General features: G+C 41.7%; 10 protein-coding genes across 14 annotated transcripts in view; 5 read left to right on the forward strand and 5 right to left on the reverse strand.

Moving 5' to 3' along the window:
- The first annotated feature begins 1,607 nt into the window (after nucleotides 1-1,607).
- LOC128733160 (tubulin beta chain-like) lies at nucleotides 1,608-30,408 on the forward strand. The gene is made up of 6 exons (XM_053826806.1): nucleotides 1,608-1,931; nucleotides 18,977-19,211; nucleotides 19,279-19,508; nucleotides 19,760-19,927; nucleotides 28,505-28,769; nucleotides 29,837-30,408. Exons 1-6 carry the CDS (start codon nucleotides 1,875-1,877, stop codon nucleotides 30,229-30,231), a joined length of 1,350 nt encoding a protein of 449 aa, XP_053682781.1. The 5' UTR covers nucleotides 1,608-1,874; the 3' UTR covers nucleotides 30,232-30,408.
- A 5,743-nt stretch (nucleotides 30,409-36,151) lies between these two features.
- Nucleotides 36,152-40,980, forward strand: LOC128733143 (GTP-binding protein 2). 3 transcript variants are annotated; one of them, XM_053826784.1, is made up of 3 exons: nucleotides 36,152-36,347; nucleotides 38,571-40,198; nucleotides 40,265-40,980. In XM_053826784.1, the coding sequence occupies exons 2-3, from the start codon at nucleotides 38,588-38,590 to the stop codon at nucleotides 40,538-40,540; spliced, it is 1,887 nt and encodes a 628-aa protein (XP_053682759.1). In that variant the 5' UTR covers nucleotides 36,152-36,347; nucleotides 38,571-38,587; the 3' UTR covers nucleotides 40,541-40,980. The 3 variants fall into 3 exon arrangements, with proteins under 3 accessions (XP_053682759.1, XP_053682750.1, XP_053682768.1); XM_053826775.1 differs by lacking the exon at nucleotides 36,152-36,347 and adding an exon at nucleotides 37,356-37,583; XM_053826793.1 differs by lacking the exon at nucleotides 36,152-36,347 and adding an exon at nucleotides 37,593-38,255.
- A 9,806-nt stretch (nucleotides 40,981-50,786) lies between these two features.
- On the reverse strand, nucleotides 50,787-52,216 carry LOC128745119 (evolutionarily conserved signaling intermediate in Toll pathway, mitochondrial). Its single transcript, XM_053842110.1, has 2 exons — nucleotides 51,226-52,216; nucleotides 50,787-51,160 (listed from the first exon to the last, which is right to left on the reverse strand). Exons 1-2 carry the CDS (start codon nucleotides 52,109-52,111, stop codon nucleotides 50,841-50,843), a joined length of 1,206 nt encoding a protein of 401 aa, XP_053698085.1. The 5' UTR covers nucleotides 52,112-52,216; the 3' UTR covers nucleotides 50,787-50,840.
- A 223-nt stretch (nucleotides 52,217-52,439) lies between these two features.
- LOC128738120 (uncharacterized) lies at nucleotides 52,440-53,796 on the forward strand. Its single transcript, XM_053832993.1, has one exon. It carries the CDS (start codon nucleotides 52,440-52,442, stop codon nucleotides 53,742-53,744), a length of 1,305 nt encoding a protein of 434 aa, XP_053688968.1. The 3' UTR covers nucleotides 53,745-53,796.
- An 11,880-nt stretch (nucleotides 53,797-65,676) lies between these two features.
- Nucleotides 65,677-67,369, forward strand: LOC128738141 (S-phase kinase-associated protein 2; the record flags this gene model as incomplete). Its single annotated transcript, XM_053833031.1, has 3 exons — nucleotides 65,677-66,766; nucleotides 66,823-66,982; nucleotides 67,040-67,369. Coding segments are annotated over 3 exons (1,437 nt in total), but the record flags the coding sequence as incomplete, so codon positions are not given.
- Nucleotides 67,331-69,188, reverse strand: LOC128740082 (protein cereblon-like). Its single transcript, XM_053835595.1, has 4 exons — nucleotides 69,021-69,188; nucleotides 68,047-68,930; nucleotides 67,754-67,972; nucleotides 67,331-67,695 (listed from the first exon to the last, which is right to left on the reverse strand). The coding sequence occupies exons 1-4, from the start codon at nucleotides 69,073-69,075 to the stop codon at nucleotides 67,504-67,506; spliced, it is 1,350 nt and encodes a 449-aa protein (XP_053691570.1). The 5' UTR covers nucleotides 69,076-69,188; the 3' UTR covers nucleotides 67,331-67,503.
- Nucleotides 69,189-81,126: 11,938 nt separating this feature from the next.
- LOC128744115 (dnaJ homolog subfamily C member 8) lies at nucleotides 81,127-82,538 on the reverse strand. Its single transcript, XM_053840904.1, has 2 exons — nucleotides 82,371-82,538; nucleotides 81,127-82,309 (listed from the first exon to the last, which is right to left on the reverse strand). The coding sequence occupies exons 1-2, from the start codon at nucleotides 82,422-82,424 to the stop codon at nucleotides 81,542-81,544; spliced, it is 822 nt and encodes a 273-aa protein (XP_053696879.1). The 5' UTR covers nucleotides 82,425-82,538; the 3' UTR covers nucleotides 81,127-81,541.
- Nucleotides 82,539-91,831: 9,293 nt separating this feature from the next.
- On the forward strand, nucleotides 91,832-94,081 carry LOC128743055 (protein cereblon-like). Its single transcript, XM_053839572.1, has 4 exons — nucleotides 91,832-92,313; nucleotides 92,371-93,060; nucleotides 93,128-93,346; nucleotides 93,407-94,081. The coding sequence occupies exons 1-4, from the start codon at nucleotides 91,885-91,887 to the stop codon at nucleotides 93,983-93,985; spliced, it is 1,917 nt and encodes a 638-aa protein (XP_053695547.1). The 5' UTR covers nucleotides 91,832-91,884; the 3' UTR covers nucleotides 93,986-94,081.
- Nucleotides 94,082-104,210: 10,129 nt separating this feature from the next.
- LOC128732813 (segmentation protein cap'n'collar) lies at nucleotides 104,211-243,336 on the reverse strand. 3 transcript variants are annotated; one of them, XM_053826212.1, is made up of 11 exons: nucleotides 242,780-243,336; nucleotides 241,768-241,996; nucleotides 200,140-200,301; nucleotides 199,967-200,039; nucleotides 154,157-154,275; nucleotides 153,271-153,705; nucleotides 127,594-127,752; nucleotides 126,345-126,563; nucleotides 118,032-118,122; nucleotides 106,482-107,722; nucleotides 104,211-106,416 (listed from the first exon to the last, which is right to left on the reverse strand). In XM_053826212.1, the coding sequence occupies exons 2-11, from the start codon at nucleotides 241,963-241,965 to the stop codon at nucleotides 106,069-106,071; spliced, it is 3,045 nt and encodes a 1,014-aa protein (XP_053682187.1). In that variant the 5' UTR covers nucleotides 241,966-241,996; nucleotides 242,780-243,336; the 3' UTR covers nucleotides 104,211-106,068. The 3 variants fall into 3 exon arrangements, with proteins under 3 accessions (XP_053682187.1, XP_053682189.1, XP_053682186.1); XM_053826214.1 differs by having other exon boundaries at nucleotides 243,234-243,332; XM_053826211.1 differs by lacking the exons at nucleotides 241,768-241,996; nucleotides 242,780-243,336 and adding an exon at nucleotides 219,092-221,437.
- A 10,012-nt stretch (nucleotides 243,337-253,348) lies between these two features.
- The window catches only part of LOC128732662 (endoplasmic reticulum aminopeptidase 2), a 20,660-nt gene continuing 18,430 nt past the window's right edge, over nucleotides 253,349-255,578 (reverse strand). Inside the window, 2 exon segments of the mRNA XM_053825952.1 lie at nucleotides 253,349-253,495; nucleotides 253,560-254,312. Of these exon segments, the coding sequence (XP_053681927.1) occupies nucleotides 253,349-253,495; nucleotides 253,560-254,312 (900 nt within the window).

Here is a 255,578-nt window from a genome sequence, read left to right on the forward strand (position 1 = left end):
CATCGTCCAGTGAACATTCTACCAATTATTCATTCACTTGTCGGCGTCTAACCTCACTGATGGTTGACTGGAGTAAAACGAACCTTGTTTTGTTGCGTTCCGAGTGGGTGATGGGCAACTTGCGCAGTGCGTTTCGAACTCCTCTCCCCTAAACGATGCCGGACTTCGTACTCTAGCAGCAGCTCTGCTGCCGAGCTCAACAATCATGATATCAATAATGTCTGGAAGCTTGCCATCGTAGCCACAAGCCAAGCCAAGCCATAGCCAGTCGATCAATTTATTGATAACGAACGAAGGGACAGCAATGGGTATAGGCAGTGTTCCGGCGCATCAATGCGGTAAATCGTGTCATCACAACTCATCGTTATCAACGGAAAAGGCCTGTCGAAAGTTCACTAGTGTTGTGGTTCTATGATTTGACAACTCGTCTTTGGAATCTCTGCTAGAACACTTGTTATAAAACAGTTGTGTTGACTGTTATATGACCAATTTAGGTCATTAATAAGTTCATAAAGCTAAAAGCATTGTACGAGTGTTTGGAAAATTAATTTTCCCCAAGCTACACTGTATCATCCAAGCAAGTAAAACGATCAACGATCAACTTCGTTGATTCACCGACCGTGGGGTGGTAATGGTGAGTGAATCACTTCAAATGTTCACCTTTCTCTAATAAACTTTGCAATTGATCAATACTCTTAAAGCTTTCGTTGAGTTGCACTGGTGTGCAGCAAACTGTAAACCTTGAAGCAAACCATACCAGCAAATGTTGAGGTATGCGTACGGGAAAAGTACAGCGGTCGAACAATAAGCCCGGCCGGAGAGACAATCCGCATCAGTCAGTAGTGCTAAGTAGACTCTCACTGAAAAATTCTCTGCAATTTCTCGTCCGTCACACACAGTTGACAGTGCGCAATGTCAAACCAACTAAACATGTCGAATCTAAGAAAAAAGCATGACGAGTTTCTAATAAAATTAAATTCAATTTATTGAGAGTATGGCATTCACTACAATTTTTACTGTACAATAGTTTAGTATCAGTTTAGTGACAATTGCTAATAAAATTTGAGAAAAACTAATGTTCAAATAATGTTCAAATATTCGTTCCAAGTAAATTGTGAATTCTTCATTTAATCGTGGACAGCTGTGGTATGAAAATCCAAAACAAACATGAATTTAAGCGTTTCCAACGCAACGCCTGCTACTACAAAAGTGTTCACCTGGTTGAATCAAACTTCTCCATCTTCTTATAGATGTAGTAGTTAATAGAGACTAGCAGAGCAGAAGGTAATCATGAATGCCCAATTAAAAACAACAAATCTATGCCTAATTACGATGACGAATTCATTCTCACCGACAAGCGACGACTACTTGCTTGCGATAAGTGAAGCTTATAGCCACCACGGACCGACCGACATACAAACATCAGCGCACCGGTCGGTTCGGTGGGCCGGTGAATGTTTGCGTGCGTGTGTTCGGCCACCCAAAACACCTCCCCCCCCCCCACTCCGGCCACCCAAAGGCCACGTATTTACTGTTACGATTGCGAGCGAGCGGCGAACGACGAGTGTCTTGTCGATCGCCTCTGCCCGCACGGAACAGTGAGTATTATTTCGTGGAACAGCTCGTACCGGTTGCGCGGCGCGAGAGCACTTTTTTTCTAACCCAATAATAGAATTAGAACAGGCCGAGTGCAACGTACGGGATACCACCAGCACAGGCTGTCTTTCGTTTAGTTTAGGTTGGTAGCTCCCTGCAAAAGCAGTTGTCACCCGCTGACGTTAGTGAAAGTAGAAACGCGGCGCGTTCGAGTGCACAATTCGTTAATCTAATTATTTATTATCCACGGTGTTTTTCGGGCTACTAAAGTCGCAATCATGAGAGAAATTGTGCATCTGCAGGCCGGCCAGTGTGGAAATCAGATCGGATCGAAGGTTTGTGTCAGTGTATATGTGAAAACGATGGGAGAAAGGAAAACGTGGCCTGCTTGGGAAATTGTATCACTTTTCCAGAGATTACCTCATTAAAATCCGAGGCTTTACTTAGGTTGGGTGCGAAAAATCAAAACGATTTCTATTTTTGAGGCACACCCGAAATAAGCTGTGCCAGCAGATTGCTTTTTGATTCGAACGGACACAAGTCAGGGCCTCGAATGTTTGTTACATGATTGCATAAGCGCGCGACCAAGTTGATATCTTATCTGGTGTTCACCTTTTTTGGCTCGAAATCGACAACACAGAAGGCTGAGTAATCAAAGCGGCCTAACGCAAAGAGAAAACGTTTTTTTTCGCATTATAAATTCAAACCTGAATCAAAGCCTAACTTCAGAAAGCAACAAATGGATAGAGCCTCTTAAACCATGGCCTTCTCAGATTCCCCTTTATGGAAATACCTACTTTTTAGTGTCCCACTGTAGTTGGCTTCGATATTTCCTCTTACGCTTACCTACTGCGATGAAACACGATGATATCAACGGGCAGCAAAAAATAAATCAACAATAATCTTAGCTAGTGTGCAGCATAATCTGTCATCGTTTGTGGCCATGATTATGCTGTATATATGCGACTTTCCCACACACTCGCAGCAGCTCGGCAGTCTCTGTGAATACAATGGTATTTTTCTAACATTCCTGCAGTGCCGCCAATGTTTACGGTAAACTTCTAGCTCTGTGGCTAGCTGAGTGTAACGGCATTTATCGCCATCGGTAGCAGTAGCAATTGCTCCCAATTAGCATCACTGGCAGCCAGCAGCATTCGGTGAACATGGCCGGACCGGGCCGGGCCGGCCTACAAGCGTAGATTTAATCCACCCACCGGACCGCGCAAATCACGTGGAAATGCGGACAGTGAGATGCGCCTCTTTCCCGCATCCGTTGCTCTGCGACACCGTTTAAGCTGGCTGCGTAGCGACCATGCGCACGTTGCGACACAAAAATAACGCTATTTTTGTGTCACTGTTTTTATTTTTGGCGGAAGAGAAAAATGTTTTTTCCCCCATTTTTTTTGCACTACTGTTCCTGTTTACGTCAACGCAATTACAGTCAGTAGGCTCGGAAATGATGGACAGAAAGATGAACAAAAGTGCCCGTTTCAATGCACATGTAAACCGCGCTTCAACGGGCTGCCTCGATTGGTCGTTTGGTTGAAAAATTAACACTTTGACCTCGTGGTTTTGGCACCGCGAGAGAACAAAAAAAAGGCTATGCAATCACAAAAATGCTTTTGGAACCAGTTTGGTTGAATTATTTGCGAATTAACATCGGCTATTTGACGAGTCAACTGAATGTCGAATGTCGTGTGACATCGGATTGTGTAAATTGTACGGATTAAAAAATACTCTTGATGCTTTCAACGCATTCAGGAAATGGCTGCCGTTTTGACTGAGCATAACACTGCATATAATTTAGTGTTTTTCATTTTCCACTTAGGGTTGCCAGGTCTGAAAATTTCAAAACCCGGCCGGCAAAGGTTTGCAGATGTCAGAGTACATATATGGCAGTCAGTATGGCACCGAATATCACCCTTCCCTTCCCTTCTTCAGTGTACCAACATGCTCCATAGACTTGGCAAACCATCACAAAAAATAAAATTAGTTCAACTAATCTGCTAGCCGTAATAAGATCTTGCCACTCGAAGTACTAAACATTGCATTCTATAGGTTCTATTGTTTTTTGGGTCATAAATTACACTAAATATTGAGATTTCTGCCCAATTAAAATTCATCACTATATTTTCAATGTTTCGCCGTCGATTTTTCATTAATTTTTTTTCGGCCGTTCCATTCGTCACCTCACTCGCGAAACTTAACTTGAGGCACGGAAAACTTTAATTTACCACCCGAACAGTTATTTACTAAGATATTATAATGATTTTGCCCAAACTGTTCACTAGAATTGATAGGAACAACTTCACTTCGTTTCGATTGCAATTCCGAATCCGCGACCGTCGTTGTTGTACGTTGCTAAGGTAACGGACGTTTATGTGGAATGATGCCAACGTAAACATTTGAGCATTAAATTGACCAATTATTTTCGCTATTAAATTAACGGTCGTAGAGTGTCGATAATATACGGGTCATTCCACGTCAAGTGTCCGAGTGCCACGTAATAGACCTTCTCGGATTTGAACCAAATTTTTGTCAGATTGTTCGTTTCAGGTCAGCAAGAAAAAATCCTAAGTTTGGTGTCGATTGGACGTTCCCTCGATTAATGGGAGTACCTCCATTTTGAATGAGTCAAATCCTCTTATTTTGCTTATATCTCTGGAAATACTAGGTTTAGAAAGACTAGTGTATCATGCTTTCAAATGAAATTGTCCAAGAAATCCGAAAAAAATATTAGTTTTTAACGACAGTACTGCCAAATATTTTTAAATTCGATTTAAAAACTAAATTTGCATTTTTCTCTCAATGAGTACAATATGATGCCAGAAATTCCAATTCCATCGTATTCCTCAGATTTTTTACATAAGAATCGCTCAAAACCACGAGGTGTTCTTTGCCGATCCAGAGTTATAGCGATTCGAAGAAAGAAACCAGCGATTTTGACGTTGAACTACGTCTTTCAGGAAGGTAGCTGGTATAGGGGGTCATTCCAAAAAATCGAAAAAGGCGAGCGTCACGAAAAATGAAAGATTTTGATTTTAAATATTTTTGCATTAATCGATCGGAAAATCTTTTACGCATCTACACGAATAAAGAAAGCTATTGATTTTTAGTGCGCACTATTGAAAAATTGGAAATAATGAAACCAATTCTAGATGGACAAATTCGTGATTGGTTGTTGGAAATGACGTCATCAAAATGGTAATGTGTTTTCACGCTTCGGCTTATAATTCAGTCAATCCCTAATAGTTTTCCAAGCTATTTACACCACTAGATCGGAAACCCGAGTTAGAAATTATAGAAAACTATTGATTTTCAATGCGAGCCGTTGAAAAATTGAAAATAACTCTAACTCGGTAGTTAGACAGCAGTTTGTTCATCTCTTCGTCGAGGTATAAATTCTCGCTTCATGATTGGCTGGAATAATTTCCAATTATTTTCGAATAAGTTTTGATACAATTCAGGAACCAACGAGAAAGTTGACGGAAAATTCCATTTAATTCTACTATAACAAAGTTACAAGAGAATTAAATGGAATCTTACCCTTTCTCGTTGATTGCTAATTGACTTGAAAATTCTTTATTGTGTTGTACCACTAACGGCAACACAACCGGTGGCGCAGTCGTGCACGTCTACAGTTCCCGGTCGGTCATAATTCATCGGCTGCTGAGGAAAGGAAAGTATGCTGAGCGTGTGTTGGAGCTGGAGCACTCGTTTAGCTGCCGTGATGGAATATCTGGCTGCTGAAGTTCTGGTATTGGCAGGAAACATGCTGCTCGCGACAACGAAACGACCAGAATTATCGTCACTTGCAGCTGGCCATCCGCAACGACGAAGGGTTGAACAAATTACTGTCCGGTATCACAACTGCTCAGAGAAGTGTCTTTCCGAACATGCAAACCGTTTTGTTGCTGCCCTAGAAGACGGAAAAGAAGGCTTAAATTTCTAAAATATCACGTCGAAAAGCCGTTCTTTTAACCCATTATGACCCGGGTATACCTAAATTTGGACCAAATGAAGTGAAACTCTGTAATCTATTATATTATGGCTCGAATGTGTCGGGAAACGCAAAATCGTCATTTGGAATGCTTTCAAGGCCAAAATATCGCAGGTTAAATATTTTATAGGCTCAGTTTCAAACAAACAAATCACAAAGATTTTTACAGATTTCTTATCGAATTTTGTGATAGACTTTACATATAAATACTAATTTACATGTCAGGTAATGTTTTATCACTAAATGTAGACTTTTTCATGCGTTTTGGAGACAAACATTTTTTCGCCATTTTTTCAACTTTTTTTCCGCCATTTGTCACAACTTTGCACTGGTAAAAATACAGATGAAATGACAAAAACTGACAAATTATCTTACACACACATCAGATTGATGTCTTATCTCTCTTGTAGTGATATATTAACAATGCTAACTATTGAAATTCAGCAGTAAACAGGTTTTGAAGACGAGGTATGATATATCATACGCTGGGTCATAATGGGTTAAGAACGAAACATATGTTCATGAAGATTTAAAGAATTTTCGCACACTGATATTCAATTTTATTCGATTGATTCTAATTGTTCGCTTCATATTAAATAATTTTTAACCCATTATTTCTCGCGCTTCTGTTCGCTTGTTTCTGCCGGTTGGGTTTGCCGTCTCGGAAGGTACCAAAGCAGTCAACAAATATACCAGCTCCAAGAAAATGTGTTCGGTCAAGTCTCAAAATGCATTGAAAACTATGGATTGAATTTGTTTTAGTAACATCTTTTGCATCTTCATATAAGAATTTGTTCATTCTTAAAAGAATGGTTTTCGGTAATTGATGAAACTTAGGAAACTTGGAATCTAGGGCTTTTCACTAGGTTTTCTTTTGCAACACAAATCTATCCATCACCAATGCTACAGAAAGGTGAACGGCTCACTGGTAACTTTGCTCTTTTGTTCAGACTAAAATTGAAATGCGTTATTTCCTTCAACGTAGATGATGGAATGACGGACCATGAAAAATAGGCGGAACCGATTCTTGTCGCTTGCTCTGGTACATAACACGAGGTAAGCCTCGCTAGAGTCGTGCACGTCTGCAGTTCTCAATCAGTCGTATTTATCGGCTGCTGAGGAAAGGAAACTATTTTGAAGCTAGAACTGGCTGCCTTGATGGAATAATTAACTCCTGAAGTGCTGCTCACGACAACAAAAAGACCAAAATTATCGTTGCAACAAGCCGTGCCTGGTTTGCGGTTATTAACAATCGGTCCTTTTAAGGGCCACACAACGATTGAAGAGTTTTTTATATTTTCTTGTCCGGTGAATACGATAATAACACAGGCAACGAAGGAAAAACCAGAGGAAAGCACTATTCAACGTAGAAACAGATCATGAAAATTGATTTACTGTTTGGTTTAGTGTGACTGATTCGTTTTAAAAATTTGATTCAATCAATTCATAGAAATAACTCCTAAATCTGTTGAGGTTTGAACGTATACAATGTTTCTGCTTTGATAAACGTTAGGCACAACGCATGTATACATGAAGAATCGTATTACAGTAGAATTTCGAATTTGGCAACAAATGCGGGTCGCCTATGAATGAATAGTATATAGAATATATGAATAGTGCCAAAATGGAGATCCTTTTTATATGAAAATGAAAAAATTGTATGTAAGTGCGTTAGAAATTGACTAAATGTTATTAATCAACGATTGCAACCTTTTTATGTTTACAAGAGCTATCCGAGCGGTGCAAGTAAGTTTTTGACGACCTGCGGTAAGACGTAGTTCTACGGCAATAAAAATATTATTGTTCGAAACATTCTCTAACCGCAAACTTTTTTCATGAACACACTTAGGGCAATATTTTTTCGTCATTTAAAGTATGTATGCGGCAACTGACTGATATTTAAGCATACTTCTGGAAGTAAAATATTTTGTGTTGCCAACAGCGGATACTTTTGTTGCCAAAATCAAGACATGCCAATGTCGTACCATGCCAAATTCGTAATCCTACTGTATTACATACATGGATACATCCTACTATCGCTACAAAGAGACTTACGTAGTATTACGTCACCTATGCGGTCGTGTCTTGTGCACAACCCCTCTGGTTTTTCATAAATAATCAATAGTAAAATTACATTTTCTTGAAGCACTGACTCTGTTAGCAATGCAAAAACTTTTTGTGTTATTCTGAAAGCATATAATCGAGGGAATGTCCGGCACCGAACTTAGGATTTTTACTTCCTGACCGAAAACAAACAATCTGACAAAATGTGGTTCAAATCCGTTAAGGTCGATTATCACGTTTGAACTTTTTCTCGGTCACTTGACGTGGAATGACCCATACTTATAAAATTCGCTGATAATAAAATTCACCGTAACCAACATTTTATGTGATAGAATTACTGTCGGATCTAGTTCAACAGCAAAAATAGATATGCGATTCTACGTTTCATAATTGTTAATAACAGATTATTACCTACTACTAGCAACTCTATTCTCAGCAAAACGATAGTGGCAACAAGTACTGAAATCAGTAAAAAAGAAACTGGACTCTGACGACCTGCACCTTAGATTTCGCTTTTTGTGCGTTTTTGCATTCTTGTGGAATTTTCCGCTATTGAATTTGAGATTCAATTTCTACCATGTCATCTACCAGTTAATTTCAATCATCAGTCCATTTATGATGGTAAAAATGTGTAAGAAACAAGCGCTTATTATTGCACGAAACGGAAGAAACACTGACCTATATTTTTTGACGTAGGATTACGTCTTTGTTTACTATACTGGGTAGCAGTTTATGAAAACCAAAACGGAACTGAACGAATGATTTTAAACATCAACGACTTCTCTTGCCCTGGACGACGATTTCATTTTATATTTTACTTTTAATTTACACTTTTCGAAGAAATTGATTATTTAAATATTAATAGTTGGCCGAACCAGCCAAAAACCAACCACTTGGCTACCCTATTTTCCACGCTAGATAACTGGCCCAAATGGTTGAGGCGTCGTTGAAGGGTCATAAAGTTCAAAGAAACTCTCATTAACATTAGCTTATACGCGGTGCGTGTTTTGCTTTCCTTTAACGACGAAACACATACCTACTATAACTCAGCTTCAGCAGTTAAGCTGGCAACTGAATATAAAGTCAATTGGCTCATATTGGCAATATGAAATATTTTCTGGTTCGTTCAGCATATTAAGGCACTTTATGGAATAATCAAAACACTCGGCGTAATGTCCAACACATTCTCTCTCTCTGCCTGCCTTTAACTAACTGCACATTCACACCCGTTTCCCGTCAGACATATGTGCTCCGTGAGCCAACCTCAAAGACCAGTAAATGTACGCAGAATTTCCTGAATTTGGTTCCGTTTGCTGCTGAACGTGTCACAGTTTACGTCCCATTATGTCAACGCACGTTCGACCGGGCAATCAATAATCCAATCCGAGAACAATCTACTAACCACCGATGGCAATTTCACGCCACCACACGTCCTAATCTGGTTGGGCTCTTCATAATCCGATCAATTTGCCTTCCCGCTGCGCGGCGAAGCCGTCCAGGCCGGCCAGAGACGGGCAACATGTGTAAACACTTTATGCTAATCAACAATTACGCTAAACACTGCGAATAGCTCAAGCACAGAAATACCCATAATCTAGTATCGGGTATCCCTCGGAGCCGGGGCCCGGCTGCGCCTGCGGTGAGAGGATTACTGAATCCTTGAACAGGATGTGGCACTTCAAGGCAGTCGTCAAACAACATAACTATATTCATTTCCAATTTCGTTCAACGAAAGCTGATGGCACAAGCTGGCGCGCTCACACTCGACGCGGGTGGGTTTCTTGGCATTTGCCATTTGCTATGCCTTAACACAACGGGAGACGAAAATCATGATATTGACAGTGTTGTTATCACGTATATTTTATGCCAGCCTAGAGAATGCAATAAGTAGAAGGGACCGACATTCCGTGCGAAGGAAGAGCTTAAATTGGATTCAGAATTCAGTAAGAGTAACACATCGTTGAGCGTTAGGGAAAGTGCCAGTATGACGAACATAATCGAAATAATTGAAAGGTTTTCGAAGACTCACAAGTAAGTTAAACTTGTAAAAAGGTGGCTTCGCTTTATGGAAAGAAACGATGACTCAAAACTGTCCGACAACGTTTACCTTATCTTATCAGGGCGAGCGGCGCTTTACAAATCACGTCCACCCGGTAAATAGCGCGGTAATATTATGCAATGAAATATTACTGTCCTCAGTTTGGTTACTGAAACATGTGTGTAATTGTGACATGTTGTCGAATCAATGACATTTCACCCAAAAAGTCGAAATCGAACCGCCTTCGTTGTGTTTAACCATACCAATCTAATTTATCTAAGCTTTCCTCACTTTCATCGTAGTAACGGTCCGATGGTTCCGGCTTCCGACGTCGCCAGCCGACCTCGAACAACTGTTCATTTGCCACATTCGCAAAAGTTTTTCTTCCGGCTGGTGAATGTATTGCAAACCAAGATGGTAATTAACCTAGTTCGTTTGACTGACACCCGCAGCAGCGGTGTCATTTAATAGAATGTGTTCGACATATGAGATGCTACTTATTTACAATATGCGTAAGGGGTAAAATGAATGTGGTAAATTTCTTATTCTTATTTATACCACTGCAGTCACAATTACAATTATTTCTAGTAGTGGAATGCTTCAAATTACTTTCTTGCCATTTTTAACATTTGGAAAACATCACAGATATTACGCAAACGTTCTATAAAGTATTGCCGCCAAGGTGATTATACGAAATGAATCTTGTATGAATAGGTTATTCATGCATAAATAAATGCATTTCTAAATCACCAAGGGAAGAAAAAACGGGGACGTGTGTCGTACCAACCATTTTTGATTGACTGTAACTTTGTTCCTAATCGTCAAAGTTTAATACCCCAAATTTGACCAACCAGAACCGGGTTGAGGTCCGCCCGACTAGCAATTTCTTGATGAAAAGTGCTCCGACCTCGTTTAAACTTTGTCACCTATTCCTCCTTTTTGAAAAGTTCAGATCCGTATTCTTTATTTTGTGGCGTTTAGAGTACCCTCCAGTGAGACAGGGTTGTCCGAAAACAATCTGAATTTTCGATTCATTTTGTAAAAGGTCTCAGACTTTCCGAAAATCTCAGAAAACGAATAAGTACACAAAGCCCAATTGTTCTGTTGAAAGTTACAAACGAAAATTCTGAAGAACATTTAACGAAATATAAGGAAATTATTTACTTCCTGGTTTCTATTGAAACTTTAGCCAACAGATAGATAATATCCGAATGATATTGATCTAACTTACCGTTGAATATGATTTGTGATTTGTTGAATTTCTCCGCTTTGATTCAAAATTAAGCGGTTTTTGAGTGTCTCGGCGCCTCTGCAATCTATAGTCTCTGTACGGCTTATGCAGGATCTCCATTTCTGGCCATTTGATAAGACGAAACTTCCAAGGAACTATGAGGAGTGTATCTAAGGATCTATCAGTTCGCAATTTGGTTGTTTCGCACCATCAACTAGAAGGATGAACAATTTCTCAAACATAACCCGCGGCAATTTTAAACACTCGTTTCACTATTACTGCTGTATTCTGTTCAAACGACGCAAGTAGTGGCTGCTTTCTTGTCTGGCTAATCTTCACATCAATTTTAAGAACTTGTAAATACAGGTTTTTTTCACTAGGATAATCGAGTCCGACCTGTATCAATTCCTGCTCCGAGACAACACGTTATTGTATGAACTGAAGGAGGTTGTTAGGTACTGCTGTCAATTAGCACTTCGTTATAGTCACTTTATCTGACCGTCAACGTTGGTTTACCGTTACATATATGATACTGAAAATCTAATTCATTCGCGAAGTTTGAAATAAGTTATTAATAAATGGCTTTGCGTTTTGGAAGGAAACTCACGATAATCAACATTTCGCGAAAAAAATTGACAGCTGGTCACGTTTGCAGTCACAGCCTACTCCTTTTAATAAGCGGAACACAATCGTAAAATCAACGAGGCAGATTTTAAGATTAAACTTTATGTACCTAGGTAATTCTAAAGTAATGTTCTGAGACTTATGTTAAAGTATATTTTAAACAACAAATTTTTGTTGCAAAATTTTGGTACACAGCCATTTATTTTGTACGTTGATTAAATTTTTATATTTGTTTAGGTATGTCGTGTAGAGCATTGGATTAAAATCCGAACTGAAGGTTGACAAGTCGCCACCATAATAGTTAAATTTTCCTGCTGTCGAACCTAGATTTTGTAGCCGAACTGGTGCGAATATTAGCATTGTCTTACTGGAACGTGATTTTTTGCGTCAGTATTTCGTTTTAAAAGGAACTAAGCAGCTGTTCAGAGCTTCAATATAATCTAACGAGTTAGTTCATTTAGTAAAACAAACCATTTAGCATGTCAGACGCATCAAATCCAACCCAAACATTTAAAGATCTTCGCCCGAAATTACGGGTAGGGAAGAGTCGGCGTTACAGCACGCGAGGCACTGTGCAGATTAAGCAGCGAGGCCCTTTTTTGACATTGGGTTGAAAGGTCACTATGACAGTTTTAATTATCGCCTTTTGGCGCAGGCTTCGATTGCTGTACACAGTTTCCAGACTGCTTATACCCATCGATGAAGTTGAGCTAGATAGTTGTAATCTTGTGCCTTGAATGACTTTTGGGACCGCAATTGTAGAGCGCCTGCGCTGAACTTTCAAGTGCAGAGTTATAAAAGTGGAAGGTTCGGTATCATTCGATACTGTTTTAAATGATAAAGAGCGGGACTGTGTCCAGTAAGGGGTCCCCTGATTGTGCATAGGTCACTGTTTGATTGTTTAGTCTGCAACCCTGTATTTGATTCCAACGAGATGCTATCTTAACAGGTAATCTAGCTCAGGAGCTAAGTTTAGTTTTTTATCCCAAACTTTCTTCTGACGATAAATACTATGTCCTCGACGTAAGCAACAGTCTCGTGACCAAGTTGTGCTGCTTGTGGAGGAATGTGTCAGCCAGCAGTGACCTAAGCAAGGATGAGAGAGCTCCTTGTGGACTTCCTTTTGTTTGTCCGATATAAATCTTATCACAGTGACTACATGAAATTAGGGAGACTCCTTATTTTAGTCGATTCCATTTTAAAAGAGAACCGTAAAAGATGAAGTGAAAGACACATTATCGAAAGCGCCTTCAATATCAAGGAAACCCCAAAGTGCCGTATGCATGTGAATTTCCATGCAACGGAGAGTTCTTTAAAAACTCATTGCGGATAAAGTTATTCGCGATTTCCTCTATCAACTCGAGTAGCATTGTTGTCAAATTTATTGATCTAAAAGCCATTTGCATGGTTTTCTCCTTTTTATTTGTCTTAGCCTACCTTTAGGTATCTGCCTACTTTCTGCCAATTCTCCGGGATATATCCCAAAGTGAAACTGACTCCAAAAATGTTAAAATAAATAATAAGTTTATTTAAGTTAAGTTAATAATAATAATAAAGTTAATAAACTCGGACATTATAATGCTGTCCATTTTCTGTAAGAAACGGGCAGAATACCATCCGGAGCTTTCATTGGTTCAAAAGAGCTAAGTACTCACTTGATCGTATCCTCCGTAAACAATCGGCGACACAGTCCAAAACAGTGAGGCCTAATTTCATCGATTTTTTCTTAACACTTTACACTTTTAAATGAAAAAGAAAAGGAAACAATACAGAGTATACAAATATTTCTGAACAGTCAATTGTGTTGTATACGTCCAGGTATAGTCCACTAGTATTTTTAACATTTTTCTCTAGTCATCACTAAGCGCGTGGCTTCCCTAAAGTGCGAGGCTCCGCTCCACCGCACGGGTTTGCTGGCCTAAATGCCGGCTCTGCGCTGGATCGTTTGGTAGGTCTCACCAATAGCCCATAAATCCAGTGAGACCATTCAAACTGAACGTTTTTTCATCAGAATCGGATTGATCAGTTTATGGTCAGTCCGAGAGGCTCTGCTCATTGTTTGAAATATTCTAATCATTTTGTGATTTTCCAACTGGGAACTCTTCGAGGAGGAACTTGCGACAACATTTCAAGGATTCGAATTGACGATTGAGTAGATTTCTCAGCATTTTGAATTGCGGACGCTTTTCAGGTAGTTTGCCCACTAAAAACTATTCAGACGACTAGAGGAACATCGTGGTGGAACTCTCATATTCAAGGAACTAAAGATATGATACAAGCGAATTTGGAATAGACGTCGTAGGGATGGCGTGGAGGCTATCATGCAGGCCCAGAAAGCCTATGCAAAAGCTTTATGACCATCTGCTTGCGCGAGCTGGCAACTCTTTCATGCTTGAATCACTTGAACAAACTTAGTAGAAATTCCTCTTCATTCAGCATAACATACTTATCAAAGCTTGCATGATGTACTGAATAAAATTGAGGTTGCTTTTTCATGAAAGCGAGGGATCTTGCTTAGGTACTTTTTCGGATATTGAAGGCGTGTTTGGCAACGTACCTTTCGCCTCCATTTTAAAGGCTACTCGTCATCCATATGTGCATTCAAAAATCAAGGTGGATAGAACAAATGCTTAGTAACTCTTTCATGGAACCTTGTGGTGGATGGTTTTCTGAGGAAACTCAACGATCTAGGCTATCCGTCATATGGTTTTGCGGTTGACTATCTCATCCTAATAGTTGTACTGAGAATCTGGACTTTTGGTAAATTCAAGCAAAATATCTATCGTTTTCTTCTCTAAACGTAGAAACCCCAATGGAGCTCGCGTTCTGCGCTTTTATGATTCGGTAGTTGTTATTGTGAACGAGGTAAAGCTCGTGGGTTTGATTATGATTTCCAAGCTTGACTATGATTCACGAATATTGATTTTCGAATTGTGAAAGCGTAACTTTCGAGCAATGCAGACGATCATTTGGTAGCTCTTGGTGGCTTAAACCCAGAAACACAAAGCTAAAAAAAGTCCTTCAGAACTTGACCCTTCTTTATCGACAGACTTCGCAGCCGGTTATTACAGGAAACAGAAGTACAAGAAAATTACGGAGCGAAAAGCGGAACTTTTTTCTTAGTGTTTTTTGCTTTCATTTGATCATTTATGGTCTTCAACACTTTTGTTCGTATGAATATCCCCCTTAATCTAAAACTGTTAAAAGTTCGTCATAGCTTACTGTAATGAAAATAAAAAAAATAACTTTTTTGTGTTAGGAAATATAGACATAGCTTCTTCGGCAGAAATGTAAATATTATAAAAACAAGAAACTTTGCTAAAGAAATAAAGTTTCTATCTTTATCGAGTGCTGGATTATAGGGGATATTCTTTAAAACTTCTTTAAAATTGGTTTTTCATACTTGCCTTTTCTTAGTTACATTTTTCAAGCATACAATGTTCTAGGAAATTATCGAAGCTCAAGTCCAGAATTTAGCGTATGTTGGTTGCATTTACAAGAGTATATGGTTCTAGGCGATTATTGAAACACTCAAAACACATGTTTTTGCAGAAGATTGCAAATCTCTAGAACCTTTCATTAAAAGTTTTCGCTTATTTAAGCTTTATTTTTCCCTAACTTCACGAGCCAAAAACCGATAACTTTGTGAGGAAAGGGCCTAGAGATTTGCAATCTTCTGCAAAAACGTGTATTTTAAGTCCTTCAATGATCATCTAGAACCATATATTCCTGTAAAATGCAACCAACATAAGCTAAGTATGAAAAACTATTTTTTATAGAATTTACATGGAAAATGCTCTATAGCTCTGCACTCGATAGAGATAGAAATGTCATTTCTTTAGCAAAGTTGTTTGCCTTAATATTTTCCATAACTTTGCCACAAAAACCATGTGTCTATCTACTAACACAAAAAATGGACGTATATCGAGCCTTTCGCGAACGCAAAACACATAAAACGTATGCTTGCCGTACTCTCATTTGGGCGGTTGGGCACAAGCGAAACTCATACAAGTTTATATTACTCGACTTTAAGATGAAGTACTAATTTCATAAATCCACATACCCCATAGGCTCGTGAACCTACGGAAATTTAAAGCTTGAATATATGATAACTTAAAAAATAAAAGTCCCAAAGATTTACGGTCTCCTGCAAAAACGTGTGTTTTGAGAGTTTCGATAATTGCCTAGAACATTATATTCTTGTAAAATGTAACTAACAAAAGCTAAGAAAGAAAACCTAATTTTTAAAGAAATTTCAAAGAATATGCCCCATAGTTCAGCACTCGATAAAGATATAAATTTTATTGCTTCAGCAAAGTTGCTTGTTTTTACAATATTAACAACTTTGCCGAAGAAACTATGTCTATACTTCCTAACACAAAAAAGTTATTTTTTTATTTTCATTATAGTAAGCGATGACTAACTTTTGACAGTTTTAGATTAAGGGGGATATTCATTCGAACAAAAGTGCTGAAGACCATAAATGATAAAATGAAAACAAAAGACGCTAAACTGTCATGTAGAACGAGGTGGGTAAAGTAGAGAAAAGCATTGAGGGAATAGTACCCAATTACACACCAGCACGCAGAAAATTCAATAAGCATATCGCTCACTAAATAGCGATTATAATAAAAATAAATAAACATCTGGGCGACATCACAATAGATCAACGGTACTGGTCGCAGTGATGAGTTCGTGCAGGAAAAAAAGGAAGCATCCATGGTTTTCGAACATCATAGACGTAACTCTTGGGGACTTAAGGCCCAAACACAATGCATATGGATTTTACTACGTTGCGGATATTTGACAGAAAACCCATGGAAAAACTGTCAAATTGCCGCAACGTAGTAAAATCCGTATGCATTGTGTCTGGGCCTTTAAACCCACATATATACATTGGCTGTACACGGTCGCTATCAGACCAATACTAGCGTATGGTTGTCTTGTATGGTGGCAGAGGGGGGAAGTTGTAACTGTCCAGACAACGGTAAATCATTTTCAAATTGCCTCTTCTGGAGCGTCGCCAAGAAGCTATATTCTATATTAAACCTCAATACTTCCATCTGAAGCAAGAGATACAGATATGTGCTTATCGACTACATGCAATTGGCCGTTGGCAATCTGTGGAGAGATAATTGGTCTTACTCGATTGTGGTCGCAAATTATTACAGAGGACAAGCTTGCCCTTGCTCCTAGCGATGTAACGCTCATTCCTACTTTTCCGTATAAGACTTTCTCAAGTAACTTTCCTTCTAGAGAGGAGTAGTTGTCAGGTTACATGGAAAGGTCAAGCGTGTGCTGGTGTTTACTGTCGTGAGCTGGAGTTGGAGGAATCCTACTCGTTCGGTAGTTACTGCACTACAGAAATCTTTTAAATTATGTGCGGAGCTCAGTTTGCACTTTAGAAAGAACTGTTAGGTAAGATTGTCTACTTAGCCAGGGCGTCATAAAAGCACTTTGCACTGGAAATGCTAATTCAAAATCAGTCATTCAGTCAGAAACAGTTACATCGCCTGTCACACTCAACTAGAAGAACTAAACATTCTGAATGCCGTCCATCTGGTTTGGGTTCCCGGCCATACTGGTATAACCGGAAATGAATGGGCTGATGAACGTGCGGGATCTGGAGCAGAAACCAGCATTGCCAGTTGTAGCATGTTAGATAAAACAAAAGATTCTATCTTGGTTTTCATCTGAACATGACAGTTTCTGAAAAAACCTTGAAACATGTCATCAATCGAAAAGTCTCATTTGTAAAGCTTGTGACAAGATGCCCAAATTTCTTTTGCATCATGCTCTTCTATATGATTGTGAGGAACGTGTTGCTCGAGCCACAGATGTTGAAACTTTATACCTGATAAAGCTATACGTTCCGTTTATCTCCGTTATAGTGAATCTAGATTATCACATCAAAAAAGTATTTTTTTACTAGTTCATCCTCAATTAGACGCACGCGGGCTACAGCTAGTCATTTAATAAGTATTTATTATCAGGAAATCCAGCGCAGTTTCTTCCAAGTACTATAATAATGGCGATGATTAATGCGATTTCCTACTACATATTCAAAAGCGAAACTGAAACAAACTCATTTCCTTGTCATCCTTGTTTGTACAACCAAATCGATCCAGTCAGAGGGGGGGCAGCATGTTTAACAGATCCATCCAACCAAAGCCCATCGTCATGATTTCAAATCTGCCCGAAAAGCGGCTGTCAACCGTCATAAACAGAAATGTTGAGGCAAAAAAAACGTCCCCTCCGGCGGGTTCGAGAAACAAGACGGAAATGCTAAACTGATTTCGATTCCCTTCGGCTTGGGGGCATGCGGGAGTCTGCCCACCCACCACCAGCCCACAAGAGTAGGATGTTGTGGCGAACCAAATCCGCTCTGTGCCGTTTCTGAATGCATACATGTGGCACGAAGGGTGTGCCCTATCTCGGCCCGCAGGCGACAGACGTCAGATGGTTCCGTTCTCGGCTTGCTGCGGTAGCAGAATTTACACCGAGCTGCGTCGATCGTCCGTCCCGTCGCGTCGGTCGTGGCTGCGTTCGGCGGCGGTACGGGTTTCAACCGTTCAACCTGAATAGAGGCGGGAAAATTAAAAATCGTTGTCGCACGACCTATCGCAGCCACCCCGGGTTGGGTTGGGCAGCCGCCCGCTTGCTCTAGGGTTAGGATTATACGCTTGTGGAGCCAACCGTACCGGCCAGTTCTTCGCTCGCTGATGTCCGTCGTCGTGGTTTTGGTGTTTGCTTAGGTGAAAATTGAAAATTCAAAACTGCTGCGAAAATTTACCGATGAATTATTTACGCTCTTTTCTGCTTTCTTTTTTTTCGTACCGACCGACGGACGACGAGATCGTCGCAAAAATTGCCAGTGGAATTTGGCTCGATATAGTGCTGAAAATGTTTATTAAAACGTGCTGCGTTTCGTCAGTCTTGCTTTCCAAGTTAATAATCTGATTATCATTTTCTATTGTCGTTATTGTTCAATTACAAATATTTAGCTATTGTTAATTGAGCTTAAAATCAATCTGTAATGTTAAAAAATCATATAAATCTTTAGAATGCAAGAATAGCAATTCGGCGAAAGCCGTTATTCATCACTACATTGTTAGAACAATGCTAAATTCGCATAATTTGTCAAAACGTAATCTACTTTCGACCACACGTCGATATATAGCCGACGGCTCACACCAGTATCGTCGCCTTCATCTTCGTTCCGACCTATTGGCAACGTATTGGAGGGAGCAACACTTGTTCTTCCGATAAATTATTCCTATTTGTCTTCCCACTTCTCGTACCGTCGAGGGCCACCTTGCCATTTGTAAATATACATGTGTCTCACATCTCACTCTCCACGTTTTACCGAGAGGCATTACATACATTGATACATTTTACGTTTCTTCTTCCGGCTCTCGTACAGTTCTGGGAAATCATCTCGGACGAACATGGGATTGATCCGACCGGGCATTATCACGGTGACAATGACCTCCAGCTGGAACGAATCGACGTGTACTACACGGAGGTCAATGGAAACAAGTACGTACCGCGTGCCGTCCTCGTTGACCTGGAACCCGGCACAATGGACTCGGTTCGACAGTCTCCCTATGGGGCTCTCTTTCGGCCAGACAATTTCGTCTATGGACAGTCAGGGGCAGGTGAGACCCGATTTCCGTAGCGGTGAAGCATCATGATTGCACCAATACAACCCATGAATATTTCAAGGTAACAACTGGGCCAAGGGTCACTACACAGAGGGTGCCGAACTGGTCGACAACGTATTGGAAGTGATACGAAAAGAATCGGAGGCCTGCGATTGTTTACAGGGATTCCAGCTGGCACACTCGCTCGGTGGAGGAACCGGTTCCGGAATGGGAACGCTGCTAATATCGAAGATTCGGGAAGAATACCCGGACAGAATCATGAACACATTCTCCGTCGTGCCGTCACCCAAGGTAAGTTTGCACCGGTTTTCTCAATCGAATAGTTACAGAACATTTCATTACTTTGGCTTATCATTCGTTGTTCCGTTTATCATGAGCAGCTTTATCAGAAATCAAACTTGTTTTTCCGCTGTAAAATTTGATTGCTTCTCGTCTTATCTAAACTGTTCTCTATTTCCGTTCTATTTTTCTTTTCGTTTTCATTTGTATGCGTTTTTTACCGTGACGTACCGTGCAATGTGTCATGCGCCGCCATTCTGCAGGTTTCGGACACAGTCGTAGAGCCGTACAATGCCACACTGTCCATCCATCAGTTGGTTGAAAACACCGACGAGACGTTCTGTATCGACAATGAGGCACTCTACGATATTTGCTTCCGCACACTGAAGCTCACCTCACCGACCTACGGTGACCTGAATCATCTAGTCTCTGTAAGTATACCGAACTAATACCCTTTTTTCCTATCGTCCTGCCCTATTCTACGGATTAGGTTTCCGACGTCGTGCTCGAGCCGTACAATGCTACACTGTCGATCCATCAGCTGGTAGAGAACAGCGATGCGTCGAACTGTATCGACAACGAAGCGCTGTACGACATCTGCTACCGGACACTGCGACTAGCGGATCCAAACTATGCCGATCTGAATCACTTGATTTCTGTGAGTTAAGGCAGCTCCTTTCCAAGGGAAAGCCAGTTGTGTGTGAATGGGCCAAGACATGAGCTTTCTTTTAAAAAAAAGTTAAAGCGTAAATAACAAAACCCACCGACTAACGTTTTGATTTTGCTGGAAATTTTATTTAGTAGCTTTGATTTTCTGCATTTTTTCATTATTAATTAGTTATAGTTTTCTCGAAAATCTCTTATTTAGAAAAATCATCACTTTTGCAGAAACTTTGTCCGAAAAATATTTTTCGAGGATTAGCGATAAAATTTGCTTACGTTTCTTTTGTGATGCTTAGTTCCATCAACGGTTGTGCATGATAAAACAATCCACAAAATGGGTTGCTCAATGTTGACCAGAAACTAAAACACAAAATTGAGTCAAAAAAAAAATTTAAAAATTTTCCAAGATATAGAACAGAATTTTTCGACATTTCTTAAGAGTTTTCTATCGCCATTGAAAATTCTCTGGAAAATTTTTCACAAATCATATTTACTCTTAACTGCTGAGAAAATGTACATGAGTAATTCTCGCTGAAACGGGGCCGCTACTGACACGAGGTGTTCAAATATTGGAACTTTTGCACTTAAATGGTTGAAAATGGTTACAAAATAAGAATTACACTTTTGATACCTCGAAATAGTGGACCCCTCGTTCGCCAAGGGGCCTAACAGTTTCAAAAAAAGTAGAATTTTGAGCAAACCTTGAGATCTATATCATGTGATATTTCATAAATTTTCCATGAAACAACTAACAAATGGCACGGTTCTGCAAAGAAGATGAACAGGGCTTTCAAACGAAGTAACAATTTTTTGGCGGCCATCTTGGATTTGGTCGCCATATTGGATTTTATCGAAAAATCACAATTTTCACCATGAGCCGATTTTAATTCTAAACCCACCATAGGAAAGCTGAGAAAAAATGCTACCAGAAACATTCCAGAAAGACCCAAGACGGCCGCCAAAAAAATTTTTACTCCATTTGAAAACCCTGTTGTTCTTTTTTACAGAACCGTGCTAACAAGTAACAATGTTTCATGGCAAATTTATGAAATATCACATGATATAGATCTCAAGGTTTGCACAAAATTCTACTTTTTTTGCAACTGTTAGGCCCCTTGGCGAACGAGGGGTCCATTATTTCGTCAATCCTCCTGAACTGGCATCGAGGAATATAGACGTTCCGGAGTTATGGCAGTAAAAACATTCACGTTCTCCTTCTTATTATACAACATATTTTGTATACTTTCCGAGAGATAGAACTGAGATTTCCCAATACAATTCGTCATTTTACTATGCGACTTAAAAGGCCCAAAGGCCTTTTCCACTGCTCTACGGCTGATTCCGATGATATTGAAGTCATCCGAAAAACCAAGAAGCATGTGAGATTTCGTGGTGATATGAAGTGATGATGCACCTTCCAAGGCAATGTTGTATAGCAGGTTAGAGAGTGCACCCCCTTGCTTTAGTCCATCCAACGTCACAGAAAGCAGCTGAGGTCTCACCCGCTATTCTAACGCAGCGTCGCACGAATCAGTGTAACTAGTTTCGTCGGAAAACCATGGTCTAGCATTATCTGCCATATCACATTTCGTTTGACTGAATCGTACGCCGCTTTAAAGTCCACAAACAGATGGTGTATCTGCAAGTTGCACTCCCGGAACTTGTCTAGCAACTGACGCAGAGTAAACATCTGATCCGTCGTGGAGCGACCCTCACGAAAACCAGCTTGGTACTCGCCGACGAAGGACTCCGCTGACGGTCTCAGTCTGCAGAACAGGATACCGGAAAGCACCTTGTAGGCAGAATTGAGCAATGTAATTCCTCGATAGTTTTTACACTCCAGTCGATGTCCTTTTTTGAAAATTGGACAAATGAGACCATCCAACCACTACTCCGGCATTTGTTCTTCCTCCCAGATCCTGACAATGATTCGGTGGATTGCAGCGTTCAGCCGCTCGCTTCCCGCTTTTAGAAGTTCAGCCGGGATACCGTTCTTCCCAGCAGCCTTACCGTTCTCAGCTCACTGATTGCCTTTTTAACATCTCCCTGTGTTGATGACCCACAGCTTGACCATCGCTTACAATTCCTATCCTGTCCCTGCTGATCTCCGTATTTACCATCTCTATTCAACAGTGTCTGGAAGTGCTCCTTCCACCTGGCTGCTACCAGGGTTGCCACATGCACAGATTATTCTGTGTTTAACAGATATTTGAAAGAAATCGCCTGTACAGAATCTGTATGCACAGAATACAGATTTTCGCCAAATTACGCAGATTAAACAGATTTTTGAGCTTTTACATGAGAGTGAAAGAGACGGAAATAGTCAGCAAAATGACTCTCTATCTCTTTCACTCTCATTGTTTTGCATTGGACAGATTTTTGCACAGATATTTTTCCTCGCCGTACAGATTGTCAGATTTTTTCAACAAAAAACACAGAATTATATGTGGCATCCCTGGCTGCTACTGCCATTTTGTCGCTAAGCAGGTTGCCAGCACTATCATTGGCAAAATTCCTGCATCTCACCGTTTTAGAGAAACTCCGTGTGTCGTTGCTGGCGAATCGCTCCTCTGCGCCGGCGAGCACGTGCTTCTCGTACTCGCGTTTCTTTAGACGATGGATTCTTTTTTCCGCAGCTCTAGTCTCTCTGTACCTCTCTCTGTTTTGACGCGTTGCCGCCGTGAGCATGCGACTCCTGGGCTGGTTCTTTTCATCTGTCACTCTCTGGCATTCGGCATCAAACCAGCTGTTACGCTGTCTTACACGCGTCGTGCCTACCACCTTTCTCGCAGCTGTTTCGATGGCACAATGGATGTTCCTCCACAGCCCATTTATATCTTCTTCTTCTACCTGCTGTTCTGCGATTCGCTGGTCAAGCTTCCTGGCGTACTCCACTGCTACGCCGTCTGCCGTTAACCGCTGGATATTGAAACGCAGCGTCCTCTCAGTGCGAGCTTTCGTCGTGTTCGACAGCCTTGCGCGAACCTTACTCACTACGAGATAGTGATCAGAGTCGATATTTGGTCCCCGAAAAGACCGTACATCGATAACATCCGAAAAGTGTCGACCGTCATTCAAAACATGATCGATCTGAGAGCTAGAGTCTCCATTTGGAGGTGTGTTTTCGAATATTCAAACGTGGAAAGTAAGTGCTACAGATAGCCGTTCCTCTGGCCGCGGCAAAATTTATGAGCCTCAGACCGTTATCATTGGTCGACAGATGAAGGCTATGTCTTCCCATGACTGGACGGAAGAATTCTTCCCTCCCGGTCTGCGCATTTGCATCTCCGATGATGATTTTCACGTCATGTTTTGGGCACTCTCCATAGATGCTTTCAAGCTTGTCGTAAAACTCGTCCTTAGCATCATCGGATTTATCATTTGTCGGTGCGTATAAGTTGATTAGACTGTAGTTGAAAAATTTGCCCTTAATCTTCAACACACATATACGGTCATCTACGGGCCTCCACCGGATTGCTCGTTGCTTTTGTTTTCCCAACACTACGAAACCGACTCCATGATCTGCTTTTTTGCCGGCACTGTAGTAGATGTGGTACTTGAAAGAAGTGCCTACAGCACGGAACTCCCTTTCTCCGGAATTTGACCATCGAACTTCCTAAATAGCAGCGATCTCCACTCCGAGTTGATGCAGCTCTCGAGCAAGCAAGCCAGCCCGTGCCGGTTTATGGAGAGTTCGGACACTCCAGGTACCAATTTTCCAATCGTTATCCCTTAATCGTTTCCTTGTCCCTTGCCGTGTCCTATACCGATTGTTCCGTCCTGAATTTCTTTCTTCGTTGTTCGTGGTCATTGAGTTTTCGGTATACCGGGGACCTCACCGGGGTCGCGATACCTACATCCCGCTGATGGGTCTGCCATCTTAGGTATAGTTTGCGGGATACAGCATTTCATATTCAGCCGCCCGTTTCGAGACAGATGCTGTGTGCGCCGCCCCTCACCTGGAGAATAGGCGCTCTAGTTCGCACCTCCTAGCTTAGCTGCTTCAGTAAGTACATGAAGCATTTCCGGGTAAGGCCATCAACCGTCATCATTTGACTTATCATTTGACTCTGCGTGGAGGCGCCAGGTGGGAACTTAAGAGAGCCAGAGCTATGTTTGACGCTCCTTCCAGGTAACTCTCTCCATTTCATACCCAGACTAATTTTTTTTAAATATTGTTTACGTTTATGAGAACAAAATTTCATGGAATTCAGATACCTTCCTTGTAATATGAAAAAATAATTCATTCAAATTTGGACTAGATTCTAAACCAAATTTTGAACCACATTTTTGATCAGATGTTTGACCAGGTTTGGATTAGATTTGGGACCCAGATTCTAGACCTGGTCTGGACCATATTCTGGACCTGCGTCAGATTCTGGACCAAATTTTGGAGATATTTTGAACTATATTCTTTATAAAATTTTGGATTAGATTCTAGACCAAAACTAATTGCGGACCTGACTCCGATTTTGGACCAGATTTTGCATCAAATTCGGAAATTAAATAATGTAATTTCCAGGTTTCGTATTCTACTAAAACGCTCCAAAAACTTCAGTCAAATTCGGATCCAGACTCTGAAACTGGACGGAATTATTAACCAGATTTTGAACTATGTTGATCATTAGGTTTTAATCCACCACCCAAATTTTGGTGCAAGTTCTGAACCTGGGCCGTATTTTGTACCTGGACTAGATTGCAGACCACTTTTTTCTGTTAAATTTTCTTCCAGATTTTGTAATATATTTTGGAACTGGTTTTAACTAGAATCTGAACCAGATTTTAGACTACATTTATAATTAGATTTTGGCGATATTTTGTATCAGACTCTGGACTTGAACCGATGGACCTCAGTCAGATTCTGGGCCAGATTTTGGACCACATTTTTATCAAATTTGGACCAGGCTTTGGATAATATTTTGGACCGCATTTTTGATTTCGGATCAGATGTGAGACCAGATTTTGAACCACATACTAGACCAAGACCTGATTCTACAGCACATTTTTATCAGATTTTGGTTCAGATTTTTAATCAAATTATGGACCAGATTCTCATACTGAACCAGATTCAAAACTAGATTTTGGACTATATTTTTGATTAGATTTTGAACCACATTTTTGACTAGATTTTGGAACAGATTGCGAACCGCATTTTTATCAATTTTTGTTATAGATTTTAGAACAGATTAGGACTAGATTCTAGACTAAATTTTGGACAAAATTTTTGTTAGATGTGGATCAGAATTTCCCTACGATAAAACTGAACCTTGTCGTGGTGTAGGGCTTTTTAACTAATCAGTAAATGAACAGCGGTCACGTTTACTTCTGAATGTGGGTATATATCAAAATACTTTTGTGATTTCAAGTGGGACTCGGGGTAAAAATTTACCAAATGTGATTGTTGCGTTGTTCAGAAAGTGCTTTTATTCCGTTTAAGAATAAGGCCAGTATGGGGATCTCTGACAATAGATGAAGTTTTCTGGGATTCATCCCTATTTATAACAACTGTCACAAATACAGTGAACCCCCGTTCGTTTGAACGATTCCTCATGCAAACTAACGGGGTTAGTTTTTAATTTGAACAACTGGTAACCCTAAATATGCTGGAACTTGTGTGAACTGGCTGCCCTGCTCTTTGTTATTGTTTTGGTAGTTTGATTCAGTTGGCAGTTGCAAGCAGCGAATATTCATTCTCCGATCGGATTTCTACCATAATCGTTGGGAAAACGCAATGTGAAACAGAATAAACACGCTAGATCAGCACAAACAAATCATTGTCTGCATAAGCAAATGATGTCATAATGAATATGACGTTTGAACCATTTTTAATTTGCACGTCGTGCAAACCAACGGGGTTCAAATTAAAAAGTGTTCAGATTAAAAACGGTCAAACGAACGGGGGTCCACGGTATCTCCGAAAAATGTCGGATTGATTCAGTTGGTCGGGGGCTTAGCGTTAGTAAGGGGATGTAAGCGGGATACCAGATCCGATTGGATGCCGAAGGACCACTCTGTAATGATTACGGGTAATAGCACTTCTTAGGTAGCAGATGGGAAAATTAGGTCAATTCGTGTCGCGTGTTCAAGTTTCGGCTAGGCGGTGCTGCTAGATAGAGTAGGATTTTTGCACTGGCCCCGTGGCTGTCCTGAGCTCTGATGGCTGCCCGCGGGCTCTGTCTATGGGAAGGGGTCGAGTCTTAAAGAGACGTTTAAGCCCAGAGCTTTACAGCACTTTGGTCTCGAGGGTTGGAAGGCGGGCGAGTCTCTATATTTTGAAGCTTCTGTCGACTACCGCGAACGTCCAGCTTGTGCTGCGCACAATTTACTTTGTATCGTGGGAATGCATTGTGAATGCTAAGGGGATGAAAGATTAAATTTGCCCTGATAAGTTGATCCGAGTTGCTCCGAAATTTGTCTTATCTATTGGTTCATTTGTGGCTGTTTGTGTTGGAAAACTAAAAGCGGGCGCGCGGTTGAAGACCAGTGTCAGGCGGGGCTGACGAATTCTCCACTTCTTCACTATACCACATATTGCAACTCGAGTGGTACAAAAAGTCCAAAGCACATTTACAAATTCGATCTATTATTTTTCTTCTCATCATCATCATTATCATCATCATCGTCATCATCATCGTCATCATTATCATTATCATCATCATCGTCATCATCATCATTATATTTAAAATATGATATTCCGGCCTTTGGCAGAGAGATCTTAGAGTCAGTTCGTGGAGTCCGCGCAGGGCCGAAACGCCTCCGCCTGCGGGTATAGGCGTGACGGCTATGCTTGGGGCTCTACCTGTGTTTTAGTGGGCGCCAGTGCCTGTCTCGTCAGGTAGAACTGATGTTTGAGGTCTCCCTGACACTTTGTTGACAACACAAAAGGGCCCAGCGCAGAGTTTTATACGCTATTAAGCGACCAGTTGGATAACCCGAAAAAAAGGAAAAAAAGGAAAGATTTTAGAACAGATTAGGACTAGATTCTAGACTAAATTTTGGACAAAATTTTTGTTAGATGTGGATCAGAATTTGAATAAGATTTTAGACACCATTTTGACCACATTTTGGACCTCATTTTTATCAGATTTTGGATTAGAGACTGGACCTGAACAAGATCTTGGAGCTACACCAGATTCGAGATCAAATTTTGGACCACAGTTTTATCAGATTCGGGTCAGATTTTGAATGATATTTTGGACCACATTTTATATCAAATTTCGGACTAAATTCTAGACCAGCACCAGTTTGTGGACCTTGCCCCGATTGTAGACTACATTTTTTATCGGATTTTGAACTAATTTTTACATCAAATTTGGGTCCAGACTCTGAAACTGGAAAGGATTACTAACCAGATTTTGGGCCACATTTTTTATCAGATTTTAATCCACCAACCAGATTTTGGTTCAGGATTCTGGACCTGGACTAGATTGCGGACCACATGTTGCATCAGATTTTGTAACAATTTTGGAACAGATTTGCACTAGCTTCTGGACAAGATTTTGGACAATATTTTTAATTAGATTATGTACCAAATTCAAGACTGAAACCAGATGTAGGACCTCCAACATATTCTGGGCCAGATTTTTGTCAAATTTGGACCAGGTCTTGGATAATATTTAGGACCACATTGTTAATCAGATTTTGGATCAGCTGTGGGACCAGATTTTGAACTACATACTAGACCAAGACCAGATTCTGCAGCACATTTCAAATCAGATTTTGGTCCAGATTTTGAAGTAGATTCTGGACCCGGACCATATTTTGGACCTGGACTGTATCGTGGACCACATTTTTTATCCAATTTTGTTTCAGAAACATTGGAATAGTTTTGGGCTAGAATGTGGACCATGTTTTCGTTCACATTTTTTATCAGGTTTTGGATTAGATTCTAGACTAGGTTTCAGTGCATCGTAGCGTGACATTATGGCGGCCTTGGCGAAGGTCCGATTTGGCACCGATCAGTGTTCCTTTGAAGTTTATTATTTTTTAGAATTAGACTTTTATACATAATTCGTACACCTCTCAGTATCCGGTACTTCGCTGCACTCGAGAATGCCTTACTGAGGTTCAGGCCGCTTTTTAGCGCCCCTAGAACTAGCACCCTTGGCGGGGGTTAGTCTGGCCAACTGCACGCTACTGCGCTGTCCTTACTTCACACCTAGTTAAATTAATACGTGTTTCGATGGGTTTTAGCATTTACAAGGACACCTTTAGCGTGAGTTTAAAAAAAAGTTCAAAATTTTTAACCTTTCGCAGCGCTGTTTAAAGGTAGAAATCTCAGCAATTGATAAAATCTGACGACTGGCAATAAATACAAAATACCTAACTAAAATCTCTACCCCTAGGTCACAATGTCGGGCGTGACCACGTGTCTGCGCTTCCCCGGTCAGCTGAATGCGGATCTACGTAAGCTGGCCGTCAACATGGTTCCATTCCCGCGACTGCACTTCTTCATGCCCGGTTTTGCTCCGCTAACGGCGAAGGGTTCGCAGCAGTATCGCGCCCTCACAGTTCCCGAACTTACCGCACAGATGTTTGATTCTAAGAACATGATGACAGCCTGCGATCCCCGGCATGGACGCTATCTAACCTGTGCTGCCATTTTCCGAGGTAAGTTACCTTTACATTTCCACCCTAACCTAATCCTCCCCCGCGGCGCCTTAAAATCGAACGGGCTAATACTAGAAATTGCATCAAAACTTTGTCTTTGCCAAAAATCCCCCAAAAAAACAACGATATCAGATTTGAACCACCCCACAAAGCCCCCCTTTAAATTAGGCAAAGCTTGAACACAGATAACACGGCTAATTACAGCCATGCGATTCACCCTCGCCTGGCAACGGAATTTAAATTATCTCACTTCAGGTGTAAAAATACTTAATGACGCCTAATGAAGAAAAATATTTCTTATTCTTGTTCCCTGCTCGCTTGGTAGCATAACGGTAGTCGTTGCTTATTTGGGCTGCGTTGTGCGCCACCCCAAATCCAACCACCCCGCCGAACCTCTGCGCCCCAGCAACGCGATGCACATTCTTTCGACCTTTAACGCCAGCATCCCCTTCGCGTTTCACAGAGAGTATAAAATTTAGTGCCATCGACACCCTACCCGCCGCCGCGCCGCGCGTAGGGTCGGGTACTCGGGATGAAGGAAAAACTGGTATTTGCCTACAACAATCGAGTGAGATGATCGCAGTTGGCCTTGCCTCGTTCGTTCATGCTATCCGCCGCAGACGTTCGAAGGCCGCGGTGTAGGGTGTCATGACGCGAGCTCTGTTTCAACGAATTACACACAGCCAGCAAGGCGTTTCGGCTGGAACAAAGCCATCAACTTTTTCCCCGACGTCCGTACCACGGCAGGCAGACCGTATAGTGTGCATCCTCGCATCTTTCCGGAAGCTGCCAAAGCGAAATTATGGAAATGGGAAGATAATGATTCTTGTTATTCGATTCTAATTAACAGATTAAGCCGTACGCGGCTACGATTTTTGCCATTCCCAACCCGAACAATGAAAGCGATGTAATAAATAATGTTATCGCAATTCTTTCCACCTCATTTGGCAGCCGGTTTTTCGGTGACACCCCGAATCGCCAGTGAATCGAAATTGATTAATAATTGTTAGTTTTGTTAGTGAGGCAGAAAAATGTTCATTTATCTCCGTTTTCAACCGTTTTCGCAGGTGTCATGTCGATGAAGGAAGTCGACCAGCAAATGTTCAACATCCAAAGCAAGAACAGCAGCTATTTCGTCGAATGGATTCCGAACAACGTGAAGGTGGCCGTGTGCGATATTGCCCCACGCGGTCTGAAGATGTCGGCGACTTTCATCGGCAACACCACTGCCATCCAGGAGATCTTCAAGCGCATCTCCGAACAGTTCACGGCCATGTTCAGACGGAAGGCCTTCCTGCACTGGTACACCGGCGAGGGTATGGACGAGATGGAGTTTACAGAAGCCGAATCGAACATGAACGATTTGATTTCGGAATACCAACAGTATCAGGATGCTTCCGTCGAGGATTACGAGGATGGCGAGGAGGTGGTTGACGAAGAGGAGCAGCAGCAGGTGGAATAGAGGAAGAGGAACGTTACGGGGCCGCTGCCAGTGCGCTGCCCTCCCTAGAGCCAAACGTAGGAAGAATGTGTTCCATATTTTCATTTTTTTTATTGACAGAGAAAAGCAGTCCCTTTAATATAGCAGACGAAAATGTATTTAAACTTGTTATGACATAAATATTGGCTATTTTTAAACAACAAACGATTGTTTTCCTTCGCTTGATAACAATCTCTAGCGCCAATTGATTTCTAATAGAAGCAAAATGGGAGCAAATTAAAGTAGTGGCGAATACGCTTCTTAACGAGGCCGAATCGATGATTCAAAATATTGCCCATCACTAACTACAACTTTTTCCCTTTTTTCTGGTAGAGCTTGAATAACGTTACGGTAAATGTCTTCGTCTTTTGAGGGTATCCTTCGAATCAAGTCATTTTTTGATATTTTCAATAGCAGTTGGAGGGTACAATATCTGGGGAATATGACCGGTGAGGTTGGACTTCCCATTTGACTGTTTCCAAGTCGGTTTCAACAGGTTCAGCAACATGGGACCGAGCGTGGTCATGCTGTTAAATCACCTATTGGTGCTCTTCACTGTTCCTCAGTGACGTTTTCGTTTTGTTTCAACACCCGAAACTTCGCAGCGTGAAAATTTTGTCTAGTTGACAACGTGCTCTTTGGATTCATTACATCCATCTACCACGAAGAAACGCTCCCTTTACTTCATACCATAGTTCCTTACAGCGTTTTTGTTGTTTTTCATTTTTTAATTGTTGCTTTTGGTTATACACGCAGGGCCTTTTTGCTTGAAACAACGCGAATGAATGAGCGAAGTCGCAGAAAATCCGTTTTAACCATTTTTGCCGTAACAAAACCTTCCGGTTGGCCTCGAGGTACGATGCTGGCCTAATAAGCCAATCTTCCGAAGCCCTTTGTGTGATTCGAATGAACTCAACAAGCCACCTGCAATCCGAACACAACAATGTGATCATCAATCGTAGTTTGAATCAGTTTCTGGGGAAACTGTTCTCGTTCAAGATTTTCCGCAGCTCTTTTCGGTCGATGGTATCATATGCGGCTTTGAAGTCAACAAACAAATGGTGCGTGGGAACTCTGATATTCACGGCCCTTTTGGAGGATCTGCCGCAGTGTGAATATTTGACCCGTAGTTGACCGTCCTTCAACAAAACCGGCCTGCTAACTTCCCATAAATCTGTCCGCAGTTGGTGATAGACGGCGGAAAATGACTTGGGACAGCACTTTGTAGGCGGCATTAGGGATGGTGATCGCTCGATAGTTTTCACAGTCCAATTTGTCGCCCTTCTTGTAGAGCGGGCAGATAACCCCATCTTTCCACTCCTCCGATAGTTGTTCCGTATCCCAAATTCTAACAATTAGCCGGTGCATACAGACGGTTGGTTCCATTTTAATGAGCTCCGCTTCGATGCCATATTTCCCAGCTGACTTGCTCTTTGCCTGCACGATGATCACCTTAACTTCGCCTATCGTTGGGGCTGGCGCCTCTTCTCTTCTGCGTTTGTCGCACCGTTGAAATTTCTTTCGCCGCAGCCATGGTTCTCAGCTTGGACGCCATTCGGGTATTCATCGAAGTGCTGCTTCCACCTTTCCGGTCACCTCACGATTGTCCGTCAAAATACAGCCATTCATATCCCAACACATTTCGGCTCGCGGTACAAAACCTTTGCGGGATCCGTTCAGTTTCTAGTAGATCCTTTGCGTTTCTTGAGAATGATGGGGCTGCTCCAATTCCGCATACTCCTGCTCTTCCGCTTTTTCGCTGCATCTTCTTCTGTTCAGAGCCGATCAAATGGGCACTTAATTCTTTGAAATCAATTTAATCTTCACGTCTGGATGGTATTCAACCCATTTACTAGACATCGAAAAATGGGTAAAATGGACCTCGTTATAATGTCCGAGCTCATCAACCTTTTCATCATCTACCGAGCCAGTTTCACTATGGGATATAAATATACTGGAGAATTTCGAAGAGTAGTGGGGGCGTTCAAATGGAAATTAACATGGGGATGCCAACACGGTAAATCGTTAATGGAGAAATCGCTGCACTGAGAAAATTTTTCGTATAGTTCTATTAGAGTGACTATATACAGAGTGGCGACAAGTCATCCCAAATGTATGCAATGCGGTTTATCCTAGGTTTTTCTTTCTCTTTCCTGCATACGCGTTGGATAGGTTGTCTGCTCGATTGGAATGACACTGACAGATAATTATCATTCCAATTTTGACATTGTCGCCACTCTGTATATAGTCACTTTAGTTTCTATGTGTCCCACACATAGATTTTTGCAATGTGCCTATTCAATGAACTTTATATGCCACACAGTTATAATTTATGGGTACGCGAAACTTTTGCACATACTATTCATATGCGTATATTTTTTATGTGTATAATTGCACATACTATTCATATCGGTATAATTTCTATGTGTATTTCTAGGCGGATTGTGTTTATATGCGGCACATGATAATCATCTAGAATTTCATATGGAAATTTACTATTAGTTATGTGCAGAATATTTTGAGTGTGCAATATCAAGAGACGGCACTAGATACTGTTCCGTTCTCTTTCTTTTAAATTTCGGCATAATTTCTTCGGAAATCTCAAAAGGTGCTTCAACCACCCGAGATTTAACCGAGGATGGTGTCGGCACCGAGTTTTGTTCACAACGGAGAGTTTTGGGTGCATCTTGACCATCACTAGGTAGTAGTCCGTGTTAGTGCTTTGATAGAATCTGACGTAAATGATGTCTGAAACTTGGTCGATATTTGATTCTGTCTGATTTGATGACCTCCAGGCACAGACAAACAGACATAACACCAAGGGGTCGGTCACTCGGCACAGCCGTTTTTATGTTAGGCGACTTGAAACGAACCGAACTGTGCCGGTGCTGTACCGAAAGTGCCGAACTGGAAGATTTGTTAAATTCGTTAAAATCTGATAGATCTGGCAACCGTGCGAGATGATTTTGACAACTGGCAGTGCTCCCATTTCATATGTAAAATTGAACCGGAGGTGTGTAAAGCCCTATAAATGTTATTTTTATAAGGCTTTAGAGGTGTGCCGTTTGCTATCTCTGCAGTGCCGGGGCACTATGTGCTGAGTGTCCGACCCCTTGCATAACACTCGTTTTCCATTCATCGTACCGATAAAACCGTCATTTCAAATTTGGGTTTAGTTGGGAATGTGTCCGTTTTGGTCAAAATGGCGCTTTTTGACGAAAGAAGGGGAATTCCCCATAAAAAATACTTGCTACTTCGAAGGACACCCATATTGCTATTTGGTATTTGGGAATGTCGATCATAGATGGTGCTAGTGTTCAGGCTAAATGTGAGGTACGATAATTTTTGTTGATTTTTCTTCCAAGAGTTATGTCTGTTTGTCTGTGCTCCAGGTGTACTCGTGTAGGAGTCTATGCTAGAAGGTACGGCCATGTTCTTGGAGGCGGCAAAGTCGATAAGTCTTAGGCCTATTGGTTGGTCAGCGAGTGTGCGATAAACCCTTCAATCAGCGGTTTGTGTTCCTCCTCCTGGCCGACCTGAGCATTGAAATCCCCGATGATGATCTTGATATCATGTTTTGGGTCATCGGTACTACTGATACTGAGGTGAGGGCTCTGCACGTTGATGATGCTTATGTTAAAGAACTGGCCCTTGATTCTCAATCTGCACATTCACATTCACCTTCTGCAGCGCTACGACGTCTAACAGCTCTTCAATACTTCGGAGAGCACTCAACTCATTGGAAGTTGAGAGTTTGGCAGTTTCATCCTTGTTCCTAGTTCCTTGTTCCTGCGGCACCAACCTCTTGTCTTGAAAGAGGACCAACGAAGCTTAAAAGAGCCGTCGTTCCTTGTCAGCATATGTCAGCATTGACGACGGTTGTTCGTATCCCGGATGGTACCACGAGGAGTAAGATTTGCTTGGTAAGAGGCTGTGAACCATAGTATGATCTATTTTATGCCTATATTCAACCGTTTACCAGCCAATGTGAAAATGAATAGAGTTATCAAATATTCAGATTGAAAACGATTGCTTAATATGCACGAAGTGTTTTTCATATTTGCAGGGGGTATTATGGTCTTATGTTTGCTTTCACATGCCGAATGCTATTCGAATGGACAATAATAAGTTAAGGAGACCTGAAGTCGACGTACCACGTGTGATGCAGTTATCAAATTCCTAACCTCGTGAAGTGTTCCGTATAGAAATCGTCCCGCAGGACGGATTGAATCTGAGGGAGTAGGCACTGAGTGCTGTAAAATTATAACAGGCACTGTTTAACGACAAGGTCAGTATGGCACCGAATACCACCCTTCCCTTTCCTTCTTCAGTGTACCAACATGCTCCTATAGACTCGGCAAACCGTCACACAATAATGAAATTAGTTTAACCACTGACGAACTGACATGACACACAGAAGAAAATCCTTTAAAAACCATCGTCCTACACATGTTGTTTGCACACTAGCACCCTCTGTTATGCATGTCGCGGAGTAGCTTGCATTTGCAGGGTTTTATGCTGTAGGGTTTTTACATTTGAATGGTTTTATACTGAAAACTCGAAGCAACACTCACGCGCCGCGGTGTAGCCATGTTGCGAAACATGCTTTTTTGAAAAATGAGTGGTTTTTTATTGTGCTTTGCAAGAAATCTTTTCATTCTCGGAAAGTTCATAGCAAGCTGTCAAAATAATTCTGTATTGAGCGAAGCTGACGAATTTTCGTTAATTGAATATCGATATTTTTCACATATCGATACGTATACTCAGCTGAAAGCATAATCAGCAAAAATGCTCGCATCACGTGACGATCTGCATTTTACATTTGTTTTATAACACTCCGTTTGACTTGTTTTATAACGTGTTAACATTTCCAAAGCTGTTATATGCATGCCGCAATTAACTATTTCGAAAAAAACTATCGAGATTTCGTCCACGAATATCGGTACCAGTTATATCGATACATTATCGCCCAATGCTGACCTCGCCAAATATTGAAGGTAGAGTGACTATATACAGAGTGGCGACAATGTCAAAATTGGAATGATAATTATCTGTCAGTGTCATTCCAATCGAGCAGACAACCTATCCAACGCGTATGCAGGAAAGAGAAAGAAAAACCTAGGATAAACCGCATTGCATACATTTGGGATGACTTGTCGCCACTCTGTATATAGTCACTCTAATTGAAGGATGTGCTTTTGTCCAGAGCTGCCATACAAATAGATTAATTTCTATTGTTTAGATATTTGCAACCCCATTCCGTACTTCTTAAATTTTGTTACTATATTTACACATATTTTTATACTTATGATATTCAATGAATTTATATAATACATATTTTTGAATGTAAGATGCTAAAAGACATTTTTTTATGTAGTTTTAGTTGCTAAAGCATCAGTAACAATTGCACATATAAACCAAAAAATATTTGGCCACCTTTCCTTGTTCTCGTTGCGGTGATTGACGATGCGGGTTACCGCCGCAACAGGATGAAAATTTATGTAAATAACCGCAATATTCTGTTTGAGTTTTAATCTTGGTTTTAATGACCCCCTCGGTCCGCTTCGTTGACGGTGAATGACGATTAATCCTGACTCGGCTTCGATGTGATTTTGACAGTCGTTGAAAAAGATAGAACAACAAAGAGCGCAAATATATCCGTCTCTTTTTCGTCGAACCAAAGTAAATGCGAATGCATGAAGAACCGAACCTAAAATATGCAAAGCGGTTATTTGGGGGTGCGACTGAAGTAGCAAATATGTGAGATGTTTCCTCAATTTGTAATTATCCGGGCCAGGCAAAGCTTCACAAGAGGAAGTAGTCTAGCCCCATTCTCCGAAAGAAACAAATATATACTGAACCTGACAACAAGGCACAGAGAGAAAAACCGGAGAAACCAGAACCCGCAGAGAAAATTCGTAACATCCGTGAGTTTTGCTTGAAGTACGAAATCTGTGCGATTGCACAAAGAAATGAAATAATTTCGCGATTTCGGTCGTGGCAATGGTTTGCAGCTCAACAACCATTAGTGATTAGTGAACAAAACTCGGCAGAACTATTTTCCGGCGTTCGTACCCCGATAAACCATCAGCAATCAGGTAAGCTGGCACTGGGAACTGGCTTGGCAAGCCAATCGTATCACTGACCCTGGCAAAAAAACGGAACCAAACAGTGACGTCAGGATCGTGTCCTGCTTGTCATCGATCCGTTCAGTTCCCAAATCCCGTTCTGTGGGCAATACTTGCATATTGCATCAACCATTCAATGTACCGCGAAATTACCGAAAATAGGTAATTCGCGGATTAGTCAAGGCAATGGATTGTTTACCAACAGAAAAAATAGTAAATAATAGGGGACGACAACAAAATTTTCTTATTATTTTTAACTTTCCCCGGGGTGGTGTAGATAGCCGCACCGCACGCGGAGAGCACAACGCCGATGAGGTCGGGCCGGGGGCGACGTGAGAAAAAGAAAAAGATTACTGTATACACACAAACGCTATACGATTAGGATGTAATGTTTTTATTTTTAAATAGGTTCGATGCTTCGTCTTGCAAAGTGTGCATTCATCCTCCTTGAGCTTTAGCTCAAGAGAATCAAAAGAAAAATGAGGAAACCGCTGTTTCAATAACAGCCGCGCAGAGGCGTAACTGTTCATATATTGTTGGCATATGCTAAATTTTTTAGTAATTAATTACCCTAGTACACTAGTAGTGGGTACTTGGTTTCATGAGTTACGAAAGACAAAAAAGGAATATAAATTGTATTAAATTTAAAAGAAATCCTGGCAGAAACAATTCCAGTTCCAATGTTAACTTCTTGTTGGCACGTTAACTAGCCGAGCCGAGGGTCGTGATCGTGTTACTGCTCAAGCACACACACTCTAAGTTTAGTCAGAGTACAAAACTAGGCACAACAAACAAACAATTCTGTCTACACGAATTTCACTTTCTGTGAACGACTTTAGTAGACATCCAAATCCAAACACACTTTCAGCGGGTGTAAAGACGGTAGAGACTTCTTGTGTGTTGTGTTCAGCCAGTACACAAGGTACACAATGATTGGCGGGCGCGCGAACTGCATTAGCAGTTCACTTCCAATAGCGCTATGAGTCGGACTACTACAACGGAGCGATGCTGATTTTCTCTGTGAAAAAGTAGGACTCATAGTGTGATTGGTTTTCGGTTGCAGTTTCATCAGCCAAGCCGGTTTCATTAGTTAAGCGCTCGAAAACTAATGCCACTATTAGCAGTGGTAATTTGTTGACAAAACAAAGCTAAAAGCTTGAAAAGTGCGAATAAACGAAAGTTACTGAGACGCAGTGGAACGCGAAAGTAAGAAAAATAAAGGTTAAGCGAACCAGCAGAGCAAGGTCACTTGAAAGGTTTGCCTTCTCCCACCTACCCGCGCCGTTTTCGTTTTCGTTCTCTTCGTATCGCCAAAGTGAGACTAAAAATAACCATTGAAAAGTGAAAAAAATAAATAAATAAAATTGTTTTGAAAAACCGCAAAGAAAAACGATAATCTATTTGAGGTTTTATCCGCTCAAATGCTGCTGACGCAAGCAGCTGACATTTAGCAAAATGTTAATCGATAGAATTTTCGTTGGTGTTTGTAGTGGTACCTTGTGCATGGAAGAGAAGACGACGGGGGCAAAGCCAAAGCCTGTTTGGATCGCGAGAGTCAATGGACTGATTTTTACACTTTACCGGTTTATGATATTCCATTATTGTTGTTTGTGGAACAAAATATAAACACAGAGTGCCATGCCACCCTCGAGACAGCTGAGCAAAGCAACAACAACTGCTTGCACTGCACTGGCGTGATGGAGATGGTTGAGAGCAAATTGTACCAAGCAAAGCTAAAAAATCACAAAGAGCTATCCCTACAGGGGCTATAGTGCCGTGCCATGCGATCTAGCCGATCGAATGTGAAGCGAGAGAAGGTCAATCGCGATCAGTTTACTCGGCGGCTGTGTTATAGCGACCCAATTTTAACCAGTTCAGGTACCCTTAGAAAGGGGGAACCATTTTTGCCTCCAAAAATAATGTTAGTCTGATTACAGAAACCCCCATTTAGGAGAGATTTTTGTTAAGATAACATTAGGTATATTTAAACTCGAAGATAAGAAAAAACAAAACCGTTTTGAAGTCGCTCAAGCGATACTGAACCAAATAACGTATGTGCACCTGGCGAATTTACGTTAAAAAAGCAATAATAATTTGGATAAATTGCACGTTTTCAAACTTGCCACGAAAAAGTGGATTATTTATCTTTACATAAGTACTTAAGATTGTTTTCCATCCGTTCTCTCAATTCAGCCTTCTAGCCCTATTCGATGGATTCCTTTTTCGATCTATTCGATCCGACCGCGTCGTCGTCCTCATCTTCCGGCAGCGGAATGGGCGACAACAACAACACTAACAATGAAGACGACGATTACGGGTCGCTGCTTCCGCTGGAGGCTTTTCTGCTGAAGAATCAATCGGGTCAGCAGCCGCAGCCAATCCCCGAGAGAGCCCTCAACCTGCACCGACAACAGCCAATGATGGTTGACCAGCGATATTCGCCCTCGTCGCCCACGATCATTGATTTCGATCTGGATATTCTGCCACCCGAGCCGCAACTGGGCAACATCGAGTACAAACTGAAACTAATCAATCCCTCGAAGCAGCGCTTCGAACATCTGGTGACCCAGATGAAGTGGCGCCTGCGAGAAGGCAACGGGGAAGCGATATACGAAATCGGCGTCTCCGATTCGGGTCAGTTGCATGGGCTGAGCGAAACGGACATGTCTTGCTCGCTGCACACGCTCAACCAGATGGCGCGAAAGTTGGGCGCTTCGACGTCGGTTCTGCGAAGAAAAATGCTCTCAGCCGGACGGTCCGTCGTTGAGGTACTCGTTCGGAAGATCCCGGACGACCAGCACAACATTGAAGTGCGCGTCGCCGTACTGGGAGGTGCCGGTGCCGGTAAATCGACCCTCCTGGGAGTGCTGACACAGGGCGAGTACGACAACGGAAGAGGCCGGGCGCGACTTAACATGTTCCGTCACATGCACGAGATACAAACCGGCCGAACTTCCTGCATCTCTCACGAGACACTAGGATTCGATCATCAGGGTAACGTAATCAACTACAAGTACAATGAGATGATGACAGCTGAGGAGATAAGCGACCGCTCGACAAAGCTGGTCACCTTTATGGATTTGGCCGGACACCGTCGCTACCTGAAAACAACTGTCCAAGCACTGTCGGGCTATTCGCCGCATCACGCCCTGATAGTGGTGGCAGCTGGAAGCAATATTAGCAATATGACCCATGAGCATCTGGCCATTGTTCACGCACTGGATATGCCGTTTTCGATAGTGGTCACCAAGCTAGACCTGGTTCCACCGGATGACATCTTGTTCGAGCTGAAAACTCTGCTAACTGCCGTGGGATATCGTAAAGTGCCATACCTGATTAGCAACGAAGATGACGTGTTGAACGCGAATGCACACCAAAGCATGGAACAAATTGTTCCGATTTTCTGTGTATCGAATGTCACCGGCGACGGGTTGGACTTGTTGACCAAGTACCTGTACGTTCTGTCGCCCGGTATAAGCAATTCCGAAAAGGAACGACTCGAGCAAGAGCCAATCGAGTTTCAGATTGACGAAATTTTTAAAGTAGCCGGCGTTGGACCCGTCGTCGGTGGTTTACTCTGTATGGGCGTTCTGACGGAAAACATACAGGTTCGTATCGGACCCTTGCAAGATGGAACATTCTATCCAATCACGGTACAAACCATTCACCGCAATAAGGCACCATGTCGAGTGGTACGCGCAGGCCAAAGTGCTTCGCTTTCGTTTTATTCTACTGATGATTTACCACCGCTGCGCAGTGGCATGGTTATCCTGCCGGATTACGACGAAAATGAAAACGCTTTCGGGTCGTTCTTCTTCCAGGTGAGTTCGCTAACTGAATGACATACAAAAGCATGATGAAATAAAACACTGATTTTCTCCTGACAGGCTCGGGTGTCGGTTCTCTTCCATGCGACGCGCATCTACAAAGGCTTCCAGACGACGGTGCACATCGGTAGCATCCGGCAGACGGCCATCATCGAGGGCATCATGGGTGTCGGTACCGATGGGATCTCAACCAACCAGACGGCTTCGGTGCTGTTCCGCTTCGTACGCCATCCGGAGTACGTTCGGCCAGGCATGCGGATACTGTTTCGCGAGGGCACCTCCAAGGGTGTCGGCAAGGTGACGCAAGTGTTCCCGCTTAACGTGAAGCTGAACTAAGACTTCGACCTACACGAAGCTGCTGACAAAGTACGCTAGAAAACAGCGTACTCACGAAAGTGTTAATATTGTATGTCACGATTGGAAATGAAATTTTCCTTATTGACTTATGCTCTATACAGAGAGACAGCGGAAAAAACTGTGATTTTGTAACTTTTAAAAAGTCTTGAATTATTCAAACGTAAATTTGCATTAGTGATGCTTAAAATAGTTCGATGTTTGTTTGATAGAATGACGAATACATATATTAATAGCAAACTTGTTTTAGTCGGAAATTCACACAGGCTCATTTATCTAACAACAATATTGCTCCAAATCGATAAAATTCATACTTTCAAATAACTGTTCAAGGAACACTATCCGAGTTCGAATATACAACTGCAATGAAGTCGTACTTCCTGTGTTGTGAATGTAACTTAAAGTAAATAAATTACCTAACTTCTGGTACACACAGTATTGTTTTATTTCCATATCTTTTGAACCGGATACTGCCGTCAACCAGAGCAGAGGGTCTGAAGCCCCTAAAAAGGAGGATGGTTGCAATAGCTGTTATCCATGGCTAAATATTACGTAAAGGCTTGAATGGATAAAACCCTAATCCAAGGTGTGACGCGACCCATGCCTAGGGATAAATGGTAGGGGCGTTGAATAAATACCCAACCACGAACGGAGCCCATGGAGTACCAGGGCGCCCTTCATCGTACTTGTGCCCTTACTGCATTAAGCGGGTCACGGTTTTCTATAGAAAACCAAAACGTAAATTTTTCGAAGGTACCTATAGGCAATAGTGGCTCCCACCCACTCTAAGCTGGCAGCCCCGTCAGCGGGATAGGGACTTTAGATTAACAACCTTAGAACAACACAGCCATTTAGCGTGAAAACACGGACACGCATCGAATCATGGAATATACTGACCCTTGCCGAGCAGGGTGCGCTGGCACAACTTGCAAGAAAAACTAGCTGCTTGAAGCCTAAAGTCCTGGGACTGAGCGAAGTCCGTTGGTCGAATATTGGTGAAAACTAGACATTATCCGGTCAAGTCTTGCTCTACGCTGACATGCGAGATGAAAATGCTACTTCAGAAAGGACACGTGCGGCCATGATGAAGTAAGAACCGGTAAACGAAAGAATAATCGTCGCCAGATTCAGAACAACACGGGTTACAAACCTTACAAAACACCAGTGCTATGCGCCAACAGGTGCTTCCGACCTGCAGGAGATAGAGCTTTAACAACCAGCAGAATCGCGTGGTTAAGGAAATCGTGAAGGTGGACTTTCAGATCCACAGGGGGACTTCAATACAAAGGTTGGCTCAAACAACGCGAACCTTGAACGCGTCATGGGACGCTATGACCTAGAAGAAATGAGCAAAAGCGGAGAGCTAATTACAAAATTTTGTGGTAATAACAACTTGGTTATTAGTGAATCGCTCTTCCCCCATAGACCAGCACATAAGGTCATGTGGATTTCCCGTGACGGCCGAATAGAAAACCAAACGAACTCATCTGCATCAGCCAACAGTGCAGAAGAAGCTTACCTGAATGCGGTTACTGCCGTGGCAGCACGCTGGCATCAAGCTGGATTGCGTGCTGGCCGATCATGTGTAGTCCACGTCACAACGCTCCGCATTATATTGGAGCAGATCAACGAATCCCAAGACTCTCTTTTGCTGCTGTTTTTCTTTTTGTTTATTCGCGATGACGGCATTGAAAAAGATTTCGTAGGCTGCTCGCACTTACAGAAAATCTCATGCCTGAGCTGTCAACGTGTGCGTGATGACAAAAGCACAAATACTTCCCTTAGGGTTATTGATCGTGGTTCGGCCTATGCAAAAACTGATCCTGGTTCGGCCCATTAGCATAATCATCGATAATTCATTGAATATTTACAGATTTAAAGGTAAAATAATTTTATAAGCAGCTTATAATATTTTCCTATGCATTGCCTTCATTTATTTGCCATAAAAATTAATGTAACTAGCTCAAATAATTAAATTTATAACATATGTAAAAGCGGCTTCCAATGTCGTCATCAAAGCTGTCTTTTTAAACGCCTAGAAAGTGTTTTAGTCTGTGAAGTATTGGTTGAAAACAATTCTAAAATATAAATTCATCTATACTATATTCTTCCATTATTGGAACGTTTTATTCCAAACAAAAAGCGAGATTACGACTTATTGAGAAAATACGATTTTAATTTTTTGATCTTAGTTCGGCCTACAAATGATCGTGGTTCGGCCTATCAGCTTCACTGAATCGCCTTAGTGGCGCCGTGCTTCGCCCACGTTTTAACCAATTTCTGGCTGCACGTACAACTTGTGTTAAATCTAAATGTTGTGTTTTATGCCATATTTTATTATTTCATGCATTTCAGAAACAAAATTATTATCATCCTAAAATTGAGTTCTTCTTAACAATAAATATGAGGGTATTTTTCCAAATAAGCGTACAAACTGGATTGTAATGTTTCAGAATTTTATGCAACCTTGTACACGACTTCAGGGTTTGTGCATGAAACAATATTTAAAAAATTCATGGTATCGTGTTTTCCTAGAAAACTCAAATGGAAATTTCTCGATTTTCATGTACACCCCCTATTTTAAAAATTCATAGCTGTTGAGCCAAGTATTGAAAAATGAATATTTTTTCATGCTAATGTAAGCAAATTTACTCACCAATCCAGCAAAATACTATCTGGAAAAAAATTCATGATTGTGGGAACTCTACCGAAAATCAATAAAAGTATAGTATTACGAACTAGTTGGAAATTAATTCCTTTTAGTTCTACTATAATTTGATTTTCGTCACGTCACTTATACGCGTTTTTCGGTTACGACTAGCAACCTTCATCAGCATGGCAAATTTCTGCAGAAATTATATTAGAACTAAAAGGAATTCATTTCCAATTAGTTCGCGATATTTCGTGAGTTCTACTAAGACGCTCGTAAATAATTTTTAATAAAAGTATGCTTTACCTTTTGAATTTTTCAAAAGTAATTCGGTTCGCCAATTTCTATTCTTTTAACGATAGGAATTTAGGATTATTTGTTGTCCCTGAATTAGGGCAAAAACCAACGACTAACGTCGGTGTATGACCGGTTATTTGTTAACACAGTTGTGATTTCAAAAGCAGCTATTTTCACTGATCTATTTGAAAACATGCTGAAATTAAATGTAAATTCTGTCTTTCTTCGAAGGCACCTGTTAGAATACAGGAAAATTACGAGATTAGTGCTTCGATCCTATTGAGTCTTACAGCCTCTTCCAGTCGAAATTATAATATGCCTGGCTTGTTAGATCAGTGTTGTACCTTGAGGTCTACTGGGAGGAGAAAGTTAAAAACTATATCTAAATTAATCTTATATGAAATAACCACATTATTGTCTATGTACAAACTTATTTAACACTGCTAGGTAGATAAAGTGAAAAAAGATATTATATTTACCCAAAAATACATCTATACTATTTGTAATGCTTCCGAAGAAAGTAAAAAATTGTCTGAATTTATATAACCCGAAATAGTTAGAATATTGACCATGTACAAGCTCATTTAACACTGCTAGGTAGATAAATTGAAGTGAGATACTATATTAGGCACCAAAAGTAAGCTTATACCATTTCTAATTGGTTAATATATAAAACCACTCGTTTCAGAAACCTTTTATTGGAATAGGCCGAACCAAGATCATCGATGGGCCGAACCACGATCAACATAGGCCGAACCAGGATCATAATTTGACTGTCATTAAAAATCAAATTATAAATCAACTGGTCCTCTAAAGTTTCTTCTAAATTAAGAAATAGAATCGTCTTTAGTTATTCTTCCTAAACATTCTAAATTTTTTTTGAAAAACATTGTGATTTTGTAGATATACGTGCATTAGTCCATGGGTGCTATGTGAAACAGTGAGAATAGGCCGAACCACGATCAATCACCCTACTTGTTTTCTCACGCAAAACCCTGAACAATATCAGCAACGCCGTCATAGTGAATAGGAGACTAGACCACTGCGACTGCGACCAGCACTAGCTGGTGTTAGTTGACTTCGAAAAGGCCTTTCGATTCAACCAACTCAACCACGAAAACTTCTGAGGCGCACTTAGGCGTGAAACGTGCTGCTCGAGCCAAAGATGCTGATAGGCGTAGAGGAGCTCCAAATAAGCGCTGCTGTTTCTCATCGTTATGGATGAGATATTACTTGGAGCAGTTGACAGTAGACCAAATCAAGGACTGCCTTGGAATTCTCTGATGATGGAGCAGCTAAATAACCTCCATTTAACAGACGACATTATCTTGCTCGCACAACGCTGAAACATGTATATATATTGTTTCGGTATGCAGAGCAAGTTAGACAACCTCACCGAGAGCTCCCAGGCAGGGATACCACATAAAATTCTGTGTTTTTTGTTGGAAAAATCTGACAATCTGTACGGCGAGAAAAAATATCTGTGCAAAAATCTGTCCAATGCAAAACAATGAGAGTGAAAGAGATAGAGAGTCATTTTGATGACTATATCCGTCTCTTTCACTCTCATGTAAAAGCTCAAAAATCTGTGTAATTTGGCGAAAATCTGTATTCTATGCATACAGATTCTGTACAGGCGATTTCTTTCAAATATCTGTTAAACACAGAATAATCTGTGCATGTGGCAACCCTGCTCCCAGGTAGCAGGTCTCACAGTCAATGTAGCAAAGACTAAGTCTATCGTCGTGGAACAGCAGGTTGAGCAGGTGGACGTCTTTCAATATCTTGGAAGCCATAAAACGCCCGATAGTGATTCTAATATAGCCACACGGATCGGGAAGGCCATCAGTTCCTTTGAAAATCTGCGAAACAACGGCCGACAACAACAGAAATTCGTGAACGTAGCTGGAACTGGATCGGACACAGCTTGAGGAAAGGAGTGAACGAAATCTACAGAGAGGCACGCGACCGGAATCCGCAAGGACAGCGTAGAAAAGCAGACTCATAGGCTCACGGCGACGCAGCTTAGCTAACGACATTCGGGCTGTAGACGAGAACGTGTTTTGGCAACAGGTGAAACCCATGGCGGATAACTGTCGGCAGTGGAGTTCTGTGATTTCATCTCAAAGAACCGAAAACCCTGATAAACTGACAACTCCTGAAATCGATGGAAACAAATATGTGGTTTCACAAGACCTGCCAGAGGGATTCAAAGATTCAAAAGGGATTCAACATTGAACAAGAATTTCAGAATCTAAAATATTGTCAATTGCAAGGAAAATTGTACCATCCAAAGTGCGATATCGCTCATAAAAGTGCTGTTTTGCATTAAATGGTTTCGGTCTCTTCAGCGCACTTATTGCTTGGAATATTATCAATTTCCCACCCTTTCGTACGCGATGAATTATAACCGTCGCCAGAATCGTCGTGGGGGAAAATATCGTTTATTTTGTCAAGTAAATCAATAGCTTAGGTGCTAGACAAGCATATTATATACTTATAACTTACATACAGCCAAGCAGATTCTTTGTGCGACGATTTCAAGCTATCAAAAAAGTGAGCGCGCTGTTCTGTTACAAAAGAAACGGGAATATAACAAAAAAGTGCGCCGAAGATACCGAAACGATTTAATGCAAAATAGCAATAACTTTTACAAACATCGGGATCGGCCTTTGATTCAAGCGCCCTGGGTTAGCAAAGGCACAAACTAACTTCAAACTACAACAAGCACAATTCTCCGAGAACTGCTGTTCTATCTTAAAGCAAATGTTAAAAGTTTTCCCATTACAGACTTTATCATGCAAGACGCCATTAGAGTTGAGATGTCAACTGTCAGAGGCAAGTCCGACATCATTATTGCATCGGTATACTTCCCTGGTAATGCCTCTGAGGCTGCCACTCAAAACGTTGCGACTTTTGACAAATATTGCAGGGAAAACAACGAACTAAATCGTCCATATTCTCATCGAGGGCCGGTCTTTCTCGAACATCACCAACGTATGCTCCCTACGGGGTGCGGATATCGGCTCGGACCATTACCTAGTAGCAGCACATGTGTGCTCAAAACTTTCGATGGTTTATACCTCACGACAAAGCCGCCCTCCTCGGTCAAACGTCAAACGGCAATTAGACCTGCCTTCCTCTGTGGACCTAGATACTTCGACCCTCGAAAACGGATGGAGTAGGATACGCTCGGCCGTCAACGAGGCCGCAACCGCGGTGCTAGGAGTGGAAACCTCGAGTGCACGAAATGATTGGTTTGACGGGGAATGCCAACAAGCGATAGAGAGGACAAAAAGAGCTTGGAAAAATTATCTAAGCATACCCACGAGAGAGAATTTGGCCAAGCATGAATGAGTTGACCATGATCCTGAGGAAGAAAAAACGCCAGAAAGAGGAAAGTGATCTTGAGGAGCTGGAACAACTATTCCGGGTTAATGACACGCACAAGATTTACAAGAAGAGAGCGAGAGTGCCAGAAGCTATGCAGTTTTTAAAAATCCTATAAAACCTTCTCAACAGCAAACTAATTAGCAGAAATCATATTAATATTTTTTTGAAACGATGATTCTACAATTGATGAAGGGACGGTAAGGGAAAGTAATGAAGAAGGATTTTTTCGGGAATGAAGGGGAAGGGTGGAAAGGAAGGGGGGGGGTTATAGGTAGCTATGCTTAACAAGTTGTCGTTGTGACTCCTATCTTTTGTCCAATGCTGGAAGGTGCATGGGTCGAACCAAGCTGTAATCAGAAATTATAACCGGATTTGAACCCACAACACCTGCCAGGGCCAGGCCACCAAACCTCTCCATTGTACTCGGTCCTGGGCTACTCATCGCCAATTCGTTTCGCGTCTCGACACACGCAAGTCAGTCGGCTTCAACCTGGTCGAGCCATCTAACACGTTGGGCCACTCTATTCCTGGAAGAGAACGGATTTTACTGCACAGTCGTCCGGCATCCTTGCGACGTGGTCGGTCCACCGTAGTCTCCCAACTTTCGCTAGGTGTACGATGGGAATCTCTCCAAGCAGTGCCTGTAGCTCGTGATTTATAGGCCTCCGCCACTCTCCGTCTTCCGTTTGTACTCCGATAAAAATAGTCCGCAACACCTTTCGTTCAAATACGGCTAGTGCACGTATGACCTCTGTAAGCAAAGTTACTGTCTCAAGTCCGTAGAGGACTACCGGTCTGATTAGCATTTTGTACATTGTCAACTTTGTGCGGGGCGTGTGCTCCTTGATCGAAGCGTCTTGCAGAGGGAAAAGTAGGCTTGATTTTCAGTTTGAATGAGTCGTTGGATCTCCTTACTCGTTTTATTGTTGGCGGTGAGTCACCGCCGGTAACCATCAGAGCCGTAGCGTGACATGATGGCGCCCTTGGCGGAAACCCAATTCGGTGCGCCCTCATTTCTTAAATCACTGATGCTCGTTCCAGGTTTATCATTTTTTCGTATTCGCCCCTTATCCAATACTTAGATGCACTTATAGCGTATGTATTGAAAAAATGTTTCAAATTTGTAAATTTGTTTCAAATCCTACGTTTATTAAGCATTCTTTAAAAATGCTTCGACGCCCTGCCAGGTTGGCTTTACAGCTGTTCACCGGAAAATTCGATAAATATGGTCGTTCAAAAAATAGACGTCAGCATATTATTCAACTCTTTCGTGGCCTTGGCGGGTCGTTCTCCGTTTTGGCCACAAAATTATTGAAGTAAATGCTCCGTTTGAGCTTCGCCCTGAAATTTGCTATTGATCGCAGTTGGGGGACGTTGGGAGAGTTGGTGATCGTCGGTAACACCTTTATCTTCAGCCGGTTCATGGGCCAAGGACAGGTCCGGCCAAAAGACCACATTCTTTGCGCGATACTTTTTATTGAAGGCGGCATTTCCCGGTAGGTACTTCATACTGTATTTTCGTATCTCTTCGTTCACCGTAAACCCTGAACAAAATAACAGCGGCTTGAACATTCTCTTCTTTCTGATCATCAGCCACAGAAGGATCCTCTTCGGGAACCTGTGGAAGAAGATATATTCGACGTCATCACTTATCTTGTTCGTGAGGACGTAAAGTACTCGGTCCTTTGCCAGTCGTTGCGTCCAGCGTCAAATAGTTTTCGTCGCCCATTATGACCACGCCTTCATGCTTCGCTGGAAAGATATTTTTCACGAGCACCTTCAGCCGTTATCTGGGCGATTTCCTGCTACACAGACACGGCCAGCCTCGACTGACGCTTCCGCATAGAAATGTCCATTTTCGTCAAGTATTTCTTCACCGTTTAGACGGTTTCTCTGATTTCCCGACCCAAGGCGCGGAACAATGAGGCCACCTTGCTCTCGGTTTTCATCTTCAGTTTTTGCTGCACGGCCGCGCAGCGCTGTCGGGCGACCGAAAGTAGGCTTCCGTTCAGCACTTCAGCTTTTCCCGCGGGAGAAGATGTTGCGAATGTTAGATTGCTCTATTCGGCGGATACGAAGTTCGTCATCATGTTCATCTTCTTCCCTACGGGGCGGGGCTTGCGCCCTTAGCGGGAGCCAGTCTGGCCAACGGCCAGACCATAGATCTCCATAGATCTCAAATATACGAACTCATCAACCACTTCTAGTTCAACGCCGTCAATAGTCACTGTCCGTGGGAGGCAAACGTTGCTTTCTCTGGAGCGCCTTCCTACCATTTATTTGGTTTTCGACGCATTGATTTGTAACGCTATCCTCCGTTTTTAGCTTGACGTAGATTGCCTCCGCCGTCCCAAGGTTTCTAGTAATGATGTCGAGGTCGTCTTAGAAGTTAGGAGTTGGCTACTCTTGATGGAGATCGTTCCTCTCGTTTCGATGCCCACTCACCGCATCACACCTTCAATAGCGATATTAAATAACATACAGGACAGTTTATCGCCTTGCCGTAACTCTTTGGGCGATTCGAAAGGACTCGAGAGTGTCCCCGAAACGCGCACGTAGTCAACTCGCTACAGAGTAGTTTTGATTAGATCCTAGAAATTATCCAAAGACGTGCCGTTGCTAGCGGTTCTTGACCATTTTTGTAGAGCTCTGCCGGGAGTCGGTCCTTTCCGGCGGTTCTATTACTCTTCAGCTTCGTGATCGGGAGCCGGAACGCTATTGTCATTTGTAGGCACTCCGAGGGTAACTTCCATTGCGTCTCCTGCTGCTATATATATCGGCGTTGAGGTGTTCATCGAAATACTGCTTCCACCTGTCGACCATTTCGCGCTCGTTTGTGCTTAGATCCCCTTCGTAGTCTCTACACATGTCAGGTTTAGGTGTGTAGCCCTCACAAGTTTGGTTCACTTTCTCGTGAAACTTGCGCGTGTCATTAGCCCGGAATAGTTGTTCCAGCTCCTCATGATATCTGTCCTCCTTCTGGCGCTTTTTCCTGCTCAGGATCGTGGTCAACTTATTCCGCGCTCGTCGATACCCAAATTCTCCCTCGTGGATATGCTTAGATAGTTCCAAGCTCTTTTTTCCGCTCTATCGCTTGTTGGCACTCCCCGTCACCCTCGTTGACGGCCGAGCGTATCATACTCCATCCGTTTTCGAGGGTCGAAGCATCTAGCACCACAGAGGGAGGCAGAGCTTCATAGTTCGATAGTCGATAGTTTTGAGTCGATAATACATACTGCTACTAGGTCACTAGGTGCATGGTCACTGGGACAATAAAAATCACAACTTCGAAGGCACTAGAAGGCACATCCTCCACTTGCTACCTTCGAATCAATACGTTCAGCTAGAGGCTAAAAGAGCACTCTAACACTTAAACGTCGTAAAAATACTTAACCCTCCTTTACTCGCGCTGTTGTATTTTGTACAACGCCTGTGAACCGTTAACTTTATCTCGGTATATTGTCTGTTTCTTTGGTAACAAAACGCGCTGCTCACTTTTTTGATAGCTTGAAATCGTCGCAGAGAGAATTGCTTGGCTGTCTGTAAGTTATAAGTATATATTATGCTTGTCTAGCACGTAAGCTATTGATTTACTTGACAAAATAAACGATATTTGTCCCCGCGACGATTCTGGCGACGATTATAATTCATCGCGTACGAAAGGGTGGGAAATTGATAATATCTCGGCTCGGGATTCCAGCAATAAAGAAAATTACTGTTTTCAACAAAGTTGAGCCGCAGACCAAGATCTTTAAAACGGTGGAAAAAGTTTCACTATGACATCTTATATAATATGACGGTTAACCTCACGATTAGTATGGGATGAGGCGCACCTGGCATTCGCAGTGACTGAATTAAGTTCTATACCGACGGGTCAAAAATGGGGTTTTCTGTACTACAAATTATGTACATATTTCATTACTCTATTGAACAATTCGAACACTACGATTCCAGCTTAGTATTACTTTGCTGCGATGAGGGGTCACTACTTTCGCCCCCGCTCACGCTCAAAAGCTGATCGGGAACAGGAGAGGAAAACTTGAACAACACGGGTAGGTGTTCCAGGCAGGGATTGCCGTGCTTTTCCAGCAATCGAACCCAGGAAAGCAATGAATCCTTGGTGGACGAACCGGTGCAGCAAATGGCGAAAATCGTCCCGTCCTCCTGCTCATGAACGGAACGTTTCAGAGCAAGTTTGCGTGCAGGAGCCGTTGCGTATGTCATTCCGATTCCGAGAAAAGGGATGGTAATCCTACGAACATCTAAAAAACAAGTAAAAAAAATGTTAAAAATGTTGTGCGCGATGTTTGAAAAGTATCAGACATACCGTCCACATCTTCATCGTTTTCCGGTGGTGGTGCATTCGATTCGCTCTTCAGCAGGAAGTAATTGATTGATCGATTTCGCAGCCAAATCAGAAATGGACCTTCTATGAAAACAGGTTTCTGACTGTGCCGAGCCAGCAGCTCCGACTGTTCTGAGCTTTGTCCGCTTACGATCCACGTTTGGTCCAATGCATCCGAAACTTCTACGGTGTCAAACACCGAAATGTGTGACTTTAAATCTACCGAACACATCCGCTCCACAGCTAGTTTGGCTAGTTCCAAGGAGTCATCGGGTACTGGATTGGGCAAAGGCCATGGCGATAAGTTTTTAAATTTTGGCATCCAATACATCATCCGCCAGTACTTCCGCACCGGATGCCCCTTCTTTCCGAACACGTTCATCAACATGGCCTCCATTTCGTAATCCGGAATAACACCGTTATCCTCCATCTGTTCCAGTAAATCAATGATACACTGTTGCTGTCGCGGATAGTGCATGAACTCTTCCTGAAAGATGTTGGTTGGAATAAACTTACCCTTCGGCATCACGTTGATCAACGCCTTGTACACTTCGAGATCCTTTTGCACGCCAAACTCTTGCATGTGCTTCAACGCAGCATATATAAATTCCACGTGATTCCGCCGGTGGACACTCTTGTTTTCAAATATTCGAACCATGTCGATATAGTTCTGCTTATCCTTTTTCGAAATGTGTTCGAAGAATTGCGCCCGCGGCACCAATTTTGTTTCCGATGATTTTTTCACCCGTTCGGGGTCTTCATCATCACTTTCAGGTCGAGACCCTTTGGAACCGGTGCTACATGAACGCACTACTGATGCTCTCGCTAACCGATAGACGGTTTCGATTTTTTGTCTAATCATCATCATAGTTAAAAGCCGAGGATGTCCAGGGTACCGCGAAAACAAACCTGTCTCATTGACTAATTCCCTAACTGTTTATAATAAATAAATCTTTGTAAAAGCACAAGCACACAAGCAACAACAGCAATGAATGGTGTGAATGGTTAATAATTTTTGACGTGGTTGACATTTCATTGAACCGATTGTACCGTCGAGCCCCATACGCCTCTAGGGGTAACGCACACAGTAACGCTCTTTGGATCCCACGTGAGATAAATTCACCACTCCAAACAGCTGATCCGCGCTTACGGCGCTTGCCGGCTTTGATATATTTTTTTGTGGGCCAAAAGCAAAAATGGAATCGAATCTTCAGCTTTGTATTCGCAATTTTCCGGATTCGTTTAAAGAAAGTGATATTAGTGAATTTTTGACTTACTTCGGAATAAGCGGTGTAAAGTTTCTCAAACGTCGAAACAAAATCATTACGATTGTTAGCCTACACGATGAACTGTTGGTTCAAAACGTATTATCTCGGCTGCATCAACTGAAAATCTTGGACAAACGTTTGTGTGTAGAATATTACACTCCTAGCGAAGTGGAAATAGTGGACGTGAATCCGCCGGCTGGCCCGGTCGATGTTCAAAAACAATCAGCTCAAAAAATAAGCGACTTCGTCAAAGCTCTACTTGCCGTTCATCCCGTGGACTTTAGTCAACCACCACCGCCTTATCTACGGTATCGCTATCCACGACCGACACGGGAAATCATTGACAGTATTTGTGTTGCGTTGGAATCCGTACCCAAATTCTACACCCAAGTACTACATCTCATGAACCGTATGAACCTGCCGCCACCATTTACGGCTCAAAACATTCAGCGGATACAAACAGAAACGACCAAAAGAGATGCTTCCCAACAAACAGATTTGACACTTATGTCAGACCCACTCCTGGCCGATGGAGAATCTGAATTGGAGTCGGATGAAGAGAATGCACCAAAAGCACCCTCCAAACATCGATTGGGACTGACAAAGAACCGCTTCAAACCATACACGCTTCCCAAAAATGTACCCGTCATAAAGCATACGGTAGATCGGATGTTCCACCAACCTGAGATTAAACAAACGCACAGCATAAAATTGCGTCTACCGGAAGAATTGACTCGCGTTCGAAAAATAATTTCTCCGGAGCCGATGGACGAACACCCAGCACACCAACCGGAACCGGAACCAGAACCAATCGCTTCAGAAACCCCGTCCTGTATTTCCGAGAGTGAACTACAAGCGAACCGCATCCCATCGGATCAACTGAGCGAGCTGCACGTGTTCAAAAACTATTCACCTGGTGTACCATCCAATAAGCTATACATAAAAAATCTCGCCAAAACGGTAACGGAACAGGACCTGCAACGAATCTTCTACCACTTTCAACTGAAAGACGCGGCCCGAGAAATCGATATCAAACTCATGCAGAGCGGCCGTATGAAGGGTCAAGCATTTGTAACTTTCCAATACGCCTACGAGGAGGACCTGGAACAGCTTAAGGAAAAACCCATCGAACGCGCCTTGCGCCTCACGAATGGCTTCATACTGAAGGACAAACCAATGGTGGTCATGTACGGCAAGACGGGCGGCAACGTTGGCGGGGAGAAGGCTGCGTGATCGTGAGCTTAAAGCGTAGTTTTGTTAAAATGCGCGTCGCGAATGCAAAATCGTGTGCGTACGGCGCGGGACCGGGGATGGATGGAAGCACATGCACATTCCATCTTTTGCCACCGCAGACGCGGCGTGATTGTTGGATGGTGATGACGCAATTGAGTAAATCTCGTCAAATACGAAACGAAGAAAAGATAGAAAGCTGGTTTAGTATTTTGAATACCGACTTGAATGGATTCGAACAGGAAGCTCAAAACGAAGAGTGATAGCGGCGGAGCGTACACTAGGTGAGAGATTTCATTTTTATTATTTTGATAATCCTCGATGGTTCGCAGACTTTAAAAACAAATTATTGTGCATTGCTTTATGTTATTGTTATTTTGTGCATATGAAAATTAGGTCAAAACGATCGTTGTGTACCGTGAAAGCACCAGTCGCCGCGCACCCGGCCATATTTTCATTAATTACATAAAATTAAGATAAAAACATATAATTTTATGAATACAGTTCTGTTGTTACACTTTTTCTGTTTATGTTAAAGCAAAATAGACAACCAGGCGACGCTTGAAGAAGCAAAGAAAAAATAAATTCAAGCGGGAGATACTACAAGCACCTACAAGACGCCATCTTTGCAAATTGGTTAGCTGACAAACTAAAAAAGTGCATTCTTGAATTTAGGAGTTTCTTGGGACGCATAGCAAAAATATTCCACAAAAACGGAAACGAGAAGTGAACTAAACATTTCTTCATATGAAATGCTGCACATTTTGATCGTTGTTGCATTTTTGCTGGTATTTTCGAGTGTGCGGCCATTGGTACAGCTAAAATATTACCTTATCCTATCGCCGCGCATGGTTCTTTTGAAGATAGCATCTACTTATAGAACCAGGAAAAGGTTATGGAGAATGTTCTATTGTACAACAGTTTTTCTAAAGAGAGGGATTGTTTTGCATTTGGATGTATACAAAAGTATTTTTCGTATATTTTATATTATTTTGCTTTATAAGACAAATAATAGAAAAAAACTATTGAAAAACATGTTTATGATAGTAAAATTTCTAACAACATATTAGCAGTTGAATATAATATAAATGTTTATGAAAATAAATGAGTACGAAAAGTCTGTGGCGATTGAACCATTGGTGCACTGCAATGGAAACGCAGCAAAATTTTGTGCGCGGGGATTGGTACATGTACATGATGCACTCGAAGTCGTGTTTTGCTGGTTAGTGGCAACAAAACGACGTTTTTAATATTTTTGTCTGAAAGCGTAATAAAAACACTAACCGAAAATGTATATTGCATAATAATATGTAAAAGAAATATGTTTATACATGCATTTATGTACCAGCCAACGTTCTAAGTGCGCGGCGACTGGTGCTTTCACGGTACTCAGTTTGGTATATAAGTGGAAGCATCTGTTAGGAGTCTACAATAAAAGTGGCATAAATTTCATCATGTACCTATATATTTATATTGCTATCAATGGAAAAGTACACTGCAAGCAATTGTTGCTTAGCTTTCATTAAAACAATGTTGCGTTTTGAGACTGATTTTCTATTATACGGATTATACGTTAAAGTGAGTAATTGCTCAAAGTTTGGAATTGTGTGCTTAAAATAAAGAAGCAATCGTAAAATTTAAAATTCTTATGAATTTCCGAACACTTCAGGTCCTCAAACTGTAAATAAAGTGACAGTGATTGCATGAGATAAAACCATATTTAAGTTAGAGAAACAAACCGTATAATGGATATAATAAATACAGTTAAGAGAATTTTATTCCATTTATGTGCTTCTTCTTCTTCAACATAGAGCCGGGGTGGCTCGTGCTGTTTCAAGCACTTGTCTCCATTCAACTCGGTCTTGGGCCACTCGTCGCCAATTTCTTAGTCGTCTCAGAAGTCGCAAATCGCTTTCGACCTGGTCGAGCCATCGTGCACGTTGGGTCTCCCTGTTCCTGGTACCGGTGGGGTTGTTGAAGAGGACTATTTTCGTCGCACTGTCGACTGGCATCCTCACGACGTGTCCGGCCCACCGTAGCCTGCTAACTTTCGCTAGATGTACGATGGTATGTCCTCCGTGAGCAGCGCCACGGCTTCAAGTCCATAAAGAACTACCGGTCCAAAAAGGGTTTTGTACATTGTTAGCTTCGTGCGGCGCCGTATGCTTCCTGATCGTAGCGTTTTACAAAGGGCAAAGCAGGCCCGCTTTCCCGCTTGGTTGCGCCGCTGGATCTGCTTACTAGTGTTGTTTTCCGCAGTCACCAGCGATCCCAAATACTCGAACTCCTCTACCACTTCTAGTTCGTCGTCATCAACGGTTACCGTCCTTGGGAGACGCACGTTTGTTTCCTCTGAGCCTCTTCCTTTCATGTATTTGGTCTTCGATGCATTTATTTTTGGCCCAATTCTCCTAGGCTCCGCTTTCAGTCTGGCGTAGATTGCCTCCGCCGTCGCCAAGTTCCTGGCTATAATATCGAAGTCATCTGCAAAGCCTAGAAGTTGGCTACTCTTGGTAAAAATCGTGCCTCTCATTTCGATGCCCGCTCGTCGGATCACCCCCTCAAGAGCGATGTTGAACAGCATGCAGGATAAACCGTCGCCTTGCCTCAACCCTCACCGCGCCACGAAGGGATTCGAGTGTCCCAGAGATGCGAACGAAACACATCACTTGATCCAATGTAGCTCTGATCAGTCGCGTCAGTTTATCCAGGGAACCGTGTTCGTGCATTATCTGCTATAGCTTGTCTCGATCGACTGTATCGTATGCTGCTTTGAAATCTATAAAGATGTGATGCGGGGGCACGTTGTACTCCCGATATTTCTGCAAGATCTGTCGGATAGTAAAAATTTGGTCCGTAGTTGTGCGAGCCCCCATGAAACCCGCCTGATAATTCCTTACGAAACCTTGTGCTATCGGTGACAACCGGCGTAACAGGATCTGGGAGAGTACCTTGTAGACGGCGTTTACCAGCGTAATACCACGATAGTTGCAGCAGTCTAGCCGATCACTCTTTTTGTAGATGGGACAAACCACTCCTTCCATCCATTCCATCGGTAGCTTTTCCTCCTCCCAAATCCTCGAAATAACCCAGTGTAGAGCCTTTGCTAGCGTTTCTCCGCATGTTTATAAAGCTCTGCCGGTAGGCGGTCCTTCCCAGCGGTTTTATTGGTCTTCAGCAGCCCGATTTCTCGTTTGACTTCTTGGAGATCAGGTGCTAGGACATTATCATCTTCCATGGGCGGTCCTAAGTTAATTTCCGTTCTGCCTCCTTCTATGACTTCGCCATTGAAGTGTTCATCGATGAACTTCTTCCATCTGTCGACCACCTCGCGCTCGTTTGTGATTAGATTCCCTCCCTCGTCCCTACACATGTCAGATTTCTGTGTGCAGTAGAGATGGTCGGGTAGCGGAAAATTTACCCGAAACCCGCACCCGTACCCGTACCCGCCGGGTACGGGTCGGGTTCGGGTATTGAAAAAAACTAATTTGCGGGTTCGGGTCGGGTACGGGTTTGGTTTTGAAACCGGGTACGGGTCGGGTCGGGTCTATTGACCTCGTTTAACACTAAAGATTGTCGGGTATCCGGACCCGTACCCGTGCCCGACGGGTTGCGGTCGGGTTCGGGTATCAAAAAAAATAAACTTGCGGGTTCGGGTCGGGCACGGGTTTTTATTTTTTTTCCTAATCGGGTACGGGTCGGGTTCGGGTATTCAAATTTTCATACCCGACCATCTCTAGTGTGCAGCCCTTCCGAGTTTGCTCACCTTCTCATAAAACTTGTGCATGTCATTAGCTCGGAATAGTTGTTCACGATTCTTCACAATATCTGTCCTCCTTTTGGCGCTTTTTCCTCCTCAGGATCGTGGTCAACTGGTTCCTAGCTCATCGGTATTTGGTCAGGTTCTCTCTAGTGGCAATACTTAGATAATTTTTCCAAGCAGGTTTTCCCCTCCACCGCTTTGTTGGCATTTCTCATCAAACCACGTGTCCGGTATACGGTGGACAGCTTTGAGCGCACATGTACTGCTACTAGGCAATGGTCAGAAGCAATATCCGCACCCCGTCGGGAGTGTACGTCCGTGATGTTAGAGAAAAACCGGCCTTCTATGAGAACGTGGTCAATTTGGTTCATTGTACGTTGGTCAGGTGATCTCCAGGTGGCTTTGTGGATATCCTGGCGCGGGAAAAAGGTGCTTCGGATCACCAGGCCTCGGAAAGCTGCGAAGTTTATACCGTGGACCCCCGTTCGTTTGACCATTTTTAATCTGAACACTTTTTAATTTGAACCCCGTTGGTTTGCACGACGTGCAAATTAAAAATGGTTCAAACGTCATTCTCAACATGACATCATTTGTTTATGCAGACAATGCACATAAACACGATTTGTTTGTACTGACCTAGCGTGTTTAATCGGTTTCACATGTCGTTTTCCTAACGATTAAGATAGAAATCCGATCAGAAAATGTAATATTCGCACTTGCAACTGCCAACTAAAACAAACCACCAAAACAACAACAAAGAGCAGGGCGGCCAGTTCACACAGGTTCTAGCATATTTCGGGTTACCAGTTGTTCAAATTAAAAAGTAACCTCGTTAGTTTGCATGAGGAATCGTTCAAACGAACGGGTGTCCACTGTACATCGTTGGCCGGTATCGTTCGTGTCGGTGTGCAGGCTACGGGGTCCTACCACCGGTCTATACATTTCTTACCTACCGACTTGGGCGTTCATATCCCAGATGATGATCTTGATGTCTCGTGACGAGCAGCTGTCGTACGTTGCCTCCAGCCTCTCGTTAATCGCCTTCCAATCTATCACGCGATCCTGCATTCCGCCCAATACTACAAAGCCTGTCCCCAGTTCGTTGGTAGTGCCACCGCTCTGGTAAAACTGGGCCTTTCCGCCACGGATCTTCCATACCTTCTCTCCTTTGCGACAGATTTCCTGCAAAGCTAGGATGCCGAGTTTGTGGGGTTCAAGCTGAATCCGACTCCATGTTCTGCGATATTGCCGCCACTGTAGTAGATGTAATACTTGAATGTTGTGCCCATAATAGGATCTATTGCGCGAAATTCGCGTTCCCCCGTCTTCGACCATCGCGCTTCCTATATGGCTGCAACCTCGAACTTCATTTTCTGTAGCTCTCTTGCCAGTATACAGTTGAATCAATATACAGTTGGATTTCGATTTTGGCAACAAAAGTATTTGTTTTTGACAACACAAGATATTTTACTTCCAAAAATATGCATAAATATCAATCAGTTTCTGCACACATGCTTTAAATGACGAAGAAATGATGCCCTCAGTATGTTCGCGAAAAAAAGTTAAGTGGTTTCGAACAACAATATTTTAATTACCGTAGGACTACGGCTTACCGCATGGTGTCAATAACTCTTTTGCACCGGACGGGTAGCTCTTAGCAGACTTTTTAAATATGAAATGGTTGCAATAGTTGATTAATGGTATTTAGTCAATTTCTAAAGCATTTACATTAATTTTTTCATATTGAAAAAGGGTCTCGTTTTTGGCACGGTTTCGATTTTGGCAACATAGGCGACACGCACTTGTTGCCAAATTCGAAATCCTACTGTATATATATAGAATGCCAGTGTCCCTGCAGTGCTCGTGGTAAACATCACACATTAGAAAATTACGTATTTACACTGTATGCGCATATGTGTGAGTGATCGATTCGAAACGGGAATCTGATTGTCAAACTAAAAAGGCAACCCAATAAAAAATCCTTCTGCTTTTCCGTAAATCACGTAGGATAAATCACCCGATTTGGTCGTTTTGGGGTATTTCGTCGGCAGGAAAATTTTCTATTGGGCAATTTGACAATGTAGTTCCCGTATCCAAGACACGAACCAGCAACATGTTTGCCACCAAAATATCCATGAAACACCAGCGACACTGGCATTCTATATATTGAGCTCGCTGACGTTTATCGTACGCACACATCGACGCGCGATTTGTTGTTGCTGTTGTTAGATTTTACATTGATTTTACACGTTTGTTTTTGTTTTCCCCCAGTTATACCCCGGTATGAAAACATACGTTTGAGTGATAAACGATAAGTTTTTGTAGCCTTTTGCACTGGGCTTAGCAAGCTCTATATTGATTATACTCAGTATACCCGCGCGTGCCGGTTTAAGTAGAGTCCTGACATTCCAATTACCATTGCCTGGGTCCATTCCATACCGATTATTCCGTTGTAGTTAACTTACTTAATTGGCCTACCGTCTTACGAAAAGGCCTGCGCAGTATAATTTCTCCTTCTATTTCGATCCATTGCAGCTGGTCTCCAGTTCCGCTGGCACCTAGTGCTCGCCAGATCCTGCTCCACCTGGTCTTTGCCGTTCGAAAACTCCGAGTGCTCGTATGTCCGCTTCTAGCAGAGTGCACGTTTCGTCCCCTATAGAGGACAACCGGTCTAATTAGCGTTTTGTACAGTGTGACCTTTGTACGGGGGCTCAGATTGTTCGACCGTAAGTGTTTGGTGAGGCCCGACTTCCGCTGATAATACGCTTTTTAATCTCACGGCTGGTATTGTTATACTCTGTTGCCAGTAAGCCAAGGTATACAAACTCGTCGACTACCTCCAACTCATCCCCGTCGATTACCACGGTATTGCACAAGCGCTCGGTCCCGCCCGCCAGGATATACTTCGTTTTAGACGTATTTATCTTCAATTCAATCTTCTTTGCTTCGCGTTTTAGTCTGGTGTACTGATCTTTCACCGCATCAAATGTTCTGCCGACAGCATCCATGTCGTCAGCAAAGCAGATAATTTGACTGGATTTATTGAAAATCGTGCCCCGCATACCGATCGCCGCTCGTCTTGTAACACCTTCAAGAGCATGGTTGAATAGCAGGCAGGAAAGACCATCTCCTTGTCGAAGTCCGCTGCGAAATGGGTGCGACAATCCATCCGAGATTCTCACACAGCATTGGATCCCATAGTATAATCAATATATATATATATATATATATATATATATATATATATATATATATATATATATATATATATATATATATATATATATATATATATATATATATATATATATATACTAGCTGACCCGACAAACTTCGTATTGCCACAAATTAACCTGTGTTGTACATAAATCATGAATCTCGGATTATCTTTGTCACTATCTCGAGTTTTGCAAGCCCCCCAGTGGGCGGCGCTTCCGACGGCGGGTCACCGGCAACACTCGCGACCGGCTCGTCCTGAATGATCTAGTGTTACTATAGATAGTTTTTGTGGTCTTGTTATTGATTAATGTTTTATGGAAGAGTCTCGAATTTCTCGAGTTGGATTAGTTTTTGAGTTTCGCAAAAATTTCTGTTTTATTTGTATGAGAGTCCATATCCCCCTACCACAGGGGTGAGAGGTCTCTAACTATCATAAAATAAATTCAAGACTCAAAAATCTCCTACATGTTAAATTTGGTTCCATTTGCTTGATTAGTACTCAAATTATAAGGAAATTTGTATTTCATTTGTATGGGAGCCCACCCTCTTAAAAGGGAAAGGGGTCGTAATACACCACAGAAAAAAAATTCTGCCATCTAAAACTCTCACATGCCAAATTTGGTTCCATTTGCTTGATTAGTTCTAAAGTTATGAGCAAATTTGTATTTCGTTTGAATGGGAGCCCCCAACCCCCCTCCTAAAAAGGTAAGAAGTCCTAATTCATCATGGGAAAAATGGTTGCCTCCAAAAACACCCACATGCCAAATATGGTTCCATTTGCTTGATTAGTTCTCGAATTATGAGGAAATTTGTATTTCATTTGTGTAGAAGCCCCCCCTCTTGAAGTGTGGAAGGATCCTAATTCACCGTAGAAAATATTTTTGCCTCCAAAAACCTCCACATGCCGAATTTGGTTCTATTTGCTTGATTAGTTCTCGAGTTATGGGGAAATTTGTATTTCATTTGTATTGGAGCCCCCCCTCCTAATGTGGGGAGGGGTCCCAATTCATCATTGAAAAAAAATTGTCTCCAAAAACACACACATGCCAAATTTGGTTCAATTCGCTTGATTAGTTCTCGAGTTATGAGGAAATTTGTATTTCATTTGTACAGGAGCCCCTCCTCTTAAAGTAGGGAGGGGTCCTAATTCACCATAGAAAATTTTCTTGCTCTCGAAAACCTTCACATGCCAAATTTGGTTGCATTTGTTTGATTAGTTCTCGAGTTATGAGGAAATTTGTATGGAAGTCCCCCCTCTTAAAGGGGAGAGGAGTTATAATTCCTCTTATAAAGAGGGGAGGGGTCTCAATTCATCATAGAATAAATTCTTGTCACCAAAAAAAACACCCACATGCCAAATGTTGTTCTATTTGCTTGATTAGTTCTCGAGTTAGGAGGAAATTTGTATTTCATTTCTACAGGAGCCCCCCTCTTAGAGTGGGGAGGGGTCCTAATTCACCGTAGAAAATTTTCTTGCCCTCGAAAACCTTCACATGCCAAAGTTGGTTCCATTTGCTTGATTAGTTCTCGAGTTATGAGGAAATTTGTATGGAAGCCCCCCCTCTTAAAGGGGAGAGGAGTTACAATTCCCCTTATCAAGAGGGAGGGGTCTCAATTTACCATAGAATAAATTCTTGTCACTGAAAACACCCACATGCCAAATTTGGTTCTATTTGCTTGATTAGTTCTCGAGTTATGAGGAAATTTGTATTTCATTTGTATAGGAGCCCCCCCTCCTAAAGTGGGGAGAGGTTCTTATTCATCATAGAAAACATTCTTGCCTCCAAAAACACCTACATGCCAAATTTAGTTCCATTTGCTGGATTAGCTCTCGAGTTATAAGGAAATTTGTATTTCGTTTGTATAGCAGCCCCCCCTCCCTCTTAAAGTGGGGAGGGGTCCCAATTCATCATAGAAAAAAATTTTGTCTTCAAAAACACACACATGCCAAATTTGGTTCCATTTGCTTGATTAGTTCTCGAGTTATGAGGAAATTGGTATTTCATTTGTACAGGAGCCCCCCCTCTTAAAGTGAGGAGGGGTCCTAATTCAACATAGAAAATTTTCTTGCCCTCGAAAACCTTCACATGCCAAATTTGGTTTCATTTGCTTGATTAGTTCTCGAGTTATGAGGAAATTTGTATGGAAACCCCCCCCCCCCTCTTAAAGGGGAGAGGAGTTATAATTCCCCTTATAAAGAGGGGAGGGGTCTCAAATTACCCTAGAATAAATTCTTGTCACCGAAAACACCCACATGCCAAATTTGGTTCTATTTGCTTGATTAGTTCTCGAGTTATGCAGAAATTTGTGTTTCATTTGTATGGGAGCCCCCCCTCTTAGTGGGGGGAGGGGTCTCTAACCATCACTAAAACCTTTCCTGGCCCCAAAAACCTCTACATGTAAATTTTCACGCCGATTGGTTCAGTAGTTTTTGATTCTATAAGGAACACAGGACAGACAGACAGACAGACAGACAGACAGACAGACAGACAGACAGACAGACAGAAATCCTTCTTTATAGGTATAGATATATATATATATATATATATATATATATATATATATATATATATATATATATATATATATATATATATATATATATATATATATATATATATATATATATATAGAATGCCAGTGTCGCTGGTGTTTCATGGATATTTTGATGGCAAACATGTTGCTGGTTCGTGTCTTGGATACGGGAACTACATTGTCAAATTGCCCAATAAAAAATTTTCCTGCCGACGAAATACCTTAAAACGACCAAATCGGGTGATTTATCCTATGTGATTTACGAAAAAGCAGAAAGATTTTTTATTGGGTTGCCTTTTTAGTTTGACAATCAGATTCCCGTTTCGAATCGATCACTCACACATATGCGCATACAATGTAAATACATAATTTTCAAATGTGTGATGTTTACCACGAGCACTGCAGCGACACTGGCATTCTATATATATTGATTCTACTGATCCCATTCATCGTGGTAGTCCTGATAAGTTTAGTAAGCTTACCCGGAAAGCCGTTTTCGGGTTCCGTTGTAGATCACTTCCTGAATTTCTTCCAGCATAAGTTTTTTAAGCATTCCGCAAACTAGGGCTGCGATGCCTAGTCTCACGGATAGGGCTGCCGTCTTGGGTATAGCTGGCAAGACAGCGATTTATAAGTCAGCCGCCCGCTCTGCATTAGTCGCTGATGTATACCGCCCCTAACCTGGGATATAGCCACATACCTGATACGGAAACGGCGATTTACCATGCAGTGGGATGTTCCTTTTGCCAACACTCAGCAAAAGCATGAGTACCTCCTTCCCTGTCATTAGTTTGCGCCGGGGTTGGTTGCCCGATATCCAGTAAGGTTGCTCGTATTCTGGTTAGTACCACGAGGAGCTAGGGATAGGGTAACCAACGTATTTTGGACCCCCTCAGCAGCTGTACATAATTTGGACACTTACAGCAAAATCAAATGCAAGTGTCTAGTGGCTGCTGAGGGGGTCCAAAATAGGTTGGTTACCCTAGGAGTTGGTGGATAAGAGGCTAAATGACCGATTTAGGGTTAATTTTATAACTGTAGGTACGCGAGTTACCAATGCTACGCATTACTGAGCCATTTACTAGTAAAAAAAACCATCACTTAACTTTCATTCCAATATTCGAAAAAAATCCATTAGTTTTCGACCTTCCAGGGTACAGGGTCTCCCAAGGTCCCTCCTTAAACTAATTGGCACATTCAACTTTCTGACATGTTGCTCTCTATATGCTCGAGCTCGATGCTCTCTACACATTGTTGTCTTTATACAACGTTACGATGTGGTGAAAATTCCTTGATGGTAAAACTGGTGGTAAAGGTGGTAAACGTCAAAAATTCTCGGCGCCATCCAAAGTAAATTGATATATACCAGATATGTGACCATCGAGGGTTGCATTAGTGTGTGTAGAAAGAAGAAGAAATAGTTCTGAAATATGGTGGAATTTGCATGAAAATTAACACTAAATTAATTGTAATTAATGAATGCAGCTATATTATTCCAGAGAAATATTTGAACCTTTACAATGAAATGTAAGGAATATATTTAAAGTCATTTGCACTTGTAGCCTTCTTTATTATGCGTAAAAAATTTGAGAACATGGGTGACTAACTATTTCGATGTGCAATTGAAAAATGAATTAATGTTTCTAATACTTCACGATCAATACGGTATACGGTTGCTTAAATTAAAACACGTTCCATCCAACATTTTGCTTGCATGATGCCTTTGATGTCTTCTTTTAAAAAATAGTTTTATTCGAATAGATGCTTGTGCTACTGCTTGAAAATGCTTAAGTTGAAGTCACTGTTCCAAGATGATACCTTTTTATCATAAATTTACCCGTCTCAACACTACGTAGAAAACCATAAAAAGTAATCTTAGATTGCTACAAAACGGTCTTAGATAATTAACACTTTAAAAGCTTACCAGAAATCAGACGAAAAATATCGCGGGCGGATAACAATGTTGCTCATGCTGCTTATTGAACAATCATGTCCGAGCATTTTAAAAAAATTCCTTTTTGTTTTACTACTTGTAGGAAAGCGATATAACGACATTTCTTTGAGACATCTTGATACCGTTTTGACGAAGAAATTTCCGCTTGCAAGTTGGAATGTTGCACTTCATTGTATTCATGAAAATACATATACTAGAAATAATGTTCTAAGCATAAACATAACAACTGTGAGAAAAAAATAGACGAATCTTGCGTATCCAACGATTTTTTTAAAAAATTAACTAATTTTCCATACAAAATGCTCGAAATCTCAGAACTAGTGTAGATGTGTTAGTGCAAAGTGTATATGACAGCTCGCATTGTCATATACCTGGTATATATCAATTTACTTTGGGCGCCATCCATTCGTGTTTTCTACTTCGTGAAAGTAATTAAATGTGCAAAATCTCGCGGAAAATAATAATTGGCTGTTCCTGCTCTCGTTCAACTGCAAAGGTATAAAATTAGCTGTTTTTTCATCTCCAGCAAACTTTTTCGGTTTGATTTACGCGATGGACAATACGAACGGCTGCTGAGGAAGAACTTTCGAAACAGCGACTATTTGTCACAGCTGGGTTTAGGAATACTGGAATATCGAACAAAAAGGAAGCCATCCTCGCTGGAGTCTCAGAGTGCAACAGGTAAACAGTGTACCGACATGTCAAGCAGCAGCAGTAACAACTGCCCGAAGAGGCGAAGTCCCCTGGCCAACGTGTCCAACCAATCGCAGAGCAACTGCAGCTACTTGGCCACTAATCAGCCGACGCATAACTTGGCACAGAATGCAAACAGCGATGTCAACCTGCGAAAGTACATTACCTTATTGAACGATGAAAAGTTCTTTCTCTATCGAAAACGAACGATCAAACAGCTTCCAGGGGAGGATTATTTTAACCGCCTCTCGGATGAAATGATTCTACAGGTCTTTCGCTGGTTACCGAAGAAAACCTTGATTCGATGCAGTGAGGTTTCCAAGCGTTTCAATCGTGTTGCCCAAGATGAAACACTCTGGACCCGATTGGATCTTTCCTGTCGATCCCTCCGGGAAGGTGCCATCGGAAGGGTAATTTCCCGAGGAACCGTTATCTTACGATTGGCGCAAGCACACGTTTCATTTCCAGTGTTTTCACCCGGTAGCGTAGAACCCAACTTCATGACCAAGTTGCAGTTCCTGGATCTAAGTATGTGTTCGATTGATTCCGAAACCCTACAGCAACTGCTCTCTCACTGTCGATCATTGCGAAAGCTTAGCTTGGAAAACGTTCCTCTCGGTGCCGGTTGTTGCGGCGAGATAGCCGAAAACGAGAATCTTGAAGCGCTCAATCTTACCATGTGCGAAGGATTGGACTATCAGAATGTTTCGGTATTACTGAAGAAGCTGACAAAGCTGCACAGTTTAAACATTTCGTGGACTTGTTTGAATCGGCCCTCAGTGGAAGCTTTAGTTCTCTATGTTACGCCGACTCTGCTGCGGCTTAATATTGCCGGATGTCGGCAAACAATGACTGATACAGGTAAGTTGACTAGGTATGATAAGTGGTGCAATAATTTCCTATCTTTTTTTTTGTAGCATTAGACAAACTAGTAAACCGTTGTCCGGATCTGCTAGAGCTGGATCTGTCGGACTGTACGCAGCTCACCTCCGAAACCATTACTGTGGTTTGTAGGCTGAAGAAGCTAGAATACCTTTCGCTATCGCGCTGCTATAATATTAATGTCACCTCTTATTTGTGCGTATTACTTTACGATTAAGACAGGATGAGTTAAACAATTTCGAACTCTTTTAGGTCGCTAACCGAACTACACTCTTTGCTGTTTCTCGACGTGTTTGGGCTACTCTCGGAACAAGCCATAGCGATGCTGCAGACATCGTTTGTCGGCGTTGGGATCAATAAGTTCATGCACAGTTCCGTTGCTCGACCAACCGTGGGTACACGTCGGACATCGATTTGGGGATTGCGGACACGAGATTAAAAATACTACAACTTTCGCTTCCATTGAAAATGGTATAACGAGACAGAGAGAGTACAGAGATAATTGCCATTTTGTTTGTACATTGAGTTTATTCAAATGCTTTATTTAATCTCACGTTTCAAACCAATACACATCTACGAGTAGAGGATGAAAAATGTAATAATAATAATGATTAACTGTAGGAATTTGCTCTAATCATTTCTATGATGGAGAAAATCTCATAATTGTTCCTTCTTGACCAGTCTCGCGCTTCTCTCCTGCAAAAGCTATCCGACTTCTAGCGTTCGTCGTCGGCTGCACTAGGCTTAGAATCGTGAACCATTTGGTTCGGTTCATGGTCGATCTGCAACTTCCGATCGGATGCCACTCGAATGCTTTTACCGCATAACCCATAAAATTTGCGAGGCTTTAGGCTGCGCTTTGTCGCAATAAATTTCCACCCGATGTGATTGTTGCACGCATTGCATATCTGCAGAACAACAGTGAAAGTCTTGATTGACCCATGTTTCAGTTTGATAGAAACTCACCGAAATCTGCCAGGAGTAACCTGGGAACCAGCTAAACTCCGTAGACGGCTTGGTTGTGGTCCGAGTCGCCTTCGGCAGCGTTTGGTACACTGTCAAAGTTTCGTGTACAAACCCGGACGGGTTGCAGTAGCTGCTGCTGACGCCCTGATTCGACATGGCGAACATGTCTGCGTAGTTGGCGATCCCACGGTCACATTTCTTACAACAAAATGCACATGTCTGATCGGACACGGTCAGGTCAGATTTGTTAGCTAACAACAAACAAACAAAAAAGAAATGCTAAATATACTCACATAGTCCAGAATGTTGTTCACCAGCAACATTCGGGAGAGTACCGAGTTGGAAAAGAACAGCTCCTTTCGGTCGGTATCACTCAGCGGAATGTTTCTCGCCAGCCAAAAGGATAGCATCACCGGATCGTCCGTCGGGACGGATTCGATTTGAAGAAACTCCAGAAAACGCCTAACCTTCCACAGTACTTCATTAGAGCCGTACTGATCATAGACGAACTTGGGCCACACACTGGACTGGGCAGCCAGCAGCCGGTTACGATTGAGATTGCTAATCTTTACCATGTTGCTAGCGCAGAAACTAGCCAAAGGATCCGGAAGTAGAACTTCGGGGAGAATTTTAACCTGCGCATAATAATGTGCTCGACCTTCCCGTTGAACCGATCTAGTTAGGGCACCATCCGGTTGCGGTACGAGCTCAAATCGTTGCTGAGCGATTGTTTTAAGAACCATTACCGATTCCCGAAGGGTTTTTTCTCGCACCTGGCAAACCACACCGAAAATCCGCTTTCTATACGAGTACTCCCAGAAGACCAAACCAATTCGACTGCTCTCGTTTCGACCATCGAAATCGAGCAACGAGTTGGTCAGTATTAACGGGATGGTTTCGCCTGGATAGACAATCGAATGGTGGCCACTGACCGGGATACGATGAATCGAACCGGGCTCAAAGCGGTCCACACTTTCAACCCTTTCCAGCTTTCCCAGATAGGTATGCTCCGGAGGAAGTTGAATATTGTACGTCATCTTGAAGCGGTTTCGAAGCCCATCCTGTGTTCCATTCAGCTGATGCAGACCTACGGATGGGCCAGCCTGTAGGCTGTGTTCCGCCTGTTGATTGTGATCATTGATCGGCACTCGGTTGACCAGTTCAACATTTTCGTCATCTTAAGAAAAATGGTGAGAAAAAATATTTGCGTATTGCGTATTACTTCTTTTTGCACCGGCAAAGAAAAATCAATTCTAGCTTTTCTTACCCTCCCGATGCCAGCATTTCAATTTTATATTGGAATAAAAACTGCGAAAGCACATTATGTTCACTGTTTTAAACCTCTCTGGGATTCATTGCACTTTTTATTTTGTTTCAAAAAATACAGTTATCAAACGCTAAACGGGATTTGAAAAAACAACAAACTCACAGAAACACTGTTTGTGATTGCGAGCGAGTGCGACTAACCGGTACAGAAGTGGCTTGATTTTACGGGTAAAATGCACGATGTTCATCAACGCAAATAGCAAGTGTACTGGCGGTTGGCCATAAAATCGAGTTGCTGCTGCAAAAACATTTTCCATTTGTCATTTTGAGATTTTCCCATCATCTTTCACTCTGCTTGCAAAATGCAAAGCACAGCTTTCAAGCTTCTACCCAATGAGGAAGTAAATGGTGTGGAAGAAGAAGATCGCATTATTTTGAGCATTATTGAAAATCAATTAAACTACTAAAAATAAGCCGTTTCAAACGGGGCTACGCGATTTATACGATCGATGATGATAAAAATGTAAATCTCGGGTAAATTTTCAAATAGGGTAGATGATCCATTAGTTGCGCTACTAAGCACAATATAACTTCATTTTGCTTGTTTGTTGAGGTATAGGTATGCTTCAATTAATGCTTGTGGGATATAAATTTATCAAATACAAGGTATTTGTCACAAGGCAAGACAATTGCTTTCATTGTACGAGAAGCTTTATAAAGAAAAAATGAATTATTTTTTTGTTTGATGTTCCTTTAATTGTAGTATTCCATATACATTGCTAGGTTGCTAAGTGAAAAAACATCGTAGTAAAACTATAGATGAGCGCCTATAGTTGTGCGCTCCAACTGCGCGTTGGAATTTGGAAAATTGGCATTTAGCAAATAATGCTTTAATTTTAAATAGTGTAGTCTAACTACCAATACTTCTAAACCCCTGTTTTATATAATGAATGTAATTGTTTTATCTAAAATGCTACGGTGACAAAAATATGCATTAATAATGAATGGTAGCGCAACTATTGGTACTATACCTCAACTATTGGATCAAGTACCCTAGACCTAAGTGACAATGAGAGATTCTGTACGCGTCTCGCCTCTTCCGCTTATTGGCCTTGCCAGCGTTGAAAGAGATTTCGTACACTCTTAAATGATTCTACCTGTAAATTGGTCGGATTTAGTTAAAGCTAGGTTGAAACTACTCAAAATGCCCCTAAAGTGTACAAACTCAAACTTTGGGTAAAAATTTCAACCAATTTTGGCTACTTGCTACCGATAATAGAATTATTCTCTATGACAAATAACGCAATTTTAAGTTCCTATTACCAATTTTTTGGTTGAAAAACTACTCAAAATCTGAGTTTGTACACTTTAAGGGCATTTTGAGTAGTTTCAACCTAACTTTAACTAAATCCGACCAATTTACAGGTAGAATCATTTAAGAGTGCAGGCTGCTCGCACTTACAGGAAATCTCGTGCCGAACTGTCAACGCGTGAGTGTTGACAAAAGCAAAAATACTTCCCTTTCTTTTTTTCTCACGCAAAACCCTGAACAATATCAGCAACGCTGGCAAGGCCAATTACGGCGATCCTAATGCATTTTAACACATCAACTTTGCGTAAAACGGTTGCCGGAGTCACTAGTTAGCTAAATGTTTTGAAAATTTCCTTTTCTATGCATTTATGTAGCCGTGAAAGACGGAAGAGAGGAGACGCGAAGAGAATCTCTCATTGTCACTTAGGTCTGTTTGGAAATTTACCCGAGAAATATTAAATTTTTCGTAGCTAAACTTGGTTTGCGTACATAGAGGTTTCTTGATAATTTCCGGTCGCAGTTTACTTCGATCGTCCTTAAAAATATTTATCTACGCACCCACAAACACTAAACCCTCGATCAGGGATGCCACATATAATTCTGTGTTTTTTGTTGGAAAAATCTGACAATCTGTACAGCGAGGAAAAATATCTGTGCAAAAATCTGTCTAATGCAAAACAATGAGAGTGAAAGAGATAGAGAGTCATTTTGCTGACTATTTCCGTCTCTTTCACTCTTATGTAAAAGCTCAAAAATCTGTTTAATCTGTGTAATTTGGCAAAAATCTGTATTCTATGCATACAGATTCTGTACAGGTGATTTCTTTCAAATATCTGTTAAACACAGAATAATCTGTGCATGTGGCAACCCTGCCCTCGATCTTAGTGCTTGTGCCCGTGCCTCCAAATGAGACGGACAGATTATCATCGGATATCATTGGGTAAACTGCGTTACAATGTGTCGCTGGGCCTGCCTCTTCATTGTTGTACTGGACAGGACCGGCGCTTCCCTTAAGCAAAACAAGCAGTTGCTTGGAGCGCCACATCGAGGGGCGCCATTTCGCCTACATTAAAAAAAACCCGGTTGAATCCACCTATTGGTGAAAGAAACCTTTGTTATATCATCTTATTCGTCATTTGAGTTAGAAAACGACAAGTCTTCGGAACATAATTCAATTCTTGTTTACGTTGTGTCAGATATTATCAATACGTAATTAATATACTATTTTACATATAATATACTGAATAGCTCAGTGGGAAATGTGTCTTTCTAACGAAAGCAATAAAAAATCGTCCGCAAAGTTATTGGTCAGGTATTAAGATTTGAGGAGCCAATGCTACTCGGGAAAGTTGAAAAAAATCGATTAAAAAAAGGCTGCCATTTTGATAATTTTTCGAATTTTCAATTATCGGTAGGAAACAATTTAAGTATTCACCTTATGTTTCGAAATCTTCATTCAAATCCGTTCTCCGATACTCTGTTGGTTTCCACAAAATAAGTGATTCCTAGTGAGCATTCACGCGCCCAGTTGCCAACAGTATAATAATCACTATTTTTTGTTTCCAAAAATTACAAAATACATATTCAAATACAAAACGCAACACCTAACCACAGAGAACAGATTAACAGGCTCGAAGGAAGTAATCGATTTTTTGTGTGTAAAATCTGCCGGTGGCGCCCTCCAGAAATAGTTTGCCAAACGCATAAAAAAATATCCATGTACCTTCATCAATATTACTTTGTGCTGGAGTTACATAGCAGCGCTGGCAGCGACATCAAGTTTTAGTTTGCCACTTACTGCTCGAGGGGTGCTCTATTGAAGGATTACTCGTAGATTACATAAAAACCTTTTACACACTTTTTGTCAATTACCTGGTAGTCTGTACTCTGTGACCTAACTTTAATTCCAAAATCTGAAAAAAATTATGAAATTGCATTATTTGACGACTTCACTTCACGCAGAAAAATAAATTGTAAATGCAAAAGAATTCTGTATAAATTCAACAGAAAATATTGTTGACTGAAGGCTAACCCCGATATTTATTTGATTCTAGCTGTTTGACCTTTCAGTTTAACAATAAGTTTTGTTATTTCGAATAATAGCTAGTTTCTATCAAAGAAAAAATTGTAGAATCAAAAATAAGTATTTTTGAATTTGTAAACGATCTAGTAGAAGCAAAAGGAGTATGAATTAGGTTTCAAGAATATTTTTTTGATTCAAAAATATGATTCCAGTTGAACTCAACGACAGTTAATTGTTGTTTCAAACCATCATCATTTTTCTGCGTGTTTTCAAAGTAGAGTCCTTAAGTGTTTTTTTTAACCAATCAATATATTTCGCAACTATTGAGAGATAAACCTATTCTATATTCAGCAAAGTTGCTTATTTTACTATGTTCTACAACTTTTGTTAAGACACTTATGTTTTGGATGAACTAAAGAAATGAACAATTTGTGTCACCCTAATAGGTGGATTCTCGGTCACCCTAATAATGTAAAAAGATGCGCTTAACAAACTTCTCTAAAGACACACCCCTTGTAAAATCATGATTTTTTACGCTCGTGTTTTTGAGGTTTGGCCCGAGTTTGGCCCCGCTGTGCATTCTCGTAGATTCATATCAGTAAAGTTTTCTTAAGCAATTTCATCGAATTTTTATCAAATAACTTTTGACTCGTAAGACCATTTTTCGTCAAATTTCGCAGATATGTTCAGACCTCTCGTTTGATACTAAAATAATTGAAATCTGATCCATCTGGTTAAAATCGTTATACATTATTGTAAATTTTAATAACTTTCAAATTAAAAGTCCGATCTAAAAACAAATCAATAGTGACCTATGAGGCTATATTACCATTCAAACAAGACTAATAGGGCATAAATCGATTCGACCATCTCGGAGAAACGTTCGACTAATTGACACTTGGTAAAAACACATTTTTAAACTAAACTTTTGAACTGAATTTTTGTTTTTGACAAAACTTTCCTAAAAATGCAAGATCTTTCATTTGATACTAAAATTGTTGAAATCGTTTGAGCGGTTCCGGAGAAAAACGCGTCACGTAATAACTTTTAAACGAAACGTCGGACCGCAAAACAATTCAATAGTGATCTACAAGGCAGAAACACCTTTCAAATAAGCTTAACGGTGATCGAATCGGTTCAGCCATCTCCGAGAAACAGACGACTAAAGTCAAGCGTCACACACACACACACACACACACACACACACACACACACACACACACACACACACACACACACACACACACACACACACACACACACACACACACACACACACACACACACATACACACACACACACACACACACACACACACACACACACACACACACACACACACACACACACAGACATTGCTCAGTTGAGCATCTCGACACAAGCAAATCGGCTTTAACCTGGTCCGGTCGAGCCATCTAGTAAGTTGGATCTCTCTATTCTTAAAGGCCCTCATACACGTACGAACATGTTGGCCGAAAACGTTGGTGAATTCATGTTCGGTCAACAGTCTCGCATGTGTATGAGCGTCATGAACCAAGCTAACAAAAGAAGATATTGGGCTTGTCGCTCGACCTGAGTGACCCGCCAACGATATTCTTGCGACGTGACCGAGACCGACCTCTCCCAACTTTCGAAAAGCGCTTTCTTCGCTTTCCGTTTGCGTTCCATCTATTTATTCGCACCAAAACACAACAATCAAAACACTCAGATAAACGTGGTGGGAAAGTGGCATTGATGATAATAAATTATTTCGAAACTTTTTGGAAGAGATTTTCGAATCTCTTCAGAATCCGCAATCAACAGATTCATCTTTGATGAAGTAGCTAGGTATGAGGTATGAGGAGTTTCTGAAGTAACAGGAAGGATGAACCGAACTTTTTCGTTTTTGAAGGTTTATCATTGTAATAATGGATTTCAAGAAACTGACAATTATTCAAAACAAATGGCGGTTGACTGTGACCAGTGTTGCGAAGCCCGCACTTATGTGGGCTAATTTTCTCACACACTCGTACTCGTTCTAATGAACACATCGGCATAAGCATTCCTTTCGGACTCCCGCTCTTATTTATTCATGCACTGCAACGACTTTTGCGAGTGTGTATTTAGCTAACAGCCAAGGTCGTCGTTCTCGCACGTCATTGCAGCCTGAGCAACTGATACCGATCATTCGCGAGGACTTGCGTGTAGAATCGAGGGCGTAAGATGAAACAGAAAACAAAAAGTAATGCAAAATCTGTATCCCAATGAGCCGCTACTGTGTTACCTGACTCACTGCGAAATGCGTTGTATTCGCGGGATCGTGTTGGTTCGAAAGGTTTCGAAAAATATCGCCCTTGTATCGAAAATATCGTTAATTTTGATCACTAAAAATAACGTACTTAAACATTATATTTCATGTGCCAGTAGTACGCAATAATTGTATTGTGAAACTGAATTGTTATTTATGCAACTTTTTACAAATTAAATGCAATAACAAAAGCACAACTTATAAAAAATCGTTTGTTATCGATATTAACTGAATATGCGTTATAAACGAATAAAACGCATGGTTACGTTTTATTTCAATAATACGCATATTCGCAGTGAGTCAGGTAAAACAGTAGCCTTCACGGGCAGCTGGCTGCTCACAAGTTGTTTGCCTCGTGAGTGGTTATGCAGAAAGACGCTACGAGATTGTGCGTTTTCGAGTGTGTTCTGTAGGTAGTAAAATGTCTGCACACAGCAAAGCCGGCTGTTTTTGGTTTATTCTGGGGCGCCATTTTGAGAATTTGCGTGGAGCGACAAATTGGCTAGCGCCGGCCCTGGCTTGTAGATTTCAGTGAAGTGCTTCTTTGCTGATAGAGAAATGCCTGTGTTCCACTCTATTGGCATCTCTATATCGAGCTGCAATGAGTGACAGCGTGAGGATGTCCCGGGTTCAAAATCAGACTGCTGGCAGCTGAGTGAAACGCAGTGTTGAATTGCTATTTCATTTTAGCACACACCCGCTTACGAAAAAGTCGGATGCCTGGCAGAAATCGAACAGAACCAATATGGCGCCGGCAGAGTTTGATGTTCAAACCCGGTTCGACGTGTGACGTCTTCATTTTTCGCTCGATTCTCTTTATGTCAAATGTGACACTTTGAGGCTGAAGAAAAGTGGTTCATCAGTTTTGCAGTTTCGGGCAAAAGGTAAGAGAATAATATGGAACATGATAAAGCAGCTATCCAGCTTTTCACAAGCCATAATGGCGGACGTGTTGGTAATATTTGAACGGCATCTATGACATTGCACTAATACATCGCACGTCTTGTTTCCGCGCGTTCACGGTAAAGCTAAAGGAATGAACGGAAAGAAAACGTGCGATGTATTAGGGAAATGTCAAAAACGCTGTTCAAATATTACGAACACGTCCGCCATTATGGCTCGTAAAAAGCTGGATATAAAACGTAATTTTTGCTTGTGATATTCTATCTGTAAACAAAAAGTAAGGCAAAAAAGGAGGGAAAGCTGAATCAATATTCGGTACACAACCGGTTTTTATTCAAAACCTCTGGCAGAAATCGAACTGAAATCCGACAGAAAAACCGTAAGGCGAAATTTCTGCCAGAATCGGTTGTTGCATTTCAGGTCGCATTTTTCACGGGTGACGGCGGCCAGAAATCCGGCAGAATGTCTGGCAGAAAAAGTTTTTCGCTGCCAGATTTTTGGTCGATTTCTGCCGGACGCGCCTAAGCGGGAAGAACCTAAGGTTAATGAAAATGAAAGAAGAAATCTCTGGGTTATTGACAACAACCTTTAGCATGAAAACACGGACACGAATCGGAACATGCAATATACTGACCCATGCCCAGCAGGGCAAGCTGGTTCAACTTGCAAGGGAAGCTGGTCGCCTGAAGCTTGAAAGGTACTTGAGGTACTGGTACTGGCGGCCACAAGACATCATACGGGCAAGTCTTTCTCTATACTCGAGAAAGAGGAGTTGAATTCCTATCCAGCTTTTTACGAGCCATAATGGCGGACGTGTTCGTAATAATTGAACAGCATTTTTGACATTTCCCCAATACATCGCACGTTTTCTTTCCGCGCGTTCACGGTAAAACTAAAGGAATATACGGAAAGAAAACGTGCGATGTATTAGGGAAATGTCAAAAATGCTGTTCAAATATTACGAACACGTCCGCCATTATGGCTCGTAAAAAGCTGGATACTGAGTCCAGGGGCACATGCGGCCTTGATGAATTGGGAAGCGATTTATGAGCGAATAATCGTTGCCAGATTCAGAACATAGGTTAGGAACTTTACAACAATCCAGTGCTATGTGCCTACAGATGCTGCCGACCTGCAGGAGAAAGAGAGCTTTTAAAGCCAGCTGAACAGCGTGGTTGAGAAAATCCCGAAGGGGGACATCCGAATCCACTTAGGCGACTTCAAACAACGACCTTAAACGCGTCATGGGACGTCATGGCCGACTAGGAGAGATGATCGAAAACGGGGAGCTGTTTACAGAATTCTATGGTAATAACAACATGGTCATTGGTGGATCGCTCTTCCACCATAGACTAGTATATAAAGTCACGTGGGTTTCCCGCGACGGTCGAAGAGGCAACCAAATCGACCACATCTGCAATAGCCGAAAATGGCGAAGGAGCCTTCTTGATGTACGCAACAAGCGCAGCGCTGATATCGCATCCGACCATCATCTTGTAATCGCTGACATATACGTTTGCATGTCGCACGGGTCCAACGACGGGAGGAGAAAGTTGGGAGCCGCTACGACGATTACCGATTGGAGAATCCGGAGATGAAAAGGGCCATTGTCGAACAACTTGAATCCCGAGCCTCGGAGTTGCCACCTGTTGGAACCGTCGAAAAGCAATGGACCGGCATCAAAAACGCCTTCATCACGACCAGTGGCAAAGCGCGTAGCGGGCGAGCGGGATTGGATTTCGGATGAAACTTGGAGGAAAATCGACGAGCGCAGAGAGGCGAAAGCCGGCATTGAGCGAGCGCGAACTAGATCGGTTAAGGGTACCGCCAGAGTGCAAGCGACATGCGACGCGACGCGACATTTCTTTCTGTAGTTATACGCGCAGCCCTTTTTCGCCCGAAGCAGGACTGTGCATTTAATAACATGAGAGCGAAGTCGTGTCGCGTCGCTGTCGCGTTTACTCTGTACGGGGCCTAAGACAGCTGCCCGTCAACGATACGCCGAACTGGAGAGGACTGTTAAACGCGCTTGTAGGCGGGACTCGCCCGTTTTAGTGGTGCCAGGATGAATACAAAGATGCCGCTAGTAACTGACCGTACAGAACAGCTTAAGCGATGGGCTGAACATTTTGAACAACTCTTCTGACTTCCAAATGTCAGAAAGCAACAAAACTAGCAGCGTATGACGCCTTTCAGTTTGTCGAATTAATCGTGTCAACTCGGAGGCGCCATCGCTGGATGAAATTGTAGCAGCCATCAAGACTATATGAAATCCAATTGAGCGCCAGGGATAGATCGTATTTCTGCCGAAATGCTCAAAGCTGACCCATCTTTGTCAGCCCAGATGATGCATCAGCTTTTCAGCAATATATGGGAAACCGCAACTTTTCCGGTGGATTGATGTACGGCAAATCGGTCAAAGTCCCTAAGAAAGCAGACCTAACTGAATGCGGTAACTGGCGTGGCATCAGGTTGCTCTGTATTACTCCCAAAGTACCTTGTAAGGTAGTCCTCAACCGGATCCAGAAGATCGACGCTACTCTCCGGCGGCAGCAAGCTAGATTCCATGCTGGCCGATTATATGTAGACCATATCACAACGCTCCGCATTATATTAGAGCAAATCAACCAATTCCAGGACTTTCTTCTGCTGGTGTTCGACCGACTCAACCACGAAAACATATGAGGCGCACTTAGGCGTAGAGGAGTTCCAGATAAGCTAGTCCATCTCATTGAGGCTCAGTACGAGCCGTTCTCGTTGCACGACGGCGTCTTGTCCGACCCCATAAGGGTTACTGCTGGCGTGAGACAGGGCTGCATTTTATCACCGCTTCTGTTTCTCATCGTTATGGATGAGATATTAGTTGGAGCAATTAACAGTAGCCCAAATCGAGGATTGCCTTGGAATCCTCTAACGATGGAGCAGCTAAGTGACCTCGATCTAGCCGACGTCTAATCGCCTAAACGATATGCAGAGCAAGTTAAATGACCTTTCCGAGAGCTCCCCGGCAGCAGGTCTCACAGTCAATGTAGCAAAAACTAAGTCTATGGTAGTGATCACTGACAATTCCACCAACTTCACTGTAGCGGGACAAGTTGAGCAGGTAGACGCCTTTCAATATCTTGATAGCCAGACAACGCCCGATGGGGGTACCAAGATTGATATAGACATACGGATCAGGAAGGCCAGGGGTGCTTTTTTACTAGCCGTTGATTGGCTCAACGGCGAGTAAATAGCCTAACTACCACAGTCCAGTAGTTATCTAAGAGGGAGCGTTAAGCACAATAGCCCCTCCCTGAAGTAATACCGATAAGGTGGTGCCTGGGGGGATTGAGGCTGGAGACTCGAGTAGGGTTTTAGTGAGTCAGGGTCCTCACGCCCCATTAGGGAGGTCGGGATACCAAACCCCACTCCCTGGGTTGTCTTCTCAGGTGTCTGATAGTACATTATATTCTAAGATGCTAAACAGATTTCTCTACTCGTTAAAAAAAGAGTGCTTTTGTAGGTCTGGGTATTTGGCGCTCAAACCAGATCACTCTGCGTACCAAAAACCCGAATCTTTAATTCAAACGTTAAATCCTTACTACTGTATGCCTGCGATACTGCAGGTATTCATTAACCGGTGCCTGCGATATATCATTCCTGCCTAGTGGCCTGACAACCGGATATCCAATGCAAAACTCCAACGTCGGTGTCATCAACGTGTGGCAACCCGGACTACCAGCCACCAATGCACCTCCGGGTGCTGACACTCACCACTGTTCCACCGACCGATCCGTGGCACTTCGTTACCTTTTTTGACCGTCCGTCAACCCGCGCACGCTACCGGTGACCCCAGTCAATAATGAGTAAACATCACTTTACACACTTCAGGCAGACCTTTCACTAAGGTATAAATATCACGATGCCACACAACGGACGATAGCCACAGAAATTTGTGAACGTAGGTGGAAGTGGATCGGTCACACCTTGAGGAAAGGAGCGAACGAGGTCTACAGAGAAGCACTCGACTGGAATCCACAAGGACAGCGTAGAAGAGGCAGACTCAGAGGCTCATGGCGACGCAGCTTAGCCAACGACATTCGGGCTGTAGACGAGAACCTGTCCTGGCAACAGGTAAAAGCCATGGCGGGTAACCGTCAGCAGTGGAGATCTCTGATTTCATCTCTTTGTTCTGCCGAACCGGCGGACATAGACACACAAGTATGTAAGTAAGATAGCACTACTGGCACTACTGAGGCGTCGAAAATATCGCACAACAGGGAATAATACCGTTGACGGCACCGTAGTTTCTCGATAGCTGATAGCGGAGAATAGGCGTATGAACCATGAGTTGCGGACACTACTTACAAGAGATTCCCATCATACACCTGGCGAAAGCTGGGGCACTACGGTGGGCCGATCCCACCGGCAACATGAATAGAGGGGCCCAACGTGCTAGATGGTTCGACTATGTTGAAACCGACTTGCGTGTGACGCTCAACGAAGTGGCGACTAGTAACCCAGGACCGAGTGCAGTGGAGAGGAATATTAATACTTGATACGGCAAGAGCCACCTCGACTCTCTGCTGATAAGTAAGTAAGTACCGTAATTTCCTTCCTCGGCTAGGGAATCAGTCCAGACTTTCTTGTCGCGCCTACAAACTTGTTTAACTACGCTCTCTACTTCGGCGCACTGTTAGCGGACCGCTGTGGTAGCCACTCTGATTCACGCTAGCTCCATGTCGGCCTTTGCCTCTCTCCGCTCGTCCCCAATCCATTCCTTCCGCCCGTTACGCGCTTTGGCGAAGGTTTCGTCATAATAGAAACGTTCTTCTTGGTACCGTTCCATTGTTCTTGGGCAGTTCGACCAGATGGCAACCCTACCAAAGACCCTTTTCATCACAGGACCACGTCGTAGCGACATCCAACATTCTTCTTTTGTCGTTGGTATATCTCAGCGATACCACGGTGATGGTCGGAAGCAATATCGGCGCACCGTTTGTTGAGTACCTCAGAAAGGCACCTTCTCAACTTTCGATTGATGTGGCATGATAAACCGGGAAGCAAATTTTGTTGAAAGTGAGAGGATAGAGATTGAGATTGACGGGTGCTCGTTCGTTTCTACCCACTTCAGCGAGATAAACCGCCCAGTTAGTTCGAGGTACGATGCTACTCTATCAAGCTAGTCGTCGTATGTTCAAATCTCGATTAAGCGGGGCTGCTAGATAGAGTCAGTACTTTGCTGCACTGGCCCAGTAACTGTCCTGTACTCTAACAGCAAGCTGTGAAGTCTATCGATAAAGAAGGGTCAAGTCTTACAAAGACGTACCGGGAAAATTTAGTTTCCGGAAAAGACAGGTGATTTTCTGTGTAATAGTTTTCCACTGAATAATTCTTTCTACTAAAATGTTTTTCGCCAAATGGTATTTGCCGCGAAATAGTATATTCCGCGTTTTGGTCAACTACAAATTGAGTTTCCCCGAAATTGCACTCGGTGAAAAATTATACAATCATTTCTTACACATTACATTACATTACATACGTTTTACACTGCAAAAGAAAAAGAATTATTTGAAAACATTTAATTTTTTATCACTTATCGGTTTATTACTACTGTAAATTCATCCTCGAACACTTGGTATTGTGATTCGTCGCCATGATCGGTGCAGCTTTTATTCATCCACCTAACTGTTAGCTAAATTGTTACGATCATTTTGAATTGATAGACGAACCAGGTTCACAAGAATCTCACGAAACATTTGTAGCGAAATGTTAGTGCGATTGAAAAAAATGCAATAATATTTTCTTGTGTCATAGGCAAATACCTAGGTACAGATGTAAAATACGATTCTCAAGCGTTTGTATGATGTGGTAAGTAAAAAAAATAATAAAATTGTCGTCCGTCTGCAAGTTTAGTTTCGTTTTTCGACTAACACAAAAGCAAACCTTATTGAATCCGCTAGTACCAAAAATCCCCAGCAGAAAAGCAAGTTCACTTTCGTCACTGTTCGAAATTATCGCGTTTCCGGTTTGATCTTGGGTGGATTGAAAGAGGTGTACTTGGCTTTTTTGGCCTTTTTCGGCTTTGCTGCCGTTGGCATTAGTAATGTCCCCGCCGAAGAGGACCCGGGTGCTGACGAGGACGACGACGACGACGACGACGATGAGGTGGCATTCGCGCGGAAATTCTGCCAGCTGTTGACCCGATTCTGTCGAGATTCCTCAAAGTTTTTCTGCCACTCCTTCTGATAGTTTCGCTGCTCTTCTTCTTCGATTTCCTGTTCTCGTTTCCGTTTACGTTCCTCCTGATCGCGAAGATCCAGCTGTTGGCGACGGCGCTCCATATCGGCGAATAGCTTCATCACCATAACGTAAACGGCATGCTTATACTTACCGGGGTCATCTTCCGGTATGGCGTCCGATTTACCTTCCTTGCGAAGCTTTTTCCGTTTTTCGGAAATCATCATATCGGTGCGATCTTTCGCTTCCTCGTACACATCAAGGCACCGCTTGCGAGTCAGTTCGTTTTCCAACGTCTTGTACGCCTTATTGACAACTTCGAATGCCTGTTGAGCACGGTCTTTATCATCCTGGTTTTTGTCCGGATGAACCAGAATAGATAAGCTACGGTATTTCTTCTTGATTTGTTCGATAGGAGTGTCCGGTTCAAGCTGAAGTACCTCAAAAGGGTTTAAATTAAAATACGTGGCACCAGGACGTAGCAGTCGTTCAATTTGTTGCTCGGATGTTAGAACTGAGTCGCGCTTCTCGATTTGTTTTACCTAAAACACAAATGGGTCAGTTTTTGTTATATACCGATATGCAGGACAATTTTTTACTCACCTCGCTGTAGAAGGCATTAAAACGTTGCTCTTCGCTGCTGGAACTATTTGCCATTGCAACTTTCCGCTAGGGATCGGAATTCCCACAGGGTTAAAGGTTTAAAAACAAAAGAAAATGTACTCAATTCGCACTGAAAAACGAAAAGCAAAACATTCAGAAAATCAGAAATCGTTCGTCGATATAATAATGTTTGACCTGTTTGACGTTTGCGACGCGAACAACGATGCTGTCAGTCAGTGCTGTGATTTGTAAATGCTGTCATAGGTTCAGTTTACATATTACGTAACACCATTATAGATGGTTTGATGGGATGCAAGGGGTTTCCAACAAGGCGTACCTGCTTAGGCACGTCCGGCAGAAACCGAATAAAAATCTGGCAGCGAAAAACTTTTTCTGCCAGACGAAGCCAAATTTACAAGGGGTCGGACACTCAGCACATAGTGCCCCGGCACTGCAGAAACGGCACACCTCTAAAGCCTTATAAAAATAACATTTATAGGGCTTTACACACCTCCAGTTCAATTTTGCATATGAAATGGGAGCACTGCCAGTTGTCAAAACCATCTCGCACGGTTGCCAGATTTATCAGATTTTAACGAATTTAACAAATCTTGCAGTTCGGCACTTTCGGTACAGCACCGGCACAGTTCGTCTCGTTTCAAGTCGCCTAATATAAAAACGGCTGTGCTGAGTGACCGACCCCTTGCAAATTTAGATTTATTTTTGTAACTTTTTATTTACATTAGATAAATGGCACATAAATGGCGCGCAAAAGAACACCGGTACTGGAAACGATTTTCTGAAAAAAGGTCTGGTTATAAATGTATCACACTAAACAAAACAAACATTTTTATGATTAGTTATAGATGCAGATTGTTTGATTTGTACAGTGGACCCCCGTTCGTTTGAACGATTCCTCATGCAAACTAACGGGGTTAGTTTTTAATTTGAACAACTGGTAGCCCTAAATATGCTGGAACTTGTGTAAACTGGCTGCCCTACTCTTTGTTATTGTTTGGTGGTTTGATTCAGTTGGCAATTGCAAGCAGCGAATATTTCATTCTCCGATCGGATTTCTACCATAATCGTTGGGAAAAAGCAATGTGAAACAGATTAAGCACGTACATCAGCACAAAAGAATCATGTTTATGTGCATTGTCTGCATAAGCAAATGATGTCATATTGAGAATGACGTTTGAACCATTTTTAATTTGCACGTCGTGCAAACCAACGGGGTTCAAATTAAAAAGTGTTCAGATTAAAAACGGTCAAACGAACGGGGGTCCACGGTATAGTGTGGCTATACGAACGAAAACTGAAGGTTGCAAGTAAAAATTTGTAATTTTCTTACCTAGAATCGGAAACAGCAACGAGCAGCGCGTGTCATCTCTTGTCACTTGTTATGACAGAAAGAGAATAGAGCGAGAAACGAAGAAGATGAATCGGTTCTGAATGTCAAATTCAGCCGGCGCCATATTGATCTGTTCGATTTCTGCCAGGCATTCGATTTTTTCGTAAGCGGGTATCAGTGCGTACACACTTAAATTTTATCCAGCTTTTTACGCGCTATAATGGCGGACGCTATAAATTGTGTTCGTAATATGCAAACGAGCTTTTTGACAACTCTGCATCCATCAAAACTGGGCACTCTTCTCCTGTACAGCATGACAGTACAAATGTCATGGACCAAACACCATCTGCGGTAACGCACACATGTATGGAATTTGACAGCAATAGATCCCCCCTGGTGTAAACCACCCCATCGGCAGGCAACCATGTTTTCGCTGCCTACATCTCGTGCGTGCGAAAATGAGATAGCATGTCAGCACGGCGTTTCACTCAACTGCCAGCAGTCTGATTTGGGCCCGCTGTCAAATTTTGAGCCCAGGACATGTTGTCGCTGACGTTCACTGCAGCTCGTTAGAGATGTCGATGGGTTGGCGTAAACGAAAGAAAGAGCACGGCAGTGTTGCAAGAGAAGAGTGCCAGATTTGATGTATGCAGAGTATGCAGAGTTGTCAAAAAGATTGTTCGCATATTACGAACACAATTTATAGCGGCCACCATTACAGCGCGTAAAAAGCTGGATTCAAATCAAGAGCAACATTTCAATAGGGCCCAAGTGCAAAATATAAAAAACTGGTTTTTTGGTTATATTTAAAGCTTTTTTAAGTATCTATAATAATACCAAACATCATAGCGATTTGAAAACTTTATGAGTCTTAAAAAGCAAATTTGAAAAAGCCTTATGTGAAAACTGGCAACAAAGTTTTCATTTTGTGCCTTGGGCCTTTTGTATGAAAAAGCCTATACGCAGTTTGTGTTTTGTTTTGCATTCGGCCCTATTTTTGTTGTGGGATTTCTACGCATAGTGGCGAATAATCACTGGCCATCTCCGGTTAAGTACGTTTAGTAAGTAATAAATACACAATTTTTGAATTTCCGTTGGTAATCAATTGTTAACAGTGCAAATTAAATATTTTAGAAACAGCCAGTTCTGCAGTTGCTGCTGCGAAGATGATCCCCGCCGTACAATTGCGCGAGAGACTCGACGGACGACCGAAAAAAACAATACGATGCTACCTGCATAAATAACACGGTCATTCACATACACGACATGTTTAGTACTTAAGCCTGCGCGGCAACAAAAATTTAAGTTACTTTTCGGTTTACACGAAAAAAACTCTTTCGCTGTATTTATATATCACCTGTGGAGGAACCGGACAGAGTTCGTTAGTAGCGCGCCCGAGACATTTACTATCGCTGAACTGCCAAGGCGTGATGCACTTGCACGCTGTGGTGAATTAGAAATGCTAAATGAATGAACTGCTGCTGCTTCACACTACCAATAGCGACTGCCGCACTGCCGCACCTCACGGGTAACACGTCCCGCTTCATAAACCTGTTGAACGGTGGCAGATTTGCCGATGAAATTAAACCCCAACTTTTCTAGTAGAAATAATAAAGCAGATCGGTGTCCCAGTTACGAATTTTTAACCTTTTCTAGCCATTGCGCTTCAAAACAACGTGATAAAAAAAAGGCCAAACGCGAAACGCTGTTTAAAAACTGGCCCAACACCAAAATCATATCACCACTGACAGTAAATAAAAGCCTCATGTCAAAGGCCCCATCAACAATTGATAATCAAATCAGCCTTATGAAAAAGTCGTATTACCGAATGATCTCCGAAAACGGCCAAACGCATATTTTTGCAAATTACAAAGTAAATCAATGTTTTTTTCTGCTAGTTGTTGCATTACACATTAAACTATTATGTTTTTGCATCATAATGTGACATTCAATTCTAAGCAACACTGTTTATATCAAATAAGGAGTTAAAAAATGATGCTCAAGTTTCAACATCGATTTTCTCGAAACTGTCAGTTTTGACTTCGGCCTATTTGAAATGTTGCTCTTGAAATGTTCGGTAATTTATTTTGCGGATTTTATCAGTATTGCTGATTGCAAGGAAAATTGTACCATCCAAAGTGCGATATCACTCATAAAAGTGCTATTTTGCATTAAATCGTTTTGGTATCTTCGGCGCGCTTTTTCGTTATATTCCAAGCAATAAGTGCGCCGAAGAGACCGAATAACGATTTAATGCAAAATAGCACTTTTATGAGCGATATCGCACTTTGGATGGTACAATTTTCCTTGCAATTGACAATATATTTGGAAAAATGCTGACCTATCCGCTATTTTTTCAAGGATTGCAGAGTATCGTCAATACTTGACGTTTATTAATACCGATATCTATCAAACAGTGGCGAGTTCGTTAATATTTTTTGCTGAAGTTTTCCGCACAGCAAGTTGATTTCAAACCGTTCAAAAATCAGCAATTGTTTAACGAACTGTCAGTATTTATTACGGATGAGCCCGCAAAAACTATGCTGAGATCAGGACAATTTTGCAGAAATTATCGTCAAGCATTTGCGGGCTGTCAAAATGAAATGCATGCAAGAAAATACACTCTTAGGCTGTGAACCATTTCGCGAAATTTTTAACTTTTTGGTTAAAATTTGACAGTTCGATGGTTTTCCGAAAATAACCCTGCTCGGGAGCATGGTTAGTTTTAACCGAGGGGCAAGACACTGTTGAAAATATATTACTTTTCTCTATGGAAATATTTTTTCAACCTTAATATATTGACCTTTCCCACCCATAATATAACCTAAAACCCTATAAAGTTACATCTATTTATACATTTATAGAGCTTTAACAGGGCCTAATATATTAATATATATGATAATATTATAAAGTGTCTTGCCCCTCGGTTTTAACCAAGTTCTGAGAGCCAATGAGATATGCACAGGTGAGGAAGAGAGCTCCGACAAGTTTCACTGATTTTTCGTTAGATTTTTTTTACATTGGTATGGATGCTTATCGCATTATAAATTTGTTCAAACAACCCGGGTTGAAATGAGATGAATTTTATCTATCAAACAAAAGCAAATGAACATCAAAAATTCCTCCGATTTTAACTCGGACAGATAAAACAATATTTTCATCCTCACCTTATATGCTCTCATTGAGCAAAAAAACTATCAATCCGTCAAATATGAAATGGTTCACATTCTGAACTGATTTTAACTACCCCGTAACAAAGTGACAGTTATTAACAGTTTCCCATAACACCCGCCAGTGTCAAAAATGTCGCGACGATCGTTTTTACGTGCCGGTCAAAATTGATGCACCTTCGATTTCCAAAGGAAATGTTAATTTTTGTTACGTTAAATGTGAACGTAAAAAGCTGTCTGGACAACGATTTGAAAAGTGCGTATTGATTATTTCAGCATTGTTTTATGTTTTCGGTAAAACTGTTTGAATTCTTGGTGGGTTGTTTGATTGATTTGTTTACAAGATAAAAAGCGGTATTTATTACAAGATTGTCACTCTTGTGTACGAGTTGTCTGCTCTAAAGTATTTAAATATTGCGTGTTTCATTGAAAGTTATCCGCTGCGTAATTCAAAATGAAATGCTCTTTCATGATTGCTGGATCGATTTTGTCGTTAACAGAACAAGTTAAGCAAAATTCAAGAGTAAATCCAAGCAATAGAGATCATTGCAGTTGTACAAAAACACTGTTACATGACAGAACCAAAAAGAGCATGTTATTATGACAGAAGAACCACTTATGCTGCTATTGTCATTACCACGGAAACGTTTTGGTACTTGACATAATGTTGTCAGTTCGTAAAATACTCCATTGAAATAATAAACCAATTCAGATCTTATATGCACAAGGGATTTTTTGCCAAAACAAATGATAATAAACTCTTTCTTCGATATTTACGCCGCTTTCAAACATCTGCCGTGAACCATGAACCAGCAGTTTTAGGTACGTTTGATTAGTATGGCAGCTGTCACATTGTTACCGGGTTGGATTTTAACCACTCAAGGAGAAATAACCATCGAACTGTCAAATTTTAACCAAAAAGTTTAAAATTTCGCGAAATGGTTCACAGCCTTACTTATCAAAAAGCGAGCGGATAAAATTCTTCTCATTACTGAGCGTTCGTTGAACAAACTGGTTTGGTTACCGAATTGACTACCGAAAGTTCAGCAGTTCTAATTTCGTTAAAAAATTACGGTCTCCGGTAAAAAAAATTAGGTGTAAAGTTTGGCATCATAAAAAAATTTATCGAACTGTCGGCTGCTCAGAGTTCGGTAAAATTTACGGTAATTTACCGAACTCGGTACTTTTTTTTAAGTGTGTATAAAACACTTAAAAAAGCCGGTTTTGGCGAAACATTGGGCTGCATTAGTGGTTGGAGATTTACAAATGTCACAAAACGTAACGGTGAATCGTCAAACATTAAGGCTGTGAAGCATTTAGCGAAATTTTTAACTTTTTGGTTAAAATTTGACAGTTCAATGGTTTTCCGAAAATAACCCTGCTCGGGAGCATGGTTAGTTTTAACAGTGTGATGGTTCGCTTCTGGAGAGCCAATGAGATATGCCACAGGAAAGAGCTTCGATGTGTTTCACTGATTTTTCTTTGAATTTTGAAACATATAACAAATTAGTTTATTTAACCCGAAATGAAATGAGATAAATTTTATCTATCAAATAGGAGCAAATGAAAACCAAAAATTCATCCAATTCCGACCTGGACTGAATAAATAAAATCGCTGTTATAGAAACATATCTTCATCCTTCCTCACCTTATATATGCGCTCATTGAGTAAAACAACTATCAATCTGTCAAATATGAAATGGTTCGCATTCTGAACTGATTTGAACACCCCATCGGCAGGCAACCATGTTTTCGCCGCCAACATCTCGTATGTGCGAAAATGAGATAGCATGTCAGCATTGCGTTTCACTCAACTGCCAGCAGTCTGATTTGGGCCCGCTGTCAAATTTTGAGCCCAGGACATGCTGTCGCTGACGTTCACTGCAGCTCGATATAGAGATGTCGATGGGCTGGATTTGAACCACTCTAGGAGAAATAACCATCGAATTGTCAAATTTTAACTGAAAAGTTAAAGATTTCGCGAAATGGTTCACAGCCGAAAAATGGGAAAAATCAAATTCCCAAATTCGCAATATTACACACGTTACGCAATATTTAAATGGGACAAAATTAAATATTTTCATAATGCGAATTTGCGAACAGCCAAGGCAGCCAAGCGAATCCGCTTAGGAAAAATTCGGATGCCTGGCAGAAATCGAACAGAATCAATACGGCGCCGGCAAAATTTGACATTCAGAATCGGTTCGTCTTCTTCGTTTTTCGCTCGCTTTTCTGTATGTCAAAAATGACATTTTAAAACGGGAGATACGTGCTTCACACGATGCTGCCTAATGTTGCAGTTCTACATTACAGGTAAGAAAATAATATTTAACCTGTTTCTGCGGGATTTAGTTTCTGTTTTTAAAGCCTCACGAAATATTTTAAATGGTCGATTCCAATAACGTGCGTGCTCCGTGCATTCTTTTTGTTTGCAGACCGAAGGTCCCGCTCATCTGGTTTCAGCTTTTGAAATGCACCGAAAACTAACAAAAATAAGCTGAACGTAAGAATGAACAATAAAGTAGTGTAAAATGCGCAAATGTATGTATGTATTGTATTTATTTTTGATGACAGCTTTTTTTAATCAAAAAGTTACGCAAAAAACACAAACCGGTTGAATCGGTTTCGGTATCGATTCTGTTCGACATGGCTGACAGAAATCGAACAGAAATCTGGCAGACAAAACCGTTAGGCGAAATTTCTGCCAGAATCGGTTGTTGCATTTCAGCTAGTTTTCACGGGTGACGGCGGCCAGAAATCCGGTAAAATGCCTGGCAGAAAAAGTTTTTCGCTGCCAGATTTTTCCCAGGTAACCAATAAGCATTAGTATAAGCAGTAAATCAATCGTTTATTAGCATCCCTGGCGTATTATACTGCAGGTAGCTGTTTATCAGCCTTTTGACTGCATAACTGTTGTAAATTGGCATGCACAATTCTATTTAAATTCTTCTTGTCGGTAACTAGCTGCAAATAAGCATTGTCAGCACTATAAGAGGGCTAGCAGTAAAGTAGCTGCATATTTTGCCAAAATAGCATTTAAGCAGCATTTAAGGCAACTTAAATGCTTATTGGCTTGCATTTAAATTGCATTGGAAATGCTTATTGGTTACCTGGGTTGTTCGATTTCTGCCGGACGTGCCTAAGCGGGAAATTTCCCTTCTTTTTTTGGAGGGTAGCAGAAGCAGACTGTAGCAGCAGGAAGCGTGCAATAAACAGGCTAACAATCAAATTATACCTGCTTTGTGATGTTCCATATTATTCTCACAGAGAACAGACTACCAGGTAATTGACAAAAAGTGTGTAAAAGGTTTTTATGTAATCTACGAGAAATCCTTCAATAGAGCACCCCTCGAGCAGTAAGTGGCAAACTAAATCTTGATGTCGCTGCCATCGCTGCTATGTAACTCCAGCACAAAGAAATATTGATAAAGGTACATGGATATTTTTTGATGCGTTTGGCAAACTATTTCTGGAGGGCGCTACCGACAGATTTTACACACAAAAAATCGATTACTTCCTTCGAGCCTGTTAATCTGTTCTCTGTGTTATTCTCTTACCTTTTGCCCGAAACTGAAAAACTGATGAGCCGCTTTTTTCTTGCCTGAAAGTGTCACATTTGACATAAAGAGATTCGAGCGAAAAATGAAGACTGGTTCTGTTCGATTTCTGCCAGGCATCCGACTTTTTCGTAAGTGGGAACCTAGGGGTTTCCAGTAAGGCGTATAAGTGCGTAGTAATCAGAGATTACTTTTGTAATCATTTACGAATTAATTAGGTAATCAATAGTAATCAGTAGAGTCAAGAAATATTTATTAGATTATTAGATATTTATTATTTGTATAAATATTTCTTGATCAAAAGTAACTTTTTTCGAAGGTGCGTAGTAATCGTTGCTGTTGGAAACCCCTTGGTGGGAACGTTAACGCCAAGGTTAACGTCGTTAACGTAACGGATGAAACATTCGCGCATCCGCTGAGAGTCTGGCATCACTGTTAGTATTGGGCATCGAAACAAAAATAATCGATGTTGCTGAATCGATGTCAATAGTCTCGAAAACATCGGCACATCGATTAAATCGGTGTGAGACATCGATGTTAATTGAATCGATGTTCGATGTTGGCAAATGAAGGAAATTGAGCTGCCGATGCTCCCGATCTTTCAACATTAACCAGACTCTTTTGCGCGTCTGGTGATATCCTGACAAACCCTTGCGTTAAGCTGATATTGAGAAAAAATCCTGATTTTTCCTGACTAAGAAAATTATAAATCTATAGAAACACATAAACCAGACTCCCTACAAAAGCTTCTGCTGGTCGGCTGTACGGCTGCCTTTCTAAAGTTTAACTTTCAAAAAAGAGTTCCATTTTTTTCCACCGGTTTGTATCAAAGATTAAGAACTTTTTGTATCAAGGAACAAGAATGGAAATAGATTATTTCTCATTTGAATGGAATGGGAATTTTGAATGGAGTCCACTTGACAAATTTATTGCAGAAAATAAAACAAAGTGACGGTATGATGTTATACTTACTCGCCGTTCTTCTTAATGGTGCAGTCATTCGGTTCGCATATATGCGAAGTTCCGCAAGATTTGAATAAAAAATTCATACTCTTATAAAGTAAATTCGAAGAATATTTACACAAAAAAGCTTGAATCAGCAACGCCGTCAACTGAGTAAATCGCGCCGATCTGAATTGTCCAGGCTTCATCCAATTTGTTCTATATCAGGACATCGATTTGAATCGAAAAAATAACATCGATGTGATCGATTTTTCTGTGAGCTCACATCGAATCGAAACATCGAAAAATCGGTGCCGGAACATCGATGTTTCGATTATCGATGTGACATCGCCCATTACTAATCACTGTGCCACAATCGCGCAACAACAACAAAACAAAAATAGTAAAACTTTGTCAACATTGTCATCAACAAAGAAGTGAAAATTAAAGGATTATTTTTGTGAGAAAAAAGGTACCCGGTTCAGTCGAATCCAATGGAGAGCGACGAATCTATCGATGATCCGGTTCCGAACGAACAACCGGCATCGTCAGCAGCAGCCCTTCATCCAGTGTCTCCAGCATCAGCACCGGAGAGAGACCATGGCCACAACGAACGACTGGGCCGAATGCGATTTGTCCAGCAAGCGCTGGAAGAAGACTACGGCCACGATGATCCTGAAGTAGTCAGCCCCATTGTGGAGGAAGTTGATGATGATGATGATGATGAACTACCGGAACAGGATCAGGACACAATTGAATTCGACAATGACGACATCAGCTATGATCGATCGAGTAATGGTTCGGAAAATGGTTTGGATGATTCGGATGCAGACCGACTGTTTGACGATTATATAAACAATCGGGTACAGCATCTATCGACTGCTGCGGAAACATACAATACTGAGCTTCCGACAGAGCACGCTGTAAGTACCTTTTCAGGGCTGATAGTTGTGGGTTCTAATTGTTCATTCAACTTACAGTATCTAGGCAAGCTGGAACGTGTGGAAGGTGTTGATTACCTAGAACCAGGTAAAGTGTACCGTCTTCCGATCTGCAGTCACAATTCTATTGTATTTCCTGGCGAAGTCGTGCCGATGATTCTCAATGTGGCCACCCTAAACTGCAATGATCCCTCGGATGGAGTAAAATTCGGACTGGTATTCCGCACGACGTTCCCGAACAACTGTGTCTACGGCGTAACGTGTCAGGTGTTTGAGCGAGGCGAACACGATGCGAACGGTTCTACTGTGCTCAAAACGATTGCCCAGCAAAGGTTCCACACGGTTCGTCATTTGCCGAATCGACGGGCGGACGTTCTTATTCTGCCGGAAATATTACTGCCCGATCCGTTGCTCAGCAGCTGTTCGAATTTTATGAAGCGACACGCCGTTAGCAATGACAAGCAACACGCACGTCGATTTAAACAGTTTCTCTCGCATGCAATGACCTGGCCAAAATTTGTTTATGACCAGTACGGGACTGAGGAAGTGTTGACGAAGGTCGATCGCTATTTGGCATTTTTAAAGATAACTACTGTTCCCAGTGATCCGGTAAAGTTATCATTCTGGCTGGCGAGGAATATTCCCATCGACGAACGTGACCGAAAGCTGATTTATCAGGCAAATGCTGTCATCAGTAGAATGTTAGTCATCAATAAGTCGCTGGATCATGTAAGAGGACGAAATTGCTTGTCCGCAGTTTGGACTCTACTGACGGTTCGTTTGGTTTTGCTTTCAGATGTGTTACTTTATGTGTAAACGCTGCGATAATGAGGTTGGTAGCTACAATGATATATTCGCCATGAGCAAGCAGGGTATTCAGACTAGTTACTGTAATCCATCCGGTTTTGTTCATGAGACTCTAACCATTTACAAAACGAAAGAGAATTCGACCTTCACTGTGGATCGTCCGTCAACTGAGTTTAGCTGGTTTCCGGGATATTCATGGCAAATTACGGTGGGTGGCAATTGCCTGTTGAAGAATGCGTTCTAATGCAGTTTGTATGTTTTTTTTCAGCTGTGTGCCAACTGCCGGCAACACTTGGGCTGGAAATTTGTGGCCACCAAAAAGAACTATCTTCCGACCAGCTTTTACGGTTTGTCCGGCAGTAGCATAAAGATTAAATCGGCCATGAAACCGCGCGCTGCTAACGCTGAGGACGAGGAAGCTGACATTGCGGAACGAATAAGAGATGCGGCGGAAGATAGTGACGACGATTTTAACATGGTGTACGAGGGTCTTGAGACCGAAGGCGTGTTGCTGCCACTCGGGGAACTGCCACCGTCGCCACCAAACGCTGGTGATGTAGACGAAACGGAATATGAGGCGGAACAGGAGGAGGAGGAGGAACACGAGGCGGTGGAACAGGAGGAGGAAGCACAGGAGGAGGAGGAACAGGAAGCGGTGGAACAGGAGGCGGAGGAACAGGAGGAGGAGGAACAGGAGGCGGAGGAACAACAGAACGAGATTGCTTATGAGGACGAGATGGCATATGAGGACGAGATGGCATATGAGGACGGGATTGCAGATGAGGACGAGATTACAGATGAGCACGATATGGCAGATGAAGACCGATTTCAAGATGCTGTAGAGTAAATTTGCTGACTTCTGAGGAGCTATTCATTACACATCTTACTGTAAAAAGAGTAGGTTTTCTGTTTTGGTTCGAGTTGCGCTTATCCTACATTTAACATTATTACACAATAAACTTTAAGATATTTTGTTTCAATTGCTGGTTTTCTCTTCGTTGGGAAATATGTTACTGGTTAGGTTACTCAACTACCGACTTAGTAATTGGTTCGTACTCACTGCAATTTATCATTTTCAAGTCACCTGGATAAAAGTCAAAGTGGAAATTCCGAGAAATATATTACAGAATCAGCTTAGAGCGATTGCAGTTTCGTTTCGAACGCTGTTTTTTGCGTGAACTTTCACATCATTTGAATCGACCCGACCAACACCGGACAAAACACAACTGATAGTAAATTAAAATCTACCGGATCACATCACTCGCCTCGCAGAACTATTTCCGGAAGAAATAGTGCCTGAATGGAGCCCAGGCGGACGAGAGTGACGGCAGGCAAAAGCGATGCAAAGGACGCTATCAATCAGTGGAGAGCTGAGGAACAAAATCGTCTGGCAAGGATGGCATCGGAGCGGAACTTACTAAGACGAGCCTGGAAAAACTGCGTCCACTTGTCTGCATTGGTTATTTGCAAGAATTTGAGATACAGAACAGCTATCGGAGGAATGGTATCCTTCAGTGGCCGATTTACACGCAAGGTGACAAATTAGACTGTAAAAACCATTGTGCGGTTACCGTTTTCACCGTACCGCCTACAATTTGCTCTGACAATTCATCTTCTGCCAGCTCTCATCAATGACGAAAGGATTTGTGGAGAGCTAGCTTTGTTGAAAGACGGTTATCGACGGTCCAAATCTTTACGCTGATCCACCAAAATCCATGAATACAGAGTGCTTTTACACACCGTTCATCGACTTCAAAGCTGCATATGATGCTATCGATGCCCCTTCCGGGGCTTCTCTGGGAAACTGATCAGACTGATTAAGATTAAGGCTTCGATGAATGGTCCGCAGTTCGGTTTCTTGTGCGGATTGTCCAGTTCATTCGAACACCACAGGGGATTTTGTCAAGGAGAAGGTCTCTTTTTTCCTGTATGGACTCATCACTGCGTCTCTGGCCTGTCTTGCTTACTGTTCAACATAGCGTTACAGTGTGCTATAAACTAGACTGGAAAACATTGACATTGGACATTTAATTAAGTCGGACTAAACCAAGCTTGAAATTTTATTTCAAACTGGAAAACTGGATAGAGGGTTATTTACCATTTTTTAAAATTGACAATTTTTGTTATATTCTCTAACACGTTTTATCCATGTTCTGTTCCGCTTATTCTCTGTTTCAGTCCCGTTTTTTACATTTTTCATTACGTTTTTTCGCTTCTCCAAGACCGTTTTCTTGGTTTTTGCTCTAACTTTCCATCCGTTTTTTCCCCTTTTCTTTCTTTTTCCTTTTTATCTGACTCGTGTTTCTTGTTTTATTGTTCCGATTTCTTCGTTTCCTGTTTTGTTTGCCATTTTGAAAATATCACATCATATAGAACTGAAGGTTTGCTTAAAATTCCACACTTTTTTAAACTGTCGGGCCCATGCCGAACGAGGGGTCCACTGTTTCGAGGCCCTTTTCCTTTTCCATTGCGTTTTCGATACGTTCTGCCTTCCACTTGGCCGCGATAAAGACGCCCTCGTGGGTTAAACATTCGGCCAATATTGCGAATCGAGCGAAAAGTCAACCATGCCTACTTACACGCAGAGAATGAGAGAATGAGAAATACAGCATTCAACGTTCACGCCGCAGGTGTAAAAGAAACAGCCGTCGGTGCTGTGTGCAAACATTCTGCTACCCACACACTTGCGCACGCACATCCTCACATCGGCTTTCTACATAACTTATCCTCGAATCAAAAAAATTCGCGGGGAATCAGCTGCCCGTGAGGCTGTTGGCGCACTGGGATATAAATTTTTCTTCTTCATCTTCGCCCTCGATTCTACTCACCGGCGGGAGTACGAGCCGTCGTAAGTAATCGGTATCAGCAGATCGGGCTGCAACGACGAACGACGAGCGACGACTGTAGTTGTTAGCTAAACACACAGTCGTAGAAACTTGTTGCAGTACATGAAGAAATAAGATGAAGAAATCTAGATATGTCACGCAGCCATAATCGTGATCGCTGGCGTCAGTAAAGATGTGCTCTGCAGTAAAGAGGGACTCCGCAGCCGAAGATTTAGCACAACCAAGGTAACATCGTGGAATTCGTATTGTCTCGACTTCCGGAAGCAAACCAATCCACTGCTGCCTCAGGTTCCAGCAGCGTTTGATCGATCTCTTGATCCCACTCGCAACCACTTCGCCGGGGATGTTGAACGAGTATCTTGCCATGAATTGTAAATGGCGACAGTAGCCCCAAAGGGTCGCAAAATCCCATAACACAGCTTAACACTCGCCCATAACATTCGCTTTGTTGGCCGTGTTTCCCCGCACAAGTAGGCTTGCATTTCCGGTCGAGGTGTTGCGGAGAACGCAAAGATATCCGCTTCTTGCTCCCAGCTTACCCCAAGAACAGGATCGTTAGACTTCTGGGAACTGGACTTATCTAGATTGAAGACGACTGCTCCACCAGGTTTGGCGTTCCCCAATGCTGTCAAAACTTCTGACGAATTGGATACCCAGTTTCGAATATCAAATCCGGCTTTCTTATGGATAAACCTTACCTGTTTCGCTCGACCAACCGCGTCCTGAACCGTGTCAGCACTGTCGAAGTAGTCATCGACATTGCCTTTTGGTGATGACCACCGCTGCTTCCGGGAACTGTCCGGGATGCTCCTCCGCATTTCGATTCTTGACGTACTGTGCGGATGCACGTTGACCCAAATGTGGCGACATCCATCACGTACACTTTCGGTTTTTCTGCGCTGTTGTTCCGGAACAGGAACCACTGGGCGGATGTGTGCTTGGCAACCATCTTAATTTGGTGGTACAACTCGCGGATATCCCCACCGAAACCAACCCGCCGCTCCCGGAAGTTGAGAAGTACCGACATCAGCAGCATCGAGTTGAGGGAGATTGTCCGGCTTCTTCGGATTCAGCACCACATTCAGTGGAAGATACCACACCTTCTCGGGACTCGCAGTGCACAGCTTTTCTTCAGTGGCTTCATGGGTATATTCTTTCGCTTGATAATCATTGATCTGCTTCCGAACGTTTTGGTACAGCTCCGGCGAGTTTTCCAGCTTTCTCTCCAACTGCTTGAGCCACGTCGTCCTTCATCCAGAGGAGACCCGTCTCGAAGTGATTCCCTACAGCTTTCGTGGTTTGCTTTAGGATCGACCGAGCCCTCTTGTCTTCAGCCGATTCCCGTTGCATTCGGACTACCGATTCTTCGAGTGCGTAATGATTTTTGAGGAGATCATGAAGATCTTCGTTGGAGACTTCCTGATGGTAGCCTAGATAATTCCCTTGCGGCTCAGGAGATGCTCGTCGTGGCCCGTACACTGTCCAGCCGAGTTGGCACCGTACTGTGATTGGCTCGCTTGTAGTGCCAATCTTCGCTTCCAACGGAGCAAAAGCGTGGATGTTGCTTAGCCCTATTAAAATTGAGCGCCTGATGCGGTAGTCTTAACTTGTCGACCGTATACACCGAGTGCAGCAAAGTCTTCTCCGGATTCTCCTCATCGACCGCTGACATCCATAAATTCATTCGCCTGGAGTTCTTCTCCACTCGGTAAATGTCCGCCGTCCAGTTGAGAACTAGTTTTTCCTTCGCTCCGCCTAGACCCAGACGATCAGCCAATTCGGTGTCTATTAACGTGATGGAAGCTTCTTCATCCAGGAGCGCAAGCACAACCAGCGATTTTTCTCCGCAGTGAACCATAACTGCAATCATCCGGAACATCGTTGTACCACTGGGATTGATGTGTGCGTGCATAGCAGCCGCCGTTGTGGCCGGATGGATCAGCGAATTGTGAGATTCTCCGCAACCATCCACGTCGCAACGAATTTTGAAACGACATTGGCCACTGTACTCGTTCAGGCAGACCCTGCACAGTTTCCATTTGGTGACGATCTTCATTCTGTCTGCGAAGCACAGGTTTTTGAAATCCTGGCATTATCTTAGCCGATGGTCGTCTCGCTTGCACACTCTACACGGCTTCTGCTTCTGCCGATCGTTTCGACCGTCGGACTCAATCGCCTCACTGTGGCTGTATACAGCTGCTTTCTCCTTCGGCTTGGCTTTTCCGCTAGTCCCTGTTGCTGCATTCATGTTTGGCTTATATTGGTAGTTGACGTTCGCCTCGCAAGCGTCAGACACGATCTCGGAGATGAAATCCGTGAACATTCGTAAAGTCGCTTCCTTCTTTGTGCGATATGCTGTGCGTAATCTTGGTTGGAGAGACGAAATGCCGGACTACCGATCGATATGCTTACTAGTAGGAATCAACAGTCTCAGCGATCGAAGAATGTTGATAGATAAACAACACATCTAAGACGTTGTTTCTGGAAAATACAGTGCTCCATATTTGTGCAGCCAGGTGACGAACTACGAAGGCAGAACCAACCTAAGAAGGGTTAGGCCGTTTCACCTATCAAACAGGTCGCAGAATTACGCCCGGAACGAGCCCATGTATCGGATAATGGGTGTTTACAATAATCTTCATCCCGTCATTTCTGTTAATATGTCTAGTGTTCAATTAAAATCTAGTCTTAGGGAATATTTTAACAATTCCATATAATGTTGATAAGTCATTTTCTGTATGTATTTATATTTTTTTTAAGTCTGATAACGGGCAAAGCCTACACATCAATAAAGACAAATCAAATCAAATCAAATCTTCCGTTTTGTAGTGTAACCACTGTCGCTTTTCACCGTCGGGAAGTTTGCTGATCAAATTCTGAATCAGGATTGGATTCACAAGGTGAAGCGTGAGCTCGCCAGCTTCTAAATACTCGCAGAGCTGTTTCACTGCATTTCTGAAAGTGATGAAACTGGCCAACATCTCGGCTCTCGGGGAATCCAGCTTCCGAACCCTCTCAAGATGGCTTTGCAGCAGTTGCTCAGGTCTGCCGTAAAGTTGTCGGAGCTTTGTGATGACCCTAGGAACCGATTTGGGGAAGAGTTATCCGCGAACTGACTCGAGCGCCACACCCTTTAGGCTTTTTTGAAGTCGCACCAAGTTCTGTACGTCCGTATTGGTAAGCCCCAAAGAATAGAGGCCATTCTTCCGACTTTCCTGTAAAGGTGGGAAGTTTCTTTGTAACCCCATTTCTGGCGCCTAACTGGGTTCTACTCGGCCCCATACGCTGGGTCCCCTGCCCGTTTTGGGAGCTATGGCTTTTATTTTCATCGTCGTCGTCATCTCCGTCGACCGCTTTTCCGTTGTCGCTGGCACCGGAGTCATCATCGGAGCTCTCGTCTTCTTCATCTTTTTCACCGGCGTTGTTCTTATCAAAATGATCGAGAATCTTCTTCGTCAGCTTGCCCGGTCTTCGTTCCTTCGAGGACTTCTTCGAAGTACTCGGTTGGATGTCCTGGGATCCGGTCTTCTTCTTATTATTCGACGGCTTTTCCTTAACGTCTACTTTCGCCATCTGCATTTCCATCAACTTCATTTCCTCGAAGTGGTCCTGTTTTTCCGTTTCGAACAGAATCCGTTTTTCCTCCATTTTCTTCTCGCGCAGCTGCCTGGCGGCTTCTAGCTGTTGTTCGCGTAGGTTACTGTCAAGGCACATTTGCCTTTCCTTTAGCGCATTGTTGATTTCAATTTCCTTCTGCTTGATCAACCACTCGGCTTCCATTTCTTCCTCCTTACGTTTCCTTTCCGCGTCCATAGCTTTCAGCTTTTCGGCGACGGTTGGAGGGATGGGCGTAGAATTATGCTTATCACGGTTCTTCTTCAGCTTTTCTTGGTATACAGCTTGACACGAATCATCCGGACAAAACCACTTCTTGTCCTTTTTCGGCATCGTAGTTATGGCCACACCGCGTGTGTTATACCATTGACCGCAGGTGCCACAGGCAATCAAAGCCTCATTTTCTGTTGAAATCTGCTTACATTGCTTGCAGGGAGTCGTAGTCAGGTCCAGGGATTTGCTACTCATCGTGATTGAGGCCTCCGAAATCTTGTTATTTGATTTTTGAGATTGTTCGTATAACTAAATATTTTGTAGCAGCACTTTTAGAGTGGCTCACCACTCCCTGCGAGCAATGTAAGCAGGTTTCACCGCCTACTGTCGATGCCCGGTGATGTGAACAGGCTAGATTGCTGTAATTACCGCGGCATTACGCTGGTCAACGCCGCCTATAAGGTGCTCTCCCAGATTTTGTTACGTCGTCTATCCGCAAGCGTGCTTTATGGGGACTCGTGTTACCGCGGATCAAATTTTCACTCTCAGACAAATCCTCCAGAAATGTTGGAGGTACAATGTGCCCATACATCATGTTTTCGTGGATTTCAGGGCAACATACGATGTAGTCGAGCGTGAATAGCTATGACAGATAATGCACGAGAACGACCTTCCGGACAAACTACTATCAATTTCCCACCCTTTCGTACGCAATGAATTATAACCGTCGCGGGCGAAACCGTCGCCAGAATCATCGTTTATTTTGTCAAGTAAATCAATAGCTCACGTGCTAGACAAGCATAATATATACTTATAACTTACATACAGCCAATCAGATTCTTTCTGCGACGAGTTCAAGCTATCAAAAAAGTGAGCAACGTGTTTTGTTATCAAAGGAACCGACAATAACGCGGCCGATCAAAGCTACCCTGGAGCGAGAGATGTGTTACATGCGTGTTACGGCAAGGGGATAGACTGTCCTGTATTCAACATCGCTATTTAAGGGGTAATCCGGCGAGCGGGCATCGAAACGAGAGGAACGATCTTCAGCAAAATTAGTTTACACACTGGTCGCAGTTCTCTACGGACCTGAGACAGTAACTTTGCTTACGGAAGACATACGTGCGCTTGCTGTATTTGAATGAAATGTGTTGCGGAATATATTTGGCGGAGTACAAACGGATGGCGGAGAGTGGCGGAGACGCATGAACGCGAAAGTTGGGAGACTACGGTGGGCAGGTCACGTCGCAAGGGTCCCGGACGACTGTGCAGAGAAATCCGTTCTCTTCAAGAACCCTAGCGGCACCAAGAATAGAAGCACCCAATGTGCTAGATAGCTCAATCAGGTTGAAGCCGACTGGTTTGTGTCGAAACGCATAACGAATTGACGATGGGTAACCCAGGATTGAGTACAGTGGAGGAGAATTCTTGATACGGCAAGAGCCACCCTGGCTCTATGCTGTTAGAGGTATTTAAAAGTGCAAAACATACCTGAGATTTTAAACCAGCACCAATGATACAGTCTACAGGCTCGAAAAGTTGATAGGCGTTGACAGGATTTGCATCGCCGACACTCTTTTATAGTTCACCGGTAATTTTGGTTCCCGTTGCAATAAACTTACTCTCCATGTCAAGCAATTTACATTCGAATAACTCTTTTGGGCTGTTTTGTTAATCGCTGTTATGTTCGCAACAATCATATTAAAATAAATCGTTGTTACTGCACCACTTTGTCACTCTTTGTTTTCTGTCGATCACCAGTGTCGCGGCCTACTGGGTTTTCCACGTGTGGAATCCTAACTGTTCGCAATCTTTTTCAGCGGATTTTTTGCGCTAACCAACATTTTTTTTTTTTTTTTTTTTTTTTTTTTTTTTGTGGGGTGTTGAGTTGGAGCTGCTTGGCAGCTTGATTTTCAAGGCTCAACCCAAAAGAATAATAAATTTTAGCTTCTATCTTGCAACAGTACTTCCAGACGGACTAGCCTATGTCGGCCGGTTGAACACTGGTTGGCCAGTACTGTCTTTCGATAGGTTTTGAAAATAAAACAAATTGACTGTAGTGCGATGTAGTTGTTCATGGTGGCTGAATATGAGTCTGAAGAAGAGTGATAAAGTCAGATGAGTAGGTACGTCGCGTCGAACGTTTCTCCTTTCTTAACTAAGAAACAAGTCGGGAAGCAAATTTGAATTTGGTAATGCTTTATCGATTTTAAGATACTTTATAGGGTTTTAGAATTTCTAAATCTTGTCTTTTTGAGTCTTTAGAGGTAATGTCACCCACTAAAATATTGTTTTACTAACAGTATATGCATTGCGTTGACGTGAATCTAACGAATCTAAACTTTGTTCGCTTAATACTTCTGAAAAGTACTGAAAATAAAACTCAATTGATTGACAAATGTATTAATGAATTTTTGAGTTACTGTCGACCAATCTAACACCCGCTTCTAGGCAAGTTTTCATTTAGTATGCAACTATGTTATGTTTTTCGCTGAAGAAATAATAATAAACTTAGTAATATTTAAACCTATTAGAAAACATTATAAATTTTGAATATCACTGGTTCGCTTACCTTTCTCTTGCCTTTTTCTTTGTTAGCTTTACCTGGATTCTCTGTGGGCCGTCACATCACCTGAATCAGTTATTGGTCCATATTATTGTTGTTATCATGTTGTTCCAGATTCTTTTCTTGTTCAGGTCGTGTTAGTTTGTCGACATTTACTTGGTCTTCCAGCGAAAACAAACTGAAAGAAGAAAAAAGACGAAACCCCCTTGGGCAACTGCCCTGGATAGATTAAAATTCGCGATTCGGGCAAGCCAAGTCAAAGGTAATATCTTTGTGATTAACCTTACCAAAAGCCCTGAATCAATAGAAAATAGGTATATGTATATAAATTAAGATTCGTAAATCTAATCTTCGAACGTCTTGCTACCATTTTGAACGTTCTGCCAAATAAATTGATTCAAAAATACTTTTGGTAGGCTTCACCACATTTGGCATCACTAGTGTGCATCTTCCATTTGTGTAAAGATACAGACCAGCCCTGGGACCTGGTTGCAGTTAAGCAATCCTCAAGGTTATGCCATGCCCAGGGGATTTTTTGCGCTAGGCGACATCCATTTAGTACGTCACGCAAATTTTGACCAAAATCAACCCCCCCTCCCCCCCTTGTCACAATTCGTCACACATTCGTGACCCCCCCTGAGAAAGTACGTCACGTCACGGCAATCCCCCCCCCTTCACAACAAAAAAATTAAATATTCATTCCAACCTTTTTATTTAAAGCTATCAAATGAATTTCAGCAAATAAAAAAAAGGAAAATTTTTGAGCTTATAAGTCATCGATTCACGGATTTTGAAGATGATCTTCAATTGCTGCAATCGGATATGCTTCAGAAGTCGCTGATGTGCCGTCGATTAATGTTTAGCGCATATCTACGCCCTTTACATTCATCCACTCAAATTCGTCTGATCTAGTTGAAAGAATCAGGACTTCCAGCTGACGTCTTGCAGCAACACGCCTTGGAAGAACTTTTCTGAGGGACTTTGTCATTTTGTGTATTTCTTCAATCGTGTAATCATTCAACACTACCTTAGATGCGAAATTTAATCCGCAAGTGGCTTAAACTCTATCCTTCAGAGAGCTTTTGAGTGAGGGGCAGTATAAATTATACCGAAAAACCTTAAAAGCAGCCGTGGAACTTCGGTATGAGTTTTTGTTCATCGATTGAGTTCAGCACGAATATCAAGGGAAAACATTGCCGTGGGTCTCTGGTAGCATCCCGTAACCCTTCAGGAGTTTGTGCGACTGCTATTTGCGGTTGCAAAAATCTTTTAGGCATGACGGTACTCAAGCAGCTCTTCAGCGGTGTACTGCATATTCTGTAAAGCCTTAATGGAGAGTTCATACTACATAGAATAAATGAGTCCTGTTCACACATATATGTTCAAAAAAGTGTTCATTCAAAAAATTTAACTATTTGTTTTAAAATCTATCAGTACGTTAATTTTATAGAAGCCTTCAATAGTTGTATCTTCATATGAAGGCTAAATTATAATTTCCCGAATAAATTTTCCATTTGATTTTTTTTTCATGTGACGTCACATAACTTCATACCCCCCCTCCCCCCTACGTCACAAATCGTCACGATTAGGTCAACCCCCCCTCCCCCCTATAAGCGTGACGTACTTTATGGATGCCCCCCTAACCAACATTGTACCAATAACATGCTTACTGCGATTGATTTGCAATTATTATTCAAATTTAGTCCCAAACTGACTGATAGAATTGGAAATTTCTTTTCCTTGATTTTTGATTTGGCATGTTCACGTCTCACAACGGTCAGCGAAATAAATCCAATGCGACCGAAACTAGATTTTCAAAGGTTTATTTCTGTATAATATATATATTTACACAACAATAGCAATCTTCATATTGCGCCTTACGATTATCGCTTGGTTTAGATTTGATTCCGATTGTTTGTTTTGTATTTTTCTCATTTCCTAACCAGCCGAAATGGGCTGCAAAAGCTAGCCATAGGCGCTCATTACATTTTGTCCATCACACTAAGTCGCGGTCCGCGTCGGTGATAGGACAACGAAAGAAATTATTATTAGTTCAACCACAGGCACAACAGACCAACCAATAGAATAGAATAGAATTGAATTGAACAACGATGCATTAGTGTACCCTTCTTCTTCTTCGGCGCGAAGAATAAATGCTTACCACGCAAAATATTTCTAATTTTAAGCGATTACTTTTACAATGTGTATTCGTTTTCCGTTCAAGGAAAAAAACTTGGTATTTTCCGTTCGTTTGCTTGACGCGCCTTAGTCCTAAGGAGAAAAGCATTACTACAAAGTATCTGCTCGCTATTAGTTTCAGCTTTCGGAACTAAATTCTAAATTCAACCACCACTTCCTTTAATCCAAAGTGCTGAAAATATTTTTTTTTAAATTTATCTCATTTTCCTTCCTTACGTACATTATTACATCCTATGTACAAAATAATATTAAATAATTATTATAATATTCATCACAAACAGTTTTTTTTCGTACTTTTTGTACCTTTCCTTAACACTTTCCAGTACCGCTGGCGGGCGGTCGCGAGATTTCTCCACCGAACCGACACCGATATTCCCGTCCCGCTGTTTGAAGCGCGCCCCCAACGTGGACGCTCATATTCCAGATGTGTGTGTGTGACGTGGTATAAGTTTGATTTTTTTTAAATCCTAATAAAACAATCTGTTTCTGTTTTATTGCAAGCAATTCACACATGTAGGTAAACATTCCGGTTGATCGTCATAGTCGTTGTCGTCGACGTCAGTCGTCATCGTCATTGTTTGACGGTTGTTCACAATCATATTTATGTTTTCGATTTTGACTTTTCACCCCCACGTAGACAACTAGATTTTCCAATTTCCCATTTACTTCATACAAATCAACAAACCTTAACCGAGAAAAGGAATAGAAGCAAAAAAAAAAAACGAACGAAAAAGTCGTGTCCCTAAATCACTATGATCAAAAGAATTTTCAACAATCGGAATGTGTGTGAAATTTCTAAGCGGGTGCGCCCCCTCCTCTGCTATTGTTTCGTTGGACTATTTTGTGTGTGTATATTTGTTGGAGCAATGTGTTTAGGTAAGCGTGTGTCTTGTGTGATAATTTGGGCGTGCAGTGAACTGATTCAATTTGCCTTCAAACGCTCAATATGAGCGCGCTCAGCAACGAATCCTACCACTTGGGCTCACCGAAAACTTCGTGGGCTCGAAACTGTCGCAGAGCACCTGAACTGTTTGCAAACTCTACCACTCTATCGTACGTAAGGGAACTAATGGCTCTATGAACAGAAAATTTGGCTGATCTACCTCAAGAATAGTGTCCACCATTTCTCTCCATTCATCCTCCGGTAGTAACTTTCTACTTTGCACACGCGACGCGGAAAAAAATTAAAGAGGCAAGGGAGGGGCCAATGATGCTCTAAATTTTTTGAGGGTCATTCTAAATGTTTCTTTAAATTCCTGAGGTACTTTCGTGTGTGTGTGTGTTCGTGTAAGTGTATGTGTTCGGGTGCTGCTGCCTGAGTAGCCCTCTCCCGTCATTGGATTTTCTATTTCCGTACGAATACGGACAGATACGCTAGCATTGCTGTTATTACGGATTCTAGTAAAACAGCGCCGGCCACTGATGATGGTGATAGTGTGGATGATGCCTACACTGCTGTTGGTAGTAGCAGTGATAGTGTTGCGGCCGGTCTCACTCCTTTGGACGGTGTTGATGGTTGGCACTGGAATTGCTGGCGGATGTTCCATTGCCGTGGGTTTGTGGGCCACTGCCACTGCCGTGATGTGGCTGATGCTGATGATGGTGATGGTGCAGATGATGAGAATGCAGTAATCCATTACCACCAACGGCAGCGGCAGCGGCTGAGGACATGCCTGCTAACTGATGCTGCTGCTGCTGCTGGTGATGACTACTACTGGCGCCCAGTTCCTGTTGCTGCCGATCCATACGGCGGGGTACCAGCACCACGGAACCATCTGCACTCTGCTGTAGGCTGTAGTGGTCCGGTGAGTACGGATTGCCATCACCATCACGAAGGTGCTGTTTGGAAAATTAAAAAAAAATGAAATCTATTGCCTATGAGATGTGGCATTCTGAACAACTACCTGAAATACGTGACGGTGCAGAGCGGCAAACTTCTCCCGTATCCGTTTTCGCTCGCTCAGGACCGTTTCGCGATCGTGCAGTAAGCGTTCCTTGCGCATCTTCATTTCCTTCACTTCGTCGGCCAGCGATACGATTTGATCCAGTTTGCGTTTGCGACAGTTTTGAGCGGCTACCTTGTTTTTGCCACGGCGACGAATGTCTCGGATCAGCGACAGTTGCTGTTCGTTCAGGTCGTACTTGGACAAACGCTCGTTGAACTCGTCCATCGGCAAGTTGATAATATCGTGTACCGGAATCGGAATCGCCAAGCTACGGGCTCGCTTTTCGTCCCGCGTTAGGTGTTCCTCATCGCTCCTACGAATCCGTTTGTCGCGGGTCTGTGGCTTTGGATTAGCGCCATTGTTGTGTGGTAACGTGTAGGTGTGATTATGGTGAATCACGTCGTGGTGGAGACTTCGAGCAGCGGAGCCCAGCGAAGGATTCTGACGAGAAAAGTCCAGCGAGTACGGATATTTCATATCCACCGATGACAGTGGATTGTGTGCACTAGTTTGATCTTCTTGTTTTGCTATCGGTCCGACTGCTCCCTCTAAGTGGCTAAGCGAGGTTGGAGTCATATAGTCGTATTCGTACTTGATTGGTATGGTGGCATTCAGTTGCGTCTGCTGGTCAACTCCGGTGGCTCCAGCGGAGGAATTGTTTGATTGCGCCAGCGCTGGAATAGTGGTATTCTGCTCTTGAAAAAAACGCTTGCCGAACATGTGGTGTTTCTTCTGCGCTACCGGAGGCTGTCGGAGACCATCACCGAGGCGACTGCTGCCGTTGTAGCTGTAATCAAACGGTCCTCCGTACTTGTTATGGTATTCTTGGGCAGAATCGCTGCCCCCGTCGCCCCATTCACCGTCGGAGAGTGACGGAACACGCTCGGAACCCATCGATGAAACGGCACTGTCGCTGGATGCATCCAGCCGATCGCCAGAGGACGTTCCTCCGGCTGCCCCGTTGGGACCATGGCCGTGGCCACCGTTGGCGGCGACACTGAGCGAAGTCTGCATGGCACCTGCAGCGGCAGCAGCCGAAGCAGCTGCTGCAGCACTCGACATCAAGCCACCCAAATGGGCCGAATTGCCGAGACCACCGGAAGGTCCTCCTCCGATGGCACCACCGCTACCGCCACCGCCCAGGACGGACGAGTTGCTGCTGGTGGTGTTGTGCTCCAGCATGCGCATGGTGTACATTCCTGCATGAAGATGAGAGAAAGGAGAGATTTTAGATTACAAAGATGACATTACTGTGATAAAAATCAAAATAAAATGTTCGTTCTCATGAATTAGTAGGTACTGAGTTTATTACCAAAACGTTCGAGGCATTAATGCGACAGTGTTGGATGAAAATCCAACGTATTTTTGGGCGTAATTTTTGGGATTAATTAAGACTTCTGTTGATGTGTCCGGCGAGAAACCGGTCAGCGCTGGAAAGGGCCGACTTCCGGCAGAACTATACAAAAATGGCCAAGATCTACTAGCAACGACATATGGTTTATATGGTATGGTTTATCCCATCTACAAAAAGTGCGATCGGCTAAATTGCTGTATAACCGCGGCATTACGCTGATCAACGCCGTCTACAAGGTACACTCCCAGATTTTGTTACGTCGTCTATCTTCACTAGCAAGCAAATTCGTAGGGCAGTAGCAGGAGAGCTACTACGCCTACGGATCAAATTTTTACTCTCCGATAAATCCTCCAGAAATATCGGGGGTACAATGTGCCCACACATCGTATTCCCGTGGATTTCAAGGCAGCATACGATAGCAGTCGAGCGCGAATAGCTATGGCAGATGATGCACGAGAAGGGTCTTCTGGACAAACTGACACGGCTGATCAAAGCTGTGCTACGTGCGTATTTCGGGGGCACTTCCGAGTCCCTTCGAATTTATTTATTTATTTATTGTCAAGATATATGGGCTTTGCTCGTCATCTAATTTAAGGATACAAATATAAAATATGATAACAAATACAAAATAATATAAAATGCAGAGGTTTTAGTGTACATGTAATTGACCTCTCAGAAATAGCCTAAGTTTTTCCCTAATAGTATCAGTCGACATATTTAAATTTAGTACATTTCTAAAATTGTTCATTAGCTGCATAAAGCGATAGGCTGGTTCATTGCGCGCGTAGTTAGCTCGACGGTGTTCTAGAGTGAATGGCCTTGGTCTCCTCAGAACTACTGTACTCTGGTTAGCAGTTATCCTGGATTTCAAATAATCGCTGTCGTATCGTCCTCTCTGCAAATTGAGAAAAAAGCTAACGTCCACAATCTGGTATCTATTTTCCAGAGTATCCATATCCAGCATTAGAGGTTTGCCGCAAGAGGGTGGACTGTCCTGAAATTTAGCCCGGTTGAGACGGTACTGTCAGTTCCGGTGTAGTGGTTAGCATTCACACCTCTCACGCCGAGGACCCGGGTTCAAATCCCAAGCCCGCAGAAGTCACGAATGACCCAAGCTGTTAAAGTCAGTGTTGCGAAGCCCACACTCGTGTGGTCTAATTTTCTCACACACGCGTACTCATTCTAACGAACACCCCAGCATAAGCAACTCTTTAAAACTCCCGCTCTTATTTCTTCATGCACTCAACGAATTTTTGCGAGTGTGTGTTTAGCTAACAGCTACAGTCGTCGCTCGTCGTTCGTCGTTGCAGCCCGATCTTCTGATACCGCGACGGCTAGTACTCCTGCCTGTGATTAGAATCGAGGGCGATGAAAAAAAAAGAAGAAGAAAAACTAATGCAAAATTTGTGTCCCAGTGCACCACCGGCCTCACAGGCAGCTGATTCCCCGCGAATTGTTTGACTCGAAAATAATCTATGCAGGAAGACGAAGTGAGGATATGCGTGCGCGAGTGTGTGGGTAGCAGAATGTCTGCACACAGCACCGGCGGCTGTTTTTTACGCCTGCGTGTGCGGCGTAAGCGTTGAATACTATGTTTCTCATACTCTGTCGCGTGTGAATAGGTTGACTTGTTGTGTTGAATATGGTTGACTTGAAATCAGAGCTTAATTTTAACGAAAAATTGAAATTAAAAATAAACTTTAAATTGGGCTCAAAATCGTACATTGAACATTGGACATGAATTTTTTTTTGTTAGATTATAGTCACTTTAACAGCTTATGTCATTCGTGACTTCTGCGGGTTTGGGATTTGAACCCGGGTTTTCGGCGTGAGAGGCGTGAATGCTGACTAGTACGCCGGGACTGACCACGCGAACGAGAAATTAAACTAATTTGAACTTGAAGTTTTACTTCAAACCGTACGTGGACACGAAATTAGACACGAAGTTTCTCTGATATATTTTACCTTTTTCCCTTTTCCAGTCCAGTTTTTCTGCTTTTTGTTTCATTTTTCTCCTTTTCTGTCATTTTCTTGGTGTTCACTCATTTCGCTTTTCTTCTTTTTCCCTTGGTTTTTCCTCCTTTCCTGTCGTTTTTTCTGTTCGGTGTTTTCTTGTCGTCTTTTTTCCGTCATTCTGTTTTTGGCTGCTATTACCCCATTGCTCTCCAGCTTTTTTTGTTTTATTTTTTCGTCTTTTTTGTCTCGTTTTACCTTTTTCTTTGGTTTGTTTCTTTTTTTATCCTGCCCTATTTTCCCGAAAGGTTTTTTATACCACACTTTTCCGTTTTTTGTCCCAACTTTTCCTTTTATATCCTGTTGGACTTTCTTCCGTTTCCCACTTATTCTATCGCGTTTTTTCATCCATTTTTTCCATTTTCGCTTATGTTTTTCTACTGTTGCTGTCCCGTCGCCCCTCTTTATCTATTGTTTTCCCTTGTTTTGTCCCCTCTTTTCTTGTCTAGTTTTATTTTCTTATGTTCTGTTCCGTTTCCTCTATTCTTTTTCCCTTTTAACCCGGTTTAGTTTCGTCTTTTCTGTTCTGCCTCTTAATATGTCCTTCTTTTCATCCTTTTCTGGCACGTTCTATTTTTCTTCTATACCGTTTGTCTTCCGTTTTCATTTTTTTGTTTCGTTTTATGTTCTCGTTTCTTCATTTTCCTGCTCTCTTTCTTTTATTCCTTTTTTATCCCATTTTTTTCCTTTCTCTTTTCTTATCCTGTTTATCCCCAATTTATACCTCGTGTTTCCCATGCTTTTACTCGTTTTTCTTCTTTTCTCTTCCGTTTTTCCTTTTTGTCTAGTTTTTTTCTCTGCCGTTTTAACATTTTATTCTCTTCTTATGTTCCGTTTTCTTCCCTGTCACATTTTTTCTTTTTTTTTCTTGATTTTAATACCAGTTTTTATTCTTTCTTTTTCTGGCATCTACAACATCTTGGCACTATTGGACAACAATCAGAGCATCGAAAGAAAGCCTGGGTCCGGACGGCCGATGACCCTGAGCGACAAGAAGCTCCAAAGGATGCTGGAGAGGAAGACCAAGGGAAAAGTGGCTACATTGCTGCGTGCGCTTGGCCGGGAGCTCGGTGCAACCGGCCAACAGTGAACAAGTACCTGGCGAACATGGACATATATGTCAGGAAGTTTTGGAGCTGCAGGCAATGACGGCTGAATAAGATGGTCAAGATGTTTTCCTCGGCGAATCGCGTTGCGGTGGTGATGGACCCTGGATGGCAACGGCTGGCAGGGCATTTCATATTTTACTTCCCCTACGAAGGAAGTGAGCTCAGAGGTATGGTTCATTTCACACACTACCCAGGTAACCAATAAGCATTTCCAATGCAATTTAAAAGCAAGCCAATAAGCATTTAAGTTGCCTTAAATGCTACTTAAATGCTATTTTGGCAAAATATGCTGCTACTTTACTGCTTGCCCTCTTATAGTGCTGACAATGCTTATTTGCAGCTAGTTACCAACAAGAAGAATTTAAATAGAATTGTGCATGCCAATTTACAACAGTTATGCAGTCAAAAAGCTGATAAACAACAACCTGCAGTATAAAACGCCAGGGATGCTAATAAACGACTGATTTACTGCTTATTTTAATGCTTATTGGTTACCTGGGTAAGTTTCCCACTAAGGTACTACTGTGACTGACAATCAGCGAAAAGGGGATGTCAAAGCCGCTCTTCTTTCGCTCTGGACTGGCCGCGAACGGGGAAATTTATAGCACGCAGTGCCTGCCGGAAGTTGCGTCGTTCATCAAGAAATACCATAAGAGCGAAGACGCGGTGTTCCGGCCGGATCTGGCGTCAACCCACTACTCGAAGCGATCGTTGGAGGAGATGGAGACATCCCCCAACTGCGTCCCATAGAGAATTTCTGGGCAAACCTGAAGCGTCAGATCTACTTCAATAATTTTGTCACGAAAACTGAGGAGGAATTGATAAATAAAACGAAGAATAAACTCAAAAACATGCCTACACGCATGTTTTCCTCCTGCCATGGCGAATGTTCCGGTGGACTGCCAGAAGGCTGCTCGCAAGAGCGGAGAGTTTTTTTGCCAGTAAAAGTTTTTGCGGGGAAATTTATCAAACTCAATTAGTTGTCTTAGTTTTTTTAAACACTTCGAAAAAAGTCCATTTTTTAATGCATACGTTATATGCAACTATTGTCCGGTCACCAAGCCATTTCTTCAAAAGTATCCGGGACATTGAAGCTCAAGTACATGATTTGACTTTCATCGTGCCTGTCTTTGAATTCTAGTGCGAAGTGTCGCATGATACGTTTCTATTTTAATTTCAAATTGCCTTTATTTTCATATTCCGTATTTACTGAAAATTACTTTGGCCATAAATGCGGAACTGATTAGCCGAATCCAACCATAATCAATAGCGACATATTGGACATTATTGCTTTTAATTTCGCGGTGGTAAACTGACTGACCAAATCAGGAGCCGGTCTTACCCCCATACTGATTTCCAGTGTTGCAAACCCCCACTCGTGCGGTCTAATTTTCTCCCACGAGCGTTTTAGTTCTAACAAATACGCCGGCATGAGTATCTCCTTCGGACTTTCCCACTTATTTTTTCATAAGTTCATAAGCGATAAGTTTTTGCGAGTGGATATTCAGCTATCGGCCACGATCGCCGCTCTTGCTTGTCATTGCAATCCAAGCAGCTAACACCGATCACTCGCAAGGGCTCGCAGTCTTATCCGCGTGTGTAAATGAGAGCGTAAGGTGAACAAAAAAGAAAAACAAAGGAAAATATGTATCCATATATCCTAGTATGCCGCTAGCCCACGCGGGCTGTTGGCTTCTCATGAGTTGTTGGCTTTGTGAGCGGGCTGTGCAGAAAGACACTTCGAGGTTGTGCGCTCGCTAGTAAGTAGGTAGCGGAATGTATGCAAGCAGCATCGGTGGTTGTTTATCGCAAGCTTGCGTCAGTTGCGTAAGCATTGGATGCTGCGTATACTCACTCGCATGAGACTGGCCATACCCCAACTAGCATTTTTATATGAAAGTTAAAAATCAGCATTACGTACATATATACATGCTAATAAATCGAATTTGATATGCAAAATTGGCATATCCGTGGTATTTTGGGGGCGATATACGTGATGAGTAAACATACGCATTTTATCGATTTAAGTAATTATATACGACAATATCCGATTAGGCCCGATCCGCTCCGTACGATTCTGTGCTGAATATCGCATGTATGTCAGCAATTATCGTTATATACGACTGAAAATCAACTTGGACGGACTTTATTAAGCTTTAGTTGCGATTCCGAATTTGTTGAGTTTTTGGTTATTGATGTACGATTTGGGGCTAGCTGGGACTTTACTTCTCGCTCGATTTGCAACATTGCCGATTTCACTTGCCAAGTTTTTGGCGCCATCTATTACACGCAATGCTTGCAATATCCCTTAATTTAAAAAAAAACACATAGGCAGAAACTGCAATTTAAATTCGATCTCTAGCAATCGTTCGTTCATATGTATGGCATAAAATCGAAAGATGGTGTGCGTATCCCAATCTTTCCTGCCTTTTACGTACCAGTGCCTACCATATTGCGTATTTACAAACATACAAATAAAAGGTAATTCATAGATTAAAATGTCATTAAAAATTCTTCACTAAATAAGCATTACAGTAGGAATTCGAATTTGGCAACAAATGCGACGCTGCCGCCGCCAAATAAAAATGATTCCTTCGCCGATAATCTGATCGGCGCACAGCACTAATGTGAATACAATCGGGCGGAAGATAGGGTTGGTCGCTCACTTTTTTTTTTATAACGGTTTACTGTCAGGACATCAAATTCGATTAGGTTTATCGCGGTCCACAGAAATATTGCTGTGATGAGGAGACTATTTCCGGGGGGATTCCCCAACACAGACATCCAATTAGTATAAGTATGAACGTCGTAAAAATCTTCGATCTGTTGTGACGAGGGAGCTTTGTTATATTTTATTCTAAAAATAAACTAATCGCAATCATAGTACTCAGAAGATGTATTTAACTGTCGTCCCTACCTGTGAACGTGAAGCAAGGAAAATGTATCGGGATATTTGACCTTGAAACTTTTCGTTATTTTTCACTCATTCGTGATTGGAAAATCTACATCCAGTGGCGACTCGTGGTGGTTTAGCTTACCTGTTCAACCAGCGAAAAATACAAATTAATACGCAGCTTTTTTTATTATCGAAATTCTATATTTTATTCATAAAACAAACATTAGGTGTATGCACGTAGCGCTTGCTATGTTGCGTAAACGGTGTATTTCGTGTATATGCTGCCGCAATTCGCATAGCAGTTCCGGTTTCTATGGAAGCGGCAGAGTAGCGGCAGTATAAATACGCAATACTCCGTATACGCAACATAACAAGCGCTACGGGAATACCCCTATTATTTAAATAACAACGGAATACGGCGGTTTACTTTACCAGCAAATCCGTCTCTGAATTTTAACTACGAACCTAAGACTTTCCGTTCAATTTACCTATTGAACCAAATTCAAGAATAACCACCACACGCACCACAAGCAATATGCGTAAGTTGTTCAATGCTAAAGATGAACGAGTTAATGAGAAAATTTTGCGAATAATGCATGCCATCCCCTTCGTACCAATACATTGTCCTGGTGCTAATCTCTAATCTAAAGCAACGTTCAAGCGTCATATTGAACGTTTTGCTCATTAGCTTCGTAACTCGATAAAATGGAATCAAAGCGCAGGCCATAGGAAAATGGGGTAGTAAGTTGTTCAATGCTGAAGATGAACGAGTAATGAGACAATAATGCGCCCGCGCCTTCGAGTAAAAGCTGTTTCACATTCTCTTTTTATCTCCTTCGTACCCAGAATCAACACCAGGAATAATGTGTTGGTATATGCTTGTGCATTGAGATCAAAGCAACGTTCAAACGTCGTGTTGAACGGTTTGCTCAGCAGCTTCGTAAACTAAACTAATAATTTACCGAATTATTCGTATTGCATGTGCGTCGGTTCAAACGAAATCATGAACTAGTGATGAAAAAAAATTTTGTCGGGTTGAATTTTGTTGCCTGTCCTATGAACAGGTTGAACATGCGGACGAGTCGCCACTGTCTACATCTGCTGTGAGTCGATTGGCATCTAAAACATTAAAATCCATTCATAATTGGCAGAGCTATTAGCGTTCAAAATCTCCGTGATATTTTCGTGACGGTAACTATAATCTAAATTATGGAATGACACCCTGCGGTAAGACGTAGCCCCACGTCAAAATGTTTCACACCATATGGGCAACTATCTGCTACATCTAGAATAGAATACAAAACATCTTTCTTGTTCCTATTAGTCAGAGTCCGACCAGTCACACACACAGTAGAAGATTGCAAGGGATTCTGAGTCATTTCGGTCAGTGCTGATCAGTGAGCTGTCGTCTGCAATAAAACGATTGGTGAGCATCATCTCGGGTGCATGAGAACAGAGGAAAAGGATTATGACGAATGTAGTGCTTGCTCATCAGTGTTTGATAGGTATTTTGAAGCTTGGACAACTTGCGATCCGCTACTTTTCGTACTGGGTTCATATTACAGAGCCACATGATAAAGACAAACAAACAAAAACAAGTGAAACAGGTGATGCTATGACGTGTGATTTTTTTTACCCCAACTGATAAGTGCTAAAAATCCAACTAGGCCTAACGTTTAGTGCTAGATCAAGCTGCACGGGATTCCTCAATTTTTGGGAAGGGGTTTTTTAAAAGATAAAAAAACCACAAAAAATAAGCATTTACAATGCAGTAAAAAGACAGCAAGTAACTGGGCTGACACAGCAATTCGGCGGACCTAAGGCATTTGCCTTGTACAGAAAATCGCTTATTTGGATGACATTCATAACGTACGTACACTTTTCGCTCGCCAGTCATTCATTATCACGAAGTTCTGAAACGGTCACAAAGACGCATTTCTATTTTATCGCAAGATAACCTAACATAGGAGCATTACAGCACGAGTTCCGGAGCACAAATTGATAAGGCTTGAAACGTGAAATACACATATAGCAGCAGTACCGAAATAGAACCGCAAATTAACAAGTAATCTTTTTCCATCCCAGTAATCACTCAAGTATCACGCCTGTTAGAACAGTTTAACACTCGTAATATGACACGAGTTTTTATTACCTAGACACGTGTATGGTGACAGCATCGTTCACAAATTCTCTCTCTTTCTCTCTTTCCTTTTTTCTCGAAACAATTTCTCCGTCAATGTACAATAAGTCGGACTTAACCCGCACGGGGCTCGCTCAACAACAGCCGATTCCAGTCCACAAGATGGACTTTGTAGACGCAGCACTTTTACTCTATTTTCTGTTTACGTGGTTACCATGACACTACACAATCTTCTCGAGAACTTCGTTTCACGTTCACTTTCCGTTAGATTCGAGTAGTAAACAGAAGTGACTTGCATTCGTCGAGCACTCCCGAAGAGCGAAGATAAGGCCAAGCCCCAAAAGCTCAGCGATAGCAATCTCTAGTCGCGCCGACTCCGAGTTCGCTCTCAATGATGCAGCTAGAAATGAACGACCCTTCCGAATTCTCCGTGGTCATCCGTCCAACTGGTTGCTGAATCATGAAACGGTGGCACTGGCACTGGGTGAAGAACCACTATGAAGACCTTGAACGTTGGTCTCGGTTCTGTTCGTTGGCCAGGATGCAACACTAAGCACTACCACCAACAACGAACAAAAAAAAAAGACGCTTATCGAAATTCGCAGAAAGCACTCTCGCGGTTCTATCTTATCAGCTAGAGCTCCTCTCTATTGGGTACGCACATCCAAGGCGACCGTTTTTCGTCGTTATCAGTCTTGTTTTGCGTTTACCTGCAAGCGAAGGGAAATGACAATCAACTGATCACGTAGCCCACGGTGACAGCGGCCATACACAGCGAAGCGGACCCGGGGGCTGACGATGGTGTGATGATGATGTGCGCTTATTGAAGCGATGAAATTCCACCTTAATTCTTCAATTCTTGCAATGCGCTTACACACGGGGCCGAAAATAGTTTTCACTTTTCCTGCGGCCCACTGGCCACAACACACGGCATGAACCGTACACAAAATTTAAATCAATTATCAACGAATTCGGGCGGGCTGCTGGCACTTCGGCGGTTTCCACGGTCCGCACGGTATAAGCACCCGGAATCGACGGTTAGAATCTTTTAAGCAATTATAGTTAAACAAATTTTCCTCTTTCGAGCGGAGAATGGAATAGGCCGCGCGCGGTGGAACCAACTAGCAAATCGATCGAAAAGTAGATAGCACAAAAATTAAATTCTATTCGAAAGGGAAAGAGAAAAACACAGAGAGCGAAAAAATGTACAATTAAACTACGTGTTGGAGGAAAAAATGAAAATAAATTCGGTCTCTACGGATCGCACACATATCGCGACATGACTAAGCATTTAAAAATAGTAAACACAGTGTAACCAAATCTACCCGAAAAAAAACAACATTTCGATTCCGCGGTGCAGTGTTTGCTTCGCCCGTCCGCCTATCGTTCGTGACGAGTGTGACTACCATATCGCTGCTCTGTGCTCTCCCGCCCGCCCGGTTGGGCAACACGACGAGACACACAGTAAAGCCAACCAACACACGGACATGGGCTTTCTTCGCCCGGATAGCACAGAGCACGGTATAGTAGCCGACGCAGTCGGATTTGGCCACTGCACTCTCACAAGGCCACCAACAAGCGCAAAAAGTGCTCTCGCATATTCACAATTTCAGCCAGCTTTTAATTTATTAGTCCAATTACAACACAACACCAAGCGGGCAGCCGCGCAGCGCAGGAGTAGTTCGCGAGCTGGTGTTTTGCGTTGCGCTGACATCGCATATTCAAATCAGTCCGGTCTCCGGTGTCGCGCACCACACCGAAACCGAAACCGAACCAAGAACCGCTTTGTGTGCGATTATGTGTGTAGGTATGCGAGAGAGCAAGAGAGGTAGGAAAAGAGTTAATAACTGATAAGGCGATAACTTCGTAATCGTGCAGTCGAATACTATCGTGATCACACAATCATAGTAGACCGACGAATTACAAATGTCACTGGCACTGGCACTGGCATTGGCAAAAATTGACAAAAAGACAGGTAGATCTCTCCCTCACTTACCTTCGTTTACAGCGATGTCCATCAACTGAAGATCATCGTCCAGGATCGAGTTGAGAAAGCCATCGGTGTGATTCATCTCGGATGATGCATTCTGGAACGAGTCAAATAGGGGAAGTACGTCAGTTACCAGTTCGTTTGACGATGGAGAAGAGTGCGTGAATAGTCGATTAGTACGCAGTGTATGAGTTGTCACGTGATTTTTAGTTCCAAACAGCTGCAGGGCCATTTTGAACCTTTTTCCAAACTTGTCGGTTCCGGAAAAATGATAAATTCAATACCTGCTAACAAACTTGAAGTAAAGAGGTAAAGACAATTTTATTTGTCATCTGGTTCAAATAGTTATAAATAAAAGTCTGCATCGTAATCGTCTGTAAAGTCTGCATCGTAATGATTACAAATCGATTTCTTGTATCAATGCATTGCAAAATGAAAAAAAACAGCGCCCCCTTATGGAAATTATAAAGCCAACAAATTATGAAGCGCATCCATAACTTGCTAGTAGACTGCTGATTATACAATTGCCCACTCTCACTAACACACCACTGGCACTGCTGGAAGTTAAAATTTGAGCTATCAGCAATACCAAATGGATACTGATTGGAATCGACTCGAGATATTGCAAAAGGGACCAGCTTGTACAAAAAATGCCTTGAACCTAGTTATATTACGGAACGATTCAAATTAAGTACTTTTAGAAAATTTTCAGATCATTAGACGCCATCTTGAATCAGTAATGACGGGTATAGCGAACGTTATTTTTCGCAGTTTGCTCCTAAACCAATCATAAAAATCTAAAAAAAATCACAATGTTATAGAACACATTTTCCTATATTACTTTTCTGAAATTTTCCGATGCAAAAATCACGGTAAAATAAACAAAAAATTACTCGATGAAATACAGGGTGTCAGGTAGCTTAGTGCAAATATTTCGAGGGGTAATAGGACAACATTTGACGAAAAAAATCCTACGCAAATGGTCAAATCTTAATCATTACAGAGTTACCTATAAAACATTTTTAGTCTTCTATTCTGTTTACCTTAACCGAATTAGCTCTAGTACAAAAAAGTGTGCTAGCTGGCTAAATTCCTTTGCTTTCATTCGAAAGCTGAGAAAATTTCACATTGAAAATTCTCTTATCTCTTATCTCGTTTAGCTTTATTGTAATTTAATTTTAAACGCAACGTGAAAACTGCACGAATTCATACAACACGCATAGCACACTAGATCACCGCGTGCGACGGGCACGGTCCAACGCGTATGAAAAACAACAACAACAACAACAACGTTTTCCATCAATGGATAATTCTGCAAAACCCAAGCCGCTTAGCTTTATCCGCAAAGTTCGCATCCGCAACCGCAAAAACCCGGTTCAGCACGCTTCGTGGACTACACAAAATTATTAAGTTTGTTTTTCTCACAGCCTAGGATTAGGGAAGCTTTACCGATTTTACCGGTATCATCGGGCTATTTGCCAATACCGAATTACCGGTTTTTCCACGATCAAAAACTGGTATTCTCGTTTTTTTTTTGCATGATCAAATAACAACTCAGGAAGTCTGAATTGCTAGTAAAACTTTCAAAGTATACGTCAAACTTAATTTCATGATTGAAGGTTCTACAAATAATAACTCAATTATTTTTTCAAAGGAAAACCCCGAAAAACCTCCCCACCGTCAGTATAGAGCCGGAGCACATCGTGCTTTGTAAGCAGTCGTCTCCATTCAACGCGGTTCACTCCATGGGCCATTCGTCACCAATTTCCTCGGCGTCTCAGAAGTCACAAGTCCCTTTTGTTCTGGTCGAGCCATCTTACACGTCGATCGCACCGAGTGCTGGTGCTTTTGTCGCACTGTCATTCGGCATCCTTACGACATGTCCGACCCGCCGTAGCCTACTGACTTTAGCTAGATGTACGATAGCGATCTTCCCAAGAAGTGTGAAAAAGTGAGATTTCGTGATTTATAAAATGTTTCCGCTTCTCTCCGCCTTCAGTTTGTACTCCGCCAAATATTTTCCGCAGCATTTTTCGGTCAAACACGTTAAGGGCGCGTATTTCAGCCGTGAGCGACGTCACAGCTTCAAGTCCGTAAATAACTACCGGTTAAATAAGGGTTTTGTACATTGTCAGCTTCGTACGGCGGCCTATGGCTTCTTGATCGTAGCGTTTTTCGAAGGGCACAATAGGTCTGATTTACTGGTTGAATGCGCCAATTAATATTGCGCAACAAAAGAAATGTGGGATACACAGTTAGCTGTTCAGAAAATCTTCAGTGAAAGTTAACGGAGTACTCCAAAAAAATGTCAAAACACACCACGAAGGAGGAATTCGTTCGGTTGCTTGTACAAACTGGAATAGTAATAGCTTTTCAATTCTACGGACTCCAATCATCGCTTCGAACGTCTCTGTCCGACCTAAGAAACAAGCTTACGCTTTACTTAAGGGCTGAGGAATTCACGAAGAAAACAGAAATCCTAGCAGTGCTAGAACTAGTATGAATGGTTCCTAAGTTGCCCAGTTCTTAATAATCGAAAAACTAAACCGTGTAAAAAGTACTTGAGCGTACCGAAAAAAATGCAAAAATTACCCACGCTATTCGTGATTTAATATTTGTTTATTAGCATGCAGAGGAACAAAATTAACTGGACTTTTAACAATAATTTATCATAAATATCGGTATCTAAGTCGCTTATTCAAAGTACTTGAACAAGGGTATGCCACATATCTAATTAACTTCGGAAGTTTTTTCAATAATATTTGTTCTCGTAAGAGATGGCACGATAAATTCTCTGCGTTCTTAAATATTATTTTTTAAATGATCTAATCAATCAGTTATGCCGAAAGAAATTGATTACCATCGATTATGGAAAGATCTTCTTCAAATCATATAATTTTTAAATGTTGTTAATTTTTCTTATAAAAAAAAATTATTTGTTAATTTTTCAGGTATCAACTTTTACCGTTTTTACCGGCATTACATTTATCAATACCGAAAAACCGGTTTTCGAAATACCCCCTGGTATTGGCATCTCTACTTGATATAGTCCAATAATGGTAAAAATGTTAAAAATAGGGAAAAATTTGCGAAATGGGACACTTTCCGATGACCAACAGGAGAGGGGCGCATGCGTTTTATCAGCCTGCAGACCGTATCTTAATTACGTCCATTTTTTGGTTCGTTTTTGCTCATAGTTCGTTGTCTTGAAACCACTGCACAGTAGTCCAAAAGGGCGAAAAGTTGAACTTTTTGCCTAGTGTCTTTTGCTTTCATTTTATCATTTATGGTCTTCTGTACTTTTCTTCGTATAAATATCCCCCTTAATCTAAAACTGTCTAAAGTTAGTCACCGCTTACTATAGTGAAAATAAAAAAATAATTTTTTTGTATTAGGAAATATAGACAAGATCGTAAATCTCTTGGACCTTTACTTGCTAAGTTATCGCATACTCAAGCTTTAAATTTCCATAGCTTCACGAGCCGATGGGGTAAAATGGGGCAAGCGGATTTATGAAATTAGCACTTCATCCCTAGGTTGCAAATCTCTAGGACCTTTCCTTACAAAGTAATCACTTATTTAAGCTTTATTTTTCCTCAGCTTTACGAGCCAAAAACGATAACTTTGAAAGGAAAGGTCCTAGAGATTTGCAATCTTCTGTAAAAACGTGTATTTTGAGTCTTCAATAATCGCCTAGAACAGTGGTGCCCAGGCATAGGCATGGTGCGGGCCAAACGTGATCGCCCCATGAGGTCGCGGACCGCAAATTCCTCTGGCCATTCCTGCGCATAACATAATGCAAAATATGCGGCAATAAAAACCATTTTCTGGGAATTACAACAAGATTTAAACCGGAAAGCATTCGGAACTACAAAATGCACGAGGCATTATGACTGATTTGAGTGATCCCTGTGTCATCAAAAAAGTTACTCATAAGTCCACCATCTCTCAAGTCAGTCCGCGGGCCGCACAAAACATCGTGAAGGGCCGCATGCGGCCTGCGGGCCGTAGTTTAGCCATCACTGACCTAGAACCATATGTTCTTGTAAAATGCAACCAACATAAGCTAAGTCTGAAAAATTAATTTTCAAAGAATTTCTAAAGAAAATGCTCTATAGCTCTGTACTCGATAGAGATAGAAATAAGATTTCTTTAGCAAAGTTGTTTGCCTTCATATTTTCTATAACTTTGCCGAAGAAACCATGCCCATGGGGTGAGGGCTCGTGAAGCTATGGAAATTTATAGCTTGAATATGTGATAACTCAGCAAGTAAAGGTCCAAGAGATTCGCGGTCTTATGCAAAAACGTGTACTTCGAGTGCTTCGATAATTGCCTAAAACATTGTATTGTAAAATGCAACTAAGTATGAAAACCCAATTTTTAAAGAAGTTTTAAAGAATGCCCTAGAATTCAGCACTCGATGAAGATAGAAATTTTTTTTCTTCAGCAAAGTTGCTTGTTTTTACATTATTTACAACTTTGCCGAAAAAACTATGTCTATATTTCCTAACACATTAAAGTATTTTTTTATTTGCAGGGACTAACTTTTCACAGTTTCAGGTTAGGGGGGATATTCATACGAACAAAAGTGCTGAAGACCATAAATGATAAATTAAAAGTAAGAAACTAGGAAAAAAGTTCCGCTTTTCGCCCTTTTGGACCACTGTGCACTGTAGTACTACTCCGCTGTAGTGGCAGCTTGCCAAATCGGCCCAAAACCTTACAGATCCATTGCGTGTTCACGGATTACGGAAAAATACGTTTTTTCAGGCCCTCGTGCTTGTACATTTCGGAGTCCATAGTCTTGTTTCTAAGGGGTTTTGGTTCGCAGCTGCAAATACCTTGCCAGATCATAAGATTTCTTGCGAATTTATCAAATAAAAACGAATTTGCATTTGCTAGCGACATAACCTCGACCGGTGGCTTTATTGAGCTTTTGTCCGGGAAGCTGCCCATAATCCATCTTTACGTACGTTTCGTCGTCCACGGGGACGCATCTTTCGTACTTCATAAGAACCTTATCGTACAGCTAGATTCTACGTCAGTGTCCTGTTTGGCTAGTAAGCCTCACAGGATCAAAATCCTGTTCGCAGACGAATCAATCCTTCGGACGGCGCTTTAGCTGGCATTGAATTTCTTGCCGATATCATAATCTGACAGCTCTGGGTTTGCCCTAATCGTTCTCAACATCAAATACAGCCTCCGATTCTTAGTTCCTTTACAACGCTCGCTATGATCCTACCGGTCGATTTAGCCAATTTCAACGATTTCGAGAGTTTTGAACGTGACAACGTCGGGTTTTCGAAGCGGGTGTCTAAAATTAATTTTCGGTTCGCGGCTTCCATCAAGTATAACTTCTTTGAATCGAAAATGATTGTGACGAACTTTTCGAGGCTGAAAAAGGAAACATTTCATAACAAACTGCGGTCGAGATATTCCAGATTTGAGCACTAGAAGCGCTGCAGTAAAATAGACGGTGCGTCCAGATATTAAATGACTCGAGCTTTAGCACTGCTCCTGGCCGTCTCGTTCCTGCCGGATTTGAAGCAGACACAGTCTTAGCACTAGGTTGCCGGGGGGTGTCGAGGGGCTTAACAAATTGGCGACGAGTAGCCCAGAACCGAGTACCGTGGAGAGGAATTCTTGATACGACAAGAGCCACCCGAGCTGAATACTGCTAGAAGTAAGAATACAGTCTTAGCGAGGTAATTGTCCGGCATTCTTACAACATACCTGCCCACTGTATCGATTCAGCTTTAAACACCTTTTGAATAGTCCGTTCGTTTGTTTTGGATAAATTAATTTAAAACTCCTCCGCTTCGCGTTTTAGTTTGGTATATTGTTCATAGGCAAAACAGACGAATTGGCTAGATTTGTTGAGGATCATACCCCGGATATCCGCTCGGTTCATGAAAGACCATTATCTGGTCGAAGCTCCTTGTGAAATTCGAATAAATTCGACAATCCGCCCCAAATCAACACACATCACACTGCATACCATCCACCTCCTAAACCCAAATCAGTCTGATCAACTGATCCCAAAAATGCCGTTCTCGACCATAATTTTCCATATCTCTTTACAGCCGGTAGAACCATACTCTGTATTCACGACCTTTTTGCAGTGGCGACTCGTCCGCATGTTCAACCTGTTCATAGGACAGTCAACAAAATCCAGCCCGACAAAATTGTTTTCATCACTCGTTCATGATTTCGTTTGCACCGACGCATATACAATACGAATTTAGTTTAGTTGCGAAGCTGATGAGCAAACCGTTCAACACGACGTTTGAACGTTGCTTTAGTGATCTCAATGCATAGGCATACCACCACATTATTCCTGATGTTCATTCTTGATAATCTTGATACTGAATTAGCACCAGGAATATGTTGGTACGAAGGAGATAAAAAGAGAATTTGAAACAGCTTTTACTCGACAGTGCGGGCGCATTATTGTCTCATTAACTCGTTCATCTTCAGCATTGAACAACTTACTACCACATATCCTTATGGCCTGCGCTTTGATTCCATTTTACTTAGTTACGAAGCTAATGAGCAATACATTCAACACGACGTTTGAACGTTGCTTTAGAGATTAGCACCAGGAACAATGTGTTGGTACGAAGGAGCGCGGTTGGCATGCATTATTCGCAAAATTATCTCATTAACTCGTTCATCTTTAGCATTGAACAACTTTACGCATATTGCTTGTGGTGCGTGTAGTGTGGGTTTGTGCGTGCATCGCAGGAAGGTGGTTATTCTTGAATTTGGTTCAATAGGTAAATTGAACGAAAAGTTTTCGGTTCGTAGTTAAATTCAGAGACGAGTTTGCTGGTAAAGTAAATCGTCGTATTCCGTTGTTATTTAAATAATAGCAAGCGCTACGTGAAACCCCTAATGGTGGTTTTATGATTAAAATATAGAAATGCGATAATAAAAAAAGCTGCGTATCAATTTGTATTTTTCGCTGGTTGAACAGGTAAGCTAAACCCCCACGAGTCGCCACTGCCTTTTTGAAAGATTCACTGTTTCGCTCGACAACGAAGTTGGCTTGATAATTCGTAATTAGTGGTAGTTGGCGAAAAATGATTTGAGCGAGTACTTTACACAAGGGGTATTGAGAACGGTGATTGCACCATAGTGCTTCTTGTGGTTGTCGGGTAGAAAACTTCTCCGGTGGATATCTCAAATGCTTTTTTTTTTGTGAATGGACATTATCACTTGATCCAGTACTTTGATCTATTGTGGTACCGTCCAGGTGTTGTATTGCGCACTCCGTTCTTTTTACAGTATAGCTATAAAGTGAACGAACTGCTGCTGATTATGCCTGCTTAAGTTTTTTTTGTTAGATTATAGTCACTTTAATCTGAGATTATAACCGGATTCGAGCCCACAACACTCGCCAGGGCATGTGGCTCGGCTCGCTGGTACTCATGTACCTTTGAACCAAAGAGGCGCTGGACAAAAGGTGCCTGCACAATCCCCTCATTAAGCTAGCGACGTATCTGCAAACTCCACCATCTGGTGGGTTGGGTTATTTGTAGACACAAATTGTGCCTCTTCCTCCATCTAGTGTAGAAACCACCGATCGAGAAGTTTAATCTAACTTGTTTTTACTGGCGGGAAGACGACACTATGCAGACCCTTGCGACCGCTATTTGTCTGCCTGCGTGTTAGCCGCGAAAAGGCTCCGTTTTCTTCACCACTCTAAAAAATTTTCATTACTTTCAATTAAAATTTTCGCATTCTCTTTGTAAATTGACTGTTCTCTCATTTCCTCTAACTTTCATGTGAAACATTTCGGCTGCTAATCTCGTGTCTCTGTTGTCTATTTTCTCTAAAACCCGTGTTTTGCTTAAGTCAAATATATGATCTTCTAGTATTTTCATGTTCTGCTATTCGAATTTCTAATTTTATTCCAGTTTGCCCTATATAATCCTCGTTATCTCCCGCTCCATATAACAGTTAGAGGAAACGAGAGAACAGTCAATTTACAAAGAGAAAGTGGAAATTGTATGCTCAAACTAAGACAACTGGACGATAAGAAAAAAAAAAGTTTATCTAAGTTAGTGCCAACCAAATTGTACAATAAATGTTATATGTTTTAGGCGTAGTCAATGACCGAAGAATAGTAGGTCGAAACGTCCGCGGCAAACATAATAAGTTTCAAAACTTAAAAACCGAAAAAATCAACTAATTTACGATATAAACTTTTTTTCACCTAACAAAATATTGACAGTTGAATTCCCTGCAGTGGTGTTCTTTCCCTACGTAGTGCTTTAAATTGTCAGCCTATTCTAACTCAACAGCTACAACACTTACCGAATAGTACATCATCTCGTGGTCCATCTTGTACCCGGTCGCCCCGGCATCGGTTTCCGAGGTCGAATTGGTCAGATGCATGCTGGTGGCGACGGCCGAGCCCAGATTCGGTCCGTAGTGTGGTTGCGTCGGTCCACCAAGATCCGCCAGTGACGCATTCTGCAGGACGGCGGCATGCGTATGGTGGTACTGACCGTGCTGTGGAATGGCACCGGTGGCCTGCGGAAGAAGGAAAAAAAATTAACGCATGAAACAAAACCCCATAAGGATACACATTCGGTCAGCTCAGTACAGTCCGAGAACAACTTCCGAGGGTCGGGCGAGTGGGTTGGATGGATGGTAAAGGGGGTGCTAAAATTTTAACCCGTCACGACTGCTGCCGCTTTATTCTGTCTGCTTTGACCCAGAAAGGTCAGAATCAAAAGAGCGCAGTAGCAGCGAGGCGTCGTAGGAGCTGAAAATTGGCAATCAATTTATGATAAATGGGTTATACTCAGAACGCTCTCAAGTTGTAATTGAAACAAAGCCCGGTTGCGGATCTCGCGTATGTAATTTTCAATCGAATATTTTTGCGTACTGAAGCAATTAACTCCGATGATGATGGGAGTTTGTGATTTTAGGCTAATTGAATTCCTCTGCTCATGATGTGGTTGCTGCTGCTTTGCATACTACCCAAAAAGTTTGGGTTCCGGCTTCGAACAAGTGCAGGAGGGACTGGTTCTGATTGCGAGCCATCCCGGAATTGGACGAGTCTCGCAGAACCTTACGTTTATACCGGTCGGTAGGTTTACATTATTGGACTTCCCGAGTTCGTCAAAAGAACGGTGCTACAGCAAAAAGCCTAATCAGCCACCTGTTTTCAAGCAGCAGAAGATAAAATGGTTATCCTTCAATTAGGTTTGTTTGCAATAAGTCAACGGCTGCAAAAACAAAAAGAAACGAGTTCGTATCCTTGATTCGTGATGATTTGTGATTGTGTTAATTCCATGAACCCGTAAATGTGCTGTACCGGATTATCAGCAGATTATTGCAAACAAGGAAGTTTAAATAAAGTTTATTGCTTTGAGATTACTTTGACTAGTAACCACTTTTTCTTTAACTATGTATTAATATCTACCAAACCATTGCATACTTTAAGGCGTTTCACATCCATTTCACGAAAAAAAAATCCATCCCGGAGATCGGTTGTTCCTTCGAACGTAGCTGTAAAAGTTTTTTGGGCAAATTTTCCAAAGCTATGCAAACTTACCTGATAGGAATAGTGGGGCGGGTAGTGCGGATGCGGATGGGCCGGGGGCATTTCGGCTACCCCCATGCCGACGCCCATGCCCGGTGGAAAGGTAAGCAAGTTGGCCAGATCCTGCCAGCGTTGTTCCACCGAAATGGCGCGGTTCAGCGAAACACGGGACTGCAATAACATCAACGGTGGAAAATCGAAATTAGTTTGCGGTGTTACTACTGATGATGATGATAATGTGTTAGTTCGAGAGTGGTGGCATCTAGTGTTGGTTAGGAAGGGGAGGGACGGGGGAGGGGATATTTCGGGAGTAAATAATTAAAGCCCACTGCGAGCGGAAGCCATCGGAGGAGCCCTTAAAATTATACAGCTCAACAGTTCGAGTGAACTCGAACGGATGACACACTAGCAATTAGCCAGTTGACTTTTGATAAGTCGCTATTAACTCTTGATTCGACATTATGGATTTGCGCCCACATACACTTACGGTTTTTATTTTCTGCTTTTATTTTTGCATTGAGGGGACTAGAGCTCGCTTCGCCGAGGCGTGCGGCGGAATGGAAGCAAGACAAAGATGGGAATAGACTGAGCCGTAGAAACAAAACGGTAGCAGCTCTACTGACGCGCCCTAGGGAGAAGAAAGGTAACCAGCGCCGAGAGAGGGAAATAATTCTATATCATTTTCTTCAATTTTCAAACGTTGAAGGTCATGTCGTACTTTTTTTGCGCTCCAACATTTCAAACGCACATGAGTGTAAGTACGGTTGTGTTTTTAATGGTTATTTTTTCCTACTGCAGCAGTTCGTCGTCACAGTTGCTCTTCGACAGTGTCGCGTCTCATGAACGCAGCAACGATGTAATAACTACTGAGTATGCGGTAGCTACTCAGTACTGTTTTTATCCCCTGAAACCATACTTGAAGTGGTCAAGCTGTGTTTGTCACCGGCGGCGGTTGCTATAGAGTTCGAGGCCTGCTAGCCTACTATTCCGTACGCGACGTAACAACGCAACGAAATTGTTAGCTTCTTCGTAATCAAACGGACCTTGAATGTTCAGTTGTAGCCTACTGGACCTATTCTGGCTTTGGGTCAAGTTCAGACCCCGAAAACCTTGATAATTTAACTGCCAAAATCGTGATGCTAAGGAATTTGACACACAGTGCCACTCGTTTGTGAGGGTCGATCGCCAACTGGAACAAAGCTACTAGAGTAAATCACTATTGCGTGCCAGCCGAGACCCTCGAAACATGGTTTCCTCTATTATAGAGTCACAAAACACACGGCGGCACCTGTCCCGATTCATCCGTCACTTTTGCATGCGTCTCCGGTTCGGGTGTTTCAGTTAGCTACAGCTACTAATAGACTGTAATTTGCAGCATTTGTTGTCAATTAAGCTGGCAGTACCGGGCACAGACAGTGTTGGCGGTCTGTAATTACACATCCGTGTAATCACTGTTTATGCGTAATGGTGTGTGTATTTGGCCGGATCGTTTAGGAACAACTGTTATCATTGCGGCCCGCAGGTCGATAGGACACGACAAATGAATCCGATTCGCATAATATTATCTATGCATGAAGCGAGTCAATTTGCACCGGTGTTAATGAGTTGATTGTTTTAGAATACTCATTAACGGCCGAAGAAAGATGGCCGTTCGAAACGTTGGTATTTGCCAGGTTAGGTTCGTAAAAATCAAACCTTATCCGTGGGAATTAAGATTTTTTCATTTGGCTGCCCTTGTTTGCTTTTTGAACACAGGAAGTTGGCAGGACCAGCCGCTTGAGAAGAACCGAGGCCAACCAAAAAACTTTAAAAGTTGAATAATATTCGATCTTTGATCATTAGATTATTAAAAATGCTTTTTAGGTTAGAAATCTACATATATGCTGATGACAGCTTAATGAAAACAATTTTATATAAAATGTGCAACTTTTTTTGAAAGAACTTTGAACTTTTGCGACCATTAGTTAGATCTATTGTGGTATGTCCACTTAGCTTTTCAAATAGGATAATACGATGACCACAGCGAAACAGCATACAACTCACGTACACCAAATACACAACCACATAAGACCTCAAATCGCGAAAAAACTCGAGCGTCTAGAACACCGCACCAACCGTCAACAGTGCTCCCAGTATTCTCTCACACCTTTATTAATTTATATTAAATAAATGTTAATTCAAGAAATTTACAAGGTGTTATTATGATGGAGAACTTTTCATGTACACCAAAGATTAATAAAACATATACGGTGGTCTCAAGACTCAAAATACACGTTTTTGCAGAAGATTGCAAATCTCTACGGTCTTTCCTTACAAAGTTATCGCTTTTGGCTCGTGAAGTTAAGGAAAAATAATGCTTAAATAAGCGATAACTATGTAAGGAAAGGTCCTAGAGATTTGCAATCTTCTGTAAAACGTGTATTTTGAGTCTTTCAATAATCGCCTAGAGCCATATATTCCTGTAAAATGCAACCAACATAAGCTAAGCATGAAAAACTATTTTTAAACGAATTTCCAAGGAAAATGCTCTTTAGTGCTGCACTCGATAGAGATAGAAATGTGATTTCTTTAGTACAGTTGTTTGACTTTATATTTTCTATAACTTTGCCGAAGAAACCATGTGTCTATCATGGAACATATAAAACGTATGTTTGCCGTTCTCTCATTTGGGTGGTTGGGGACAAGCGGAACCCATACAAGTTTATAGTATTCAACTAAAGCTTTAAGATGAACCACTGATTTTATAAATCCACTTGCCTCATTTTACTCCATGGACTCGTGATGCTATGGAAATTTAAAGCTTGAATATGCGATAACTCAGCAAGTAAAGGTCCAAGAGATTTGAGGTCTTCTGCAAAAACGTGTGTTTCGAGAGCTTCGATAACTGCCTAGAACATTGTATTCTTGTAAAATGCCACTAACAAAAGCTAAGAATGAAAATCTAATTTTTAAATAAATTTCAAAGAATATGCCCTATAGTTCAGCACTCGGTAAAGATAGAAATTTTATTTTTTCCGCAAAGTTGCTTGTTATTACAATATTCACAACTTTGCCGAAGAAACTATGTCTATGTTTCCTAACACAAACAAGTTTTTTGTTTTATTTTCATTATAGTAAGCAATGACAGTTTTAGATTAAGGGAGATATTCATACGAACAAAAGTGCTGAAGACCATAAAAGATAAAATGAAATAAAAAAACACTAGGAAAAAAGTTCCGCTTTTCGCCCTTTTGGGCTACTGTGCATCGGAGAGATACTAAGTAAAATGCTCCAGAGTATACGAAATGTTTGGTTTGATGGGGAATGCCAACAAACCGTGGAGAGGAAATAATGGTTTGAAAAAATTGTGTGAGCTTTAGCATTGGGGAGAACCAGTTGACCACGATCCTGAGAAGTAAAAAGCACCAGAAGGAGAACAGAGATCGTGAAGAATTAGAACAACTATTCCGAGCTAATGACAATCGTGAACTTTACGTTGTGTAGGGACATGTGTAGGGATTTATGTTCCATCTACAAAAACGGTGATCGACTACTACAACTATCACAGGATAACGCTGAAAACGCGGCCTGCAGAGTACTCTCCCGAATACTGTTAGGCATACACTCACATTCTTTACTATTGAGCTCAATATTTTGACAGATTAGATTGCATCATCCATTTTGGAGCAAACAGCATAGCATAGGTCTGCTAATTAATTTAAACTAGTTTTTACTTTTTCTCTGGAAATTTCAGATACTTTGAATAAACACTTTAATATAAGACGAATATATTATACCGTGTATAAACTGCTAGTTTCAAGGAGGGGGGAGGGGGGTGGGATAGGCTAGATGTGTTGCGGCCGTGGGTTCTCGAACGAAGTAATGGCTACTTTTGTTAAATGATCAAATAGGTATGCCCCCTAAGGATACACCCCTTCACACATCTCCCTCTTGTTAACCCTAGAAACGCTACTGGCTATAAAGGCTGCCCATTGACTTCGAATTCATTTTTAGTTATTTCAGACCTCTCCGGGTTATTTTCGTTCATACTTTTTGTATGATGCGTCGTTTTTGGACGATCCCCTGCCCCTAATAGTCCACTTAGTTGATGGACGACCCCATATGAACTACTTTATACTGATATTTATGTGTACTGTATATAAACATGTTAATGTTCACTGTTTAGGTTTTTAGCCTAACTTCATGTTTTTGGCACAATGTCACCCCCTAGAAGGGGTGAGATTGTGCCAAAGTTCATGCACTTTCAGTAAAACAAGGTTTCATTGTAACTAAACCATCTCTACGGTAGTTGTTAATTGAACAATTCAGTATATATTGACAGGTTTGAAATCAACTTAGTTCCTAAATTGTGTGTATACTGAGCCAAAGAACAAAAAAATATGCTTTTTTGGCACAATCTCGCCCCGGATGACGGTACCAAAAAGTAGTGCTCTTTACGATTTTGTGAACTTAGTATCACTAAGAAATCAGTTTTTTAGGCTGACCATCAACATAGAAGGTAAGTTTTAATTAATTAAAGTAGTATTATTATTCATTAAATAAATAAAATAGGATAAATCTATTTTAATAATAATTAATTCCGCTATCCGGATTTAAGCGTGTAGGGCGCAATGTCTCTGCATATTAGCGTTGGTAAGAGAACATGCTTATCAACCTCGGGACTGTTTCAGTATGCCTGATTTTAATTTTCAGGTATAATAAACACTACAAGAATGCACCATACTGCTTCCAACAAGCTTCGGCACCTTCTCACCAGGCGAAAGCTACACAAGCTTGGTGGCGTGAGAACAATTTTCCGAATTTTATTTTTTAGAAAGAGTGGCCTGCATCTTCGCCTCATTTGAATCCTCCTTTCGAATTTCTTGCACGGTGTCAAAAAAGGATTGACTGTGAATGCTTTCGCAACGTTTGGAGCAGATTTAGGATAAAATGCCTCAGTTGCACGCTGTAACACTTTTCAACAACGATTGCGACTGGTAATTAAAGCAAAGGCAGAAAGATTTGAGTTGTACTAATTCAAGATAAATGTTATGGGCATACTTTACACAACGATAAACACTCAAAATTTAAATTTGTGAAAGCGTCTTATTTTGTGACCATTTATCTTACTGATAGTTATTACTACTCACCCTGTAAAGACTTTTTCGCTAATTTTAATACTAATTTTGTAATGATCCTACCACGAAAAGTGGGTGAAAAGCGGTAATACAAAAGTATTCCAGTGTCTGATGCAACAAAAAAAACAAATGCTTTGGGCTTAACCCGTCTTCAGGAATTACCCTTCTTTGTAGCCAGACTTCGCAGCCGGCTGTTTCAGGTGTGTTTTGTTTACGAAACTGAAAAGTTATAAAAGTCTTTGCCAAGCTAGTACCAACAAAACAAAAAAAGTTTGTTCCAATACGTTGTGTAGTTTCTGAGAAAAAGGTACATAAAGTTTAAAAATCATGGTTTTTCAGGAGCGGCGTTTTATTCCGCCGTGGTTGTTTCGCGCCGCACTGGAATGCTTATGTGTATGATCGTTTTTCGGCCACTTCCCGTGGTCGGATCATAACAAATTTAGTATCAAAATAAGCGGAAAAGACTGAAGAATTAAAATCTGAAATAAATAAATAATGATTTTTTCAAAATTTTTAGTCGTTCATGTCCCCTTAAGTACAGAATAATTACGGGGCTACTAGTGTAACGATCATTCTGGCTCTAGAAGCACCGCCCAGCCGAGATTGAAACATACAACGACTGGCTTGTTAGACCAGCATCGTATCTAGAAACTAACTGGGCGGCCTCGTGCAACAAATTCACCGTAATAAAAAGAAAACAAAATATTATTTTCCAGCCATCTTTTTTTTCAAACTGTGTTTCGTTTACAAAGTTCAAATTTTTTTTTAAACTTCTACCAACAAAACAAAAAAAGTTTGTTTCATTACAAAAATTATTTTCCAAGAAAAAGGAACATAAAAATTGAAAATTGCGTTTTACAGGACCTTTTTTTCACATACTTTTTTGTTTGATCGCTTTTCATTGACTTCCCTTGATCAGATCATTACAAAATTAGTATTAAAATAAGCGGAAAAGTCGATGGAATCAAAATCTAACATAAAAAACAAGTGATTTCTGTTTAATTTTAGTCGTTTATATCCGCTTAAATGCGTGCTTGAAGTCCATCTGACAACACAGGTTCAAAGATTTTTCTTTTGGTTGAAATATTTGAATCCAAGCAAACTGCGAACTTCAGTACCGTCAACCGGTATCGAGCAACAACCTTCGGAGGAGCTGCAGTGTGTCAGTGGAAGTTCTAATTAGCATTAACGAACAAAAAAACTGTTAGAGCTTATTCCGTAAGAAACCTAAAGTGGATTCGATTGGGTCAGCAGCTCGTATCCATTGTATCCGTTGAATCATAAGCAACAACACTTTAGTAAACACATTCCGCCGTACACACTTTTTGACAGCCAGCATCCCCTTCGTGAAACAGTCGTGCGTGTTGTTCTCTTTCAAGGAACTCAACACTCAGAGTGGATCGCTCCATCTATTGATCCAAAAATTACACACAAATCAAATAATTGCCGCTCGCGGTAGGCTTCTTTTTTCCGGCTTCCACTCAGAATTCATATTCCGCTGGAAATTCCACGTTACACTACACCGAGTACTGTGTGCTAAAACCAGCACAAACTGCACCACACTTCTTCGGTCAGCCAGTCGTGCGCGATCTACACAGACCGATCGTGGAAGCAACAACAAAAAAAGCAAACTCCAAACGTAGTCCATTAGCAAAAACCACAATAATTCTTCTACCCGAAGGAAGCTGCGGACCGAAAAAAAATATCAGTTTGAACGTCAACCGCGAACCTGCCGAGCCGAGTCGGGGTTCAAGTAGTCAAAAAAAAAAAAAACAAAAAACGTTTTGATTGATTACAACAATTGGCTGTATTAGTTATTGTTGGGGCGCACGTTTTTATCGCTCACGTCTCACATAATTACGCATCCTCCGCACATTCTCCTGGAAACCGCAGCAGGATCGCGCAAATGATTGACAATTGCTAAGGCATTCATTATTAGAATTGTTTCCTCACACTGATGGAAGCAACGAAATGGTCCCTACGAAAAAGGTTTTGAACTTGAGCCACTTTGATGAGCAGTGACAAAAACGACTTAACTGCCATCATCAACACAGTCTCACGCCCGAAAGGAAGGTACCCAAATGTATCGGTACGAGTAAGTACTTATCCCCCTAAGACACGGGCACAAGATGCTGTTTTTTTTCGAGCGTTCTGTACTCGAGCAAAGGTCACCATGGTCGTCGTCGTCATAGGAACGAACGTACGCAATTAAGCATGTTACGAACGCGGATACACGGATGGAACCGGCGCAAACAGCAGGCACGCAAAAAACGGCGCTGCTCGTCGATTGCCGCGGCGTACCAACCAGGTACCTAGTACGAAAATTTTCTGTCAGCAATTAGATTCGCGCTTTGCCGGTTTTGGGCGCAGTTCTCTACTCTACTCACATCAAGAGTCGCACCGAATAGCTCCAGGTCGGCATATTCCAGCGTTCTGCGGAAACCGAAATCCGTCGCCAACGTTACCAGCAAAGGTTGCTAACAAGGTAAGTAACCAAAATCATAAACTGCACACACCACGACGAGTGCAGACTAATCACGTCGTCCGCGGTTTGACTCGATTCGTAACACGCGATAGTACCGAACAGCAACGGAAGCACTCGAATCGAACGCACGCACTTATGTTTTGTTGCCGTAGCCAGAGGATCGGATCGGAACGGAACGGAACGGTATGTTTTCGTAGCACAAGTCAAACCTAAACTAAAAGCTTCTATCCAGCAGCAGCCTCGGTCAAGGTATCGTCGCGTCGCTCAGCTGCGCCGTAGGCTTCTTTGCACACAGCAGAAAGAAGCGGTGGAGAGGCAGGCCGAGTGGTACGGGTTGAAACGAGTAGAGCGGCAGAAATCACACACAAAAAAAAAACTCTAGAAGGCGTGCGGCGAGACGCGCAGAAGCTTTACAGTCAGCAGCAGCAGCAAAAGCACGGATTTCGTCGCATTCGGTGCAAAGCTGGACGAGCTTTAGCGTTGCTCTGGGGGAAATTCTATTCTGCAACTATCAAAATAATAGGTATGATGCTAACAGGATTTGCTTTTTTTTGTGAGTTCAAAAGTCTAACAGAACTGAAGTCAATCATCTCACAATTTCGTCGTTCTTAGCTAGGATTCTGCCAAAGGAACCCCCAAAAATGACTTCAACGCTCGTTAAGTTACGATCCCAAGCGATCGCTCACTCATATTGTTTTTTTTTGCTGGCAAACATAGCAACCACTGACAAGCAGCAACAAAAAATCAACCCCTTCTCACGGCAAGCGGTGACTGACCCTATTGTTAGAGCTACCACTCGAGACATTTATTCACGCTGTCTCTTCCTCGACTCCTCGAGCAAACGATCAATCGTTCGCACGTTCGATGATTGCTTTTTAATCTTCATGCGCGCGCGCGTAAACTCGATACAAATTGGTCACTGTCAGGGACACTTGTTTTCTGGCTTCGGCTGGCGGCTGCGATCGGTGCGGCTGTGGACTGACGGGTAGGCTCTAGGAAAACCGACGACCCCATTAGTGTGTAATTTCAGCGAGCCATTAGGATGTTGCAGATTTCGTCGGAGCTAACGGGCCGAAAGAAGAAGGAAAAACACACACACGAAACGGCGACACTAATTGGGTGTTCGATTCCACACTGGACACTTGGTCCAGATATTGACGACGACTGCCACGACCACGACCCCTATTCCTTCGCGTATGAATCCGCGGTGTGGAAGTTCATGAAAAGGGGGGTTCGATCGAGTGATGTTTTCGCACTTTGGGTCTAACTTGGACCAAACGTAAACGAATGCGTTAATGCGTCAGCATCGTAAACTTGAGCAGACCGCTCATGCTTCAATGCTATTAGATGCCGTTCATTTAATTGTCTCGCAATGTTTTAATTAGCCAATTTTAGTAATCTTTTTCAGGTACAGGAGTACCTTGAACAATGGACATATCTCGTTTCACGAAATTAATTATTATGGATTTGAGAATTTAAACCGAACGAACCGAAAAATTTTACAGAAAAAAAATCTAGCACTGATAAACTGCCGCTACTCGCATAATTGTCCCATTTATATAGGAAACACTATATAAAATTGGACTGTTATGCTAGTAGCGGCTGTAAAGTTGTGTATAAAAAGCATGAAGGTCTGCGCCGAGGAGCACGAGCCCTACACAGTGGTCCAAAAGGGCGAAAAGCGGAGCTTTTTTCCTAGTGTCTTTTGCTTTCATTTTATCATTTATGGTCTTCAGCACTTTTGTTCGTATGAATAGCGATTATTGAAGGACTCAAAATACACGTTTTTGCAGAAGATTGCAAATCTCTAGGACTTTTCTTTACAAAGTTATCGTTTTTGGCTCGTGAAGTTAAGGGAATCCAAGGCTTAAATAAGTGATAACTTTGGAAGGAAAGGTCCTAGTATTTTGCAATCTTCTGCAAAAACGTGTATTTTGAGAGCTTTGATAATTGCCTAGAACATTGTATTCTTGGAAAATGCAACTAACAAAGTTAAGTATAAAAATCTAATTTTTAAAGAAGTTTTAAAGAATATGCCCTATAGTTCAGCACTCGATAAAGATAGAAATTTTATTTTTTCAGCAATACAATTTTTTACAATATTTACAACTTTGCCGAAGAAACTGTCTATATTTCCTAATACAAAAAAGTTATTTTTGTATTTTCATTATAGTAAGCGATGACGAACTTTTGACAATTTTATATTAAGGAGGATATTCATACGAACAAAAGTGCCATAAGACCATAAATGATAAAATGAAAAGGAAAAAGTTCCACGTCTAATCGTGATAATCTAGATTCACTCTAACGGAGATAACCGGAATGTATGACCAAAACGTCTACATGTACCTCTAACGTTTGTCCTAACTGCAATCAAGCATAATTGGTTTCGAGTTTTCGTATACTCCGACCAGGGCACTGATATCTGTACATCATATTGTCAAGCGTTATATTTGTATCACCAATTACTTTGTCGGGTCTACAGCGAATCTTGCCACGGATGACAGAGTGTTCATGAGGTACTCGCACAAGCTGCAGTTTTGGTGGCCCACGTCTTAAGTAACAATTCTTAAACCATTTGGTTTTAGTCAAAAATGTCACAAACAGCGTTGAAGGCATGAGTTTAATGGGTTGTTCTGACCAAAGTGCGTCCGGCGGAAAGGTATCGCAAGTAATTGCGTATCGTGAAACCGGCGAGGAGGTACGTTAATTGACACCTGTTCTAATAATGCTGGGCAGTCAATGTTTCCCTGCATTAGGACAAACACTAACATTATTTGTTGATTGGTACGCCTACCCCGCAATAGATCGAGTTTGATCAGCTGACACCGAGCTTTATAATGAGGAAGATTGATTAGATCGTTCCAGAGCAAATTGCGCAGAGCAAAACGCAAAAACTTTTTCTGTACCCGTTCGATTACAAGGGTTTGCGTGTGGTATTACGTAATACCAAGATTATACGAGTCAAAAACTACTTCTGGCTAGCTGTAAAACCCTAATAAAACTGTTAATAAAGCAAATTAATCGTGGTTGCTTGTAATAAAACGATAAAACTAGCTGGCTCCGGCACATCTCCCATAAGCTTCCTATAAATGGAGCGTAGCAACACAATGTGGCGTACCTAATTGACCAATATTGATCATATTGTGTTACTTGCTAGACCGCAACACGTCTGTTAGTTTTATAGTGCTATTAATGTGGTAGCACCCTGACCAATCGGATTTATTTTATGCGATGCTATATATATTGCCAAATTCTAGTATTTTTTACTCACCGAACAAAAAATCAACAAAACAAAACGTGAGTTGTAGAAATAAAGTTACTATCAATCGGTATTTATGCAACAAGAAGCTCCTAGAATGATTTTACTAGAAATTGAGGTTGACTGAGTATATTTATCTCAACTCCGCCGCGGAGAACTCCGACTACTAAGAACCATAGCAGAGGGTCCAACCCCTAAACCCCTAAAAGGAGGATGGTTTTAATAGCTGTTATCCATAGCTATTACGTTAAGACTTAAATATCGATAGACCCCTAATCCAAGGTGTGACGCGACCTGTGCCGAGGGATAAATGGTGGAGGGGGTTCTATAAATGCTCTGCCGCAACGGAGCCTGTGGAGTACCAGGGCGCTCGACACAGTAATTTGCCCTTGCGGCATTAAGCAGGTCACTGATGCAGTGGACCATTTCTTACCGAGCATCCTCTCTCAGCCGAAAAACAAAGAAACTAAGGAGGTGCAGAGGAGAATAGGGGAGGAACACCCAAGGAGGACCTGAATGATGTGCTAGCAGAATTCCAGTTCTGTTCCTTGTCTATCCGCAAAACATCGACTCGTAGTGAATCGACAGACGGAACAGCCGAACAGTTATGGTGAATTGGATGGTCGTACAATCTCTCAAACAATCTAAAAAAATCCAAAACGTCGAGTTTAATACTCAAAACTCAAAATAAAAAGTTGCTCAAAAGCTGCTGAGTCTCAATAAGAGAGATTTCAGCACGCTTACCGGCCTTGTGACAGGACATTGTCCGAGTAAATATCATCTTTTGAATTTCGTACAAGATGATATTTAACCTCGGAACACTTGCTCTGCACTTGTGGAGCACAAATAACACGCAGACTGTAGTATCTCAAAAAGGGGAGATATGGTTTGTGTCGCCGATCAGGGTAACAAGGTTCATAAACCAAGTCATCTCTGATTGGCACCTGCCTCGATCCAGCAAACAGCCTATCACTTCCTCAACAAGTGATAGGTAAGCTTGAAGCGTACAGTAAGGGAAATAAACGAGGCATACCACAATAGTTCAAAATACTGGACGCAGTGGTAAGAGTACTTAAAAGAAGCGGAAATATTTATCTTATTATTTATCTTGTTCAAACAACTAGTTTTCATACTAATATGCACGATAATATTTAATGCGCATATGCTGCACACCTAAGCTACCGCTACTCCTATAACAGTCCCATGGCAGTACGCAAATTGCTAAAATTTATTATTTATTCTATCGGATATTTTATTATGGTCGCTATAAGCCGACCAGGATGATCTGACAGTAAAACTGTAACTTTTCTTCCCACGGCAATGGAGTTTTTTTTATTGATTTTATCAACCTCTGCGAAAATTTTTGGTCGATATATTTGGAAAGTAGACACATTTGAGAAAAAATAAATTTTGCAGTAAATTTTGGGCCCGTAAATTTTTGGCAGGATTCTCCTTTCTGAGTCAGGGTGGTCCCAAGAATAACCATTTTTATCCATCTTTCTTTCTGTATAAATTCATAACTTTTGAATTACTGAACCTTTTCAAATAATTTTAATATTAAATGGAAAGTATTTTAATGAGCTTTTCTGAAAGAAAATATCGGACTGAAGCACAACAACAACAAGCTTTTTGTGTTTTCATGATCTGATAGACCAGTTTTCATTAAGAGGCGGTAATACAACGGAGACGCATGATTTTTGTTTTTACTTATAATAAAAGGGATATTTTGGTCAAAGAAATGCATCTCTGGTTCGTCATCGCAGGCAGAAATAAAACACCACGCGAATTCATTGCATTTTCGCAATAAACAATTAAAACATAATAAAACGAATATTTTAAATGTTTGAGAGGATTTTAAGTGGTTCAAGGCTCCTACAAAAAAGGTTTAGACAATCATTAAAAACCTGGAACTTCAGTTTAATATTTTTTTCTAAAAATCTCATTGAAATACCATTTATTTGGTAATACAGTTATCAAAATCGGTTCGATGGTTCAAAAGTTATAAATTTTTAACGAAAGAAAGGTGTACAAACCACAGTTCTTGGCAGACACAGGGTGTGCCCGTTAGCGTTACGGTACAGAAAAATCTTAAATCGGATCATCCTGATTAGAGTACAGGACAGTTGCGGGGCTAGTGCAACGATCCTACTGACTAGCAGCAGCACCGCCTGGCCGAGATTCGAACATACGATGACTGGCTTGTTAGACCGCCATCGTAACTCGGCGTTACAAAATAAATGAATGTTAATTTGCGTATTTGATACTAAAAATTTATACTCTTCTGTGTATAATTATATACCACAAATGCCATATAGTTAACTATAATTCCGCCTGTAAATGATGGATCTCAGTAGAAGCATGTTCATGAAACTGAAAACACTGAGAACCAGAGCAGAGAAATTTTCTCTGTTATGAATAAATTCATGAAACCTTCCAAATTTTTATAGTATATAGTTTAAAGGACAATTAAAAAGGTAGATAAAAACAAAAGCAAATGGTAGACAAAATCGGGAGTAGATTAAATAAGGTTATATCTACATCGGTATACCACAGTATTATAAAATTAGTTGACTGAGACACATCCCTTAGAAACTTCCTATCAGTGCTCGAAAAAACTCGAATTGACAACCCTGCATGAAGGTGAATATAAAATGCATTCAGCGCATATGGTTTTACCCCTGGTAGTATTCTTTTAGCTGCCAGCCCATGGACTTGACTACTGAACTGCTGCTGAACTGAGTTTTCTACCCTTCAAAACAATTCATTCATGAATTGCAGTGCTGAATGATTGCTTGACTAACCTGGCAGTCAATTTTCTTGTTCTAGACTCATATTTCAGATCTTAAAGTTTAGATTTTAAAACTGCGCGCTTTTTAAAATTAACCAAACCATGGCTGAAGGAATTTACATAATTTAAACTTCGGAGTAATGTTTGCGTTTATTGCAACTTCGTTTGCCGTTGTCGGCAGTTAAAAATTAATGAATGATTCACATTTGATTTCGTTCACTTTTGTCGAGAATGAATGAATGAATGTAGAGGACAACACGAACATGAAAGCAAGTGATTCGCACGAATCGTTGCTTTCAGGTTGACAATGCTGAGCTCATTTCATCTGTACCGTGAACGCGGGTAATTCCGATCAGCTCTAATTCCGATCACTCAACTAAAGTAGTCGATTTTTAGAAAATTGAATCAAAAACCATAGTTTATGGGAATCCTCATGAACAAAGCTTGCCACCAATGAGCTATAAATTTTAAATCAATCTTTTAAAAATCGGTTACTTTATGAGCTGTACATTGCATCAATTCAGGCGTATTGCATAAGTTGAATTTGAAATTTCTTCCTATTATTGGGGCGTAAATAAATAGTGCCACTAATATGGTAATACCCTGACCAAACAAATTTATTGCTGCTATCTGGAAGGATATTGCAGTATTTTTACAACCCGCGAACAAAAAATCAGCAAAACAAAGCGTGAGTTGCAGAAAGAAAGTTTTATTATCAATCGGTTTTCATGCCACAAGTAGCAGCAAACTATTCTACTAGAAATTGAGATTGACTAATTGGACTAAGTGGACAAGACACAACAATTATCACTCTTACAAACTTTGAAAGATAAAAAAATGACAACAAAAAATCATTTTTTTCTCACGTCGAGCGGTTTCAGGCATTCTATGGCTTCCATCAGGACGATGCCGATGTCCAACTGATTACGTGTTGTTTATCTGGTTATATCCACGTCGAAGAGTGGGAGTGATTGTACACTTGATTTCACTTTTTACCAGTCTAAAGAAAGGTGAAATTGCTGGTTAATCATCCCCATTCATAAGAGGTTTCTCTGCATTGACAATATACATTGATTCTAATGCATTTAGCAGTGAAACCTTCTTAATGGTTTTGATTAATTTCGCAGTCTCTTAATTTATTTTATGCCGATGATTCTTCACTGTGCGCTGCTACGCTGGAGTCACATGATCGACTGTGCTCCACGGTCTTTCAGTGTTCCCTCAGTCTGATTTTTAAATAGCAACGTGTTTGTCCAATGTAGATTGCGGGGCAATATTGACATGGAATTTGATATATTGCAGATTTTTCCTCAGCTAATTGAGTACATATAAGTATTTACAACTAGTATTCAAAAATTGCAAAATTTCGATGGGGCGTTGATTTTACGCACTTATCATACTAATACACACGATAAAATTTGCTGCCATTTATTATTTATTCTATCCAATATTTTATCATGGTCACTATAAACCAAATCGATCAGAATGATCCGACAGTAAAGCAATAACTTTTCTTCTCACGGTTATATATTTTCAAGTTAACGAAGCTGGCTGACGGATTCAGCTTCTTTGCTAAGCAACAAGCTTTATAGCTTTATCGAGCAAAGCGAAAAGCTTCATTAAATTATGGTGGTTATTGCCAAGCACCCAAAGCATAATCAGTTTTGTTGTAGAGCATAATAAAACTAACTGAGGCCATGGACATGTTCTTAAGGAGCTTATAAAACCCTCTGAAGAATGGGCCACTTGGTCGGAAGGCAGTTTTATAGCGGCCATCAGAAAATTCTAGTGGAGAAAACATAGTTGACCATGGAAGTCGTCAGATCCGTGATACTAGACCTATAAACTCGCACAGTAGGCAGCTCTTCCGGCAGGCAGAGTCTTTATTCATGTATCCGCCACAAATTGCCGAATCCGCTTGAATTTTGTCCGCTTTGTTTCATCGTAACTGACGATTAACTGAAACGGATAGCTTAGCTCCTTCGTCTTATCCTTTCCGGCGAAACTAGCAGTATTTTCGGATTCTTTCGCGACTAGTCGAGGCCGAAAAAAACTTATTTTGATTAACTTTCGAGTTTTGAATTACAGGACGGTACGAAAAACACGTGATGTCGATTGTCTGCCATCATGGCCGAAATAAAACCTTCCTTTTTCAATTTCAATGGCCACCCTGACTTTTTCGCTTCCGCACTAGTTTTACCCAATCTTGCTAATAAAAAGAACTCACGACGTAACAGATATCTGTTCAGTATTAAAATTATCCTAAACGCATTCGTATCTTACTTAAATATTTGACCACACATATTCGAAAGCTAAACCCCCCAAGGAACAAAACGGCAGCACCTAAGAGACTAGATGTGGAATAAGAGTTGTCTAGTAGCATCCAGTGCTGAATAAACGAATTTGCTGAAGTACGTGCTGTGTAAACGTCATATCTCAGATTTTTTCTAGCTTCTAACCAACATCTACAGTTGTTATGTTAGTGTGGAACAAGACTTGATTGAACATTGTACAATTGTATCAACAGCACCGCTAAAAGCAAGTGTGGAATACTGGTCGCTTAAAGGCATCGAAGAGAATGCATGTCGAATAAGCGCTGTGCAAACGTATCAGCAGCACCGCTAAGAGAGGTGGAATAAGAGCCGCCTGAGGGCAACCAATAACATAAACAACACTTCGAAATTATTATTAGATCCTCTTTATTACACATGTCAGGAAACAAATAAATTAGTCAGTTTTTTTCAATTTTAAAACAAAGCACTTCTCGCCCTTAAAAACTATATTCGCACGAAGAAACTTTCCGAAATCCTACCGCATACATTTCGTATAGCAGGAGAACTGGAAACGATACATGTCTCAATTTCGTACGTTTCGTCGATAGCTCCGTCAAAAATATACTTTACAATGCCAAACAAAAGAACCGTGGGGAAGAAACACTTGGTCTTGGGACCAACGATTCCATTGCGGGATCCTTGTATACTAGACCTGCGAATCCAAATCGTTCACTATACAAATCGCTGGGTAGTAGATTTACACAGCACCATCAAACACCTACAAAAAGTACTCAGATTTTCGACAATTTACACTCTGTTTATTTATCGCTCTGAAAGTTATCACTAAAACAACTGTGGAATAGGTATGGAATAAGAGTAGAATTAATGTTGCGGAAACGTATCAGCAGCAATGCTAAGAGCGGGTGTGGAATACCGGTTGCTTAAAGGCAACCATGGAAATGCATGTCTAATAAACGTTGTGCAAACGCATCAGCAGCTCGTCAGTAGCATTGCTGACAGCAAGTGTGAAATAAAAGTGGAATAAGTGTGGAATGAGCGTTGCGCAAACGTATCAGCCGCATTGTTGAGAGCAAGTGTGGTGAAAGAGTGGAATAAGAGTGGAATGAATGTTGCGCAAACGTTACTAAGAGGAAGTCTTTAATAAGAGTCTAATAATTGTAGTACAAACACAAACGTATCAGCAGCAGCATCACTAAGAACAGGTGTGAAATAAAAAGTGCTTGATGGCAGCCAATAACACCAATAACTTGAATGACACTTTGAACTTTACACTTTATACTTCTTATATATATTATTCCCACTTTATTTTTTTGATAGATTAATACCTAGAAAAAAATTAAATCCCAGAAATATTTTCTTCGCAAGTGGATTAATACAACAGTAAACTTATACTACCGACTCAATCGAGTTACTCGCAATGGATTCGCTAAACGAGATGAATCCAGTGGCGATGCCACCACTGCTGGTAGTGCCGCAATCGCATGGCCAGCTCCCGCTGCCGCTGCGCGAAAACCCCACTCCTTCTCTTGCCATCCGCTGCTGTGTTTTTGGATGAAAAACCTTGAATCCGACCCGATGACAATTAGATGTGCACAGACAGCGAGCGGGTTACAGCAGCAATAAGCTCCGGACTATCCGTGATGACGGAATGACAAAAGTAATCCTCCTCTGCGGCACTAGCACGAACCACTCCTGCTGCTAACTAATCACAAATGAACAGCCGCAAACATTGTTCGCAGCTAGTACAAATAGTTTATAACTGTTTAATATGTGCTGAATAAAGGTTTCTAGCGTAATTTGTACATCAGGTGCCTAACATGATTTAAGAAGCTGCTCTTCAGCGCTTAAATATCTTTTAGCCGAGGTTTGTTTCTCGCTTGACAAACAAACTTGTAAATCTACATCGGCTAAAAACTCGGCGCCTGTCATATGTCAGATTATCTCAGATGCGTTCGTCGACGGCTTCCGACCCACAGGATGTAAGTTCGAATCTGGATGAGTGAAAAAGTAAAATGGCGGGCTAGATGAATTTTGAGACTATCAATGATTTCCTACTAAGTCTCTCATATAAATCATAATAATAATATGAATACAAAAATGGACATGAAAATAACGAAACCCACAAAATAATATAAATACTTCCTACATATATTTTTCTTTTTGCTTGTTTAAATGTTGAACTGCTGTGGAATAAACGTAGTTTCAGTGCCATCAGCAGTAGTTTAATAAACATACCTATACGTACTGAATAAACGTTTTACTATGCGTTGCATAACAGTTATACAAACGCATCTTCCACGCCCATAACCAGCACTGTGCTGTTTAAATTCTCCAAAACCCACTGGATAAGCATTGAACAGAGGTGTTTAGACATACTTGAAAAGCAGCTATAAAGCACATGCTGAATAAAAGCTGTCGGTTAAACGTTTAATAAGCAAAAATTGTTCCTTGGGCCAGATTCGCAATGGACTGAGGATACTCTGGCTAAATCGAATCATTCTTACGAAAACAAAACGTTTTAAACTTTTTTCATTACCATTCACAGCTTACCCCATACATTTTAACTTAAATAAATATTACAAAATGCACCACCGTTTCACCTCTGTTCACCGCAACTGTTTTAAACGTGAGAATTCCGGCTCACCGCGTCACCTGCACCTGCATCGGACGCTCTGCCTCTGCTCTGACACACAAAGCACTCTGCGGTATGTGACATGTCAATATTTACCCAGCACATATCTCGTAATTTGTAACTCAAATGTTTACCCTTGCGTACTCCATTTCCACAAGAATAGGTTGTGCCCTGCTCCGGCAAGACGACGGTAAAATTTATTCATTTTTTCCTTCGTCCCATACTATACATATGGTCATTCCTCGTACGTATGCAATCAAGATACGACGACGACGACGAGTCCTTGATCAATTCAGGAATCACCGGGCGGTGCGGCCGCTTGAGGATACTCGTTCGCCGTGCTCTCAATCAATTCAACCCAAAATTCGTGGAAACAGGTTTTCGAAAAAGATTAATTTTAAAAACTTGGACTCGAAACGTTTTATAATAATAGAGCTCGAAAAATTGAGCAAGCCCAAGAACCTTTACGAGTGTTTTCTTTAAAAACACTTGTATATTTAAAAACATTTCCTGCATTTCCTAGTCCTTCTCTTGCCGCAGCAAGCTGCTCTCGTCTCGATCGGACATTGAAGTGCTCTTCTCCGTTGCTTCGCTTCGAATTGTTTTCTTTTTTTTACCAACCGTACCAACCAACAGTACCCGCTCGATAATTCCGTACAAAGCCAAAAAGTATACATTCTTAGTATTAACTTTTCGCCGTAATAACCAGGTTCCCGGCTGCTGTCTGAAATACTGCTGCTGCTGGAGCTGGAGCTGGATGAGGATGTGATCGGTCCACAATCATCTCAGCATTTGTTTTTCTTTCCATTCCTTCTTCGAGAAGACTTTTCTTTCTCTCGCACTCCTCTGCGCAATTAGGACTCCGATCATCGCATCATGAAGTCTTCTCAACGTAACCACAATCATTCGGTTTCCCTGTTGTACGGTTGTTCCTCGGTTCGGTTGACGATCATGGCACAGGCACAGCACAGCCGCCAACCAAAGTCACTTGTCTGATTTTTGCCTTCCTTTTTTTCCATTTTTGGCCAAAGTGCTCACACACAAAAGTGGGAAAAGCAATTTACCATCACCGATTGCTTATTGCTTTTAACAGGTTTTTTTTTGTTCTGCCGGGTTCTTCCTTTTCGGTTATCAATTCGCCTCATCTTGTCCGTCCGTGTTCCGAACTAGAGTCTGCCGATCGCTGATGGCCGTCGGCAAGGCGGTGGCAAACGGGTGGAAACCTTTTTATTTATTGTTTTATTATTTTACAACACAGGTAGTAAGTAGGCTTTGTGTGGTGTTTCCCTGGTGGTGACGTCCCGGGGGTGTGAAGAACAGGACAAATTCGAGGGTATACGCAAACAGCGCTACCGAGTTTTGCTTGCATGTTATTTTATGCTCTAGCACAAGACGAGAGATTCTCGCCGGTGCGGTGCGGTCGCCAAATTGCCAATCCAGTCCCCGGTAGTTTGCGGCGACTGCGTTGAAAGGGTTGTGTGTGACGTCTCGACGGGGGATGTTTCTCTGTTGGTTTGTGTTTTATAATATTTGTTGTCTTTTCTAGGGTTTACCCCGACTTTAGGAACGGAACGAACCAGCGAGCAGTGGAAATGTTAATCCTCGCACAGGTTGTGTCCGTTAGTCGGGACCGTTGCACTGCACACTGGCTGTGCAACTGTTTTTTTTGCTCGAATGTCCGCTACACTTGAAAGGATTATGGAATCTTTCCTGGGCTGTACGGATCCGGAGGCTTGGCCGAATTATCAATGGCAAAGGTGATAATTTATTGTCCGGCAAAGAAAGGGACTTTTCGGAGAAATTACGCCTAATGATGAAAAAGTCAAATTTCGGCTTTGTTGGATTTGGGAATGCAGGCAGAAAAAGGCTCTGGGCAAAAATAAACGGGTTTACATTTTATTGAACAATTCCGGAATCGACATTTAATCACAGCAGCCAATGAAATTTGTTAGTGATGTAGCAGTAGGTGACGCATCGATTCTATTAAATGAAGAAGTGCAGTTTTGGTCATGGTTTCCGTCGCTGATAGGCGAAAAAAGTGAAAACCAGCAGACAGTTCAGTGATTTTCAGTTTCGCTAACATGAGCTCTGTGCTCCAAGTGCTATTATAGTGATGAATAGCGAAATGAAAAATTCGCTATCATGAAAGTGGAGGAAGAATCCCCTACGATAAATGTAGAGGAGGTTATGATACCCGATATTCTAGATATGGAAATTACTCCACCGTTTTAATGACGGCAGTTCCGGTGAGGCGACAATGACTGACGCTTTGCCCGACGCCGCAAGTGTTGTGACCAAAAGAAGAACCTGCGTCAGACGCAGCCGAGATGGCAGAAACGGCAATGTCTCCATTGGCGTTTGCAACAGCAGCAATAGCTGATGGCGAAATGGCCGCATCTAGTTCCTGGAAATCTCATAAGGAATCGGCTATAGCTTATGCAATGCTCAGAGCCCTCAGAGCTCAACGTGATCACAGAAGATAAGGCTCCGAGCACCTAACAAGCAATTCATAATCTATCGACAGGCGACAGAAGCAACAGAAGCAGTGGGATGCCATATGTAACACGATAGGGCGTAGAGGGCTTGAATCATCGCTTAGAAATACTTCTGTCGGAAATGGCAATGTACAGCGTCACTTTCTGTTCAAACTTATGTTTAAACTTGTATTTTATTTTCGGTGATGCATTAAAACTATTAATGGAATAGTATCGATCAGAGCCAGCGTAACAGGGCGCGAGGCCCTGTGCAGATTAAGCAGTGAGGCCTTTTTATGTATGCCAGAAGGGAATTGTCTTAAAACGCCACTGTAACAGTCTTAATGATCATCTTTTGGGAAGTTTGGCTAGATAGTTGTAATCCCGTGCCCCAATTCGGTCCTACATGGCTAATAAAATCAATGAATTTTTGGGATTTGGGTTATATACTCGGTATGGAGTGAGAAGGAAACTTCTGAAGAATATGCCTAGATAAAGCAAGAGTCCCACAATTGCAGAGCAGATGCGCTGAACTGTCAGGTTCAGAGTTACAAAAGCGGCAGGTGTCGACATCATCCAATATGCTTTAAATAATAAAGACTGTCCAGTCCAGTCTAACTGTGTCCAGTTAGAAGTCCCCTGATTATGCATAGTGCACTGTTTAAATGTTTAGTCTACAACCCTGTATTTGATTCCAACCAGATGCTTTCTTACCAGCATAATCTAGGTGGACAGCCCAGTTCAGTTTCTATATAGAATTATTCCGTGGAGTTCGACTACATTACTGAAGCTCAGCCTGACACTAAGACATCAGTATAGGGGGAGTAAAAATAGGTTTTTTTCGCCTAGTGAATGGTATAACAACTATTTTTGTGTAGTTTATATTAAGCCACCCGTGTAAACATCATAACATGATGGTGTTTATGGCTCCTAGCTGCACTGCGACAAGCTTTTCTTTGGCGGCGTTAGCAATAGTCTCATAACCAAGCTGCGAAAGCTTGTGAAAGAATGCGTCGGCCACCCACTGGTTAAAAAAACCCGTTGGCCACCAAAGCAAGAAGCAGAGAACTACGTTTTTATTTTGAAAGAAAGCAATACATAATTACACTACAGTCGTAATAATTAAAGCGAAGGACGTGTTATCGAAAGCGCCTTCAATATCAAGGAAAGCACAAAATACCGTCGCTTGATATTTGAGCGTTTTCTCGATTAACTTCACTACACAGGGCAATGCGGTTTCAGGAGTATGTTGGTATGCATGTTTTTTTCGCGATTTTCTCCCTCAACTCAAGAAGCGTTGATGTCAGACTTATTGGTCTGAACGACTTATGCATGATTTTCTCTTTCTTATCTGCATTAGGTATGCCTTTAGGTATCTGCCTACTTTCCGACAATCCCCCGGGACAGCTCGGAAATTAAACGCTGTCCATTTTCTGTAAGAAAGTGGGTAGAATACCATCCGGATCTGGTGATTTTATTCCTCAGTGTATTCCGGGGTTCATGTCTTCCTTCGGCACTTTATTCTGGCTCTTTTGGTAAATAGTCGAAGCCGCAACATTTTCGTTTTAGTATGTTGTACCGTATACTTTTTGTTGAGAAAACAAACAAAAAATACTACTTAGCAGAAAGAGAAGAGAGATTGAACACATACACACACTCTCTCTAAGCTCGTTTTTTGTTATGCATAGGAACCTCGAAAAAATTCTAAAATTTTAGTTGCCACCCGTTATAGATCAAAGTAAGTTAAGATAGGTGATCTAGTATTCACAGTTTGTACAAGAGCAATGCGCGGATCGATTGGTTAGCAAGCATTGACGTTGTTTATACATATTCAATAGTTTTCCCTTTGAAAATATTCCGGTCCGAAAAAAATTCATTCGCGAACGTTAAGATTACAAAGTTTTGTGCTGTAAAAGGGCAGCAAAATGGATTCTCTGCAAAGAAGAATGTTAAGAAAATCGTAATCCAGCTACTTCAAGTAAATGTGAGAGTGAATGGTGAAAAAATAGAATATCTTCCTATACTTTGTTAACAAAGTCGGTGATCGTCAAGGGTAACACACAGTAGGGGTGATAAATAAATTTGCACTTCGGAAAACCTCACTTGACTGATCTTGCTATAGATCATGATTTCAAGATTTCAATACAGAAGCGCATGACATCATGAGTAAAGTTACACTTGCCAGAAGTTTAATTCATGGTTCGAAGTTGAAAGATTCGTGGTTTCACTGTTTCGCGCGCAAAATAGTAACGCTTAGGTTGAGGATGAACCATGAACTCGCACAGCTCTATGGCGAACCCAGTATCCAAAGGGTAGCTAAAGCTGGACGGATACAATGGGCAGGGCATGTTGCAAGAATGCCGGACAACTACCCTGCAAACATGGTGTTCATCTCAAATCCGGTCGGAACAAGACGACCAGGAGCACAACGAGCATGATCGTTAGACCAGGTGGAGCGAGAGCTGACAGAGAGTACTCGGTGTCCGAGGAATTGGAGAACGGTAGCCCACAACCGAGTTAATTGGAGAAACCCGGTTCAACAGGCTTTGTCTTAGGACGGCAAGCCACTCAAGTAAATTAGTAGGGTTCCGTTACGATAAAGAAAACTATGAAATCATAAATATTATTCATGGTGTATATTCATAACATAAAAATATACTAGATTCTTGAAATCATGAGTCATTTTTCGCATTATGGAGATTAGGTTTGTTCCTGCAGTGTCTAGTAGTGGTCGTAAAAACAATATTACTATGGAAGTTTCGGTTATGTGAGGTACTATGTACGAACATGACAGTTTGAGAATCGTGTAATCCTAGAATGGAGATAATTTTGTGATCTTAAAGCAAAGCCATGGGTTTATACCGTCTTTAGACATTACCCTTCTTTATCGACAGACTTCGCAGCCGGCTGTTAGAGTACAGGAAAATTACGGGGCCAGTGCAACGATCCTATTCACTCTAACTAGCAAGCACCGCCTAGCCGAGATTCGAACCTACGACGACTAGCTTGTTACACCGGCATCGTACCTTGAAGCTAACTGGGCGGTTTTTGTGATCTTAACTTGTATATAACGAATACGTCAAGAATAAATGTAACAAATTGGAGATTGGAGATGATGATTTATACGTAGGTACGAAGCAGCGTACTCTTTTCATAAGCTCTTCCATAAGCATTTTCATAATGTCCTTTACTACAGACTAAACATTAGTGCGAGGGAAGAGCGAAAAATTTTGGTATACCTTGAAGCTGTAAATTTCTAATATCATTGATGAATTTAAAAACAATAGAGGACCTATGTTACTTTCTTGCGGAACTCCAGTGTCAATCCATCGTTAAGTACTATGAGCACCGTTAATAGCTACAAACTGTTCCCGATTTGTTAGATAGTTTTTTGTATCAAATCATTAGCGACTCTTTTTACTCCGTAGTGCTCAAGTTTTTTCAGTAGAAATTCATGATTTATGATGTCAAAAGCTTGTTTAACATTCGTGATCTGTGTATATTTTCGTGATAGTCTCTTTTACACCGTTTCATGGCAGGTTTAAGTTTTTTCGTAACGTGAACTAGCGTTTCCAAAAAAAATGTGCCATTAGGATTACCTTTGACTTTTTCAAAGCAATTACTTTTATTCACCTTTTTGGCTAAACCACATCAAAGGACAATGCTCCCTCTTTATTCTGCAACTTTTAATTTTTAATCCATTTGTCAACAATTGTTCTAAGAGGCTCTAAACTCAACTTTCGGTAGCAATAGTTATGACAAAATATTTTCACTGATCCCTCGAATATGAGAACACGAAATGCATCAAGCTTGCTTCTTCTGTGTAGATGTGATACTGTTTGAAATTACGTTATACTCACCGCATCATAAATTGCTGCTAGAAAACGAAATATTTCAGCAGCTTCCCGGGAAAGAATATTCGCACTGACAGCTCGTGTGAAAATTTGATTGTTGTGAATTTTAGCACCGCTTACTGTGATGCGTTAGAAACATGTACGTACAATAGGAGAATATAAAGGTACGTTTAGACTGAGCTTCTGTCACCAGCTGAATATTGAGTATACCTACGACATAGTTACTTGAAAACATCGGACAACCGTTTGGAACAGGTCGCATGCCACATGTTGGCAATCCGAACGCATCTTAAACAAAGGGCAATCGCCGCTTGGTGCTTTCACGTCTGCCCATTCATTAATTGATAATAATTACTGTTTGAATGTTTGAGTTAGAGAATATTCTAAACCTCTTTAAACTATCTTTATCGTAGAGTTTTGTTTGTACAATTTCTTTTTAGCAAATTAAAACTTAAACGCGTTAAACACTTTGATGTTTTTGCTAGCAGAAACTGTGAGTGACAAATATCAATGAATTTTTCACAACGCAATCGTTGTCACCCTATATACCTTACAATAATAAAACTTTCGTTATAATCTACAAAGTGTGTCCCAATGCTAACAACGAAAGCACACCTTGTGCTTAATACATATTTCAGCATTGTCTAGCTCCTGTCAAATTAAAATGACGTTCCCACACTGTGAAATCAAAGTGGAAATCTAATTAAACAGCCTTAATGAAAAAAAAACCGCAACATTTAATCCCTCTCTCCCCGTGACCAATCAATATCAAACTTCGCTCACCTGGTGATGATGGTGGTGGTGATGGTGATGATAACCACTCTGCCGCAGTGAACCGTGCATTCCGTGGCCATAGTTTTGCATCGGCTGCCGCGGATGCTGGAAGTGGCCGGACGACGTTTGGATCATCATATCGCACAGTAGATTCTCGAGATCGGCGTCGGCCGATCCGTCGGTTAGCGCTTCCGGATCGTCAACAACCGCTTGCTCTAGCTTCGGGGACTCGCCGCCGCTCAAGCTGCTCTTGTCGCTGCCGACGCCAGAAGAAGAACAGGAAGAAGAAATAGACACAGAAGAACCCCTGGCACTGGTTGCGGCAGCACCTTGGCACAGTTCATCAGCCGATGTTGCTAGTTCCCGCTCGATTCGTTTGACCTCGTACTCCTCGTCTTCCTCGGCCGTGCTTGGCTTGCTTTTTGCTGGCTCTTCGATGGTTTCCTGCATTAAACAAACATATAATTTATTATTGTATTTTTTTCTCGCTCCCGCACGCAGCAATTGCTGCTGCTTCGACACCGGCTTATGTGGTCGTTTGACCAATGCTGGCCTACACATGCATTGGCGGGCTCTATTTGAATTCAAAATTAACAGTGTAATTATGGTCCCCCGATAGTCTTGTCAGTTCAGTCGGTGGTCATCGATAATTTGCTTAACCTCAGCAACATTAAACATTCACGTCGAAAATGCGTGTTCTTGGTGGGCACCGTCCTGTCGGAGGGGAATTATTCGGCAGAACCCGCAGGTTGGATCGCATAAAACTAACAATTTCGATATACTGAGCTCTGCAGGCCAAATGATAGGCCAGCCGCCAGCCACACGGAATTGAGGGATGAACTAATAACTTATTTCAGTCACAGGATAACCCCGCACGTTGCGGTCAAGTTCTCACCTCAACGTTTTCGTTGATCAGCTCCGGTAGGTTCAGTTCCTCGGCAAGAAACAAATCAGCTAGCGGTGGTGGAAGTGTGGCCTCGCTGTCGACGTCCGTGGCGTTGAGTACATATTCACCTGGAAATGCAAGCAGATCGAGGGTTAACTGAAGGATAAATAAGCGAGGGGAGGTGAGGGCTCGATTGTGATCTGGAGTGTTACCGGCGGGCGATGGAAATTGAATTGATTATGCCCACGCGATGTTCGTCATCGCACACAGCAACAATTCAGTCCAGGGGGCAGAGCAGAATTGTGTCACGACAGGCAAATGCAAATTAAATGTCATATTTTTTTCAGCTTTTTGTTCGCCTAATCAAAGACACCCTTGATCGATAACATAAAAAATAAAAATTTTTCGGTTTGTTTGCAAACACAATCTAAATCCAATATACGGTTGACGTTTTTTCATAGGAAATTTTACGGAATTTGTCAAAGCAGTACATTTTCGGGAAGATTGATGCAGTCCATGGGAAACATTTCCCATCGGAACGATTTCCCCCGAGAGCGAACAAAACAAGGGCGAAAAGCTCTCAAGAGATTCCCATGCCTTACTGGCATAAATTTCGAAATTCACCTGGCCCTTTGAAATCACTTGCGGCCGATTACCGGTGCCCGTTGATTCCCTCCGGGCGGGAACGACGATGACTGGAACGCTTTGCCACCAAGCTAGCTACTAGTACGGCTGGCGTGCCACATCCATTGACTGTTCGAAAAGGCCAAACTCATCTCTTGTGCCGCCGCCAGTAGTTGCCGCTCCCGTTTGAATCATCTTCCCTTACGCAGATACTTTACGTTACGGCCACTACTGGAGAGTCACACCGCTTAGACTAGAAGCGTCATCTTTCGAGACCTGACCCGCCAGCGCCACGGCTAAGTCCATCGATGAGTGAGAGTGGGGTTTCGAATTTCAGCAAGTAATACACCTCTAGTATAGTAGTAATAATGAAACTGAAACCATCCTACCGCCTCCTCCCCACATGAAATCGGCATCCAAATCGAGAAATTCGTGTAGTCATGGCGCCATGAATCAACATAAACAACTCATTCAAAAACCAACAACAAACAGCATGCCATGGATGTGCGCTCAACAACTAAATGGCTTCGGTTTTAGGAGTAATGGGCAGAAAGCATGAAATACTTTGCATAACAACCAGCTCATCGCCGCCAGTGTTGGAAATCCTCGATCAACCAAGATAGACGAGGTGACCAGGTTGATCCAGGTTGCGAAATCTCTCCTCTTTCTCTTTCTCTCCTTCACTCGTTCGCGTTGTTTGAGTTCCGGTAGTTTAGAATGTGCTGCGTTAACATCTAACGCTTTGTCGAAAGTAAAATGCAGGCCAGTGGTGTGAGCAAGCTGGAAATTTCTGAACAGTCATCAAAACAACGATCCATCGCAATGACTATTGCGTATGCATTTCGTTTTCCCTGCCACATTGTTCGATCAAAGATTTTTCTCTAGCGTAGCGTCGGATCAGACTCCCAAAACTTAGTGTAGGTTAGTTCGATTCGATGCTTTTTCCGTGCCCCCTTTCGTGCGTGCGTTTCTGCCCCGACGAGGGTATTGTTGTGTCGGAAGGTAGTTCGGAGCCAGCTTGTTCAAGTGCCCAAACTGATCTTGACATTGCCAATGATTTCTTTTGTATTTCGAGAGCCACATTCGAGTCAAGCTGCTGCCAACATAGCGCGTATGAATGGATTGGTTCTTCGGTTTGAGAGGTTTTACTTTGTCGTGTATTTCCGCGGTAACGAAGCAAGCGAACGTCAAGCGGTCATAATTGACGACGTTGGCCACAGATTCAATAGAGGAGGATAACAATATTTGCATGCAAACTTCAATCAACGATTGCAACGATTGACTTGAAGCTTAGCACCTATACCAGGACTTAAACACACCGCTCTGCCACGGAGCAGCAAATCTTGAACTGACGGGAAAATTTTTCAAAATCAAACTCTCTGAAATTCAAAGTGTTTCCAGTCTGGACGATCCAGTTGGTTGAAGCATTTTGTACCACATCACGAACCTGCTGATATCTGTCCTGAAAGAATCTCCTCTTGTCGATCCGTTGCTTTTATCGGTTGCCTCGCATCTCCTCCTCTTGAAGGTTCTTGTGGCGAGCTGTCCGCGCCACATTCTTCGCTGTCTCTCCCTTTCATAAGCTCATGGATCTTACACCCAACAACACAATCGACGAGAGGAAAAATGCAGAAGAAGGAAAACGCCGGCCTTCTCGTCTGCGTTTGCCTTCTGCTTCTTCTTCATCAACGCCGTCGTCGTCCGCCGTCGAAGTCGAAGCCGTTTGGCAGATCAGAAGAAAGCATCGCCGTGCTCTGCCGGGGCAGACAATGGGCGACGGGCGGAGGAATTATGTCGAATACTATTAATTTCTTCGCTTATTGATTTCGACCACAAGATATCGCATTCATTATTAGTCAATTCTGTTGTAGAGGAAATGTTTTAATACATTCCTCCCGAGCCCTGACCGGACCCCGGGGCCCGACGATGGTGCGCCTCAACCGGCGGCGGTGGTGATCGGCTTCGTGATGCCGACCCGAAAGGCGTCAGATTGTTCCCATTTCCTCTCGGCTGGACTTGACATCTCGCCGTGTTTGTGTGGCGCGAAGGTTGAGATCAGCTTGAGTGAGATAGCCGGCGCAAGTATCGGCCGATCGCGCTAATTGTCGGGGCTTTCGGTTTCCTTTGATGGGAAATCGACGTCATACCGGGGATGGTTCCCGGGAGAAAACAATTGAATTTCGTTCAAAAAAAATTCCTGATTCTAAATGTTTCTGTTTGGAATTCGAATACGAATGATGGGAATTTTGATCAATTATTAGTAATGATCTAAATCGTACATACACATTTAACTATCATATGCGATTGGTCTAAGACAACAATGAAGTCACGCGAATTCTAGCGTTTCACCAGGCGCTATCAACGCAACAACGGTGTGACACCACCCCACTAGAATAAAACAAGGCAGCCATTTTGTACGGCGCTGTTGCTGCCCAGCTACCGTGTGTGCTGTGCAGGCAGAGCATGCTTTGCTTTATTTAACGCGTCCGTCGGCGCTCGTCGCCATATGCGTGTTGAGTTGTTGATCAGGTTTTTCGGTTAATTTTTGTCCATTTTCTCTTGCTGCCGCCGTTCTGTGTGTGTTTCGCGGCTGATGAAACCGGAGATGGAAAATAATATCGAGAAGTATACCAACAGCCGTAGCAGCAACGAAAAAAAATATAAATCAAGAGGAAGACCCTCTCGGGCGCTTTGCCACAAGACGTTAATATAAAACACAGCGTGAACCGAAAAAAATTAAAAAAGATGGTCGTATAATGGGAACAGTGTTCTGATGGTTTCGTTGCCCGTTCTCTATTATTACCGTCATCACGAAGCGGTAACGGCAGCCAGCCAGCGGTGGTTTGACTTTGGCAGGCATTGGCCAGAACTTGGAACTCGTCTTTGCCGTCGCCATCATCGCCCGGTACTTATAATCCCGTCGCCAGATACGCGCTGCGCTGGTGTGCGTCGGCCGTGTATGCTCGTTTCGTGGTAATAAGTAAATTATATAGTTTTTTTTTTCTTCTGTATATCCCTCAGCTTGACGAAACGAACAAAATGAAGCAACGGGAGGACCTCAGGTAAACCGGAGAAGCAGGCATAATTGCGCGCATATGAAATACCTAGCTAGATAGTTTCGGTTTTGTTTCCATTTAGTCAACAGACACGGTCACGACGCCGAAAATGGTGGACGATGATTGCTTCATTCGGACAAGAAACGTGGCTACCATGGTCTTAGCCAATAAAACCCCAAAACAAAAAAAAAAAAAAAAAAAAGAAACGTGGCTTTGCGCAGATAATGTTCTGGAATGAGCAGTGCAGTGCTAGAACAACGCGTCGTGATTCAGTATAGCACAGTTTTGACATGTTCTCTGAAACGTCTTTTCTTATAATTGACCCTTCTTTATCGACAGACTTCACAGCCGGCGATGAGTACAGAACAGTTGCGGCGCTAGTCCTACTGGCTCTAGGGGAATTGTGTATAACGTGCCCCCCCTGGCCAATGTGCCCCCTTCGTTTTTCGTTAAACAAGCGAAATCAAAATGCAAAATCACCCAGAAACCATAGTATTTGATGGAACTAGCCTACTATGCAAGTATGACAGTTGTCACATGCTGTAAAAACAAAACAAAAATAAATTTGTTTTTGAGCAGCTTCCGATGTAACTTTTGGCGTCATTTCCATGAGCTATTTTCTTGTCAAAATCTGCAAATAACCGGTTATTGCGTTTCGATTGCGTAAAGTGAACTTCAAAAAGACATCCCTGCCAAAAATAGCGGTATGAAACGCTTGATTTGCTTTAGCATTTAATATTTTTTCAAATAAGTAAAAGCAGGCCAATATGCCCCACTTGCGGTGGTGCAATTTGCCCCCCTTGCAAATGTGGCTATAAATATAGGTAAACAGATCTAAGTTGAAGCCAATTGCCATTATTTAATTCAATTAGTATTGTAGAGCAACCATGGTGGGAATAATTTATTACCAACGTCCAAATTTTAGGTAATTCAACTACCCGGTACAAAACGCCACAGCTGCAGTATAATGTGCCCCATGCAGAAAAGGAAAAGTGCACCAGAAGGCCGAAACTAGGTTTATTTTACATAAAATAACGATATTTTGCAAAATAAAGGAGATAGTTTTACTTTCTACAAAATACAGTTGGTCTGTCACTGGTAGAAATACTCAAATTACCGCATTGGGCATATTATACCGCAGGTGGGGCATTTTACCCCGCGCAGACGAGAAACACAACATTTAGGTGCTTTTATTAAATAATTCCTAGCATGTTTATTCCACAATACTAAATGAAATAAACAATTGCAATTGGTTGTCAGCTTAAATACGAACATATACACGTAGTTGTAACGTTAATTTGGGGAAGTATAACGGAGATATATCCATTTATTCTTAGGGGGGCACATTATACACATTTCCCCTATATAGCAGCACCGACTAGCCGAGATTCGAACATACGACAGGCTTGACTTCAGTGCAATTCTGCTCTTTTATTGCACGCAATGTAAGTAATGGTAAACATAAATAATTGGTTTGCAATTATTTGCGATTTCGTTATACTTTAAATAATCAGAAGAGCTATTTTGAACATTTTAATAGTCTCAAATAGGAGCAAAGTATTTCTTCTAATCGTTTCGTCTTGGCACTAATGTTCCACCGAGAGTTATGTTTCATAGTGTTCCATAGTACATAGTGCACAGCGCATTCTTTGTCAATCAGCCAACCATGAGTCATCCGGTTATGTCCGATCCTCAACCGGGTCAAGATCCCCAACAAACATTTCTGTTGAATAAGAGCTAATCAAGCGCTTGTCACTTGGTAATTAGCTATACAACGGTTGAATAAGCTACTATTCAAGCTATACTATTGGGTCCTATGCTCACTCCGATCCTTCCTGTTTCAGAATCTTCCTATACCATCGAATCCTGTCCACTGCTGGAATCTTACTTACTTAATTGGCCTAACGTCTTACGACAAGGCCTGCGCAGAATAATTTCTCCATCTGTTTCGGTCCATGGCAACTGATCTCCAGTTCCGCGGGCACCCAGTGCTCGCCAGATCTCGCTCCACCTGGTCTTGCCACCTCGCTCGCTGTGCCCCTCTTCGTCTTGTTCCTACCGGATTTGATGCGAAAACCATTTTTGCAGGATAGTCGTCCGGCATTCTAGCAACATGTCCTGCCCAGCGTATCCGTCCAGCTTTAACCACTTTCTGAATACTTGATTCGCCGTAGAGACGCGCGAGCTCGTGGTTCATTCTTCGCCTCCATATCCCTGCTGGAATCTTGGGATTAATTATTTAGCTCTCTCATCCTTTGTTGGCCATCGTATCAGCTTCAGTTTTTCTTGGGATTCCGCTATGACCTGATATCCAACACAATACAGCATCTTTTCGTTCCATTTCTATTTGACCCGCTCTGATCCAAGGATGGTTGGTGATATTCCCTTGGATTGCTAAAGCGCAGCTTGCAGAATCTATGAAGATAACTGTTCTGTCACGGCTCACCCTTGACTTTAGAGCAAGAACAAGCTGCACTTTACTGCCCATGGATGCATAGTTGACGTAAAAACCAAAATGACCAAAATGTACTTTTTCGGTCCTACGCACTCTTAACTATGTTGTTCACATGCCCAATACTCAAACAACATATGTTTGTTCGAAAATATTCAAGAAATTTAGGAAAATTGAGCTACTCTGCTATTGGTTTCACGTAATGCTAATGGTTGACATAATTCCCTGCATAATCAATCAGCATAGTAACCTATTTGTTTTTGTAGCTTTACGCTGTAGTTATGTGAATAATCGTTCAAAAAAAAACAGTATGTTTATTCGCATTTTTTTAAACACAATAAATGATGAATGATGAATAAACTCTACTAAATTGACAGATTATTCGATTGAAAAAGTTTATAGCAAAGATTATATGGCTTTAAACGTTTTTCACTATAAAAAATGCGTTTTCTCAACAATCATGATGCTGGTCGTTACGTCGACTATGCATCCATGGGCAGCTTAGCCTCCGCAGAATAGATAGAGCAACCATTAGGAGAAATCGTCGACATCGATAGTTGATTCCATTAACTATGGCAAAGCCCGCTCGACCATCTTCATTCAGTGAACCATCCGTGAACACACGCGAAAAATCCTTGTATTTTCCTAGTCCTAAAGCCGTGGTTGGTACTTCACTGACTTTGAATTGACCTTTAATCGACCAGTCTGCTGTCGGTACTGCAGAGTTGCAGTTTCTCCTGATTGGAGCTGGCAAGGGTTCCATCGGTGATAACTCCATGTCAGTAAAATTTGCAAAAATTATCTCAATTTGGCTGGTCATCGACTGAAAAAATCAAATTTTGTCTTCTTTTTCTATTTTCTCTGGCTGTGTTTCATTTAAAAATCTCAAAAGTTATAGAAGTCTTTGCCAAGCTTCTACCTACAAAACAAAAAAAAGTTTGTTCCAATACGCTGTGTAGTTTCTGAGAAAAAGGTACATATAGTTTGAAAACCGTGGTTTTACAGGAGTGGCGTTTTATTCCGTCGAGGTTGTTTCACGCCGCACTGGAATGCTTATGTGTATGATCGTTTTTCGGCCACTTCCCGTGGTCGGATCATTACAAAATTAGTATCAAAATAAGTAAAAAAGATTGCAGAATTAAAATCTGAAATAAAAAAATTATGATTTTTTCAAAAAAAATTGTCGTTTATGTCCCCTTAAGGAAACACAAACGACCTAGCGGCGAGCTGGCAGCGGAAGAAAAGCGAAGACAATCGTCCCCGTGAAAGCAAGAAAGGTGAAGGATTACTTCAAGTACTATCCGAACATTTCCGTCTGGTTCGTCCAGCAGACAATGAAGCGGGCCGGTCTTTATGTCTTCAAGATAAGGAAAGCACCTAACCGAACTGATGAACAGAATACCGTGGCCAAATCCCGTGCCAGGAAGTTGGACCGCTAGTGGTTGCCCGGAAAAAATCACCATAACACGAAGATAAAAATTATTGTAACAGTAGGATACAAAATACAGTAAAAACAATAACAATTATCGTCAAAAAAGATAACCGAACTATCCAACTTTTTGTTGTCCACCATAACTTTTACGGTTTTCAAAAGTTGTACCATAAAAATGACAGGTTGTTAAGTATCTTAATAAAAAAATTTAGTTTTTCGCGAACAAAAATTTTTATTTACAGTAAAAGTTACCGTCCTTTTATGGTATTTTTTTAGGCGAAAAAAACAAAATATAAAAGAGCAGCAAACTTATGATGAAATATGGTCAATTCTATAGCATAAAACAAGAAACAAAAATATGAATAAAATTTGAATTTGAGGCACTTTTGCAATAAATATACCATAATGTTCAATGCTCACAATAAAAACTACTGTAGATGCATTGTTTCTACTGAAAAATTTAATGTAAATTTTTTTACGGGTGGTGCAACCAAAATGCGTTGTTTTGGACGATTAGACCTACATTAAAGCGGACGCCAAGCAGATTCCCGGCCCGGAGTTTTTCGTCGGCAAGTCCCGCCTGGATGTTCCGGAGAAGTTCCGGAAGAAGAAGGTCGACAAATTTGCCAAGAAATACTTGGTGTGGCAGGCGCTCTGTGGGTGCAGAACATTCAGCAAACCGTACTGGTACCATCAACAACCAAACATATAAAGAAGAATGCCGCCGGAAGCGCCTGCTGCTCTTCCTCCGGTTCTACGAAAGTGGCACTCTATTTTGGTCGGACCTGGCATCGAGCCATTACGCGAAACCGGTGAAGGAGTTTGAAGCCAACGATGGTGTTTTCGCGCCGAAGGAGGAAAATGCACGAAACTCGCCAGAACTTCGCTCAGCGGAAATATTCTGGGCTATAAGGCGCTATGAGAGGCGAGCTCCGGAAAACGGGGAAGCTCTTCTAAAAGAATTTGACATCTGGAAAATGGTTTTATTGTGGAGTCAACTAAGCCCAGTGTGATGGAACTATACCGACAAGCAGCAACATAGTACTGCGATATATTTCATGATTTTTGTTTTAAAACACATCTGAAATCAATTGTGTCACCGCAATTTCTCTAATTTTATAAAAAATTCACGAATTAAGCCTGAAATGTGTGTTTTACTATAGAGCAGCGTTTCCCAAATGGGGGTACGCGAACCCCCAGGGGTTCGCCAAAAATTTAGTTCGCTGTAGAATGGTATAGGGAACTCCGCCAGGGGGTTCGCGAACCGAAAAAGGTTGGGAACCGCTGCTATAGAGAATAATCAATATAGCTGAAAATGTCAAACAAAGACAATTTTTCTGTCCATGATTTTCTTAAGGTGAAGGTCGTCAGAGTGCAGCTGCATTTTTTACTTTCAGTAAAAATTCAGATTTCAGTACTTTGACGACGAGAACAGAGTTGCTAGTAGTAGGTAATAATCTGTTGATGAATGAACAATTATGAAACGTAGAATCGCGTATCTATTTTTGCTGTTGAACGAGATCCGACAGTAATTCTATCACATAAAATGCTGTTTACGGTGAATTTTATTATCAGTGAATTTTATAAGTATATTTTTGACACTCTACGACCGTTAATTTAATAGCGAAAATTATTGGTCAATTTTATGCTCAACGTAAATATGGCATCACTCCACATATACACCCGTTTCCTTGGCAACGTAAAACAACGACGGTCGCGGATTCGGAATTGCAATCGAAACGAAGTAAAGTTTTTCATATTTATTAATTTATTTTATTTAGGCAAAAATCTCAGTATTTAGTGTAATTTATGCCCCAAAAAGTAATAGAACCTATAGAATGCAATGTGTAGTGCTTCGAGTTGCAAGATCTTATTACGACTAGCAGGTTAGTTGAACTAATTTCATTTTTTATCATGGTTTCCCAAGCCTATGAGAGCATGATGGTACACAGAAGAAGGGTGATATTCGGTGCCATACTGACTGCCATAAAGGGACTCTGACGACCTTGTCGTTAATTGATGTCAACTCGATTATGGTGCGATGTGGATACCTTATGGTACGAAATTGTTACTAAAGAGAACCGCTGATGTTAATAGCTTCGATTTGAACCACTGAATCTGTGATCCTTCGTGGTCTGTACGTTACTCACCGTCACATTTTCGAAAGAAATTAAGTTTCATTTTTAAAACTGGTAAAAAAAATCGATTTTTTTGTTGATTCCAACATTGTTTCATTAAAAAAGATTTTGTGGTTAATAGCTACACATATTTTTTCAAATATGTACTTGTAACAGAGGTGTATCTGATGGAAATATTCGCAGTAAGGCCATCAAGACTCGTTAGCATCGTTCATCGTCCTGTCGCTGTCGAACGTAGTTGATAATCGAAAAGAGGTCAACTTTCGACCGCTAAATCTCGCATCAGGGTTTGGTATATATATTTTCGTATCAACTACACTGTAGTTATTGAACAAAAAACTTCAATTTTATGTTGCTATAAATCACAAACTGGAGAGAAGAAACTCCACCACACGACACGACCGAGCAAAAAAAAATCTTGAGTCGCCACACCAAAGGCCGATTTCGATTGCCGATATGAATCATATTCTGACACAAATTGCCATCAGCGCGAGCATTCATGCTCGAACCGGGAGGAATTCCATTCCGTCCTCCTTGGCTCCCTATCGGTCCGTCCTCCTACGTGTCAAGTAGCAAAGTCTAACCAATTACGGGCGCTTCGTCGCACAATAACCCTCCCACGGGTTTATAGTTTTTTTTTCTGATTGCCAACTCCTGACGGACAGAATCGGTGCAACGGCGTTGTTCCGCGACGGAGCGGATGGTAATTTATGAAATTGCTTGAAATCACAAAAGAGTGGGGAGAAAAAAAAAATGTCCGCATATTCCACAATTTTATGCCAGTTGAGTCCGCGGGCTACTTCGATCGGTTGTGCCACCACAAGGAATGTGCAGTCGAAATTATTAAGCAATTATTCCGTCTTGTTACTTGGCTGGGCGGCTGTATGGTATCATTGTTGCCGGACCTAAGCGAACACAGTGCACTCAGCACAAGTCGCCCGACTCGGGCAAAAACACTGACAGTTATTACGCCCGTTATAATTTTCCACCCCTCCCTGTCACGATGGCTCCCGGCCCGGTGTGCTGCTGCGGCTGCTACTGATGCAGTATGCATTTGAGACTGAAAGCTTTCATGCATTGCATTCAGTTGCTGCTAGCAACACACAATAAAAGCTAAAGTCCGTCTCGCTCGCACCCGATCGTCGACACAGTTTTGCGCTCGTCCAGGATGGAAAGAATAAAAAATTACGCTCAAGCAGGACGGGAGAATAATGGAACTCTTACTGGACGGCCATTTTGTTCAGTAATTACGCCGCTCAATGGTTGGTTTGACTTGCCAACCATACGGCGATGACTGAATTGCACTGCAGAAGTGCATTTTGCTTGCTGCTAGGCTGTTGATAGGGATCAGAGTGGGATTGAAGAAAAATAAAAAAGCCAGCGTGAAAGAAAATGGTGATTAAATTTATTTGCATGCACACACGCTGACTTGCCCGCGGTTTCACGTTCGTAGTAGGCTACCATATTGTATGCGCACTAATCGATGCTTTCAGTACCGTAATTGAGGACAATTGAAACGACTTGCATGAAAAAGGTATTGTTTATCGTGTCATTTCAGTGACTCAGGTGGAAAACGAAATAGCTTCTGATACAACGAAAACGTCGATTGCAGTCAGAAAATATTATCGGCTCGATTAAAAATCTCATTTCCTCATTTTCCAATCGGAAAAATTTATACCCCTCTCACAAAAAAACCGGCGGCGTACGGCCGCAGCAAACGAGAGCCCAAAATTAAAAAACCTCCGCCATCGCCATATTAGACGCTGCCTGCAACAACAAACAGCCGCGAAACCGAAACAGTAGAGAGCCGCCGCACCGATTGCTTCGATCGAATTGCGATCGATGATCCAACGTTTAATAATGAAGAGAGCCCCCAACAATGGGATCTAAAGCGCCAAGAAGTGATCGAGAAGAAAAACGGAGCATCGCAAAGTCGCGGTATCAAGAAGAACAAAACAAAAAAAAACAACAACGAAGCAACAACGAACGTGAGGCACAAGGAAGCGAAAAAAACATGGAAGAAGAGACGAGATCGAACGAACCGAACGAAGGAAAAAAGCTAATTTAAGAACATTGGTGTGTTTTGAAGTTGAAGGTTATTTTCATAATTGAATTTTTTATACAGTTGAGTTTTTTTTTACTTCGCCTTCTTCCTTCATCGATTCGTCTCTGTCTAGCTTGCCTGCAATCGTGTGCTGCTCGTGCTAAACAAAAATCTTCAACACTGTAATTTATTTACGGAAAACTATGTACTTAAGTCGACTGGCTGTGGTTGAGACGCACTTGATGGGTACGAGAAGTGGTACTATCCGTCAGTCCCGTGGTGGCACGCCGGCAGACTCCGACCACTAGGTACTCGCGTCGCAGTCGCCGCTGCCTCCGACATTTATTCCGATTGTTATTCCCTAGTCGTGGTCGACAGACACGCTGTTTGATAGTATTTTGGAAAGAATTATAATTGAAACTAAGGTTTTGCCCGCGTTGCTAGGCGCGTCCGCGTTGTTATGTTCACTGAGTAGGCTGCGGGAGACTTGAGCAACGATCAGGCGACGAACCCGATTTGGCGTATACAGAGAAATGCAGTTTTATTCTCGTAAATGATAATTCCTATTGACCGTTAATTATAAATCGAGAATGTTTAACCATCGTTTGATTCCAATATTGCGTATCATTCCGAGAACAAACGTTGAACAAACGTTGAAGGCAGATAATATAACACCAGTAGCACACTGAAAGCATAATTCCAGCACTACCCGCCTGAATGGACGACCTTATCGCTTTCATACGTGCCGGATTTGTGCCTATATCGGTTTCTATCCAGCAGGCTCGAGTGACAAAGCGATTTTCGGCAAAGTCAAATCGCGTCCCCGCACGGCGACGACGCCTTTCGGGTGGTGTCCGTCCGTTTGTTGACAAATCTATCAATAAGGTTAATTTACTATCCGAGCACGTTTCCGAGCTTCGTCCCTAGATCTAATCTAAATTCTGCTCTATTCAGTTCTGCGCTTTATGACATTTCTGGCCGGTCCCGGACCCTGATTCCGAAACGACCCGAGCAAACATCTCAATTCCCCGGGGAAAATGGAACCCCGGCACTGCTGGCTGAATGGTTGCCATTGTGTGCTGCTCTTCCTCCACAAAATGAATGCCGAGGCAAAAAATTAGACATTTTTTCATTAATTTTCGTTTGCCTCTGCCCAATCGGTCGTGTTCTCTCTGTTCCTTGTCCCGCTGCTTCATACAATTTAAATAAATATATAACATAATGAAAATAATTGTATTGAGAGAAAATTTTACGTTTCGCCCCCTTATAGTTCGGTCTCGAGTGCTCCCTCCAAAGAACGAACCAAACGACGAAGAATTGGAGAATTCTTCTCCAGCGCGCGGAACCATTAATCAAACCTTCACCGCTGCGCTGGAAAGAGCAAGCAGCATACATACACTGCCCTAGTCTCGCCGCTCTCTTTCGCTTCCAATCGCACTTCCCAACCCGACTGAAGCTTCAAACGTTCTTTATTATTATGAAAATATAATCATTAGTCATAAGTTTTTGACGTTCTCGACGGCGGGTAAATGGAAAAAATAATATGTATTTATGGAAAGAAAAAAAAAAGGAGCAGCACCCATGCCGACCCATCAGGAGGACCGGCTGGTCGATCCTCGGTCGGTTCTGTGCCGCAATGTAAAAATGTGGAAATGTGAAAAAAGGATCCGCTCTCTTTCCCGGTGGTGGTGATGGTGAAGAAGGATTTCGCCCGACTGAGCCCAATCGAATCGACGAGCCGACCGAACGCGGCCCGAGTGTTTTCATTGTTCGATAATTTGTGCCTCGTAATGTTAACTTCATTAATTTTTATAGATAAAATTTCTATATTTTTACTCCCCGTTGCGTACGCCGTTCGATGAACGCTTCTCCGTCTTTTTTTTGGGAAGGGAAAATTGCAGAAAATTTAGGTTAGAACTCCGGAATGCAGCCGCAGCAGCATTACAGAACATTTTCGTTACGGTATTGAACGGAAATTTAATTTAAACTTTGCTCCTTCGTTACCGTCTTTCGAGTGTCAATTACGGCTGATCAGTTTTAATTTACAACAATTGGGAAGCTCTGTCTGTCAGCGAGAAAACTCTATGATTGTTTAATTGAGTTTCCATTAATACGACCGTTGCTGATTATGATAAATGCTTTCGGCGGTGACTTACAGAATTCCTATAGCATTTGTTCTAATTCTGTCGACGAGACTGACACTTATAAAAACGGTTGGAATATTTTTACTAACTGAGGCGGCTTTAATTAGTAATAAAACGCTTAATATATCAAACAATACGAAACCTTTCTCGAATTGAAATTAGTTCATTTCAGAAATTTCCAACATTCTAAGACATTCTTATTTTTGTTTTCGAAAATTGACAAAAAAAAATGGTGGTATAAAACTAGAAAGATTCCTAGTTGATCGAAAGAAAGATCAATAATTTCAAACTGCCATGGATACTCGCGTTGTTTATAAACAACAAATAAACTGTGATGTCGGATAAAATGCTTTTGATCAAAATGTGTAGATCGAAGCAAACTACGGCGGACGAGTGAAAATTTTTGCGTCTACATTTTTGTCACATTTGTCTATTCTATTGTGATTATTATTAAACTAATCCTGATTGTATAGCAAATCCCAAGTGAAAATTCGGAAGAATTCCGTGTTTTAATTCTTTGCAGCACGTGGTATCAGTCAACTTCAACGGCTAAAGCAAACTAAGATTAGGTACCTACTAAACTGTGAAGTTGAGAGGAGCTGGGACAGTGAATAATAAGCTAAGTTATTCGATTTCATTGTTTGGCATCAAGTATAGGGGGCGGAGCATCCTTATATATCGTGAGACGATTGTTTTAAATTCCGTAATAGAATCTGGTATTTTAATTTGATAAAAGGTGTCCCACATCAAATTGCATCACTGAAAAAACGCTGTAGAAAACTACCCATTGGGTATTTTCTCTTGAAAATTTGGGTAAAAGTAGTTTAGAGTGTAAATGCAGTGTAAAGTATTTTTATCGCTGTCAGTTTTTCGAAAATTTGGAAAAATGGCGTCACCACGCCAGTACCAGTACCTGGAAAATCCTCAATTCTCACATCGGGACATCAGAAAACTACTCGGAATCGTGCCGTCAACAGTGAGTCATGTGATTAAACGTTACTACGAAACTGTGAGCATCGAACGGAAGGAGAAATGCGGTCAGAATAGATGTTCTATTAGTCATCAGGATCATAAGTGTGTCGTGAATGCATTTAAGCGGAATCCCAATGCTGCACGGTCAGGAACGTGGCCAACAAGTTGAATCTATCCAAGTCTTTCGTTCAGCAGATCAAGGACCGGAAGGAACTGCATACGTGCAAAGAGCAGAAGGCTCCAAATCGGGATTGCCTCATAGATTATGAGACTTATGTTAAGGCGGATTTCCGGGAGCTTCCGGAGCTACTGCTCTTCACCGCCCAGCACAAGTTTGATATTCCAGAAGAAGGAAGGAAGCAGAAACTTTTAAAGTTTGCCAATAAACCACTATTCAAACGATGTCCTAGAGTGGAACGAAGCCAACGGGGTCACTTTCGTACCCAAGGACATGAATCCACTCCAACCGGAGGGGCACCGGAGTTAAGGCCCATCGAAAAATACTGGGCTATTATGAAGCAGGCATTACGGAAGCATCCCAAGGAGGTCAAAGCTGAGGAAGACATAAAGAAAAAGCGGGTTTCCGTACAGGTGCGTAAGGTGCGAGCATACGGTTATGGTATTGAAGTTGAATGAAATAAATATGCCGAAAGCTTACTAATGGGTTATGTTTTATTGTCTGACAGTTTGTATAGAATCGGTCAACTAGGTAATTTTCTAAACCGTTTTCCCGTGATGCAATTTGATGTGGAACACCCTTTTCATTAATGATAGAAGATTGTTCTATGTAGCGCTATCTATCTAAACTAAAGCAAATATTGTAGAATAAGATCAGGGAGTTTATCTTCAATGTATGAAAATGCTTTCTGCTTTTAAATATGTATTCGAAAGCGCGTTCAAACTTTGTACTGAATTTGATAGTCGCTTTGAGAGTAGAACAACAACAATGAAGATAATTTTATATTTTGCAGCCCTGTTTTTTCATTCATTTGATTATTGATTTACAGTTTATTTATTTTCAAGTTACAGTTACAGGTTCGTGATCGTGAAAGCCGTAATTGGTGCGATGCGAACTGACCCGCAGTAGCTGATCGCTCCGCTTGGCTAGGGCCACTGGAGCAGTGACAAAACAGCAGCGAAATCATTCGATTCCGACAAAATTTAGCTATGATATCCTAGCTACGCTGCTCAAGATGCGCGATGCCAAAAAGTTGAAAGAGATCCTCGTAGGGTGAAAGAATATCCGGGATTCTCCAATGGAACATTTGGCTGATCCAAGGGATGAAATATTTTTGAATTCGCTCTACACGAAGAATCCAAAAGTCACAGTGCGGATTCCAAACAACACAGCTTGTGTCAAGAATGGAGCGAACCAAGGAACAGTAGAGTGCGTAAAGAACCATGGATCGCAGTCGCAGTATTGGTCAATAGACCAATACAACGCCTAGATCTGTAACAGTATCACTGCGCTGAAGTAATGTACCGTTGATGCGATAGTTAAAAAAATGACTGTTTCTTACGACAGCAATGGTCTCAAAGTACTTCCTTGAAGTAATCCGGAATCGTTCTGAAACCACCTTGATTGAGAAGGTTTTGCGTTTACCAAGATAAGAGTTTAGCCAGGAAAGCGTAAAACTCTCAATTTGTACCGTTTGGCTAAAAGGATTTGATGGTTGACTCGATCAAATGCCGCTCTGAAATCCGTATAAAAGGCATCGGTCTGGTTACCCTGTTCCATGGTGCACAGACATGGCGAGGTAAATTTCAATAAGTTGGTTAAAACAGAACGGTCAGGATAAAAACCGTGGTGCGAAGCGAAATTACAGTTTTTTTTGCACAAAACCGGTCGTAGACAATAGTCTGAAAAAATTTCGCGCTGTTGGTGAACTTTTGAACCACAGCGGATTGGATTGGAAAAAGGACACTCCACAACTCCCTTATTAAGCGTGCGAGGTACGAATCCGGTTATAATTGACTCCGATTATAGCTTAACTCGATCCCCCGCGGATCCCCCAGCTTGGGAAAAGAGGAATGGTACACAACTTCTTAAGCGTTGCTTCAATGACTCTCTTATCTAATTTTCTGCTCTTTCCCCTTCGCGCCTTGTCCCGTTTTGCTTGGATACTATCAACATCTTTGTTTCATTACTTTCTTCTACCGTCCCGCCGCGTCGATAGTAAAAAACTACCGTTATAAAAAGAAATTAACTATATACTTGAGACTTCAAAGGGGACAAAAACGACTAAAACTTCTGAAAAATTCATTTTTTTTATTTCAGATTTTGATTCGGTAGTCTTTACGCTTATTTTGATAGTAATTTTGAAATGATCCAACCACGGGAAGTGGCCGAAAAACGATCATACACATAAGCATTCCAGTGCGGCGTGGAACAAAATCGACGGAATAAAACGCCGCTCCTGAAAAACCATGGTTTTCAAATTTTATGTACCTTTTTCTCAGAAACTACACAACGTATTGGAACAAACTAGAGGACCCAGCCAACTTCGTACTGCCGCAAATTGGACTGAATGTTTCAGATTGTATTTCAGATGCACTGAGAGAGCTGCTGGTTTTTAGTTTTTAGTGTTCTTAAGGTATAAGTAGAATTTTGTAGTATACTTTGGGGGTTCAATGTTTGATGCAGTGGATTAAACACCGGATTTTCAGCATTGAATTGACATTCTTGACTTCCTGTCGAACGTTTATCCGCTCTAATAATGATTTTGTGGTCATCAGAAGGCATATATTCCAATGCCGCCTTGAATCACCGTACTAAAACGTATTCGTGAAGAAGTTCTTGCAACTCTCCAATAATTTGTCGTTTCTCGGCACGGTTATTCGCGCAACGTTGATCAATTTCGGTATCAAAGTTGCCAACGAAATAAATCTGTGATCTTCATTCGCTGACGGCAACAACGATCCGGTTCGATGATAAATTTGCCCTTGAATCTATATAATCGATGGCAATTTTAAAATTGAATATGAAATCCTCGGAAAGACTAAAATGAAAGGAAATTACTCGAAATGTCGCATTTAATCTACTTTCTTCAACAATGTTTGCGCCAAATGAGGTCATTTCAAAACAAACGCAGTATTTGTGGACATTCGTCAAGAAATGACTTGATTCTAGCAAGTCACGGTGGCAATTTGACTTTACCACCTGCACAACACAACACTGGTACCTTCGAACGTAAGTATAGCGCATCGCAATATTGACATACTACATTCATGTGCCCAATCGTAATACATGGCGGTTTGCTGTAGTCCTGGCATATTTCTGTCATCCGCGACACAGGATCTTGAAGCTGTTCATTCGATTCTACACGTTGCTGGGGACTTTGACTTGCACGGCGAATCGCCAATCTCCTTGCATTGCAATTTGCGATTGTGTCAAACAAAATTTTGGCGGCATTATGTCTCACAGAAGTAATATCATTTACTTCTCGAATGTACAGCAAAAATCGAAAAAACCTCACTGGAATCTATGAAAGTTTCACTTCAATCATGAAAATCACAAAACTTAAATAAACTGAAAATATCTCACAGAAAACCGAAACATCTGTAGAAAACCTGTAGTAGAACTCAGTTTTTTCGTATGAAAGAAACTCGTTTCTATTTCTTATAAAAAGATCAAAAACAGTTTTGTTCGTACAACTTATTAACCGAAAACGAAAACTAAGTTTTCGAGATTTCCAATCTCTCCAGCAGATTTCCCAATTTTTCTCGCCGTAAAAACATAGCGGTGTTGGAGACGAACACAATAAAAAAAGACGGCGCAAATCGGATGCTTCGTTCTGAAGTGATGCGCGGTCGAACTTTTTCACTTCTCTTTTATATATAAGAGTGTTCTCGAAACGCGCACGGAACTCAAGAGGCCGTATGAATAAGAGTTTGCTTTACTTCTTCCAATAAGGTTTGCACGAAAAAAGCAAAGCAAACTGCTTTATTCATACGGCCCAAGGTTCAAGTCGTACCGTATCTGAGTAATCATCAATTTTGCGTCAAATTAGGATCATTAGAGGCAGACGAATTACTCAACCAATCGGGCATTCCACAAGGCAGTAAATTAGGGCCTTAATTGTTTGCCATATTTTTGTAATGATGTGTGCCAATCCTTGCCGAAAGGTTGTAAGCTTTTATGTGTCGACGATCTTACGACGATAATTTTTTTGGTTTAGCAGAACTCCCACTGACTTTCGATAAGTTTTGCTACTCCACCCCGAGTACAGCATAGGAAATGATTGTGAAGAATTAGACAGGGCAAACGTTGTACGTAGTCCTGGGATTCGACTTTCGGGAGCATTACAGTCACATGATGAAATTAGTTAGTCCATCATTGGGGTTTTTGTTATATTTTGGAAGGGATTCAATCACAATTTATATAACATATCGTGCGAAATTGGTACATTACGATGCTCCGGCAACACAGAACAGACTACACGATTTTGTGTGAATCTTTTTGATATGTTTTCTTTTTAATCGGCACTATTCTGAGTTGAATATAAGATCTTGTTTTCCGTGACCATGCGACAAAATCTTTATGTAAATTATAAAACAAACCCTCTTATATCTCTTGTAGTAATATGATAACAATGCTAACTGTTGTTTTTTTGGCAGTAATCAGCTTTTGAAGACGAGGTATGATATAACATACGCTAGGACATAATGGGTTAAGATATTTTGAAGCTAAAAAAGCTTTGTATGCATGGGCATTATCACTGCAACAATTATTTCGATCTACAGTAGCCCTCCGCTAATCCGACGGCTCATTAATTCGGTAATAAGTGCAAGACTGACGTGCTTGCACATATTTCAAAACTGACCAAGAATTCAGAAGTTCTTTTATTGATTAAATTAAGTATTACTGAATAAAGAGCAAATTGACTGCGTATTTACGACAAGTCTTTTTGGAGTGGTTTATATACGGATGTAAACAAGGCCAAATCTCCAAACCTTCACTGACACCATCACTTCAACAGCCGGATTGTCGAGTCAAAATTCGTTAATCCGACCATGAATTTGTCGGATTAGCAGGGGTGGTAGATACAGTATTGTGATACCGCTCGGGTGTTTTTCTGTATTCCGCACTTCGTTGTTTTTGCAGTCCGTGCTGAAGTGTCGGTTGTTTTCACCAAGTTTTTTTCCTTTTTTATGCTTTTTACTTATTTTTAACCAATCTCGTTCTCTAGAACAAGGAAAGGCTTTATTCCTGAATACATTGTAATAGCATATCAGTACAATAATCGAAGGAGAGTATGGTTACGTATTTTTCTTACAAGCTTCATTTTCATGACATTAATTCAGGTCAATAGAAGAGGAAAATGTGTAACCGTTTTAACAGAACTGTCACACAGTCATAAAACTTGTCTAGAAGGTTGGCAATAATGAGATCTTCCATTTGCTACTCTGATCGTTAAAATTAGGAAAAACAGAAGACAATTTCTATCAAACAGAAACTTTTTTTTTCTCAATATTTTTGGTTTGAATTATATTTTCAAAAGAGGTTGATAGTTTAAGCTTACCTAAAAATTATTCTTGAGTCAGCTATTTTCCTCTGAAGTTTGCAGTGGAATTAGTTGTTCTAAACAAGCCCTTCACGAATAGACTAGATGGCTTATGTCTTCAAAAACAATCTCTCCGTTTTATCACAAGTTTATGATTTACGGTACTGTTTTACAGTATTTCCTCTGAATACGTTGTTTATAAACTTTTTCAAATAACTTCACATATATTCCGTCAAATTCATTTCCAACACTTTAGCACAATATCCTTTTTAGATTTTTCACTCACTTCAGTGCACAATTTATTTCTTTATCTCTTTCATTACCCAATCATGGTGCACATCAACAATGATTTTCCAGAAAATGAAACCACACCACAACGGAATCAATAGGCGAAAATCGGATTTTCATTCTACATTGCACAATTTGAAAAATCACTGCGCCCTCCCGTTGTTGCAGAGTGATCTGGAAAGCTTCTTTTTTACTGTGCGACCAACGACAACGATGGTAAAATTTTTGCAATCGAACTTCCTGCTGCCGGTGTGTGACACGGCTGATGCTGCTGCTGCTGCTGTAGCACAAAAGCACTCGACCAGACACTTGACTTTTGGGTTGTCGACGAACACAGCACAGAACGAACCGTACCAAACAATGTAAAAACTCGTGTAACAGTGACTACACAGGAAAACATTCACCCGACCAACAGCTCGAAGCGTGAAGAGTCCCGGCGAAGCGACGCGCGCGCGATTCAAACGCAAACCCCCAGCCAGACCAGCACGCGAACCGACGAATGGTAGCTTACACACCTATAATAATAATAACCCATCCGAGCAGGCAGCGACGGAGTAAATGACGTGCTGCCTGCGGACCGGGGCTCGAAAAAGCTCCGCACTGGCTTGCTTCGTTGGTCGGCACCATTGCGCGCACCGGTGCGCCCTGTGGACCTTTGACTGTGTGCGAGTTAGTTTATGCTGTGTGCAGATCTCCCCCTATATACCCGCAACCAACTAGCAATGGCTGGGCTTGGACTGTAGTGTGGTACGATGCTTGAAAGCTTTTTTCCTTATGTGGCCTACCTACACATAGAACCCCGCACAGAACGACACCGCTTACCAACAAACGTGCGGCACATTATCATCGCCATCGGTTTGACGTTTGAGCGGCGGCAGTAGCAAAGCAACCAAAGACGGAAACCCAGCATAGACGGAAAAGGCAGTGTAAATGTTGGTGTGCATGTATGCGTCTGTTTAGGTACATGGACGCCGCCGCCGCCGCCACGCCGTAGGGAAAATGTTCTTCGTTTCCAAAGTGAGCCATGAAATTTGCTCTAGCATGTAGCTAGAAAAGCAGCGGGTGGATCTATAATGTGCTTTTACGCTTTGCAGGTGGGTTGCGTTGAACTTTGTTAGGTTGCTTTTGCTCTGTGGTCGGTTTTTCAAGTATTTTTTTTTAATCTAACAGCTAGGTTTATAATAGAATGGAATCTATTATTTGTAAGGAAAAGTCCTAGAGCTTTGCAATCTTCTGCAAAAACGTGTATTTTGAGTCCTTCAATAATCGCCTAGAACCATATATTCCTGTAAAATGCAACCAACATAAGCTAAGTATGAAAAACAAATTTTTAAAGAATTTGCCAAGGAAAATGCCCTACAGCTCTGCACTCGATAGGAATAATAGAAATGTCATTTCTTTAGCAAAGTTGTTTACCTTTATATTTTCCATAACTTTGCCGAAGAAAGCATGTGTATCTACTAACACAAAAAAATGGACGTGTATCGAGCCTTTCGCGAATGCGAAACACATAAAACGCATGCTTGCCGTTCTCTCATTTGGGTGGTTGGGAACCCGTACAAGTTTATAGTACTCGACTAAAGCTTTAAAATGAAGCGCTGATTTCATAAATTCGCTCGCCCCATTTTACCCCATGGACTCGTGAAACTATGGAAATTTAAAGCTTGAATATGCGATAACTCAGCATGTAAAGGCCCAAGAGATTTGAGGTCTTCTGCAAAAACGTGTGTTTTGCGAGCTTCGATAATTGCCCAGAACATTGTATTCTTGTAAAATGCAACTAACAAAAGCTAAGAATGAAAAACTAATTTTTAAATAAATTTCAAAGAATATGCCCTATAGTTCAGCACTCGATAAAGAGAGAAATTTTATTTCTTCCGCAAAGTTGCTTGTTTTTACAATCTTTACAACTTTGCCGAAGAAACTATGACTATATTTCCTAACACAAAAAAGTTTTTTTAAATTTTCATTATAGTAAGCAATGACGAACTTTTGAGTTTTAGATTAAGGGGGATATTCATTCGAACAAAAATGCTAAAGACCATAAATGATAAAATAAAAGCAAAAGACACTAGGAAAAAAGTGCCGCTTTTCGCCCTTATGGACCACTGTGCGCTGGTCGGTGCCGCCTACAATGTACTCTCCCAGATCCTGTTACGTCGACTGTCAACAATAGTTTCGTAGCGAGTTTCAGGTTCGTTTTCACCAAAGTTGACCAACTCCAAGGCTCCGCAGATGACCTTGATACTACGCCACACTGAAAGCGGAGTCTAGAAGGATTGGGCTAAAAATAAATGCTTCGACCATACCAAATACTACTAGGGATCGTTGGTGACTACGGACAACAACTCTAGTAAGGACATCCAGCGGAGCATTCAAGTAGAAAATCGGGTCGACGAAGCTGAAAATATACACAATCCTTATTAGACCGGTGGTTCTTCATGGGCTTGAAGCTTTGATGCTGCTCACGGAGGTACTTAAGATACTGCGGGCGATATTTGGTGGATCACAAACTGAAAGGGGACACTGGCGAATGCCAGCGTATGAATCACGAGCTACAGGTACTACTTGCAGAGATTCTCATCTGATGAAAGTCTGTAGGCTACAGTGGGCCAGCCATGTTGCAAGGAAACCGGACGTCAGTGCTGCGAAAATGGTAGTCTTCAGCAACCCCACCAGAACCAGAAACAGAAGGGCTCTCCGTGCAAGCTAGTTGGAGGCCAGGAAAATTGGCGATGAGAGATCGAGATGAATAAAGATACTTCTTGTAGAGCACGGGCAATATCAACGAAAACAATACAGTACCCTCTTTCTAACCCTATTTAGAAATCTAGCCTATTAGGCTGCCTAGACCCGGACGAGTTAATGTGCGAACGAGTGCAAAGTATACCCAACGCGTTGGACAGAAAGTAGAACGGCCACCGATGACCGTGGCATAAAGTAATAAAAACATTTCTAAGAATGCGCGACCCAGTTTCTTCAAGGGTGCGCACATTCGAAGTTGAAATTAAACAAAAACTTAAGCTAGCTCGTTTCTTTTGTATGCCTTGTAGCGAGAACAAGTGTGGCTTGCAGTAAAACCCGCATAGACGTTAAAGGGTTGCCGCTTGGTGAGGCTGATGCCTCAGAATGCGCAAGTTCAGTGAAGAGACGTGAGAGACGCTCTTCACCTAGCTGACTTCTTGTTTACCAACATTGCGCGGAATGCAATTTAACTATAGGCAAAATAGAAGGAAACGATATCATATCATATGAAAGAATTCGTTTAGGGACACAGAATAGGTGGGGTAGTCTCCCTTTTCAGGCTAGGTTGAGAACCAACGATGTTGCGAAATATACGTGATTCGATTATGAGGAGTCGAAGAAGTCGTTGCTCGACCCTCACGGTTGGCCGGCAGTTTATTCATGCCGATTTAGAATAGAATAAGTGTTTCGTACGCTTCCTGACTGGTGAAAATTATCAGTACCAGTAGGCACTTCCTAGACCACTCGAACCTAAATATAAGGATATATACACTCGGTTTAAAACAACGATATAACGATATAAGATATAACGTAACTCGGTATAACATAAATTTTCACCTCGATATAACGTAGTTTTCTCAGCAAGCTCCAACAAATTTCCGATTTGCGAATTTGAACCAAGCATCCAACGAATTTTTAAGCAAATTTTCTCAGCAATCCGAGCACAATATTGCTGCGAGAAGAAAGTGGGACTTATTGATAAAGAAATAAAGATTTTTGTCAGACTAGTTTACACAGGAAATGCACACCCTTAGAAAGAGTGTGAATTCAAAACTGCTAAAAATTAAAGATTAAATATTTATCAAAAGTAATCATTTCATTTTTGATCTCCGAATTAAGGCCCAAGGACTCATTGTATTTGAATTTACTGAAGTTTTTTAAAGCGTCTTAGTAGAATACAAAGAGAGAATAATACTAAGTAGAGTTTGAAAACAGCCACTGAGGAAGCCTGCAAGTCGCAGGCGAAATACGTATCTGTCAAGAATAAATATACATAGTAGAATTAAATTGGATAAGTTTTCTTTTTATTTAATTCCAGGTTGGAATTTACGTAATTCGTATTTCACATTCGAGTTCAAAAATAAATAAAATATGAATTCACATTTGACTAAAGAGAAAGTAATACAGTAATGTTCCGATTTTGTCAGCTCCCGATTTTATCAGCCTATAAATTTTGTTTAACTTTTGTGCTTCTAAACATGATTTACAAAGCCGGCACGAAACTATTCTGATTCTCTGGGGAGAGTTTTTGAATAAAATGATGCCTTCTTGCGAGTAATTCGGGGTCAAAATTAGGGTATTTTTATAGTAAAAGTTCTATAGTTCCTGAACAAGCAAAGATAGAGGTAGACTATGTTCAGCAATATTGTGTATTTTTACTATTTGCACAACTTTGTAAAACAGGAAAAAGTCATACCACAACTACAAACACAGCTAAAATAGCAAAACTGATTTTAATGATTTTTAATAGGACTTTTCTATCTTTACTGAAGAGATAGAAGGTTACTGTATTCAGCAAAATTTCTTGTAATAATACGCTGTAAAATTTTACAGAACACATCGATGTGTTATATTGAAGCTGAAGAAAAATAATTTTTTTATTGCACTTTTAGGGGGATTAATCAAAATTTGAATTCCGCTGAACGATAGAACTTTTAATTTTAAGAAACTCTTCCGAAGGTTCCATAAACATAAAAGCAAGTTTTCCCGCTCAAAGCTGATGCGCACCAGAAAGGGTTCTGGACCAGTGTGCTGTGCCCGGTTCATTGAGCTTTCGGTTGGCTAATTGAGGGTTAAAATTTAATTTTTAGTAGAAGTCTTCGATATTGCAACGTCTTGAGTCTTGAATTTTGAAAAAATTTTCGAATTTTTTTCCGATTTTGTCAGTTTCCCAATTTTGTCAGCCCAAAATTCAACATGGGGCTGACAAAATCGGAACATTACTGTATTTTAAATTAATTATGGTATAATTGCATTTTCGATGATTCCGACTGGAGTTGTGGTTTGATGCTTAATAAACTCGGTTTATAAAGAACTGTTTTAATTTAGTGTTTATACGAATTTCATATTACGTTATACAAACAGAGCAGAAGGTATGCTGCATGTAGAATCTATGCAATATTTTAAGATTGAGACAATCAATAACAATGAAACAGCACATTATAATATGAACCGAGGAACTAACTAGCTTCCATTGAGTAAGAGTAAAAATATTTCCAGCTAGCTGTACTCACATAGTTTTATAGCACGCAAGAATAAAATAGACCGCGACCTCCAGTAAGTGGTAATTTTCTAAATTGGAGTAATCGCTCTGCTCTAAGCCGTAAACCGCCGAGCGTATCAATATTATCTCGTGTTAGCCTACCACCGTCGGTCACGGCTAGAGCTCCTTCAGTTTCAATCAGCAGCGGAGAACATTGAGTGACTTTCGTTGATTACCTCCTCACTACATCCCCCTCTTTCCACTGATTGTTCCTATCTTATTTTCCCCATTCGCGGTAGCCCCCCACACTACGGTGTGGTGATTCCGAAAACATACCGAAGCATGCGAAATTCGCAAAATGACAAACGCGGCTTCGTTCTGATGTCTGTGGCACGCTTTGATGTCAAGCCACGCCCTCGGCTGGCATTCTGAGTCACACAGCGGACTTCCATTTACCGTCTTATGCCCGTTGCTCGTATCATGGATTGCTGTGCGCCGCTTCCATGGTGGTTCTTCTGTCGTTTATTTTTTGTTTATTAATATTCCTTTGAACGCACAACACACATATACAGCATAAGCCCATGGGCGCAGGCCTGTGTTAGTGCTGTGTTGTTCTGTTTTGTTATGTACCGAAGCTCTGCGCAACATAGCATACCGTAGTAGGCGATCGAAGCTTGCGGCACGGCGGGTGATTAATGTTCTTCCAGTTCACGGCACAGGAACACACCATCAGCGCAGCACAGGCGCTGTTCTGATAGGTGCTGCGTGCGAGGGTTCGCAACGAAGGAAAGCTGAACATGAAATGTCGTGCTGGAATGGTGGCCACGGGCGTTAGGGTGGTTGCTGTGAATGGTTCACCAGAGCATAACCACAGTTTTTATCGCCACAAGTAGGTATTCTCATGTTTAAAAAAAAACAAAGGATTTTCAAGGTACCTTTTTAACCTAATTTTCTACAACGCTTTCTCAGGCTCCGTTCCACTACAATCAACAATATTTTTCAAGTTGGAAAAATATAAGGATTTGGTGAAAATGAACATTTTTGAAAAATTATCAACATTAAAATCAACATATGTGAAAATTTTCATTCTAATCTGAGGGATGCGAGATTCATTTCTCAGGTAGATTTCATTCGGAAATACTCAAAACCCGAAGAGAAATGAATCATCATTGACTCTATGAATTTCGAAAACAGTGTTGAATTGGAAAAAATGTGATCATGAAATTTGTAATTCTAAAAAACTGTGATTAAACAACGAATATTTTTAAAAGTACTGTTAAAACTAATAATTTTTATCGATATCTATACAAATTGACTATCAAGAGTAAATTAAAACTATAACAGAGCCACTGCAGTGCACCACAGTGTTAATGGTTTTATGATTCTCCTCTAAAAGAACACTTGCAAGACATGATAAATTTTTCAGTCTGTAATTTCTGAACCTTTCCTTGATAAAGGATAAAGACAAAGTAAAAAGTATCCAAAGACATTGCTTTTCCAAAATGGATATAAATGAAAAATAAAAATAAAAATTGTTATTAAAACATCCACTTTGTAGCACATAAATGCATACCCATTCGTGCCATTCATGCTCAGTTTGTCGATGCTACACAAAAGATGGAAAGTTTTACGGCGCCGCTTATTTCTGCTAAACTATTGAATAATTTAATTACCTAATACTCCCAACAAACACCGAAGCTGAATTAAAATGCTACTAATTTGGTTACAGCTGATTTAACTCTGAATACAGGTGGTAGACGCTGAATAAATTTAAGCAAAGGGCTCTGTATTCTATAAGTGTTTAAGCAGCCAACGAATGCGCTGTAAATCAGCTGCTTCACATAATAGTGTCACAAGCAAATTAGGTGCATCTTCAACCTTTCCACAATGCGTCAATATTCTCAATAATTGTGCTATACTAGCTGAATAAACGATTTATCATTTTAATAAACAGCCCTCCCACGAAACATTTAAGCGCTGATTAAACATTTTAGCAGCCATTATTATTCAGCCATAGCTGAATATGCATCGAATAAAATTTATGTAAACAATTCTACAATACTTATTCAGCTGAAATTGGAGAACTTATACAGCCTATTTCGTTTGAGGCAGAAGAAACACTTGTTAAGCAATTATATCGCCCTTTATATAACCTCTGTACGTACGCCTTGTTTCCAGCTTTGCGCAAATTGGTTATTTAGAAACGCGCAAATGCCTCTATTAAGCTTCATTGCAGCTTCGAAAGCAGTTATTAGCAAGCCCGAAGCTTGATAAAATCACCAAATTTACATGTTTAAGAGCTGAAAAAAGATTTTTATTTCTAAAACTAAACCATAAACATCAAACCGTTTTACCCCAGGCAACAATGTGAGTTTTATTATGCTCTTATGGCGGTTATAATGACCAATTTTGGTCTTAAATGCCATCACAAGATTGTAATAAAACCCAAATTGTTACTTGGGACGGTTGCTTAAAGATGTTAAAGTGGCTTTAGAAACCAGTAGTGGCTTTCATTAGGCTCACAGCTTTCAAACTACTTTAAAGCTGATTAAGGGCGTTAAAGTGGCTGTACAAACTAATACCAAGCTTTCACTCTGTTCACAGCACACATACTATCAGAGTCAGATCATAGAATTTCGCAAGTCGACTGGCAGCAAAAATATATGTCAGTTATCGACTGCTTCAAGTGTAAAGATATTTTCACTGTCTGTACTGCAGATGAAGATGGGCCGGATCATACGGTGAGGCCTTATGAATCAGAAGATGACAGTTCAATTCCCAAAAGATGACGACATGCATTTTTAATTAGCTTGCATATAGAAACTCAAGTTATTCAAATTTAAAAATATAGCTTATGACGCCAAAGCAAAATAAATATGACGTGTTCCATTTTTTAAATTTAAAAATAGATTATTTTTTGGCTGCATAAAGGTTGTTGAGACGTTGATTAAGCGACTGAAAAAGCATTGCAAAACTATTTCTCGTTCTAAAAATAGAATTGACAGTATTGCGCAAATTGGTTATTTAAACCACGCAAAAGCCTCTATTAAGCTCCATTGTAGCTTTGAAAGCAGCTACCCAAGTGACGATTTCAAGCAGATCAAACGTTTTTTAGCTGAATTTATTTAACCTGTGGCTGAACCATGGTTTAATATTAGAAATAAAAACCTTTTTTCTGCTCTTAAACATCTGAGTTAAACTTCGGACTTGCTAATAGCTGCTCTGAAGCTGTAATTTAGCTTAATAGAGGCTTTTACCGGTTTTAAATAACCAATTTGTGCAACGCAGGAAACAAGGCGCACAGAGGTTATATAAAGGGTGATATAACTGCTTAATAAGTGTTCTTTCTGCCTCAAATGAAATAGGTTGTATAAGGTCTCCAATTTCGGCTGAATAAGTATTGTAGAATTGTTTACATAAATTTTGTTCGATGCATATTCAGCTATGGTTGAATGATAATGGCTGTTAAAATGTTTAATCAGCGCATAAATGTTTCTTGGGCTGTGTCGGACAAAACATTAAGACCACTCTAATGCAAAAAAAAATCAAATTAGCTTTAAACTGATAATTCAAATATAGTACAATGGGAAACCTAGCGACGAGCACTTTATACTAGTATGACAACTTTGAAAACCGCAAATTTAACGTAATCAAAGCAACCCGTTTTAGCAAGACGCGCAATGATAGCTGTCAAAAGTTGAAAACTGGTGCGGCCAAATTTAAGACCAGTTCCTCGCTTCGGTTGTTTCGACCGATTTTTGAAAAAATCTATTGTTTCTCGGTGGTATTTTGTGTTTTTGGTTCCCGGTAAATATATATTATTTAAACAAAAAGTATGTAGTGGGAAGTCGTGCATGGCCGGACTGGTTTCTATGCCCGGACACTGGAGATTTCTCAAAAACAAAGAATGATAAAAATATTTGAAAAGAATGAAATTATAGTACTTTAAAGGTACTATTGTTCTACTTTTTCCAAATAATTTTATCATTTCTTGCTTTTGAGAAATCGGCCGGATTGCCCGACCACATGGAACCCTGTTCGGCCATACACGACTTCCCCCTATATTCTAGTTGCAGTCAACGAAAAATGGGTCCATGCAACACAGTGCATGGTCATTCGCAAAATGTCCAAGGAAGGCAGTAGCCAGTTTATGTGTCAAGATCGGTCCGGAAGAATGGGAACTGTTTTACAATCTATCAGGAGTTTCTCAAGGATGCAACTTGAGCCCCTTACTTTTTACTCTATTCATCAATGAGCTGTTTATATTGCTACCAGCTGGATGTCGTCTGTCCGGACATCGACGTCCTGTCCATAAAAACAAAAACAAAAAAATTACGAGGATCGAAGCGGTGCAGAAAAAGTTCGTACGTTATGCTCTTCGGATGTTACCAAGGAGGTCCATATGACACACGGCGCAAAATGCTACGACTAGAAACTCTCGAAAAGAGGCGTACGACTGCTCATTTATTGCTAAGCTCTTGAACGGGCAAATTGACTGTCCTCCACCTGTCCTTGGAACAACTGCATCTGTACGCTCTGAAATTGGCTCTTCGAACAAGTAACTTCCTCCATCTCGACGCTCGGAGGTTTAACTACCGTCAGTTAGGTCCGATAAGGTAGCTCAGTTCAACACTGTTTACGAGCTGTTTGATTCGGTTGTACCAAAAGATGCGCTAATGTTCCTATAATTGATTTAGGTGTTCCTTTGTGTCATTTCGATAGTACGTTGTTAAGTGAAAAAAACTATAGAAATAAGCGTCTTCCAGCGGCGTCTAAAGTGGTGTTAGATTGTATAAAATAGTTCTTTTTTGCTTAAAATTTAAATGGTGTAGTCAATCTATCAATACTCTCAAGTACCAGTATTAAATAAAAGACGTAAAATTGTTTTATTAAACGCGACGACAATAGCCATAAACGCTGTCGTTCTAATGTAAACAATGAAAACGTTAACGTTGTTTTGTGACTTCGCTGACGATTTGGATGCAGGAATGTTCAAAATATTGGACAGAAGGAACCTACAAGCTCAACCACCAAATAAAACTTTCATTCTTCAACCTTTAGGTTTTTGAATTAACACTAATTATTTGACGCTACATCATAACGCCTTCCACATGCTTCCGAAACCCAACGGAATAAACAAACATTTCCCAGAATGACTCAATCATCCTGCCAACTATCGCAGCCGCAAATTGGTCACATTTTCTTCCACATTGCTGTGCACACTCCTGTCAGCAGCTCCTCGAGCTCCTGACTGCGACAGGTCACGTTTGTTCAACTGTTCGTCATCTGCTTTCCTGTCACCAGGAAGGACCAGGTCACCGCTGCGTGGATAATTCTATTAGGCAGCCTCTAATTTGGTCAGAATGATTGTGTAGAAAAAGTGCCAAATAGTCACGGGAAACTAACTGTGCCCCAGGTAGGTACACCTACGCACACATCCACCGTTGCACATCCCGAAGGTGAAGGTGAATCCACCACATCCGTTCCGATCCGGCAGCAGATCCCGGTTAGCCAGGTTTCGCCTACTAACCATATGACGCTGCATTTCAGTTGGAGGAGGAAAAACAGAGCAAACTGACTGACTTTTCGGCTCTTGCGCGTTACTTCACTTGTAGCAGAAGTAGCATCTAATCATGAGTTTGGGGTTTTCCTCGACCCGAAAAGTAGTTATCACTTTAAAATGACATTCCAAAATTGAGCGGTTGTAATATGCACCGCCGGACCCGGTACCGGTAGCAGTGTAGAGTAGCTGCCATGTGCCGAGCTGGATTCCTTTACTTTAGGAATTGGGTTGGTAACATGCTTAGAGCAATGAGACTGAAACTGTCAGATGAGATGATTTGTTTATTTGTGCTGTGTGCGTGTATGAAAGAAGTTGATTTCAAGAATGATATCTGAATTACGGTTGAAATGAGGTTGGAACTGTAAAAAAATAAAGGGAAGTTTAGGTCTAATATTTTTTTATCAAAACTGACAACGAAAAGTAGATTCCGTTCGCGTAATGCATTTTAGATTAGCCGAAAGAAAAAAAACACACCGACAGAATGATAAATGTTTCTGTCTTCTAAAAGCGGCACGATTGTGGAAAAAGGTGGTTTGGCGATGGGGATTTGAAAGCATCAGCTAAACTTATTTCTTCCCCCAAGCCTACCGTCGTCTCCCCATTGGATTGCGGAGCAATCCGAGGAACCTTTGCAAATGACGGCGAAGGCGTTCGTAAGAAGTTCCATTTTTCTGCTTCAATTTTTTTCCTGTTATTACCGTTAACATTATTGTATAGTAGGTATGTCGTTGCTCTGGCTAATGGCAAAACGAAACATGCGCACCGCTTCGGTAGCAGCGGAGAAAAGGAAATAGATCCGTCCGCCAGTACGATGGATAGCCGAGGTACAGCAGTCCCCCGAATAACGCGGTTTCGAATAAGGACGTTTCCATTAAGGACGGTCTCGAGTGATTCCATTAACGCGGTCGAACGTCCTTATTGGAGTCTATGTAGCATATGGGAATTGACTTAATTGATTCCAACATGGAATAACTCGTGATCCTGACCCTATAGACGGTTGGTGTCTTCGACAAAGTTGTTCAGTACATCAACGGGTCTTCATTGGATTATAGTATTGCGGAATTGTCTCACAACGTGGCGCTAGCGTATATGTAATATTTTTGTATAGGCTGTATCTCGCGCTGCAGGCTATCTAGAAAGTTGCGGCCTTCGGGAAGTTTGCTCAAATGACTGCCACCTTCAAGATGGCATGGAAAAAAGCGCTGAACTGTATCACTACGTGGCGCTAGTGTATATGTAATCCTCTTATGCAGGCTGTATTTCACGCTGCTGACTATCTAGCAAGTTGTGGTCTTCGAGAAGGTTATTCATATGACTGTGACCTTCAAGAAGGGATGGAAAATATTGCGGAATTGCCTCACTACGTGGCGCTGGCGTATATGTAATCTTCTTAAGCAGGCTGTATCACGTGCTGCTGACTATATAGGAAGCTGCTGTCTTCGAGAAGGTTATTCATATGACTGAGGCCTTCAATAACGGATGGAAAAAAGTGCAGAATTGCCTCACTACGTGGCGCTAGCATATATGTAATCTTCTTAAGCAGGCTGTATCACGCGCTGCTGACTATATAGCAAGCTGCGGTCTTCGAGAAGGTTATTCGTATGACTGAGACCTCCAAGGGATGGAAAATATTGCAGAATTGCCTCATTACGTGGCGCTAGCATATATGTAATCTTCTTAAGCAGGCTGTATCACGCGCTACTGACTGTATACCAAGTTGCGGTCTTCGAGAAGGTTTAGGAAGTAGCAATTACGGATAGATGGTAGACTAACCCAATGGATTATTTTTGCGAGGACTGTGGGGGATATACGAGTTTCTTCTAAAAAAAAAGCATGCCGAACATAATAGCATAAACATAAAGGTTGATTTGCAATTGTGGATCCCCACCTCTGGGCACGCCGGTGAGCAGATGCGTTCCATGTAAAAAAGTAGGGACCTAAACTGCCATTTTCAAAAGATGATTAGATCACGATACTATTTCGTGGTTACCGTTGAGCCACTATTATCAAACTGGTTCATCTCTACCAGGATGCTTACCAGGATGAGTCGAAAAATTTTGGTTTGTTAGGTTTCAACAAAAATTTAAGTACTGTACAAAATTTTTGTATTTAATTTTTAATATATGGAAAAATAAGCACTGGTGTTTTTCTTTTTTGTTTAGTTATTGAAGGTCTGATGTTATTATCTTTTTCTTGCCCCCCTCTTCAAAACAAATTCCAGACCAGGACACCCAAGTAGCACAATTTTGTCACTTCTGGTTGCTGCAACCTATTTATGACTGAAATCAGTCATCAATCGGTTACTACAACTAGTTTATAACAACTGTGCCAGTAGGGCCTCCCAGTTGGCCTCGAGGTAAGACGCTGGCCTAATAAGCCAGTCGTCGTATGTTCGAATCTCGGCTGAGAGAGGCTGTTAGAATCAATAGGATCGTAGCACTGACTCCGCACTGTCCTGCACTCTAACAGCTGGTTGCGAAGTCTGTCGTAAAAAAAACAGAAGGTCAAATTTCGATAACGGAATTAGCACCCAGGCTTTGCTTTGCTTTGCTAGTAGGGCATAAACTTTTTTACAAATTTGTATGAGCTTTATTAAACTTATTATTAGAATGTGAATTGGTTGCATGGTTTTAACAGATATTTTTTATTCACTGCAGCGCAATATAAAGCCTTCACAAGAAGATTACATATACACTAGCGCCACGTAATGAGACAATTCTGCAATAACTTTCTCGAAGGCCGCAACTTGCTAGATAGCCAGCAGCGCGAGATACAGCCTGCCTAAGCGGATTAAATGTATACTAGCGCCACGTAGTGAGACAATTCTGCAATATTTTCCATACCATCTTTAAAGTGGCAGTCATATGAATAACCTTCCCGAAGACCACAACTTTCCAGATAGTCATCATAGCAAGATACAGCCTGTATAAGAATGTTACATGTACACAAGCGCCACGTAGTGAAGAAATTTGCAATTTTTTTCATACCATCTTGAAGGTGGCAGTCATATGAATAACCTTCCCGAACGCCACAACTTTCCAGATAGTCATCAGCGTAAGATACAGCCTGTACACTAATGTTACATATACACTAACGCCACGTAGTGAGACAATTCTGCAATATTTTCCATACCATCTTTAAGGTGGCAGTCATATGAATAACCTTCCCGAAGACCGCAACTTTCCAGACAGTCAACAGCGCAAGATACAGCCTATACAAGAATGTTACATATATGCTAGCGCCACGTAGTGAGATAATTCTGCAATATTTTCCATCCCTTCTTGAAGGTCTCAGTCATATGAATAACCTTCTCGAAGACCACAACTCGCTAGATAGTCAGCAGCGTGAGATACAGCCTGCATAAGAGGATTACATATACACTAGCGCCACGTAGTGAGTCAGTTCTGCGCTTTTCTCCATGCCATATTGAAGGTGGCAGTCATTTGAGCAAACTTCCCGAAGGCCGCAACTTTCTAGATAGCCTGCAGCGCGAGATACAGCCTATACAAAAATATTACATATACGCTAGCGCCACGTTGTGAGACAATTCCGCAATACTATAATCCAATGAAACCCCGTTGATGTACTGAACAACTTTGTCGAAGACACCAACCGTATATACGGTCAGGATCACGAGTTATTTCATGTTGGAACCAATTAAGTCAATTCCCATATGCTACATAGACTCCATTAACACGGTTTCCATTAACGCGGTCCCTATTAGCGTCCTTATTGGGGGGATTACTGTAATTTCGAATCCACTCACATAGGATATACACCACAGTGCACTCATTCCACCTCCTGGCAGCGCTCTACAACGTTCGTTCAACTACAACGACACATCGTGCCGGCATGGCATCGGCAGGCAGAGCGAGCGGCTTTTCCAGCAACTTAAACCAGGGGAAAATATGCAACTTCATCTTGCGTTCATTTTTCATCTCAATGGCGGTACATTGTGCGTGTTCTTTTCTTCTATCCCATATCACTACGAGGTTTCTTATTTTTCTTGCTATTCCGATGTTTCCCTCTTTCCCCATAGTCAGTCCCCGGGCGACGCTGATTCTGCTGATTGCTAGAGGTTGGTTTATCCTGCTTATTTGACGTGTACCGGGTGAGGCCAGCTTGCTAAGTGCCACCACAAGCTGGAAATCAAATGCGGGTCAAATGATATCTAGCTCCTACAGCTTCAGCTTCAGGATTTTAAAAAGTGTAAGAAGTTAAGTTCAATTGATCGCGTATGATCAATTTTAATAGAAGTCTTACCGAAAGTATCATTGTTTGTCGACGTGAAACAAACCATAGCTCTTTACATTCGCTTCTGTTTTTCAATGCAAAATAAAGTCAACATCATTAATCAAACGAAACGGAAACATTTCCCATATCCATGAGAGAAAAATAACTAAAGATAAGTAAAAGCAGTAGTTTATTAGGGACGACGGACGTTTAAATTACACGGTTTAGTTGTCGCGAATAGTAAGCAAAATGAAAGTAAATCGATTCTGTCATCAATCGAAGAAGAACGAACAAATCGTTGTTTTGTTGAGTTTAGAGAAAAATACGAGTATGTAAACAACTCGAGTCGATATATTGTTTCTATAGCAACGACGCCTTTACTAGCACCAGCAACTATTGCGATTACAAGTAAATAGCATTCGGGTAAGAAACGTCATTCTTAAAATCGTGTAATATTTTCACCATCCAATTGTATATTTAACAGGTAAATTGACTACCTACTAGGGATTTTCAAAAAAATAATCACCTGGTCAATTATTTTTAACTATCAATAATGCAGATTCAAGAACGAATAAGTCTAAATTGTAATGTCATTTTCAACGCTTATTGCAGTCACCAATCAGCACGAAAAGAATGAAGGTTTAAAAGCGCCATCTATTATGACAGAATTCGAATTTGAAATACTAGAAGCCTTCCAACTAGCAAGTGATGCAGTTAGTAGACTGCCAGTCCATCTTGTACTAACTTTGCAATAAAGCTATCGGAGGTGCGACAACAATGTTATCGGGGCCAGCCGCCAGAAAGGAATTCTACGAAAATGGTCAAGAACTGCTAGCAACGGCATTTCACTGGATAATTTCAAAGATTTGGGAGGAGTAAAAACTACCGGAGGAATAGAGGGAGAGTGTGGTATGTCCTATCTACAAAAAGGGCGATTGGCTAGATTGCTGTAATTACCGCGGCATTACGCTGGTCAACGCCGCCTACTAGGTGCTCTCTCAGATTTTGTTACGTCGTCTATCCCCAATAGCAAGAGAATTCGTAAGGTGGCGGGCTTTATGGAGGCCCGTGCTACTGCGGATCAAATTTTTGCTCGCTGACAAATTGTCCAGAAATGGCGAGAGTACAACGTACCCACGCATCATATTTTCGAGGATTTCAAGGCAGCATACAATACAGTCGAGAGATAATGCACGAGAACGGTTTTCCGGACAAACTGACGCGGTAGATCAAAGCTACTTTGGTGTGAGCGATACGCGTGTTTCGAGGGCACTCTCGAACCCTTTCGAATTGTACAGAAAGTTTCGACAAGCGGATGGATTGTCCTGTATGTTATTACATTTGAAGTTGAGATCCGGCGACCGCCCATCGAAACGACAGCAACGATATTCGGCAAAAGTAAGCAACTCCTAGGCTTTGCAGCCGACGTCGACATCATTACTAGAGCCCTTGGGTCGGCGGAGGCAGTCTACGCCAGACTAAAACCGGAGACTAGGAAGATTGAGTTACAAATCAATGCGTCAAACAAAAACGTCAAACATCAAACAAAATATATGGTAGGAAGAGGCTCCAGAGAAAACAACGTTCACCTCCCACGGACAGTGATTATTGACAGCGATGAACTGGATGTGGCGAAAGTTAGCAAACTACGGTGGGCCGGCCACGTCGCAAGGGTGCCGAACGACTGTGCAGTGAAATCCGTTCTCTTCAAGAACCCCACCACACGGTGGTGCAAAAGGGCGAAAAGCGGAACTTTTTCCTAGTGTCTTTGGCTTTAATTTTATCATTTATGGTCTTCAGCACTTTTGTTCGTATGAATATCCCCCTTAATCTAAGACTGTCAAAAGTTCGCTTACTATGATGAAAATAAAAAAATAACTTTTTTGTGTTAGGAAATATAGACCTAGTTTCTTCGGCAAAGTTGTACATATTGTAAAAACAAGCAACTTTGCCGAAGAAATAAAATTTCTATCTTTATAGAGTGCTGAACTATTCTTTAAAACTTCTTTAAAAATTGGTTTTCCATATTTAGCTTTTGTTAGTTGCATTTTACAGGTATACAATGTTCTAGGGAATTATCGAAGCTCTCAAAATACACGTTTTCGCAGAAGATCGCAAATCTCTTGGACCTTTACTTGCTAAGTAATCGCATATTCAAGCTATAAATTTCCATAGCTTCACGAGCCCATGAGGTAAAATGGGGCACGCGGATTTGTGAAATCAACGCTTCGACTTAACGCTTAAGTTGAGTACTATAAACTTGTATGGGTTCCGCTTGTCCCCAACCACCGAAATGAGATTACGGCAAGCATATGTTTTATGTGTTTCGCGTTCGCTAAAGGCTCTATACACGTCTATTTTTTTGTGTTGGTAGATAGACACATGGTTTCTTCGGCAAGATTATGGAAAATATAAAGGTAAACAACTTTACAAAAGAAATGACATTTCTATTCCTATCGAGTGCAGAGCTATAGAGTATTTTCTTTTGAAATTCTTTAAAAATTGGTTTTTCATACTTTGCTTACGTTGCATTTTCATCGATTCCACAGTGACCTGGGACCCTGTACAAGTTAATTTGGTTGCAAGACAATTTTTGGAGTGATTCAATACATTCCCAGACAAGTTTTGATGTGCATGTCGCCGACTTTAGAGCGTATGGAGCTGCTTGGCTGTCGGACATGATGCATATATTTAAATATCCATAGTTTCTGCGCAAGCACACAGTCGTACATTCTAGAATTGCTTATATTTCAGCTTGGAATACAGTTGGCCATCTGCCCATAGGAATTGACAACTCCTGGGCCAGTAATCCTACTCCCACTTGATTGTCCATTTCGAACCATCTGTGTAGAAAACAGTCAAGCCTGGACGAAGATCGACGAAGACCACCATCTTCCCAAGAATCACGCCTAGGCTCAAATACACGAAATATTCCTTTAAAGTTGTATTTTTTCTCCATCTTCATTATTGATTACAAGAGGAGTAATACTAATAGATCTTAGAATACTGAGACGATCTGTTAGATCGCCTTCAAAGAGATTCATTGATCTTTTGATCCTCAGAGCACTCTTTTCTGCCGTAATCATTGAATTAGGAGATGAATTATAAAATGCGCCTTCTATGTCAAGAAAGGCAGCTAGTAAAGTTTCTTTCGCTTCAAAAGACTTTTCGAGTTTGCTTACCACAAGTCTGTACTGCTGTTATTGAAGATTTGCCTTCTTGATATGCGAATTGATATTTGTTCAAAGGATCGTTGGCTAAATATGATGACTTTATATGCTCATCAATTGTTTGTTCCATTGTTTTTAACAGAACAGACGATAAGCTTATCGGCCTGAAGAATTTTGGTGAAGTTTTATCCTTCTTATTAGCCTTCGGAATGAACGTGACCCGTACTTGTCGCCATACTGCTCGGTATGTGGCCAAGTATCAGGCTTGATTGAAAAAGGTTTGTTAGAATAGGTGTTAAAAACGCCTTGCCCTTCTGTAGTAGTACAGGAAAACTTCCATCCCTACCCGGTGATTTTAAGGGTTCTTAATGCCGGCGTACTTTAGTCTCCGCGGAATTAATGATTGAACAGGGAAAATGTGTTCTCATCATTAACTCTAATGTTTCTTTGGTTGAGTTAGTAAAAGAGCCGTCCTTTTCTTTTTTCAAAGTACATAACCCATTAGAAGATCTTTAGCGAGGATTTTCTGCAATCTAGCAGTTGCTGGTGTATTTTCAATTTTTTCACATGTGTACCTCCAAAAAATCCTCTTTGATCTTCGAATTTCCCTATTATAGGCAGTGAGAGTTTATTATACTCCTCCCATTGTTGTGTTCGTTTAGCCCGGTTAAATAACTGCCGGGTTTTCTTCCGAAATGTCTCTAAGGTTTTGTTCCACCAAGACACATCTCTTTTAGAAGAGCGTTCCTTTCCAGGACAGCTTTCATGATAAGCTTGTTGGATCAGGTTTGAAAGTTGTTTTGTAGTTGTCCTCAGGTTCTTTACATGTCCTCGTGCAGCCTTTCAAGCTCTTGACTTCAACTTTCAGTTTCAAATTGTACTTATCCCAGAGATATGTCCAGAGTTTTGTACTATCTAATAAATAAAATAGTTTACAAAATCGCTCGACGACATTAGACACTCCCTTCTCAAAAAGTTTGAAGAACCAGCACCCATATTTGATGACAGTCAGTTACAGCGCGTGTCGGTCCGATGTCCAACCAAGGAACCAATGATGGTGTGAGGCTTGCCAGAGCGCATGGCGGCTGTGCACCCCGGCGTGTGACGTTGATAGATGGTTTCAGCGGATCACCTTACTATTTATTATACATCTACCCGGTCCCACAAGCCCAATCCCAAAGCTAGCTTCAACGGCGGCCCGCAGACGCGGGGGTAGAAAACTCATTAACCATTATCATAGCATGCGATCCACACAGTTGGCTGACTGGCTGGCTGGCTGGCGCGGTGGCCGCGGCGCTCGAGTCGGTTTCTTCTGGCGGATCGACCCCGGGGGTTGGTTGCTTGCTGGTCCCGTGTAGACTCGTTTGAATAGAAAAAGAAGGAAAAATCCCAACCTTTCACGCATATTATGAAGCCAACGAAAAAAAAAAACAGAAACAATCTCACCGACCGGAGCCTACCGTACCAACCGACGACCAACCGAACCAACCGACAGCAGCCGCAAAACATGGCTGAGAATTATTAGCGCTGTAGTATAACACAATTTTCCATCACGGACGGGGGCGACGATATTATCTTTTTCCGCCGTTTTCGGCCTTGTTGTTGGTGCCCATGTTTGGCCTATGTGTGCCATCATCAGTCGGGGGAAAAACGATAAGCATCTCAACATTATGCGTTTTTTTTCTTCATGTTCTCGTTTTTCGTCTGTTCGTTCGCTGTTTCGGCCGCAATCAAGATAGGCTGGCTGGCAGCAGCAAAAAAAAAAAGAATAATTAGTGTTCGCTCGATGGATTAAGGTTTATTTATCTTTTCTTTCGGGCTCGAAAACAGTTTAGTCTCGTAATTTGTAAAACAAAGGATTACCTACTGTGGTTTCACCACATGGAGGTTTATGTTGCATCTGCAATGCGCTCGGAAAAAAGATCATGGCCTATAGTGGATTGTTTCGTTAGCTAGGAAACGCGCGATGGAGTTAAGCTTTTGTTCGAGGCGTGATGAGATATCCAGGTGGGGCCAGATTGACCTGGTGAGTTTGATTGCGCTTGAACCGCTAGCCACGCTGTTGAAAACAAGATGCACACCTTTTTCTTCAAACGCCTTCACTTAAACTTGACGCACGGCATTTCTATTAATCGTGCAGTTGAAAAACCTGAACATCCCATATTTTGTCTTTTTTGGCTGATTTTGACGTTTACTCTGTAGGTATCAAAATGGCATCCAAGCAGCCCGTAAACATTTTGCTTATGCATCGCGAAATTCGAGCTAGAATCGCACGTCGAGTTAGCGAAATCGTTAAAAGTGACAAAATTAACTGTCACCAGCGTGTAATAAAAGTATTCGGTGGACATTTGTCGACAGCTAGCAGGCCTGGGACAGGGAAAAATCGCAAGCAGGAAACTGCAGCGCCACTTGACCAGCGCTTTTAAGCAGAACCCCAACGCAACAATATGCCGTACGAATAAAACAGTTTGCTCTTTGCTTTTCCCGTGTAAATCTTATGGGAGCGTTTGCTCTGATTTAATGTCATCTATAACCGTGTATTGCCACTTAAAAATTAGCTGGGCTGTTGACTTGTAAAAAGGTAGTATCTCGTAATCTCGAAAATAAGCAAAATAGAATGGTCAAAGGGTATGAAATGCAGAGAGTTATCTGGAAGGAGCGTCAAGTATAGCTCTGGCTCTCTCAAGCTCCCACCTAGCGCCTCCACGCACATCTAAGTCAAATGATGACAGTCGATGGCCTTACCCGGAAATGCTTCATGTACTTACTGTAGCAGCTAAGATAGGAGTTGCGAACTAGAGCGCCTGTTCTCCGGGGGGGGGGGGAGGGCTCACACAGCGTCTGTCTCGTAACGGGCGGCTGAATATGAAATGCTGTATCCCGCAAGCTATAACTAAGATGGCAGACCCTTCAGCGGGATGTGGGTATCGCGACCCCGGTGAGGAAGTATACCGAAAACTCAATTACCACGAATAACGAAGAAAGAAATTCAGGACGCAACAATCGGTATAGGACACGGCAAGGGACAAGGAAACGATTAAGGGATAACGATTGAAAACTTGGTACCTGGAATGTCCGAACTCTCCATGAACCGGAACGGGCTGGCTTGCTTGCTCGAGAGCTGCATCAACTCGGAGTGGAGATCGCTGCTATTCAGGAAGTTCGGTGGCCAAATTCCGGAGAAAGGGAGTTCCGTGCTGTAGACCCTATAGCAAGTACTTCTTTCAAGCACCACAGTACTACAGTGGCGGCAAAAAAGCAGAGCATGGAGTCGGTTTCCTAGTGTTGGGAAAACTAAAGCAACCAGTTATCCGGTGGAGGCCCGTAGATGACCGTATATGCGTGTTGAGGATTAAGGGAAAATTCTTCAACTACAGTCTAATCAACTTATACGCACCGACAAATGATAAATTCGATGCTGCTAAGGGCGAGTTTTACGACAGGCTTGAGAGCATCTATGGAGAGTGCCCAAAACACGACGTGAAAATTATCATCGGAGATGCAAATGCGCAGATCGGGAGGGAAGAATTCTTCCGTTCAGTCATGGGAAGACAGCCTTCATCTGTCGACCAATGATAACGGTCTGAGGCTCATAAATTTTGCCGCGGCCAGAGGAATGGCCATCTCTAGCAGCTACTTACCACGTTTGAATATTCGGAAACACAGCTGGAAGCATCCAGAGGGAGACTCTTTTCGGATGTTATCGATGTACGGTCTTTTCGGGGATCAAATATCGACTCTGACCACCTACCCCGTAATAAAGTGACAGTTATTAACCGTTTCCCATAACACCCGCCAATGTCAAAAATGTTAGAGGAGTTGCTAGACAAATTCCGGGAGTACAACTTGCAGACACACCATCTGTTTGTGGACTTTAAAGCGGCGTACGATTCAGTTAAACGAAATGAGCTGTGGCAGATCATGCTAGAACATTGTTTTCCGACGAAACTAGTTACGTGCGACGCTGGACGGGTCCAAATTATGCGTTAGAATAGCGGGTGAGTCCTCAGCTGCTTTCGTGACGTTGGATGGACCGAAGCAAGGGGATGCACTCTCTAACCTGCTATTCAACATTGCCTTGGAAGGTGCATTACGAAGGGCAAACGTGGAAAGGAATGGAACTATCATCATGAAATATCACATGCTTCTTGGTTTGCGGATGACGTCGATATCATCGGAATCAACCGTAGAGCAGAGGAAGAGGCCTTCAGGCCTTTTGAAAGGGAAGCAGCGAAATTGGGACTTACCATTAACACCGCTAAAACGAACTACATGGTTGCTGGTAGGGAACGTGGGAGCCCAAGTGGTGTTGGCATCGAGGTGGAGTTAGATGGGGAATGATATGAAGTAGTGGAGGAATTTATATACCTTGGTACACTCGTGACATGTGACAACGATGTAAGCCGCGAAGTGAAACGACGAGTTGCGAGCCGCTTTCTACGGATTACGTAGCCCGCTGAAGTCCCGTAGTTTGCAAATTCGCACAAAACTGGCGCTCTACAGAACACTAATCCTCCCGGTGGCCCTTTATGGACACAAATCATGGACGCTAAAGGATGCTGATCGGCGAGATGCTTTGGGTTTTTGAGCGTAAAATTCTGCGATCTATACTTGGTACCAAAATGGAAAATGGAGTGTGGCGCAGACGCATGAATCACGAGCTGTACCAAGTACCTATACAAATATGCTGATATAGTGAAGGTAGTGCAATGTGGTGGGCTTGACACGTGGCCAGAATGCCCGACGAAAGAGTAGCCAAAACTATTTTCAGCAGAGAACCAGGAAGAGGCCGTAGACTCCGAGGCAGACCCCGCTCCCGTTGATTATGTGTTGTCGAAGACGATGCACATTCAGCTGGTGTTCGTGGGGATTGGAGAAGGGCAGCCCAGGACCGACGGTAGTGGAGGACCATAATTCGTTCGGCCGTTGCCACTAAAGAAAAGTAAGTGAGAACGGCCAAAACACGATTCTGACGAACGATGGAATCAACGTTAGGGTAGAACAAAAAACTTTCTGGGCAGAAGTTTTATAAAGGTGGCATTTTCAAGCGTATGAAACTGTCAAAATTCGACGGAAAATATCAGGTTACTTGTACCTGTGTGGCTTGAAAAGCGACAATTTCATTGCAACCGTGACTGCTAACTAGGAAATCACGTGACCGAGTGCGTGGTGCTTTTCGCGAAGCTAAATAATTGTTCCGTGCAGTTTTGGCCGGAAGAATCCTGCAGTGGGAGGCATCGAAAGATTCGGCAATTCGAATTCGCTCATCCAGAAGCCTGGCTGAATAGTATTTCTGTATTTTATACTAAATAAAATGGGAAATATTTCATTATTCATGCGTTGAGAATTAAGGGACAATGTGACTCCTAAATGAAATGGAATTCTATAAATGTCCTCTAGAGAAAGTTTGACTTGCTTCCGCCAATGTTGCGTTTGACAAAAAGAACTATACTAGAACTTTAAATCTGGATAATTACTGGATCCATTTTTTTCCTTATCGAGGCTGCTGTACGTTGGTTGATTTTGATAAAACTGAGTAGTTCATTGCTCCGACACCTTCCATGGCCGGTCCTGTGTGCGAGGACCGATGTCGACTACACCTAATCGACAAATCTAATCGTTGAATTCACCTCCGGGAAACAACGTCTGCTCTCTTCTCACAAGACGAAACTTAGCACACAATCATTTCAAGATGTTGTTTGTATTTTGATAAAACTTATCACTCAACAGACTGTACAGGTAGAATGTCTCACCACAGTTGAAAATCGATTCTTAAAATGATTTGTTTTCCAATATACCATAGAGCTTGGAGTTTAGGAAACAATTGTAGTTCTTAATTTTTTAAGCTCGGATGTTGTTCTAAGTAGTGGTTGAGAAAATGCTGTACATTCCATGGCAATGAAAACAGAACACCGACAAGATTCCGACCGTTCCACGGGTTCTCTTTCTCACCTGCTGTGGCTTGGCCTGAAGCGAATGCGGTGGTGCGGTGGTCGGTCACATCACAGTCAAACAGGCCGAATTCCCACGAATTATAACGTATTTAGACGTGGACGACGACAGCGTCGTCGTGAAGCCCTCCTCTCATCCCCCATCGCATCATTCATTTGTATCCGGGAGGAACCAAACCGAGCCGATCTGGGCTGCGGGCGGCTTGTCTTAATTGCACGTCTTATGAAAAAAGACGAACGAAAGCTCTCCGACAAGATATCACAGCTTTATGTACGTATACACATACAGAGCAACAACACATGGTGAGGGCGAAAAAAACGAGCATAAAATGTGAAATAACCTTGTCATGATTTGATTATTTTTCAAATGCGAAGAAACTTTTGCCCCCATAATTCATCATCGCCAACCGCTGCTGCTGCTGCTGTCCGGATGGAAGACGGCCGACGCGGCGGGAAAAGTCTGGATTCGGGGCCAAACCACGGGTGAGCCGGACTGTGATTGGTTCGTTTGCCCCGTAGTATGTGGAGCTAGGCTCGAAATGCGTCCAGAGAAATGCCACAACAACAACAACAACAAAATCAAGCGGTGAGGAAGAGGAATCGATATATGACCACTCCGGTTGGTGTCACGCGGTGAAGTTTTGATTGGATCTCAAAAGGATATAGTATGGGAAAGCTTACGGCGAGCGGAGACTTTCGATTAATTCGAGAAAAGGTTTAATATCTGCTCACAATGGGATACTAATAACTAATGGATCCAAATCATGTACGGCCATCAGATAGCGTTGAGTCGAAGTTGAAGAGGTTGATTTCTTGTCTCAACGTAATCGGTGCTGCCAATCAAATCAAGATAACAAAATCCACGGTAATTCTGAGTCAAAAAATTCTTCAGAAAACTTTGTGAAACACTACAATTCAATCATGTTCACGTCGTAACGTGTCGGATCGTGCACAATTCTGCTCTGATTAAATCATAAAAATACACTCATACAAAGAAATATGTATTACTAATTGTACTTACCCGTCTCAGTATCAATTGTATAAGACAGTCCGGCCCATGGATCTTCATCTGATTCTTTCTTATCATCTTTTTTCTAGACACAACAACCAAACAGTCCGAAATTGGAAGCGGAAAAAAAACAAAGACAAGCAACGGTTAGCGTATTTCGCAACAGCCTGCTTTATTCCACTCACCTTATCTTCATTGCTCTTGATCTCCAGCAACACCTTGAGCTTCTCCAGATCGTCCGAGCTGTCGGCGCCACTCTTGGAGGTGGCGCTTCCAGCGGTCGGCGTCGCTAGCGTAAATCCTAAATCCACGTCCTGCTTCCAAAGAACCTCGATCAGGTCCATTTCCTGCAATCGAAAAAAAACAAACATGTTTACTATCAATTGCAAGTTGAATGTAAAAACAAATAATTCAATTGAATCTTAGATGGCGACGAATAGAACCAGCGATCGACAGCTGCAACTTGCCAATTTCCCAACCTCGCGGCTCGGTTTCATTCTTTTCACTGATGACGAAGTAGGCACTGATTCTGTCGCAATGGTGCTTCCTTCCAATCTTGCACCGTACACTCGTAGTATTCGAAATCTAATCACAAATGGGACACTAATCAAATCGACCCGCGTTCAGCGCGAAAATTTCCTTTTTAGTCCGTCTGCAAGGGCACAACGACACCGAATGTCGTCCGCTTATTACCATTTCAAGCGGTCGAACCAAAATCGCCCGAGATATCTAGTGTGCGAAGTGATTTTTCTCGCAAAAAAACAATTAAAACACACACCCCGATAAGCAGTGGAACCTGTTATCACCACTCGTTTCTGTCTTTCGCTGCTCGGTAAGCTGATAACCGAAGCTGATAGGACAACAACATCGAGCTAGCTCAGTTCAGTCCGAGCTGCGTCTACAGGCTTGCTTCGTAGAGGTGCCCTATCGGGACTCGCTTGCTTGCTGTAGTACTGCCGGCCAAGAAAACGTGCCTTGCGTGCAAATTTGAATGCAAGGGTTTCAACAAGAGATGTTCCGGTTTTGGACAAATTTCGATTAGTGGGCTTCCTATAAATTTCAAATTCAAAATTTGTGGAATTTCTTGTAACAAAATCCTCTAATAATGGATGTTTGTTGTTTTGTTTCTTCTCGAATATAACACTTGAATCCAAATTGACGGTTGGCCACGGAGATAATGCTGTCGTAGTGGTTCTTGAATGTCAATCCATTTTCCAACATAACTCCCAAATTTTTACAAGCAACCTTGCAGTTCCATACAGTCACTGAGGCACGTAACAGCATTGAAAATTTCCACCGATGAGGAAATTTGCGCTGCTATGTCGACATATTAAAACGATTCGCGATTGGAGAACTAAGCACGTTGCTGCATTGTTTGAGAACAGTCGAAGGGATACTATCCGGACCAAGTGCACATGAAGTTTTCAGTTTACCCAATAGTATTTTGGTGATCCTGAATAGTTACTGAATATGGCACCGCCCAGTTAGCTTCGAGGCACGATGCTGGCTAACAAGCCAGTCGTCGTACGTTCGAAAGAAGACTTGCACGTATCGTTCAGAGCTAGAGCGATATGCCACTTGATTACGAGGCAGGTAAAGCATCCACGAGTGACTCGTTAGAAGAGATTCTTTCTTTGTTGAAGAAGGAAAAAATGATAATCCTGTTTGTCGACGAAAAGCTGTTCAGCAACGATGCTGTGTCCAACAGCCGCGCAGACTGGTGCATTTCACAGAAGAAATTTGAGGATGTTCCGGGGAAAGTGAAGTTTAAATTCCAAACCGTCCGGCTGGTATCGTGATCAGGGAATTAAAATATCATTGTTCATACGCAGAAGTAGCCGACAAAAACGAAGAGCGATAAACTAGTTATTTTCTGCATGTAAAACAAATATACGTAGCAACCAGAATGTATCACGAATACAAAACAATAGGACAAACACATGTTGCCTCGCACCAGTGAGCACCAGGACAACACACTCGCTCTCACAAGCGCTTGGTTTGGTGTTATAGGTATAAAAATAAAACATATGTTTGTCGCAAGTCGGCTGGTTAAAGACAATACTTTACGAGCAACTTGAACAAAAAGGACAAACAGTGACAAACTTCAGAAAAAGACTAGCTTGCTTCGACCCAAAGTCTGGCGCATAATGCTTACCACTGGTGAGGTACCAACATTACCTTGGTAACTAACAAACACAGTGTGACATGATTAGGTTTGCATTCGTTGTGTATAATACGTATTGCATACAACAGTGTGTCTATTTCAAGAACAACAGCATGGTTGTCATGAAACATCTGTATCCACGATAAACAAACAGCTGCGGTATTGTTTATTGTTTATATGTACAAAATTTATCTGACTGTAAGTCTACATAAACTATTTGTGGTCAATTCACAGCAATGAACACAAAAAAAACTATGTAAAAACTTATGTGACGGCATGCCGAAGTCAAAAAGGTCCTCCACTTTACAGAAAGTAAACGTCGTACGATGAAAACTCTGTTGTAGTAAACCAGAGCGAGCGATTTTTGAGATAAAGCCGAGTTGACGTGTTGCTTTAGTGATCAGATTCGTACGATGTAGATTGAAAGAGACTTTGGCATCCAGCAGAACACCAAGATCAGTAACTTGGTCTACTCTCGTGGGTTCTGGGTCGTCGATTTGATAGCGGAAGACTAGAGGGATCACTGAAGGGTAAAATGTCATGACATGACATTTAGCAATGCTAACGAGTAACCAGTTGCTAGGGCACTAGCTCATAAAGATATCCAAGAGCTCTTGCAATCGGCACCGATAGATAGGGACAATCACCGATAGATCCTACAACTTACAACAAGGTTTCAGATCATCGGCATATACTAGCTTTACACCTACACCCAGCAATAAGGTTACGTTATTAAAGATTAAATTATTATTATTAAATTAATATGCCATGATCTATACAATCGAACGCTGCTTTCAAATCTGTATAGATTGCATTGACTTGAGCCTTTTGTTTCATGTGCGAAATGCATGTAGACGTAAACTTAAGAAGATCTCTCATATCATCATATATTGTCGCAACATGTTGAAGCAGGGACAATATCTTTGTCTGTTGTGCGTTCGTGATTTTCGATTTTCTGATCGTGATGTTTGGCTTGGGGGCGTCCAACGGTTTAAAAATACTGCCTGTTTTCATTGTTACAGTGAACGGGGGTAATTCCGATCAGCTCCTAATTCCGATCACTCAACTAAAGTAGTTGATTTTTAGAAGATGGAATCAAAAACCATAGTTTATGGGAATCCTCATGATCAAAGCTTGCCAATGAGCTATAAATTTTAATTCAATGTTTTAAAAATCGGTTACTTTGGTTGAGTAATCGGAATTAGGAACTGATCGGAATTACCTGCGTTCACGGTACTGGTGTTAAAATCAATACCGAAGTGTATGTCGATATTTTGAAGGACCAAGACCAAAGGTCAAGAACTGAAGACAACAAAATATGACGTTGGTCTATGGCAGATAACGCAGCAACACAACTTTCCGTACAAACTCGCGACTCGCGAGTCCTTTCGAGGCGCGGTGAGGGTTAAAACAAGGTGATGGCTTATCCTGCATGCTTTTCATCATCGCTTTAGAGACCGTTGGCCGGTAACCGTTGACGGCGACGGCCTAAAAATGGGGAACGCTGGTGACCGCGGACTACTTTGTCCTTCACAAAACGGTTTGATCAAAAGCTGACGCCCTTGCCGTGTTTGAGTGGAAGTGGAAGGGCGAAGTACAAACTTAAGGCGGAGAGTGGCCTAGGCATATGATTCACGAGTTACAGGGGGGGGGGCACTGTTTCGAGAGATTCCATTTGGTAAAAGTTGGTAGGCTATAGTCTTTGTAATAACTCTATTGTTGGGGTTCGTCACCGTAAATGTGATTTTTGTTGATTTTTTCAGTGAATTCAGTGAATGTTATTTTCAACAACCTTACGAACTCCAGGAACAGAGGGATCCAACGTTAGACATGGGTCGAAAGTGATTTGCGATTTTTGAGACGCCTGGAAAATTGCAGGCTCTATGCAGACGACGATGACATTTCCTCCAATTGGTTTGACAAAGAACTGTCATGGAAGAAATGTCGTGGTAAACGATGCATATTTGAAGAGTGCAGTCGTAACATGTGTCTACGTGTTTCAGTCTACAGTCTCAGTTATTGATCCTAAAGAACATCTAACGTCGAGATCGAAATGTGTATTTTATCATTGGACAATAACATGGTAGTAAAATTAAAGAATAGCATTTATTTTTGTTTTCTTTCTTATCATTTGATTTAATCGATCTCCTCGCATATGGGCGGGTTATGGGAGCGCGTGGTGCGCTCTATTAAAGCGGCAATCGAAAACCAGGCAAGGAGACGCCGGGGACAGTGATCAACAAGGCGGAATCAGTGTTCAATGCCGTTGACATATATTTGCGTGGAATTTGCTGACCTACAAACATTAAGCACAATCACTTTCTTCCCGGGAGTGAAGCAGCTTGTTGTCTATCCAACGGACTATTGAATGACGATCAGAAGTCGCAGTGTTGAAAAATTCATAGCAGCAAAAAACTCAATGAGATTTCAAGCACAAGAAATTTCAACTTTGATCAGAAGCGCCGAACTCACATTTCTCTCGCTATTATATGCGATGTCTGTTGCTATGCGATGTGAACCAAATTCAGCTGTGAGTATTTTGCTTACTTCTTCCACAGCAAGCAGTTCTTTATGGATTTGAAGCCGTGACGCTGCTCACGGAGGACATACGCACCCTTGCCGTGTTCGAGCGGAAAGTGCTGAGGACGATATTTGGCGGAGTACAAATTGAAAGCGGCGAGTGGCGGAGGTGTATGAATCACGAGCTACAAGCTGTGCTTGAAATAGCACGAGCCACGCCGGCTCTATGCTGCAGAGGAAGACGTATCTATATATATAAGAGCCTTGTCTGTAGCCAAAACGGGGGGCGCCATGTATATTTGTTATAAAAGTAATTTGCAAGTAACATATTTTATTATAAAAGTAAAATCTATCAATCTTAGTGCTGAAATCAAATTGGAATTTGTCTGTTTTTGCTTCCCAATTAGTTTATTTTCGATTTGTAACATAATATGTTAAAAATATCAAAATGTGTTATAAAACAGATATAATCTTGTTATGGCCTCCTGATCGGTTAGAGACCCCTCCCGCCTAAGAGGGGGGCTCCCATACAAATGAAACACAAATTTCTGCATAACTAGAGAACTAATCAAGCAAATGAACCCAAATTTGGCATGTGGGTGTTGTTGGAGGTATGAATTTTTTCTATGGTGTATTGGAACCTCTACCCTTTTTAGAAGGGGGGGGGGGGCTCCAATGCAAATGAAATACAAATTTCCTCATAACTCGAGAAGTAATCAAGCAAATGCAACCAAGTTCTGCATGTGGGGGCTTTAGGAGGCAGAAATTTTTTCTATGGTGAATTATGACCCTTCCCCCCTTTGAGAGGAGGGGTTCCCATACAAATGACATACAAATTTCTTCAAATCTCAAAAACTAATCAAGCAAATGAAATCAAACTTGACATGTGGGGGTTTCTGGAGGTTAGCAATTTTTCTATGACGAATTAGGACCCCTTCCCTCTTTAGAAGGGAGGACTCCCATACAAATGAAATACAAATTTGCTCATAACTCGAGAACTAATCAAGCAAATTAAACCAAATTTGGCATGTGGGGGTTTTTGAAGGCAGGATTTTTTCTACGGTGGTTCGAGATTTCTCCCCTCCCTAAGAGGGGTTCAGCTAGTGTAATACAAAAATGCAAACCTAATCTTGACCTAAATAACTTGTTCTTATTAATGTAAAACTCTTATTAACAAATAAAAAAAAGTATCACAGGAACAGTAAAATTTCAATGTTTCAGCAAGAAACATAACACAACAGAATAAGTGAAATAACAATCATTATCATAACCTTATGTTTGAAGTGTCAATAGTAAAGATTTTATCACGAATCCTTCAACTAACTACTACTTAATCAAATTCGGCCACGAAACTTCAAATCAGTTAACGAATCAGATAACAAAGAAATCAAAACACATCCAAACATTAGCGCATGTTCGATCTTTGCTGCCCCAATCGTCTGTGGTCATCGAGCCCCTTCGCGATCATTCCGCGTGTCACCGGAGGGCGTAATGAACGCAATTTAAAAAGATTAATCCAATTCGGTTTGGACAACAACCGCCATAAAGCAACAACAAAATAAATAACGAACCGCCGAAAAGCCGCATTATGGCAGCAACCAACAGCAGCAGACAGCCCCACCGCAAAAAAAAGTCGAAATCGATCTAGTCAGCAGAGACAGGTGGGTTCAGTGCGCGCGGTTCAAACCGTTGTTGTCTGTCTATTATTAGCACCAATTTCGCCCCGAACAACTCCAAAACTCGGTGCAGCGCAGAGGCTATTGGCAGGCCAGGGAGTATCAGCCACAGATAGAAGCAAAGCAATAAAGCAGCCAACACCGGCCAAGCCAAACTACTTGAGGTTCGCTTTAATAGGCCCAAAATTAGACAGATTAAAATTAAATAAATATTTGGGCATTGCGTCCCGGAGGGGCCACAAAGGCATAAAACGGACTATCGATATCTCCCATTCCCACATACACCCCCCACCATGGCTGTGCACCCGACCCGGTCGATGGGTAGTAATGGAACGAATCTATCTATCTTGCTCAAACCGCAACTGAGACGTGATTTAGTAATGGGCGATGTCACATCGATAAATCGAAACATCGATGTTCCAGCATCGATTTTCCGATGTTTCGATTCGATGTGAGCTTACAGGAAAATCGGTCACATCGATGTTAGTTTTTCGATTCAAATCGATGTCCCGATAAAATTAATCCGTTGAAATCAGCACAACTCAGATTGGCGCAATTAACGCAGTTGACTGCGTTGCTATTTCTATAGTTTTTTTTTGTGCTAAAGTCCTGCTTTTTTTTTGTAAAGGTATGAATACTTTTCTAAATTTTATCGAAACTTTGCATATGTGCGAACCGACAGACCGGACTATTAAGGAGAATGGCGAGAAGGTACAACATCATACCGTCACTTTGTTTTATTCTTTGCAACAATATATTCATTTAGTTAAAGTCAGAAAAAATCAGGATTTTTTCTCAATATCAGCCAAAACATAAGGATTTGTCAGCATATCAGTAGACACGCAAAAAAATCGGAATAATGCTGAATAAATACGAGCATCGGCCGTTCCGTTTCCTTCATTTGCCAACATCGAACATCGATTCAATTAACATCGATGTCTCACACTCGATTTAATCGATGTGCCGATGTTTTTGAGACTATTGACATCGATTCAAAAACATCGATTATTTTTGTTTCGATGCCCAATACTAACGTGATTAATAACAAAAGAGCTTAACTTTCCTACCGTATTATCTCTCGAACGACGCGATTATTTATCCACCCTGCAGTTTCGCACACAACCACAAGGGAAATTGTCCACATAAACGTCAATCATATAGGAGGCAGTATAGTACAATGGTTTTCACGCAACCATTAAAATCGAGCCGAGCATGATTTATCACTTTAGGCTCCTCCTCTTGAGATAGAGATCGAACGAGGCTTTGAGCGAGCACGGCAAATATAATAAAATAAATAAAAAAAACATAGCACCATTGTATACAGTAAATACATAGAGTGGGTGAGAGCGAGAAGGCGCTTCACAACATAAAAGCTTAGGGAGCGGAGCTTTTTTCTGTTCGACTATCACCCAAGGAGGTTGTGTTGGTGCCTTTACGTTTACGGCTTGCTGAGATGCTGTGGAAGCTCTCGTTGTTCATTGGTGGTATAAGTGCGGTAGTTTGAAAGCTTCACTGTGAACTTGTTGTATTATTTGTTTCACAAACAGATGGCGACAATATGCAAACCGCAGATTTTGTTCTATTCCCAAGTTACCTTAACTTTATTACGGAAAAACGTGTCAAACACCACAAGTAGGTTGAACTTTTAATATGTTCCAATTCATTTGTCAAATTTTGACAATGGGTGTCGTTAGCCCTCCGTCGTATCAACAATCAATTAATATTCCATTTTTCATCACGAACAAATCGTCAACATTCCGACAGTGACTAATCGAAGATCGATCTAACTGGAATCTGGAACAAGAGACAGACAAAGAAATTAATACAAAAACACCGATTTCAATGTCGCGCCACATGTTTTGCCTTCACTCCCCGCCCGCACCGAAATCCAGCCCAGAGACGAGAGCAAGTAGGTACATATTTAGAATGAAAATTGTGCTGACCGACAAACTGCGGTGAGGCTAACTTGTTGCCATGGTAGCCGGCGTTTGTTTGCTGCTTGCGACCCGGTCGAATAGTCATTTATCACAATCGCCTACTTCTGCACAACCATGAAGAGGACGACGACGAACGTCCAAGATCACTTTCACCGCTTGCTATCACGCACGGCATGCGCTCTTTCTCCTGCCAGGTTAAACTTCATTAATCATAAGGTCGGCTCATCGTTTCCCGCAAAGGTATTGCACCGACAATCGGCTGGTGCTTATCAAATTCTACTTCTAGCTGTCAAACAGCTTTTCAGAATCAATAAGCTTCGTGACTCTGAACCGCAACAAGCAATGGCACAACTTTGAGGGTGGTATTCTGTCGAAGATAATTTGTCTTCCGCTGATCAAGATTCCATAATTATTGTCAAAATCTGATCGATGATGTTCTGACACAGGTGATTTTCCCATCATGATCATGATTTTGCTGCATAGCAGCTGGTTAACATGGCAATTTTAAAGCTAATCTAGTAGTCAGGCCAGTCCAACATCGAAACTGAAATCAGCACAGAACGATGCCAGTCAGTTAAACAAGTTAAATTTAAGCAAAACTTTTAAAAAGTTATGGCAAACCTTTTAATTGAATTAAGGTTGATTCTCCCATTGCTTTGTTGTATGTTGTTTTTGCATTTTGCGGTTTTTATTATGCTATTTGAGTCTATATAGTCCATCCGCTCTACAATTTCAGCGTGGGAACGTAAACAAATGATAAGCCGTGGTTGTGATGATTATTGCAATGCATTTTGTAGCTAGAAGAGAAATAATCAGAAAAAACTTCAAATCAACTGATCTAAAAATACAAGAAAGTAAAACCATCTAGATGTAGAACATTGCACCAGTTTCGGTTAATAATTCCTAACCCCACACAGTCACGAAGGCCAATCGTAAATCCACATCGCCGAGAGAAGGACGTCCGACCTGGATTCCATATTCGAAAATAATTACGACTAGAGCATTTTAATTGGTTGTAACCTTCTATCGCCGGGACATATAGTTTACTGCATGACCCCATTTGCATTTTCTGCTTCATTTTTGTTTGTTTGCATGCAGTCGAATTCCTACTAGCTACTGCACTGCTGTCATTTGTAACCGGCTGTGATCGTTTTTATTTAGAATGTCTCGTTTTTCTTTGTCCAAAAAGGAGAACGCGAACCTTAGCTCGGCGGTCACCGAGACGGCCTTTCTTCTTCTGCTGAATGCAACGCAAAAACGTGTCGGCGCTGCTGATCTCATCCCTTCCGAGCAGGCGTGAGCGTGTGCATCTGCAACTAGCACGGAAAAAATATAAACGCATTCGAAAAAGGTATTCAGACTAAGTCTGGTACGGGCGAAAAATGCGGTAAACAACCTACATTTGCAAGGTCCCTAATAAGGACAAGACCGAACAAAGCTGGTTATCGTCAATAATCCAAGCAGCCGGTGTGTCGATCAGAAACGGTTAAAAAAAAGGTCAATGATCTTGTGCACTTTTCGAAGAAAAACCAGAACGGATGTCAGCGGAAAAAGTGTTTTCCTCAAATTTTCCCTTCGTTCGCATGTTAACTAAACAAACGAACGAGCAGTAGGCGGCGGATTCGGCACAACGATACACAACGCTAGAATGCATTGACCCTGGCCTGCTGTGGCAGCACTCTCAGCGCGCGTCTGGCGCTTGTTGCCGCGCAGCGGCATCCTCCTTGTCCATCCTATCGCGAGTTGGGCGGAATATGCAACAGCAGCCGATGGCCACAGTGACAAGATAGCCGGCCGGATTTTATTTCAATCACACGCCTCCCATTGCAATGCAGCTGGTGAAGCTGAATAATAAAATCTTTCGCTCAAGTAGGAAAAACCGGCGACGAAAAGTTAATATCGTCCTCGCACGCCGAAAATATGGTCGTCCTCTAATCGACTTGAAGAAAAACAACAAGAATCGCGTCCGTGTGTGAGTTCTGTATATGCCATGCCACATAAACGGGTAGTAAACAAAGGAAAACCCTGACAAGTCAGCTGTAACCTACAGAACGAACGCGGTACGGCGGCGCCACCACGCCACGGTTGAAGGGATGAAAGGCAGAAAAAAAAACGTTCAAACTTTCCCACGACTGACTGCTGCTGCCTACGCATCAATCGGCCGCGCGTAGCCGAATATGAAAATCGTAACCTACTGCGTTGTGAAAACGCTTCGGTTCAGGTGATTCACACTTGAACTAGACAATTACTTCTCTGGCATAGGATTTGAAAACAAGTTCTCGATGATAAACAACATGTCGGGCGTATATTTATTGGGTGTTTTATTTATCATTACTTTTGTATTGCTTTAATTTTTTGTCGATTTGTCTGGCATTAACCACATCTTTCTCCCACATTTATTCAGCAATGAGGACTGAAACCGAAAATGATCCATTAGATCTATTCGGCTATTCTGAGACCCAGGATTACCCATGGTTCGTTGGTCTGGTGGCCAAAAACGAAAGAGAAAGCTTGCCAAAAAGAGCTAGAAAGACTTCAAAGGCTAGCCACTCTCTCAATAACAAGTGTAATGAGAAGTACACTATCGAAGGCATTGGATGCTTTACTTTATATACTTCCATTGTATGAGTTTATATAATTAGAAGCGCAAAAGAGCGCTCTCAGGATCAAAAGATCTATGGACCTCTTTGAAAGTGATTTTACAGCTCATCTCAGTATTCTAAAAACTATTAGTATTAATTGGATAAAGAAAAAATGCAACTTTAAGGGAATATTTCGTGTATTTGAGTCTAGGCGTGATTCTCGGGAAGATGGTGGTCCCGATCTTCCCCTTTTTGTCGTAAGGTTTGACCACTGCGACCATTATTTTGATCTATTGTGGAATACTTCTTCTTTTGTCTAGGTATTAGTTGCCGACAAAACACTATTGATGGAAGTGTTCATCATTGTCAATTCATACCTCTTCTCCCAGTCCGGCATTGCACTTCTTATGAAGTTTATTACCTGATTGGGATTTGCAGACCCGACTTCGAAAGGCTCCATTGTTTCTTTACCAAAGATTCTTAGCCTGCGAAGAGCCAGTGCACTGCACTGGCAGAGCAGATGTTTCGCGGTTTCACTTTCGAATTTGCAGAGTTGGCAGGTATCTTTTTTCAGCCTACCAATCGTTTTGAGATGGCGTTTGCTCGGACAGTGACCGCCCAGATAATACAAAATCGTAATAGAAAGTTCACATTAAATCGTTTTCATGTCAATTTCACATTGGAATTGTATAATGATTAGAGTATGTCAAATCGAAGTGAACAATAAGTTGTTTTGCAGTCGTACGTGTCTTCATATACAATTCATGACTGTGAATTATAAAGCAGGATAGACAATTGCAATATTTGATTATATCTTAATCATATATTCAGGAGTATTTAGTTGCGTGTTATAAAAACTGCGCAAAATAGAATTACAAATAGTAGTCAAAATTTTCGCACGTATATCGCCTCCACTTTGGTACATATATGTTGTTATATGGCGTGAAATATAACTTTTTCGTTCAGATATGATTTCGTATACCTCAGTTGCAATCGAGATATACAAACCAAATGGTTTACTGGGCGGTAAATAGTCTTATTATTATTGTACTTAGTTCGGTTTTCTTCAAATTAAGCAATGATAGGTTTTTTACGGTCTGGCTGTATAAAGCGCTTTGACTGTCTTAGTCCTGTAGAGGATTTCCAATTTTCCTCAATTTTTTTTGTGTTCCCATGCACGAAGTTCGGATTTAAGTGCGCTTGGTGACACACCACAGAACGGTTCTGGGCCGATAAAGTCCGAAGATGAACCCTGCCTCGCTGAAGTATCGGTTTTTTCGTTTCCTTCCACTCCGCAATGACCAGGAACACAGTAAAGGTTTACTTGATTCTTTTCCGTCAGTTGCGTCAGTGAGAGGATACACTCCCATACTGAATTACAAGTACAAGCTTTAAATGCATTAAACGCTGCTTGATTGTCAGAAAAGATACATATGTTAGCATATCTATAATTTCTAAGCAGGCAGACACGAGTACATTCGTAGAATGCATATCTTTCAGCCTGGAACACTGTGGGCCAGTGTCCCATTGGTATTGAAATATTTATTCCTGGGCCTGTGATCCCAGTAGAGTTATTCAATTTCAACCCATCTATATAGAAAACGACAGAACCCTGGCGGATACTCGAGCTTCCTTGTTCCCAAGTACCCCGTCCGGTTTCTATTATTTTGAAAAGCTTTACAAAGTTTGTCTTTGTTTCCATCCAATCTTCGTTGTTGATTATAAGCTTGCTCAGCTGAAAGTTTTTGAGGATTGACAACTGGCCACTTATATCTCCATCACTAACTTGTTTGTGACGTGTTATTTTTAGTGCATGTTTCTCCGCCTCCAACTGTATTACCTGATGGAGCGGTAAAAGATGCAAGATTGCGTCTAAGGTTTTTGATGGTGAGCTTCTGACTGCACCGGTATTTAAATTACACGCTAGCCTTTGTAGTTTGCCTAACTTTAATTGGGTGGTCCTTGCTTTTACCTTTGGCCACCATACGGGTGAGGCATATGTTAGGCTTGGTCTGATAATGGCTAAGTATAACCAATGAATCATACTTGGCCAGACCCCATGTTCTACCGATAGTTTTGCTACACACCCAAAGAGCACTTTTGGCTTTGCCAATAACATACTCAATGTGGGGTATGAAATGGGGAAGGCAAATGAGGAGCGTCCAATATAGCTCTAGCTATCCCAAGCCCCTACCTAGCGCCTCCACGTGGCCATACCCGGTAATGCTCTATTGAGTAGCCAAGCTAGGAGATGCGATACTGTGTGGTTCCCGGCTGCCTAATCTCATAATCGAGTTTTGGGCAGACGGTGGAGCCACACGATCTGGTAAGCATAATATAAGTTATATTAATTATTTTTTTCATTTTAGCTTATGAAGCATTTACTGCTTTATAGTGAAAACTTTGGCCAATACGAGTGTTAATACTGCACATGGATATTGGATACCAGAAGAAAAATTAAATTAATTATTAGAAGCACTTATGGAAACTAAAAGGACGCAGCTCTATTCTATTCGAAGGACTGCTGGTGAGATTGTTCTATTTTTATCCATATATACCACATTTCATAAATAAACTAGAATGGGGAAAAGGGAGGGACCATCAGAGCACTTGTTTGAAACGGTGGGCCTAGGGAGAGTGAAACAGTCAACTTTCTAGGGTTAATCTTGGCCCGATTAACAGCACATCGTGGATAATGAGCGGGCTCTTCTCCCCATCTGCTGGAATCATTCTGCATTAAGACGGTTTATTCAACGATTGACTCAGGCGACTTAGTCTTTGGAAGGAGATTCTCTAAATCCCTGGTACGTGTAAGTGATGTTGCTTATCGACCAATTCCCTTTTGGCCCTTCATACAAGAGTTGGGAAGCATGACCAATCGTTGAATATCTTCAACTCTTTTTGACATGATAGGCTCATTGCTATGAACGGATGTTCTGCTGTGTGCGTTCCAGTTTAATTTGTGGTCCAAAACTACACCTAAGTGTTTTGTCTCAGTCCTAGCTTCGGCTGGACATATACTAAAATTGGTCTCGATCTTCGTCCAGGCACAACTGTTTTCTATACAGATGGTTCAAAAATGGACAATCAAGTGGGAACAGTAGTAACTGACCCAGGAATTGTCATGTTAATTCCTATGGGCAAGCTGCCAACTGTATTCCAAGCTGAAATACGAGCCACTCTAGAATGTACGACAGTGTGCTTGCGCCCGAACTATTGACATTCAAATGTATGCATCATGTCCAACAGTCAAGAAGCTCTAAACGCTCAAAAGTCGGCGACATGCACATCAAAACTCGTCTGGGAATGTGTTCTTTCGTAACCAAGTTAACTTGTGCTGGGTCCCAGGTCACTGTGGAATCGATGAAAATGAAAGAGCTGATGCGCTTGCAAGACTCGGATCATCTCATCAATTCGAAGGACTTGAGCTGTAGGACCATTCTGTGGCATATCTGCTTCTGCTTCAGAAAATGCAGCAAAAAGCATGTGAAAGTACGAAGGTGGAATCAAATTGGAATAACACTTTCAATGCTAGGCAGTCGAAACGGTTTATCTCTCCAAACATTTCAATGACTCGTAAAATCCTGGAGCTTTCGAAGAAAGATCTAAGCATTTATGCAGGCCTTATAACAGGTTGCTATCAACTGAAGCATATGGCAAGGCTTAAAGATGATATATGTCGCTTCTGTGGCATAGAAGACTTGGAACACCGATGTCCCTGCATCGCTCACCGCTGGGGCCTACACAGGTTCCGGAGTCTACGGAACTGGCACCAGGAAAACTATCTCATTAGGATGGGTCGTTTTTCAAATTTCGCACTTCTATTTAAAACTCAGATTATTCTGTAACTCGAATTGAAAGCTTTCTATTCAATTGTGTAAAATTCAGAATTGAGGAATTTGGTCACATACAATTCTACAGACCTTTGCCCAGCAAAGCAAGTTTCCTCTTTTGGCCAGTTGGCTCAATTGGCAAGAGAATCTAGCTGCCTGTAGCTGCAAATACTGGAACTAGTCAAAATCCAAGGTCCAATCACGCAGCCTTGATGATACGGGAACGGATAAACAATAAAAACGATCGTTGCCTGATTCCAAACACGGCAAAATCCAGGATTGAGCGTGCACAAACCAGGGATGATACGAAAAGCTGGAGCAGAGTCGGCAATCCCGTGTGGTGGAACGGAGCCTCGCGCTTGGTGATGACTAGAGAAAAATGTTAAAAATTCTAGTGGATAATTCCTGGTTGTATACAACACAATTGACTATTCATAAATATTTGTATTGTGTCCTCTCCTTTTTTATTTAAATGTTGAATGTAAAGTGTTAAAAAAATCGAAACTATGCCTCGCTGCTTTGGAATGTGTCGTTACATAATGTGCTTGCACACCGAAAGTTTAGGGAGGATTCGATCAAGTGGGAACATAGTTCTTTTGAACTTTTAGAGAGAAATCGCTCAACTATCAAGAGACGGGTCACTTTGGGTTTTCTTTGATATTGGAGGCGCTTTCGATAACATGTCATTCGCTCCAGATTCCACGGCTCTTTTTCGAAACAGAATCAACTACAATAAGCTTGATTCTACCAATGCTTTCAAGCAGCAAAATTACAGCCTCCTTGGGAGATATACCGCTTAACATTTTTGGCGATGAAAGGAAGTCCACGAGGAGCTCTCCTACCCTTGCTTTGGTCACTGGTGACCGACGCATTCCTTCACAAGCAACGCATCTTGGTTACGAGACTGTTGCTTACGTCGAACGTAGAACTTATCGTCAGAGGAAAATTTGGGATAAAAACTGAACTTAGAAGGCCATCCAGATTATGCAGTTAAGATAGCATCTCGTAGGAATCAAATACAGGATTGTAGATTAAACAGTTAAACCGTGATCTACGCACAATCAGGGGGCCCCTAACGCTCTTTATCTAATATCTAATGATATCCGCTTTATCAATATCTAATGATATCCGCTTTTATTACTCTGCAGTTGAAAGTTCAGCGCATCTGCTCTGCAATGGCGGGGCTCTTGCTTTAGTTTCCTGCGTAAGTTTCCTGCTTACTCCATACCGAGTATAGAACCTTAATCTCAAAAGGTCATTGATTTTATTAATCATGATAGTACCGAATCGCGGCACAGGATTACAACTATCTAGGAACATCATCAATGGGTATGACAGGGCTGTCGTTCGCTCACACTATGCGCCCAATGTTCCAATATTATGCCTTGTCGCACAGAGCGATTCGGCAACACACCTCTACAGCTAATATGCACACAGCGTACGAGCGAAAGCGGAGTGGGAGCGAACGACAGCACTCGGTGAAAATCGCCCAGTGAGTGTTCATCCAAACAGCACTTGGTGCTGCCCTTTGCCACACTTCGTGCGGAATTAACGCAAAAAAATTGTTTTGTATTTACAAATTTTCTGCCCTTCTAAAAGTGAAAATACACGCTGCACTGAACAACTAATATGGTCTATGTTAAGTTAGTACGGATCAGGCGACGCAACAGTAAAAATGTTTTTTTTCAATCACACCACTTCAACTGACCCAGCGCAGGGTGTACAATCCAACCGCGCAGAGTGCGGCTCTTGGTGTGGTAAAGCACGCAGCAAATTTATCACACTGCGTTTGCGACTGCCTTTTCTTGGTGCGCGTATAACACGAAAGAGCGTGTTTAGCAAAAGAGACACTGAAGGGAATTTGTGGGCGAACACACACCGCATGGCGAGTGTTGTGTTGTTTAAGAATGTGTGTCTTTTGGTCTGCGCTGCGGTTTATGCCATCTCTGGGTATGAGCAGTCCGGAAACAGCAGTGTACAGCAAGCGAAGTCACCCCAAAGACGATCATTAACACTGTCACAGTGGCCTTTCAACCCAATACCCTTCTGCCACACAAAAAAGGGACTCACTGCTTAATCTGCACAGGGACTTGCGTGCTTTAACGCCGGCTCTGAGCTGGAGAGGGCTGTTAGGAGGTCTAGTAAACGCGACAAGAGAGCCATAATTACTGATCGCCGCACAAACTTAACCGATAAACTGTACATATAAACTATTCCGAGTCTCAAATATCGCAGGCCAGCAAAATCAGCAGCACGTGACGCCCACAGTACGTCGCATCGACCGTGTCAACTCCTAGCTGCCGTCGTTAATTGAAATTGAATCAGTACTCAAGTATATGAAGTTTTGTAAAGCACCAGGAGTGGCCTAGGTGCTCTGAATGTGGCGGATGGCGGTATCATGGTGCTCTGTATCGCACTTAAAGTACTTCGAAAATCGATCCTCGAATCCAGAAGAAAAACGATGCTACTCTTCGTTAGCAAGCTGGATTCCGTGCCGGCCGATCATGTGTAGATTAGATCACGACGCTCAGTATAATATTCGAATAAATCATCGAAATTCAGGGCTGTCTTTTGCTAGTGCTATTGACTTTGAAAAAGCATTCTACCGACTAAATCACAAAAATATCTGGGGCGTACTAAGTCGTAGAGGAGTTCCTGATAAGCTAGTCTATCTTATCGACGCTCATTATGAGGCGAACTGCTGCACAACGGCCTTCTGCTGGATCCTATAAGGATTGCTGCATGGGTGAGACAGGGTTACATACATTCACCGCTACCGATCCTCGCCGTTATTGACGAAATTTTAATTGAAGCCATTGAAACTAAACCTAACCGAGGATTATCCTGGAACCCTTTGACAAATGAGCGATCTGGCCGAGGACATTCTTTTGCTTTAGCAAATGCAGAAAGATATGCAGAAAAAAGTTTGATGGTCTCTGTGACACAATTCTAAGGCAGCAGACATCAACTCAGTGGGAGTGAGCATCAATAATCCATCAAATGTAACAGTAAAGGTTGAGGAGGGGTAGATTTTCAATAACCTGATAACTCTAGGCGGTAGCCAAGACTGACATAGACACACGAATCAGGATGGCCAGCGGTGACTTTTTGCATCTTGGGAATGTTTGGCGCTCAAATCAGATCACTTCAATTTGAACGTGATCCGTTCTATTACCAGCTACACAAACTCAGATCTTCGTTGCCTGGATACATTTTGCGGGCTTGGTGGCCACATACTTGCATTTCCAATTCGAAACTCGATCGTCACCATCACCAGCATAGGTGGAGGTGGATCTGACATATTTTGTAAAAGTAGCGAGCGAAATCTGCAGAAAGACACTCAACTCGAACCGGTAGGAACGACGCAAAAGAGGCAGATCTAGAGGCTATTGGTGGGCTAATCAATTCAGGATATTGATTCGAAACTCTCCTGGCCACCGATCAAGGCCATGGCAGATTACCGTCAACATTTTGTTTTGCCGAACCAGCGAACATGGACACATAAGTATTTAAGTCATCAGTAAGCAATTGAATTTTTTCCTCCTTTTGTATTAAAATTCCTAGTCTTTTCCTGGTTTTCCGGTTGAGTGGCCATCCTGTATTAAATCTTGCTTCATTTAGAATTGGAACAAACTTGCTTTTTGGAAGAGTTTCCACTCGAAAAATCATGTAGTCAAAAGAATCCATTTTGTTTTGAAAGGAATGATTGGACGTGATAGGTATCACCCGTTTAGGATCAGTGGATTTTTTTTCTCTTTATTATCGAGATAGATCAGTGGATTTCCTATAAACTTCGAAATCAAAATCTGTGGAATTTCTTATAACGACAATCTCCAAGAATGAAAGCCTGTTGTTTTGTTCCTTCTGGAATGTAATATTAATATCCTTGTGGACAGTATTGATTGTTTTCAAGAGAGTATCAGTCATCTTGTTTTAAAACACAAAAAATGTCGTCCACATATCTCCACCAGCGATCTGGCAAAACATTCATTTCCTTCAGCTCACATAAGAAATGTGACATGGGATTCCCCATTGAGGTTCCCAACTTTTGCTTATAAAAGCTGTCTCTAAATTCGAAATAATTTTCCACCATACAAAGTTGGGACAGTTTCAAGTAGCACTTAACATTTGTTCTCCACTCATTTCCACTACGTTGTGAAAGTAGCCAATTTTCTAAAAGTTTTACGACTTCGTACACCGGAACAGTACGGAACACGTCGAATGATATCATAATTTCCTTAGTTTTAATCGAGAAGACTCCTTAGTTTTAGACGAGAAGACTCTGTCTAGTGGAAATAACCGAAAACACAGTCAAGGGAGGCAAAAGATGTTCAGACATGCGTTCGGTTGTTTCACCATTTCTTGACAAAGTTTGACATTTATGCATTTTTCAGTGAACTTTCTGACAATCCCGTCTAAACTTACCTCCTGCGTCAATTCCACCGTCACGGGTATCTTCCGGTCATCCTGGTCCCTGCTTTCGCTATCAGTTTCCTCCTCCTGTTTGATCTGCGTCGGTTGCAGATCATCCAGAGGTTCCTGCTTCACCTGCTGCTGCAATTCACCGGCCGCTCCACAACCAGCAGCCGATTGATCTTCGTCGTCCGGGGGTTCTTGTTTTACCTTGACCGTCGCTAGTCCCTTCTTGCGAGCATCGCAAGACTGACAGCACTCATGCGAACTGCCAGCTTCCTCACTCTCTAGGTCCGACAGTTCCAGGTTGTCGTTGACACCCGATGCGAAACTTTCGAACGGTAAACGTAGCAAATCTTCGAACATCGTTGGTGGCTCGTTCTTCAACGGGATTTGATCCAGTGCATAGCTGTTGATTGGTGCTTCGCCGAAATCGTTTAAATCAGCCATATTCTGCTCGAGAATCGAGCTACTATCGAAGGCAAACGGATCGGAATTAAGAAAAATGTCCTCGGCGTCGAAATTCTCGAAGCTCGGCAGCATAAGTGGATCGGCCGTTACTGCGGGGCTGGCGGATGAATTCGATGACTCCGATGAAGCCAACGGAATTGGCGACGAGGCACGTGTAGACGCCGTTTGATTGGTAGAGTTTGAATTCTGAATATTAAGCAGGTAAGCCTGCAGATCGAAGTGTCTGAAAGGAACATTGTACTGCGTATCGAAACGGGCTAGATCTTCGATGATGGAAGGCAGAGCTTTCCGGTTAACGTAGGTCTGATCGGATAAGGGAGCGGCTCGTAATTCCAGCTGCCAACCTCCAACACCCGTTCCGGCCAGGCGAGTTTCCCAGTGGAGATCCAGATAGTTTTCCGGATCGACACGCAGTAGGCTGAGTGTCAACGCCAGATGCAGCAACTGTTCGACGTAGTTCTTCTTGTGGGAAATCATCGTTGTTTTTGCTTTGTATTACAACGAATCGAATCAAACGCAAAATGTTATGATGTAGCTTTTCGTAAAACAACGCAATTTTAGCAGACGCGGACGCTCTGAGCACAGACGCTGAGATCAATGACTCAGTAAACAAGTGAGGTGTATGGTAATAAAATACAAAAACTGCTTCGTAGGCTACACAGTCTATGGGTATGAATCAGTCTTTTTCATGATTACACAGCACACAGCACGGGCAGGTGTGAGTGAGTCGCTTTCGTCAGATCTAGGTTAAAGGCTCGAGGTTCTATTCTATAGGAGCCACAGTTCAGTTCCTGATAATAATTTCTGCCATAGTTCACAACACAAGCACTGCGTTAATTGCTGACAACCGGTGTTTTGATTTTGCAAAATTTCTGCAACCACAATCCACGCGACATAAACAGTAAGCTCATACTGTTTTGCTATTCTGTCCTCAATTCTCTTTACCGTATTTGCACATGAGTCTCACTGGCACCACCGTTCTCCGGTGGTTTCATCATCAAGGCCCTCACGACTCTCGTGACGAGCCGGACCCGTAGTAGCGACAGCAGCAATACATTTATGGTCAACACGAGAGGATTCGAGGCCCTCCACTGCTACTTGTTGGAGATAGGTTGCGTATCTTTCGTTACTTTTCCGCTTTACCTTTCTCACCTTGCAGGGTTTAACACATGCCACCTACCTCCTCGTAAGGTAGCAAACAGGTAATTACTGTCTTGTGTGTTGTACGAGAATCAACAAAGAACCAAAGTCTCGGTTGCACACAAAAACCAAATACGGCAAAGTTTATCGATTGACGGACAGCAATCAATTATTTAAACAGCACTAATCTATCCACCTGTGATATCAAACTCGCATCACTCTACTGCCGAATTTCACCACTTAACATTAAAGAGGCTAATTGTATTTCGGTCACTCTCACTACTCTTCGGCTGCCAAACTGAATGCCATGGAACACAAATTTATTCAACGAGTGAAACGCCTCACAAATTCGACGATGGAGGGCTCAGCCTCAGCTTTGCGGCCAATGACGAAAGCCTATATTTCAATTCTGCACAGAGAACCTTAGCAGTTCCTGTGAAAAACCAGATGTTTGCTTGTTTGTAAATTGCTTGCCACTTTTTTCCTCTTTTTCTTCTAAGCGCAGCACACCGAGTTTGTCGACCTGTTCAATCAGACTGACCAAACGCACCATTCACTTCGATATTCGGAACGGTTCTTTCGTGATCGCGGATAATAACCGAAATGCTTCACGACTTTAAACACTCTGGTCTGGTTGCTTACGACTGGGTACTTGAGTTTCGAGAAAAACTTTCCTTTATTCCTCCCGTGCAATACCGCGATATTGAGACGTAACGCAGCGGTCGCGAATCGCGATTTCCATCCGTCCTTTCCGTTCAGCCGTCAGTGGACCGTGCACAACGTAATGAATAGTCATCTTCTTCGTGGTGGTGGTGTTCACCGTCGGCAAAATTCAACGCGAGCAGTCGCGGATACACGTATACACCGTCAAATCCGCCCGTGTTGAACGAACACAGTACACAAAGTAAATTGATATATACCAGGTATGTGACCATCGAGGGTTGCATTAGTGTGTGTAGAAAGAAGAAGAAATAGTTCTGAAATATGATGGAACTTGCATGAAAATTAAAACTAAATTAATTGTAATTAATGAATGCAGCTATATTATTCCAGACAAATATTTGAACATTTACAATGAAATGTAAGGAATATATTTTAAAGTCATTTGCACTTGTAGCCTTCTTTATTATGCGTAAAAAATTTGAGAACATGGGTGACTAACTATTTCGATGTGCAATTGAAAAATGAATTAATGTTAATGTAATACTTCACGATCAATACGGTATACGGTTGCTTGAATTAAAACACGTTCCATCCAACATTTTGCTTGCATGATGCTCTTGAATATCTGCCTTTGATGTCTTCTTTTAAAAAATAGTTTTATTCGAATAGATGCTTGTGCTATTGCTTGAAAAGTCACTGTTCCAAGATGATACCTTTTTATCATAAATTTACCCGTCTCAACACTACGTAGAAAACCATAAAAAGTAATCTTAGATTGCTACAAAACGGTCTTAGAAGATAATTAACACTTTAAAAGCTTACCAGAAATCAGACGAAAAATATCGCGGGCGGATAACAATGTTGCTCATGCTGCTTATTGAACAATCATGTCCGAGCATTTAAAAAAAAATCTTTTTTGTTTTACTACTTGTAGGAAAGCGATATAACGACATTTCTTTGAGACATCTTGATACCGCTCTGACGAAAAAATTTCCGCTTGCAATTTGGAATGTTGCACTTCATTGTATTCATGAAAATACATACTAGAAATAATGTTCTAAGCATAAACATAAAAGCTGTAAGAAAAAAAAGACAAATCTTGCGTATCCAACGATTTTTTTAAAAAATTAACTAATTTTCCATACAAAATGCTCGAAATCTCAGAACTAGTGTAGATGTGTTAGTGCAAAGTGTATATGACAGCTCGCATTGTCATATACCTGGTATATATCAATTTACTTTGCACAGTACACACGGGACACGGGAGAAGACGTCACATCTTCGATTTTATTATTCGACAGCACAAAACGAACACGAAAGCTGGCAGTACCGAATGCACGCATACACAGCAAAATGTGATTATCTCAATGCGAACAATGCATAAGCATGGGGTTTTGTTTTAGGGATGTTTAAGAATATGTAGTATCAATCAAAATTATAAATATATTTATCTAACAAGAAACCAGGATCAGGACACAAAAATTGTTGAGAAAATGATGAGTTTGAAAAAAGCAAAACCTAACTTCATTATATTCCCTGTACGGTCTTCACCGTGGGATGCAACATGTTGCTAGTTGTTGCTCGTTCTTTTGCTACCGGAATATTTGTGATATGTTACTTGGAAACATCGGGCAATCCAGCTTTCCACGAGCGATAATGGCAGATATTGAGCACAAGTGGGCACAATCTTTTGACATTCATTGGAGGAGCGTCGAGTTCGCCCTGACGGAGTTACTATGGATACATTCATGATTGTTTGTTGTTCGAATGTAAAAATGTAAACATTGTTCAATTTTGCAGATCAGCTAAAGAGAAACATAATTGAACGGCCAAGAAATTTTATGGATTGTGGCTTCGAAGTTTTCGCAAACTTCAAGGAGAATGTCCAAATATCTGATCTGCAAAATTAAACAATGTTTACATTGTTACACTCGAGCAACAAACAATCATGGATGTTTCCATAGTAACTCCGTCAGGGCGAACTCGACGCTCCTCCAATGAATGTCAAAAGATTGTGCCCACTTGTGCTCAATATCCGCCATTATCGCTCGTGGAAAGCTGGATAGTTTAAGAAAAGTTGCATGTCACATGTTGCCAATCTAACCGCGCTTTTATCTACATATCCACAAGGATTCTGGATTTTGCGCGTTTGCGTAGTGTAAATATCATACATATATAAAAATTTAATTATACACATAGAAATTTTCATACCGATCTATCAAATATTTACGAAGTTAAACGCACATTTAAAAAAACGCGATTGAGGAAGGAAATCTAAATCCTGAACGTCTTTTTCTCCAAATTGTACATATTTTCAAAGCCGGTGAGCAAGCCGAAAACGGCTGAATCGATCCACTTCAAATTTTACTGCACGTTTTGACGTAGGACTACGTCTCTTAGGAAGATAGCTGGTATAGGGCGTAATTCCAAAAAATCTTTCTCGAAAAGTGGTCAGGTTTTGATCGATTTTCAATATTCTTACACCAATCGATTGCAAAATCTTCTTAGAATTGGCCCAAATGAAGGAAACCTTGGATTCTTGATGTTGAACTATTGAAAAATTGAAAATAATGAACCTATGTTTTACCAGAATTTTCGCTTCGTGATTGGGGTTGTTGGAAATGAAACAGCAACTCGGAGTATACCATAATAGATCTAACTAATGGTCGCAGTGGTCCAGGCTCCCATAAAAAAAATGACGTCATCAAATTGGAAATGCGTTTTCACGCTTCGGCTTATAATGCAGTCAATTTTCAATAGATTTCCAAGATATTTACACCAATTGATCGGAAAATCGATTTGGAAAATATAGAAAACTATTGATTTTCAATGCGCGTCATTGACAAATTGAATTATTTTCATATTTTTGCCTTCCCTTATCAGTGATTCCTTAGCACGGATGACAGAAATATATACGATACGACATGAGCTATGGATTAAGCTTCCTTATGATTGTATTTAATTTACTCCCTTATAGAATCCGATCGAAAATTGTTGAGCTTCAGCTGTTGCTGCTTCCCCGGATAAGGCAACGAAGACATCCAAATTCACCAAGCGAGACGCCAACAAACCGAAGTATCCTTCGACTCATCCGCCAGTGAACGATACGGTTTTGGCTGCTATGCCTTTTACTGCGCATCGTCATTCGGTCAGCGCTCAGCGGCTTTCGACACATCGGACAGGACAGGTTTTCGAGTCACATCCGTGGCATAATTTTAAACGTTGTATTTGAAACATTGTTTGCCTTACGGTGCACATCGTCGTCACTTAGCCGTGTTCATCGGCTGCTGAGGAAAGGAAAGTATACAAACGACGGGAATAAGTTTACTGGTCACGGGCGACATTTTTTGTCACTTACAAAACGTCTGCAACTTGTAAATGCTTTATTATCAGTGTTCTTCTTTTGTAAACTGCAGAAAAGTGTTGCGCAAATTTTTCAGCTTTTTGAAAACTCGCGCGTACCGTCTACCGATTACCAGAGGAAAAGTACTATTCAACGTAGAAACAGATCATGAAAATTTATTTACTGTTTGGTTTAGTGTGACTTCGATTCGTTTTAATAAAATAGATTCAATCAATTCATGGATATAACTCCAAAATCGGTTGAGGATTGAACGTATACAATGTTACTACTTTGATAAACGTTACGAATGTAGCTTGTATACATGAAGAATCGTATTATTACATACATGGATACATTCTATTGCGGTTATTTACATAAATTTTCATCCTGTTGCGGCGGTAACCCGCATCGTCAATCACTGCAACGAGAACAAGGAAAGGTGGCCAAATATTTTTTGGTTTATATGTGCAATTGTTACTGACGCTTTAGCAACTAAAACTACATAAAAAATGTCTTTTAGCATCTTACATTCAAAAATATGTATTATATAAATTCATTGAATATCATAAGTATAAAAATATGTGTAAATATAGTAACAAAATTTAAGAAGTACGGAATGGGGTTGCAAATATCTAAACAATAGAAATTAATCTATTTGTATGGCAGCTCTGGACAAAAGCACATCCTTCAATATTTGGCGAGGTCAGCATTGGGCGATAATGTATCGATATAACTGGTACCGATATTCGTGGACGAAATCTCGATAGTTTTTTTTCGAAATAGTTAATTGCAGCATGCATATAACAGCTTTGTAAATGTTAACACGTTATAAAACAAGTCAAACGGAGTGTTATAAAACAAATGTAAAATGCAGATCGTCACGTGATGCGAGCATTTTTGCTGATTATGCTCTCAGCTGAGTATACGTATCGATATGTGAAAAATATCGATATTCAATTAACGAAAATTCGTCAGCTTCGCTCAATACAGAATTATTTTGACAGCTTGCTATGAACCGAGAATGAAAAGATTTCTTGCAAAGCACAATACTCTCGCTACAAAGAGACTTACGTAGTCTTACGTCACCTATGCGGTCGTGTCTTGTGCACAACCCCTCAGATTTTTTAAGAATATTTTACCAAGAAATTAATCAAAGGTTTTTCCATATTGATCATTATTTTTCATTTTATACACAAGCTGCCGTTTTGTCAAAAATTATTATTTCGTTAATTCCTTCGATCAATCTATTAATAATATATCATATTATCGTTTTCGTCTGGAAGGACTTTTACTGAATCGTTGAACCATTGATATCGTGCTCACTTTATTGTATGAAACAAAAGTGTTCCTAGCGATTTTCTATAGCAGTTATTTTAAAAACTATTTTTACAAATAAAATATGTTAAAGTACAGTCAAAAGTTAGCATAAAATACATACAAATTTGTCTCTGGCTGTCATTTTAAGCCAGTTAATGGGTTTGCTCTGGAAGAATTCTATGAAAATCAATACAGACTTGTGAGTTAACTGTAAAGTTAAAATTTTCGCCGAATCATTCACAGCTTAAATAGGCATCATTTGTGAAAATAGTAGATGCAATTGAAATACATCTTGTTGTAAAAAAAGTTATATCTATGTCAGTATAGGATCCATTATTATTTTTATATTTCACTAGCTGACCCGACAAACTTCGTATTACCACAAATTAAAATGTGTTGTACATAAATCGTGAATCTGTCACAGTCCCGAGTTTAGCAAGTTTCTGAGGAGCTCAACCTTAGCACACCTTAGATAATTCATTTTGGCAGTTACGTAACTATGAAAGCATGGGTAGTTTAATTAACAAATTTTTAATTTTTCGTCACAGTAAAGTAGAAAGCTTGCTTTGAAGAAAACCGAACTAAGTATAATAATAGGACTATTTACTGGTCACAGTCCGAGAAAACGCCATCTCAAAACGATTGGTAGGCTGAACAATAATACTTGCCAACTCTGCGAATTCGAAAGTGAAACTGCAGAACATCTGCTCGGCCCGTACAGTGCACTAACTCTTCGCAGACTAAGATCCTTCGGTAAAGGAACAATGGAGCCTTTCGAAGTCTGGTCTGCAAATCCCAATCAGGTAATAAACTACATCAGAAGTGCTATGCCGGACTGGGAGAAGAGGTATGAATTGACAATGACGAACACTTCCATCAATAGTGTTTTGTCGGCATCTAATACCTAGACGAAAGCAGAAGTATACCACAATAGATCAAAATAATGGGCGCAGTGGTCAAACCTTCCGACCTTTTCATGGGAATTACCATTTCGACTCTCGGGGTGATCCTCTTCTTACTTGTTGTCACTCGCTCGAACCCAACAGAAGGAAAATAATAGAGGTCAGAAGACCTAGGAAAACAAATAGTGTTTGGTGGTCTTGTTATTTTCAGTTATGTTTTATGGAAAAGTCTAAAATTTCTCGAGTTTGATTAGTTTTTCAGTTACGCAAAAATTTCTGTTTTGTTTGTATGAGAGTCCTTATTCCCCTACCACAGGGGTGAGGGATCTCAAACCATCATAAGAAAAATCCTACCTGATAAAAAATACCTACAAAATCCCCCACATGCCAAATTTGGTTCCATTTGCTTGATTAGTTCTAGAGTTATGAGGAAATTTGTATTACATTTGTATGGGAGCCCCCCCCCCATCTTTAAGTGGGGAGGGGTTAGAATTCCCCTTCCAAAGAAAGGAGGGGTCTCAATTCACCATAGGAAAAATATTTGCCTCCAAAGACACCCACATGCCAAATTTGGTTCCATTTGATTGATAAGTTCTCGAGTTATGAAAAAAATTGTATTTCATTTGCATAGAAGGCCCCCCTCCTAAAGTAAGGAGGGGTCCTAATTCACCATAGGAAAAATTCTTGCCTCCAAAAACCTTCATATGACGAATTTGGTTTCATTTGCTTGATTTGTTCTCGAGTTATGAGGAAATTTGTATTTCATTTGTATGGGACCCCCCCCCCCCTCCTAAAGGGGGGAGGGGTTTTAATTCCCTTCCTAAAAAGGGGAGAGGTCTCAATACACCATAGAAAAAAATCTTATCTCCAAAAACACCCACTTGCCAAATTTGGTTCCATTTGCCTGATTAGTTTTCGAGTTATGCAGAAATTTGAGAACCTTCCCCGGCCCCAAAAACCCCTGCATACAAATTTTCGGTAGTTTTCGATTCTATCAGGAACATACGGACAGACAGACAGAAATCCATTTTTATAGGTATAGATAATATTTACAATATTCCCGCATAGCCATATTTCGCGGTAATAATTAGCGATTCAATTTTTAACAACCAGTTGTAATACGAAAATTTCCTTAACAAAAAATCATTTAAAAATTACTATTTACTGCTGACGGTATATAAAGTATAGGTCCGCAAAGATTGAGGCAAAAACACTAATCGAACCGTCAAATCAGGGCTTCAAAAGAGCCGAATAAACAAACTGGTTCGTCATTATGTTTCGTGCGCAGGTGTGGAAAAACCATCTAATTTGCCAGCACTCTTTCTTAGTTACTTAGGTGGCTTGCCGTCCTAAGACAAAGCCTGTTAAACAAGGTTGCTCCAATTAACTCAGTTGTGGGCTACCGCTCTCCAATTCCTTGGACTTTCCGCCAGATCTCGCTCCACCTGGTCGAATCATCTTGCTCGTTGCGCTCCTGGTCGTCTTGTTCCTACCGGATTTGAGGCAAACACCATCTTTGCAGAGTACAGTGGACCCCCGTTCGTTTGAACGATTCCTCATGCAAACTAACGGGGTTAGTTTTTAATTTGAACAACTGGTAACCCTAAGTATGCTGGAACTTGTGTGAACTGGCTGCCCTGCTCTTTGTTATTGTTTTGGTGGTTTGATTCAGTTGGCAGTTGAAAGCAGCGAATATTTCATTCTCCGATCGGATTTCTACCATAATCGTTGGGAAAACGCAATGTGACACAGTTTAAACACGGTAGATCAGCACAAATAAATCGTGCTAATGTGCATTGTCTGCATAAGCAAATGTTGTCATATTGAAAATGACGTTTGAACCATTTTTAATTTGCACGTCGTGCAAACCAACGTACTTTATTTTAGACGTATTTACCTTCTACCCAATCTTTTCTGCTTCGCGCTTTAGTCTAGTGCACTGTTCAGCCACCGCCACAGATGTTCTGCCGATGTATCCATGGCATCGGCAAAGCAGCCGAATTGAAATTGACAATCCACCCGAAATCCGAACACAGCACTGCGTACCTCCAGGCTTGTTATTTCCTCACTCATTGTGCAAAAAGTGCAATTTTCCATTCAACACAATGAGCAGAACTGCTGCTGCAGATAAGAAATACATGCACATAAAGAGAAACAGACTAAAAATAAAGAGAAATATATACAAACTTTAGTTTCTCATTGTGCGAAAAATGAAAAACTTTTGAAATCGCTCGTACTGCAGTACGTGTCAGAAGCAACTGCAGCACTGGAATTCTAATTTTGCCATGTCTATCATCGGCTATCGTAGTATGGTAACGTTTTTGGCACTGTTGCCGCTGCGAGAAATCTAAACAGTCTTTTTGTGTCCATATCATGGGCAGCCAAAAAGTGTATTAATATTTTGTTGCTCAGTTTACTCCTCAATGAGTAGAGCAAGAACAATGTGCAGGATGCTGAGCAATCGCGGTCAGTAAAAACAAAAAAGTTAAGACAAAACGGAGAAGAATAAATCACGACTGAGTATAGTGCGAATTTTTCTTTTCTCTTTTTTTATTCTGAAGAGGAATCATCCCTGGTACCATCCATCGTAGATTGAATAGTTTGATGAGCTTGTGTTCTGGGGAAGCTGCGCTCGTCCATGATTTTCCGTAACATTTTCCGATCGATGGTATCATATGCAGCTTTGAAGTCAACGAACAAAAGGTGCGTGGGAACTTTACTCTGTATTCGCGGCCCTTTTGGAGGATCTGCCGTAGTGTTCTTGACCGTTTGTTGCACCGTCGAAATCGCTTTCCTCACCGCCATGGTTCTCCGCCTGGGCGCTATTCAGGTGTTCGTCGAAGTGCTTCTTCCACCTATCGGTCACCTCACGATCGTCCGTCCATCCGAATACTGCCATTCTTATCCCGACACATTTCGGCTCGCGGCACAAAGCCTTTGCGGGATCCGTTCAGTTTTTAGTAGAACTTTCTGAGAACGATGCAGCCGCTCCATTTCTACATATTCCTGCCCTTCCAGGTAGCGCTGTTTCTCCCGAAAAAATTGGTTTCGCTGCATCTTCTTCTGTTTGTGTCTTTCCACAGTCTAACGTGTAGCAGAGCATAACTTGGCCGCGCGCGCAGCGTTCTCCCCATCCATCACCCTCGTACAATCATAGTCAAACCAATCGTTCCGCTGATTTCGTGTCACATGCCCGATAGAGCTCTCCGCTACAATGCTGATGGCTATTTTGATGGTGTTCCAGCAGTCCTCGAGAGGGGCTTCGTCCAGCTCGTCCGCTTCCAGCACTGCAGCAGCGAGTGAAGCTGCGAGTGAGTGAGCGAATGAAGTCAGCACTCTTTCAAATGTTTTGATTTAAACAGTTTTGGTGATCAGTCAGAATTGAATCGATATCAACCTATAATCAACAGCAAGTGCAATTTAAACCTGAGGTATGTACCGTGGAACTTTGCGAATTACGATGCATATTTTGCATCACAAATGAGCCAATTGAATTTTTTTAAACATTGCATAGTATATTGAGAGTAATTGACACATATGTTGTTAGTAAATCAATGGTTAAAATATTAACATTTCCATCTCACTACACCTGCGCGTCTGTACTCTAAATACTCAAGTAACATTTGAATTTTATTACACTAAAATGTTCAGATTATAGGTCACCAACGGTATTATTATTGCTGCCAAACGGGCAGCACTGCCCAATGAGGTTTAAAAAGGTGTGGCAGATGAAGACATTTGATGGGATTAGTAGCGAAAAATCAGAAAACGACGTCAAACTACAAAAACAAACCGCGTCGGACCAAAGTAAATTGATATATACCAGGTATATGACAATGCGAGCTGTCATATACACTTTGCACTAACACATCTATACACTAGTTCTACGCAAGATTTGTCTTTTTTTTTCTTACAGCTTTTATGTTTATGCTTAGAACATTATTTCTAGTATGTATTTTCATGAATACAATGAAGTGCAACATTCCAAATTGCAAGCGGAAATTTTTTCGTCAAAGCGGTATCAAGATGTCTCAAAGAAATGTCGTTATATCGCTTTCCTACAAGTAGTAAAACAAAAAAGATTTTTTTTTAAATGCTCGGACATGATTGTTCAATAAGCAGCATGAGCAACATTGTTATCCGCCCGCGATATTTTTCGTCTGATTTCTGGTAAGCTTTTAAAGTGTTAATTATCTTCTAAGACCGTTTTGTAGCAATCTAAGATTACTTTTTATGGTTTTCTACGTAGTGTTGGGACGGGTAAATTTATGATAAAAAGGTATCATCTTGGAACAGTGACTTCAACTTAAGGATTTTAAGGACGAACACGAAAGCTGGCAGTACCGAACGCACGCATACACAGCAAATTGTGATTATCTCAATGCGAACAATGCATAAGCGTGGGGTTTTATTTTAGGGATGTTTAAGAATATGTAGTATCAATCAAAATTATAAATATATTTATCTAACAAGAAACCAGGATCAGGACACAAAAATTGTTGAGAAAATGATGAGTTTGAAAAAAGCAAAACCTAACTTCATTATATTCCCTGTACGGTCTTCACCGTGGGATGCAACATGTTGCTAGTTGTTGCTCGTTCTTTTGCTACCGGAATATTTGTGATATGTTACTTGGAAACATCGGGCAATCCAGCTTTCCACGAGCGATAATGGCAGATATTGAGCACAAGTGGGCACAATCTTTTGACATTCATTGGAGGAGCGTCGAGTTCGCCCTGACGGAGTTACTATGGATACATTCATGATTGTTTGTTGTTCGAATGTAAAAATGTAAACATTGTTCAATTTAAAAAAAAACATTTAAAAAAAAAACGCGATTGAGGAAGGAAATCTAAATCCTGAACGTCTTTTTCTCCAAATTGTACATATTTTCAAAGCCGGTGAGCAAGCCTAAAACGGCTGAATCGATCCACTTCAAATTTTACTGCAAGTTTTGACGTAGGACTACGTCTCTTAGGAAGATAGCTGGTATAGGGCGTAATTCCAAAAAATCTTTCTCGAAAAGTGGTCAGGTTTTGATCGATTTTCAATATTCTTACACCAATCGATTGCAATATCTTCTTAGAATTGGCCCAAATGAAGGAAACCTTGGATTCTTAAGTTGAACTATTGAAAAATTGAAAATAATGAACCTATGTTTTACCAGAATTTTCACTTCGTGATTGGGGTTTTTGGAAATGAAACAGCAACTCGGAGTATACCACAATAGATCTAACTAATGGTCGCAGTGGTCCAGGCTCCCATAAAAAAAATGACGTCATCAAAGTGGAAATGCGTTTTCACGCTTCGGCTTATAATGCAGTCAATTTTCAATAGATTTCCAAGATATTTACACCAATTGATCGGAAAATCGATTTGGAAAATATAGAAAACTATTGATTTTCAATGCGCGTCATTGAAAAATTGAATTATTTTCATATTTTTGCCTTCCCTTATCAGTGCTGCCTTAGCACGGATGACAGAAATATATACGATACGACATGAGCTATGGATTAAGCTTCCTTATGATTGTATTTAATTTACTCCCTTATAGAATCCGATCGAAAATTGTTGAGCTTCAGCTGTTGCTGCTTCCCCGGATAAAGCAACGAAGACATCCAAATTCACCAAGCGAGACGCCAACAAACCGAAGTATCCTTCGACTCATCCGCCAGTGAACGATACGGTTTTGGCTGCTATGCCTTTTACTGCGCATTTTCATTCGGTCAGCGCTCAGCGGCTTTCGTTGGCGACACATCGGCAAGCAGCTAGCTTGCGACACATCGGACAGGACAGGTTTTCGAGTCACATCCGTGGCATAATTTTAAAAGTTGTATTTGAAACATTGTTTGCCTTACGGTGCACATCGTCGTCACTTAGCCGTGTTCATCGGCTGCTGAGGAAAGGAAAGTATACAAACGACGGGAATAAGTTTACTGGTCACGGGCCACATTTTTTGTCACTTACAAAACGTCTGCAACTTGTAAATGCTTTATTATCAGTGTTCTTCTTCTGTAAACTGCAGAAAAGTGTTGCGCAAATTTTTCAGCTTTTTGAAAACTCGCGCGTACCGTCTACCGATTACCAGAGGAAAAGCACTATTCAACGTAGAAACAGATCATGAAAATTTATTTACTGTTTGCTTTAGTGTGACTTCGATTCGTTTTAATAAAATAGATTCAATCAATTCATGGATATAACTCCAAAATCGGTTGAGGATTGAACGTATACAATGTTACTACTTTGATAAACGTTACGAATGTAGCTTGTATACATGAAGAATCGTATTATTACATACATGGATACATTCTACTATCGCTACAAAGAGACTTACGTAGTCTTACGTCACCTATGCGGTTGTGTCTTGTGCACAACCCCTCAGATTTTTTAAGAATATTTTACCAAGAAATTAATCAAAGGTTTTTCCATATTGATCATTATTTTTCATTTTATACACAAGCTGCCGTTTTGTCAAAAATTATTATTTCGTTAATTCCTTCGATCAATCTATAAATAATATATCATATTATCGTTTTCGTCTGGAAGGACTTTTACTGAATCGTTGAACCATTGATATCGTGCTCACTTTATTGTATGAAACAAAAGTGTTCCAAGCGATTTTCTATAGCAGTGATGATTTCTGGTAAGCTTTTAAAGTGTTAATTATCTTCTAAGACCGTTTTGTAGCAATCTAAGATTACTTTTTATGGTTTTCTACGTAGTGTTGGGACGGGTAAATTTATGATAAAAAGGTATCATCTTGGAACAGTGACTTCAACTTAAGGATTTTCAAGCAGTAGCACAAGCATCTATTCGAATAAAACTATTTGTTGGCGCTTGCCCTACGTTGTGTATTTTGAAGGAAAAAAGCAGACGACGACAGCCGGCAGCAAGCGTGTATAGCAGGCGGGAACGACGACAGCCGGCGGCTGCTGGATAATAACCACCAAAGAGGATGGTAGTGGATCGGAAATTTCACTGTTACAGAATATCACTTAAGTCACCGTATTAGGCACTACAACTTAGAGATTTATTTCAGGCTAAACGGGTCCAACTAATAACTAACTACACAGGTAAGCATTGCAGAGTGGTAAGTATATTTGATTGCAGGATAACGAATACGCAAGTTTTGCGTTTACTCTTGTTACTGGTTCGATCTGGACTGACTATCGTCCGATCGCTACCGAAATTATTATGCGGCTGACGGGTTGCCAGAAGGGCTGCAAAACTGGTCTAAATGTACGCCCGTTAGCACCAATCTGCTACAGGATGCAGTTCTATCCGCCAGTGCGGTCGATTTTACTTCTAAGTCTCAACATACCCGCCGCCTTGAACAATCGTGTTCAACAAAAAAAGTAAATAAGAAACATAACTTTAACTAACTAGTAATACAGGTTGGTTTTTATAATTCTAACACTATTTCTTCTCACGTTAGTTCATTCTGACGACATATCCGAACTGCGTTGGGCCGGTTGTGGGTTGTTGGCCATTGGAGAATCTTGTGAAGTGCTGGCCGGTACTGGAGAACACGGCAACAGGCAAATTTTTGCAATCGGACGAGTGATGATTCCACGAGTAGTGCGGACTGAAACAACTCGTGCCAGCTGATCTTTTCCGGGCTTAACAGCTTGTATTCGCCCTAACGGCCAGCGAATCGGTGGTTGCATTTCGTCGACAATGATGACCATTGTGCCGGGAACTATTTCATCATTTCGTTTCCATCCTCTGGTGTCTTTCTGTAGTTCTTGTAGATACTCCTTTCGCCAATGGATCCAAAATTGCTGCACATGCAACTGCAGCTGCTGGTAGTGGTCGAGTCGGTTCACAGGTATGTCGTTCAGATCTGGGTCGGGCAGGGCTTGCAGGGATGATCCGATAAGAAAGTGTCCAGGTGTGAGTGCGGCTAAGTCGTTCGGATCTTCTCTCATGGGTAGCAGTGACGGTTCGAAATTTTTACCATTATCAGAATGGATATGCGCAGGACAGCCATGCCGGGCAATGAACCTTCGGAGGCAACACTGGAATGCTTGGGTGGAGAGGTCATTCACCAATTCTAGGTGCACTGCTTTGGTTGAGAAGCACACAAAGACGCACAGGTAAGATTTGGCAGGTGCTGCACGCTTATGAATCGGACGAAGATACAGTGGGCCAGCGTAGTCAATGCCGGTGATACTGAATGGACGACTTGGGATTATTCTCGGAGCTGGTAATTGACCGTTTTGTTGCTGGGCAGGTACTGGATTGAGGCATGTGCAACGAAAACAATTTCTGACGATGCTTTGAACTAGTTTGTGGCCTGTTAGCGGCCAAAATTCCACTCGAATTGTGCTTAACAGCAAACGCCCGCCGCCATGAAGCAATTTACGGTGGTAATGTTCAGCTGTCATCCGGGTAAACGGGTGATTAGCGGGAATTAAAACCGGATGCTTTGCTCGATAGGGTAACTGGGACAAATTAAGACGGCCTCCTACTCTCAACACTCTCTCTGGGTCTAAAAACGGGCTCATCAGGTGAATCGAGGACTGTTTTGAGACGGTTTCACCTTTCTGAAACTGGGTGGCTTCTTCGACTGTTTGTGCCCCACCAATGAAACCGTCGACATAAAAACATTTCTTAAGAGCCTGTGCATCGGCCGTATATGGTTCGCCTTCGTCTGTCGCTAGCTGCTGGAGAGTACGGGTCGCAAGAAATGTTGAAGGAGCTAAACCATAAATTACAGTTAGCAATTCGTAGGTTTGTACAGGTGATTCTGGTGAAAAGCGCCATAAAATGCCCTGCAACGGGGTATCTTCCGGATGAACGAGTACTTGTCTGTACATTTTAGCATTATCTCCGACTAGAGCAACTGGGAATGTGCGAAACCGTAAGATGATACTGAGAAGATCGTCCTGCACCACGGGGCCTACGCAAAGAGCTTCATTAGGCGAGAAACCGGTAGAAGTTTTTGCAGAGCCGTCGAAAACGACTCGAACCTTGGTTGTCGAACTTGCTTCCTTAATTACGGGGTGGTGAGGTAAATAATTGGCTCGAGAGTTGTGTTCTTCGTCCTCTTTGATCAACTGCATATGGCCAAGGGAGAGATACTCTCGCATGAACTGGTGATAATCATCTTTAAGTAGTGGGTTTCGCTGCAGCCGTCTTTCAAGTAATTCAAATCGTCTCATAGCTGCAGGTTTTGATTCACCTAATATTGATTCGAAATCAGGCTTCTTGGGGTAGCGTACAAAATAGCGTCCTTCAGGATTTCGGGAAACAGTAGCCTGGTACAGGGTTTCACATTGCGTCTCCTCAACCGAGTAGTTGCCTTCCAGAGAGATATTCGAAACTAATACGGTATTGCAGACTGCCGAAGAAGAAACTGGTGAAGAAAGAACAGGACTTGCAGAGCCAACAATAGTCCATCCGAAAACGCTGTCTACTAAAAGCGGTAGATTTTTGTCCAACTGAATATGCGCAGAACTGGTAAAGAACGAATAGAAATGTCTGGCTCCTAATACCATATCGATTGGTTGACTCTTGTTGAACGATGGATCTGCCAGGAACAATCCCTTGGGAATTTTCCATCCAGTTGTAGAAATATCCTGAGAAGGAAGATTTGCCGTTACCTTATCCATTACTAGAAAACTTACACCGCAAGAAAAATCATCCCGTCTAGAATGGATTTGGGCAAAAACTGATTCCCGAACCGGTTTACAAAGTTTACCGGCTCCCTGTACGGTAACATTAACACGATCCCTTCTTAAGCGAAGAATTTGAGCCATTCGATCTGTGATGAGATTTGGCTGCGATGCGCTGTCCAACAGAGCGCGAGCCAGATGCGTATGTCCGAAGGCGTCGATTACCTTCACGATCACAGTGAGCAGGAAAACATTCTCTCTTGGATGCTGGACAGCAGAGCTGACTTCCACTTCTGGAACATTTTCGGTAGCTGGAACTGAAGACTGGGCCGACGCGGTTGCTGCAGTAAGTTCGTCAGGTTGCGAATTCTCCGGTAGAGTAGAACTTGAAGCAGTTGCTTCGATGGTCCTTCGTGATCCGTCACCTTGTGTAGAATGCAGTAGAGTATGATGACGACGATTGCATTTATGACAACTGGAGTTGGAGAAACAATTGCGAACCATGTGGCCAGTTTTCAAACAATTATGACAAAGTCGCTTGGATTGAACGAGTTGCTGACGTTCTCCAAACGTAAGCTGGTTGAACTTTGGGCATTTTATCGCCATGTGCGGTTGACCGCAAACACCACATCTTTTTGTGGGTTTGGATCCTACTGAATTTGCTGTAGAAGAGTAGGAAGACAAACGATATTGCGAGTGAAAGGGTCGCTTTGATGTGTTAGCTGGCGTAACAGAAGCAGGATTGGAAGCGTGGTTATGATTCACTGATATTGAATCCAAAACTCTGGTCCTTCTTTGGAGGAAATCGATTAAGCAAGTGTAATCAGGATTCTCTACAGTCGAGGCATGGTTTTCCCATTCTCGAAGAGTGCTGTCATGCAGGCGGGTACACAGAAGATGCTCCAAAATTGTACCCCACGAACCGGTTGGCTCGCCCAGTTGATGAAGAATTTTAACGTACCGCTCGAACTCGTCTACTAACCCATGTAACGTTGTAGCGGACTCCTTTTTCATGCACGGAATGTCGAAGAGTGCCTGCAGATGCCGTTTTTTAAGTAAATAATCGTTGGAATAACGCCCTTCTAATGTCTGCCAGGCCAAAGCGTAGTTGGCAGAGCTAATTCCAATCGATTCGATCAATTTAGCAGCTTCTCCCTTTACAGCTGCTCGCAGGTAATGAAACTTTTGAATATCCGGAACTTCACTGTTGGAATGTATCAACGCTAGGAAAGTGTCGTGAAAAGCAAGCCACTGCTTATAATCACCATCGAATTCCGGAAGAGAAATTGTTGGCAACTTGATGCCCGAGAGAGTGGAGGAAGACCGAGAGGGCTGAGGGCTCTGACTAGTAGGAACAGAAGGCAATTTCGAAATTAGACTGGCTTTTATTGCGAAGAGACGGGATTCAAAATCGGCGCGTGCCGCTGCATGCTCCGCTTGACCCTCTGGACTGGCTTCAAAGTCCTCTAATTGAGCCTGCACGGCCTCTAAGTTATCCCATATTCCGGAAAGATATTGTAACCTTAATGTTACCTGCGTTTGGTCTCGTTGAACGTCGAAATCAGCATCAAAAGCCTCTGCCCGACCCAGCGATGCTAGCAGCGTAGATCTCCGGGAACGCAGCTGCCTTTCTAGTTGTTGATCCGCCATGTTGATAAGCGGCACGATGAATTAAACTGGATATGAAACAGCCGAATGACCTGCAGAACGAAAGACCACAAGTAGACCCACAAAAGGGTAGAAAAATGCTTGGAAAGGTGCTCACCTTTGCCAAGGCTAATTATGCCTTGTATAAATTTCAGCCAACAGGAACAAATATGAATACCGGATTCACCGGTTCGAATAGCAGGATGCAGAAATGCCAAGAATTTCCACAGCACAATGAAACTGGAACTACAGCTCGTGAAAAATTCCGAAAAATCCTCCGAATTTGTCGTAGCAGGTAGAAAAGCGTTAATTCCCACAGCTTGGGACGCCACAGCAAGATAATTGTCGTATTGTAGTCCTATTGTTGCCCAGATCGATGAAAGCGTCACTTTGTATTATGAACAATGGTGATTCGTAGTATAATAGCACTTTGTAGCAGGAACAATGAAACTTTGCAACAGGAACAATAGCGATGAGTGCCAGCCGATGCCAGCAGAACAATCAGGAACAGTTCCGATCCACGTGAAGCATGAAAGAACAAAAGCAGAATCTAAAGGGCACCTGCGATACCCGCGAACTTCATTGGACAGGTCGTTACCTTACGCCCGATAAATCGAGCCTTGTAGAAAAATTAAACAGCTACTGGATGCGCCAAACAGCAAGTAACCAGTCAATCCTGGTCACGGCACCAAAATTGTGTTGGCGCTTGCCCTACGTTGTGTATTTTGAAGGAAAAAAGCAGACGACGACAGCCGGCAGCAAGCGTGTATAGCAGGCGGGAACGACGACAGCCGGCGGCTGCTGGATAATAACCACCAAAGAGGATGGTAGTGGATCGGAAATTTCACTGTTACAGAATATCACTTAAGTCACCGTATTAGGCACTACAACTTAGAGATTTATTTCAGGCTAAACGGGTCCAACTAATAACTAACTACACAGGTAAGTATTGCAGAGTGGTAAGTATATTTGATTGCAGGATAACGAATACGCAAGTTTTGCGTTTACTCTTGTTACTGGTTCGATCTGGACTGACTATCGTCCGATCGCTACCGAAATTATTATGCGGCTGACGGGTTGCCAGAAGGGCTGCAAAACTGGTCTAAATGTACGCCCGTTAGCACCAATCTGCTACAGGATGCAGTTCTATCCGCCAGTGCGGTCGATTTTACTTCTAAGTCTCAACACTATTTTTTAAAAGAAGACATTAAAGGCAGATATTCAAGAGCATCATGCAAGCAAAATGTTGGATGGAACGTGTTTTAATTCAAGCAACCGTATACCGCATTGATCGTGAAGTATTACATTAACATTAATTCATTTTTCAATTGCACATCGAAATAGTTAGTCACCCATGTCCTCAAATTTTTTACGCATAATAAAGAAGGCTACATGTGCAAATGACTTTAAATTATATTCCTTACATTTCATTGTAAATGTTCAAATATTTCTCTGGAATAATATAGCTGCATTCATTAATTACAATTAATTTAGTTTTAATTTTCATGCAAGTTCCACCATATTTCAGAACTATTTCTTCTTCTTTCTACACACACTAATGCAACCCTCGATGGTCACATACCTGGTATATATCAATTTACTTTGGTCGGACATGGGGTTTGTTTTTGGAGTTTTACGTCACGCTTCATCGTGATTGGTCGATTTACGATTTCACCCACACCATGATGAAATTTCTTCATTGCACTAACACCACTTAACCAACTTTGCCACACCTGTATATATCACATTGAGCACTGCCCTATTTCACATTTTTCACACCACGTATATATACGAAAGGTGCGAGACAGAAACTGACAGCATTTTGGCTTACAACACGCGGACGCTTCCTGTTGCGCATGCAATCCATGCATCCGAGGCAATGCAATTTAGGAAAATTTTCCTTTTCCCTGAAAATAAACTCATATAAGCTTAATAATTATTGTTGATTTGTCGAACAAAATGTTGATATGAACGTTTAGGTTTGCTTTGATTGATAAAAAGCATATGTTAGAGTCTCGGATTTTATACTTCAAAGGACCTGAGAACGACGACAATTCTGTGGGTTCCGTGGGTTCGGAACGCATTCAGACGGGAAGTATTTAATACGGTGAAAACATTCATCGGACGGTCGAACTCTGGGGGCACTCCCGTCGACGTTGTAGGTTGGGGTTTAAAATCCAAAATAGATGTTGACTCGACTTAAAAAGCATAGAAAAGGTTATAGAAAACAGAGTATGGTTCGCGCGCAATATTTTAATGTTCTAATAATTATTGTTAGGTGCTTTTGACGTAGGACTACGTCTTACGGCGAGTTAAAGCATGCTAGCATGTCATTCCAAAATATCAAAAAATACGCTTCATGATAGGTTGTTTTGTGGATCTTTTTAATAATGTTTTCCGATTGAGGATATCTATATGTAGTTATTTTATTGAAATGGCTTAAAGATGCTTTGTGGCTCTGATGCCACCGTTGCGGTCCTTTATTACCAATTACAGAGCCATTTGAGGTAACTATTATTACACACTTGGTATTCGACCAAATCTGAATCATGCATGTTTGTAGTAAGATAAGCGTTGGATGCTAACGTGAAAAAACCCATATCTTTACATTCAACAGTTGTGTTTATCAAGCCATGAGTGTCTCCTGATTTAATTTCCGTGTTTGATAGTAAATAAATCTCACTGCAGGGTAAACGCTATCAAGATAAATAAGTTTCGCTTTCATATATAGTCTTTAGAATCTATATGTAAAGGGCATTTTTTACCGCTCATTCTTAGACATAATTTTGGAGCAAATTATACTTTTCGAGATACGATTTTTCAAATACAAATTCCACGAAAATAAATACGCCCTTTTAAAAAATCATTCGTAAGTCAAAGTGATACTAAAATCTGTGTAAGGTGCATGTTTCCCTGTATCTAAAACGTAGGTAAATTTTAATCCAAATCAAACAGGTTTATACGGTAGATTTTTAGAAAGATTTCGCGTGGCGTCGGTCATCAGCAGTAAACTTAACGTCAGTCTTTGAGAATCCGCTTTCTCTGCTTAAATGCAAATTCATTCAATATATCGCCTAGGTATATGAGGGAACCTCTCCCAACGAAAAATGATGTAATTACAGAACTGAAAAAATGATGCAAGGATTCCAGAAATAAATCGTTGAATATTACCCGGTAACTTGTCAGCTTACAACACAAACGCTTCACGATTTGAATACATTCAAACAATGAAGTGCAAGTAAAAAATAATACAACGTAAAAGTATTGATTCTAATCATCCAATACTAATGAACGGTAATTGCAAGCTTTATAGTCTAACGTTCTAACCCTTACGTCATTCCATCCATATTATTAATGTATTTTTAATGGCAGATATTTCCAGATATTCTTATCGACATACGTGTTTGCCTTTCTGAATCTACTAACATACCGCAATAAACGAAACAAAAAAACACCTAAACTTCCCCAACCAGTTTCAAATCTGGTGGTTTTGGTTTTTTATTTCTTTTTCGTGTTTTGCTTTGTTTCGTTCTGCAGTAAACATGCCACCAGTCCAGCCAGCAGCGCGTGCAAAATTTGGCTACTTACCTTGAGATCGTACTTATTGTAGCTTAGCAACGGCGATTGGGTTTCGGTCGTGATCTCGCTATTTGCACCATCACTAATAGCGGTGCTAACTATGGTTTCGATACCTTTGCCATCCGGAGTGTCTTCCTTTAGTGAAATCGTTTCGGGGTCAGGCGTTAGCGATTGCATCCGCGGTAAATCCTCATAATCGAGCGCCATTTTTAGCGCATTGGGCTCAGGTCCGGTTTTCCTGTAGGAAGAGAAGGGAAAGCTGAAGGTTGTCCGCTACAGGCTATTCACAGCAGCCGGTTTGAGTATTCGTTATCAGTGGTGGCGCTCCGGTTTTTCGTTCACGCCACCGATTTCATCATTCCACCCCAGAATGGTTGTGTGGTGTTAAAGTCTTGAGTGGATATATTCAGCATTCTTGTTACAGGGTGGTCAACGCAATGAGTGCGAATGAGAGAAAACTAATCAACATGTCACTATTAAACTCCACGGTTTGCTGTATGTAGAAACGCAAAGCAAACATTAACCTAAACAACTACAGCCACATGCACGGGACCAGCACGCAGATGGGAATGATTCACCCAATAGTGTTTTTAAGTGAATTGTGCCTATAACAAATTCCGGATCATTTTTCTTTTCGTGGTTTGTAATACAATTTCATGATATATTTTCTAATTTCAGAAGCAACAGAGAATGCTATTTATAAATTGAACGACTCAAAATATTGTTTACGAGCACTTCACTGTTTGAGTAATAATTTTATGTGTTGTGTTTTCACGTTGTTCACATTCTTTTCATACCTACAGGCTCGCTTGTAGTGAACGGTTTTCTCGAAACAATTATATGCGGCAATACTAAGAACAGTAAACGATCAATACATAACAACACACACTTTAGCTAATCTACACTCACACAATCAACCTTTGGGAGTACTACTAATCTAAAGCTATGATATCAGCACTTGTTACCACGAATGCTAAGAAAGCTGTTAATTTCTCCACCACTCTCCCTTTTCGACACCTACCACTATCAATCAAACGCTGGCAAATGGTTTTCGATGGCACGTGTGTCCCAAAAGTTTGAGCTTCAAATCGCAACGTTTCGTCTGCCTGCAGTAGCACTGCTGCACTCACGTTCTCTACCTTCGTATAGTTTCACTTATGACACTAGGCAGTAGTAAACACTCTCGCCACGGGGTTGCACTTCGGTTTGTGGTCAATATTTCGGGCTTCGTCGACTGCTGCGATCACTTTTGCCGAAGCTTTGAAATTTTCCGAGCTGGTTACTGCGCGGTTGTTTTCAGCACTGATGATTCGCGGAGCTTATTTCTGGTTTCGCGCATACGCGTTCACAAACAAAAGTGTTTTTTTACGTCTGTTTTTTTAGCTTTGCCTGATTGCCTCGCGGGAGTCACTACACGATCATCGTCATCGTCATCTTTACTACCATTACCATGCTGTGCCCGTTGTTGAATTTACCTTTACGGTGTAGCGGTGGCTCTAGCGAGCGCTAATCTTGTCTCAACTCAAGCGAGTGTTTACGTCACGAGGTGGTTAGGTTTTTTTTTGACAATATAGAGACACCGGTTTACCAATGTGCCGCGTTGGACTTCGTGTACGATTGGACTGCTGCTGAATCGTAAACAGATATTTTTGCCCCATCCCCATAACTTAAACATAGTCGCAGTGACAGTTACTCTTAGTATGTGTTTTGTTTTGAGCTAGTAGCTGATAGTCAATTCCGCCGCAAACGCATGTATTAGTCAATGTTTCTCTTTCTCTCGGCTCGGTTTCCAACTGGCGCGTGTCGTATTCAAATGTGTATATCGTTTTGTACAACTCTCCGATTCCACGAGTGGCAAAATCGGCCGAGGCTGCTTGTTTGCTGACCGACAGTCAAATATAAGCCTTGACCTCCGTTTTAGATCTGTCATATTCTCGAATATCAATCAACAAGTTCCGCAGCAAAAAACGAGTGATTGCACGGTATCTGCACTGATTGACGTTTGTTTAGCACCCTTTTGTCACGTGCTGTTCATGTTTCTCTATTGTTAGTCGTACGGCAGTACCCGACCCGGCAGGCTCTTGGTCAGTAGAATTGACAGGTTTCTTTTTTGCCTCTGAAAAATTAGATAGGAATAGCGAATTAGTCCGGAGAATTTGATCATGCACAAAACTGGCCAATCTTTGTCAGCCCAGATGATGTGTCAACTAAAGGGTATCGCACATCAAATTGCTTTTCGGAAAAAGGCTGTAGAAAATTACCTAGTTGACCGATCCTTTTCAAACTTTCTACTTACTTTACGTTAGTGGCAACGGTCCGTTACCGATCCAGCGCCGAACGAATTATGGTCCTCCAGTACCGTCGGTCCTGGGCTGCCGTTCTCCAATCCCCACGAACACCAGCTGAACGTGTATCTCCTTCGGCAGCACACACCCACCGGGTGCGGGGTCTGCCTCGGACTCTACGGCCTCTTCCTGGTTCCCTGCTGAAAATAGTTTTGGGTTTTCTTTCGTCGGGCATTCTGTCCACGTGTCCAGCCCACTTTAGCCTACCACATTGCACTACCTTCTACGTCTACGCCACACTCCATTTTCCATTTTGCCGCCAAGTATAGATCGCAAAATTTCACGCTCGAAAACCCCAAGCACTCACCGATCAGATTCCTTTAGCGTCCATGATTCGTGTTCGTAAAGGGCCACCGGGTGGATTAATCTTCTGTAGAGCGCCAGTTTTGTGCGAATTTGCAAACTACTGGACTTCAGCTGGCTACGTAATCCGTAGGAAGCCCGTTTCGTGGCTACAACACGTCGTTTCACTTCGCGGCTTACATCGTTGTCACCTGTCACGAGTGTACCAAGTTATATAAATTCCTCCACTACTTCATATCATTCCCCATCTAACTCCACCTCGGTGCCAACACCACTTGGACGTTCCCTACCAGCAACCATGTACTTCGTTTTGGCGGTGTTAATTGTAAGTCCCAATTTCGCCGCTTCCCTTTCAAAAGGCCTGAAGGCCTCTTCCACTGCTCTACGGTTGATTCCGATGATATCGACATCATCCGCAAAACCAAGAAGCATGTGAGATTTCGTGAAGATAGTTCCATTCCTTTCCACGTCTGCCCTTCGTAATACACCTTCCAAGGCCATATTGAATAGCAGTTTAGAGAGTACATCCCCTTGCTTCAGTCCATTCAAACCAACGTCACGGAAGCAGCTGAGGTCTCACCCACTATTCTAACGCATGATTTGGATCCGTCCAGCGTCGCACGAATCAGCGTAACTAGTTTCGTCGGAAAACTATGTTCTAGCATTATCTGCCACAGCTCATTTCGTTTAACTGAATCGTACGCCGCTTTAAAGTCCACAAATAGATGGCGTGTCTGCAAGTTGTACTTCCGGAACTTGTCTAGCAACTGACGCAGGGTAAACATCTGATCCGTCGTGGAGCGACCCTCACGAAAACCAGCTTGGTACTCGCCGACGAAGGACTCCGCTAACGGTCTCAGTCTGCAGAACAGGATACGGGAAAGTACCTTGTAGGCAGAATTGAGCAATGTAATTCCTCGATATTTTTTACACTCCAGTCGATGTCCCTTTTTGAAAATTGGGCAAATGGGCAACCACTCCTCCGGCATTTGTTCTTCCTCCCAGATCCTGACAATGATCCGGTGGATGACTTCGTACAGCAGCTCGCTCCCGGCTTTTAGAAGTTCAGCCGGGACCGTCCTTCTCAGCAGCCTTGCCGTTTTCAGCTCACTGATTGTGTTTGCGGTTTGCATTGGTATACTCCTTGTCAGCAGAGCAGTTTTCGTCAAGAAAGACAGGTTCAACAAGTTAAAAATGCTGCCAGTAAAGCGACAGCATTTCCGTTGTATTTTCTTTTTCAAATTCAAATTCATTCCAGAAGAAACAGCAAACACGAATAGACGCGTTTTGTGAATCTCCCACTTTTGTATCTCGCTATTATAAACATTCAAAATAAAAGTTAAACCAGTTTGTTATAGTAACTTCGCGTCGGGTTTTCGTTTTGTTATACTTCGTCCACTTCCACATACGCGTAAACAGATTGCCTTCTTAACCTCCTCCTGTGTTAGTAGCTCCACAGCTTGACCATCGCTTACAATTCCTATCCTGTCGCTGCTGATCTCCGCATTTACCTGTCCATTTAACAGTGTCTGAAATTGCTCCTTCCACCTGGCTGCTACCGCCGTTTTGTCGGTAAGCAGGTTGCCAGCACTACCATTGCACATCACAGGCATGGCAAAATTCCTGAATCTCACCGTTTTATAGAAACTCCGTGTGTCGTTACTGGCGTATCGCTCCTCTGCGCCGGCGAGCACGTGCTCCTCGTACTCGCGTTTCTTTAGACGATGGATTCTTTTTTCCGCAGCTCTAGTCTCTCTGTACCTCTCTCTGTTTTGACGCGTTGCCACAGTGAGCATGCGACTCCTGGCCTGGTTCTTTTTATCTGTCACCCTCTGGCATTCGGCATCAAACCAGCTGTAACGCTGTCTTCCATGCGTCGTGCCTACCACCTCTCTCGCAGCTGTTTCGATGGCACCATGGATATTCCTCCACAGCCCGTTTATATATTCTCCTTCTACCTGCTGTTCTGCGATTCGTTGGTCAAACTTCCTGGCGTGCTTCACTGCCATGCCGTCTGCCGTTAACCGCTGGATGTTGAAACGCAGCGTCCTCTCAGTGCGAGCTTTCGTCGTATTCGACAGCTTTGCGCGTATCTTACTCACTACGAGATAGTGGTCAGAGTCAATATTTGGTCCCCGGAAAGACCGTACATTGATAACATCCGAAAAGTGTCGATCGTGAATCAAGATATGATCGATCTGAGAGCTAGGGTCTCCATTTGGATGCCTCCAAGTGTGTTTCCGATTATTCAAGTGTGGAAAGTAGGTGCTACAGATGGCCATTCCTCTGGCCGCGGCAAAATGTATGAGCCTCAGACCGTTATCATTGGTCGACAGATAAAGGCTATGTCTTCCAATGACTGGACGGAAGAATTCCTCCCTCCCGATCTGCGCGTTTGCATCTCCGATGATGATTTTCTCGTCGTGTTTTGGACACTCTCCATAGGTCCTCTCAAGCTTGTCGTAAAACTCGTCTTTAGCATCATCGGATTTATCATTTGTCGGTGCGTATAAGTTGATTAGGCTGTAGTTGAAGAATTTGCCCCTAGTCCTCAACACTCATATACGGTCATCTACGGGCCTCCACCGGATAACTGGTTGCTTTTGTTTTGCCAACACTACGAAACCGACTCCATGTTCTGCTTTTTTGCCGCCACTGTAGTAGATGTGGTACTTGAAAGAAGTGCCTGCAATAGGGTCTACTGCACCGAACTCCCTTGCTCCGGAATTTGGCCACCGAACTTCCTGAATAACAGCGATCTCCACTCCGAGTTGTTACAGCCCTCGAGCAAGCAAACCAGCCCGTGCCGGTTCATGGAGAGTTCGGACATTCCAGGTACCAAGTTTCCAATCATTATCGCTTAATTGTTGCCATGCCGCTTGCCGTGTCCTATACGGATTGTTCCGTCCTGAATTTCTTTCTTCGTTATTCGTGGTAATTTAGTTTTCGGTATACTGCCTCACCGGGGTCGCGATACCTACATCCCGCTGATGGGTCTGCCATCTTAGGTATAGCTTACGGGATACAGCATTTCATATTCAGCCGCCCGTTCCGAGACAGACGCTGTGTGTGCCGCCCCTCACCTGGAGAACAGGCGCTCTAGTTCGCACCTCCTAGCTTAGCTGCTTCAGTAAATACATGAAGCATTTCCGGGTACCATCGACCGTCATCATTTGACTTAGATCTGCGTGGCGGCACTAGTTGGGAGCTTGAGAGAGCCAGAGCTATATTTGACGCTCCTTCCAGGTAACTCTCTCCATTTCATACCCACACGAACTTTTCAAGCTTTTGGCATATTTATTTCATTCAACTTCAATACCATAACCGGACAACATCTGACTGCAGGTTCTTCTGTACGGAAACCTACTTTTCTTCATGTCTTCCTCGGATTTCACCTCTATGAATTGCTTTCATAGTGCCCGCTTCATAATAGCCCAGTATTTTTCGATGGGCCTTAGTTCCAGTGTGTTGGGGAGGTTCATATCCTCGGGTACGAAAGTGACCCTGTTGTTTGTACCAATCCAGGATATCCTTTGAATAGTGGCACGACGTTAGACCCGGCCAAAAGATCATAGGGCCCTCATGTTACTTCAACAAAGGAAGCAGACACTGCTGTAAACACTCCTTGAGCTAGATCTGCCCGTTTACAGTCCCGGTAGTCATGAACGGCGCACTCCGTTTGCCACATGGGCAGATCTCTCGGCAAATCATTTATTTATGGGTATACTTTGAAAGTTTATGTTTCCTTACTTCCTCCAGAACATCAAACTTGTGCTGGGCGATAAAGAACAGTAGTTCCAGAAGCTTCCGGAGTGTTCCGCCTTGACGTAAGTCTCATCATCCACGATTAGACAATGAGGCTCAGGATCTGGATGTACATTTTCCGTGCCCGTGACTTTTCCACCGTATTCTGCCGTTCGTCACGATTTGGAGCCTTCTGCACTTTATACGTATGCTGTCGCACCCGGTCCTTGGCTTTCTGAACAAAACACTTGGACATATTCAACGCTTGTGATCCTGATCACTAATGGAACTTCCATTCTGACCGCATTTCTCCTTACGCTCGATGCTTCATAGTAACGTTTAATCATACGACTCACCGTTGGCTGGACGATTCCCACTTGTTTTCCGATGTCCCGATGAGAGAGTTGAGAATTTTCCAGGTGCTTGCGTAAAATCAATTCGCGACATTGCTTTTCGGGTGACGCCATTTTTCCAATTCGCAAAAAAACTGACAGCGATAAAAATATAGTGTATACAATACACTCTAAACTACTTCTACCCAAATTTTTAAGACAAAATACATAATTGATAATTTTCTACAGCCTTTTTTTCGTGATGCAATTTGATGTGGGACAGCCTTTTTTCAGCAATATATGGGAAACTGCACCTTTCAGGTGCAGGGTCATAGTTCATAAAAAGGGAGACCTAATTGGATGCGTTAACTGGCAAAACGTTGCTCTGTATTACCACAGAGAACAGACATCCATTCAGGAACAAATTTTTCGGGAATTCTTGGATAAAATTTCGAATTGAAATCACCTAATATGCTAGCGTCACCACCACTATAGTTCCCTAACTAAATGATTCTTTTGATTTGCACACTGACAACCTTTGGCTCCTCTGGCGCTAGTATATATGAACTATAAGCGTTATGCTAGCGCCAGAAGCTAGCTGTTGTGAGTTTAGTGTAGAATTTTATGCGCCTTTAGCGACATCATCACTATAGTTTCCCAACTAATTTGACATAAGTTTTATCCAAGTGGGGACCTTTCGCTTGAATGTCTGTTCTCTGTGGTATTACTTTTAAAATACTCTATAAGGTAATTCTCAATCGGATCCAATAGAAGATTTCCTCCTGTACGCCACCGAAGATCGCTCTTCACTCGTCTTTCGAAAAATCTGAGCACTGACATGTCCTCTTCGGGCATTGTTCATGTTTCATGTTTCATGTCATGTGGAATTCCCTGTCTGCTAAGGCATGACGGGTTGTAGGCTGCAGTGTTTTGAGAGACGACTAAAAGCGAACCCTGCTTTTCAAAAAATCAAACCGGAAAAAATTCGCCTTGTGCGGGATGCAGCAGCTAAAGCGGATGGAGTTTCACTGAATTGCCAATGACAATAAAGCACAGGTTAGCCAGGTCGTATTAGCGTATTGGTACCCCGCGTATATCATACAGTAAAAGCAATCGAAGCGCTCGGAAACTACGTCACAACGTTCGTTTTATTACTACAGATTGCATTGAAAATTTTCAACCACGTGGTGTGTAGTTACCATGAGCACATAGTTTGTTGTATCAGTTTTCTTCACTAATATAATCAAACCACGTCTTTCCTCCTAACCTATCTATTTATTATTCTTCTACGGGACGGGCATAAAAAAAGCATAAACATTGTGCCGTACAACGATGACACTAACACACCTATACTTTTTAGCATATTACGAACACAAACATGCCGCGTTTGCCGTACCTAAGTAATAGTGTATATAGGGTGTGTTAGTGTCATCGTTGTACGGCACAATGTTTATGCTTTTTTTATGCCCGTAGAAGAATAGGGCGAGATTGACGTCACCCTTGCTGTTTACATTATTTGCGCAGCTAACACAAACAAACGGTACGTTGTTCCACACCTCTACTACTTCACATCGCATCCGACCGTGCTGCGCGGATTTCGAGAACGAAGCTAGGCTGTGGATGACGATTTGAAAGAAATGTTCCACCAGGTGAAGATACGATCAGCGGATTGTAACGTTCAGCGTTCTTTCATGCGAGATAATCCGAACACCGAACCAGAAGAGTCGGGTCGTTATCAGGGACGTAGCAACGTTTGGTTCAACGTTCTCGCCGTGCTCAGCGCTTGACATAAGCAACCTGAACGTTCAGGATCGATCGCTATCCAAGAGCAGTTGAACCAACCAATCCAGCGATGAAACGAGTCGAGTGGCAGAAGAAAGGAAGGTGCACAAGAAATGCGTAATTGGTCGTTCAATTCTAACAAAGTTCTTAGACGGGCCGAGGCAAAGGACGGTTGCCGTGAGAAGGCTGTTGAAACAGACAAGAGCGGACGAGCTAAAAGGGTCCTAGGGACGTTATGGGCATCCGAACTAGACGTTTTTGTCGGAATGGTCTGGATTTGTGACTGTTGAGTCACAGTTTGCACAAAGTGAAAGAAAACACAAGGAATAGGTGAAACATATCAACCAATAGCTGTCGGAAGTTTTTACTAACGCCAACAAAAAATGGATTCTGAATCCGCCCTCGGCGCGACATTCAGGCGGGTCGTAGGAGCGAGCGGTCAAAGAAGCAAAGCCTTGGGCTTAAACGTCTTTCTAAGACTTGACGCTTCTTTATCGACAGACTTCGCAGCCGGTTGTTAGAGAATAGAACAGTTACGGGGCTAGTGCAACAATCCTTGGTTGGTAAGTGGTTAGATAATGCGTAAAACAGACCCCATAACTATCCTTAGCCTCTTATCCAGCAACTCCTATCCCTACCTTCACGTGGTACCAGCCGTAATACGAGCAACCTTTGCGGAGATCGGGTAACCAACCCTGGTGGAAACTAAGGTCGTATACCAACAGAGAAGGAGGCACTGTGTCAGGACACTGTAAGATGGCAGCCCCATCACCTATCAAGGATGCCGGACGACTGTGCAGTGAAATCCGTTCTCTTCAAGAACCCCACCGGCACCAGGAATAGAGGGTCCCAACGTGCTAGATGGCTCGACCAGGTTGAAGCCGACTTGCGTGTGTCGAGACGCGCAACGAATTGGCGACGAGTAGCTCAGGACCGAGTACAGTGGAGTGCAGTTCTTGATACGGCCGTAGTCGTGGGACATAGGGACAAAATTATTCGCGTTGTGTCCGTGTATTTAATCCGGAATGCTTGTGGATATTTAAGCAATTGAAAATACTACAGATTGAAGTGTTTTATTATTTTTCTTCTCATTTTTTTTTTGTTTTCTTTTGACACACTATGTTTTACGACACGCTTCTTCTGGTTTTCTGTTTCTGTTCTTGTTTGTTTTTCTTCCTCTGGTTGTTGTTATTTGCTCTCCGCACACTATCTCTGGAACAAACTATGCATTTTTCACATATTTGTAGTACAACTGATTATAAGTATTGAACATCTTTTGACAATAGGCTTCGTGCATTCGGGTGTGCTACTTGTTTTTCACTTTTTGTTTTCGAATCATTTCGTTTACTAATAGGTATATAATACAAACGCAGCGCACATAAATCTTGATTTGCCTTTCGCACAGCTGTTGTTGTTTTGACACACAACTGACAACTTCCCGACCATTCTGCTGAAGTGAAGCGCAATGAGATTTGTTCTTCGAATGTTACATTCTTTGTTACTTGTTCTTTTTTTTGTGAGTATTAGTGTGGGTTTCGTTTATGTGTGAATGGTAATGCGTTTAATAAGCGTATTCATTATGAACTAAGTTATACAATATGCCTTCTTTGAAACGTATAATATATAGATAATATATTGCTACAGAAGAATCAATGAGCATTTTAGGTTGTAAAAATCTATTACAGATATTGCGAGAATGATTCACTTCATTGCATTGTGGAGAGAGTAGTCCTTTTGCTATAGAATAGTAGTTACTGTTTCGTTTTAGATTGAATACAATATTGGGAAAGCAAAGAGAAACAACGAATCGAATTCGATTACTATTTTATACTGAACATGCTGCACTCGCAATGTGTTTTGCTTGTCTGCGTTTTTTTGGTTTGGTTTTTGTTTGTCACACCTACTGTCTCTCCCTTCCTTGGTAACTTTTAATTTCCGTAACGTAAATATATTAGAGAAACGTCTTTTTTGGTTAGAGAATCTGCGTTTGTTTTAATACTGGTTTTTCCCGTGCCTCCTGTCGATCGAAGCACTGCCTAATAAACTATATCACACTAGTCCACAGAATATGTTTGCACCTCGTCACATGTCTTTTCCTGTTTAGTTTTGGTTTTCTGCCATTTTTGTGTGTATTCAAAGTAGGAAATCACCGAAAGATAGCACACATGATGCGAACTAATCTGCCGTTTTATTTCTATTTACACACAATCATCTACTACAAACAGTTCGCAATCGGAATTGAGTTGGCCATCACACGTTTGTGGACAGAAGAAACAATAAAGTAAAATTCGTGTCAAATCCATTTTCTCGTCACTGGCAAGAAGATCTCGCTCCGTTAGTTTGATAGAAAGTTGCAATTTATTTCCAGTCCGATGTGCTAGTCTTTTAGTCTTTTAATGCTGCTTATTATCGGATAAATAATACATTTTAAAATGAATGATTTTATGCTTGGTCTAGCCTCTATGCGAGAGAGTAAGAGTCCTACTATGTACTAATAATATGTGTTAAAGATGTTGTGTTATGTTTTCTAAACTTACAAATCAGTCCTTCCTCCTATCCGATTCTATTCGATTCATACTATTGCAAACCAAAAATAAAGTCAGAAATAGTCCTTTTCGTACACTGTACACTATAAAACGCAAATGCAAGGGAAAGATTAATATCAGCTGAAATGAGCAGTTTTTATTTCACGTTGGAAGATTTGATCTGTCATATGATAAGATTAAAAATTCTTCTACCAGAGATTGTACTACCAATAAATGCATTCTGATTTTTGCCCTATATGTTTGCAGTTTCCCTTTCGCTCCAATTTCCAGATCAATCAATCATACAATAGTTCACATACGCACTCGTAAGATCTATTTTGTGTTTTTGTTTTAGCTGTCTAACCGCTCGGTTCGATCATCTGTCTAAAGTTTCGAAAAAGAAAAACTAAAAAATAGATGTATATCATTGTTTTGTGTCTTCCAGTTCTATTATATCTCACAGTTTAGCTGCTGCTGCTGAACTCAACGCGCTATTTCAGTAAAATTCCTCTTGTTATTTTTTTTTTCTTTCTTTCTTTAAGACTCCAACGCTCGCTTATCAAAAGTGGTATTTCTTCTCAATCCAGTTGTATATAGATGACTGTGAACGACTTACCCACTCGACGTTGGCGGCTACCATGCTGAGAGTCATATTAAGAATCTTCATTCCCGGTCCACCACCGAAGCGTTCCACCAGCGATTTCAACTAAAATAAAATATAAAATATGAAAGGACAGAAAAAAAACGAACAGCATACACAAAGATCCTACCTCATCGTAATCGAACTTTGTCGAACCGTACTGCGTGATGGCGGATATCACGCGAGCAAAGTTGACGCTTCCTTTGCCGAGCTTCGACTGAAAGTCGAGCCACTTGGCCTGCAGGAAACGACAGGCCATCGCGCCGCCGGTTGGCGTGCCGGCAATCGTTTCCAAAACCTGCACAATTTCGGTCACGGGCAGTGTAATCACGTGCGACAACAGCCGGTTCTGAAGCCACGCGTCCTTCGTAACACCGAGGGCTCGCAACAGTTCCATCCGCTCCTCGGAACCAACGTCCTTCTCCTTCCGTAGGGTGTTGTACAAAGACCAGCAGTCCTGCCAGTAGCGAATCTCCCCGGACAGGACCGAACCGATGTAGGCAACCGATCGCAAGTTTGGTGGGATGGTCGTTTGGTCATTCATCAGCTCCTTGGCATTGCGTATGGCGTCCGGTTCCTCCCAGAGTACCGCATTTAGGAGAACCGTCGGTCGAAGCAGCTTCAGCTCTTCCTTGCCCGTATCGTTCCAGGTTAGCTCCTGGATCGACTTGGCCAGATTCTGGCGAATGTATTCCGCCAGCACTAGATAGCATTCCGAGTACTTCAGAATCTTACGCCACTTCTCCAGATGTTTGAGACCCACCAGTACGGGACCCCAGTCTTGCTCCTTGGGGAAGTAGGATATCAAATCCATAGCAAAATCGCACGACAGCAGGTTGGCATGGCACAGGGTGAAAATGTCCGAAACCAAACCGACGCGATCCTGCGGGAAGGGTGGGAAAGAAACTCAGTGGTTACAAGGGGACAACCCAGCAAACATTTTATTTGAAGAGCTGTTTATTTAACCATTATACAGCTAATATGCAGTAAGCAAGCACTTGATAAGTTGTTATACAACAAAAATGTTTGTTGGGAAGAAACGCAGTTTAATGAAATTTTAATTTACCCACAACAGTGATCGTTTGGTAACAAAAAAATTGGCTAGTAACAAAAAAAAAAACAAAAAACAAATTAAAAAAGAAACCTCCAGGTTATGGGCGGCTCACGGCAGCGTCCGATCCGGAGCGGGCGGCTTAATTATGAAATGTGTTGTCTTGGCACTAAAGCTAAGAGACAAAGCAAGATAACTAGCGTGCCCTGACATGAACAAAAGGTGGGGAACGCAAACTTTCAGAAGAATGTTTTGGCCACAAACACGAAGTTTTACTTGAAATCATGATTGACATTTTTCGTCTTACTCTCTCACACGTTTTACAATTTTCTTGTTCCTCTTTTTCTCAGTTACAGTCTCGTTTTTTCACTTCTTGTTCCGTTTTACCTTGTTTACCGTGTCGTTTTCTTGGTTTTCTTTTGTTTGTCTTCCGTTTTCCCTCTTTTTTTCTGTCCCGCTTTCTGTTTTACTATTCCGTTTGTCTTCGTTTCCCATTTTTTCTTCTTCAGTCCTGTTTTTCCTCCACTTTGTGCAGTTTGTTTGAGTTGCAATTTTCTCTCCCGTGTTCCATCTTTTCTCTTCAATTTTCCTTTTTTCATTTCCAGTTTTCATTATTTTTCAATTTTTTTTATCTACTTTCCTTCTAGATTTTCGTTTTCGCCTGTTTCGTTTTTTCTCTTCTTACTTTTCTGTAAAGTTTATTCTATTTTTGTTTGTTCTGGTTTTCCCCTTTGCTCACTGCTTTTTCTTTTATTAATCCTGTTTTTCCATTTTTCTCCCGTTTTACTCTTGTATTTGGTTCGTTTTTCCTGATTTGATTTTCTTCTTTTTCTATTCAATTTGGTCAACCCATTTTGTCCCATCTTTCTTCTCTTTGGGTATTCCCTTTTCCCTTTGGTATCCACTTTTCCTTTTTTATAATTTTAGTTTCTTCATCTTTTTCTCTCCAGTTTTATCTGAGTAATTCTCGCTGAAACGGGGCCACTACTGACACGAGGTATTCAAATACTGGAACTTTTGCGCTTAATTGGTAAAAGAAGAATTACACTTTTAATACCTGGAAATAGTGGACCCCTCGTTCGCCAAAAAATGACACTT

The sequence above is a fragment of the Sabethes cyaneus genome, chromosome 1 (assembly GCF_943734655.1).
Source record: "Sabethes cyaneus chromosome 1, idSabCyanKW18_F2, whole genome shotgun sequence".
Classification (NCBI taxonomy): Eukaryota; Metazoa; Arthropoda; class Insecta; order Diptera; family Culicidae; genus Sabethes; species Sabethes cyaneus.

Excerpts from the sequence above, each read along its gene's own strand:
- LOC128733160 (XM_053826806.1), top strand. The coding sequence starts at position 1,875 with ATGAGAGAAATTGTGCATCTGCAGGCCGGCCAGTGTGGAAATCAGATC. Across the intron at positions 19,928-28,504 it reads ACCTGAATCATCTAGTCTCT|GTCACAATGTCGGGCGTGAC; the intron begins GTAAGTATACCG and ends CTCTACCCCTAG. Across the intron at positions 28,770-29,836 it reads CTGTGCTGCCATTTTCCGAG|GTGTCATGTCGATGAAGGAA; the intron begins GTAAGTTACCTT and ends CCGTTTTCGCAG.
- LOC128733143 (XM_053826784.1), top strand. The coding sequence starts at position 38,588 with ATGGATTCCTTTTTCGATCTATTCGATCCGACCGCGTCGTCGTCCTCA. Across the intron at positions 40,199-40,264 it reads TCGGGTCGTTCTTCTTCCAG|GCTCGGGTGTCGGTTCTCTT; the intron begins GTGAGTTCGCTA and ends TTCTCCTGACAG.
- LOC128745119 (XM_053842110.1), bottom strand. The coding sequence starts at position 52,111 with ATGATGATGATTAGACAAAAAATCGAAACCGTCTATCGGTTAGCGAGA. Across the intron at positions 51,161-51,225 it reads AAACGATGAAGATGTGGACG|ATGTTCGTAGGATTACCATC; the intron begins GTATGTCTGATA and ends CTTGTTTTTTAG.
- LOC128738120 (XM_053832993.1), top strand. The coding sequence starts at position 52,440 with ATGGAATCGAATCTTCAGCTTTGTATTCGCAATTTTCCGGATTCGTTT.
- LOC128740082 (XM_053835595.1), bottom strand. The coding sequence starts at position 69,075 with ATGTGCTTTCGCAGTTTTTATTCCAATATAAAATTGAAATGCTGGCAT. Across the intron at positions 67,973-68,046 it reads TGAACAACATTCTGGACTAT|ACATGTGCATTTTGTTGTAA; the intron begins GTGAGTATATTT and ends GTGTCCGATCAG. Across the intron at positions 67,696-67,753 it reads GTTACTCCTGGCAGATTTCG|ATATGCAATGCGTGCAACAA; the intron begins GTGAGTTTCTAT and ends GTTGTTCTGCAG.
- LOC128744115 (XM_053840904.1), bottom strand. The coding sequence starts at position 82,424 with ATGGCAAATAGTTCCAGCAGCGAAGAGCAACGTTTTAATGCCTTCTAC. Across the intron at positions 82,310-82,370 it reads TTAATGCCTTCTACAGCGAG|GTAAAACAAATCGAGAAGCG; the intron begins GTGAGTAAAAAA and ends TTTGTGTTTTAG.
- LOC128743055 (XM_053839572.1), top strand. The coding sequence starts at position 91,885 with ATGGAGAGCGACGAATCTATCGATGATCCGGTTCCGAACGAACAACCG. Across the intron at positions 92,314-92,370 it reads AGCTTCCGACAGAGCACGCT|TATCTAGGCAAGCTGGAACG; the intron begins GTAAGTACCTTT and ends TTCAACTTACAG. Across the intron at positions 93,061-93,127 it reads TCAATAAGTCGCTGGATCAT|ATGTGTTACTTTATGTGTAA; the intron begins GTAAGAGGACGA and ends TTTTGCTTTCAG.
- LOC128732813 (XM_053826211.1), bottom strand. The coding sequence starts at position 220,027 with ATGATTTCCCACAAGAAGAACTACGTCGAACAGTTGCTGCATCTGGCG. Across the intron at positions 126,564-127,593 it reads CGCCCCACTATTCCTATCAG|GCCACCGGTGCCATTCCACA; the intron begins GTAAGTTTGCAT and ends CTTCTTCCGCAG. Across the intron at positions 106,417-106,481 it reads TGCACCGTCACGTATTTCAG|CACCTTCGTGATGGTGATGG; the intron begins GTAGTTGTTCAG and ends TTTTCCAAACAG.